We start from the raw sequence: 288,358 nt of genomic DNA, 5'->3' as shown, positions 1-288,358 counted from the left end.
ACCGTGGTAATGAATATAATCTGTCATCAAAGTGAAATCATCAGCCAGCCATCAATTATTGCTCATATGTACGAGTATCACCCATCCACCACCCACTTTTAGCAGCACATCACTGCCAACCACCCTTGTGTTTTATATATTATTTTTTTTTCTAACCTGGAAACAGGTGGGCGTTCTTTTTTGTTTTCTTTTCTAACTAAATCTATGTGAATTTACTTCCTTTTAAGAGGGGAGAGAGTAAATGAAATAATAGTCATATACAAGTCGAGTTAATGAATATGATTATATATCCTGTGACTTTAACTATTAACTCAATATAAATTGTCACTTTGTTTAGCAGGATATACACGTACTTTGACAGAGTCAAAAAAAAATAACATTATGTTCTTTTAGTCAACAAATAAAAAAGGGTTACAAAGGATGTAAGAAAAATCGTCAAGGAAATTTAATTTTATTCCCCGATAAGATTGTTGTTTTTGCTTATTGCTGCGATTGTTCTTAGTTTTATTTGTAATCGTTCTTTTTACGATTTTTTGATAAATGATTTTATTTTAGGTTGATTTATGCATTCATAATACATATTCAACTTTTAGAGTATGTTTGCAATGCGTCCGTGTAGAGTTTAACGACCTGAGAACACATAAGTACAATTCAAAATACTAAGGACCTGGTTCCATAGAGGCTGAGCAACATTTTCAAATGTGGACCGATTTCGCTTAATTTAAATATTCTGCAAAGTAGAGCTTGGGATAGAGAAATTACTTGCTTACACTAATAAGATAAGTGTACATATTTTTTAGATCACGGGTTCCATTAATTTTTTGCTTTACAGACCCATTAAGCTTCCGGACCGCATTATCGGTGATCCAACCTCCGGCTGGTTCCAATGAATTCAAAGGAAGTGTTGAATATTCATTTGCATTTGGCAGATGTTCGAACGAAATCTAATTTATGGCGAGATATAAAAAATAGCATAAAGAAGATTTCCGAAGATTAAGTACACAATTCTTAACACATTTCCTATTAGCGTCCACAAATAAAAATAAATTTAAGGAGACCTTTTTCATCTTCTATCTTCTTCTTCTATGTATATAAATAAAAGTCAAATGTCGCTCGTTGGTAATTGGTAATTGCATCAGTAGAGAACGGCCGGACGGATTTAGACAATTTTTTTTTTAAATGTTGGTCATAGCCAACTTAGTTTTTTACGGAACGAACAATTGACCACGCCCACTTTTTTCGATTTATCTAAAATCGTAAAACGGCTACATCGATTTGGCTAATTTTTTGTTTAAATGTTCGTAGTTATCCAATTTTAGTTTTTACTGAAAGAAAAATTGATTTTTTAATGTTCGCAATACATAGTCCGCAAAATTTTTTACATAAATATAAATTGTCCACTAAAACGCCCACTTATTAAATACATCTGCAAAATACATCGGTCTGTGATCAATCATATTTCAGACCAAAATTCGATTACTTATATAAAAACTCATAAGCGTTTAATCAAGAAAAGGAGCTCGATCTGTGATCACTCATATTTCTGACCAAAAATCGATTTTTTATAAAAAAAACTCAAAATATGTAAATTCGCTAATAACTTGGCCAATAAGCGTTTAATCAAGAAAAAGAGCTCGATCTGTGATCACTCATATTTCTGAAAAAAATACGATTACTATATAAAAACTCAAAATATCTAAAATCGCTAATAACTTGGCCAATAAGCGTATAATCAAGAAAAATAGCTCGATCTGTGATCACTCATATTTTTGACCAAAAATAGATTTTTTATATAAAAACTCAAAATATCTAAATTCGCTAATAACTTGGCCAATAAGCGTTTAATTAAGAAAAAGAGTTCGATTTGTGATCACTCATATTTCTGACCAAAAATCGATTTTTTATATAAAAACTCGAAATATCTAAAATCGCTAATAACTTGGCCAATAAGCGTTTAATCAAGAAAAGGAGTTCGATCTGTGATCACTCATATTTCTGACCAAAATTCGATTTTTTATGTAAAAACTCAAAATATCTAAATTCGCTTATAACTTTGCCAATAAGCGTTTAATCAAGAAAAATAGCTCGATCTGTGATCACTCATATTTCTGACCAAAATTCGATTTTTTATATAAAAACTCAAAATATCTAAAGTCGCTAATAACTTGGCCAATAAGCGCTTAATTAAGAAAAGGAGTTCGATCTGTGATCACTCATATTTCCGACCAAAAATCGATTTTTTTATATAAAAACTCAAAATATCTAAATTTGCTAATAACTTGACCAATATGCATTTAATCAAGAAAAGCAGCTCGATCTGTGATCACTCATATTTCTGACCAAAAATCGATTTTTTATTTAAAAACTCACAATATCTAAAATCGCTAATAACTTGGCCAATAAGCGTTTAATCAAGAAATGGAGCTCGATCTGTGATCACTCATATTTCTGAAAAAAAATCGATTTTTATATATGAAGGAGCTCAATCTGTGATCACTCGAATTTCTGACCAAAAATCGATTTTTTTATATAAAAACTCAAAATATCTAAATTCGCTAATAACTTGGCCAATAAGCGTTTAATCTGTGATCACTCATACTTCTTACCAAAATTCGATTTTTTATGTAAAAACTCAATATATCTAAATTCGCTAATAACTTGGCCAATAAGCGTTTAATCGACAAAAAGAGATCGATCTGTGATCACTTATATTTCTTTCCAAAATTCTATTTTTTTATATAAAAACTCAAAATATCTAAATTCGCTAATAACTTGGCCAATAAGCGTTGAATCAAGAAAAGGAGATCGATCTGTGATCACTCATATTTCTGACCATAAATCGATTTTTTTTATATAAAAACTCAAAATATCTAAATTCGCTAATAACTTGGCCAATAAGCGTTTAATCAAGAAAAGCAGCTCGATCTGTGATCACCCATATTTTTGACCAAAAATCGATTTTTTATATAAAAACTCAAAATATCTAAATTCGCTAATAACTTGGCTAATAAGCGTTTAATTAAGAAAAGCAGCTTGATCTGTGTTCACTCATATTTCTGGAAAAAAATCGATTTTTTATATAAAAACTCAAAATATCTAAATTCGCTAATAACTTGGCCAATAAGCGTTTAATCAAGAAAAGGAGTTCGATCTGTGATCACTCGTATTTCTGGAAAATAATCGATTTTTTTATATAAAAACTCAAAATATCTAAATTCGCTAATAACTTGGCCAATAAGCGTTTAATCAAGAAAAAGAGCTCGATCTGTGATCACTCATATTTCTGACCAAAAATCGATTTTTTTATATAAAAACTCAAAATATCTAAATTCGCTAATAACTTGGCCAATAAGCGTTTAATCAAGAAAAAGAGATCGATCTGTGATCACTCATATTTCTTACCAAAATTCGATTTTTTGTATAAAAACTCAAAATATCTAAATTCGCTAATAACTTGTCCAATAAGGGTTTAATCAAGAAAAGGAGCTCGATCTGTGATCACTCATATTTCTGACCAAAAATCGATTTTTATGTAAAAACTCAAAATATCTAAATTCGCTAATAACTTGGCCAATAAGCGTTGAATCAAGAAAAAGAGATCGATCTGTGCTCTCTCATATTTCTGACCAAAAATCGATTTTTTTATATAAAAACTCAAAATATCTAAATTCGCTAATAACTTGGCCAATAAGCGTTGAATCAAGAAAAAGAGATCGATCTGTGATCACTCATATTTCTGAAAAAAAATCGATTTTTTTATATAAAGACTCAAAATATCTAGCTGACCGGGTTCAGCTAGTAGTAAATAAACAATAAGTGAGAAACACAATTTTTAGTTTAATTTAGGTTTAAACGAAGAATATAAATTACCTTTATCCCAGAAACTAGCTCTAAATGTTGTCAAATAGCACGATCGCTCAAAAATAATGGATCTTAAGAATTATTAGACTCTGAAAGCTATTAAAGAATACATAAATAGACAATTTGGGGAAAAAATTTTGATTATTTGTGCCGCAACTTTAATTATCTAAAAAAAAACACAACTTCTTTATAAAATATTTGCAAAATAATAAAATTGCTTCAATATCAAAACTTTTATCCACCCTGGACTTTATTAGACATCAGAATAATAGCATTCACAAAACGTTGGAATAAGATCTTAAATCTCCCGTTTTTTTGATACAGCCAAACGATAAAAATATCATACAAGGCTTCACTTTCGCTCTATATTACCGATATAACGGCTTGTTCCCATAAGTTATAACGGATTCATAATCTAACTTTACACTCTATGTTTGCCCATCTTCCAATAAAGTTTTATTAATGTTACCAGCTGTAATAGTTTTAATAGCTTCATTTGGTCCAGTGACTTCAGTTTTAGCAGGATAAAGTTTCATGGAATCTTCCGTTTGCCATATGTATTGCTGTCTTTTCAATTCGATTTTTTGTTTTAAATTTCGAGTAGCTTCCAGTTTCACAATGCGATCTAAGCGATATTGTTTGGCGACACTATATAATAGCCATATTACATAGATATTTAAAGCAATAATTGTGGTCCAGAATAAATGCGTTAAATTTTGAAAATTTATACAAATTGTCATTTCTTTATTTTTTTTTTGTGGTTTTTGTTTTGTTCGTTACACAACAATTTTGATTTATTGAATGCCAATACCCTACACTGTAGTTAATAAGCATAGCAGACATGGGATAGCTTATTGATACTGGGGGATTATTGTGTAATTCTGTTCGAAAGAAAACTTGTATAAAGCTTACAAATCTGAACTATATAGTATCACTCGGAAATTATAAAAGTTAAATAGCACACGCAAGCATGTGTTTTCAAGACCTAGCCGAGTGCTTTCCATAAATATAAAAATCTTTGAAATCGAATGGGAAACAGAAAATTGAACGTGTTTAAAAATTTTACATGTTGAAGGTACCCTACTTTGAGACCCCATAGCGCCGCCCTTGAATCATTTGTAGAATCCATTTTAATAACTTAAACTCGAATACTCCTCGGCTACGCTCACGTCAAATTTCATACCGATCGGATCAGCCGTTTAGAAATGCCAGATTTATTTCCAAAAAAAGTTGATTCTGTCCCACTGTGCTCTGGAAAATGAAATCGTGAACGAACCTCCAGAGAACATTTCTCAATCAAGCATTTTAGAACTGAGTGGATCTTCCTGTCCTTCATTATGTTATAGTCAAATATTTTTATTGAAGATTTAGTTGTGAAATTCACTGTTACAAATCAGGCGTTTCTAATTAGAAACCCAGACAAATTCAAAAAAATTTTACAACTTTGTACAAGTTCTTTTAAATCTGAAAAATAAAGTTAAAATTTTACTTAAACGGTTATAATTTTTTACCCATTAAACGATTTACAATACAAAAAATAAAAATTATTATAAAAATTAAAACGCGAAACGAAACAAAATCAATGACGCGGCAAGGTCTCAAACGGCATTATTATGCCGGTGGGTAATATTACGAATATAATTTTAGCAGCTTTACAAGTGTCAAATTTGGTCGGATGCGTTGTAGTGCTGGAATTTTTAAATATTTCATACACCTGACAACCATCAGCATAACTTTCCACTTTAGTCCACAACCATTGTGGTGAAATAATGTGTGATGGCAGTGATGAGGGCACAGCAAGTGATAACTTCTCTTTAAGTTTGCGACAGGCCAAAGAGCACAAGGAAAATGATTTTTTCAAAGCTCGCAAAGGTATGGCAATTTGTCCTCTTTCCTGCCTGCATGAATTTTCTTTAATACTTATTCTGGGTGTTATTGAACGCCGACTAAGTGATGATTCTCGAAAATGTAAAGATTTATTTGAGCTCACATCACATTTGCAATTTTGACATTTTTGTAGCACACTGTATGTTGGTGTATTTCTAACAAAACATTTCTCACTTTCACAATTTTGATGCGGCTTATGTTCTTTACCATATTCCAATTGTTTCACCACCGAGCAACAATCACTGCTGTCACAGGGACATTCTGAATTGAAATATTTCTGTACTTTTCTTGCGCCAAACAAAAATAAAACTCGATCTATACTGGTCATTAAAGGCTCATCGGGAAATGGTCCGAATGCATCGTAAATGGGTATTTGTGTCTTCTTAAAGGTCTTGGCGTACAATGAACATTTCGGAAGAGGCTGTTGTAATTTGCAGTGCATGGTGGTATGTAGGAATATTCTTATAAAATAAAACAGTTTATTTTTTATTACAAAAAAAAAATATAAAGAAACTTGATAGTTATTTTAAAATACACTGAACGAAATATAATTTAAAACATGTGAACAATGTGAAATAATATTGGTTGTGAAATATACAGGGGGTGAATTACCGCATTCGTGATCGATAAAAGTGCTTGTAATTTTTATATTTGATATTATATAATACGTTATCGAGGGGGTTATTGTACCCTTCACCATGAGTGGCAAGTGTATATATAAGTTTGTCATTCCGTTTGTAATTTCTAAATTTTCATTTGGGACCCCACAAAGTATATACATATTCTGGATTGTCATAGACAGTGGAGTCGATATATCCATGTCCGTCTGTCATATGCTGGAAGTTTTGCTTTACTTCTTTAATTTGAAAAAAGAGGCGTTGAAACACCATCGCTTTCAACGTGCGAGAAATGGTTTGTTCGGTTCATAAGTGGTGATTTTGACGCGGAAGACAAGGATCGCCCAGGCTAGCCAACAAAGTTTGAAGACTAAGAATTGGAGGCATTACTCCATGATGATTGTTGTAAAACTCAACAAGAGCTTGCAAAATCATTGGGAGCCATGGGAGGAAATTGGTTACCATTAGGGTTTTTATCTCGAGAATTCCCGGTACAAATTTTTCACTACCTGATTCCCGGGATATTTAATTAAAAATTTACGACAATATATAGAAAACAAGTTAGAATTCTATTTATTTCACCAAAAAACAGTGAAAAGTTTTTTACAGTTTTTTGCTTATATCTCGGCAATAATAAACCGCTTATTATTATTATTTATTTGGGGTTTTTTGTATGAAAATTTAAAAACTGAATTCATTATTTATAGAATTTATTTCTTATTAAATCATTCTAATTTCTTTTTCAAATCCATAACAAAATAGCTTCAACAATTTATTAAATGATTAAAATGTTCTTCAATTCAAATCTAGTACAAAAAGCCTTAAGACGATTTTTTCAATTAATTTTTTAAATGATTTGATTTAACAAAAAAATTTAATCATTCAAAGTTTGAATAAATTCTGTTATTAATTAACTTTAAAATTAATTAAATTAAATATTAGGAATGGATTTATAGAATGAAAGACTGACATTTTTTAATTGCGGATTAAGATTTTAGTGAATTAAGATCAAATTGTAGTAATTAATTCGAAGCTCTGATATTTAATAATTATAACACTAAGTTGTTATATGAAATTTTGCTATAATATTCCTAATTTACAGTATCAATATATATTTCGGGAATAGCCGGGTACCCGGGAATGTAGAAAAAAATTTCCCCATTCCCGGGAATCAAAAAAGGTCGGGAAATTAAAAAACCCCAGTTACCATACTAATTGAAGTCAAAAGACCTTGAACGACGATTTTGCATGTCCGAAATGATGCTTGAACGTTTAAAATAATGTTTGCACCGAATCATTACTTGCGATGGAAAATTTATGAATTACGATAACCCGAAGCGTTCGAGATCGTACGAAAAGCCCGGCCAACCAGACGAATCGACACCAAAGCCAAATTTCCATGGCGCTAATTTAATTCTCTGTAATTGGTGGATCCTATCTATTATGAGCTGCTGAAATCTGACCAGACCATCACAGGGAACCTGTACTGAACCCAACTGATTCGTTTGAAGCGAGCATTGGCCGAAATATACCCAGAATATGCAGCCAGATATGGAACCGTAATATTCCATCTTGACAACGCTCGGCCACATGTGGCAATACCTGTTAAAAAGTGTTTAGAATGAAGTGGTTGGAAAGTTTTGCCTCACCCGCTTTATAGTCCAGACCGTGCCCCGTCCGACTACTATTTGTTTCGATCGATGCAGGACGCTCTCTCTAGGATACGCTTCTCTTTGGAACAGAGTATCCGAATTGGCTTGATTAGTTCTTGGCCTCAAAAGGTGATCAGTTCTTTTGGCTCGGAATCCATATATTGCCAACAAGATGGGAAAAGGTCATAGCTAACAATAGCCAATACATTCAATAAATTTATATTGTACAAATGTACAATATAAATTTGGTCAACTGGGTAATATCTATCAATATTTTCTTCTGAGTGCAGTTTTTTCTATTGATTAATTGTCATACATTTACCACAATCGTACATTTTAAACTGATTTCAAAATCGTAATAAGATCACATTCACTTGGCCCTTTCTTCTCTACATTCAAAAAAAAACTAAATATAACATTAACGGCCATTTACACAATGTACGATTATTTCATTTTAACCGGAAAATTAACTAACTGTCGGTTTGTTTAACGGGGACCATTTAACCAACGGTTACCGATTTACGTTTCACCATCATTTGATTACTTAACCAAAGCATTCAGTAGAAAGTATGGCAATAATGCATACATTTGTTTACGAAAAATAGTGTAATGAAAGATTGAAATATAAAAAATTGTCTAAAAGTCGGCATAAAAAATAATAATTTGTGTTTTCTTAGTGGTATAATAAAAAAACGTATAAAACTCAAAAATATTAAGGTACCTAACTGTAAAATTTACAGAACAAACTGAACAACAATTACTGAAAACCAATAAGGAAAAGTGCACATTTGTTGTTTGGTTTGTAAGTGCAATATCCGGGTGGTATATGGATCACCTCGTGCAAAATTTACTTTTCTTCGCTTTACACTTTTAAAAATTATAAATATTACAAAAATATAAATGTTTTTCCATGTTCTTTTATTATATTTCTTACAATTAAGATGCTAACCGGCGAAATTTATTCGGTTATATTTAACAGCAACTTTGTTGTTAAATAGTGTCAATTAAGAATTAATCGTACATTGTGAAATTCATATTAGCCTAACTTGCGGTTAAAGTTCACGTTAACTTTTAATCGTACATTGTGAAAATGGCCGTAAGAAGATTAATTTCTATGTTGTTATTTTTTTTTACCAATTTCTGTTGTGTTTCTGTAAAAAAAAAACAAATCAAAACCACTCAACCTTTAAAAATAAAAAAAATAAAATATTTTCAAACTACCACTAAAAAATGTATTCCTTTCACATGTCTTTATGGCTCATTGTGTCAATGTATCACCAAATGTATAAATAACATATAACACACATCCTTTAAGGATATTTAGGGAAAGAAAAAAAAAACTTAAATTTAAAAGCAGCAATAAATAAAATCAAACAAATTAAGCTATAAATTACAGCTATATTTATGAACCTGAAATCAAAATATAAAAAACATTTTAAATTCTTTATACATACCAATTTTCTCTAGTCAAATATCCTTATTGAATAAAAGAATTCATAAAATTCTTAAGTTTTTTATTTATATTTCCAGTTTTACTGTAATTACATTTTGTAAACCTTTAGGGAATAATGGCTCTAAAAAAACAAAAGTACATACTTGGTATAATCATTAATCAGTAGTTAATGTTCAACTTTTTATACCATTTTGTCCTTAAACTTCCTCTATTTACTGGTAATTTTTTTATATTTTTTCACACCTTTTTCTAAGTTTACCATTATACCGTATTTCTTTTTCCTTAACGTTTTGTTGTTTGTTAAGTAAATTAAATATCCTCTGTTATTCTCATCCGTTTCCTTTGCTGTTGTCTTTAAACATCTTAGTTCTTAACCTTTAATATCTCTCCCAAGCCGTGAACAATAGACAATAGTAATTTTTGTCATTTCCTTAATAGAAATTTTATCTGTTCTTCAAAATCACTGTAAAGAAAAATCGAGAACAAAAAAATAACACAATATAAAGCAGCTTAATGATAATCCCTTTAACATCTGATAAATACTTAACGTATGCTACATAGTGACCAAATAAGATTTTTTCTTAAAGGGAAAGAAAAAAAGTGAGAAATTTAAGCATTTTAAGGAAGGAATTTTGAGATAGATTTTTGCTGTCAATCGTATGCTTTATTTTTAACAATTACATTTATTAGTTGTTATTACAAAAGTTGTATTAAATCAACTATATTTTTTAATACCCTGAGAAAAGGTAATAGACACAGAATTAAACACCTGATTGGTACTTTGGTGATAGCAACCAGTTCCAGTTCTAAATTTTTATATGAAAATTTTCTGTCACTTTAACATTGCATAGTCCTAAAAAAGTGGAAATGGAAAATAGTATTTTATCTCTCGCCTTGCAAACCACAACCATTGAAAAGTGGTTGTAGAACGTCAAAATAACCATACGCACGATGACGATTAATTGAAATTTAGAAAAAAAGTTTTTATTATAAATGTTGGTAAAGGGTAGATATAAAGTAGATAAAATTCTGCATCACTAGCTGTATAAATCAATCAACTAAGTTGTTTAATTTATTTTCAGTGAGCGGTCAAAGTTAGCAAATTATTGATGTTTTTAAAAAAGTTAAAAAAATGGAAATTTTTACAATTCAAGCGATTATTGGTAATATTAAATCTATTAAAATTAAATCATTAGGTATTAAAGTATATAGTAGGGTGATCGATTCTTCGACATTTTTTAGAAACCGGTTTACGGTTTCTTCGAAAAATTGCAATTTAATATAAACCGGTTTCGGTTTCGGGTTTTTAATAATAATTGGTTAACCGGTTTTTTGGCAAAATATTAAAACGCCTAGAAATAAGAAGAAAATAAGATAATGAATATACATGTATTCCAATTACAAAAAATAAGCATTTTTAAAACGCTTAAATACTTTTTAATTCTAATTTTGATTACTTCTTTTAACGTTCACAAGGTCTTCGGGTAAAATTCGACCCAGTTTTACCCGAACCCATTTGAATATTTTTTAAAGATTTTAATACACTAATGGTGTTTTCTTTTCTGGCATAAATGCTGCATTTATTCTGCCTTTTACCTTTCTTTGTGTTCTTTTCTGAAAAAAATGTAGTTTGGTCGTGTTCTTTTCTAATAATGTTACCCTAAAACCCTGAAGATATGCTACATGTTTCACACTCAATTTTATCAAAGGGTTAGAAATGCACCACTTTTTTTGTAAGCAAAAAGTATAGTTTTTTAATATTTAGAAGCTACATAAAAGAAAATTGCATAAATGGTAATGATTTTGTTCTATTGTGATCGTTAAAAATGCAACACATTATGAGGGTATGGGTAACATTTAATAAATGGTACACAATATATAGGCAACATTTTGTGTCAGAAAAGAAAACACCATAAAACTCATAAAACTCATAAAAACACACTTTTAGAAAAAACCGGTTATTCGAGGAGAAAAACAGGTTTCTTCGATATTCGAAATATGAACTTTTCAAAAAAACCGAAACCGACTTAACCAAAAAAACCGGTTATTAAAAATCGGTCCGATCACCCTAGTAAATAGTAAATTTTTTTTTTTATAAAAATTATGTGTAAATATTTTTAATAATTTTTTTTTTAAAAAAAGTTAAAAAATTAGGATAATTTCCGCATTTAATGGGCCACAAGTATTAAGTTAGTAAAAGTTGGAATTAGGTTTATGGATTTTAGAAAAGTCCAGCCCGGCCCTTTTTATACCCTTCAACTTCGTGAGAAGGGTATATACTCGTATAAGTTTTTCATTCCGTTTGTAATTTCTACATTTTTCATTTCCGATCCTTATAGATCATTCTGGATCCTTATAGATAGCGGAATCGATTAAGCCATGTCCGTCTGTCTGTCTGCTGAAATTAATTTTCTGAAGACCCCAGATATCTTCGGGATCCAAATCTTCAATAATTCTGTCAGACATACTTTCGAGAAGTTTCCAATTTAAAATCAGCAAAATCGCTGGATATGAGGAAAAAACCAGGACAACCTCGATGTTTGACCTATATCTGGATTACTAAGTCATTAATATAGACAATATGGATAACTAATAAGAGATATTTTAAAGACCTTTACTATGACGTATATAATACTATATTGGACCTATAATCGGTCAAAATCGGAAAAAATATTTTTTAAAATTTAAAAAAAAAAGTTTCCAAAAAATTAAAGAAACAACTTTGGAAAAAAATATTGAAAATTTGTATTTTTAAGTATAATTTGGTGAAGAACGAAACCAAAGATTCCCCAAAAAAATTTTAATTTTTTTTATTTTTTCAGATTAATTTTTACATTTACTGAAAGCAAAAACTGGATACAAATTTATACTAATAGGAATACATATTATTTACTTATTCTTTAAATTTATTTTGATTTCAAAGTTACAGCGAAAATTGTGGATCATGTTTTTTCCGAAAAACTAAAAACGCCTAACAGGTTAAAAAATTTTGTTTCTTATATTTTTTTAAAGCTGTTTTTTATGTATTTATGATTATTCTATTTTGTGATTCTTTTGAAAAAAAAAATCACAAAAAATTTATAGAATTTTGTGAAGAACAAAAATTAGATTTTAAATTAAATTTTTACTAATGTCAATACATACAATAAATTTATTATTTGAATTTTTTAATAGCACATTAAGTATACTTTAATTTCCAATTTTATTCATTAATTTAGCGCTTTCCAGTCCAAAGTTACAGCATAAATTGTGAGCTAAGGTCTTTTTTCAAAAAACAATAATTCGCTTAACGGGTTAAAAAAAAATAATATCTTTTTTTCTAAAATGCTGTGTTTTTATGTGCTCATTAATAAAAAATATAATATTTTAAAGCTACGGCTTCCATGAATTAATCGCCACTTTGGGTACCATTGAACCCACTGTGTGTCGGTACAAAAATATAAAAGCAGCTGCATCTCAAAAATGCCATTCTAAATTCGTTAGGAAAGATGTATTGCAGGAGATGATAGTATAGTGTTATCTCATATTTCTATGGTTTCTAAATGTTTGATTTCAATTTCTATTTAATTTTTTTCACATATTATCTATGAATGGCTGCTAAAATGCCTTTGTTGTACTATGACAACACTGTGAAGAGTCAGTCATAGACACAAAAATATGTGTACTACGTACAAACATACAAATATAATAAATATAATCATATCACCTTCCAGTCGATTAAACCGAGGCATCCCTATAATCAGTTTTTCCCTTGTTTTCTTCTTTTTTATAACATTTAAATGGTTTCTTCAGCCAGAATCTCATGCCAATTTAAGTGTTCGGATATGATGAGCATGTAGCTTGATGATGATTATCGAAAAGATGTCTGGAAGCTCTATTAATGTAACCATGACAAAAAATCTGTTTTGTTATAACAATTACACTAAATAAAGGATAATAATTTAATGCTATATTTGTAGGAAAGTTTTTATTTCATTTTATTTCATGTTTTTTTTTTGGGTTTAAAATTTAAGAAAACCTTTAATACTAAGATGTAATAAAATTGTTTAAAATTTGCTTAACAAGTTTGAAACATTAATCGCATCTGATCATCTTAAATTTTATTCAAACTATACTCGTATAAGACCAATTGAAGAAAAATTTGGAAGCCTTATGTTTTCTCCATAAAATTGTGTACCAGCATAATTTAGTTTAACCTATTTTTTAAATTTATCAATAACCAAAACAAAATATTGTACAAACTTGTTATCTACATAAGCATTTTATGTACATATGTAGGTATTCTTGTAATAATAATTATATATAATATATGTGTATTCTATTTTACGTTATCATAGGAAAATCGTAAGACTCAATTTCCCATATGTATCGGGCTGTGCCTAAATTCGAATGGCATTTCGAAAAACATATGTTACTAAAAGCATTTTTTTTTGTTAATATTTGTATAATATTTTTAGTTTGACCATTATCTTATCTCTGAACTATTAAACACTTGAGAAATATAAAATATGAAACTTGTTAACTAACATTTTATAACCATTATGAGCGGTTAAACTCAGTGGGTATTAATGAAATAAATATTATTTGATTTAAAACTATTAAATGTTTAATAGTTTATTTTAGCAATGAGATTAAACATTTTTTTTTGGATTGTATTTCATGTATGTATTTTGTATTTTTTTTAATAAAAAAAACAAAAGGAAAAATTTATTAAACCCTCCCATATAATAAACCTTCCCATTTAAACAGACGCGGATCCTGGTCAAATATTTGGGGGGTGGTGGGGGAAATTAATATTTGTTCTACATTTTTCTTTTTATTCCTTTTTTTATATGAAAACTTTTCGGTTTTGGGGGGGTGGAAATTTCCTATTTCACCCCCTCTGGATCCGCGCCTGCATTTAATAGACCATGACGAAGCAGTACATAGTTCAAGTAGGTGGATCGTTCGTTCACCTGATTATGAAGTTGTTCGATGTAGGTGAGTCATAACATTAGCATGTCATTGGAGATCATGTTTTTAAGCGAGTATATAAATAAATGGCTCATAATTCGAATGAATGATTCGAAGCAATAAATAATGAATAAATTAATAATGTACAGTGGTTTAGAAAGTTTTATTTTGGAAATTTGAGATGTCTTAATGAAATTTTACATAGAGCGATACAAATTTCAAGAGAATGCAAGCTTTGAGAATCTCCTGAAGCATAGATATAAGCACTATATATAAATATTTGGTATTATTGAAAACCTTAGGACTAGAGGATTAACATTTAAAACAAAATTTATCCTATCAATTAAAAAATATAACCCAATAAGCATTTTTACTGAAATTCAAGTTGAAAGCAAGTGTAACTCAAGCCTTAAAACATAATTAAATTTGCATTCAAGTCAAAATTCCATCAAAATGTTCAAGTGCTTGAATTTTTGGGGCTTTGGTGCTTATTGGGGAAATTCGAATAAGTGTAAAATTTGAACGGAGATATCGTAATAGACCGTATATAGATCGAAAGCTCTTTTAATAAATTCGGTGATAGCATTTTCAATTGTATTCACTTAAATATAAAAATTCCTAAAACGGACAAAATTTGTTCCAAAAATTTTGTTGTTTTCATAAAAGAAGCCGCTCTACCGTTATTTGCCATATTTTATTTTATTAACTTTTGGTATACATATTTATACTATACTAGTTGATCGGGGCGGCTTCGCCCGGTAGCATTTACTAATGTTAGTTCTTCAAGTTTCTCCAACCCACCCACACCAGCCTGTTCTTATTTATTTGCAAATAAAATATCTAAATTTGAACTGCATACTTTAGGGAGCTTTTTTATTACAGTCAACTTGACTGGACTCACAAAAAAAAAAGAATTTTCGAGTTTTGCCCGGATTTTTTTTACTTTACAAACCATCTCCTGAAAATTTCGAATCGAATAAAAAAAAATCAGCCAAATTGCTCTCACGTGATGACATTACATACATGGACCATTTAATTTTTATATATGTATGTATGTATATGTAGATATATAGAAGATAGATATAGGGCCTTTCAGAAATAATATTTTTTTTTAAAATCAGTCGTTTGTTATTTATAAAAACAAAGTTGTCCAAGTTTATAGAGGGCTCTCTTCACTTAGAGAAGGCAAGGTCTGGACTACAAAGTGGGTGTGGCTAACTTCCCAACCACTTCTTTGTAAAAAGTTTTAAACAGGTATTGCAACATGTAGCGTTATCATGTTGGAATAGTACGGTTTCATGTCGGGCCGCATATTCAGGAGTTTTTCGGCCAATGCAATATATTTGGTCCGACCAAATTCAGAGTATTACCTTAGCGCCATGGATATTCGGTTCGCCGGTCTTCACATATGATCTCTTACGCTTCGGGTTATCGCAATAGATCCATTTTTCATCGCAAGTTATGATTCGGTGCAAAACTGATCTTTTAAAACTGATATTTCTGACATACAAAATCGCCTCTCAGCTTCAATTCATATGGTACCAAATTTCCCTGCTTTTGGATGAAGCCTGCTGCAAACGTTTTGAAATTGCTGATTGAGTAGCTTCCAATGATTTTGCAAGCTCTTGTTGAGTTTGACAACAATCTTCATGGAGTAGACCTCCAATTCTTTATGTTCAATTTCTTTTGGCTGGCCTGGGCGATCTTTGTCTGCTGTGTCAAAATCACCACTTCTGAACCGCACAAACGATCTCTCGCACGTTGAAACCGATGAGACAAAAGCTAAAAAAGTAAAGCAAAACTTCCCGCATATGACGCTTTGTTGGCACAAAATTTCACTTTTTCAAAGCCAAAACAGTTCGTTTCAGTTTTTTCTGATAGTAGATCCTATAGAATTGTGAACAATCAAATTCTTTATTATAATGCCTGTTCGACTGTTACATTCTTAAAGAATCTCTGTTGGTTACAGTTCAGTACCATCTTCCATGACTTGAAGTAATAAATAAATAGCCAATTTTTACCATTGCTTAATTTTATTCTTGTAAATTTTATAAAAATTATAATAGTATACAAAATAAAACTGTCTTAAATTATAAAAAATAGTTAATACATTAATTTGTTATTTCTCTTCAAAAATAAATAATCTATATTTAATATTATCACAATTACTAAGTGGCTAAAGAAAATACAAAATATAAATTTATTTTTAAGCAATTCTTATTTTAAAACGATACAATATAAAAATAAATGTTGTTGTTATTAGCATATAAATGAATAAAATGAAAACACTTTGTAAATTTGATTTTTCGTCGGTGGCTAAAAACATATTTGTACAACCGGTCAAAATATTGGCCAGCAAAAAGAAGGTTAAACCATTATAATTAACAGCTTCTATGACTAGAGGTATTTTGGAATTTAAACTAACTAATAATGGTTTCTGATTGATGCCCATTTCTGATAAATTCACCTTGTTGTTTTCCGCATCTACCGGTTTAAGTGTATCTAAAACTATATCGAACACAAATAAGTATAATGTACACATGGTTACTGCTATGGCCAAAATCCAAAGTACGTAGCCCAAATTACAGGTAACTCTAGCTATGCCGATTACAAATATTGCTATCGACACCAATAACCATAAACTTAAAGTTGTTAGTGACAGAGCTTTAAATTTGTCTTTAATTTCCTGAAAATTTAATACATCCTTTGCCTGTAGCCATTGTCCCAAGTATTGAGAAAGTAGATAGAGAGCTATAAAGCCTGGCAGCGAACATAGACCCTCACGATTTGAGCTTATGATAGTAGTGCGTTCTAGTTTGGGATTCATTACGTATTTCCAAATGCCACATTGTAAAACAGCTTCGTGAGAAATTAGAATAACTGGAATTAAAGATAGAAAATGCAGTATATGATTATAAATGTTAAAATAGGTACATATTATGTATGTATATAATAAATAAGAATTATATTGGACTTTGCATGATCATCTTCTAAGTTTGTTGAACAAACATTTCCTTTGTATACACAATAGTGTATACTAGGGCGGGCCGATTTGTATTGACAAAAATTTGTCGATATTGATTCATCTTGAATGATTGGTCAATATAGGTCTATTTTACAAAAATATTTAAACTAAATCAATTTATTATACAAATTTATATAAAAAAGCAAAAAATACCGTCATGTACAATTTTTATGTTCACTGGGTTGGGAGGATTTTTAAGGAAAAAAAATTATCGATATTGTGCCATCGATATTTCGATAGCTTTTGGCATACGGAAAAAAGTTCCAATAAAGTCATTTTCTCAACTTTTATTTTTAAGGTTTGTGGAATGTAATAAAAAACATCGAATAATTAAATTTTGTTTAAAATTTCCATTCCAAGGTAAAATTGTATGCTAAAAACGATGGCTATAGCAATTTTTCCAAAAAAAAAATTACGCGTTAGTAGGTTGGTATTTAAAAAAAATTCGACCAAAACTCGTTCAAAAAACTGTTAAGATCAAAATATGGACCACCGTAATGCAAGATGTATGTATATATAAAATTAGGCGTAAAGAAATTATCCGTAAAGTTTGTATAAAGGGAATGATTTTATTTTCAATATTTCATGTTTATTAACAATGATTATATTGTACGTGCTTCTTAAGTTAGCATTTTCAATAATTTTTCATAATTATATGGTCATGAGAATACAAAAAGCAAACAAAATTAACAAAAGCTGAATTAATAGATGAATCCAACTTTGTTAGTAACTACTTACCTATACAATAAAAATTTAATAATATAAGTTACATGCTGGTATTATTATACCCTTCACCATGAGTGGTAAGTTTTTCATTTGCGACCAAATAAGTTATTCTGTATCATTATAGATGGAAGAGTCGATATAGCCATGTCCGTCTGCTCGTCTGTCCTACAGTCCTGGTTCGAATAAAATTTAAAATCGATTTTTTACCTATTTGTCAACACCATTTGTATACCCTTCACCTTCGTGAGAAGGGTATATGTATATAAGTTTATCATTCCGTTTGTAATTTCCACAATATAATTGTCCGACCCTATAAAATATATAACATGGATCCTTATAGATAGCGGAGTCGATTAAGCCATGTTCGTTTGTCTGTCTGTCCGTCTGTATGTTGAAATCAATTTTCTGAAGACCCCAGATATCTTCGGGAGCCAAATCTTCAATAATTCTGTCAGACATGCTTTCCAGAAGCTAAATCGGTCCACAAATGGCTGAGATATCAGGAAAAAACCAGGACAACCTCGATTATATCTGGATTATTAAGTCATTAATATAGACAATATGGATATCTAATGATAGATATTTCAAAGACCTTTGCAACGATATAGTAAATTGGACCTACAATGGGTCAAAATCAAAAAAATATTTTTTAACACGAATTTTTTTTTTCATCAAAAAAAAAATTAAAAAACAAAAAAATTATTTTTTTTAATATTTATCTTAAAATATGACTTTGTGAAAGGTATCCATGATTCGGCACAGACGAATATAGCACTCTTGCTTGTTTTAAAATAAATTAGCTCTTTTTATTATTTTAAATTTTGATAAGGAAATATTTCTTGCAATTATTTGCAATTTGATCAAGCTTGATAAATAGTATGTATTATCATATATCGGTCATTTAACCTAATATTGGAAATTCTCGAAGAAATTGATTTTTAAGTAAAGAATTGAATTATTAAACTAAATTTTGTCCGCAATAGTTAATTTAATATACTGTTTAATCTCATTTAAATTTTACTACTGTTTTTGTTTTACCTATTTTTTACAAAACAATTTTGTTCAAATTTTTTTTTTTGCACTTCATAGTGTAATGTGATTCTTTGGTAAAATACGAACAATTTAAATCTCTTTAAATTTTACAGCTAATATTTTGAATTCTTAACAACTTAACTTACCCAAACCCAATATTAGCAAATGTTTATTGCTTTTAGCCACAAATCCAAAACACGTTGCAAATAATTTCGTAAAACCCAGTGTAAAAAATGCATTTAAATGTGTACCATATTCATGTTCGTCCTGATGATAATCTATGGCGGTTATAACCAAGGTACGCGCTAAACCCAACAACAGCATGCAGCCAACAGTGAACACAAGTTTACGTAAGTCCGAAACTTTACGTGGCCTAGACGTCACCAAACCCATAGAGAGCACAAATAATCCAATGCCAACATCCATTAGACCAACGCCATAACGTCTCGATTTACGAAATGTCTTGGGAAAACTTTTAAAATCTATGGCTAGTATACAGAGAGCCGTTAAGAAATTGATGGTAGAACGCATGAGTGTAAAGAGAATTGGTCTGCGACCAAATTCGTACTCTCTTTTGGCTGCCAATTGCCAACATTTTGTGCGCCACATTATAAAGAGTAACATTAAGAAGGCAAATATCACTATAAATTCGACATAGGAATTGGCCACATTAACACTTACAATAACGGGCAGCGAGATCACTGTAAATTCTAGCGAATAACGTAGCCATATTTTAAGTCTGTCACTTTTACCGTCATTTACGCGACATTGTATCACAGCCCGGGCTAGTGCTATTGCTATTAACGTCACTATAATCGTACATTGTATGTGCCAAACTCGATAGAAGCTTTTAACTGAATGTTTGTCATACGTTTCCATTACGTTGAGCGTTCTCCGTATAGAACACTTTGGCAATTTAACGAATTGCGACCGTTGATCAACCGAAGAACATGCCAATAGTTGTGCGCCCAACGATAGACTTTGATTGTCTAATGGCGCAACATTACAGTAGTAAACATGGTGTGCTCCACTGATATTATTTTTATCGACGTCGTAATTGTCGTCATTGTGACAATGTTCCTTAATACAATTTGATAGAATATTATTAGCATTCATGATTAGATTTTGTTCATATGTGTGCAACAAACAAAACAATTGAATTATTGTATATTTTTCTCGTTTCACTGAAGAGTACTTGAGGTCGTTGCGTGTTTATGAGAAGTTACTTATCTACTTTAGTTAACAGTTTATAGTTCGATATTGGCATTGATTAGTAATTAGAAATTGTTATTGTACATTGGTAAGAAGTGATAAGTATTTATCTATTGATAAAAGTTAATTTAAAAAACTGTATTAAGAATTTCTAATAACAATCCAATGTTGTTGTTTTTTTTTGGAAACCATAAACATCAACAGCTGTTTATCACAAGATGTGTTTAGTAAGTATACTGTTAAAACTTAAGGGTTGCCAAAGTATAAAATTATATGATTTGGTAGTTTTTATTATTTTTAATAACGTTGAAACTAGAAAACCTAGTAAATTTAAATTTAACTTGCAAACAGGCTTTTATATTTGGTAAAACGCCATGTCCTTAAAAACTGAAATACGGAATATAATTTTTAAAATAGTTTCCATCGTTTCATCACTCACAGTATTTTATTTAGAAATTACACATAATAATATGTATTGCATTAGCGTATACCCGAGACATACTAAGTTAGAATCATATTATTATTCCAAAGTATTTTGATTTTAAATTACTATTATGAAACCACATAATTAAATTAAAAAATTGTTAACTTGAACACAATAACGACGTGATTTGTTTCAATATATTTACATCCATATTCTTAATCAATATCTAAATTTATGCAACAAAATTTTCAAATAGAATTTGTTTTAAAGACCTTTGATAAATTTAAAAATTGATTATGAATAATGCTTTAAAATCTAAATTTGTTCACTGTTTTTCAAAAATTACCTTAACTTTTATCTATCAGCAAGATATTAATTAATTTAAAAATTGGTTTTATTTAATAATCACAGATTTAAATGAATATCTTTTGTCTCCACGTGGTAATATTTATTGCCGCCATTGTCAAATTCAATTACGTAAATGTGTAGACAGAAAATTGTCATATGTAGCAATCCTTTGCGCAATGATTGCTTGAGAAATTATTGCTAGGCATTAAGCTGCCAGTTCAGTTGTCATTAATGTCATATTTTTTGTTCTATTTGTCGGTGTATACATATTTAATTTATTTAAGTACCAATAAATAAAAAAAATAAATTAGTGGGAAAAATCATTCAACACAAAATATACTACTGTTTTTCATACAACTTTTGTGACCAAGCAATTTATTTATGTTTTTTAATTAAAAATAGGTATTTATTATCCTTACAGAATATTATTACTGTATAATTGTTTTTGAATATAATTCATACAAGTAGCTAAACATAATTTTGTCATACCATTGAAATAAAACAATAATTTATGTACCAGCCTGTTACAATACAAAGGTGGAAGTTGTTAACGCTGAAACAAATTGGCAACTCTTCAATATGACGCTCATTTGTGCGCTTCATTCATAAAAAAAATTATTTTTCATTTGTAGAAAAAGAGTATAAAATATATTTTCAATAAAATCACATTACAAACAATAATTAAAATCCTAAAAAAGTAAGTACATTAATCTCAAATCTTAAGTAACTACAATTCGTCCTTTAGTGTAGCCTCTTTTTGATAACTTTGAAACTCTTCATGGTTGCTCACATGTTTGGCTGCCTGCTGAACTAAACGTGAAAATTCCTTTACGTCAAATACGTAATTTGTAAATTTAGCATGTGCTCCACCCTCCGGATGATGTCCTTCATCTTCTGGATATACTAAATCACGATGTTCCCAAGTAATATAGTTAACGCCTCGTAGACGGGCCAAATCTTTGTAACAATTGGGGTCTTCGCAGTTGTAAAGCTCAAATATTGTTGCCCAGTTGGGAAGGAATAGAAGGTGCGTTAGTCCGGCACCATGCATGCCTACTAAAATGTCAGTATTTCTTGTAACTTCTAGCTGCTGCATAAATGACAAGTCTCTGAAAGAATTAAGTAATTTTAAGATGTTTTTTTTACAATGTAGGTAATCTGATTTACTATAAAAACGGACATTATTACAATGAACGAAGGCTGAACTGAAAAAAATTATTGTAAAATCGATAGCTTGACTATTTTTTTTTATATTGACAGCCTTAAGACTTCGTTATTTTTAGTAATTGAAGTTAAAAAGAATTGAGTTTATGAATAAGTCCCTAAAATAGCACTATAGTCAAATATCTTTCTAAATAAAAATCAGTTTCTTAAAATGTTGCTTTACATTTATTGTGAAATTTTAAAAATGTTGCTAAGTGAAATTCTAGAAATTTTACTATTTATAAAGAAATTTTTAAAATCTTTGTATTGTAATTTTTTAAAATTCTATTATATAAAATTAAACTTTACTACTTATTTTTTGCAAAAATAAATTTTCAAAATTTTTTTTTTTTATAGTGAAAATTTTAAAATTTGTCTATAAATTTTAAAATTTCCAAAAAAAAAAATAAAAAATTACTAATATAGTGCGAAAAAAAATTGTGAAATTCTAAAAATGTTGCTATTTACATTTATTGTGAAATTTTAAAAATGTTGCTAACTATAGTGAAATTCTGAAAATTTTACTATTTATAGAAATTTTTAAAATCTTTCTATTATAATTTTTGAAAATTCTATTATATAATAAATTTTACTATTTATAGTGAAAATTTTAAAATTTGTCTATAGTGAAGTTTTGAAAATTGTTACTATTTATACTAGGTAGTGAACTTTTTTTCAAAAATAAATTTCCATTTTTTTTTTTATTTATAGTGAAATTTTTGAACATTTTTCTATTTACATAGTGAAATTTTGAAAATATATAAACCAACTAGAATTTTTTTTTTCAAATTTGTAATTTATGATTTTAGTATTTGTTTTTTCTTATTTTGCAGATATTTAATTTGTCAATTTAAGGAATTGTACTCAAACGATAATTTGGAAACACTAGATATTCTAATTGGTCCCTATATATTCGTGCTACCAATTATAAATTTCAAGGGAACAAGTAAGTACAATAATATAAATACATACTTTATTACTTATTTTTTACATAATTATTACTCTATTTATTAACTTGTCTGTGAAAAAATTATTGCACAATTTAAATTTGTTTTTTAAAACTATGTATATCACTCAGATTATCAATGAAATGATATTCAACTTGTCTCAAATTTTTAGGAGAGCGCAAAAACTGTTGAATTCATCGTTCAATATTTTATTATTTGTCCTTGAAGAACTTTATTATTTATCTCACAGAATTATACAAACTATAAATAATAAAATAATTATCGATAAATTCAATAGTTTTTGCGAATTAAGTTGTTTTGTCAAAAACAAATCAACAACAACGCCAAATAAGTTCATTTGCTTTTTTATGATATCTCAGAATCTAATATTCGTAAGAAGAAGCAGATTAGTGTAAACGGAGCGTTTTGAAAACTTAGTTTTATTATAAAAAAACTAAGATATTTTCTTATCTCGACTTAGATGTTTTGTCCAAACTCGACAGATATACATATACATAAATTAATACAAAAGTTTCTAAATAATGTATAATTCTTTTCTGATATGTATTTAGTTAAAATTATTAAACAAAACTGCGAATTGTTTCTCAAGACTGTGAAAATATGAGTTTGTGTTACAAAATTGATTAACTCATGTCGAGATTATTTAAATATGAAAAGGTCTAGAACAAGTTTTTCTTCATAGAAAAAAGTTCAATTCAAATGTAAATTTTTTTACAAAAATGATTTGTAAATTTATTCAGTGAGTATCTAACTTTTTAACTTGAAGCGAATAAGAATATTTTGATGAATTAAATGTTTATACAAACAAATTATACATAAATATTAAACGTTTTAGATTTTAATTATTATTATACAAAAGACAAGCAATATAGAAATCGCCTTATTCAAAATGAAATTTAATATTTATTAAAAGTTTATAAAACTAATTTTCTTTTTTTATAAACCTTTTGTTTTTACATAACTTACCTTTCATACGATATTTTATTTATAATAAAATTGTCATCTTTATTTATTTCTTCCAGCAATTTATCCTCATTTAAAACTCGCCTGTATTTTGTGCGTCGCGAAAGAAAAGTTATTCTGATTTTTTCTTTTTGAGGCGGTTCGAAAGGTACTCGTAAACGATGTAATACAAACTCGGAGAAGGCTCGAAACAAACCACTACTATGGCAGCCTTGTATCTATAAATTTTAAGTAGAAAGATATAAAAAGAAAAAATCTGTTATTAAATTTTTTTTAATGTTAAATAAAATGAATTACTATTATAATTTAAACTTACAATTGGTGTATTGTAGTATAAACCAAAGATCATACGGGGCAACAAAGGCAATACAACATTTCGGAAGCAAATGCGTTTACCTTTGACTTGATCTAGTGTCCAAACTGGATTATGTGAAAAAGCTTTGAACGTCTCGGCAAATGGTGAATCATACGGGTAAGTTTCCCATACAATAATCTGAGTATTTGTATCGAACGATGTGTAGTGAGTTTGATTTACAAACAGTGTAGCATAGAGATTGAAAAAATCACAAAAGTGATGATACATATTATACGTAGCATCGATTTTCATTAAAAATGTGGGCGTATTTATGAACATATCACATTCTTTGTTTTGGTCATCGAAATTATTTGTTGCTTGCTCAAAATTTCTTAATTCGGGTGACCATGACTGTAAGGCACCCAAGTGATCCATTTCATTTTTAAGTCTTGTTTCGTTTAGTTTGCAGTATCCTTTGATTTGTCCAGGACCCAGTACATCCATATGATAACGTATACGTTCATTTCTTTGGGCCAAATCTCGAAAATCTAACATCAGATATCTGCCGCGACAAAATCTTAAATATTTGGTGCATTCCAAGGAAGAATCCGTAATAAGTTTAGGCTCACACATTAGCATTAATTCATTGTTTTGGTGTTGTACATAACCGAAGTCAGCTTGTTGATAGAATGTATCCAATTGAGCCTCTTTATTTCTCACCCAACCTGTATGCGCTCCCGGACAGGAGGGAGTTTGGAAACGATTTTTCTTTACACAATCCCGTTCATAGCCCCAACAAAGTTCACTATCTTGTGCGGATGTGATATTTTTCAACAAGTCTCGATTGCATGTTTCATTTTGTTCACACTGTTGTTTTACTTTGGCGAACGTATTTAAGTAGCGCTTTAAATGTTCTAGAGGTAAATCAGGTAAAATGTTTTGTTTGGTTTCACATCCGCAATAGTGAACACATAACGATGAAAACATAAACCATGTTGGTATGAGTATTAAAAATTTCTCCATTGTTTATGGCGTTGAATTCTTTTTACTTTATTGCTTTTATTATTAAACTAGTTCAAAATTTCTTTCCATTTCCATACAGGGTCAGAAGAACATGTTCGTTCCACTTTGCTTAGAATTTTATAATAAAATTGTATTAACGATTTGAAAAACCTTTTATAATAGTGGCCTTGAAATTCGTGTTGCAAGGTATAACACGTTTTCTGTGCACTATTGCTATACGTGATGACCTCACACTTGAATCCCAAAGATAATCTTCAATATGCTTGTGTCGATGTGAATGTATAAGTTTATCTTATTTTTAAAATGTTTAATGAAATTCATTTGTTTGTTTACTACCTCCACACAATTATGAGTTATTCATATACCGGCTTTTTTTAATTTTACTTCATAATTATGTATTCACTTCTTTTTTTTTCTTTATCATATCAATCAAATCTTCGAGTTGTTCTTTTAACGTTCGCTATGATGCGCTTAACTTCACCAACTGAGCGAGTGACTGATTTGCTGATGTATATACCTTAGAAGGTATAAAATAAATCTGGTTTCGCATTCGCTTTGTATTTTTTTATTTTTCTTCTTTTGTTAAGTAGTACGTACGTACAACGTAGTATGTATGTACATAAGCTTTATCATTTTATTCTGTCTGCTGCTTGCTCACAAGTAACATTTGGCATTTGTTTAGTTTAATGGTTGCTTATGCTACCGATAATTCAATTTATGTAGGTACATAGCTATGTGTGCTTTGTACATATTTTGTATTTATGGGATAAGTGAGTAGTGTGTGCTGTTTATGACCATTCACTTTTTTTTGTTTATTAAAGAGAGTCGGGAGTTTTATTGAGATGTGTTCTCTGCTTGGATTTTTAAGATACATTTTGTGAGAAGAGAGCAATTTATTATGTTTGTTTACCCAAAACAGGTGGTGATGTTTGTATACAAATGCTAAAAACACATGTTAGTTGTGTCAAACAAACTGTTTGTTATTATAGTTTTAGATTTGTAGAATACGTATTATAAGATATAAGGTGAGTCAAATATTAATAAATTTATGTTGGAATAGGTTTCCATGCTCTAAAAATGTTGTACGCGCAAAAAATTCACTCAACAATTTAAAAATATGTTTTAATTTGATTTATAATGCTAACTTTTTTTGAAAACTATACATATTCTGTATTTCATGACCTCTTACAAAATATATATGTATCTACATTTTTATGATAAATTCAAATTTACTAGGTTTTAAAATGTATATTTCAGCGTAAATTATGATTCAGTTAAAAAAATATTGGGTTAAAAATTATCTTAATAAAGTTCGATTTAATTCCTGATAGTCGGTCAGAATTTCTATTGCGTTTTTTTAAATCTATTATTTTATGTAAACTTTTAAGAAAAAACTTTATTTTTTGCAAAATGTATGAATTTTTTTTTTAATATTAAGGCGTTGATTTACATCAAATGAATTTTTGCAAATTATTTTTCAAGTTCGAAAATAAAAAAATTGTATAAATAACTCATCACACAAGTACTCAACTTGTGTTTTTTTCTTTTCTTTTTCTCTCCACCATTAATCTGAACTATTATCTTATAAATCCTCTCTGTTATTTAACACAAAAAAAACGATTTTTAAATGATTTAGCACAAAGTATACAGAGGCGTCAAATTTGACAGTTCGAAAACACTAAAATCTGATTTTTTTGAAATTGTTTCGATAGAAAGAGAAAACAATCTTGCGGTTTAATACAGACAGTGCGTTAAAACAAACAACTATATAAATAAGCACAAAACCAAACCAGTTAAAATTGTTTCGAGCGAAAGAGACAAATATATTTTTTTGCCGTGTCGCCTCTGTATACTTTGTGGATTTAGTCTGTGAATTTATCATTAAAATGAAAGTAGACCAATTTTTATTGGTCTCGGATTTAGACTAAACCCTACTTGAAAAAAATGAAATTATTAATAAATTAAATATATTTTTATTTGAATCAAAACTAAAAAAAAACAAAAGATTTAAATTACATTTGTTGTAAAAAATATTATTAAGTACATAGTTAGGACATTGGAAATAATAAAAAGTAAATAAAACAAAAACTAGTATGTAACATGAAATGTCAAAAATGGGTCTTTGGTTATGTTAATTTTTTCTGTCCGTTGTTCTGACGAATGAATCTTAATTTTTTCAATGTATCGTTCCTACAAAACAGATAAAAATGAAAAGTGAATGGCTATCCAATAGAACCTCTAAGATGCCGTTGTTATATCAATACCACAGTTATAAATACTTTTTAGTTTAGTGTATGTTTTCAGAATTTAAACCACAAATTATTTGATTTTTTTTTAGAAAATTAAATTCCTAAAATCTATCCATCGATTAAAATTTAAAAATTTCGGTTTGTTGGAGATTGTCCTGAATAATAGATTCGGTTCTGAAATGATCATGATCTTATAAAAATCAATTTTGAGGCTGCCATCCATAATTGACCACTAAGTAAATAAATGTAAATACTAAAAGCCTTATTCATAAACATTTTTTAAATTTAAACGTTTTAAAATTAAATTTTGTATGGAAATTTTTTTAAAAAAAATAAATTTTTAATGAATATGGGGGTAAAAAAGTAGAAAATGCTTGTTTTATTGGATTTTTATCTATTATATAAAAATTTGGTAAAGTTTTCATTGTATATCAACCACTATATTTATTCTATTATCAAATAAATTGTATGAAAAGTATCTAATTCACTCAAATTAAAAATTAAGTTTTATCTCTTCTCCGGAAGAATTGAAAATAACATCCATATTTTTTTATAGCAACGAGCATTATATTTTTAAATGAATATAAAATTAAATTAATTTTTTTATTGAATATTTTTTGGTTCTAAACACCCTGTTAACGTAGCGGTTTGCCCACGATATACCGTTAAATTGACACAGTTGCCATCAGCTGTTTGTCAAATAAACGTCAAATTTGACTTTTACAACTACTGTCCAAGGGTATTTATATTACAGGAAAAGTTTTTTTTATACACCAATGCAAGAAAATTTATAATTCTGCAAAAAAATATTTACAATATTATACATTTTATACGATGAGAGATCCACCCAAAAAGTAAGACAACCTTTCAACTATATTTACTTTAAATAGTAATATGGCTTAACATAAATTTATTTAAAAATTGCGCAGTTTGGGCATTACTGTAACTACTCCTGGCAGTACTGTTACCTCGGGAGCACCATCTACCTCAGGAAGACAAAATAGTTTGGAAGATATAAACCTGGATCAATTTTTGAAAACATCGAATTACGAGGACACCGTAAAACAATTGGATATTTATTATGGCATTGGTGAGTAGTGTGTGCATTAATCAATAAATATGCATTTAAAATTTATTAACAATTAATAATGTAAAATACTATTTTATATTTAAATTATATAACCTTGCCACATAAATATTGTGGTTTCTACCCAAGAATGCTGTCTTGTTGTTCGCAAACACATTTAATTGTCATACATTCTTTATTCATTAAAATATCTATTTTTAAAAATGTATCTGTGCTGTATACTTCTCTCAATTTGTTTGTCTCTGCCTCCCCACTTTATCCATATAAAATGGAAAACAATTTGTTGATGTAAACAAAAAATAAATGCCAATATTGTTTTTGTTGGCTTTTTTGTTTATAAACAAAATTAATTATACATTTGGTTTGTTTACATGTTATTGTTGTTTTTACTTATTAAGTATGTGGATCAAGTTGTTTACATATGTATGTATGAATAACATTAATATGAAATTGAAACTTGCAAACTTTGAACAATTAAATATTTTGGGCTTGGCTTGGCAATCAAAAGAATTTTTATTTAATATGTAAATTTTACATTTATTTAATAATTGCAAAAATGGTTTATAATAAGACTAGCATTTGAACAATTATTCATGTAGATAACTTTCAGAATGTGTGAGTATTTTAAACTTAAAAATGTCTTTAATATACCTATGTATATTAAAAATATGAAGGATCTTTTTATACAGTTTAGATTTTTAATTTTACGAACTACCACGACCAAAATTACATGACAAAGAAATAGTTTATGCAGGGTTTCAAGAGATGACGAAGTGGTTCGATTTAAGTGAAACATGCATGATTTTTACATTAGCGTGTCATTGGAGATCATGCGAAATACGTTTATTATATTATAGCATTGCGATAGATATTTTAAAAGATTTTCAAAAAAGTCAAATTCCCAACAAAAGCATATTTAATTTATATTTAGTTCTATATTAAATCAGAAATACTTTAATCTCAAATAATTTTAAATAAATGTGAAATATTTGAATTTTGCAGATCATTTTAAAAACTGTTCTTGGTTGATATTTTTAAGTGATTCATTATTGGCGACTTTATTCGAATTTAGGAAGGCATTTAAAATGAATTGTTATATATTATTAAAGTAACATAAAAAAGTAACGTAAAAATTACATTCACTTAGAACTACTTCCAATTTTTTATAATTATAATAATAATTTTATACAAATTTAATAATAATTTAATTTATTTAAGTAAATAGAATTTTGTGAGTAGATTATATGCTATAAAAAATAACGGCTGCGGAAATAGTTCCCAATTTCGTTGACAAAACAATATTTTGGGGGGTGTCTACGAAAATTAGTTGCTTTTCAGAAGTGAGAATTATATTATTTATCTAAAAATTAAAATGTTCATAAAAACAACAGCAAGTAAAGGGTATTTCTTATATTTAAATTTAAATAAAAAAGTGTGTGAGGTATCATCTTAAGAAAACTACAAAAAAGTCTGACCTGATAAGAGAAAAAAAATTTAATTTGATTTAAGAATACGCCATAAGTGGCGTAGGGTATACAAATTGATAAAATATGTCCAAGCATTTACAAATCGTATATCAAAATAATTTGTGGGTAAATTATTTTTCTACTACTTAAAACAATGTAGTATTCCTTAAATAATGTTTGATATCATGCATTCAAATTTCCAGTTAAACGACAATTGTTACGTTTTCAAAGTCCCATAACTGGATTATTTCCCGTTATGAGTACTGATCATGAAATTGGTTCCGTCCGCGACAGTGTCTATTGTGCTGCTGCCGTATGGAGTTTGTATCAAGCCTATCGGCGTATAGATGATGATCGTGGAAAATCTTATGAACTAGGCCAATCTACTGTTAAATGTATGCGTGGCATATTGGAATGTTGGATTAAACAAGCGCCACGGGTTGAACTATTCAAACAGAGACAGTCCAATCAGCACGCATTACATAGTAAATTTCATCTGCACACGGGAGAAGAAATATATTCGGATGATTTTTATAACCATTTACAAATTGATGTGGTCTCTCTTTATATAATATTTTTGGTGCAAATGATCACATCAGGTTTACAAATTATATATACACAGGTATGGACAACTATTTAATTGTTTTCTTAGAATATCACCTAAATAGTTTCTTAATTTGCTTTCTAGGATGAAGTGGCGTTTGTTCAAAATTTAGTTTATTATGTTGAGCGTGCTTATCGCACACCAGATTTTGGTATGTGGGAACGTGGTTCTAAATATAACAATGGTACTCCCGAAATACATGCTTCCTCAATTGGTAATAATTTGTGCTAGTGTTTTAAGTATTTTAAGATCAACTGAAACGTTGTTTTTATGTTAAGGTATGGCCAAATCGGCTTTGGAAGCTATTAACGGTTGTAATTTGTTTGGTGAGAAGGGTGCTTCCTGGAGTGTTGTCTATGTTGATATCGATGCCCACAATCGTAATCGCAGTATTTTTGAAACTATGCTTCCTAGAGAATCCAGTTCAAAGGTATATTATTAGAAAATTGTAAAATGATGTATGTATGCCGAAAATATAATTATTTTAAATATGTTTTTACAGGGCGTTGATGCTTCTCTATTACTTACCTTATCGTTCCCAGCGTTTGCTTCACATGAAGACAGTTTAGTGGACCAAACCAAACAGAATGTTATAAATCGTTTGCGTGGCAGAAAAGGTTTCAAGCGCTTCAGTCGTGATGGTTTCTTGAGTAAAGTAGAGGATAAAACTAGAAGGTTTGTACTATAAGCATTGCAAGGCTGTTAGTTACAACTTAAAAAATATAGTTTCCAGCAAAATTAATTTCAATAAATTTTTTTAAGCACAGGTACTATCATACAGGTGAATTAAAGGATTTTGAGGGTTTTGAATGTGAATGGCCGCTACTTTTCATCGAAATGATAATTGATGGTGTGTTTAAAAATAACAATGAACAAATTGAGGAATATCAAAATGAGCTCAGAAAATGTATGTACGCTGACTCCTATGGCGATCCAGTGGTAACCATGTATTATGCACCAGACGGTGAGGGTTCCTATTTAAAAGCACCCACTCAAACGCTCTTCCTATGGGGTCAATCTATGTTTATAATAGCCCAGCTTTTAACAGCCGGCCTATTGCATATTAATGAATTAGACCCAATACGTCGTTATTTGCCCAGTTATAATAGACCTCGGCGAGCCGGTCGTTATTCTGCTTTCCAGGTATGTGATTATGAAAACAGTATCCGTATTTACTCGATAATATTTTTGCAGTTGTAGGTCTTTTGTTTGGTATTTATCACATTTTTGATTATTAGTTTTGATTATTTAATTGGCTTAATACTGAATATCTATATAAACATTTAATGAAATAAGTTTTGTCAAATTTTTTCTCTGTATATTTTATTTACCCTGCTACCTACGTATGCTACACTAAATCGTCTACTACTACCTTGTTGTCCTTATCCTCGTAATTATGTTTTTATACAATAACAAATAAAACCAAAAATATATATAATTAAAATTGGTATTACAAAATTAAAAACTAAACACATACAATAAAATTCAAAAATTGTCCAGGGAAAAGCCTTCGATGAAAAACACAACGTAAGTGCTTTAAATGATTTGTAAAAAAATCGAGTTTTATTTACTTTTTTTTTCTTAAGAATTGTACAAAGTATTACACCACTATATACATCATATATTTATCAAAATTTTTTAGATCACACAGTTAAATTACGTTTGGCTTGTAAAGACACACCATCATAATAGCACCAAGTAGTAAAAAATTTAGTAGTAAATAAAATGTATATGTCACCCATTTATATCAAAATTATACCGTATTTTCCAAATTACAAAAATTTTTCTTTACTAACACCCTTTTTCGAAATGTCGTTTAACAAAAACATTTATGTTTCCTTTTGTTAGCAGCCTTTTATGTATTGATTTGAACTTTTTTCTTTAATATTTTATTTTTTATATATTTTTCTATTATTAGGCTAAACCTGGCACTGTAAGTAATAATTACTTTTGGGTTACTAAATTTCCTTCCTTTTTTATTAATTAATTTTTGATTGTTTTATTTTTTTTTTACTAAATATCGTAACATAATTTATAACATTTGGGTTTTATTTGATTATTTTTAGTTAAACTTTTATTTTGTTGTTGCCTACATGTATTTTAAGTTTTGTGTTGTAATTGTGAATTCTTTTAAATGGAAATGTAGTTTGTAGTAGCTGGGAATTACTGAATAGCTTTGTTCCAGTAATAATCAGATTTGTTGGTTTTACTGTACACAAAATTTATATAAATGATTGTAACTAAATCCGGGTAACTTATTAAATTTCAAAAATTAAATTTATTTAATTTGATTGAATAAATATATTTAAACATTGATTAAGCCTTAACTATGTTTAAAATTTTGATAAGTTACCCGGCCTAAATCTGACTAATATGTACTGGAAAACAGCAAATATGAAAAATTAGAGTTGGCACATCTTTTTTACATTCCTTTCTAATTTTTTATGCTAAGTTTAATTTAAATATTTTCTATATGTTAATAGTATTAAACATTATTTTATTATTATTATTCTTTTAAATACATATATTCATTAAGCTATTGGTACATTAACAGTAGTCAAAATTAAAAAAAAAGTGTGCTGACTAACGCGTTGCTTTTATATGTATAAATCTGTTAAGGAAAGTTAGCTATTTCTTAATAGATTTAAAGGGTGTGTACTATAGAAGTACGCTTCAACCCGGATACCCATAGGATCCATTGATGTGAAGAGAAGAAATGAATTTGGAGGGAAAAAAGAAAGAAGTCAGAGTGAAAAACCCAGTCCAAAGAACTAAAATAAAAAGAACTTAATAAAAGTATAGACTGGGATTCAAAGAGTCCCGTTATCTAAAAATAGCCTAATAGATTTCCTAGATCATATCTAGCTATATGCCCCAGTTCATCATGGAATCTTTCCCCTAGCAATATAACTGCTAGTTATATCTTACGATCCGTACTTATTTGAATTCGATATTTATGACCGATTATTGTTTAAAATAAATACAAAAAAAGGTTAAGCCATTCTCACAGCTAGTACAAGTTAATTTTCATATATTTCTTGTACTTCTGTGAAAATAATCTTATTTTAAAGGGATAAACAAGTTGACGTAAATAGTTTTATTAATTCAAATTTCTTTATTCTAAACAATAATGATTTCTGCTCAAAATTTAACGCTAAATAGATTTAAACTTTTTTAAATGCTTATTAGTCAAAACAAAGCACACTGCCATGAATCACAATTGTTTTTTATTGGCACCAGATGGCAAAATCTTTGAATCAAACTCGTTCTATGGTTCGAAAATTTCACTGTAAAAAATATTATTTAATATATTTTATTTTAAGCTAATTATTTACTGTATTTAGATTACAAACTGTATATAAAACTCCTTTGTTATTGTAAATTCACCAAGTTTAAAAAAACTAGAAGCTTTGTTGAGCCACATCACATTGGTCAAATATTTGAAACAAAATGCTTAAATATTCTAATCGCAAATACTGTGTGTTAAATTTTACAAGACTTATGAAAGCAAACAACGTCTAATTATATCATAATGGCAAACTAAAGTAAAAGTAAAGTCTAATTTAAACATCCGTTTAAATTGAAAAATATATATTTTATTAGTTACGCTTAATTTGGCAAATATTTGCTCTATGTAACCGTACCGTTTACCTATGTAGATGTAAATTGATACAGATTTATTAAAACTCTAATTTTGCAGAGATTTTTTAAAAATAATTTTAATAAAATTGTATTTTTAAAGTACGTTTTCCATTTATTTATAAAAAAAACTAAAAAAAACACAAAATGCTAGAATGTACCTTTTATACAGGATAAAGAGAAGGTAATTGTTACAAATACTTTTAAGTTTAATAAAAAATAGTTTTTTAAGAAAATTGGCCCTCTTGTAAATATTTTTATATTTTTCGTTTTTTTTTTTTGTATTAATAGTTAATAATATTGTTTTTTTTTTGAATGCTAATTAATATTTTTATTAAAATCAATAAAATAAATTGCATGATATTTTTATCATTGAATTTTACTCAGACAAATTGTTTATATTTTTTGTGTTCATTACATTTTCCAAAAGCATTTTGTTAAAGTTATGCTTATTTATACAATATTTGTTAATAATAATTGTATTTTTTGTTTTTGCTATTTCAAATTCTTAGGGTACTGCTACGGATTTGGTAGTACAAATTGTTTTAATTGCTGAATCTATGCGTCTACAAGCTATGATGGCTACTTATGGTATACAAACTCAAACACCACATGAAGTAGGTTTAACAATTATGTAGCAATTGTTGTGTTGTTTTTAATTATATTTATATTTTTTGTAGGTTGAACCCGTACAAATTTGGTCTTCAACTGAACTGATTAAAGTGTATCAACATTTGGGAGTGAATAACAAAATTGGTCTCTCCGGTCGTCCTTCAAGACCTGTAGGTTCTTTGGGCACTAGCAAAGTGTATCGTATTTGTGGCATGACCGTACTCTGTTATCCTTTGATTTTCGAAGTATCTGATTTTTATCTGTATCGTGATATGGCTTTATTGATTGATGACATCAAAACGGAATTACAATTTGTGGGTAAATATTGGCGTTTATCTGGTAGACCTACGGTGTGCCTGTTAATACGCGAGGAACATATGCGTGATCCTCAGTTTAAAGAAATGTTGGATTTATTAGCCATGCTTAAGAAGGGCTACTGCGATGGCATGAAAGTACGTATAGGCCGATTGCAAAATTTAATAAGTAGTTCTTGCATGGGTGAGTATTAAAACAAGTAAGAGAGCGATATTCGGCTGTGCCGTATCTTATATACCCTTCACCAAAGTATACTTTAAGATAACAATTTAAAACTATTTTGTTATTTAATTTATTTGCGAAAAAAGAAATGTTTAAAAAAAAAAAAAAATTTCGAGCAAAAAACAATCGAGTTAAAAAATATTTTTCGTGATTTTGACAGATTGTAGGTGCGAATTTCTATGAAAATACCTTTGAAATGTCTATCATTATTTTCTTTTTTTATGACTTAAGGCGTTTTTGACATGAACATTGGAATATTGTTTTTGTGTAATTGCTAGTTTAAACGGCAAATATTGGCAGGATAATCTCTGCAATAAATCTGAAAGTACAAACAACTAATAAACAAATATTTGTGTAGGAAAACATAGAAAATGGAAGATTTAAGAGACATTAAGAAAATAAATTATTTGAACAGATTTTTTGTTTTAAACTGATTTCTTCAAATTATTTTCTCAACACACATCCCAGCTTATTATTCATAAATTACTCACTATTTTTATAACAAAATGTGACATTTTCTGTCTTTGTATATGATGTTTAAACTTCAATCTGAATTTCTCAATTTCATTCGGAATTTTCTCAATTTCATTCGGAATTTCTCAATTTAATTTGTAATTTTTTCAATTTCATATTGAAATTTTTTTTTTCTAAAATTGTGAATTTTGTTAGATGTTTCTCCACATAATTTATGATAACTTAAAAAGGGTTAGACCGATGTTATTGAAGTAAACTTAGAAAAGTTCAAATTTACATAGCCTTTAATCTGTTAATATATTGCATTTTAATCGGCTAAGTAGTTTCGGAGTTATATTTTACGTGAAAATAGCAAATTTTTGTGTTTTAAAAAACTCATGAAAAATCGAAAAGGGCAGAAATTGTTAAATTCCATAGAATTAAAAATTTTACCATTTTTGTACTACTGGAACCACAATACATCAAAATTGTGTGGTGGTTTAAAAAGCCTCCAACATTTTTTCGATTTTGTTGCCCTGTGTAAGTATAATGTTCTCAATTTCAATTAAAAATGCTGTATAACCCAAAAATATTAAAGTGGATTAACATTACAATCTATGTATTTATAAGTTAACTAATCTGATTATTAATTGGCATCAAAAATATGTAAAAAAAAATAGTTTTTTAAATAGTATCTGAACCAAGACTATAGCGGATATATTAATGTATCAATCATGTTTGTAATACATGGCGATATCGACTCCTCTATCTATAACGATCCAGATTAAATATATTTTATGGAATTGGAAATGAAAATATAGAAATTACAATCTTATATATAAATACCCTTACCACTCGTGGTGAAGGGTATACAATTTAGTAGTAGGTATTTTTAATTGGTGCATTTATATTTTGTATTTGCTGATTACAGAACATCTGGATTTTATGAATCAAAATGATTTATCGGATGAAGAAAATGCTTTTGCTCAAATCAATCATGAGTATATTGGCTATCAATCGTTAACAGATGTACCTAAGGCCCAAACATATACAGAAGAAAAAATAACAGTCGAGGTGAGCTCAACTGTTAAAATAATACTTAATCACAGCGTAGACAAAATCTGAATTATCTCTATTATAGCACTATAGTAACAAACCAACACATGAAATTATCGATGCCCTACGCAGTACTGAATCTCTCTTCTGTCTCTGTCAACTTTGGGGCATATTGTTGAATCGTGAGGATTCTAATTTTGAAGTGAACGGGCTGTCAGTTCACCAAGCTTTAACACAGTTGTATCATCGTGCTGGTTCCTTACGTTATTGGCGTGCCGTACGCTATTGTTCTTCTCTACTGCATCACATTGTTGACTCTATTAGCCCTTTTATTACCACTGTTCTGGTTAATGGCAAAGAATTGACTGTTGGCGTTATTGGACAAAAGGAAACAGTATTTGATAAACCTATGACACCGGCTGAAATACGTGATGTTATGTATAATAGCGTCCAACCTTATAATGTTATACAAGCTGTATTACAACAAGAAGTTGTGCTATATTGTGGACGTCTAATCGCCACTAATCCCTCTATGTTTAGAGGTATTTTAAAGGTGAGTTATATTAAACAAACATTTTCCACAAGGCATCTGACCTTACCCGTTCCAAATTTGTTCAAACTTGGTACACAGATTCTTTGCGGTCATACAAAATTTGATTTTGCTCAAAAATTTTACTAAAAAATGCAGGGTTTACAATTGCTACTATATTAGCCGTCAATTGCAGTAAATATACATTTTTATCAATCTGCATACTAAAAATATAGTTACTATTATAATTTTGTATAACTCTGCTAATATAAATTTGCTGTTACTATTCATATATTACTATACAAATTGCAATGTTAGTTTGCAATTTCTAGTAGCAGATACAACCAGTTGTCAACTCGTTATTGTAGCACAACAACCAAAATATATATTCTTGCTATAGCAGCATACACACTTTTTTGCCGAACTAATATTGCGCGTCAGCATTCGTTTTTGTTTTGTTGTGCTAGCAATTTTCTCTGGCAGCAATTTACATTTCTTTGGTTGCTCTGCTATGGTTGCATTGATATTTTTTGTTTTTTGGCTATTTGGATGCTGCTAGTTATTTTATTGTCAAGTATGTAATACGAAATAACGATTATTCATTAGTGTAAATATTTTTGAATCTAACTGAGATATTGACTTGCATTTTTTTTGTAAGACCAAAAATTAAAATATCTAAACAAGAAAAAAAAATGTTCGGAATAAATGTGGATCAAATTGTTCCTAATATGTATTTGCAATCCTATTAAAATTTTGATAAAAATTTTAGTTTTAGAAACTCAATAAATATGTAATATGTAATAAAATCTTTATTTATTAGCAAAACTCAATGAAATTTTTAACGTTTTTTAAATTTGTCATTCCAAATTACAAAGTGTAAAAAAACTTTTCAAAAGGTCAAAAGGAATCCCACAATTCCTAAAAATTTAACCGAAAATCCCGAAAATGGTATTTTTTACAATTTTAACCATAGGGTCTACATTTCCTTCGGGGCTGGAAAAATACTTTGGGGATAAATAGGGAACACATCAAGGTTTCTAAAGCTGCTTTCCGTTTTTTGATCCCAACTTTGGGATTTTAGAACATGTGGCCCAAAGTAGAAATTTTTATCAAAAAATAGGTAAAATTCCGCAGGACGAAAGGGCAACATGTTCAAAAAATATTACATGTTTTTTATACCAAAATGTTCTCTGTAAAGCTACCTTACAGAAAAACATAAAATTGTTATATGTTCTTAAAGAAAGTTTTTTTTTAATAAAAAAGAGTTAAGTCACCTTTTCATCCAAAAAACAGCAAAAATCTACTATTTTTTGAATTCTTAAATTGAAAATCGTTTATTTTTGGATCTATAATCGATATTACTCGGAAATATTTTGTATATTATTGATAATTTAGTTGTCTAACTAACAAAATCGAGCCCGTTCGGTGCAAAAGTACGACCTATATTTTTAAAAAAGCGCACCAAGGTATGGCAAAATTTTAAAATTTCAATTTTGAAATGCCTATAACTCAAAAAGTATAAGAGATAAATAGCATATTTTTTCAACACATAAAAAAAGCATATTTTTTCAACACATAGGCGAGCGCTTTCTAAACATATAAAACTCTTTGAAATCGAATGGGAAACAAAAAAATAGGACGTGTTTAAAAATTTTTCATGTCGGAGGTACCCTATTCTGAGCCCCCATAGCGCCGCCCCTGGGGCATTTGTAGGGCCCATTTCAATAATTTAAACTCGAATACTCCTTGGCTAAGCCCGCGTCAAGTTTTATCCTGATCAGATCAGCCGTTTAGAAATGCCAGATTTATTTCAAAAAAATGTTGATTCTCCCCAACTGTACATTGGGTGTGTTTACTGATATGTTGTTACGCACTTATTAAGAACAGCAACTGATAGCATCAATTGCAGAAATGTCAATTGTGCTATAGCACAACTACATAAGTGTGTATTTTTGCTAGAAAAGTTTCCAGCACAACAAAATAAAACGAATGGAGTGCAATATTAGCACGACAAAAAAACTGTGTGTGCTACTAAAGCACGAACATATATTATGGTGGATATGCAATGGATTGTGTTTGCTACTAAAAATTGCAGACTAGCATTGCAATTTTAATAGTAATACGAACGAACAGTATGAATATTTATATTAGCTGATTGTGATGAAATGAGATAATTTCATATTTATTGCATAGTCAAATGTAAGAAATATGTTGCTAGAGCTGAATATCGAAACCCTGAAAAAATGTATAAAATATTACTAGCATAATTAAATGTAGGAAATTTTCGAAACTCTATTCTATTCTGTTTATTTTATATTTAGATTCGTATTGGTTGGGTTTTGGAAGCCATGCGTATTTATCTGCAAATCTCTGGGCAGGAATCTATAGATGTAGATAATTTGTCACCCTTTCAAGTACGCATCTTATTACAAAAGGTTCTGACTGTCAGTGAGTGGGCCACAGAAGAAAGGTACATACTTATTTATTTTCAACATAAAATATATCAACATTCAATAATTTTTTATTTTGAAATATATAACAGACTTACAACTTTACAAAAACGCCAACTGGAGGGTTGTTTATGCAGAGTACCCAAAAACTTTTATAACAAAATTTGGGAAATTTTACTCAGAACACCTTTGGGCATAACCACACAAGGACATTTATTGCCAGCCTCACCTACCTTGATTAACATGAGCCGAGGTGAATTAAACTTTTCGCTTTTAGTCGAAGAGACATTAATTTGTATAGAGAAACCCGAAAGACGACAAATAACTGTGGAATTATTATGTATTATTGCAACAATCTTAAGCAGGTGAGTCAATATATATTTTATACAAGTTTTATCAAGTGATGGTTTAATAAATCAATTTTAGAAATCCTGAACTACACTTCAAGCATGCTTTAGACTTGGATGAGATATTATTGGAAGCCTTTTTAATGTATTGCAAGGTTAGTATAAGTAATTTTATAGAAATACAAACAATTGGCTTTAACATGAGGTTACATTACATTTAAGGATAATAATATACAAGATCATAACAACGACATGACACCATTTTATGCCTTGGTGTATAATGAAACCACCGGCTATTTAGCTAGAGCTGCAGTGAATAAAGTTTTACAAGGCGGTGCCTTTTCGACACAAGGTGATGAATTTACTGATGAAAATTTACATGATGAAACCTGTAAAGTCTCGTAATTTTCTTTTAATTTCTGTAGTTATTTTATGGTTATTATTTTTTTATAACTCAACTAGAATTTAAATTTATAACCCACCCCTTAACTTATCTTAACCATGACAGCAATGCTCTTCTATAATGACATTGAAATTTATGAATTTATTTTCTTTCTTTTTTCACAATTATTGTTCAACTTTTTTAGTTCCTTTTTGTTTTCCTCGAAAATTTTTCTCATCTATTTCTCGAAACTTCTACTCTCTTAACACTTAAATAAATGTTTATTAGCTAAGTTATATTACAATGGAATAAAATTAAATATATGTATGTACATCTTTATTGTTTATAAATAAAAAAAAAAGAAAAAAACTATATGAAAATCTAAAAAAAGAAATTGAAATTTGAATTTAAAGAATTCTTTGAAATAGTAGTTAGTATTAGTAATTATTAACATTACTAATAAAGGATTCATAAATTAATACTAACCAAATTCGTGATTGCATGTGTTATTGATGCAATCGAAACCTTTGAGGTGTTAAGTAATAACCTTGAACCCTTCATAAAATGTTGAATGTCTTCGAAAACACAATATGAACTTGTCTAATACAATGTTAACAAATATATAGAAAACCACAAACATAAAATTAAATAATATATAATAAAAATCAATAACAGACAAAACCAAAACCCAAAACAAAAAAAAAAGTGTATACACAACACCCTTTCGGACATAGGGATTAAATGTAGGTTTTATGTAAATTTTAAAACAAAACAAAATTGCAAAACTAGCAACAGCAAAACGCAAATTAGAAGACTATAAAACAACCAGGTCACGAATGGAATAAATTTAGTATATTTTAAAGCTTCAGTGCGAGCATATAATGGGTACGTCTGCGGTGCAACAATGGATGACAAATGAAATTGAACGTTTATCCTCGAAATGGCAACGTTATAAACCAACAGGTTCGGGATATAATCGTATACAATCCGTGCGCCTTTCAAAAAGTGTTACGCAAATGCTGAACAATCCTTTGCCTCCGGAAGATCGATTGGGAAAGCCTACACCAAGAAGATCATCGCAAGGTACAAAAGGTGTTTTAGGCTGTTCACAATCCGAATGGGAGGAGGTGTATCCCAATCTAAATGTTAATCGTCCTGGCTTACAAGACGATGTTGATAATCTTCAACCTCAACAATTTGCTTACTATCGAAATTGCTCCACGAGGGTTACATAAAAGAAACCTAATCGAAATTGATTTAAAGTGAAATAGTTTTATTGATTTTGTTTGCTATGAATGCATTTGTGTGGCATTGAAATAAGTATAGCGTTAGTGTAGATGTAATTTTCTAATTAATATAAGATTTTTTTAAGTTGCTATAGTTTTAACAAAGTATTTTTTGTAATGTCTCAAATTATATAAGCTCATATAATACTCAGATTTTAAAAGGCACCAAGAAAGTACCCAACTTACGAATAACCTTAATTAATTTGCAGAATAAACAAAATTTTTGAAAAATATATTTTTTTAATATAAACAAAATGTTCTTAATTCAAGTAAATTATATGTAATAAAAAACATCACAATTCGGCTTTAATAATAAATGAAAAATACTTATTTTATTTGTTTAAAATGTTTACTAAGTAAGTATGTATTTGTTAATTATCTACTAAGAGCATATTATTTTGAACTGCGTACTTAAGAAAAAGTATGGCATGAATACGGCTTCTGGCAATAAAAATAAGCGAAAAATGGAATTATTAAAAATTGTATCTCCCTCTTAAATGGCTCTTTTAACTTTAAATCGTAAATTAAAAGAGTGACAGTGGGCAGTTAAAACTTAATCTATTGTAAAGTTTTTTACGATTTTTACTCTACAAAATGGACAAGGTTTTGTTTAATTTACATAACTACTTGCTGAGTTGTAGCGTTTATAAGAATTATTATAAATGCTTGTTTTGCGGCATTTCAACAGTAAGCTATAACTCGAATATCGCTAATTTGTATTGAACTTTTACTTACTGTAAGATTATGTTCACCTGATACTTTGAAAAATTTCTGTGATTTTGATAAATTGTCCAAAATTACGTTTATTATGATGTAAATTGAAATCGTAATAACTCAAAAACTAAAAGAAATATTTCAACCAAATTTGACACAATGATAGAAAATAAAATAAACTACTAGCCAGAAAGTAAGTTTTTAAGACACGCCCAATAAATTTTTGTAAATAAGCGTTTTTAACATTAAAACTCAAATTATTAACTATGGGCGTGGCAGTGGGCGGTTAAAATTATATCTATTTAAAAGCCCGTTTATTACTCTACAAAGTGGTAAACGTTTTATTTAATTGAAACAACTACTCGCTGACTAGTAGCGTTTAAAAGAAAAATAATAAATGCTTGTTTTGTTGCATTTCAACAGTAAGCTAGTAGGAAGCTATAACTCGAATATCTCTAAAGATTATTGAGCTATTTTAACAAAATTCAGCATAGGGTTAGAGTATAAAATGGACTACAATCTAGTTGTGAAATTTTTTGGCTACGACCACCTGTTTTTCTATTGTAAGCGTTTAGAACATTAAATCATATATTTGCTGATGTAGGCGTGGTAGTGGGCGGGAAAACCCATATTTATTTAATAGCCCAATTTTTCTTTTACCAAATGGTGGAAATTTCTTACAGTTATCTCAACTACTAGCTGTGTTATAGCGTTTAAAAGAAAATTTGTATTGAACTTTTACTTACTACATGATTATGATCACCTGGTATTTTAGGAAATTTAGGTGATTTTGAGAAATTGTCAAAAATTTGCGTTATGATGTGTAAATTCAAACCATAATATCTCAGAAACTAATAGAAGTATTGCAACAAAATTTCACACAGTGATAAAAAATGCATTAAACTATAATCCAGAAAATAAATGTTGAAGCCACGCTCTCTATATTTTTATTTATAAGCGTTTTTAATATTAAATTTGAAATTATTAACTATGGGCGTGGCAGTGGGCGGATAAAATTATATCTATTTAAAAGCCCGTTTATTACTCTACAAACTGGTAAACGTTTTATTTAATTGAAACAACTACTCGCTGACTAGTAGCGTTTAGAAGAAAAATAATAAATGCTTGTTTTGTTGCATTTCAACAGTAAGCTAGTAGGAAGCTATAACTCGAATATCTCTAAAAGATTATTGAGCTATTTTAACAAAATTTAGCATAGGGTTAGAGTATAAAATGGACTACAATCTAGTTGTGAAATTTTTTGGCTACGACCACCTGTTTTTCTATTGTAAGCGTTTAGAACATTAAATCATATATTTGCTGATGTAGGCGTGGTAGTGGGCGGGAAAACCCATATTTATTTAATAGCCCAATTTTTCTTTTACCAAATGGTGGAAATTTCTTACAGTTATCTCAACTACTAGCTGTGTTATAGCGTTTAAAAGAAAATTTGTATTGAACTTTTACTTACTACATGATTATGATCACCTGGTATTTTAGGAAATTTAGGTGATTTTGAGAAATTGTCAAAAATTTCCGTTATGATGTGTAAATTCAAACCATAATATCTCAGAAACTAATAGAAGTATTGCAACAAAATTTCACACAGTGATAAAAAATGCATTAAACTATAATCCAGAAAATAAATGTTGAAGCCACGCTCTCTATATTTTTATTTATAAGCGTTTTTAATATTAAATTTGAAATTATTAACTATGGGCGTGGCAGTGGGCGGATAAAATTATATCTATTTAAAAGCCCGTTTATTACTCTACAAACTGGTAAACGTTTTATTTAATTGAAACAACTACTCGCTGACTAGTAGCGTTTAGAAGAAAAATAATAAATGCTTGTTTTGTTGCATTTCAACAGTAAGCTAGTAGGAAGCTATAACTCGAATATCTCTAAAGATTATTGAGCTATTTTAACAAAATTTAGCATAGGGTTAGAGTATAAAATGGACTACAATCTAGTTGTGAAATTTTTTGGCTACGACCACCTGTTTTTCTATTGTAAGCGTTTAGAACATTAAATCATATATTTGCTGATGTAGGCGTGGTAGTGGGCGGGAAAACCCATATTTATTTAATAGCTCAATTTTTCCTTTACCAAATGGTGGAAATTTCTTACAGTTATCTCAACTACTCGCTGAGTTGTAGCGTTTAAAAGAAAATTTGTATTGAACTTTTACTTACTGTAAGATTATGTTCACCTGATACTTTGGAAAATTTCGGTGATTTTGAGAAAATGTCAAAAATTACGTTTATTATGATGTAAATTAAAATCGCAATAACACAAAAAAATTTGACACAGTGATAGAAAATGCATTAAACTATAATACAGAAAATAAATGTTGAAGTCACGCTCTCTATATTTGTATTTATAAGCATTTTTAATATTAAATTTGAAATTATTAACTATGGGCGTGGCAGTGGGTGGTTAAAATTATATCTATTTAAAAGCCCGTTTATTACTCTACAAACTGGTAAACGTTTTATTTAATTGAAACAACTACTCGCTGACTAGTAGCGTTTAAAAGAAAAATAATAAATGCTTGTTTTGTTGTATTTCAACAGTAAGCTAGTAGGAAGCTATAACTCGAATATCTCTAAAGATTATTGAGCTATTTTAACAAAATTTAGCATAGGGTTAGAGTATAAAATGGACTACAATCTAGTTGTGACATTTTTTGGCTACGACCACCTGTTTTTATATTGTAAGCGGTTAGAACATTAAATCATACATTTGCTGATGTAGGCGTGGTAGTGGGCGGGAAAACCCATATTTATTTAATAGCCCAATTTTTCCTTTGCCAAATGGTGGAAATTTCTTACAGTTATCTCAACTACTCGCTGAGTTGTAGTGTTTAAAAGAAAATTTGTATTGAACTTTTACTTACTGTAAGATTATGTTCACCTGATACTTTGTAAAATTTCGGTGATTTTGAGAAATTGTCAAAAATTACGTTTATTATGATGTAAATTAAAATCGCAATAACTCAAAAACTAAAACAAGTATTGCAAAAAAATTTGACACAGTGATAAAAAATTCATTAAACTATAATCCAGAAAATAAATGTTGAAGCCACGCTCTCTATATTTTTATTTATAAGCATTTTTAATATTAAATTTGAAATTATTAACTATGGGCGTGGCAGTGGGCGGTTAAAATTATATATATTTAAAAGCCCATTTATTACTCTACAAACTGGTAAAAAAAATAATAAATGCTTGTTTTGTTGTATTTCAACAGTAAGCTAGTAGGAAGCTATAACTCGAATATCTCTAAAGATTATTGAGCTATTTTAACAAAATTTAGCATAGGGTTAGAGTATAAAATGGACTACAATCTAGTTGTGAAATTGTTTGGCAACGACCACCTGCTTTTCTATTGTAAGCGTTTAGAACATTAAATCATATATTTGCTGATGTAGGCGTGGTAGTGGGCGGGAAAACCCATATTTATTTAATAGCCCAATTTTTATTTTACCAAATGGTGGACATTTCTTACAGTTATCTCAACTATTCCCTGAGTTGTAGCGTTTAAAAGAAAATTTGTATTGAACTTTTACTTACTGTAAGATTATGTTCACCTGATACTTTCGAAAATTTCGGTGATTTTGAGAAATTGTAAACAAAATTACGTTTATAATGATGTAAATTAAAATCGCAATAACTCAAAAACTAAAGGAAGTATTGCAACCAAATTTGACACAGTGATAGAAAATGCATTAAACTATAATACAGAAAATAAATGTTGAAGACACACTCTCTATATTTTTATTCATAAGCGTTTTTAATACTAAATTTGAAATTATTAACTATGGGCGTGGCAGTGGGCGGATAAAATTATATCTATTTAAAAGCCCGTTTATTACTCTACAAACTGGTAAACGTTTTATTTAATTGAAACAACTACTCGCTGACTAGTAGCGTTTAGAAGAAAAATAATAAATGCTTGTTTTGTTGCATTTCACCAGTAAGCTAGTAGGAAGCTATAATTCGTATATCTCTAAAGATTATTGAACTATTTTAACAAAATTTAGCATAGGGTTAGAGTATAAAATGGACTACAATCTAATTGTGAAATTTTTTGGCTACGACCACCTGTTTTTATATTGTAAGCGTTTAGAACATTAAATCATACATTTGCTGATGTAGGCGTGGTAGTGGGCGGGAAAACCCATATATATTTAATAGCCCAATTTTTCCTTTACCAAATGATGGAAATTTCTTACAGTTATCTCAGCTACTAGCTGTGTTATAGCGATTAAAAGAAAATTTGTATTGAACTTTTACTTACTACATGATTATGATCACCTGGTATTTTAGGAAATTTAGGTGATTTTGAGAAATTGTCAAAAATTGCCGTTATGATATGTAAATTCAAACCATAATATCTCAGAAACTAAGGGAAGTATTGTAACAAAATTTCACACAGTGATAAAAAATGCATTAAACTATAATCCAGAAAATAAATGTTGAAGCCACGCTCTCTATATTTGTATTTATAAGAATTTTTAATATTAAATTTCAAATTATTAACTATGGGCGTGGCAGTGGGTGGTTAAAATTATATCTATTTAAAAGCCCGTTTATTACTCTACAAACTGGTAAACGTTTTATTTAATTGAAACAACTACTCGCTGACTAGTAGCGTTTAAAAGAAAAATAATAAATGCTTGTTTTGTTGTATTTCAACAGTAAGCTAGTAGGAAGCTATAACTCGAATATCTCTAAAGATTATTGCAACCAAATTTGACACAGTGATAGAAAATGCATTAAACTATAATACAGAAAATAAATGTTGAAGACACGCTTTCTATATTTTTATTTATAAGCATTTTTAATATTAAATTTGAAATTATTAACTATGGGCGTGACAGTGGGCGGTTAAAATTATATCTATTTAAAAGCCCGTTTATTACTCTACAAACTGGTAAACGTTTTATTTAATTGAAACAACTACTCGCTGACTAGAAAAATAATAAATGCTTGTTTTGTTGCATTTCACCAGTAAGCTAGTAGGAAGCTATAATTCGTATATCTCTAAAGATTATTGAACTATTTTAACAAAATTTAGCATAGGGTTAGAGTATAAAATGGACTACAATCTAATTGTGAAATTTTTTGGCTACGACCACCTGTTTTTATATTGTAAGCGTTTAGAACATTAAATCATACATTTGCTGATGTAGGCGTGGTAGTGGGCGGGAAAACCCATATATATTTAATAGCCCAATTTTTCCTTTACCAAATGATGGAAATTTCTTACAGTTATCTCAACTACTAGCTGTGTTATAGCGTTTAAAAGAAAATTTGTATTGAACTTTTACTTACTATTAGATTATGTTCACCTGATACTTTGGAAAATTTCTGTGATTTTGAGAAATTGTAAATTACGTTTATAATGATGTAAATTCAAATCATTATAACTCAAAAACTAAAAGAAGTATTGCAACCAAATTTGACACAGTAATAGAAAATGCATTAAACTATAATCCAGAAAATAAATGTTGAAGACACGCTCTCTATATTTTTATTCATAAGCGTTTTTAATATTAAAATTCAAATTATTAACTATGGGCATGTCAGTGGGCGGTTATAATTGTATCTATTGAAAAGCCCGTTTAGTACTCTACAAAATTGTAAAAGTTTTATTTAATTGATACAACAATTAGCTGACTTGTAACGTTTAGATAAAAAAATATAAAAGCTTGTTTTGCAGCATTTGAACAGTAAGCTATTACGAAACTATACATAACTCGAATAACGCTCTGATATTTTAACATTGGGGTTTTAACATGGGGTTAGATAATAAAATGAACTACAACGTAGTGGTGAAAATTTTATCAATATTTTGCAGTGTTAGAGAATAAAATAAACTATAAAGTAATGGTGAAAATTTTAGACTACCAACTACTTACTAACATCTTTTAAATTGTAAGCATTTCAAACATTAAATCACAGATTCCTTAGAGTATGTTATTCATTCCAAAGCCCACTCCATTGTAATAATTACTTACTTTGTTATCCCACTTCTAGCTAATATTGCATATGTTTTTAAAATGCTCGTATGACGTATCTATGGTCGATTTTTGATGGTCAGTTGCCTAAATGGTATTACAGATAGCAACTAGCAGTTATCATTTCTGTTGCTGGCAACACAACTCAAAATTTGGCTGCTATCCAAAATCGACCAACTAATAACATGTATTAACTTTGAAAACATTTTTGTTATGTTGATAGTTTATTGAAAAAATACAAACTTTATTTGTTGTTATTATACTTTACATAATTAAATAAAAATCTAGTTTTTTGATTTTAAATTTGTCTAATATTAAACATTAAAATAGGTACCATTTTTTATTTGTTATTATTAATAAATAGTTAATAAAGGTAAAAAACATTTATTTATATTTAGTTTTTTTTTCTTCAGTTTTTTTTAACATTAATTATTTCAAACAATTATTATTTTATTATATTTGTAATATCAAAAAAATGTTTAGTTATATAAAAAATTCCTAAAGACTAAACGAAAATTATTAATTTTAGGATATACATACATATAATTATTATAGTAATATTATTACATAATTTTGTTTTGTTCGTTTTCGTCGCTTAAATAGGTATGCATTTTGATTTTCGAAAAAATATCAATTCCAATTATAAAAATTATGATGTGGTTGTTGTTTTTAACGATATGAATGTGACTAACTAACTAACTGACTGATTTTATATAAATTTTATATGTAGGTATATTCTTCGTTTTGTTTTTGATTTTTTTTTAAATTGTGAATGATATGATATTTAGTGGTTTTATTTGTTTTATAGTAAAGGTTTAGACATTTATAAATGAATGAATTTTGATTAAATATATGTATATGCAAGCATATTTAGATTATTGTATTTCTGTTTTGTTTTTTGATTTTAATTAAATTATTCTTCATTTTTTAAATTACAACATTTAAGGCATTTTATTAAATATTTTGGCTTTTTTTCAATAAAAAAATAATTATATTTAATTTACGTTTATTTTTTAAGTATATTAAACACTGGATTTAATTAATAGTTAAATTTTTAGAATATTTTTACAATATTTATGAGATTCTTTTTTTTAACTTGAAGTTTTATATAAGAATTTACTAGTTTGTCAATGATTGAATATGGAAATTTGTAACAGTTTGAAAATTTTGAACAATGTTTAGAGTTTTTAAAATTTAAATGTATGTACTTTAAAAACAATTTTATAAGGTAATTTTTGAATTACAGTACATTATACATTATACATTTTCGAACATTTTCAATTTAAAACCGAAGAATATTGTTTACAATTCCAATGTTTGCTTTAGTCTATGAAAATGTTTAAATTTATATGCTAAATTCATTTTCATTTGAAAGTGGTAACTTTCGAATGAATATGAATTCATTGAAAATATAGTACATTTTACTTCGAACAGTTTGCGACAAATTTCCTAACAATTTCCAGTGTTTTATACATATATTTATTGTTATTTTTTGTTTTTCTTCAAAATATATCTAAAATAATTTTATACACAAGCACTTTAATAATATTGCAAATAGTAAAAAAAAAATCAATAAAAAGTAATATAAAAAATACGATTAACTCTTTGTATTATCACTTATTTAGAATTACTAGTTTAATAATATTAAACATATAAATTGTTTATCTAAATTTTTTTGTTGTTTTCAATTACATTATACAATATTATCATTATCATTATTATTTTATTTAATGTTCTGTATCAAAAAAATGCTTAAAATCCCTGAATATGAGTTCACATTTTATTACAATTATAATTATATTACTATACTTTATAGTTTAAATAGCATTTTAATAACAACTTAATTTTAAATAAAGTTATTTTAATAAAAAAAAACTAAATTTTCCTAAAACCATTTCATTTAAAAATGTTATTTATAAGAACAATTTTATATTATAAAAAATTATAACTTTATTCAAAATAAAGAAGCTTAATAAATTTTATATTTATTCTTTGTAAATTTCAAACAAAAAAGAAACATTGATTTTTAATAATTTTACAAGTTTTCTCTTCTTTTTCTACTTTAAATAACCAACATATATTTTTGCTTAAAATTCTACAAAAATAAAAACGGAAAAAATATTAACATTGTTTAGGTATTATAGTAATTACATATGTATGCTATAAATAATAAATTATACATTAATAATATCAACAATAATTAATATTTAGTAGTAATATTTATAATCAAATCATACAATAATAATTCGTAGGCAGTTCTTAAGTTTTGATTGTGTACATGTGAAAAAAATAACAAAACAAATTAATTATGTTTTAAAAATGAAGTGTGTGTGTGAAGTATTTGTTGTACTTCTTGGTTTGTAATTGTTAAAAATATTTTAAGAATTTGTTTGTAAGAAATTTATTTTTAAATATTGAATTTGTTTCTTCCTATTTTAAGACACACTCAGTTAAGGTTATTGAACATTAGCTGGTTGTGGATGATCGTTGCGACGCCCACTCATGCGGCTACGCACCGAATCACTGTCCGTTTCATCATCGGCAATTTCTTCACGTAGCCGTGTCCATTTAATCATGGTCTCCGGTGATCGGTACAAGAAGATTAATTTGGCAAAGAGATCTTCCTCTAGCATAAATTCTAAAGCTTCTCTTACCTGTGGAAAGAAATAATAATAATAATAATAAAAAAATATATTAATATATTAAATGCTTGTCAAAGACTTAAAATACTCCGCAAAACTTACCAAATATATATCAAGGCACAATTGTAAGACTCTATCAACATTTGGCAAATCTTCATGCATAATTCTTCTAGTTTGACCACCCAAGAAGTTCTTCAAAAATCTGGAGGCCAATAACACAAATGTAGTGTACAGACCGATGATGCTAAAATAAACATCAAAAAAGGTTCAAATTAAATTTATGAAGTAACATTTATTTATTATTAAAATGGCTTTGAATAATTAAACAAATTTTATTCTTCATTAACTAACTTTTATAAAAATTGTAAATTATGATTATGTTTTAAACTTACCCTCCTCCTGTTAAGAAAGTCCATGTAGAGGGGAATTTCTTATCGTTAAACGTATAAAACACTATACCCGATGAACAGTCATATAGGGGTAACTTTCTCAGTAATGTGGAAACTGTTTCATCTCCGCCACAGTAATCACTTATTTCCCACCACAGGCTAGTATTACCAGCCGAATTCATGGATATACTCATATTAGTAAAATCTAAAGAAAAAAAATAAAGAATATTATTAAAATATATAAAAATAAATATGTAAAAGTTTTACGAACCTGAATTTTTAGTAACATTTCCTTTAGGTACCAGTGCTGATATATAAGTAGGATCACCGGAATTTAATACTTTAATAAATTTCGGCACTATGTTGGGAATGGTGACATCAGTGTCATTCTCATTGCCAGTTCTTATCATATTTTCTAAATTCTTTCTATCTGCATAGTCAGCAGTCATCTCCCACGTGATCTCAGAGCCAACAGTTCCCACTTGATTTTTAACCGGAGGTGTTCGCGTTAATTCATAGGACAAACGCACCACCAATGTTACATCTAAAAAATATAAATAAAACAAGGTATGTGTATTAGGATCGTTTCAAATGGCGAGATAACTTTTCTAAAAATGGTTTATTTTATGAACTTTTATTTAGATTTTTGTCATATTTTTGTGATAGAACCTAAATGCCAATTCTTGGTGAAAACCTAACAAAATAAATTTCCAACTAAAACTATGTATATTCAAAGAACTTTCATATGACATGAAAATTACAGATTTTCCTGTATATAAAATAAGTTTTAAAAATGGTGAGTTAGAATCAGAGCTTCGAATTAATTAATTAAATTTGAGCTTAATTCATTAAAATCTTGATTCGAAATTAAAAAAGTTTAGCTATTCATTCCATAAATCCATTCCCAAAATCTAATGCTTTACCTTCGATCAAAGGCTTTTTGTTTAAACAGAGATTGATCTTTAATTGAATAATTTTTTGTAAATTCAAATCTAATACAAGTTGAGTTAAAATATTTTTTTCTTCATTCAGTTTTGCTTTTAGTCATTTACAATATGAAACATTTTCTAAAGCCTTTTTGTAACAGATTTGAATTGAAGAAAAATTTGATAGTTCAATATATTTTTAAAGCTATTTTCACAGATTATTACATATATGCAACCAATGATAGTTTGCTGAAAAGTAATATCGAACCGTATGGTTATTTTGATGTTCTACAGCCACTTTTCAATGATTGTGGTTTGCAGAGCGAGAGAAAAAGAATTAAGACAACGAATAATTTGGTGCTGAATGCTTTATTGGCATTCTTAGAGAATTTTTTTAATTTGAATTTGACAATTTAATTATAAAATTAATTCTTTCGGACCTTTGCTTAGAACAAACCACTATTTCCGATGGTATTTTCTATTGTTAATATTCTAAAACAATTTTACTTACTACTTTCCAATTCCGATAACAATCTTGCCTTATCTGGTGGCGCTATATTCCACATTGAAGGTGAATTTCGTTTCAATTTAATAGCCGCAACATCGGTGGCATCGTAATTCAATAAAAATGATAAGGCTTCCTTATCCTTATCCTTAATATAAGCGTCTTTCATAGCAGAGAACATGCTTTCATCAAATCTGAACGAACTCTCGCGTGTGCTAGCCACATAAATGGGATCATATGAGCCAATGCGTATTGAAATTTTAACTTCTGTCGGTACATTTGATTGTCCCACAGCACCGGAAAGAGCGAACAATGTGAGAGGGCCCCATAAAGCGAAAACAATGAGTAGTATAGCCGAACCGCCCATTAATAATTTCATAAATGTTGCCTTCTTTTGGGCTCTAACAGCGGGGAAATCCGTTTCCATTTGTCGCAAACATTTAATGGAATAAATATTGGCGAATATATCCTCCATTTTCAGCCAATCGAATAGGGTCATTGTGGTATCGGTGCACAACCAATCCAAAATAGTACGCAACTCATACAGGAAGGGAATGAGCATGTAGCTGCAAAAACAAAAGCAATGTATAAGTCAAAGATATATTTCTAAATTAGTATAATTGTACTTACATTTTAAACGATATCATATTAATCATGGAGAAGCTCTTGGTTAAGAAATTACCCAATATACGATTTGGATAACCACATTTTATTTGATAACTGGAAAGCAGCAAATAGAAACACTTGATGATGTAGAATATTATAGGAGGGGCGGAAGCGTAGAAACTTCTTTCCGTTACAGCTGGTACTATAAAGAACATCCAGACATGTATGCCCACCACAGAAATAAAGTGGAATATGATTTTATACACCAGAGCCTTGCGCAGGTACAGAGCACGATCTATTACAATTAAAACGAATTGTACCAGCAACATAATCAAGAAGGGAATGGGAACTTTATTTTCCGCCAAATATGTTTTAACACCACCATCTGCTTGTTTCGACTGGTTAAAAGAAAAGAAAAATATAATTATTATTTTAATTTATTATATTTCAACAATTTAAACTTACACTAAAGGCAGTAAAGCCAAACAGTAATACGAAAAAGTTGATAAAATCACACAGGAACATGAGAGCATAAACATCTGTAGGCAAACGGGCTTTATGTACAAGATTGTGGAAAAATTTCGTCAAACCAGACATATATTTGTTGCGCCTATAAAAATGTTAAAAAAAATCATGTTAAGTCTCGGTTACTATAAGCCAATTACAGATATAAACTTACTGTAAATTTCCCACACGTTTAACCAAATCATTGGGAGAAACAGTTAAACGTTGTTCACTATTACGATCTGAACCAGCCGAATTACGACGTTCAGAATCGGCATCTTCGTCCGCATTCATGTCATTCCTATATATATAAAATCAAAATGGGGATTTTTAAATATGTTACTTAAAATAAATAAATAAAAACAAAATAATTATACAAGTTTTATCATTTAATATCTTAACAGAATACCTCTGATTCTTAAATTCATCTTGACTAGAAATTGATTCATAACTTGTATTAACCCATTTATCAACACAAGCTGTACTTAAACTAGTTTGAAATGACTTGCCAATAGAATATTTGTTTTGTTTCGTTTTTTGCAACTTGTTAATTTTTATATAAGAAGTTGTTATATCTTGATTTATAGTTTCTATATCCAAGTCTGTATCCAATGAATCGGAACTTGAGCTTGAAAATGCATCTGTATTTGTAGCTTTATCTTGAGTTAGTAATAACTTTCTTAGGCGAACTTATGGAAATTTATATAGTTCTTAATAAGGTTTTTAAAAGTTCTATAAATTAACTTTACCTGCACTTAAAATAGAATTATTTTATAGATTTAAATTCATTTAATATACATAAGTATGTAGTTTATAATATATTGTACTTACAAAGTAGATTTGGAAGATGACTCTTTTTCACTCGATTTATTATCAATTTTCCATAAGCCATGAGATTTTAATATGAATCTGAAAATGTTATTGATACATGAAATGTATATTTTAGTTGCTAATAATAAAAATAAAGATTCTTACCGATGGAAAAATAATACCAATAGCAATAACAGATCATATGTGGCATAATCAGATGACATTTCAATGCCAAACAATTTCTCAATACCCAATGGATTATTGGGTAAGTTGTAATGATAATTGACCCAGATTAATTTAAATTGGAAGATACATTTTATAAGTACAATTGCCTGGGTGTAAGCAATCAAAGTAACCCAGAATGTTTTTGTAGGACGAGGCAATGACAGTGTACCCCACAGGAAGACCATCAAGGGGAGAGGTAATGAAATTAAACTTGCATTTACCACCTAATGAGAAAATAATAAAAACAAATTCAAATAATTGTATACTATTTAAGTTAATGTTTGATTTAAAACTTACTTGATTTATAAACACCACTATATAACAGATCAAATCCGTATTTGATAATATCGCATACCAGGCGGATATTAAAACCTCTATAATAATATTGTGATCGCGAGCAGTAAAATCTTCATCATCGAAGGCAATTTCCGTGCTGTAAAGTGGACATTTAAATGAAATAGAAAATACAGGTATTATTAAGTGAAAAATATAAAAAGTTCAGGACTGTTCTGTTATTTTATTTAAATAAATTATGAAAATTTAAAAATCTACCTAAAGTTACGAATCTAAGCTAAACAAGTAAGAGAGCAATATTTGGCTGTGCCGAATATATCTCTCTACTTGAAATACAAATTTTAAATATTTTTAGGTAAACAAAATGAATTTTTCCAGTTTTTTTTTTAATTTTTTTGGAAATTTGTTTTTTTCGAATTGTTATTTTTGAATTTAAAAAAAAAAATTTTGTTTTTAAAAACTTGCTAATTGATTATGTCTGCCACGTGATAGTTCCTAATATTCTGTAAATTTTATAATACAAATTTTAAATATTTTTAGGTAAACAAAAAGATTTTTTTTTTAATTTTTTGGAAATTTGTTTTTTTCGAATTGTTATTTTTTTAATTTAAAAAAAAAAATTTGTTTTTAAAAACTTGCTAATTGATTATGTCTGCCACGTGATAGTTCCTAATATTCTGTAAATTTTCCTATTTAATGAAAGCAGAATTTCGAATATAATTTTATAATAATTCTCTAAAATCTTAATTAAGAGTTAAAAAATGTCAGCAATTTATTCTTTTAAACCATTCCCAACAAAACAAATTCTTTAGCATCATTCAAAGGCTTTTATTTGAATAGAATTAATTCAAAGTAAAATACATTCAACCTTTGCATGATTATTTAAATGTTAATTCAAAACTAATCCAAATTGTATGAAAATATTTTTTTTCATTTGATATGTGTTTTGTCTATTTTTAATAGATTTGAATTGAAGAAAATTTTAATAATTCAGATTTCATTAAGCTATTTCGTAAAGCATATTAATTAAAGAAAACTTAAATGATTTAATAAGGAATTCATTCTATAAAGAATGAATTCTCAAAGGAATGAATTCAATACGTTTGAAGTACAAAGAAATTAAGCCTATGAATTTATTCGTAATGAATTCTTTAATGAAATTTAATTAGAATTTGAAAATTTAATTAAGAATTAATTCCTTCGAACCTTTGATTGAAAGTAATTATAATATAAAATAAATTATGCTCACATTTTGATAATTTTGATTTGAAAATATTCTTTATCGAAATGAATTTTTTTCTAATACAGATTTGTCTTTACGGAAAAGTTGTCTTATATGCAATATATACTCTGAAAGACCTTTGACCTTATATCGAACGACAGAGTTAAGGTAACATTTTACTTTGTTAAAAAGGTCTGAGCTGATATCTACAATTTATTTTACAGGAAACTATTAAATGTAAACTATTAATGATTTTATAATTTGTATAGAATTGTAATTTTTTAAAAAAAATTTACTATACGTATGAGATATTATCTACATTTAATTAAATGTTTGAGATCTTTTTAAATATGAAAATATATGTTTCAAAATCCAATGATCAAATAATATACAGAACAGAACTGAATTTAATAGGTTTTAATCTACACTTATAAACTAATATTAATTACATATATCGTATTTACGCATAAAAAATAGTCAGGGTATTAACAGTTTCATTTAACTTATGATATATTCATGGCTATTCCTGTTCTCACTTTCACCATTCATCTATAAAATAAGATTTCGAAAATTATATAATTAAGGTTAAAAAAATCACTTGTAAACATTTATAATTAGAAATGCTGAGAAAATTAGATACTATTGTTGTAATTATGCTTCCAAAAATAAGGTGAATGGTGAAAGGGAGAACAGGAATAACCCTGATTATGTTCCCGCACAAATAAAACCAGTAATACAAAATAGTTAACTTTTGGAAAAATTGTTTGGTCAAAAAAAAATCGTGTTAAAAATACTTTCCCAGAAATTGAATCATTGTTTGAGGAGAAATTTTAAGAAGCTTTCATTTGATATACATACTGTCTATGTGCAGCACTTAGTATCCATTATATATGTATATCAAAGACGTCGATTGTTGCTGGTTTATCAGCATAAACCAGTGACTTGACGTGGCCCCACAGGAAATAATGGAGAAGTGATAAATCGCACGACCTTGGAGACCAATTAGCAGATCCATTTCTCGAAATCAAATGATCGTCAAATTTTAATTTCAATAAATCAATAGTGAGTTGCACGAATCGACGACTGATTTTCAAAGTAAATTTGGATAATTTTTTAGCATTGTTCAAGCGTCAATCTATTCATGATGATTTGCAGAGTAAACTGATCAGAAATGTCAAAAAGTGAGTGCAATATGACAGTTCGTTTGACATTTAAACCCTTCGTAAGTTCTATCAGGCTTAAAAAACATCCTTTAGGCAAAAATTTTACTAATTTTTAATACAAAATACATATTTTAATACCATATGCATTGTGGGATATCTAGGGGATTCGGAAGACGTATTTCAGACAACATACGGATAGATGGACATTGTAAAGTCGACTTCCATACACATGTAGGGTAGAGGGGCGACCACAACCACATTTTTTGATGTGCTCTTTTTTTGATGGGTATTCTAAAATTTGTTCTTGTTTCAAATACTTAGATATGTTGGCTTTATTTTTACCTATTGCAATTTTGCCTATCTCTTCTTATTATATAGTTTTTTTTTTAACATTTATACAGTGACCAAAAACGGTGAACTTCTTTTAAAATTAAGCTATTTTAATGGTAATATTGACTTTAAAACGATTATTTATATTTATTTAAAATTGCAAAAAAAAACCAATACCATACTAAAAATTGTATTCCACTATACATCTAAATTATATGAAACTGTTAAAAACCCTCTTAAAATAGAAAATAATTATTATATACTAAAAATATAAACCACAGAGATATTTCAACATTCAGTAGTAAATTAAAAAAATACCATTATAACTATTATTTGGAAAAATAAATATAATAATAAAAAAATTTATACGAAATATGTAAAATGTGTTACTGTAACTCAAGTTATGTGGACTTTATATTATATATGTTTTTAGTTAGTTAATTGTTAAATATTAGTATGTTGTATTGTAGTTTAATAATAAAATAGTTTTTTTTAGCTTTCAATACAATTCAGTATTCCTATTTTTAAAATCGTATTCAAAGTTACAAATTCTTGAAGAAACGTATGTAACTTTGTAAAGAAAATTGATTTTCGGTGCTTAGACATTCATTATACAATACAAATATTGAAAATACCAAGAAGACATTTTGAAATAATATAAAAAAGATATACTATATACAAATTGAAAAAAAAAAACATGCTAAATTGTTTAAATAAAATTTACAAAAACTCATACATTCATAATTGTGCATTGTATTGAAAATGTAAAGAAAAAATAAAAAAAATATAGATATAAAATATCAAGCATAAAAGCACATGGACAGATATTGTAAGATAAAAATATATAATATATAACGTTTCTTTCATGAATAAATACTCTAAAACGAAAATTTTAGATAGAATTTTAAAATTTATGTGTATATGGATAACAAAGTTTCAAATATCAGTCTTAAAACATTTCCAGAATAGATAAACTTATTACTTGGATAACAAAGTTTCAAATATTAATCTTTAAAAATTGCGAGATATCACTACATATATAATTAGAGAACATTATATTTGAAACATAGGCCGACTTCATAAACGCAGTAATGCAAAGCAATACTTTGTGACATTCATGAACGCATAAGTGCTTTGTAAAGAATCATAAATAAAAACAGTTCACAAATTTGACAGATGCTGCGCATGGACAAGCATTGCCATACAATAATGAACTTGCGACATTGCCAAAACAAAATCTATTGCGTTTATGAACACTATGCATTGCAGTGTAGCTTTGCAAAATGCGTTGAAGTCATCCATACTTTCGAAAATAACATTTGAAATATAAATATTTAATAAATGATCTTTAAAATGGTTTTGAAAACAGAATAAATGCTTTTAATTTTCAGATTTTAAATATTATATCTATAATGGTTCTATTCACAACTGATGTATATTGTTTTAAGTTGGAAAAACCATACAACACTCATTGTGAATTAATTTGGAGTCCATTCATGAAATTAACGCTATATTTTTTTCAAACTGACAAAAGACAATTATTTAATAAATGTATGGGAAAAATGTCTTGAAACTCTAAAAAGAAAAATAAATGTAGCGATTAAACAAATTCAAACCACTTTAATGTGATAAAATGAAAAGACAATCATTAGACAAATGCTACATTAAAATGAAAAAAAGATGTATTTTAATTTGATTTGTAGTTTATTTTAGATTTTAAAAATAAAATGCTAAGCTACCTGGTTACTTTCTCTTGAGACCATTGTTTACTTATAACAGAACCTGAGCCTCGGCGGCCACGATCAAACGAAGGAGCCTTTATACGTATTTCTGGTAGAGGCTCTGATTTGCGTCTATTATTAAACGTAGTATTAGAAACACAAAAGCCAAAAGCGAACACCAATAATTCAGAATTAAATACATAAGTTTAAATTAAACAAATAAAAAAAAAAACACAAATATAAATAATATAATTGTAAATACATAAGGATGAATTTTGTCTTTTTTGCTGTCGTGGTTCTTTTTTTTGTACAAATGATACATGTAAATTAAAGGCGTTTAGGATTATACAAAAATACGAGTATTTATATATATTTATTAATTATTGGAAAAAATGAACACAGATCAAATCGAATCAATAGATAGTTGGAAACTTCACGGCTTTGGATTTTATAGCACCAAAAAGGACCAAGAAAATATAAGAAAAAAGCTTATAACCTATAAACTAATCTCCTTTGAGCTCTATACATTTTGTCCAATGTTTCCCCAATTTTTGTATCCCTTCCAAAAAATAAGATTTGAACAAAATAGGTATTTTTTCTCTTTCCGACGGGCCATTTCTTCAGGTTTGGAAAGAAGAAATAGTCACTCGGGGTTAAATCTGGAGAATAGGACTTAGTTGTGAGCATCTTTCGGAAAGCTTTCTCATACCCAAGTGATCATTCAAAATTGAAACCACTGAGCCATGAGATGACTATGATTTCAACTTCATCCTCCGATCGACCAACACCATATTGTGAATTTGTTCAATTGTTTCGGATGTATAGACCTCGACTGGTCGCCCAGGATGTTCGGCATCACTTGTTTACCATTGAAATTGATGGTGGAGAGTTCACTTAGTATTTATCAAGCTAAGTGATAGTGTTTTTCCGCAAAAAATAATGCTTAATGAGCACACGAAATTTTCCATATTCTCCTCAAGTCTGCTATCAATGGCTGTCAAGCTCAAACTAAATGACGCAGCTTGTTCAAATTTTGATAGAAATCAAATGACAGGAGCTTAATAGGCGGAAAATTGGCGGCTCCAACATTTTTTAATTGTATTTCAGAACTTGAATATTTTCTAATTGTTTTTCAGAATTTTCCAAAAGTATTTTTCTATTTGAATTTTTAGAAATTACCATTACATATTTCGGAAATACAATTAAAAATTCAGAAATATATTTGGAAAATTTTGAAATATAATTAAAAAATTTCTCAAGTACAATTGGAAATAGTGTAAGCACTATTTCAATTACGTTAATTTGAAAACAAAAAGAACACATGTAAAATGTTGGAAATATTTTTGATCTGTGTCATTTTTCCTTTACATTAAAAAAAAGAACAAACAAAAATGTTTTTTAAGCAAAACATAAAAATATTCACAAGTTATGTATGAATATTATACAATTACCAAATAATTGTTAAAATGATGTACAATTTCGTTAAACAAATGAAATTTTTAATTAATAATAATGATTAATATAAATAAAAACATAAACACAATTTTAACTTCGTTTTTTTTCGTTTTAACAAAAAATTAAAAATAATTTGTAAAAATAAACTTACCCACGCATAATTTTACTATTTCGATCCGCAATACTTTCTTTGCTTCTATAATAAAAAGTTGAATATGAAAAAAAATGCATAAAAAAATTTGGGATAATTTAGAGATATTTTTAAGAATCAAATTTTGTTTTGGGAAATTTTGAAAAAGAATTAGAAGGTTAATAAATTTGTTGTTGTATTTGTTGATTTTTTTTGTTAGTTTAGAGTTTAAGGAAATTATAAACATTAAAAGAAATCAGTTTTAGAATTTGAAAAACAATAATTTAAATAAAGAAATTTCAATTATTTTTGTTTACCTAGCATCAACGACATCTAATGGAAATATGGCTTCATCGTTATACTGTTGTATATCAGATGATTGTATGGTGGAGGTGGTGGCTGTGGTAGGTAGTGGAGGTTGTGATGTTGGCAGTGGTGGTGGTAGTTGTGGATTTGGTGATTGCATAGGTTCATAAGTATTGTGATTGTTTTGTGGCGGTTCTTGTATGTTTGTAATATTATTTAGTGCATTATTTGAATTCCGTTTAGATGATGTTGAAGGAGCGGTGGCGGCATCTTCACCTTCATCACTACTCATCGTCACAAAATTTAATCAATCAATCAAAAACAAAATCCATACAAACAATAAAAGGTTTTAAAATATAAATAAAAAGAGAAACGTAATCAATTTTGCGTAACAGAAGATTATTACAAAAAATTTATAAACCAAATTTTACAATTAAAACAAAGAAAATAAAAAAAAGTTATTAAACGAAACGATGATTTTGTTTAAATGTTGATTTTGGTTAATGTGTTGATGATGGTGGTGTTCAGTTCAAAATTTCGGTAATTTATTGGTGGTTGGTGAGGGCGCAGGTAGAGCAAATAATAAATGTAGCAAGGAAATTAAAAAATGCAAGAAAAGAATAAAAAAGAAATAAACAATACATTAATGAAATTATAATAAAATGAAATGCTAATTATAATTCTTCTATGTATATAAATGTTTATGTTGGAGTATATTACGGAATTTAATTAATAGAATCACTAAAATGAATGCAACACAAACGCAATTCAAACTCTTACAAAAAAAAACAATAATACATATTGTACTGTATGAACCCTGCATATAGAAAATATATATATATATGTGTTTATGTACGATTTCTGTCAGGACTTTGGAAACAATGATGACATCTTTACATCACATATACATACATATGTATGACAGTATAATATTTTCATTATACTCATTTTTCCCTACTATTATGTTGCGTTTTCAATGTATTTCGTTTATATGGTGGTACTTAATTACGTAATATGAAACGAATTATTAATTTAAAAAGTTATTTTCATCAAAATTCTATATTGTTGATCGTTATCCCGTGTCTATACTTGACAAATATTTATCATAACAGTTAATGACGTTTGTTGTCAGGACAAAGTTGTCCGATTTTGACGTTTATCATGATAAAATGAGAGAATCTTTTCAATTCCATTTCTAATTTAGCGGATTCTGAAAAAATAATTCGTATAAATAGTTTTATCAAAATACCAAATTTTCCTAATGTATCGTACGGGAATGAAAAAATTTGGTTCCGGGAGCAAATCGAAAATTTTCGATACTAAAAAGATTTTTTGAACCTCTACTCTTCTGAATTCGATAATATTTCATACAAATGTTTTCCATGGCCATACAAAATTTAAAGTTCTTCAGACTTTCGAAATTCGATTTAGTTTGGTTTTTATATAAGTTCAAAGTTCATATTTTTTAATAAAAATGCGATTTATTGCTTCATCATATTCGGAAAGTTTTGCTTTACTTCTTTAATTTAAAAAAAGTGCCGTATGCTCGCCAAAACTTATGGAGAATGTGTTCCATCGGTTTCAACGTGCGAGAGATGGGTTGTGCGGTTCAGAAGTGGTGATTTTGACACGGAAGACAAAAATCACCCAGGCCAGCCAAAAAAGTTTGAATACCAAGAATTGGAGGCATTACACCATAAAGATTGTTGTAAAACTCATCAATAGCTTGTAAAATCATTGGGAGCTACTCAGGCAGCAATTTCAAAACATTTTCGAGCAGCAGGATTCATTCTAAAGCAGGGAAAAACCAAATATCCATGGCGCTTAGGTAATTATCAGTATTTGGAGGGAGCAAAAGACTATTATTTATTATGAGCTACAGGGAACCTGTACCGAACCCAACTGATTCGTTTGAAGTGAGCATTGGCCGAAAAAATTATCAGAATATGCGGCCAGATATGAAAAATGTATTTAGAATGAAGTGATTGGGAAGTTTTGTCTCACCCGCCTTATATTACAGAACTTGCCCCGTTTGAATACTATTTGTTTCGATCGATACATTTTACTTCAGAACAGAGTATCCGAAATTCGTTTTTGGCCTCAAAAGATAAGAAGTTCTTTTGGCTCTGAATCCATATGTGGCCAGAAAGATGGGAAAAAGGTCATAGCTAGCAATGTCCAATACTTTTAATAAATTTATATAGTACAAATGTTTCAAAATAAAGGCTAAATATTTGAAAAAAATCCCACAATTTTGTTTGATTTTTTTCATTCACATTTTTCTCTCCCCAAAAGTTCAAATTTGTTAACACTTGGGATATGTTCTAAAAATTTAACGAAACATTTTGTATTTTTAATGAGTTTTAATAAAATTTGAGAAATAACATTTAGCAAATATTGAAAATTTCTAGTTTTGTAATCGACTATTTAGTTATTTAAATAACAATCCTAGTGTTATTACGTAATTAAGTACAATTGTGTTGCAAAATTTAAATGCTTTGTAATTTTCCCTCTGAAATTTTAAAATAATACTTAAATATTTAATTAGTTGTCCTTTTTTCTAACAAAAGAAAAAAACTTAAAAAGCTTTAATAGTTTTTTCAATAAAATTATTTAAACATTTAGAATTCTTTTGTGAATATTCATAAAAAGAAATAAAAAAACATGATATAAATTAAAATAACTAAAATAAGGTTTTTAAAAATAAAAAAAAAACAAATAAATTAATAACTTACTATGTATATGTATCTAATTTAAAAATAAAAACCAAAAATACTTTTCATAAATATGCAATTGAACTTTAAGATTACTTCAATACATTTGTATATTAATTTCTGTTTGCTTCAAATTATATTAAAATCTAAATGATATTGCAATAAATATAAATACCTGGAAAGATTATGTTTCATTATGCAATATAATGCATTTTTAGTACTAAAACGTCCCATGATTTTGGATTCTTTGAGAGCCTTCTTCTCTTCCGCTAAAATCTTATTGACATAACGATAATTGCGAGAGAAACGATTTAGGCGGATGGTTAACGAAACTAAAAATGCTTCCATTAAACGTATAATTGGATTTGCCTGGAAGTCTATTAATGGAATTTATTTAAATATAATAAAATGAGAAATTCTTGTTGGAGAATATTATAATAAACACATACCTGCATCAGAATCCTCACCAGTATCACCGCTATCAACTTCGGTTTTCTGTTTCATTTCACTGGTATGTGGCCTTGAATGTATTTCACCAACTTTACTAGTTGAGGGACCCATATCGGTTTGACCATCTTTAATATTTTTAGGCTTTTGACTCTCCTTAAAAAATAGAAATTAGATTTATTTAAATTAAAAACTAAATAATGTAAATAAGAGTTAAGGTTAACAATTTGTTCAGTGCCATTTATAATATGTTTCAAAACTAATTTAAATATTTCCAGTTTCTAGATTTAACCCATCTTTTGCTGAAAAACCAAAAACTATGCATTTTTTCTTTATAAAATTTACATTTTTAATTTCAGCTTGAGAATAGGTCTCATTTATGCCTAATAGTACTTTTGAACATTGATTAACTAAACAGTCATGTCAGTCATTATAAGTTTTCTTCTCAAAGTCATAGTAATATTTCTGCACAAATAAACCGATTCGTTGCGATTTGTTTCCCATCGAATGTTTTTATTATATTTTTGTTTGAGAAATATTTGGCAGGTCCTATCATCTATAATCTGCTGAAGTGTGGCCTGACCATCACAGGGAACCTGTACCGAACACAACTGATAGGTTTGAAGTGAGCATTGGCCGAAAAACGCCCAGATCATGACATGTTGCAATTCATGTTAAAACTTATTTAGAAAGTTTTGCCTCAGCCACCTTATAGGCCAGGACTTGCCCCGTCCGACTGCTATTTGTTTTGATCAATGCAGAACTCTTTTTCACTTCAGAACAAAATATCCGAGCCTTGATTCGATTTTGGACTCTAAAATGGCGCGTTCTTATTTAATTTTTACACATAACTTTTTATTTAGTAGTTTCTAAATAATTATTTTTTTATAAATACTTCTAAATGTGTAATTAATTAAAAAATGTGTAAACTATAAGATATAATATCTAGCTATAATACTGTTTTTTTCTAGCTCTCGATTGAGAACAAAATTTACTATCATTTTTAATTTGATTTTATTTATACGAGGACCACTTTTTGAGGCCTTCAGACTACGGCACACCTTGGCGTTTATAGTCCAAATTCAAATCTTAAACTCAAATACATATCTCCTAAAGCCATTTCATTTAAATCGGACTATCAGCTTAGAAGTTACAGATTTATTTCCACTTTTTTAATTCCCCCACTTTGAGGCATTATATTTTTTATTGGGTTGCGTTAAGCCGTTAGTTTATGCCAAAAACCTTATAGTAGCTCTGAAACAATATCGAATGAGAAATAGCCGATGTTCTTACTGATATAGAGTGCAAGAGACGTAATAAAGAAGAATCGAGCATATACGATAGTGGTGCACGAAATCGAAATTTTAATAAAAACGATCATATACAATTCTTCAAAATATCAGTTATTTATAATTTTTCTATTGCCATAAAGTTCAGAATACAACATATACTGCCAGATATTAAACTACAATTAAACAAGTCTTAATTAAGCTGATTCTGTACCACATAAACTCCTAGTTGGATCCAAAATAAGCTCAATCAACAATTTTATATAGTTCTAACTTAATAAAAATATTAGATTTTATCTAAAATGGGTTAAACATTACAGAAAAAAAATATTACCAATAACATTATTATAAATACTTTTTTTGTATATAAATATGTACATATGTAAATAAATATTACAACAATTATTAATAAAAAGAAGGCTTATTATAATCTAGCCGTTTATATATAATATAACTTCAATTCTGTTTGAATTTTGTATTAACTAAAATTATGTAAAAGAAAAAACAAAATCAAATAATTTAGGTGGTATTCAAAAGTGTTTCAAGTATATAAATTGTTATTGAATTGTGTGTGAAAGAAAAAAAATTCATTAAACGTGTTCTTTACATCGATATGTAATGTATTTAAGGAAAAATTCGAATAAATTTCGAAATTAAACAGAAAAACTCACAAAATATTCACTTGTTGAACGATGAGCGTAACATAAAGGTTCGGATAAAGTTGAATTACGATTACCTACACCCGCATCTATATCGACACCGGTTTGATGGTCATCAAACAATAAACCAATATGAGATGGTGGTGCGGAGGCATAAGAACGTTGTCTTAAGTAAACCTGACGACGATATTGAACACTACTTATATCCTTCCAAACCTTTTGTTTTATTCACACATATTTGTATGTATATATATTTTTTTTTGAATGTTAAACATTTAATTTAATTCAAACAATATCCAATGCATGCACAAATTTTTGTAATTATTTGTAGTTTTTTTTCGAAATCAAAAAAATATTGTTTTTTAATTAAATTTTGACAAATCACAATATAAACATTTTAAAACTTATTCTCAGATATGAAATCAAACTTATACTTACATCATATAAAGTTTTACGGCGACTCATTTTAATTTCACTATCGGTTATGTTTTCATTGTCAGTATCGAACAGGCCCTCAGAGTCGGTTATAACTTCCAATTCGAATTTATCATCGACATCTTCAAACATATAGTAATCTCCAGCACGTACAGCTATTTTAAAAAGGAAATATTATATTAATTTAAGTTTATTTCAATATTATTAACATATAAAACATCTATATTTACAAAGTAAGAAAAAAAATTACATTGAAATGAATTAATAATTAAAAAAAAATTAAAGGAAAATAGAAATAAAATATTTATATATACACATCTGCTCAAAATAATAGATACACCAAAATTTATTTTTTAAAAACGAAAAAAAATAATGGTATATTGTAAAATTATAAAAAAAATTCAGTCGATTTTTATTTATAGTTAAAAGGAGAGTAAAAAACAAAAACAAAATATTTCATAATTAATTATAAATATTATAAAGTAAATTAAATTTCTTAAATTTCGAAAAATTTGGTGCTCATAATAATAGATACATTTTTAAAAATTCTTATTAAACAAAAGCTAATAAATTTTATCTTAAAAAAATTAGTTTATTATTAAAGTAAAGCTAGTATCCAGTATATCCACCTTTGTTTTGTAAAACTTTCTCCACTCTTCTGGGCATACTGGATATCAAGTTCTGACACTTCTCCAATGGAATCTCGTACCATATTTTTTGCGTTTTCTCCCATAAATCGTCTTTATTTTTGAAAACTTCCTTCGAAAGCCTTATCTTTAATTCACTCCACAAGTTTTCTATTGGGTTTAAATCAGGGGATTGGCTGGGCCAGCTTAAAACAGGTACGTTATTCTCCAAGAACCAGTTTTTAACTAATCTTGAACTATGTTTTGGGTCGTTGTCCTGCTGGAATGTCCATATTAATGGCATATTTTCCGATGCATATGGAAGCATTACGTTTTCCAATATGTCTCTATACCCACTAGCATTCATGGTATCTTCTATTCGGAATATCGGACCAACACCATTCCATGAAAAGCAACCCCAAACCATTATGTTTCCCCCGCCATGTTTTACCGTCTTTTTTGTAAATTTAACGTGGAATTCTTTTCCTTTTGGTCGGCGTACATTTCTTTGGCAGTCGTTTCCAAACAAATTTATTTTTTTTTCGTCGCTCCATAAAATATTTCTCCATTTTTTTTCGCCTTCACACCCGGACCATTGTAAGTGCTCTTTAGCAAATTCTAATCTTGTCTTGATATTTTTTTGGCGCATTAGTGGCAATTCTTCCCGGCAATTTAGCTTGTAAAAGACGACGACGAACTGTTTGTGGACTGATTTCGTTACATAGCTCCGCAGAAATAGCTTTCGATGATATGAAAGGGTCTTTTTTAACCATAAGGACGATCCGCCTATCTGTTTCTGGACTGGTTTTCTTTGGTCTACCGCGAGTTTCTCTTTTTTGTTTTTTAGATAAAGCATTTTGGACAAAATGTAAAGATCTTCCTATGCTCTTTGCTATTTCCCGTAATGATTTTCCTTGATTTCTCATCGTTTGAACAATTTTTTTCTCATCTTCGGTACAATGATGATTTCGTCCCATTTTCTTCAAAAGAGTCCTATTTTTTATAAAATTGTTGCTAAAATTTAAATTATACTTACTGTTTCACGTAAATAGGAACAAAAAATTGCACAAAAAAAAAATTGTATATAAACAAATTACAAATTACTGATGTGTATCTATTTTTATGAGCAAATAATTTTTTGTAATTCAAATAAATTCGTTTTTAAAAATCAACATGAAAGCAAATAGTTGCCAGATTTTTGACTGACATGACATTGCCAGATAGAAATTTTAATAATATGATGTATTCTTAACGCTTGCGAGGAAATTTTCAATGTTACCGCCATTTAAATTTTTTCCAATTAGGTGTATCTATTATTTTGAGCAGATGTGTACATAGTAAGTATTTCTTTACAACTATATGAGATTTTATATGATCTCAAATGTTTGTTTAATAAAATTATATGTTATTAAGTTGTATTATTAAAATGTTAAAGCCACATTTATATATTTTACTTTTTGTCATATTAAAAACTAAAGTACATACTTGCGTCTTTATACAAGGTAAAAAATAAAAGTTGTAAATAATCATGGCTTAGATCTGTATTGATGATGTAAAAAATAACAATAAAAAATTATAATTTTACCAAATGAAATTAAAATACAACATACAATAAAGAAAATATATTAGAGCCTTTCACAATATCAAGTAAAGATTTAGTTATATTTGCTGTATTCCTGTTTCAGAAATTATGGGATTTTATGAAACTTTTCCAAAATTCTTATTTCTTTTGGATTACTCTGTAATTCGTTTCGGAAGAAACAGGCAGATTTTTTGTGGGCTTAAATGCATAAAATGCATAAAAAATTTAATCAAAAATATTTAAAAATATATTACAAATTCCTCAGATACAGAAATGTATGTTAATATCATATTCTATTAATTTTTCGAATCTAATATTTTTTTCTTCTTGGACTCAGGGGATGACTCCTACTCATGCAAAGCATTGTGTTGGAAATTGGAAAATAGATTATGGGAGGGAGGGAAGAGGGAGTGGTGTTTGTGGACATTCGATTTGAACTTTCCTACATTGAAAGAGAGACTTCAACGGGAAGTTTGTTCCACATACGGACAGTACGGCTAAAGAACGAACACCTGTACGCAGTCGAGAAGTTCCAAAATAGACTTTGAATCACCATCCCATACATGGGAGTTTTATTCCATTTTCAGTCGGATGTAGGTGCTGTAAATACTGAGCAGATCAAGTAACGCTGAGTCTTGCGAGCGCGATCCCCAATAGGGACCGCTTTAAAATAGGGAAATCAATTTAATGATGTCCATTACAGAGCCCACGTTTCTTATATTTCGCTCAAAGTAATAATATACAATATTAGCATTATATAAAAGGTAATGAAAATGAAATGAAAACAAATTCCGAGTAAGTGTAATCATATCAAAATGTCCACAAAACTTTTTTATACGAGCATTTTCATAACATTACAAAAGATAAATAACAGATTTAGAATTCTTTAGTCATGTGCAAGTGAACCAAGGTTATTCCTATTCGATAGAAATTTAGACTAAATTTTTCAACAAGATCGTTCAAGAACTCTCTGAGTTAGAGTTGACACAAGTCTTGAGTTACAAAACATTTATTTTGATAGATATCCAACTCGCATCCCACTGAGCGACCAAAAAGCTCTTCATGGAAAAGACCTAAGCTTTCTTTTGAGAGAAAAAAGGACCAATTTTAAAAAGAAGTCAAAAACAGTTTTTGATTTAGCAAAAAGAAGTCAACATTTTTTTAAAGATAATACATGGATGAGAAAAAACCTGTTTGCGAAATTGTCAAATTTTGAGCACCTCTAACTCAGAGAGTTCTTGACCGATTGATGAAAAATTGTGTCTAAATTACTATCAACCTTGGTGCAAATTGCATTCTGATCGGAAGACATCGGTTTCAAAATTTGGTTCACATGAAATGTAATCCCCATATATAAAAGTGAATGTGTGTGTGTATATTTTAGTGTTTGTATGTTTATTTGTTTGATGGTTATACGACGGCTAAACGTCTGACCCGATTTGTTTGTATGTTCCAATATGTCTGGCTACTTTTTGTTTTGAACAAAGTTAATTTTAGAAATGAAATATCTAGGAAACTATAATAGATAGAGTTCTCAAATATTACATGAGCAATTCCAACGTTTGTATAAATAATAATGAGACAAAAATGGGAGTTGTAGCAACAGTGGACGTTACACCTCCCATATGAAGTAAATTAAAAAAAATTCTACAATCAATATTAATATTTAGGACACAAATGGGAGCACTATCAATAGTGGGGGTGGCACCTCCCATAGATATGGCAAATTGTATATAGGGGAAGCTAGAGCCGCTAACAATATTAAGTAAATGTTAAAATTTGTGGGAAAACCTTTTATCAGTCAATAATATTAAGTAAAAGTGAAACTATAATAGCTGAAGTCCTTAATACAAAGTAAATACTAAAAATCTTATATCTTGGAAATTACATTAGGTGGAATCTTCAAAATTTGTATGAATCTTCTATTGCTAACATCTTTATTTAGTGCACTGATAGTTCATATTTCCTGTACGAAGTATATATTATTTATCGCTTATTTAAGAAAAGAGGCATATTCTTTATTTTATGTGAGCAATTCAATTGATATTCAATTTGGGCCATAAATGGTCGGTTGTGGACATATGGCCTTAGTATGTATTTAGGAAGTTATATTTCTTTGATTTTTCAACTTATTATTTCATTAATAAATTGCAGAATCATAAGCATACTTTGTAGCACTAAAATGGGAATATACAATTTTTAAAAATTCGAACTAGAACGAATTTTGTTGAATAACGAAAAAACGTTTTAGTGGAATGACAATATGATTATTATTGAAGCTAATAAATCCAACAAAATCTGTAATACTTGGACATGGTTGAGATTGGCCAGCTTAATGGAATGACATTGTAAATGATGTAGAAACAAACATATTTATGCCTGCTTCAATAATAAAATACCAAATATTACAGTATACTGAATACAGAATACTCCTGTTTATATAAAAGAGTGGGACGCAGTTTGCGACGCAGTTTAAACTAAAATTGTAAAAAGTATAAAATAAAACTAAAGCATAAAATAAATTTAAATGGTGCTAAATGCAAAAATACATATGTATGTGATACTTAGAAAATGCATAGGACGAAATAAACTATGGAAAGGAAGTAAAAATTCTAATAAATACTTAAATTTAATTTAATAAAAGGGACAGCAACATTATTTTTCTAAATACATGCTTATAAGATCTTAAAATTGTGCTAAAATTATGTAACTACAAAATAAAACATAAACAAATAATAATAGTAATAAATTACCCTGTGGATGCAGTTTAATTTCTTTCCTTTTATGAGGTCTTGAGCCATAAATGGGAGTTCCTTGGTCTATAATAAAATTAAAAAATAAAAGCAAAGAAAATAAAACAAAATTAAAAGAAAATCAAAAAAAGCAAAATAAAAAAGTTATACAAAATTTGTATACAATAAAGCAGAATAAAAAAAATCGAAATCTTGGATTAGTTTTAAGATCCAGTGTTTATTTTTTTTACTTAAATATATTTTTGTTTTATAAATTTAATGTAAAACTAACATTTAGAGGAAAAATTAATTTGAAAAAGAGACTAATTATACGGCATTCATTAAAATTGGATTTATACACAGGTTTTAATAAAACTTAACCATTTTTAATAAATTAATCCATGTTTTTTTTTATTGATTTATTTATTTTTATTTTAAAATTTTATTAGAAATGGTAAAGTGTTTATTGACAAAAGGTTTTTAAAATTGTTTAAAAAATGTATGGGAATAAAAATTGATTAAAGGCCAATTGGTGTTATTTACAATTAAAAAAATGTGATTTCGTTTCTTAGAAAAAAACTATTTTATTTATGTAAATTTATTTTACAAAATTGTTAAAAAAAAAGTATTTGAAAAATAGTAGAAGTAGAAAATAAAAATACATTGTCCATGCAAACGTAGATCACAGCAGGCATTCGCGTATAGCATTGAAGTATCCGTAGCATATAAATCCGTACCAACAGGACCCCAGCTATTAGGCCTTTTCGAGTAACGCATTAAAGCCTCTTCCTGAGCCCACGACAAATTACTTAAACGTCTATTGGAATCTTGATGTTTGTGGCTATTATCCTCAATAGGATATTTGGCATTTCCTACACTTTGATGACGCCGATGCAACAACCTCTTGCGCATGGTAACATGCAATTCTTCCTGTTTCTGCAGAGGTTTACTAGGAGTGGCGCATTTAATGGAAACAGTATCATTCCAAGAAACAGCATTTACCGAGGATTGTCTACGGTGACGGGTGGTAAATGATGATCTACGTTCATTTGTTACATTGGAAGATATAATAGAGCCATTGTTACTCTTCGAAACATCTGCTTGTAGAGTGCGTGCTGACAACAACACAGGCGAGGGTCTGTGTATATTGGTATTCTATAAAAAATTTTATTTTTAATTTAGTTGGCAAGTTCAAAATTTCCAATTTGCTTAAGTTACCGCATAAAATACTTCATTTGATCCTTCTGAAATATCATATTTCGGGTGTGATAAATCAGAGGGCGTGCGATGAGAGTACATGGATAATCTCGGAGCCTCTAAGAATCCCTCTAGGGGTATAGTCAGTACATCCGATGTAGGTGTTAATGGCTTAATTTGTTTGTATAGAAATAATTATTATAATGTTGGTGTACTATATAAATTCATTTAAATACCTGTGTATGTGGCTCGATTTCAATTTCTGGTAAATTTATAAATTGTTTTGTATTCTTATTGAGATTGTCTCCATAATCACTTATTGATTTAATATCTGCATATTCCGTGTTAATATAGATCTTACTTAAATCCTCTTCGGAGCCATTATTGCTACTACAACTCGTTATACTTGCTGTACTGGCCGTGTTCATATGAATATCTTCCTCGTCTGGCGTATGATAGCCAGAACCTTGGCAGGAAAGAAAACTATTGCAGTGGGCCAGTGGGGCTAATTTCAAGGCTGTTTCTTTGTTGACTAATATGTATATATAAATTATTTATTTTTTTTCGAAAATCACTTTTTTTTAGTAAAAATAAAATTTCCACTCAAAAATTATTGGGAAAATGCAACGGAAAAAACGCGAAAAAACAGCATCAAAAGATATAATTATGCAGACAGAAACAGAGATCTAAAAATATATATGTATATATAACTGAAGCATAAAAAACTGGAAAATGGAAACAAGTTGGACTTGAAATTCCAGAATTTCCTAGCATTTTTGTTAGTAATAATAACATAAATAATTCTGTTTCTGTCTGATTACATTTCACTCTTCATTTTTTAAATCATAATGTATAAAGTACTCTTAAACCTTAATTAATCTTCATATTAATGTTAAGAAAAACAAAATAAAAAAACTCTTAAACATACCATCGAAATGAGTAGGTTTTTCTTGAGGCCTTAACATCTTTTGTTGGGTTGCTCTAATCTTTTCCATTTTACGTTTGATTTTATATAAAACTTCTTCTTCATAATCTTGACGTTTTTCAATTTGCTTTTGCCTCAAACGTTCGATAATTTCCGCACCTCTGTAAAACATATACAACAAATAAATATCATATCAACCAAATTTTAAATCAATATTAGTGCAATTTACCTGGAGGCCAATATGTTATTAGCTCTAGTGTCTGATATAATATGACAGAAGTAATGTGACTTAAATATTCTCAATTGGAATATCAAGAATGCAAAACAAATTGCATCCCACAATAACACCGACTGCACTGTAATGGAGGGACACCCATTAGCTGTATCTGAGGTTATTTCCGACATAATATCTTTGCTGCTACAACTAATACCCAATAAATGGACGGCCCAACAACATTTCATTTGTAAAGTGTCCATAAACAAACAACCAACCATTTGTAAACTGGTTTTTATAACAATATTGGTCACATTATAGGCCAACAACCATTTCCAGCGTGTTGTTATGGAACGTATAGGTCGCAGATAGAAATCTGAACCCTCCCATAGGAACATAAATGCGCCAATTAAATAGCCAATGGCCAAAAAGTCGGAAATATTTGTACCGGCCAAAAATACTACAGCCAAAGTGACCCAATAGAAGCCACAGAGCACGGCGTGCTTAAAGATATCCAAATAGTTGCGTATGTGTGAAAGGAAATCATGTGTGGGATTTTCAAAATCAACTTTGTCCAAATTGGCAATATCTTTTATCACAGATTTGTTGCTGCCACCCGGATAATTAGGAACATTTTCCAAGGTAAATACACGTTTCTGGCGATTCACCAACAGTAGGAGTACAAAATCAAATATTAATTTCTTGGTATGATCATAGTGAAGGTCACCGGGTAGCATAGCCCAACGTTGTAGAGCTTCGGAATATTTTGTATTAACCCATACATATTCTGGAATAAAAATGGATTTAAAAATTAAAATTATCATATCAAAATGTGTCTCTCTTAAAATGATATAGTTGGGACGAAACGCTAAAATTTCGATCAAAATCTGTCGATTTCTTTACTTACCTATACACATTGAAGGCGGTAATTCCACCAGCAATACATATTGCACCAAAATTGATGTTAAAATGAACACTTGCAAAACGCCCCATATATGAGCATTCTTTTTCCTCTTAAACAGCAACAACAGAATCAACCACACCGAATAGGCCACCGCAACAATATCCTGTCTGTAGGTTATGGTGGATACCAATGCGACCAAGCAGATTTCATAGCCAAATTTATAAAAGCCAAAATTTAATAGATATTTAATCATTCCCTCCAATTTCTTTTCAGCATCTTCTCTTCCCACACCTGGAAAAGCAACCTTTGGCAGAGGATCATTTTGAATGCCCTTTAAGCGGCGCATTTGATATTGTCTTAGAGCTATAACAGCATGTAAAGTGGCAATGACCATATAAATAATATATCTCTTGAGTAGGCCCATTAGACCGAACTCAGGACTGGCTTTGTAGAGGCCAAACCATTCGGCATTATTGCCTTTGTACTGGCCATTTTCATTGGGACAGTTGTAGTCATATTTGGCATGATTTAAGTAGGCGATTTGATATATCATTTTGGACAAAACAATAATCGTGACAACTAGAGAGATGAGGCGGCTGAAGAAGAAATTCATGCGTACATTTGAAACAACTCCCACCACACACAACGCTACAAAAGGTACATGAAGAAGGGATACCTGGAAAGAATTAGGAGTTTATATAAAAAAATAATGGAAATTTATCATGAAGTCCATAAGAAAACACAAACAAATTGACCTTAAGTCTTCCGATTTTATTAATATTCGATAAAGTCATAGTCTTTAGAGTTTGGACAATTCATATAGCCATGTCAACATGCCAACAAATCACTTTCATACATGATTGAATCGTGAATAAAATCTCGAGTTATATTTAAAGAAATTAAAATGTCCATAGTCAAAATCGGAAGACCCAAGGTCAAATATTTTAGAGTTTTCTGTGCTCTTTGGTGGAATTCAGACCATTCTTTACATACCTCACTAACAGCGCATACAAATGCCGTTATATACACTACTTTGATCCAATGCAATTCTAATAATCTCCAAATCACACCCTTAAAATGTTTGAAGAAAACTTCAGTCTTATGGCGGCAACGATTCAAAAAGAGACGTATCAAATTGCCAGCAGATTCAACGAATTCTAAGCCTTCCGATTCAGCAACACGGGAAGTAGTACGTGATTTATGTCTAACAGGCTCCTCCTCCGAGTCACGTTCAACAGCTTCAGTAGGTTGATTCATGGACGCAATAAAACGTTTATGGAAATAATGAACTTGTATTACGGTTAAGATGACAATGATGGTGGGTGAGACTAAGTGCAAAAATAAATCTTTGGTCTTATAACGTTCCAAACCGATATCGGTTTGCCTTAAAAGAAAGTTAAAATTATTAAAAAAAAAAGTTGAAAAAAAAATATATAAAATACTTACAAAGTGGTGGAGATATTTAGATATTGTTCCCAATACTTATCGAATTTATCAAACTGATAGGTATAAATCAATATCAATATGGACATGGCATAAAAGATTAGGAATAGCCAAAATCCATACATAAGCTTAACCCAGGCTTTCGATGACGACTGAAATACCAGCAGGAAAAATAGGAACAACGCCATATAGCAGATACGAAAACCAGTCATTTTTTCACCAGTCATGGCGCACAAGAATATAACCAAAACCAACAGCCAAATCCATAATCTGACCAGGAGGTTTTTTATAACGATGCCCATCTTTTTCAGGAACTTGGATGTTTTTTTACCACCAACTTGACCCTGATCACCAATAGAGTGACCAACACTCAGTTGTAGTGGTGCAAAGATATCGGCCAGTGTGCTGTCACGTCTCTTGTCAGTTTTTTCTTTGAAAAACTGTCTCAACGTGACCCAAAACATGAGCAGGAATGATGCTTTCACTATCAGCGGTATGCAGGGCTGCATACCATTCTCCTGAGGTCGTTCAAAACCAATTTGTTTCAAATTAATGCCCGAGATCTGTAAGGAAATGAAATAAATTAGTACATACTTTTCGAATTTCCATAAGAAATTTGAGAGTTTTGTGCTAAATAGTGAAAAAGATGTGGTAGTTTGTAGCTACTAGTAAAGTAGAAAACTTAATTCAACTTACATCTACTTTGGAAGGTAATTCATCATTAGTTAGGTCCATGCCATAGATGTATTGAGCTATTAATAGCAATTCAGCATAGATGACTATAAAGGGACTTGAACGCATCATGGCTTTGCGTTGATTCGGTATCATCCATAAAACGTTGGCCCATAACAGTAAAACAAATGTTAGCCAACTGTGATAGACGATGGACCAGGCCTGTAAAAAAAATGATTTGAAATTAAAAAAAAAATTTAAAAATGTTGGACAAGGCATCGGCGCTTAACCGTTCCAAATTTATTAAAACTTGGTACACAGGTTCTTTATGCTCATGGTAAATTGAAAGTGCTCAATCTTTTTAAATTCGCTTTGGCTTGTCTATTATCGAGGTCTAATATTATATAAGAATGGTGTAAAATCGGTAAATTTCAATTGTATACAATATTTTCATAGCAATGCTTTTGTAGTCTATATTTATCATATATTTATCTCAAAAAGATATCTTCCAATTTCTAAAGATTTTGCTCAATTATAAGCCATTGTATGTATGAAGGGACCATAAGGGGAATTCGAGGTAATAAACATTTAGTAAAAATTTCCTCAAATTTCGAAGAATAATCAAAACATTTTAATATATTTTTAGGATTATCTTTGTAAATAGTTGTCTGATTTTTATAAACTTACCCCCATTTTCTCAATCTCTGGTTATTTTTTATCGTGACGATAAACTGACAGTTCTCATACAAAAAAAATGTTAATTGGAGGTTTATCGTTACGAAAAACGATAACCAGATATTGAAAAAATGTGGGTTAGTCTTATATAAATCGCAGGGGCTTCTAAGTATATCACCAAAAATTATTTTCGTACATTATTAAATGGTCTTTCTTTAAGCGATTCCTATTTTCAAATTTAAATATATCAAACTGTGTGAGATATCATCGAAATTTATCATCGCTTAAAAGACCTATCGATTTCATTATGCATGGAATATAACATCGTTCAAATGTCCGCCGCGGCTTCGCTGTGTGACAGGCATCCGAAATGTCGAATTTTCTATGACTCTGGTTGAATTTGACCGATGGCATGAGTTATGTTGGCTTTCAGGGCCGCTGTACTTTGTGGCTTTTTCGCATAGACCTGCGACTTCAGAAAACCCCACAAGGAAAAGTCTAACGGGGTCAAACTGCACAATATCGGTGAAATTGAAATTCAGGCCAGAAGAAATTGGTAATAGAAGAAATTGGTAATAATAATAATGATTTTTGGATGAAAACTTGGATCAGCCAATTCGACAAATGTAGTTTCAACAATATGTCCGCTATCAACTGTCAAAGTTTGGAAGTCCCTATTGAAAGACCCTTTATAAGACTCAGTTTATGAAAATTTAGCAATTAATTATAAAAATATACAAAAAAAAGTAAATAAATTTTTTAAAATATATCCAAAATTACAATTATCTAGCTCGAGAACACCCCTTGGTCGCATTCTGAATTTTATATGTGTTTTTATTCCCTTTACCATCAGTGGCAAGGTGGCAAGTTTGTCATTCTGTTTGTAATTTTCCACAAAGTATATGGGTATATATGAAATTAGCACCAAGGTTAGACCTATTGGATAGTAATTCAGATACAATTTTTCAACAAGATTTTGAGATTTTGGCAAAACATGTGTTTTTTATCATCCATGTAACTTATTACCTATTATTCTTAGCAAAATGAGTCACAAATAGTTTGGATAGCTATTTCTTCAATCTTTCGAAAAAAATATTTAAAATAAAAAATTTTTAATATTTTTGATGATATATGATGAAAACAACTTTCCGTTGCTCCACCAATAACTCACATATACGATTCATATATCAATAAACCCGCTATAGACCCGGTTGGGTTTTTATATGGATTACTAAATCATTAATATACACAATATGGATATCTAATAATATTTCAAAGACCTTTGCAAAGGCGTATATAATGCCTACAATAAGTCAAAAAAAAAATTTTTAAACCGATTTTTTTCACCGAAAAAAATTTGTTCGACTGAAATATTTTTCACTAATAAATTAAAAAAAAATTTGTTAAAAAATTAAAAAAAAATTTGTTTTAAAAAAATATTGAAATGAAATTAAAATTTTTTTTTTGCCATGAAATTTTTTAATACTAAATTAAAAAAAAAATAAAGAACAATTTGGTAAAGGGTATATAAAATTCGGCACAGCCGAATATAGCTCTCTTATTTGTTAAACGTGGAATGGCTCACATTTAAGGAAAATCATATCTTTTTTGAGATATCGGATTTCTAGAAAAAAAAAACTGTAAAATCAACGATTTAAAAAAAAAATCTCATTAAAAGTTTAAAAGTTATTAATAGTTTTACATTTGGTATTTTGCACGTATCTCTTATAAAACACGAAATTTCAACCTATATAAAAACCAAACTGATCCGAATTTCGAAAGTCTAAAGAACTTTTAATTTTGAAGCAAACTTAATTTTTAGATTACTCACCATCATTAAAACATTTGTAAATATATAACTATTTTGATAGATAAATCCTCCAATGCCCGTTATGCCATACCATATTTGATCGCATATCCCGGATTTATATTCAACATCGGCAGATTGATTAGCATCCATGGAACTTAAAGGTATATCATTATTTGGTTGCTGTTGTTGTTGTGGTGTTATACCACTATTATTGTCAGTTGTTGTAGTTGCAGATTTACGTGTAGCTGAACGCATAAGCTATAATTTTAGAAATTTTCCAAATATTAAATGTGTAATATGTACTGAATGTTACAAATGAAATGCAATCGAAAATAAATGGTAGACAAAAACAAATACATAATGTTTGGACTGAATGTTTTTCATTTTTATAAATATTGAGCTTTTACAAAATGAAATTATGATAAAAAAAATGTTAATGTAACACAAACTATATTTGAAATACTATATAATTATTAGTATAGTGAAAATAAGATAAATATAAATTATAAATAAAACAAGTATTACAATTAAAAGTGAACACAAAAGTTAATATTAATAGGTGTTTTAGTTGATTGCTAAATAAATTTAAAGTAACAAACTTAAACAAATAGGAATACATATATTATTTAGTATGAAATAATTAGTTTTAGTATTTTTACTGATAAGATTAAATATTCGGAAATAGTAAAAATTACATATAAACGAACAGAGCTATTAATTGATGTTTAACATATATGTACCTACTATAAAAGCTTTGTCAACGAGTGTGATAATTGTTTAACAGTGAAATGTATAATAAAAATTTCCGAATAAGGACAATACGAGGAGACGCACAACAAAGTTCGTTCAATTTAAAAAATTGTTTTAAAATAAATAATAAATGTAGAGCTTCTGCACTTTTCGTACGATCTGTACTAAGCTTCAGAAATAACAATAGAAATGCAGTTAATCTTCCAAAATTTTAATTGCAGAAATGTCAGACGGCTGCATGTTTGGCGACCCATTTTTCAATTTTGTTAATTTTCCAAATATACAGGTCTGTCACACATTTCGGTCGGAATAGTTTCAAATCCGTAGTTAATATTCCGAGCGATTTTGTTTTAAATTATTCAGATTCCGTTTTATTTTGTTAATTCCCAAAGGATTTTACAGTTTTTAAAACTGTAAAATACCCGAGGTTTCCTACTTAGAGGACCCCTGGCAGCGCCCCTAGTGAGCCCATGAGGTCATCTTTCATCTTTGCGTAAGTCAAATTTCATTCAAATCGGACTAATCGTTTAGAAGTTACAGATTCGTTTTTTGATATATTCAAAAGAAGAAAACCATTTAGATAGGACGAAGGCCTTCTAATTAAAAACATTTTACTGAGCGAGGCTTTAGATAAAATAATTCCCATTTAGATCGGACGAAGGCCTTCTTTTTAGATATATTTAAAAAAAAATTACTGAGCGAGGCTTTAGATGAAATAATTTGCAAAAAAAAATTTTCAAAAAATTATGTAATATGCATGTAATATGCATTGTGAATTATTTCATAATGATTTAAGTCCCAATTTATATGGAAAATTGTATGGGGTTATTTAATTTTTTCCTGGGGAGTTATTTCACGGTACCGTTAAACTTAACATTATTTCAAAAGACTCACAGATAGTTAAATAAGCGATTAACATTGACTCAAAACATCTTTAACGGTATAACGATTTGTTATTCAATTTCGCTTTAGGTTTAAGTTACAGTTTATATCGAAAATATTTGAGATTAAAATGTTAAAGATGGCTTTGCATTAAAAGGCATTAAAAAGCAAATAAATGTTTAAAATTAAAATATTACCATGCTATGCTCATAGTAAGTGGCAATAATCATTTTATAACCATTATTATTTCATATAAAATATTAGTTAAATATTCTATTTAAACCTGAACCTTGAAACTAATGTCAAATTGTTATCTTCATCTATAAATGTCATATTTATCGGGTCATTATTTAATTAATCTTTCTCAAAACTATTTTACGAAATAAACTTGCATTTTACTACAACTGAAAGTGCTTAAGAATGATGACAACAAAACTAATTAAATACCTAAAAAACCGACACCAACTCGTGCAGAATAAAGATTACCCCAGACCTACTGAAACTTATGTACTACTACATATCCTTTTTATAAAAGTTCTCTATTTTTAATTTTTTTTGCTAATGGCAACAAAAAACACACTTAAATACACATATGACACTTTAGCTATGACACACACACACTCCTTCATTCACTCATAAAACATAAAAAGGACTTTGAACGTTAGAAAAAAAAATATATGTAAGGACAAATATGCAACAATAGAATGGTTGGTTAGACAGACAGACATACATAGATAGATACTACAATATATAAAACGAGTACAATGAAATGTTATTAGGAGGTTAATTAGTAACACATTACGAAAGATACGATTAGAGAGAAGATATAAAAAAATAACAGCAAGGATATAAGAATATCAATTTTACACCATTTCCACTTTTCTTCTTTAAAATTACATCACTTAGAGAAAATACATAATTGTGATATGATCATAGACATTTTTAATATGGTTACAAGTTATTTATTAATATATAGCCACTGTAACCATTTATATATTTGCAGAAACCATTTTATGTTACAAATACCATTTACAAGACTGCTGTATTAAAATATATGATATGTCTCTCTTAGTTTATGATAACCATAATTTGAGAGCAACATGTTATGATATAATCCTTCCTTATGGAGTCACAAATATATATTTGATTACTACAAATATGTAAATTATTGCAATATTCAAGAGAATGTTAACTGTAACATAATATCATAACATATTCATATAAACCATATTATGTTACAATTACCATTAACATTACATGGATTTTAGAGCAACATTATATGTTAATATAATCTTTCGTTATGTAAATGATTGTCAGAAACATATACAAGGTGGCGCAAAAGTAATCCCCCTATCAGAAAATGCTATAAATTTTGCGATTGCACCCTAATGTCAGTTCTGTTTTGACATTTGTGTAGTAAACACATGCGAAATACACGTTAATAAACAATGTTACGCTACACTGCTCCAGAACGCGGAATATTGCTGACTATTTATTTGACCAATAATCGGTCGGTGACTTTGGCACAACGTGAATTTCGTCGCAGATGAGTGATGAGGCCATTTCCATCTTAGCGGGTACGTAAATAAGCAAAATTTACGCTTCTGGGGCACTGAAAATCCGCGTGTAACCCACGAAGAGCCATTACACCCGCTCAAAGTCACTGTATGGTGTGCTGTTATCGCTGGAGGAGTCATCAGACCTTTGAATGGTGAGCGCTACAGAGCAATGATCAACGAGTTCTTTTTGCCGCAACTTGATGAATTGGGATTGGAAAACATGTGGTTCCAACAGGACGGTGGAACGGCACACACTGCACGTGCCACAACCGATATGCTAAAGGATGCATTTCCCGAGCGCCTAATCTCGCCTGATTTGACCGGGTTTATGTCAACAAGCCTCAGACTCTTGCAGCTCTTAAAGACAATATCCGTCAAGAATGTGAGGACCTATCGCCGGAAGTTTTGGCCAAAGTGATGGAAAATGCCATAAAAAGAGCTCAAATGACAATCAACTGCGGCGGCGGCCATTTACATGACATCATATTCTCGACTTGATGTAAAACCAAATAAGACCAAATAAAAATAATCCACAAGAAGAATCAAAGTTTTTCATTTTTTTTTTAATTACAGCCAAAAAAACATCGGAGTTTACTTTTGCGCCACGTACCTGATTATTCCAAACATATAAATGAACATTAATATAATATCGTTAGCTTAGTGTAGAAACATGTTAAGTCACTTTTCACAAATTTTATAAGTTATATAAAAATGTAAATCCTAAAATCCTTTGCATTAAATATTTTTGAAATCTGTTAATGCAGTTTTATTACTCATTTGGTTTGATTTATAATGATAAATAATCACAGTATGGAAAAAGTGCACTGACATTTTTAAGTGGACTTAGCACATTTTCTTATAACAATTTGATACAGTATCGAGATGATCGAAATTTAAAATTTTTTTTGGTTGAGATTAAATTATTAAACTATTAACACTGTCCAACAGAATTTTTGGAACAGAATAGCAACCCTATTATTATGAAAGGACATGTAGAATAAACTTATAGTCCAGCTGTTCTGAATTTTTTTACAGTGTGTCAAAGTTTTAATTTTTTGAGCACCATACTAAATGAAAAAAATGTTGAAAGTTAATGTCTGAGAGAATTCTTATTGTCAGAGTTATATTGTGAAATTTTATGGGGATCATTTTTGTGGAAGATCTTAACATTCTAGCTCCTCTCATTAGGGGTAAATTTTACCCTTTTTTGGAGAAAATCAAAAAAGTCATTTCAAAAAGGACATAAGGATTAAAATATTCTACGAAAATTTTTGCCGAAATATTTTGTATTAAAATCTCAATTTTCATAAAAAGTGGACTTAGCTTGTTTGCTCACTAAGCTAACTATATCGTTGCAGCAATCATATGAATGATTACAGTTGTCATAATATTGTAATTGTAAATATTGTAAATCATGTTAAAAAAGAATTGGTTCTATAATTCCTTTATAAAAAAAGAAAGGCAACCAAAATGCTTACATATCTACCCCTAACAGCGAAAATAACTTAACCAACCAGATATACAATTTTCGGCATACGATGAAAATCGATCATTTTGGTTTACTTACATTTTCAGTAAATATTTCATAGGTTTTCTGAGTGCTGTTACGGATATATAGCAAAAGCTAATTTTAGCTTAAGCTAAATTTTAGCTTCTTTTATAAAGATTTGTGTTTTGCATTTATGATTTTTCGCTGATAGAGCCTGATGTAAGGACTCATTGATTGGTTTAAAAATCGGGAGAAATTATTATAGAATTCTGAAAAAAAGTAGCCAACAAAAAGGAAAGCAATCAAAATGACCCTTTCACATTATGCAATTTAGTTGCACAAGTCTCTTACTAAATGTGAAACGGGTCTTACACATCAACTCATAATAGCGAAAACAGCTTAACCATCAATATATACGATTTTTGATATTTGATGAAAATCAATAACTTAGAATCTTTTATATCAACATAAATCTATCAAGAGCCTTTACGATTTTATAGCAAAAGTAAATTTAGCTTAAGTGTATGTACATTTTTCGTTTATCGTCTTCAGTTTTGTGTTTTGCTTTTAAAAACTGTAGCTATAAAATTCTGGATAAAGTAGCCAACAAAAAGAAAGAAATGCTTACATGGACACCAAAATGCGAAAAAGGCTTTTGCATTTAAGATTTTTCGCTGTTAGTGCTCAATATAAAGAGGCAGTTTGGTTTAAGAACTTTTAAGGGCGAGGATTTATCCAAAAGCAAAAAAAAAAATTGAAGCCGTGAGACATTGAACCACGATTTTACATGTCCGAAATGATGTTGAACGCTATAAAAGAAAATAATTTTTGCACCGAAGCGTAAGCGATCGTATGTGAATGCCGGACAACCAGGCCGATTCGATACCAAAACAAATATCCATGGCGCTAAGGTAATTTTCAGTATTTGGTGGTAGCAAGAGGGTTCTGCTGAAATCTGACCTGACCATCACAGGGAACCTGAAGCGTGCATTGGCTGAAAAACGCCCAGAATATGCGGCCTGACATAAAACCGTAATATTCTTTCATGACAACGCTCGGCCACATGTTGCAATAACTGTTAAAAAGTATAATATAATCATATATGTAAATTATAGCTTATATGATTATATTATAGTTGTAGCACAAGCATATTGTGTACCAATCACCTAGACGATTGTATGCTAGACTATCAATCTGTGGGTTGCGGGTTCGATTCCCGATAAAGACTCTGGGAGTATCAAAAAAGGCTTCGTAGTTTGCGTTTGTTTATAAAAATAAAATATTAACCATGTTATGTTTCCAGCTCAAACATAATATGATTATTTTAAAACTTATTATGGTTGTAGCCACATGATCATATTATTGTGATCATGTCATGATTAGAATGTTAACAAACACATGTTAACAAACTGCGAAAATTGAAAAATGCTGTAGAAAATCAGTTATTATTGAAATAAAATATATTTAACCATAAAGTCGTTTGGGACAAACACTTATGACTGCGTAAAACATAGCATAGTTGCCGCAACCATGTATTTTCTCTTTGTGTGTGAAGATTTTTTAGATATTGACATTTGAAATGCTAAAACTTTATTTGGAAATGGTGCAAATTAAAAACTATAAACTTCTAAATTATGGTAGTATTTAGTTATTGTTGTTAGGTTGTTAGGTTGTTGTAACATAGAACACATTATAGAAATGATAAGCTTAAAGTGTTATTATTAGTATACTAAGTATAAAGTAGTTGGAACATTAAATACAAATAAATATAAACGAGGACTAAATATTATTATTATTATCTAATGGGACGAGACACACTATATTATTTCTTTATAATGAAATTTATATAATTTTCTTTTCATTTAAACATCAGCAACTACTACTGCGACTACTTTAAAGAATTTTTTTGGGTGTTTTTTTTTGTATATTAAACATATTTTAGTAGTGATACTAGTATTTAGACATCCCACAACCAATGAAAATGTTAAACAAAATTTTCATTTATACTAAAGTAGTGGGGAGTAGCAGAAGTAGAAGAGTTAGTTTATTACGTACAGGCGTCGTTTCAGTCGGATCAGTTATAATTTGAGGACGTTGTAGATCACGGCGCAATGTTACCTAAAGCGGGAAGTAAAAAAAGAGCAACATACAATTTATAAAAGTTAAAACATAAAAAAAGATAAATAATTGCAAATTAAAAGTTAAACATAACAAATTGGAGTTTTAAATAATAAAAGGGTTAAGAATGTAAGAGGTAATCACAATTGGAGAATTTGGAGTATTTTATAAATTGAGCTTATCATAAGTTATCTAGAGTATTTAATTTTAGAATATACTATTTCCACATGCATCCCAAATAATATATAACAACAGATTTTTGATCTTCGTTGTAAAGTTTCCACAGAGCTTGGAAACGCAACGGATTTTTCAATATGGGCTACCGTTATCCGTCAAATATCTCTTCAGTTCGAGTAGTGTTATCTCTAAAATACCGTTACACTGTTGCTGTTATTCTAGAAATAATTTTCAAACCTTTGTTTTCAATAATTAAGTTTATTGAAATCTACAGCAGTTGAAATATAAAACAATACATGCTTTTTCAACTTAGTTTAGTTCTTTGTAAATTTAATTAATAATTTAATACAGACCGTTACCGAATTAAGCTTAAACACCGTTAGCAAAATAATCTAAATTAACGTTACCATTACCATTACCAAGGAATGGTTAGTCAACCTTGGTTTTGTTTTATTAATTTTAAATCGATCTTATAAACGTGTGAATCCAATCATTAGCGACCAATTTCGATATCAAGTCAAATTGTTCCAAAACTGATATTCTCAATTCCCTTTGATCGCTTGACCATAAACTGGTATCTAATCACTCAGTATATATCGAATAGTATTTAAACCAATTTAATTAACATTAAAATGTGTTGCCATCAACTGTGATTACCCTTAATAATAAAATGTTTGTGGATAAAACGGGGTTTTGTTTTTGTGTTGTAAAAAAAAGAAAAATCAAATTTTTCTTTTCAAGGTTGGATTTGTAAAAAATAAGCATTTAATTTTAGTAAAACATACCATAATACTTAATATTTTATAATAAATTTTCGAGAATAGCACCCTGGTAATGTTAGTTTTTGTGTTTACATATTTTTTGAGGTTAGATTTATGTATATTTGGTATTTAGTTGTTTTGGGGATTAAAAGTTTATTAAATTGTTTTTTATGTCACACACAATATGTATATAAAGATCAATATTTTTTTGTACACATTTATTTGAGATAAAAAGTGCATATTTAATAACCACCATTTAGTTAGTAATCCATCATCTACATATATTAGTAGGGTTTAACAATTTTTAGTTGATTTTGAATAAAATTAAAGACTCATTCAAGTATTTGCATATAATTTTTAGAGTCTTTAAGAGTTTTATGGTAGTTAATTTTGTGTGTATCCCTAATAAAAATAAATACATAGTTCAGAGTTGAAGAACACTGTTCAAATGTTTCAGAAAATAGTTTCTAGCAATTTAATACGAAGAAAATAGTATTCCTTATTTAAAAAACAACCTTAAGCTGCTATCAAAATAAGCTGAAATAGCTTAACTATACATAGAAAACAGTTTCGTTATGACTAGAGATGCCAAACGGGGAATCCCGTTTTTCATAAATAAATACGGGAAATTGTCATTTTTGTGTGCCTTTTTTATGCATTTTGACATTCTACATGCCCGAATATCGCAAAGTGATGTTCAGCAAAGTTGTTAAGCGCAACTCCTGATACAACATAGTTAATAAAGGAAAACGGTATTTTTGGTTTTCCTAGAGTGGGGCTCGGGAAAATCAATTCTTCACATTTTTTTTAAGTTATCTAACAAACCTCAATTTAAACCCTCTTCCAACGAAATTGATTTTATCTCAGATGAGGAGCTCGAACAAAATGAAAATATTTCGATTGCTCAAAGGCTAAAAGATATTATTAATAAATGTAAAAAACCGAAATAACAATATCGATACGAAGTTATAATGTAGATTTGCAACTTACAAAAGAAATAGATCACTTTATTTCAGAAGGAACAAGAGTAAAATACTTGCAGATTTGTTATAAGTATTTGCAAACGGTTTTGCCAATATGAAAGATGTTTTTCGGCAGCAGCATATGTCGGAAACAAAATTCGTTCCAGAATGGCAGACGAAACCATAGATGCAATAGTATGCTTTATAGTGTCTAATAAAAATTAATTGCTAAATAAAAAATTTACTTTCAATTGTAAAGACATAATTATGTACGTTTCTTTCTTATAATTTTCGGGATTTTAGATTTCTCGAAAATCCCGAAATCCCGATCCCCGGGATTTTCAAAAATCAGTCCCGATTAGCATCTCTAATTATGACAAATGAATGATAAAGTTACATGATTTTAAGTAGAAACATATTTTTGGTTACTTTAATCGAATTTAGTACAACCGAAAAAATATTTCGATGTCATGGAATCATAATATTGTTGTTGTAACAGCATTGTTTGCTGAGTTGACTCTATTTGAACTGGGGTCTGAATATTCGGTTGTTGCAACTGAACCCGTTTTCCCTGTGCACTTTTTAGTCTTCTTGTGTAATCCTAGTTCAAACTTTATATAAACCAGATTCTATATACATATTTTTTGTTGATTTAATTTATCCTTTATCTTCCGATTTCCAAAAATCGAATCCAACAAATTTGTAACTTAAAAAGTGTGTGTTCATTAGAGTGGATCAAAGCAATGTATTGACCTAGTATTGCGTATTAGATGATAGGATTATTAATAAAACATTACTTCGGGACCTCGAGGTGCAGCTTCCGGCGATCTATATCTCCCAATATAAATACAATAACCTTACTATAAACTTTCGAGAGAATCGGTTCTTAATTGGTCATAGTTCATAGTTCATAGTCATAGTTTTTTTTCGAAACATTAAGAAGTTGGTATCGAACCAAAATTATCGGAAGATCCAACAGGATAATTTTAAGAGATCTGGTGAGTATAAACTTTCGAGAGGATCAGTCCTTAATTGATCATACTTCCTAATAAGGTTTTCTTTCGAAGATCACTTATGCAGGCATATACTACTAATTCATTAAGAAGTTGATATCGAATCAAAACAATCGGAAGATCCAAAAGGAACATTTTAAGAGATCTGGTGGGTACAAATTTTCGAGAGGATCGGTCGTTAATTGGTCATAGTTAATAATAAGGGTTTCTTCCGAAACTCACTACTGAATCATTAAAAAGTCGATAGCGAGACAAAACAATCGGAAGATCCAAAAGGATAATCTCTATTTTAAGAGATCTGGTGAGTATAAACATTCGAGAGGATCGGTCCATAATTGGACATAGTTCCTCATAAGGTTTTCTTTCGAAACTCACTTATACAGGCTTATACTAGTTCATTAAGAAGTTGGTATCGAAGCAAAACAATCGGAAGATCCAAATGGAACATTTTAAGATATCTGGTGAGTATAAACTTTCGAGAGCTAATTGGTCATAGTTCCTAATAATTAGTTTTTTCCTAGACTCACTTATACAGGCATATACTAGTTCAATATGAAAATGATATAGAGACAAAACAATCGGAAGATCCAAAAGGATAAAATATATTTTAAGAGATCGGGTGAGTACAAACTTTCAAGAGGATCGGTCGTTAATTGTGCATAGCTGATAATAAGGGTTTCTGCCGAAACTCACTAAATCATTAAGAAGTTGGTATCGAAACAAAACAATGGTAATCTCTATTTTAAGAGATCTGGTGAGTATAAAATTTCGAGAGGATCATACTTCCTAATAAGGTTTTCTTTCGAAACTCACTTATACAGGCATATACTAGTTCGTTAAGAAGTTGATGTCGAGACAAAACAATTGGAAGATCCAAAAGGATAATTTTAAGAGATCTGGTGAATTGGATTTTTAACATTGGGTGGTAGCTTTCTGTTTTTAAACAAAATCTGGTGAGTTTAATAATGGATATTTTTATATTTTTTCCAAAGTGCATATAAATATATAGTTTTTAAAGTGGAGGCTTGAAATTAAAATGTTTTAACATGAAACATGCTTAAATTCAAATCTCAAACTCTCAATTATTAACAACTTATTTATATTATGCAAAAATATATTGGTTTTTACCAAAAATAACGAAAAAAAAATAGAAAAACTACAAAGAAATTAAAAAGAAAAAATTGTAATTCACTTAAAGAACCAGAAAATGTTGGTTGCAATAATAAGAGGAGAAAAAAATCAAAAAGCTTAAAACAACTTAAAGAAAATCTTACATTCAAACGTTGGGATTTACTCCTACTACCATCCTTTTTACTACTACGTGATGTTTGTGTGATCAGCGATATTTGACGTTGTATCTTATGGGTACTACTATTATCAACTTCATGACCAAAAGCAGTGGCTGGTTTAGCAATGATCTGTTTGTGATTATTTTTTTTTATATATTTTTCAAGGATATTTCGTTTTAAAAATTTAAATAAAAATATTTGGTTTGTTTTTTTTTTGATATTAATTGAGTCAGTGTTAAAAGAAATTAGGGAAGCCAGCGGTTAAAGCAGCATTAAAAAAGAGGATAAATAAATAAAAAAAAAAATAGAAATGTTTGTTTCAGTGTTAGTTGGGATTGATTGTTTAGTTTTAGTTTTCTATAAAAAAAGGAATATTGTTAAAATATTTGTTCTTTTGGTTAAAAATTGTAGGTAAAAAATTTGTATTTTTAGTCATATAAACCTTTACTATGCACCAATGTTAAAATACTTGTAATGTTTTGTTTAGTTTTTTTGTTTGTTTATAATCGTAAAAAGTATTGGGGTTAATAAGGTAATTGGTAATTTTCCCACTTACCCTAGCCTTGATGAGATTCTTAGTGGTCAATGCTAATGCATAATAGGTAAAGAACAGAACGATTGGATTAAGGAATGAGTCAGCTTTGAATTGTGTATCGTAAACAATAATTCTAATATCGTTGGCACACGTTGATGTTATAAGAGGCTCTAAACCAATTAATCTGGAAAAATATTGAATTAAAGAAATCAATTTAATAATAATCTGGTAAAAAAAAACATAGTAAATTAAAATCCTTATAAACCTTATAAAGATTATTCAAATATTTAAACCCTTTTTATGAAAATTAAAAAAGAAAATGCTTAAAAATGCTATTTACCTGGCGGTTAAACTTGTTTTGTCTAAATGGTCTTGCATCCAAGGAGTTTGATATGCCACTATACAAATGGTATGGGCCACAATCACCACCATCACCAAACGTAACAAAATGGCAAATTTCCTAAAACAGTAATAAAAAAACCAAACCAAAACAGTATTATATTTTATAGTACTTATTGTATAATTTGTGTTTATCTTACCTTTGCAATGTTTGGAAACTTGCCCAATATGATCCTGATAGTAGAAATATTAAAAAATAAAAACCACCTGGTACACTTGGTCTTAAGACAGCCGAAAAGAATAATGTGGCCAAACAAAATAGTGGTGCTGTAAATTTAATCATTGTTAATTTATTTGTTTAAATATTTATTGAGTACCACTTACATATTTTAATTAGGCCATCGAAATTTGGCTTATCACTGTCTTCTAGTTGTTGTTTTCGCCCGACATCATTATTAACCTTAACCGCTGTTAACTCGCCAGTGCCACTAGCTTCCAGCGATTCCTCGATGTCGGCAGCATCAACATTGCCATTCTCGACTAGCTGTTCGACTTTTTGGGTGATTTTTTTCGTCACCAAATAGACAACTAAAGCAGTTATGAAAACAACAACTTCTGGTACTAGCCATTCAATAATGGCAAGAACTCTGGAAATATAAAATATATATAATATAAATCATCTTTTTGTAATATACAAAAAAAAAAAGAAACAAGATATATAAACAAAGTCGGGCTTTCGGTTTTCTGGGACTTCTTGTTCGTTTTTAAACATCGGGCGGACGTTCATTTTGTTCCAAATTTTGTTTAGTTAGACCGATTTTGACGATTTTCAATACCAAACATTTCTGATCCTCTAGGTCCTATCGCGCTTTCAATAGACAGGCGGAATTTCATACTTTTGTGAGTTTCGATGATTTACAAACGGAATGACAAATTCATAGAGTTCGACCGAAACTGTTTTTTTCACACCAAAACTGTTCAAAAGTATTAATAATTTCCGAAAAAAGTAAGCATTTTAATTTTAGAGTTAATTTTAAAATCCATTTGGCCGAAAAAAGTAAGCATTTTAATTTTAGAGCTCATTTTAAAATCCATGAGGCCGATTTTAGACCTCATCCGAAACCGAATATTTGGTCGAATTCTACAAAATCAATTCAAAAAATAGAAACGAAACTTTGAGGAGATAAAAATTATTCCGTAATGTACATCGTATTTCTAAGTCCGACTTAAAAGAAAGACAATCTAGTTGAGGTGAATACATTGAAGGGTAAAACCATTAATAATAAGATAACAGAGACAGTGATCTTCTTTCAAGTCAATCCTCTCTAACAAGTCGAAGTTGTTGGCGTTAACGGGAAAGGAGTTTCTGCTAGTGTCTGCACACTGCTCAGAATTCAAAAAATTCTTCTATACCGGGTCGCTTAATGTAGTTAACAAATCAAAGGTATGGTTCAACAAATCCTGAAGCTAGTCAATCTACTATAATGCAAACAAAACAGAAGGTATTTTCTACACTGATGTTTGACTAATGGGACATTTTATAATTTAATAAATAATATAGATAAATTTCCTATACGATATGAGGTATATTTTTCCGCCCTGATTAGAGAGACGGGATGATCGTACCACCTCTAGTCAGGTAATAAATGATGACAACATTAAGAAACCAATAATTAATCCCATTAGAAATTAGGGAATTTGACTTGTGAAAAAGAAAAGGTAGTATTATATATCAAAGTGATGGAGATTCTGTCATCTTTTCAAAAATGTAATTAAAAAATTTATGGAATACTTTGTGATTTATAGACCTTTGGATATATTTGCAATAAAAAAAGTGGTATGAAAAAATGCTCTTTGCAAAATTCTGAATATATTAGGACATATAAAACAGGATTCAATTATTTCTGATTTCAGCTATGCGATTAGAGAAAATTTGGAGTTAATTTGAAATTTACATAAAAAATAGGTCGAATTTAGAGGACTCTGATCCTGCGCAAAGTGGATATGATTCTGAATCAAGAACCTTGAATCACATCTGGTGGAATAAGTTTTAATAATGGCTTATGGATGAGGTAATATTCAAGAATAATACCGAACAAAAAACAAACAAAATTCCCCAAGAATTTTCTTGTGTGACAAAAGAAGCCAATCATTTGTGACAGCAGGTACGATAAACACAGAAATATATATTACGGAGTTAGTGTTTATAAAAAAACCGACTTCGAAAAAACCGGTTTAACCGGTTAACCGACAGAAAATTTTCCAAAAAAGGATCTATAAGATGCAATCGCACTTCTTCTTAACTGTCATTATTTGAATTTATAAATCATATAATAAAAATAATGCATTAACAGATTTCAAAAATATTTAAAATCAAGGATATTTTTTCTGTAAAATTTCTGAAAAGGAACTTAGCACGTTTGTACACTAAGCTAACGAAATGATTAATAAAATTAAATTTTAAGAACAAAACGCGCACTACTGAAGTCAAATTTATTTGGTAAAATCATAACTAAGTTTTTAATAAATTATTAGTTGGATTTAGTCTAAACTTCTAGAATTATGCGGAATTTAATATTAATTTTTTAATAGTTTCATTATGTGCAATTGATTCTGAAAAAATTTTAAACTAATCGTTTAGAATTATTGTAATTCATAAAAATTTTTATCTAAAGAGGTTTATATTGTATATCAGCAGTTTAGGTTTCAAATCAGACCAAATGTTTGATATAACCGGTTTATAAACACTATACGGAGTGTCTACAAAAACGGCTTTTACCTTTCTTAAAACAGCACAGAGTGCCTTCATATTTCTGGGACGATTTGGTATCATGCCACTATAGAAAAAAGCCCCTGAGCACTGTGGTTCCAAAGGAAAATCTAGGTGGACAAAATTATTTGGCGTTCTTTTTATATAGAATAGGTGTCTCCGATTCCAAAAAAAAAAATTAAAGGATAAATATAAAATTTTTTTCAAGTTACAGTAGGGTCTGGATATATAAAAATCATTAATAAAAAAACTTAAAACAATACGTTTTCATGTGTTTCTGAAACTAAATTTTTAAAAAGATCTGTATTTACTATATTTGAAGTTGCAGTAGGGTTTAGATATATAAAAATCAATAATTTAAAAAAAAAATATTTCTAAAATTTCCATTCCGTAAAAATTAAAAAAAAAGTATTTCGGCGGGTGCTGGCGACTACAATTTTTTTACGACGACATTCCCCAGAAGTTTCTTTAAATCATGTATATAGTCATTGGACGGGCTTCGACGATCTTTTTTTGGCAATCTATATAATATTCTTAGAAAAAAATATCAGTGTATTTGAGACCCAAGTTTAAAGGACTATATCAGAAAAATGGAGAGGCCCATAAATATTAGATATACACTTAATAAAGCCTATATCAATGCTTATCTATGTTTTGAAGTGTGAATTTCTATATGGTAAAACAATTGAGATATATGTAATTTTGTCAAGCAGTAAAATAATAAAAAAATTAACGAAAATATGATTGAAAATTTTTTGAACTTCTGGCGCTTCTCTCGAGAAAACGAAATGTCCAATTGTAAAACCACTTCGTTTTTCCAAATTCTGAAGATACCGATTTTTAAAATGTTGTCCACTTAGATTTTGATTTGGAACCACAGCGCTGAGTGGTATTCAAACAATAATGTAAATTTTGTAATTAGGAAGGCAAATCCAACCAACTGTCCAGAACTTCGGCCTGTGGAAAGGTATTGGGCTCTTGTAAGAAAAGAATTAAAGAACCAGGACATGTCCGATTTTAAGCGTAAGTGGACAACCTCGTCTCGTCTCGTTTCGGTAACGGTATTTTGGCTTATTTTGATAACGGTATTTTAGCGGTAACTGTATTTGTTGTTATTTCGGTAACGATAACGTAACGCTAACGGTAATTTCATCCCGAATTAAATTAAATTACTAATAAAATTTACAAAAATTAAAAATAAATTGACAAAATATTTAAAGAATATCTCTAACGTTATTTAGATGTAACTCTAGTTATGATTATATCATTAAAGATAATTGCAGTTATTTCGGTAACGGCAGCTTAGCGGTAACGATAACCAAACTTGCTTATAATACATAAATTTAAAAAAATCCAAATAATATGAATTATGTATGTATGTACTCACTTTAAGTTTTTGAACCCAATAAAGCCGACATGTCTCAGCAAACGTTCAATCACAGTACATGTGCCAAAACTGTCGCCTATGTCGAGGGCCAATGTAATTAAGAATACGACGACGATGATACCATAAATAAATGTTCCATTAACATGCAAAAGAAAACAATAGAAAATTAAAAAAAAAAAAATACAAAAGTTTCAATTAGAGTAATGGTACCCAAAGGGTCCAGGAGTAAGAGATTTTTGTATACATATTCATGGAAATTTATTCTAGTATCAACGTTGGTATGATTTTTATTTTTAAACATGACAGACCGACTAAGTGACTACTACTTGACTTACCCAATACCAAAATAATTGGTAGTACTACACGTTGTAGTGTAAGGCAGGCGTAACTGAATGCCATTGTGTTGGAGTTATTATAGTTGTGTTTTGTGGGTTTAGATTTGGATTTGGGGGTGTATACAGGAGAAAATGGAAGAGATTACTCGTTGTAATTATTTGACAGGATTTACTGCTGTATTAATTACAAAGTAAGCTGCCTAATGTTTAGCAGTCATTCTAGCAGAGAACAGCAGCAGCAACAGTTTTTTAGCTAAAAATTCAACATAGTTTTGATTTTCGTTGTTGTATATAATTATTATTGCTATAGGACAGGAAACACGATCTGAAAAGATTTATAAAATATAGGAAAAATTAAAATTTTTTGTGTTTTAAAAATTTGATTTAAAGAAAGATATAATAATTTAGTTGAATGAGCAATTCTTATTCTCCAAATGAAAATATGTAGCTGGTTTCAAATGACTTTTCCCTTAGAGTCTTTCAGCTGAATGGACTTAAACAAGGTTGTCAGAAATACAAACTCACATTTGGAAAATTGATTTCCCAAATTTATGAAAATGATAGAACGGTAAAAAATAAATTAAATAATAGAAGAACAAAATAATTTCCAAAGAGTTCTGAACTTCTGGCGCTTCTCTCGAGAAAACGAAATGTCCAATTGTAAAACCACTTCGTTTTTCCAAATTCTGAAGATACCGATTTTTAAAATGTTGTCCACTTAGATTTTGATTTGGAACCACAGCGCTGAGTGGTATTCAAACAATAATGTAAATTTTGTAATTAGGAAGGCAAATCCAACCAACTGTCCAGAACTTCGGCCTGTGGAAAGGTATTGGGCTCTTGTAAGAAAAGAATTAAAGAACCAGGACATGTCCGATTTTAAGCGTAAGTGGACAACCTCGTCTCGTCTCGTTTCGGTAACGGTATTTTGGCTTATTTTGATAACGGTATTTTAGCGGTAACTGTATTTGTTGTTATTTCGGTAACGATAACGTAACGCTAACGGTAATTTCATCCCGAATTAAATTAAATTACTAATAAAATTTACAAAAATTAAAAATAAATTGACAAAATATTTAAAGAATATCTCTAACGTTATTTAGATGTAACTCTAGTTATGATTATATCATTAAAGATAATTGCAGTTATTTCGGTAACGGCAGCTTAGCGGTAACGATAACCAAACTTGCTTATAATACATAAATTTAAAAAAATCCAAATAATATGAATTATGTATGTATGTACTCACTTTAAGTTTTTGAACCCAATAAAGCCGACATGTCTCAGCAAACGTTCAATCACAGTACATGTGCCAAAACTGTCGCCTATGTCGAGGGCCAATGTAATTAAGAATACGACGACGATGATACCATAAATAAATGTTCCATTAACATGCAAAAGAAAACAATAGAAAATTAAAAAAAAAAAAATACAAAAGTTTCAATTAGAGTAATGGTACCCAAAGGGTCCAGGAGTAAGAGATTTTTGTATACATATTCATGGAAATTTATTCTAGTATCAACGTTGGTATGATTTTTATTTTTAAACATGACAGACCGACTAAGTGACTACTACTTGACTTACCCAATACCAAAATAATTGGTAGTACTACACGTTGTAGTGTAAGGCAGGCGTAACTGAATGCCATTGTGTTGGAGTTATTATAGTTGTGTTTTGTGGGTTTAGATTTGGATTTGGGGGTGTATACAGGAGAAAATGGAAGAGATTACTCGTTGTAATTATTTGACAGGATTTACTGCTGTATTAATTACAAAGTAAGCTGCCTAATGTTTAGCAGTCATTCTAGCAGAGAACAGCAGCAGCAACAGTTTTTTAGCTAAAAATTCAACATAGTTTTGATTTTCGTTGTTGTATATAATTATTATTGCTATAGGACAGGAAACACGATCTGAAAAGATTTATAAAATATAGGAAAAATTAAAATTTTTTGTGTTTTAAAAATTTGATTTAAAGAAAGATATAATAATTTAGTTGAATGAGCAATTCTTATTCTCCAAATGAAAATATGTAGCTGGTTTCAAATGACTTTTCCCTTAGAGTCTTTCAGCTGAATGGACTTAAACAAGGTTGTCAGAAATACAAACTCACATTTGGAAAATTGATTTCCCAAATTTATGAAAATGATAGAACGGTAAAAAATAAATTAAATAATAGAAGAACAAAATAATTTCCAAAGAGTTCTGAACTAATTAGATAGTAATACATATGTATAACAAAATTGAGATATTTATGGAGTTAGGCCTTTTAGCTTCTGACACGAAATATTTTATTTAATTAACTACTTGTCTCTTTTTTTCTTTTTTCAGCATTTAATCAAAATTTATTTTATTCTCATTAAAATACATACATCTTCCTCATACTAATTTGCAAATACATATTACCATAGTCCACTGTAACAATTTTTTAAATACTTTCAGTGATTTAAATAGCAAAATAATTGAAAACGAAAAACCAAACACACACTCTCACCAAGAAGTTCAAGGACGACTGTTGCCAAAATCGTTAAAAAAAACTTTTTTTTTCATACCCTTAACCCGTTTAATTTTTCTATTTCAATTTCTTGAAGAAATTCACTTACTAAAAAAAAGAAACAACTACAATTTACAAGTAATATGCACAAGGAAAGTGTTAAGAAATGCAAACAAAATAAAAAAAAACGAAAAAATTAATGTAGAAAATAAACGGTTGAAAAACGAAATGTGTAAAATAGCAAAAAAGCTTTTGTGACTATCCCACTTCTTCAATTTAAACACACGGAAAGTACTTAAACACTTATAAAATGCAGTACTGTGGAAATATTATTTCATAAATGAAAGTTGTAAATTAAAATCACAAACAGCATCATCTGCTAAAGCTGTGTTTAGATTAGAGTTCGGCAGTCATAGGAACCAGGAATAAAACGATCAACTATTCAGATGTACATAACACGAATGAGAGCAAAACTATTTAAAATTATCAAAAGGGAAACAAATCGCAAATTGTATATAAACAAGTATGGGAGCTATATTCGGCTGTGCCGAATCTTATATACCCTTCACTAGTGTTTATAAACCGGTTAACCGGTTTTTCTTCGAAATCTCGGTTTTTTGCGAACCGGTTAATTTAAAATGTTGATTTTCGGTTAACCGGTTTATCCGGTTTTTATCACTCGGTTAACCAGTTTTTAAAATTAAGAAATCTCATGGTTTTGTGTATTTTTTATATTCATTGTACAAACATTATTGGTCTGATTTGAAACCTAAACTGCTGATTTACAATATAAATAAATAGTAGAGGACGATGAGTTTACTTAAAAGCTTGAGTTTACGATGAGTTTACATAATCAAACTATAAAAATTTAATTCCGCAGAATTCTAGAAGTTAAGCAAAATCTTAATAATGATTCATTATAAACTTAGTGATGATTTTACCAAACGTCAAGTTGAATTTGATGTGCATACCTTCTTTCAATCAATTTGACTTCATTAGTGTGTTTTGTTCTTAAAATTTAATTTTATTATTCATTTCGTTAGCTTAGTGTACAAAGTCCTTTTCAGAAATAACAACGTTCCAAAATCCATAATTTGAAATATTTTGAAATCTGATTCCATATCAGAAAAATTTAATGAATAAACCAATAATTAAAACAAGTATATTATATATTTAGTAACATATTTATACTCAATTCCATTTGACTGACATAATAATTTTGAAATTTTTACAAAATAAAATGGACTTAGCACTTTTGTATATTCATAGGTATTTAATATTAACCATTCCTGACTACTAAAAACTACAAATTTTAAAGCTGAATATACTTTATTGGACATTTTATGTTTTCTACATATATATGACGGTTAACCGGTTTAACCGGTTTTTTCGATGTCGTTAACCGAAAAACCGGTTTTCTAAAAAAGGCCAATTTTCGGTTAACCGACAAACCGGTTTTTTAAAAAGTCGGTTTTTTATAAACACTACCCTTCACCAAATTATACATAAAAAAATATATTTTTTTAATATTTTTATTTAAACAAAATTAAAATTATTTTTTTTAAATTTTTTTTTCCAAAAAAAATTTCGAAATTTTTTTTTTAATTTTAAAAAAAAAAATTTTTTGGAAATATAATTTATGACAAAAAAAATTCGGGTTTAAAAATATTTTTCCCGAATTTGACCCATTGTAGGTCCAACTTACTATAGCCTTATATACATCGTTACAATGGACTTTGAAATATCTATCATTAGATATCCATATTGTCTATATTAATGACTTAGTAATCCAGATACAGATCAAAAGTAGGGCAAAAATCGAGGTTGTCCCGGTTTTTTCCTTATATAGCAACCGAGCCGGAAGAATTCCGGACATATTGATGTATAAATCAGGTATTTAAGTTATTTGGGGGCTACGGAAAGTTGATTTGAACATACAGACGGGCAGACGAACATGGATATATCGACTCCGCTATCTATAACGATTCAGAATATATATACTTTGTGGGGGCAAATGAAAAATGTAGAAATTACAAACGGAATAACAAACTAATATATACCCTTGCCAGTCATGTCGAAGGGTATAAAAACGGTCGATGGCGTAAAACGCCTACGCCAACCACGATATTTACTAATGTTCTGTTTGTGCCGACCACTGGTTTAGATCAATGACAATCAAACACAGTCCCAGGGCACGAACATTAATCGGTTTCTCACACAAATACAACACGAACGAAAAAAAAGACGCCAATATATTCTCATTTGATGCGTCTCTATTTAAATGAGAATCGCTAGCAACCGAATTAAATATACGTTGATTTTGATTTCTTGGATGACGTTCGTGTTGTGTTTATGTAAAATGTCGAATAATATTAGTGCCCCGGGGATTAGCCGCTAGATAATTTGGGTGCAAATTCGTCATATCTTGAGAAAAATGTCGTCAAAGTGAATTTTCAAAATCTTCAATAAAACTTAAAAAAATATTCTGTGTGACTTAAAAATACGGGATTTACAAGAGATAATGTGAACTTATATGCCATTTTGAAGGATATATATATTTGTCATTTATTCTCACTTAGTTATTGAATATTATAGTGTAAACAATAACGTTTTTTTGCTTCGAAAATGTCGAATATTGTGCCAACAAAGCGTGATATGCGGGAAGTTTTGCTTTACTTCTTTAATTTGAAAATAAGTGCCGCTGAAGCACACCTATTTCTCACCAAAGCTTATGGTGAAGGTTGTCCACTGGTATCAGCGAGTGAAAAAATGTTTGTGCGTTTCAGAAGTGGTGATTTTTACACGAAAGACAAAGGTCACCCAGACCAGTCAAAAGAGTTTGATGACCAAGAATTGGAGGCATTACTCCATGAAGATTGTTGGAAAACTCAACAAGAACTTGCAAAATCAATGGGAACTACTCAAGCAGCAATTTCAAAACGTTTGCGAAAAGCTGGATTCATTCAAGAGCAAGGAAATTTCGTACCATACGAATTGAAGCATGTCCGAAATGACGCTATAAAAGAAAAATGGATCCATTACGATAACCCGAAGCGTAAAGCTACGTATACACGGTTGTCAGATTGTCAGAAAAAGGCTCAGAAAATGGTTAACACAACCATGAGAAACATATGGTTGTTTATTGAACATTTTCTGACAACTTTGTAAGAATATGACAACCATGTATTAGAGGCCTAAGAGATCGTATGTGCAGCCCGGCCAACCAACCCAATCGACATGCTTTGTATTTGTTGAGACCAAGACGGTCATATCTATTATGAGCTGCTGAAATCTGACCAGACCATCACAAGGAACCAGACCGCGCCCCGTCCGACTACTTTTTGTTTTGATCAATGCAGCACACTCTCTCTGGGATACACTTGGAACACAGTATCCGATATTGGCTAGATTCGTTCTTGACCTCAAAACGAAATCGTAAAGATTTTATACATAATTCGGTTGCTCTATTTTGGACTCTTCAAAATCAATCACTTACTATTTTGTTATCGATAAACGTGAACTCTGGCATAAGAAAGTTTTCGATGTAAATGAATCCAATTCAACTCAACATCAATAAACTTTGCTTTCAAAATTGAGCAACAGGATATAAATTTGAAATCGACATAAATTGCTCGTAAAAAACATAGACTAGGATAGGTTGAGTAGAGTGAGCGTTGTATGACCCATACCCATTTCGGGTATACACATATGCCCATGTGGGCACGTTGCGGGCTCTTGAGGAAATGTTATTCTCCGTTTTTCGGTAGCCTATAAACCGTGGTCAGCTAGTTTAAGAACCTAGTTTCCTCACTGTAATTTCTTAGTTCTTTCCAATCAGAATTCTTAAGATGATGCAGGTTTGGCATAAATTCCCAGCCCAAATGTTCGACTCTACTTCGAATAAAGGCAGGACAGTGGCACAGATAATGTTTCACTGTTTCGTGCACTTTTTCACACGCTCTGCAGATCATGTTTTCAGATAGACCGAAATAGTCATTCCTTGGGGTTTGACTATCCGTAAAAATACGAGTTGGATTATTGTTATCAATCCTGTTCAACCATTTAATACCATCCATAATCGCCATGATCTCGGCATGGAAAACAGTATTATGATCTGGTAAACGAAAGTATTTATCTATATTTCAGCTTATTTCGTAAAAATCCATTCCGGTTTGGTCCCCTATTTTTGAACCATTTGTATATACAGTGAGCGTCAAAAGTGAGTAAACACCAGTGAATTCTTTGATTTTTTTAAGATCATAAAAATCATTATATTCCGACTTAAATCTTCTTTTTTCAGAACCGATTCTATTACTCAACTCAATCTCCATCAAATCGAAACTTTTAAATTTTAATCGATGGATAGATTTTAGGATTTTTATTATCTTAAAAAAAAATCAAATAATTTTTGGTGTTTACTCACTTTTGACGCTCACTGTAGATCGTTTCCTTGGCTATTCCTTACACTCGTTACTTCATCCCATTCTTAAATAGACTTACTTTCAAATATAAGACAACTTAATGAAGAAATAATTGTAAATTTGTACAAAATTTCCTTTGGGGAAAAAATTCAATTTGTACTCAAAATCTCATAATGCCCGATTTATCCCCATTTTCTTAACTTTACGACAGTAAAACAATTTTAAAAATACTTAAAATATTAAAAAATTTATATGGAAATTGTTATGAAAACATTATTGTTAGAATTTTGTCAGTATCATAATGTTCAGAATACAGGTGTTAATCTCATATTTTCCCCATTTCATTTTCTTCCAAATTATTTTGATCATTAAATTCTATAACGCCTCTGCCACAGAGCAAAACAAAAATCAAACATCTCAACTCATGAACGCTCGCACTCGAACATAAAAACCGTAAACGTAGTAAATTAGGTGTGTTGTGTGCATTTCATTGTTGCTTCAAATATTGCACAATTTGTAGCAATGCACAGGGGGGCTGGCTTTCAAATTTTTACACCATTCCATTGTAGAACTAAATATACAAACTATTTCTATACATTGTCAGCAATTGTCGTTAATTCAAAGGCAGATGATGACTGTGATGCCTACGCTTTAACAAAACAGTTCAATTACGATGATACGGGGAGAATAATAAAAGTAAAGTTTAATTTTCAATGTTCCGAAGTGAATCGTATTCCAGAGAGAGCGTTCTGTATCGATCGAAAAAAAAAGTAGTCGGACGGGGCAAGGTCTGGAATATAAGGCGGGTGAGGCAAATGTGGCGCATCTAACGATGTCATGATGTAATATTACGATTTCATGTCTGGCCGCAAATTCTATGCATTCATCGGCCAATACTCGCTTCAAACGAATCATTTGTGTTCGGTACAGGTTCCCTGTGATGGTCTGGCCAGATTGCACCCTTTTGCTCCCACCAAATACAGAGCATTACCTTAGCACCATGGATAATTGGCTTTGGTGTCTATTCGACTGGTTGGCCGGTCATCACATACGATCTCTTAAGCTTCGGGTTATCGCAATGTATCCATTTTTCATCGCAAGTAATGATTCGGTGCAAAAGCGATTTTCTTTTATAGCGTTCATATAATTTTAACGAAATTCGCTCACATTCCTGTTGTTTACATCTGAATAGTAGATCGCGTTCGGCGCCTGGTGTTTATGAGTGCCGACCACTGGTATAAAGCAATACTGTCGAACAATTCAGATTATTTCGGCATTTTATTAAAATCAGCTTAAGCTAATTTATGTTAGTCCCTGCATTCACAGACACTATTTTATGTTTCTATTTCACTTTTTGCTTTTACAATTATTTGTTGCTCTCATAATCAGAAAAATATCTAAAGCGAAAAAAGGCACTTTTCGAATGAATATAAAGGTTAAAACGTTAAATGGAAAATGTTGACAATTTAAATTGTTGCTAACAATTTAGCACACCAGGCTCAAAAGAAAAACTACATAAAATTGCAGTCGGTCGGTCTGTCAGGCACCCAGCCAGTCGCACTCACATACACTCATTCACATGGAAATATATACAAAATTTCAATTCTTTGTAGCTTTTCACTTTTTTTTGTTTGTTTTTAATTCGCTGATTCCAACTAATGGCAACGACGGACGGCAACATTATGTGGCACAATAAAAGAGAAAATAGTGTAATAAAAATATAAAAATGTGAATGAAACACTGTATATATGTATTTGAAATACACATTATTTGATTTGGATTTTCGCATGCACATAAAAACAGAGGAATGTTGAAATAATGTTTAAATGTACTTAGTATATTGCAATAAAACATGACAATTTTGTTAAATTTTATGTCATGACATTGATATTTAACAAATTTATTATGAAAATTAAAAAAATAAACAAAATTGTTAAGCGATTCGAAGATTGAATATTTTAAATTTAAAGAAACTTTTGCCCAATTCACAATCGGTGTGGTAGCGTTGTAGAGTTGAAACAAAATATTTCGAAACAATTGGGCAATTTTATTTTATTAAATTTTTGTTCAATAAACCTTTCATAAATTAATATTGGGTGTATGTCTAAAAAATGCGAGATTTTTTAAAATTTTAAGCTTTGATTTTGAAACATTTCTACAATATAAATTTATTCAATGTATTGACTATTGTTAGCTATGACCTTTTGGAACTTTCTGACAACATATGGATACCGAGCCAAAAGAACTGCTCATCTTTTGGGCGCCCAGAACAATTCAAACCAAAGATAGATTCAGAAACAAATAGTAGTGGGACGGGGCATGGTATGGACTATAAAGCGGGTGAGGCAAAACTTCTAAATAGTTTTCCAAATTATGTAATATTACAGTTTCATGTCTGGTCGCATATTCAGGACGTTTTCGGCCAATGCTCGCATCAAACGAATCAGTTGTGTTCGGTACAGATTTCAGCAGCTCATAATAGATATGACCCCTTTTTCTCATACCAAATATATAGAGAATTACCTTAGCGCCATGGATATTTGGCTTCGGTGTCGATTCGGCTGTTGTTCTTAATACTTGCAGTTATATTAAAATTTTAGTTTTAGAGACTCAATAAATATGTAATATGTAATTAAATCTTTATTTATTAACAAAACTCAATCTCATTTTCAGGGTTTTTTAAATTTGTCATTCTAAATAACAAGGTGTAAAAAAACCAAAGGGTATCCCGCAATTCCTAAAAATTGTAGTGAAAATCTCAAAAATGGTATTTTTTACAATTTTGCTTATAGGGTCCACATTTCCTTAGGGGCTGGGAAAATATTTTGGGGATTAATAGGGAACACATTAAGGTTTCCAAAGCTGCTTTCCGTTTCCTGATCCCAGCTTTGGGATTTTAGAACATGTGGCCCAAAGTTGAAATTTTGATAAAAAAATAGGTCAAATTCCGAAGGGCGTATGGGCGACATATTCGAAAAATTGGACATGTTTTTTATACCAAAATGTTCTCCGTAAAGATACCTCACAGAAAATTATAAAATTGTTATACAGTGGTTGACAAAACAATGGAAACTTTTCCAAATATTTCATTAATGGCCTAAAATCTGAAATACTTTTATACTTTATACTTTTATTAACTTAATTTAACAAAAAACAAAGGACATAATTAATTAAATTCTAAAAATGAGAAAACAAAATTAAAAGATTTCTTTATTACGGCATTGACAAAACAATGGAAACTTAGGTATTATTTTAACAAATATGGTCTAAACTTTGCAATAACTCAATATTTTGTTGGGTATGCCTTATTTTTTATAACTGCTACACATCGACGATGCATTGAACCAATTAAAGAGTCAATGGTCTCCTTTGAAATATTTTACCATTCCCTTATAACCGCCTTCTATAAATCTTCCTTCCTGGTGTAATTTTGGGTCCTTATTTTACGATCTACAATTTCCCATAGATTTTCTATGGGATTGAGATCTGGCGATTGGGCAGGCCACTTCAAAACACGTACCTCGTTGGATTGTAACCACTCGGTTACAACCCTAGAGGTGTGTTTCGTGTCGTTGTCGTGTTGGAATCTCCAAACTAGGGGCATATTTTCTTCAGCGTATGGATATATAACATCGTTTAATATTGTTCTGTATCCTATACCTGTCATGGTATCTTTTATAATACGAATTGGGCCCACACCTTGCCCTGAAAAACATCCCCATACCATAATATTGCCACCGCCAAACTTTACAGTCTTATTTGTGTACTTTGGATCTAATCTTTTTCCCTTTGGTCGTCTTACAAATGTTCTCCCATCACTACCTCTTAAATTGTATTTGGATTCGTCGGAAAAGAGGACAGTATTCCATTTCTGTATCTACCAGTTTAAATGATCCCTGGAAAATTGTAGACGAGCAGAACGGTTCTTTTAAGTAATGAGTGGTTTTTTCACAGGACGATAGCAACCAAGACCAGCCTCATTTGCCCTGCGACTAACTGTTCGGGTACTTATTTCTAATTTTAGGCTATTAACAACCACTCGAGGAGTTATTTAGAAAAATAAATTGTGAAAAATTACCAGAATTTAAAAATAAAATAACTGTAAACAGGATGCTTTTTACAACAAAAATCTACTATTTTTAATTTTTAAATTGAAAATCGTTTATTTTTAAATCCATAATTGATATTGCTCTGAAATCTTTTGTATATTATTGGCAATTTAATTGTCTAATTAACATTCGGTATGAAATTACGCCCTATATTTTCAAAAAAGCGGACCAAGCGGTCATACCGCAGACACTGGAGAATACTCCTTTCCAAAAAAATTTGTTTCTACCCCGCTGTGCGATGGAACACATTTACCATAAGCTTTGGTGAGAAATCGGAAATTGTTTGGTGACAACGGGCCCCAAATTTAAAAAGGTTATTTTAGAAACATGTAATTATCATTTATAAATTAAGACATTAAACTAATTACCTCAAAGAGGTCATGCAAATAATTAATCATATGTGACTGACCATACCTTAATTCAAAACAAAATTAAAATTAAAAAAAAACAGATTTCCATAAAAGTTAAAAAATTTTCCAGATAAATAATGTTTATAATTTTTTGCCACAAACACTCCCTGTTATGTACTCACTCATCTTTAAAATAACTAAAAGAATCAAAAACTCTTACACGAATTGTTAAAATGTTAACTTTGCTTTCAGCAAATAGAAATTACTCTCTGACATGCATTCATCATACGTTCTTTTATTTACTCGTATGCTTATTAAAAATGTAATTGTACATAAAATTAAATTTCGTTTCATTTAAATAATTAAATTTTTGTCAAATATTGCCTGCTTCACAATCTTATCATCTTTAGCATATTCTTTTCTTTTCCACAGTTAAGCAGAGATCCTTTGTTAAAAAAAAATTACAATTTAATAATTATCTTTTAATGTTATTAAGTGGATGGCTGGCTGGCTGTTGTTGTTTTTGTTGTAACTAATTTGTAGGAAACAAAACATTGACACACTTTTAATTATACTTAAGTCAACAATTACCAATGACTACACTGCCTTCTGAGGCTTTTTGGAAACACTGTACATCCTGCATGAGACATAGACATTTATGCCATAATAAAGAACAGGGATAGTTCTTGTCAAATGAAACTTGAATATTAATGGTGCAAAAACATGTCGTAGTGCAGGTATGGATAATTGCTTTTAGTAATTTATATACCCACTAACAAAAAGATGGGGGAAATAAATTATGTTAAATAAAACTTAAAATGTTAAATACAAAAAATCTCAAAAAGAAGGCACTACAATTCGAATATTCTAGTTTGAAGATCATTGTAGACATAGAATAGAGCTTTCTAGATGGTAATGCAGTGTACATAAATTGAAGCATCGCACGATGGGGCCAATGACCAGTTTTTGAGGCAATAAATCACAGGAAACAGCTAGACCTTTCAAATTTCGTAAAGATGATAATAATGAGCTTTTAAGTCTTCAGTAAAAAAATTAAGTCAATCGGGCAGTGCCACGCCCATTTCCAATAGGTGGATTAAAGTACTACTGCGGTTGATGATCACCGGGAAATAATAAGTTTCTGAGTTTCAAATAGGTCACATAAATGGTCACCTAAGAATTTAGTAATCATTTCAAGTCAATCCGCCTACTGCCACAGCCACCTCTAGTGACAGGAAATATATGCATGGCTATAGGCGGATCTTGAAATTAAGCGATAATTGCATCAGTCTGTTTAAGATACATTTATTTAGAAACTTACTTTAAATAAACAAAATAATTCATATTAATACATTTAAGAAAATTACTTATTTTTATTATTTAAATGGGTGACTTTAAAAAAGTACTTTTTGCCTCAAAAACCTGTCATTGGCCCCATCGTGGATCGTTATAAAAGTGATTTTCGGAAGTGGGCCTTATATGGGAGCTATGTCTAATTAAAGACCGATCGACATCGGTCGATGGTGCGATTTCGGCTTATATAAAACTTATTTGGGCTGAATTTGGTTTGGATATCTATATAAATAAGATTTTTATGAGAGCTTAACTATTTTCAGATAGGGCAATCGTATGGGGGCTAGGAGAAATAATGGATCGATTCTAACCAAACTCAACAGGCTTTGTACCTGGGACAAGAGAAAAGCTTGTAGCAAATTTTGTCGAATTTTCTTTAAAATTGGAAACTTTAGTTTGATTAAAAGGTTTACATTGATAGAAGGACAGACGGACGGACGGACGGACATCGCTTAATCGACTCAGAAAGTGATCCTGAGCAGATTGGTACACCATAAGGTGGGTGTTGGAACAACATTTTTGCTCGTTATAAACATCAGCACTAACCCAATATACCCTCCCCACTATGGAGGGTATAAATATCCAAATTTTTAAGTTATACGCTATCTGGAAATAAATTTTTATAAACAGCGGCAAATGGCGGCAGATGGTTTTTCCAAAAAAATATAGTATACATTATTACCTTTCCCCACACATATATTTTTTCACGGATACGCTCGGATAAACAAAGTTCTATTCCAAAGAATATATGGGCGACAGCATAAACTTCACAAAAAAGACAACACAAGTTGACACAAAAAATTATTTACTACATCTAACTTTTTTTTAAAATTTTTAATAACATTTTAATTTACACACCTTTACAAGTGTTTTCCATTTTACAAAATTTTTATAATCTTAAAAGTTTTTGTTTGACGACTAAAATTCCTTTGTTGCTTCATTATGATTGAATGTCGGAAAATGTAGCAAAGCAAAACTTGGCAACTTTGGCAGCTGGGAATGTCGCCATGAATTGCCACCTGACTTTAATTTTTTAATATTTGAGTGTTTCAAAGTGTTAAATATAAAATTCCGTTATTATTTTTTTTAAATGGTTGACTTGAAAAAAATACTTTTTGCCTCAAAACCTGTCATTGGCCCCATCGTGCATCGTTAAGTAAAGACATCAACTGCATTACCAGTATTTATTTGTACATTATAAAGTGTGTGTATTTCTGCGAATTTATAAACGTGTATAAAACAGGGACCGTAAATAACGGTTATCCAGAAAATTTTAAATCAAAAAATCTCTATGTTAGAGTCAACGGAGACATATACTGTTTTATACCAATAGATTCGACGTGCTCTTTCATAATCTATGGAGATATTAAAAAAATGATCTGAACTCCACAGTTAACAGTTATTTTTCAACGTAAAAATAAAAGTTTGCATGAAACCGTTAAAAAATTAGTTTTGTATAGCCGTCATAAAAAAACTCATTTGAGGACTTTTATTTTTTCCGACAGACAGGAGAGTGTCTCCATGACATATATGTATGTGTTTATCGTGTCTGATGTCACAAATGATTGGCTTCTTTTGCCACAACTGCAAATGGCTTGCCATTAGAGATGCTAATCGGGACTGATTTTTGAAAATCCCGGGGATCGGGATTTTGTAAAGAATCCCGAAATCCCGAACCGGGGTTATTTCTTTACAATTGAAAGTAAATTTTTTATTTAGCAATTAATTTTTATTAGACACTAAAAAGCATACTATTGCATCTATGGTTTCGTCTGCCTTTCTGGAACGAATTTTGTTTCCGACATATGCTGCTGCCGAAAATCATCTTTCATATTGGCAAAACCGTTTGCAAATACTTATAACAAATCTGCAAGTAGTTTCCTCTTGTTTCTTCAGAAATAAAGTGATCTATTTCTTTAGCAAGTTGCAAATCTACATTATAACTTGGTTTCGTTATTGTTATTTGGGTTTTTACATTTATTAATAATATCTTTTAGCCTTTGAGCAATCGAAATATTTTCATTTTGTTCGTGCTCCTCATCTGAGATAAAATCAATTTCGTTTGAAGAGGATTTAAATTGAGTTTTGTTAGATAACTTACAAAAAAATGTGAAGAATTGATTTTCCAGAGCCCCACTCTAGGAAAACCAAAAATACCGCTTTCCTTTATTAACAATGTTGTAGCAGGAGTTGAGCTTAACAACTCACTTGAGCTTAACAACTCACTCATCACTTTGCGATATTCGGGCATGTAGAATGTCAAAATGCATAAAAAAGGCACACAAAAATTACAATTTCCCCTATTTATTTATGAAAAACGGGATTTGGAAAATCCCGAAAATCCCGGGATTTAAAATTAAAAAATACCGCGTTTAAAAAATCCCGAAAACCCCGGGATTTTCGGGAACGGGATTCCCCGTTTGGCATCTCTACTTGCCACACAAGAAACTTCTTGGGGAATTTTGTTTGATTTTTTTTTTGTCCGGTATTATTCTTGAACATTACCTCGTCCATCAGCCACATGAAAATCTTGACCCGGAAGTTGTGAAAAGTCTGCCAGTACACAAGTTTCACCATTCATCACACAATAAGTGTATTTTTCTATAAAATTTTCCCTAAATTTTTTCTCTTATTCATTTGCTTCTAAGTTCTTTACCGCATTGCGATCTGGATCACAAAAGATTCAAATGTTCGATGCTCTTTGAAAGATTTGTTCGACTTCTTTTGCTTTACCAATATCTGTTAGACCTTTTTTCTTCCTGATCCAGGTTTTTTTTCAATGTTCAAGCCTTTGAAATAGAGTGACGATAAAACTTCAAATCTTTTGCTATTTTTTATTTTTGAAATGTTTAAAGTTAGATTATCTGGGATCTATAAAGTAATCAATTAAGTTATATTTGCAAACAAAATTTTCATACAAATTTTGATTTTAAAACGTTGTTTAAATCTAAAAATTGTTTATGAATATGGCCTTAAATATTTTTAGGTAAAAAAATATTTTTCCCGATTTTGACTCATTGTAGAACCAACTTACTATATCCGTATTGTCTATATTAATGACTTAGTAATCCAGATATAGTAGATCAAAAATATGCCAAAAATCGAGGTTTTCCTGGTTTTTTCCTTATATCTCAGCCATTTGTGGCATGGTTTTCTCAATTTTTAAATGTTAAAACTCATAGAACTGAATATCAGAAACTTTAAAAACTCTTATAAGAGGTCCCTAACAGGTATTAGTATTATCTTAGTTGTAGAATGTTCCAACTCTGATGTTCACACTCAAACAATTTTCACTAGACTACAACCATAGAGAACAGACATAGAGCGGAAACTATCCTGTCAAAGACCTAACTCGGTTGTCAAAAACCTAAGTGGTGGGAATGTATTAGTAGAAAAAACTATGTGAAAACAAAAACAATACTCGTATGTGTGATTATTTTGTGTAATTTTTTTGTTAGAGTTTTTTTCTAGTTTCCGCTCTATGTTTCTCTATGACTACAACCTTCAACGTAAGAAGGAAGAAATAAAGTTGTCTCTATGCTAAGGCACGCCTGTTGTACTTTGCATTTTGGTGTAAAAATTAAAAACACTCTGAAGTACATAAGTAAGGCAAGAATTCCGTAAACTTAATTGTTTATTAGCCTACTTTAGCTTTAGATAGAGAATGAAGTATGGCTTAATTCTCTGTTGGAAACTGACCTGGCAATTAAATGATTTTGTTAATATTCATGTTGTTTACAGATGTATATAACAGAACATATTCGTCCCCTGATAGCTATGAGTGCCGACCACAACTCTATTTCAAAATTGTTCCAGAACAAAGAGAACTTATTTTTTTTAATTAAAATTCATTATAATAAAAAACAAACTGAATTTTCACAATGTAAAGTAATCATTAGGCTTACTTTACAGTATCTGAGTTCTTATTAGTGAATTGTCATCATTATAAGGCCCGTTTTCTCAATGTATTGACAAACTGCCTGTTACTAAATGTCGACATAAATTTATTAGGCCGATAAACTGTCCGTTAACAATTTTGTTTTTCTCAATATACCGACAAAAAAGATTATTTTCAGTTGGCAATACCTCTCAAAATATATGTGAAAGTTGGGAACCCTGCCTTCAATTGACAACATGTTTACATAAATCAGCTGTTTAACGTGGCCATCGACAGCCGGAATCTTTTGAAATATTCATTATCCTCCATGTCTGCCAGGTAGTTAGGCCTGGCATGATCAAATTTTTCAGCATTCACTTGGAACTCATGTTCTTTGTGTTCATCCTCCATCAAATTAATGTTAATTCCTCTATTAAACTTTTGTTTTTATAAAATCTATTTAATTTCGTTTACAAAAACACAAACACATACAAACTATGAACAGCAGTCAGCTGATTGAATTTATAATTGGCAGATGAGGTCGGGTTAGCTTTGCGACAGAATAGAAGCAAATGAGACATTGAGAAAACCAAATTTCTTTAATCTGCAGTTTTTCGTTGGGAAAAAAGATAATCACCTAATGAGAAAACGGCCCTAAGAGTGTCTAAATTTTTCAAATTAATCATTGTCGTTTATGAACAGAATCCTTCTCAGTTGTACGTCTAAGATGTGATTACTCAGGGAGTTCAGTTTCATTATCCGTACAAACTTGAATATACCTGAGTGTTAGCTTTTTTGTGAAACAAGGAAGACACCAACAAAAGCCCAGAAATAATAGAAATTATGCCACTTTTCATTGTATGCATTTGTTAAACATTAAAGTTGAGAAAATTGAGAACGACAACATAAATATTATAGGGCTTACAGTGGTCCAGAATGCCAAACTAAAGACATATACATATTTATATGAGTATTAATATTTGCATTAGTAGTTGGGATGAGTTTGTTTAAGTTGTCATCCGTTTGTAATTTCTACATTTGGCCTTTGCGACCTCATAAAGAATATAAATTCTGGATTGTTATAGATAGCGGATTCCATATAGCCATGTCCGTCTGTCTTACAAACATAATTAATATAAAAATATATCCGCAATTGCTATTAAGTCGTGAAAATCGGTCTACGAATAGCTGAGATATAAGCAACAAGACTAACTCGAAATTCTACCCACATCAGTATTACTTAGTCATTAACATAGACAATATGGATATCACATGACCAAAGATGTATTATATATCACCATAGAAAATCAGACCGACAATGGTTCAATATCGGGAAAATTAGGTTTTTACCCAAATTTTACAAATATTTTTTTTTTTCTTAAAAAATTTATTTTTATTTCACCAACAAAATTATTTCACCAAAATTTATATTCATTAACAAATTTCTTTTAACCTTTATCTTCAGATACACTTTAGTGAAGAATAAATAATATTCGGCACAGCCGGCACAAAACTATAACTTGATAAGTATAACCATAAGGCGGAATATTTTCCTCCTATGAATTACATTTTTGAAACCTCAAGAAGTTAATAATACAAAATACTTAATAAAAATGCACATATTAATTACTCAATTCTATTACCCCCATTTTCTCAATCTCTGGTTATCGTTTTTCGTAACGATATACTTCCAATTAAGATAATTTTTGTATGAGAACTGTCAGTATATCTTCACGATAAAAAACAACCAGAGATTGAGAAAATGGGGGTTAGAGTTTTAATTAAAGAGTGGTTAGTTTTTACTTTAGCTTTAGTTAAATCTATTTTTTTTTTTAATAAAAATTTAAAAGCTTTTTTTAGTTAGCAAAAATAATAATTTGTAGCACTGTGCGACGGCACATGGTTGTGGTTTTTTTTTAACAATAATGAAAATAAAACCAGCTAGTGGTGTGTCTATGCTGGTTGTTTAAGACAAGCCACAAGTCACTCAAGTCAGTGAACAAACATGGAAGGAACTAAGGAAGGATATCATATTCTACATACAAATAATATATGTATATGCCTCCAACACACATTCAACGCAAATCACATACCGTAGACTGATTATATAAATAACCCAGCAAACATAATTGGACATATTAGATATTTGATGATCTTTATATGAATATTGAGTTCATCATTTCATTAGTAATACAACAAAATATTTGGCTCCTTATAATATTCTAAGACGATTTAGCTATGTCAGTGTGTTTTTCTGTTGCTAAAAGTTACGATAGGCCCTAGCGGGAATGATCTAGCATGATGACATTTGCTCAAATATTACAATATATGTTGATCAGAAATGTTTGGTATTGAAAGTGGCATAGATGGAAGGATCTAGGAAATGAAATTTGACCCAAATATTATCTGTTGATCAGAAATGTTTGACACTTTCAAGGTCAAACTAAAAACAATACAACAAAACTTCGTTCCGACGTTTAAAAGCACAGTTAATGTATTCAAAAACTAACCCAAGTCGTCGGTAAAACGTATTGAATCAAAATATTGGGTGTATGACTTAAAAATGCGGGATTTTTCAAATTTTTAGCTTTTATTTTGAAACGTTTTTAAAATATAAATTTATTTCAAGCCAACTTTAGATACTCTGTTCAGAAGTGTAACGTATCCCAGAGAGAGCGTTTTACATCGATCGAAAGAAATAGTAGTCGGACGAGGCAAGGTCTGGTCTATAAGGCGGGTGAGGCAAAACTTCCCAACTATTTCTTTTTAAATAGTTTTTAACAGGTATTGCCACATGTGGCCTAGCGTTGTCATGATGGAATATTATAGTTACATGTCTGGTCGCATATTCAGGGCCTTTTTCGGCCAATGTTCGCTTCAAACGAATGTGTTGCGGTCGGTACAGGTTCCCAGTGATGGTCTGGTCAGCTTTCAACAGCTCATAATGTCTCATAGATGGGATCCTTTTGATACCACCAAATACGGCCTACGGGTTTTATAATTATGTCATTTGAGACATATTACGGACACAAGTACTACGTTAGCGAAATTAGAAAGATTAAAAAATATTTGAAATCGGTTACAAGGTCGAAAATGTTTCTGAGATTTAAAGTGGCCAACTTTGGACCACTATATGTCCGCCTGTGATTGAATGCTATAGATCTAAAGATAATGTTCTGAAAGTCCAACTTCTTCAGATCTAAATAAAAATTTATATATTACAATAGTTTGTGTTTGCCCTACTGTAAAATGTTGCTTTATTTGTTTTCGGAACCTTCAATACAAAGAACTTTTCAATACACAGAAATAATAACCGTGGGAATAAAACAGATGGTTCAATGTTCTTAGGAGAACTTTAAAAAATTAAAAAAAAAATATTTAACAATTCTTTACCCCCTGTCTACACTTGACAAATATTTATGATAACAATTAATGACGTTTGTTGTCACGACAAAGTTGTCTGACCAAAAGCATTAACAATTTTGTCATAACGAAGTAATAATTCTAATAGATGGAGACTATACCTGATAATTTTTTATCTTAACAACCATTTTGACGTTTATCATGATACAAATTTATCAGCTATAGACAGGGGGTTATCTTTAAAAAATATAATTTTAAATTAAACATGAAATGACTTATTGTTATAAATCTTCTACCAAATCTCAATGTTTATTGGGTTTTTCAAACTTCTCCAAACAACAAAAAATAATCAGACTGTCTGTCTTTTGAAACATTCAAAACACGACCTTACCCTATCAACTACAACTCGTACTATATACATATCTCCACTCCCTTGGCCTAGTCCTTTTTGTAACTGTTATTTTTTTGGAATATAATTTGTGTACATATACACATTTAGCCACACATATTTAGAGGGATAGGTTGTGGTATTGTTTTGCTTTAGTGTGTCCTTTAGAATTTGATTTGTTTATTTTGTAATGGGAATTATTAAAAACTGAAACTCAAGAACACTGAGAAAAATGAATGTGTAATTTAAAATGAAATACATACACCTAAAGGTATTTATAGACGGCAATACTGAGTATTAATATTTATCAAAAACTCAAGTATCATTATACAATTTCATCGTCTAAACAAAATTTGTATTAGATTTTCAAAAAATACAAATGATTTTTTTGATTTACGGTCGGTATTGAAAATTTGTTTAAAACAATTCAAAAACAAATAAGGCAAACAAAAATGTAAAGAAAATATAAAATAAAAATAAAGTTAGCAGAAAAATATCAATGAACAATGAAATAAAAAATAAACGAAACGATTTCTTGACATACCGAAAGATTTCAATAATATTTTAAATTTGAAAAGTGTTAATACTCAGTATTGCCGTCTATAAATACCTTAATAAACTCTGTTGTATATAATTACTTACAAGCATATAAATATTAAAGTATGAAGTAATTTTAATTTTAAATCTGCTTAAATATTTAAAGATTGCTAACTAAGGAGAGCGGAGGAATAAATGTTTAATATTTCTAACATTTATGATTACCAGGGCAAGGATTTCTGTGCAAAGATAAAGGTATTTTATTCAAAACTTATTCATATAACATGTTTACCACATGGTTTACATCGAGTAGCCGAAGAAATTAGATCTCAATTTGAAGATATAGATTTATTAATTTCGAATGGAAAAAAGTGTTTTTAAAGGCACCATCTCGTGTTGCTAAATTTAAACAAAAGTATCCAGTACAATTACGTACACATTTCGATTCTTTTGAATTCAATTGCAAAAGTATTTAGTTAGTAGCAAATATTTTACAATAACTAAACAATTTGCGATAATACAGTTTTTGGGGTCATTTTGACCCAAACGAGATAAAGTGTTAATATCCAAAAAAAAAAATTTTAAATTTAATTTTCATTAATATAAATCTACATATTTCGGGAAAACAACCTATTTATTTCATATAAATAGTAAAATTTTGCATATATGTGAACGTTGACGTCGCACAGTGGTATGAGAATAAAAAAAGAGGGAAATAAATCTGTAACTTCTAAGCCCTTACGCCGATTTGAATGAAATTCCACATGCGCAAAGAGGAAGTGTAGTCGAGTTTAAGTTTTGAATTTGGGTTCCCAAAGTAGGACACCTCGGGTATGTTCAATTTTTAAAATTATCCTATTTCTTCGTTTGTGTTCCGATTTAAAAAAAAATTACACATACAGAATCTCCTCATCGAGCACTAATCGTCGTAGCTATCAATTATCTCTTATAGATTAGGAGATATTCGCATTTGAAAATTTAATTTTCAACATTTTTACCCACCCTACCAGTTTTTTGGTGACCGCGGTTCCAAATATTCTCCGTTTTAACCATTTTTCTTTTATAGGATTAACAATAGATCTATATATCAAATAAAGAAAGAAGTGTTTAAAAATCATGACTGAGTCCAAAGTTACATGCATTTGAATATAAAAAAAATTAAAAAAGGCGATTTTTCGCAATTTTTTTGGGAAAAAAGTACTTTTATTCTTTTTAAACTATCTAAAAAATTTCTAAGAGGATGTATAATGAATTTGTACTTTTTGAAAAGCTAACTTTACGCCAAATATTTTAAATGAAAAAAACATTTATAATTTTTGATACCGACGGGATCAGGTCCATTCAAAAATTGCCTATTTTGTATGTAAAATTCAACTTTAGGGCAAAAATTCTCAAATCGCATACTCGATATCAAAATATAGTAACCTATTTTAGATGGCCCAATAAGTTCTTAATTATCTTGTAAAGCGTTCCGATAACCCCGCCCCTATTATGGATATTATAGCTAAAAAACGAAAAAATCCCATTTTTGGGATTTTTCAAGATTTTTTGGGGAATTGCGGGATACTTGATAACAAATTTCAAAATTTGATTTTATTTTTCCATTTTAAATAGAAAAATCTACATAACTGTGAAATTTCATTAAAAAATATTCATAAATAAAAATTTTATTTCAATTTGAAAAATTTGTATCTAAGCAAAATTCAATAAAAAGCTTTTTTTGTCATATTTTTCAAAAAGTATTCCATGAATTTTTTAATTGTCAAAAGTTATATACATTTTTGAAAAGTAGACAAAATCCTCTATCCATTGATATATAACATGTCTACCTTATGTTTTTTACGTGTCAAAAAAAATAGGAAAACTAAACAAATCGCTGAGAATTTGTCATGCAGACAAGCAAGAAAATTCAGGAATACTGCTTTTTGGGTTCTACAATTCGAAGGAAGTCTATAACAATTTTGGATGCTGTAGAAATAGTATATTTTTATACAAAAAACCATAAAGCTTCCATAAAAAAAATGGTCCTGGTAGCCCAACTTCTGTATAGGTACTTCCCTGAGTACGTTCTCAAGAAGGGAAGACTTTTAAAGTACAAACAAGTAAGCGTACTATATTCGAATGTGTCGATGCGGTAACTTAAATGTCATTTATTCTAACTTAGTTATTGAACATTATAGTGTAAACAACTAAGTTTTTTTTTTAGCTTCGATAGGTTATGGTGAATGTGTTCCATCGGTTTTAATGTGAGAGAGATTGTTTGTTCGGTTCAGAAGTGGTGATATTGTATTGTTTGCATTACTGTAAACAATACATGTTGGTTGTTTAATCAATTTTCTTTTACAACTCCATAAAAACGTTGATAACATTTTAGCTTAATACCTAAAATAGAAATGAGCAATCAATCAATGAGTAATGCTGGAAGTTTACTTTACACGGAAGACAAAGATTGGCCAGACCAGCTAAAAATGTTTAAAGACCAAGAATTAGTGGCATTACTCCATGAAGATTGTTGAAAAACTCAACAAGACCCTGCAAAATCATTGTGAGCTACTCAAGCAACAATTTCAAAACGTTTACGAGCAGCAGGATTCATCCAAAAACTGGGAACTTGGATACCATAAGAATTGAAATCGAGAGTCCTTGAAAAACGATTTTTCATGACCGAAATTATGCTTGAACGCTATAAAAGAAAATAATTTTTGCACCAAATCATTACTTGCGATGAAAAATGGATCCATTACGATAATCCGAAGTGTAAGAGATCGTACGTGAAGTCTGCCAAACCAGCCGAATTGACACCAAAGCCAAATATCCATGCTGCTAAGGTAATTCTCTGTATTTGATGTGAGTAAAAGGGTCCTATCTATTATAAAATGCTGAAATCTGACCAGACCATCACATGAAACCTGTACCGAACGCAACTGATTTCATTGAAGCAAGCATTGGCCGAAAAACGCCCAGACATTATGTAATACCTGTTAAAACTATTTAAAAAGAAGTGGTTGGGAAGTTATAGTCCAGACCTTGCATCGTCCGAATAATGTTTGTTTCGATCGATATATAACGCTCTCTAAGGGATACGCTTCACTTTGGAATAGAGTATCCGATATTGGCTTGATTCGTTCTTGGCCTCAAAAGATGAGCAGTTCTTTTCGCGCGGAATGTATATGTTGCCAGAAAGATGGGAAAAGCTCATAGCTAACAATGACCAGTACTTTCAATACCTCATTTTTAAGTCATACACCCAATAAATTTAAAAAATTCTTTTTGGAGAAAAAAATTTATTTGCATGAAATATTGGTGGGAACAAAAAATTTGGTGAAAAAATCGGGGTAGTCGGGAATTTTTTTCTTAGACATATCACAGCCATTTATTTGCTGATTGGAAATAGCAATCTAAGTTGGAATATTGTGGATATATTGATGTATCAATCATGGGGGCTTCGGAAAGTTAATTTCAACAGACAGACGGAAATGGCTATATCGAAAATGGAACAAAATATCTGTCCTCCCGACGTTTAAAAATAATTAAAACACGATAAGGCCTACAATTTACAGCAAATAGTTTTTTTCAAATTTCTAAGTTTTAAAAATAAATAAAAAGTTCGAATAAAATAGAATTCTGATCATATATATATACTTTTTTCTGGTTACAGTAAAAAAGAAACAGCTCAAAGAAAAAACTTCCTGCATGTAACTGACATTAACAAGTAGTTGGCAATATTGTGTGTGGCTGTGCTTTTTTTTTGGTGTGTGTCAAAATTGTCGCCACATTTGTTTGTTTATATTACAAATATCTGTTGCTAGTTGATGTTTTCCTCTGCGCCTGTTGTGTGGCATTGTACTGGTCGTGAAAATGTTGAAGGCGGGTGTGATGGTGTAATAAATAGTCATCGTTCTTCAATGATAATCATCATATAATTTATGTATGTTACTTTTCACTAGTATTTTCAGTGTTAAAAACACGTACTCGTAGTGTAAAATTTTTATGTACATCTCTTCGTTGATTATTTTCTTTACGCTTGTTAACTTTATGTATTTATGTTAGTTTATGTTCATGTTAATGCTAAATTTCACTTAATATTTTGTTAATACACAATTTTATTACAATATTTCTTTATTCTCAATAAAATAAAATTCTTATTAGACATATTTAATGCTAACAGTTTTACCATTTTGCAATAAGTATAATAAAAAAAAATAAACATCAAAATAATATTTCAACTTTTACTTAATGTATCTATTTTGAGTTACTTAAAAATATCCAAATGATTGCTTAAAATTGTATTGAGCATTTTTATTTATTAAAACCAATTTGAAATAAACATAAATATTTTAGTTATTTTAAGCTACTAAGTAAATCATTAAGAACACTCCGTAAGAAGTGGTCATTACTCTCTGCACTACACAGTGCAACACGAAAAAAAAAATAACCATATACGGACAACACTACGTGATAAAAGACCAAAAGAAAAAGACCCGTGTCTCCCAGTTTTTCCCAAAGTCATGCACTTTTTATATGGGTCCCCAAAGATTTGGGACCTTGGTGTCATTTTTGCAAAAAAGTGATAATTTTCTCAGGCTAATATCTTGCAAACAGTTCGGAATTTTCATTTCTTCTTTATGACAGATCAAAATCGCAGAAAAAAAAATTTAAAAATTCGATTTTTTTTTACCATTTTTCCCCTGTTTAGGTCCATAGGCAGCAAACCAAGGAAACAATTAACTACATAAATGTACCTAAGATATCAATAAGATCTCTAGAACATATGAACTTCCTAGGAATGATTCTTAACACCGTTTAGGTGGGTCAATATAAGTTAGTAAGAAAAAACTAAAGGAATTAAGTATTTTGGGCCATAAACTATTAAATTATTATAAACTAAAGCATACTTTTAGGCAGCTTTAAAAAAAATTGTATATGTTCACAATTTTTGTTCTTTATGACAAAATTCCGAACTGTTTGCAAGATATGAGCCTAAGAAAATTATAATTTTTTTACTAAAATGACACCGAGGCCCCAAATCTTTGGGGGCCTATTAAAAAAATTGCATGACTTTGGGCAAAACTGGGAGACACGGCTCTATTTTTTGGTCTTTTATCAAGTAGTGGTATCCGTATATGGTTATATTTCCATGACTCAAAAAATTACACACAGTGTTACTTTAAACAATACAAGATGGCAGTTTAAACAAATTGTTTTAAAACGTGTCTTACAGCTCACAGTGGGGCAGAATCGAAATTTTTTGGAAATAAATCTGGCATTTCTAAACGGCTGTTCCGATCGGGATAAAATTTGAGTTGGGTGTAGCCAAGGAGTATTCGAGTTTAAGTTATTAAAACGGGCCCTACAAATAATCCAGGGGCGGCGCTATGGGGGCTCAAAGTAGGGTACCTTCGACAAGTAAAATTTTTAAACACGTGCCATTTTTTTGTTTCCCATCCGATTTCAAAGAATTTTATATTTTTGGAAAGCGCTCGGCTAGATCGTGCGCTATTTATCTCTAATAATTTCCAAGTTATAGGCATTTCAAAATTGAAATTTTAAAATTTTGCCTTCCTTCAAAAATATTGCACTTTTTCATACTAAAATTTTTTTATAAATTTTCTTAATGTTTTATTCAACACAAATCATTGGTTCTGACTCAGTCACATTAAGAAATTTAATTCAAATTTTATCCCGATCGGACCAGCCGTTTAGAAATGCCAGATTTATTTCCAAAAAATTTCGATTCTGCCCCACTGTGCAAAACCTTGATAACATTTTGGCTTAATATCTACAACAGAAATGAGCAATCATTACTTTCTGCATTACTTTAAATCCAAAAGTAATTACTTTCTTTGAATTAGTACAGTAATAAAATTTGTATAAGTAGTAAAATTTTACATAATAAAGAGGTGTGTGCCCCAATACATTAGCACTTTACCACAATTTTAGTACTTTTCAATTTCCATTTCAACGCTACTTTTAAATTTATTCTAATGTTATATTATGTGGCTTTTTAACAGCTAAAAAAGTTGTTATAACTTTTATATTTATGCTGGGTTTCTCTTTTAATTTATTACAAGGTTAAACATAAAAAAAATGTTTACACGTTTTAATGTAATTTTGTTTTCTATAGAAATACATACTTTATTATGAGAATTTCGCGTAACGTGATCTAAACTTTAAGCTGTTGCATGTCCATTTGGATGTTAAACCTTTTAAACAAATTAAATTTGGGACGTTTAATATATTTATATGATACTAGTATTTATTAACTAACCAGCTAATCTGCTTTGCTTACAAAAGGCATTATTGTTAGGCCTTGTTTTTGATATGATATGACTATATCTGACATATTGATATCACATGTGGGTCCATAGAGAACAACCCATGGTTACCTTCCAAAATAAACAATCCACCTAACTGTCCAGAATTCTGACCAATAGAAAAATCTTGCTCAATTATACAGTGCACTCGCGATAATATGAACTAATTAAAACCAGGCCAGTTCACTTTTGCAAGATTGTTCATATTTGCGAATGGCATCTAATTCCCATCTACAGCTAGCGAAGTCCAAAAATTATTAAGCATTTGAATTAGAATTTAGTCACTACCCTGTTGATTCAGATTTCAACTCTGTGTAGATACTAGGGTATTTATTCGACTAATGATCGTTCGATTAATCGAACAATTTAAAAATGGCCATTTTCGAATAACGAATAATACGAACAATTTTATTTAGAATAATCGAATAAAACGAATAAATGTTCATATATATTTAAATTTATTAAATTGCTTAATATTTTTCATAATTCCAAATTTATATAAGTAATAATGTCTTGTATTGTTTCTGAAATTCGACAAATAACTAAAGACAAAGGGACTTTCGATCACTGTAGATGAGTGTTCCGATAGCTCCTTCTATAAATATATAAATATTACTGCAAGAAGTTTTTAACTTAGGACTTTAACCAATGAAAATAAAAGGTACGGAATAAAATATTTGTTTTTTAGCTGGCGAAATATTAGAAGAATCGCAATTAATAATCAAAATATTAACTTAGATTAAAGTGGAGTTGAATGTGATTTTGAAACGGTCGTCGAAAGTGATATTGAGGATGACATTTATAATGATTACATTGAAATAGATGAAGGCCATGATCTTAAAATATATGTATAAGTGTATGTAAGTTGCAAAATATTTACTAAATCGAATGATAAACACAAACATTGCAAACTAACGTTTTGTTGCAAGAAAAGCATGGAGTTCGTCTTATACATGATTTTGAACATCGTTGAACATCTTTGTCTAACATGGTAATAAACTTTTTGCGTATTTGTAAATGCGTCAATCATGCATTTGACAATGATATCAAACTTTGGAGAGATTCCCTTTATTGTGTAATTCCCCAAGACCACTTTATTAAGCAAAGATTCGGCAACGTTGATAGAGCTTGATGTATAATACAATTTGTTATAAATAATTTAGAAATAGTGAAAAATTAATTTACTAAAGAATTAGTTATTCAATTTAAAACACAAATTACTGAACGACACAAAAAAGTTCTTAACACGTTTATATTGTATTTGAATTCAGGATCATGTCCAACTAGCTCAAAGTTTTTAAAGCATAGCTTCAAAACAGAAACTAAAGGGTTTGCTAGTCAATTGTTTTTCCTTATATCTCAGCCATTTGTGTGTCAATTTTCTCGAACCGGGTCTATAGCGGATATATTGATGTATAAATCATGTATGTAAGTTATTTGGGGGCTACGGAAAGTCGATTTCAACATACAGACGGACGAATATCTATACCGATCCAGAATATATATACTTTGTGGGGTCGCAAATGAAAAATATAGAAACTACAAACGGAATGACAAACTTATATATAACCTTGTCACTCATGGTGAAGGGTATAAAAATTAAAAATTTAGCGAATTGTATTATATTTTTTCAAAAGCGATTTTCTTTAAACTTAAGTACAATAATGTGATTTTCTGTTGAATGCTAACAAGTTTAAATATTTAGCACGCGACATATTCGACCGTCACGTTTGGATTACGATTAGTTAAAGTAATTTCAACAAACTCTTTGTATTTATTACTTATTTAATGGTTCAATTTACTTTGTATATTGTGCTTCAAGAACTTTATCTATATATATAAAAGAGTAACGTGACTGACTGACTGACTGACTGACTGATTCATTCATCATCGCACAGCCCAAACCGCTAAAGCTAGAAACTTGAAATTCGGGTAATGGGTTCCTTTTACAATATGTAGATCCACTAAGAAGGGATTTTTGGAAATTCGGTCGTTAAGGGGGACAAATGGGGCAAAAACGGGTAAAACCTGTACCTCTATATCTCCAAAACAAATAAACTTAGAAATAATATTTTAAATGCGTCCGCCTGTAATCAAAAAAAGAGCCGACAGGTGTTTGGTACTTTTTTGAAATTCAAAATTCAAGTGGCCATATGGGGTAAAAATAGTCCCCGTAGAACCCTCTGTTAACATGTATATCTCCTACATAAATAAACATAGAAATATTATATTGAATGTATCTGGCTCAGATCAATAAAAACTAGAAATCTTTTTGGTACTTTTTTGAAATTCGAATTCCTAAGGCCTCAAAATTGTTTTCTTTTTTGGTACTTTTTTATCAAAATGTATTTTCTCACTAACAATTCCATGAACTATTATTTTCAAATAGTACGTATTACTAGGTACTTTTTTGAAAATTATTTCTTCACGGGGGACAAAAAGGGGACAAAAAACGGGATAAAAACGGAGATTTGATATTATTTATTCAATTTAAAAATAAAAAAAAGATAAAATATTCTTCCAACCACACAAAAAAGAATCCACAACATGCTATTCGGAAGTCAAATACAAATGGGTAAAAAGGGCCAAATTTCAGTACACTTATATTGGTACTTTTTTGAAATTCATTTCTACTATTCTATTCAAGTAGTTTTATTTTTTTTTTTCAATAAAATTGTTTTGCCTCCACTGAGATTCGAACCGATGTAGTTCGGCTACAGTTCAGTAGTCTAAACCCTTAGCCTACACCAGAATGTTTATTTTCATGTTTAGAATACTAATTTTATTTTAAAATATATAGTTTTTCACCCTATTCACCATTAGTTGAATTCTAATGGTGTTGAAAATTCCAATAGTACAGACACAAACCTTAACCTTTTTTGTAAAAATTATTATTTTCACCTTATTCAATAAATTTAAAATTTATTCAACATACAGTTATATGAAATGTATATGGGAATTTATGAGGGAAAATATTAATAACAGTGTTGTAAATATAGTTGGTTTAATGCTATTTGAAATGTTATAGTTTTATTTGATTAAAAAACTACAAAACAAATTATTTTGTTGAAATGTGAAACAAAACAAAAAATATTCATAAAAATATATTCATTAAAGCATTTCTCAAAAAAAAATAACGTGTTTATTCCTATTCGCTAAAATAAGAATTTTGTTCTCGCAAAATTTAATAACAATTTCAGTAAATTAAGGTCCTCATTTTATAAAACAAAACGTTTGGAAGCGTAAGCAATTTGTATGAAGAATACTGGGAAAAAAGTTTAAAACTTATTTCCATAGAATTTTATTTTAACGTTTGTCATTTCGTTTTATAAAATTAGACCCTAAAAAAATTAAAATGTAAAGCACTATGTGTATCTATGAGTAAATCATTATTTATACTCTATTTATCAAGTTTATAAAATCAACTTATATCTCACTCAAATGTAGTATTAGAAACTTTTTATAAATTTAAAAACAGAATTTACGCAATATGTGTCTCTATGATTAAAACCTTATTCATATTCAATTTATCAAAAGATTATAAAACAAATTTAGGGCCTCATTTTATAAAACGCAACGACAAACGTTAAAATAAAATTCTATGGAAATAAGTTTTAAACTTTTTTCCCAGTATTCTTCATACAAATTGCTTACGCTTCCAAACGTTAAACAAATTGTGTATGAAAAAAATTCAAGTTTAAAACCTTATTACCAGTATTCTTCATACAAATTGCACTCTTTATAAAAAAAAACATTTTTTTAGATAATAACAAATAAATTTTCGCTTAAATAAAATCGTTTACACAAACATTTATTTAAATATTTTTATTTTGATGAATAGACAACACTATTTACATATAACCGTCAACTCATTTGAAAAAAAATAGTTGTGTAATAATAAGTGCTCAAATTTTATAAATTCAATTAAAAGAAAAAATTCTACGTTACTTAGAAATGTAAGTTTTTTAATTTCATATTCCATATATACATATATATTAATCTTCATTAAGTTTTATTACGTTTTTATCGTGTAAATAAAATGTATATTCACACCACAATTTTTAAAATTTTAAAAAATGATATGCTATTAGGTCATATTGTCATAATGTCCTTATTGTCATAATGTCCTAATATATTATGATAGTTTAAACAATTTTTGTTGTGTTTCAAACAATAATGTTCTAAACTAATAAGACTTTTTGAACTATGTTCATTGTTTTGTCATAAAATAACACTTTTTTTGAAGCACAACAACAATTTGTTTAAACTATCATAATATATTAGGACAATCAGACCGTTTGAATACCCCAAATATGTTGAAAGTGTGTTTAAAAAAATATTTTTACTGAAATTTGATTTCAACTATTGGGTATATGACTTAAAAATGTGGGATTTGCTATAGGTGGCGTATCTTTTGAACCCCTTTTTTAATTTTTAATAACTTTTATATCACTCTAAAGGGTATATATCTGTCATTCATCCTCGCTTAGTTATTGAACATTAAGTGTAAACAACAAAGTTTTTTTTGTCGAATTTTGTGCCAACAAAGCGTCATATGTGGAAAATTTTGCTTTACTTCTTTCATTTGAAAAACGTGCCGCAGAAGTACACATAGATCACCAAAGCTTATGGTGAACGTGTTCCATCGGTTTCAACGTGCAAGAGATGGTGCATGTTCAGAAGTGATGATTTTGAAACGGAAGGCCCAGGACAACCAAACAATTTGAAGACCAAGATTTGGAGGCATTAATCCGTGAATGTTGTTGTCAAACTCAACATGAGCTTGCAATATCATAGGGAGATACTCAAGAAGCAAAACGTTTGCAAGCAGCAGGATTTGTCAAAAAAAAAAAACGCAAATGGGTACCATACGAATCGAAGACGAGATACCTTGAAAAGCGATTTAGCATTTCCGAAATGACGTTTGAACTAACAGTTATTTAATAGTATTTTTGATTTTCATAAACATAGAAAATTCTAAAAGTTAGAATGTGAGTTTCTATGAGACTTAAAAACCAATTACTACTACTATTTATTATCTATCTTCTGGCTGTAATTTTTATTTTGGCTTAAACAATGGATGTAAATTGAGACAGTTGTAAATATACATATATGATTAAAGTAAGAATATTTATTGGTAATTGGTGAACACTTATTTGTCCATCTGAGTGTATGTACGACTGTTAGTTGAAATTAATTTTCCTAAGAAGATCAGAAAAATATTTTGTGCTTTTTCAAAAATATTTTTGAATTATAGAATAAATGCAGAATCCCACAAGATTCATCTGCCAATCTTCTCCCATTTCCAAGATATTTAGATTCATTCTCCAAATTAAATTTTCGTAAAAATTTAATTTCTCTGAACTCGCACTGTTAAAGGTTATGACCATGGACGATGATAGACTAACAGCCTATCTATAAATTCCATCATGTTCCATCCGCCCATCTTTTCCCGTTTTCCTAGAATTCGGATTCAGCCTCCCAAGTATATTAAATTTTGATTTTGGTCAAAATTAAAAAATTATTATCAAAACTCGCTCTGTTAAATATTATGACCACAGATTATCATAGTGGGACAGTTTATCTATAAATTCCAGCAAGTTCATTCCACCTATCTTCTCCCATTTCCAAGAAATTTAGATTCATCCTCCAAAAACATTTTAATTTTCGAAAAATTTAATTTTCCCATCTTCTCCCGTTATACAGGATTTTAGATTCATCCTCCAAAAAATTTAAATTTTCGAAACATTTAAATTTCTCTATCAGAACTCGCACTGTTAAAGGTTATGACCACGGAGCATGATAGACCATCTTCTCCCATTTCCAAGAAATTTAGATTCATCCTCAAACAAAATTTAAATTTTCGAAAAATTTAAATTTCTTTATCAGAACTCGCACTGTTAACGGTTATGCCACGGACCATGATAAACCAACACCCTACCTAAATATTCCAGCAAGATTCATCCGCCCATCTTCTACCATTTCCAAAAAATTTAAATTCTTCCTCCCAAAACTTGCACTGTTAATGGTTATGACCATGGGTTATGATAGAAAAACACCTTGGCTATAAATTCAAGCAAGTTCCTTCTGCCCATCTTCTCCCGTTATAAAAGAATTTAGAATCATCCTCAAAAAAATTTAAATTTTCGAAAAATTGAAATTTCTCTAGCAGAACTCGCACTGTTAAAGGTTATGACCACGGACCATGATAGACCAACACCCTACCTAAATATTCCAGCAAGATTCATCCGCCCATCTTCTCCCATTTCCAAGAAATTTAGATCATCCTCCCAAGAAATTTAAATTTCCGAAAAATGTTAATTTCTCTATCAAAACTCGCACTGTTAAGGGTTATGACCATGGGTTATGATAGAAAAACACCTTGGCTATAAATTCCAGCAAGTTCCATCTGCCCATCTTCTCCCGTTTTCCATGAATTTAGATTCGTCCATCCATAATAATTAAATTTTAAAAATTCCGCAAAAGTATAAAACTATGTTTGACATTTATGATTTGACTTAGTTTTTGGAAAAAACGGGAGATTAGTTCCCGTTTCAATCATTAGTGGTACATTAGGTTCAACCGTGTGGTTATTATTCCATTTTGAATACACTTTCCTTGATTTACAATGTTTAACGGTGTCATGTAAACTTTTAAACATAACTCTGTTAACTCAACTGGTTTGTGTCTAGGGTTATAAATTTCGAAATTTAACTTCACACACATTATTAAATTAGTATATCTTTATCTATCTACTATTAATATTTGCAATTATTATTATGAATTTTCAATTACGCAAGCAGTTTTGAGATGCTTTAATACTTCAAAATATCATGGACTACAAACAATTGTAAGGTGTATTTACTTTACGCAATAATTAAAATTTCTATAATAAACATTTTAAAATAATTTACGTAGTTGTTTTGTTATTTCCAAAAATTTGTTATTTCCAATAATTTACGCTAACGAAGTAGCGGGTTGCATGCTAGTATATTTATATAAGCCAACTGTTAATGCATTTTATGCCTTCTTAAGGCTTAAACTACTCGTACGATAGCGAACGCTATATTCTTTGAAAATTCAAATAAAATGTTTATGATTATATTATATGATTATTATTGAAACTTTCTGTTTAGTTAAAGCCTCAAAATTTAGTTTTGAATTAAAATTAGAACGATCGCGGAGTTTTGATAACACACGATAATTAAGGTATAAGAATGCGACATGGAACATGAATTTATCGTTCGGCCTGATCTGTTTTGTTTCTTTTGCCAAATATGTTAAAATGATTTTGCCCAACAAAAATGATAATAAAATCAAAATCTTTTTTAAAAAAAATGCTTTTAAAATTACACCCTTATTAATTGGCCCCTCGTACAAAAGATATGCAAACATTTTTATTATATTGTAATTAAAATTAAGAAGTTCACTGCTTTATTATGTTATTTGCCCGTGATCTTGTCTTTATATATTAGATTAAATTTATATATTTTTTTTGAACTTTAACCCCTTAACAAAACGGAAATCTACAATACTTGCCAACATCTATTTCTGTTACAATTCGGTTTCTTTTTCATTCATGTTGTACTTGTGGTATTTTCTTTTTTTTTAATTTTAAATTTCATTTGTTATCGGTGGCGTTGTATTTAGTTGGATTTTGTATACAAATAATTCGCATAAAAATAGCAACAATGACGTAATTTTTCCCAAACAAAAATAAATAAAAGTTTTTTTTTTTTGTTTTTTCTTTTATAAATTTTTTTTCAAATACAACAATAAATGCGATGTACGACGACACACTATAAACACATTAAAACGATTAACAACAAATAGTACTGGCAAATACTACTTATATTCTTATACATCGTTAGCTTAGTGTGCAAACGTGCTAAGTCCACTTTTTATGAAAATTGAGATTTTAATACAAAACATTAGAATTAGTAAAAATACACTGTTTGCTTAAACAAAAAGCTTAAAATTTAGTTTTATAGAGACTTATAAGTCGATAATACACTTATTCTAAACTATGGTTACACTGTGTGTAATTTTATGAGTCATGGAAATATAACCATATACGGACACCACTACGTAATAAAAGACGAAAAAAAAAGACCAGTTTTGCCCAAAGTCATGCACTTTTTTTGTATGGGTCCCCAAAGATTTGGGGGTCTTTTTTGCAAAAAGGTTATATTCTCAGGCTCATATCTTGCAAACAGTTCGGAATTTTGATTTACTCTCTGAGGCAAAGTTGTAGCAGAAACAGAAATTGTAAACACATACAATTTTTTTTTACCTTTTCTCCCCTGTTCAGATCCATAGGTAGCAAACCATTCAAAATTCAAGGAAACAATCAACTACAAAAATGTACCTAAGATCTCAATAATCTCTAGAACATATGAACTTCCTAGGAATGACTCTTAACACCGTTTAGGTAGGTCAATATAAGTTAGTAAGACAAAACTAAAGGAATTAAGTGTTTTGGGCCATAAACTATTAAATTATTAAGGGTCCTCATGTAAACGCTTAAATGTCTCGCAAACTGTGCAATCTGTGCATTTTTACACTCTCGCAAATGAACTGTCAAAAAATGTATGGAAATTCGTTTGCACAACCCCGATAAGTTTGCGCGACAATTTAGACTCGCAAACTTGAATTTATTGTGCATTTGATGAATCAGCTGCTTTTGTTTACTTTTATTAATAAGAAATAAAAATCAAATAAAATATAAAAATGTTGTGCATGTGAAAATTGTGTAACTTTGGAACAGAATGATTGTATTAAATGGCATTGTGTATGAAAACATTAACCAACAGCTAGAATATAAACAAAATCTTGCAAACTCTGTATATCACCGTTTGTTCCAAAGATTTAACTTTCATTCAACATTTTTAAAATTAAAATTTATACAATTTGAAAAATTTGTTAAGGCTTTTGTTGAATTTATTTTTATTTGACATTTATATCAAATAGAGAGAAATTTAATGTATAAACTTGCACAACATTGATAAGGTGGGTTCATGAAACACGTCGCGCAAATTTGCACAATTGAACAAATGGCAAACATAAGCGTTTAAATGAGTACCCTTATTATAAACTAAAGCATACTTTTAGGCAGCTTTAAACAAATTTATTTCGTATTTTTGCGATTTTGATCTTGAAGATGATTTTTTTTTTATTAGTTTTCAATGTTTTTTGCGTCTCCTATAAAATTTCTGAAAAGGGACTTAGCAGGTTTGCACACTAAGCTAACGATATGAGTATTCATATAATAAGTCTACTCTTAAGAACTCGAGAGAAAAGGTTTAAATGTTTTTGTTTTTAACAATATATTTTAGCAAACAACAAAAATAATAAAGGTAAAACGGCTATAATGTACTTTTAGTATTCTTAAAGCCTTAAATAAGGTGTACATTTGAATGTTAGCTAGGGAAGAACATAGGTCAATTCTCAACATATCTGCTGACTTTATGTATGATCTAGTTCCGTTATAATACACACAAATTTAAGCCAATCACTGACTCAACGTTAGCCAGGTTTATTTCTTATCTAACCCTTCTCCCCTAGTTGCAAAAAGTGACACTGGGCAACCGAGTGACACTGGTTATATTCCCTGTTTATAACTATGATTTACCCACTTCAGAAGAGATGTGTCATCCCAATTGTCATAAAAATATAAAACTCTTACATACATTCATTAACTGTTGCGTGTGCTACTGAATGTTGACGACTCCCAAGAACAATGACAGAAAGAAAAAGTAAAAAAAAGTTTTATATACGCTCATTTTATAATTAAAATAAATATTATTTTAAAAGGGGGACAATGATAAATGTCTATAATGTGTTTCTGTCACATTAAAAAACCATAAAGTTAAAATATGCAATTAAATTGTACTCTTAAATTCGTATATCTGTACATAATTTAAAAAAAAAAAACATAAAAATGAGATTGCGACAAAATAATGCTTTGTTTTGCGACCGATATTTATAAATTTTAAACGATATTTATTTATATGCACTTATGGATGTACTAGGCCAACAATTTTTTTTTTAATTATTGTTTCTTTAAAAATATAACAATCTTGTTGTAACCAGCATAAAAAAACAAGTAAGAGAGCTATATTCGGCTGTGTCGAATCTTATATACCCTTCACCAAATTATGCTTTAAAATAAAATTTTAAATATTTTTAGGTAAACTAAATTTAAATTTTTTTCCAGTTGTTTTTTTCGAAATTGTTTTTTAAATTTTATAATTTTTTTTTTAATTTTAAAAATTTTTTTTTTTTAGTTTTTAATTTTTTTTTTTAATATTTAGTGAAAAAAATTTTGGTGAAAAAAAAATTCGGGTTAAAAAATATTTTTTCCGATTTTAACCCATTGTAGGCCCAACTTACTATGGTCTTATATACGTCGTTGCACAGGTCTTTGAAATATCTATCATTAGATATCCATATTGTCTATATTAATGATTTAGTAATCCAGATATGGGTCAAAAATCGAGGTTGTCCTGGTGGACCGATTTTCTCGATTTTAAATAGCAACCGAGCTGGAAGAATTTCGGAGATATTGATGTATCATTCGTGTATGTAAGTTATTTGGGGGCTTCAGAAAGTTGATTTCAACACACAGACGGACAGACGGACATGGCTATATCGACTCCGCTATCTATAACGATTCTTTGTGGGGTCGTAAATGAAAAATGTAGAAATTACAAACGGAATGACAAACTGCCACTCATGGTGAAGGGTATAAAAAAAATTGGGAAGTATATTCCGTTTGTAACACATCGAAATATTCATCGCAGATTCACAAAACTATGTATACTCTGGGTCCTCATAAGAATCTAAGACGATCTAGCTTTGTCGTCCATCTGCCTGTCTGTTAAAACCACGATAGGACTCAAACCAAACTCTTTGTTGATATTGTTTGTTTGTTAATGAAAATGGGCAATATCAGTCTCCATACAAATGTTCTCCCGGAATACTGTTTGAGCAGTAATAAATATGTTGAGGATTACCGCATGGAAATCCTGATAAAATTTTGCACAAATTAATTCTAAGTACTCCGATATTATACTGTATATGAAGAATATAGTCCGGATTTACTTCAGAAATTAACATAATTATCTTATAATAATTAAAATCGTGATGAAATTGATTATAAACTAGTATTACAAGAAGCTAAATCTTCCATAATAAATCGGTCCTTAATTGACCCTACCCCCTATATAAGAAAAATATTTTATTGTCACATATTGATGGAGGGTATACAAGATTCGATACATCAGAATATAACACTTGTTAAATTTAAAAAAAAATTACGATACCTTAAACTTCTTTTTTTTGCGTAAAAATACATATGGGGTACTATTTGGACATATTGTCAATTTTTTTTTGTGTTTCAAACAACAAAGTTCTAAACTAATAAGACTATTTGAACAATGTTTATTGTTTTGTCATAGAATAATACTTTTTTGTTTAAAACACAACAACTATTATAATATATTAGGACTAGGGTGGCCTTTAATAAACGAAAGTTGGATTTTTTGGTCATTCTCAGCACCCAGTTTGGTGAACATTAGTAAAAAAAATCATCCTGAAAAAATTTTTGGTAAATCGATTGGGGTTAAGACGTGCCCGCAAACCCTCTGAAGATTTGAGATGCATTTACAAGGGAACAAAATTTAATTTTTTCAGTTTTTGTAAAAATTTTGCCATTAAATAAATTAATTGCAATTTAATTTAAAAGAATAGTAATGTGTACGTAATTGTCGTTCTAATGAGACATAAACAACTGAAATTGGTCAAAAATTAAAAATTCGCCAGGCAACTAGAACAAGAAATTAACATATTTTGATATATATTAAAATAAAAAATCATTTTTACTTAAAATATATCCATATTTAGTTGTATATGAGTTTTTGTCTTCGTAGGATACCGTATGACCAATCGTAGGTATGACCAAAAAAATAAAATTTTTTAACGGCATTTTTTAATTTTGAATTTATTGAGAATATAATTGGGAATAAAAATATGAAAAAATTATGACAATACCTCCTATAGTTTTTCCGTACCTGCGATTTAAATTTTGAAATTTTCGAGAAAAACCAATTATATGTCCATTTTTTGGGGAATGAGCTCAATTTCCTTACTGTTATGAATTTTAAGTAAAACCTATTCAAAATATTATAGTCCAAATAATTCTAAATATACTCTGAAAGTTTTATTAAAATTGGAAAACGTTAAACCTTAAATCGTGCAGGTCAAAGGTAAAATTTTTCAATATTTGGTATTACTAATTTAAAGATAACGAAATGTTATATATTTTTGTACCGATTTTGATGAAACTTAAGAGAATTATGACATGAAGTCTAGTATTTATAATAACAGACCAAAAATGGAAATTAACCCTTAATGGCACGTGGGTTTATAATGACGCCACTATTGAAATTGACAAGGTTTTTTATGATTTTAAAAGTTTGGGGTCATTTTAACCCCAAGTGCCATTAAGGGTTAATTTCCATTTTTGGTCTGTTATTATAAATACTAGACTTCATGTTATAATTCTCTTAAGTTTCATCAAAATCGATCCAAAAATAAATAACATTTCGTTATCTTTAAATTAGTAATACCAAATATTGAAAAATTTTACCTTTGAATTTCACGATTTAACTTTTAACGTTTTTCAATTTTAATAAAAACTTTCAGAGTATATTTAGAATTATTTGGACTATAAATATGGATATATTTTAAGTAAAAATGAGTTTTTATTTTAATATTTCTCAAAATATGTTAATTTTGTTCCTACATTTCTTGTTCTATTTGCCTGAGACACATTAATGGCCTGGCGAATTTTTAATAACTTTAACATTTTTTGAACAATTTCGTTTTTTTATATCTCATTAGAACGATTAGAACTTTTAAATTAAATTGCAAAAATAATTTTGTTAACCCTTTAATGCATTTTGTTACCAATTGTCTACATTCCAGTTCCAATTAATTTTAGACGAATACAACCTTGATACTAATTCAGAAAATTCAAATGGAGTACGAAAAGTTTCAGTTAAAGAAATTCTAAATCAAACTAAAGCTAAAATAAATATAATAAATAAAAATCAACTAAATATTTGATAATTTATAGAAAAATAAAAATAAAAATCATGCATTTAAGGGTTAATGGAAACAATTTCACAAAAACTGAAAAAAATGCTGTTTTTCCCCATGTAAATGCATCTCAAAACTTCAGAGAGCTTGCGGCACGTCTTCCCCAACCGATTTTTTTAGTAATGTTCTCCAAACTGGGGGGGTGAGAATGGCCAAAATCCAACATTCGTTTATTAAGGGCCACCCTAATTAGGACATTATGACAATATGAGCAGACCGTGTGAATACCCCAATAATTTATGTTTGTCCTATAGACCTAAAATAAACATCTTTGTGTATGTAATATTTAACGAGGGCTTGTGAGACCATTCGGGGTATCTTTAATTATTCATCTGAGTCTCCATAAAAAGAAAATGTTCTTTGTTATTTTTCATCCGCAAAATTGTTGAATATTTATACAACGCCCATTCTATTGCCATTCACATGTTGCTGTCAAAATGTTTTTAGGCAATAAATACTAAATTTATTGTTAAAATATAAAAACAAATTATATCTACATATACATACGTGTAAAAATGTTTTAAATAAATAATAACAAGTCGTCATCAGGGCTAATACAACAACAACAAAAATAAATAATAATCAAAAACAAAAACAAAAAATCAACAAAACACTTTGATGCGTGAAGGCAAATGGGAAAATTATACACATAACTACATATGTATATTTTTAACTAAAAAATACGCTAAAATAAAGCAAAAATATATTCTAGCATTCGGATTTTTTACTTTAATTTAGTAAATATTAAGTAGACCACAAAGAAAATACAAGTAGAAATCGTATCTGAAATTAAGATGTTCTTTCTGTACAACAAGTTTAAAGATGATTAATAATAAATAATATTCAAGGTGAAATACAGTTAGATCACTAATACAATGTAATCGTTATTATTCAGTGGTCGGCACTCACACGCAGAAAAAAAAATATAGTTGGGCATTAGAGTGTCCCAAAAATTTTTTTTTTTTGGAATTTCGGAACGCATACCCTCTAATTTTGTTTATATATATAAAACTATAGTTAAATATGAAATTTTGTCTTTCTACCATGATTGTAACCCGTGCCGACTTGCGATTTAGTTTTGTGGTGCATTTACAAGGGGAAAAAATGAAATTGTTTGCAGTTTTTGTAAATTTTGCCATTAAATAATTACTTTTGCAATTTAATTTAAAAGAATCGAAATGTGTACGTAATTGTCGTTCTAATAAGATATAAAACACACAAATTGGTTAAAAAGTTTTAAAGTTTAAAGTTATTGAAAAATCGCCAGGCCATTAACGTGTCTCAGGCCACTAGAACAAGAAACGTAGGAACAAAATTAACATATTTTGAGAAATATTAAAATAAGAGCTTATTTTTACTTAAAATATATACATATTTACTTGTATATGAGTTTTTGTCTTCGTAGGATACCGTTAACTTATTCGCATATATTTTTTTAACGGCAGTTTCAAAACTCCAATTTCAAATTTTTAAAAATTTTGTTAAACAAATTACAGAATTTTTTGATCATCACTTGGGGATTTATTGTCAACATAATAGGGAATAAAAATGTGAAAAAATTATGTCAATCCCTCCTATAGTTTTTCCGTACCTTCGATTTAAATTTTGCGATTTTCGAGAAAAAACTAATTTTTTGGCCATATTTTGGGCGAATGAGCCGAATTTCCTTACTGTTATGATTTTTAAGTAAAAGCTATTCAGAACTATAATATTCTGAATAGCTTTTAATATAGTCATTTTAAATATAGTCTGAAAGTTTTACTAAAATCGGAAAACGTCAACCCTTAAATCGAGAAGGTCAAAGGTCAAATTTTTCAATATTTGGAATTTCTCATGGGAAAAATAGCGAAATGTTATATATTTTTGGTCCGATTTTGATGAAACTCAAGAAAAGTATAACATGATGTCTAGTATTTATAATAATAACAGCACAAAAATTAAAATTAACCCTTTTGATATGGTAAGTTTGGTCAAAATTTTACTTTTTGGCCAAACATGGGATTTTTCTCATCCATGTAACTTATTACCTATTGTTTTTAGCAAAATGTGTTCCAAATAGTTTAGATAGCTATTTCTTCAATCTTTCGAAAAAAAAAATAAAAAATTTTGAATATTTTTTTCCGAAATCAAAAACTTTTTTGACTTTTTTTTCAAAATGGGCCCTTTTTTTCTTAAAATAAAGCTTAGATATTTTCCTTGAAGAACTATTTGGTCGTTTAGTGGGATGTGAGTTCGATATCTATCAAAATAAATGTTTTGTAATTCAAAACATGCAACTTTTGAACTTTCAACTTTCACTTGACGTGAAATCCCCCATATACCAATGTGGGTCTACGACAAATATTTTAATGTATTACAAATGAAATGACAAAATCAATGATATGTATATATATTTATATCAAAATATAGTGACTTAAAACGGAATGTTTGTCATTCCGTTTTGAGTCACTAACACATACTTAGTAGCATTAAATGTTTGCCACATTAATTCTCAATTCAATATGGCTTGAAATCATCGAAATTCACACGTTCATTATTTTCGGGATAAATACGTGCTAAACGTAAGTGGAAAAGTGCTAAGCTGACATTACTGCGTGTAATTGTAACTTGAAATTGAAAAAAAATAAAATAATATCTGTAATATTTTACTTGATTTGAACCTTTTATTACACTTTAAAATAATAATAATGTTTATATTTTATTTTCTGGAAAAAATGTATGTTTGAACGCTAAAAAAAGAAAATTATTTTTGCTACCAATCATTACTTGCGTAAGAGATCGTATATCAAACCCTGGCCAGACCATCATAGGGAACCTGTACCGAACGCAACTGATTGGTTTGAAGCGAGCATTGGTCGAAATACGCCCAGAATATGCGGCCAGACATGAAAATGTAATATTCCATCATGACAACGCTCGGCTACATGTTGCTATTCCTGTTAAAAACTATTTAGAAAGAAGTGGTTGGGAAGTGTTGCCTCACCCGCCTTACAGACCTCGCCCCGTCCGATTACTATTTATATTGTACAAATGTTTCAAAATAAAAGTAAAAAATTGAAGAAAAAAAATCGGCATTTTTAAGTCATACACCCAATAATATTAGACCAACAAATGTGCTGTTAATTTGCTAAAAATTAATAGATGCAGCACACTTACATTGTGGATTCTATTAATCTTGAACTGAAAAGTTTTATTCAGGCAATAGTTTTTAGAGAATGCTAAGTGATATTTTACAATAAAATATAAATTACTCTACATATTGTATTAATTAAATTCAAAACTTGTTTCCCCTTAAAAAATCCATAATCCATGTTTTTCTTTCATAAAAGTTTTGATTTCGATATTAGTTAGATAAAGATTTACCCGAATACTGTTATTAGACCAATTTTGAGCCTAATCCGAAACCGAATATACGGTCGGACTGTAGATAGAATAGTATTAAAATCGGACTATCCATTTAGAATTACTTCTAGTTTTTACGAGCGGTAATTTTTAAAATTTTGCTATTTTTCACAACTATGTAAAAATTGCTAGCTTTTTTTACGGTGTGTTATTTTTTTTATAATACACCATTGCTTAGTAATTGAGTGAATCAGATCAAATGAATTTAAATTATAAAATATCAAAGCAGTAATGGAACAGTTGTACGTGATTAGTAGTGTTGCTAATATTTAGGTTTAAATTTGTTAAACCAGTGAAAATTTAATTTTATATCATTATAAAATTGTATGCACTTTCTTTCTCTATTTTAATTGTAATTGTAATTGTGATGTTTGTTTCTTATTTTTTAAATTTTTGTGAACTTCTTTGGCATTTGTGTTGTTTACAGATAAATAACCGACCATGTTTGGTGCCCTGTTGCACAGTGGGGGATCTGAAAAAAAAGTGGAAATAAATCTGCAACTTCTAAACGAATTGCCCGATTTTAATAAAATTTACCGTGGCTATAGAGGAGGTGTTGATAAGTTTAAGTTTAATGCCCCAAAGTGGAGCACCTCGGGTATATCAATAATTAAAAATGATGCCAAGTTTGTGATCCGATTAGAAATATTTTTATATATATGGAATCTACTAGACGAGATCTACAAAAAACATTGCTTTATTTTTTGAAAAGTAAAATTTTATTTTATTTACTTACCTTGGTCTGGTTTTTTGCTAATAACGGATCCAATTCTTTCCCGATTTTCTTGAAATACAATTTTTTGAATTAACAAAACATGTATTAATAATAGTATGAAAGAATTGTTTAAAAACATCTACTGAGTCAAATGTTATGTGCATTCAAACTTAAACAAAAATAAAAAATCGTTTTTTCGACATTTTTTTCGAAAAATGTACTTCCATTAATTAACATATTACACGATTGCCTTCATGAAGAAAAAGACAATTAAATCATTTCTATACCCACCACCAAAAAGATGGGCGGTATGTATATTCGCATTTCATCATTCCGTTTGTAACATATCGAAATATTGGTCATAGAATCAAAATATATATATATTCTGGGTCCTCATATGAATCCAAGACCATCTAGCTATGCCCGTCCATCTGTTGTTGGCACGATAGAGCCAATATTCTTTGTTATTGAAAATGGGCAAAATCGGTCAAGTAGAACCAATATTTTTTTTGGCAATTTTCTTTAAATATATTGCAGTTGATATCATGAAATTGTGCACACAATACAAGCTCTGTTGAAAATAGCAAGAAGCTGTCCATGATTTCTCCAGTCCTCCTAAAAATTTCTTCTCGGAATATGACTCTTTAGAATAGTATCTATACAAAATTCAGCAAACATAAAAATTTTGATTGGATCGGTCCATATTTGACCATAACCGCCATATATAGTCCACTTCCTAAATCATTTAAATACGCATAGATCTCTAACAAGTATCATTATCGACATAAATAATCCTCATACATCAGGCCTGTCACACATTTTGTTCGGAATGGTTTCAATTCCGTACTTTTTAGTCCGATCGATTTCGTTTTAGGTTCTTCAGATTCCGTGTAATTTTATAAATCCAAAAATATTTAATAATTCGGTATTTCTGATTTTAATTTGACAGCGTTTTTGACATTAAAACAAAAGAGAAGTTTTTGTTAAAAAAATTTATTAAATTTTTTAGAAAAACAAATAATTAAAAAGTAATATCAATTCCACTTTGAAAATTGAAAGTGGTTTCATTACGAAAGAAAGTTTCGTTTTACTTTTTCTGAAGAAGCGAAATACGGAATTAATTCCACATACGATCGGAATAGAATTCTGTGACAGGCCTGTACAAACATTTGTGAAAATCTGTCCATAATTGATCATAGGTCTCATATAAGGAATAATTCCGAAAAACACATCAACCTAAATACAAATCTTATACATATTGATATCAAACCAATTTTAGACAGGTCAGTTGTATTAAAAAATCATAATATTGATGTTTGTGACGATCAGTACATAATTTTCCATAGCTCCTATAAGAGATACTTAGATATCAGCGCACACAAATTTGTGTGACAATCACAGCTTAATAGCTCCCATTCGAAAAATATATTTTTTTTAATTTTTTTAATTCACGCCAACGGAAAAAATTTACTCAAATTTCTAAAAAAAAAATTGTTTTTTGGCCATATATCTTACTACCGGGTTTTAGCTCATATATAAGGCCTACATCCGGAAAATACAATATCCTCTAGCAAATGCGAAACTTACCACAGATATTTTCTAGTAGTAGAAACTATAAAACTAAGCAAATCGGGAGAACCAGGCACAACCAAATATAACACTCTTACCTTTTTGGTTGTCTGCTAGTTAAACTCTAACAATATATGACAAAATGAAATAAAAGTGCACTAAATATGTAATTGTTTTTCACCATTGCCGTATCATCAATCCGTTCCCTTTTTTATGCAGCTATAAAAATATAACAATATAACAGACAGGCAAACAAAAATTTGAATATGTTCCATTGTTTATTTAATAAAACAGCACTATTTTTTTTCAATTGCAAAGTGTTGGCATTATTGTTTTTAAGTGGGAGCCGCATTTATATAAATAAGCGTTATCGAATTCAATTTGAAAACAAAAAATAAAATCCATCATAATGAACGAGTCTGAGCTTCGTATAAAAATTCAACCAAAACAAAACTTTCATTTTCGGTATGAGAACGAAATAAACCAACAAGGAAATACACACGGTGTATTGCAGGGCCAACAAAAATACAAATATCCTACAATTGAATTAAGTTTGCCAGCAAATAAAAGAAATAGTGAATTTTTCGTACTTTGTTCTTTGCATCGTTTTACAGACATCGTACCCAAAACTCTTTCGCCACATCTTCTAATGCGAAAAGGAGTAACGGAACTTAACTATGAGTTTATATTTGAAAAAATGAAAACGGTTGAAGACAATCCAATGAAGCGAGTCTGGGAGTTAAGAGACTGTGTTATTGTGCGTTTAACAAAAAAGGAATACAATAATTCCTTTACCAATAAAAGGACCGCATACGAACGTTTACAATTACCTTCGTTAACTTTCGAAGAACTGCTAGGAGAGTTGAATTTAGATGATCCTAGTGATGTAGAAGACAGTGCAAAAGGAAACGTAAGTAGAATGTAACAAGAGCTTTAAAATTAAGTCTTGTTAAATGTTTGTTCATTTCAACAGGTCTGTCTGGGTTTTACGATATTCGAAAAAAAAGCTAAAGCAAAACAATATACTTTGTATAAGAAAACAATTTATTCCTGTAACATCTATAATGCTGATACATTAAAAATCTACAAAATTGATACCCCCAAAGGAAGTGTACTTGGAGGCACCGAAATAAACATCAAATCCAAATTTGAGTCATGTTGGACACTTATTGTTTTAATAAATAAAATCAATGAAAGAACCAACAAAATCGTATGGAACACTACCGTTAAAGATTTAAAAAAAAACAAGAACACGATAACTTTTACACTGCCACCATATGGAGGACCCGAAAGTGAGGATGACGAAATTGAAGTAAATATGTGTGTTAAAGTGGAAAACTCCACTTACATAAGCGATAATGTCAAATTCTTCTATGTCAATGAAAGGCCACGTAAACGTCCAAGAGTAACAGAAAAACAAGATAACCCTCCAGAACAAAGAGCAAATGACATGAGTAATATATCATGTGATTATGAAACTTCGCCGGAGTTCTCAGGTTCGAAGGAATTTGTTTGCACTCAGCATGTCGATATTAAATTTAAAATTGATAAAATTTTCAAAACTCCAAAGGATCCAAATCACATTATGTCATATGAACGTTTGTGTAAGTAATAGTATATGTTACCATTTTCATAGTTCCAAGTTATTGATTTCTTTTGTATTTCAGATTCCATATTTTACGATGCTTTAGAATCGGAGGAAGCATTCAAACATCTTTATAAAATGGCCAAGGATTCAAGTAACAATTATCTGGTTGCAGATTTGCGCAATGAAAATGGTGAAAATCTCTTGCACATGGCGTGTCAAATGAACAAGTTCAAGAGAATACGTCCTTTAATTGGATTGGGATGTCATATCAATGAGCAGGACTACATCGGAAGAACACCGTTGCACGTCGCTCTGGCTAAACAACATATCGATTGTGTTGCGGAAATTCTGTTTATCTTCAACAACATTTCAAAGTACCCCAAAGAAGTTGAAACTGATTTAATGAAAATGATTGGGGCCTACAATCACGATGGCCATACAGTTTTACATGCCGCCATGCTCGGCCAATATAAAGAATTATGCGAAGCTATATTGATGTTCATGCGCAAACACAATATCAATGTTTTGGACTTTGAAGTGTTGGGAAGTGGTGATTCCATTGCACATTTGGCTGTTAAACACAATCTTATGACGATTCGGCCTCTTATAGTAGAATATGTGCCAAATTACGAGATGGTTCAAAATTATGCTGGTATAATGGTGGAGGAGTTGGAAGATGAAATGTTGGAACAATTAAAAAATCTAAATGTATAAAATACCAAACATTTTCTGACAAATTTTATTTACGATTCGAAACTGTTTCAAGGAAATGGTAACGCTAATTTGGTTTATTTCTGTAACGGGATTTTGGGTTAGTTCGTTAAGAATATTTTAAAGCAAATACATATATTTTCTTTATTTTCTGGGATAACAATAGCTTAGGGGCAACGATCCTTCGTATATCCTTTGTGTATATCTATATTTTTATTTTAATAATAACTTCTTTTACAAAAATATTTAACTAACAAAAATGTTACAAAAATAATTTACTAACAAAAATAAATGATATCAATAAAATAAACATTTTTACCAGGGCAAGGATATCTATGCAAATGCATGTTTGTAGTCAGTAACTCAAAATCGCTTTTAACAATTTATCTTTCCGAATCGAAGAATTTGCAACAAAATGACATCGATTTGTTGTTGCATATTTTTGCATATTTTGTTATAAAAGCATATTTTGCATATTTTTCTTTTAAACGCATATATTTAGCATATTTTTCCATTTTATTGCATATTTAATTTTCTTTTGGATAAATGTATTTTTATAGCAGCAAATAGCCTAAAGGTATTTTATTTACAACTTATTCATGTAACATTTTTAGTACATGGTTTATATCGAGTTGCCGAAGAATTTATATCGCAAATTGAAGATATAGATTTATTAATTTCGAATGGAAAAAAGTGTTTTTAATGGCACCATGGTTACTTTAAAGAAAAGTTTCGATTCTTTTGAATTCATTTGCAAAAGTATTTAGTTAGTAGCAAAAATTTTATAAAAACTGAAAAAATTTGCATTTTTTCCGATTTTTAGCGATAATACAGTTTTTTTATATACATATTTCTGGAAAACAATGCAGAGAATTAACGAGTTTCACCTTTTTATTTGATATAAATAGTAAAATTTTGCATATATCGACGCGCGTCCCGAAATCGTTTTCCGATTTGGCTAAAATTTTCAGCACATAACTTTTAGGCCTGGTGTCACAATATTCCACCCGGCACTCTTTGAAATCTGTACATGTACACCCTAATGTACATATATATTGAAACTGTGGCCTGAAATTTATATTTTTCTTGTATTAAGAAATATATTTCAAATAAAAAACTTTTTTTATTGCATATTTTTGTCATTTTAGTGCATATTTTCTCTCTTTATAGTGCATATTTTTAATTTTTTTAGTGCATGAAAATCCTTGCCTTGATTATTACAAAAAGGTATATGAGTCAAATCCAGGTCAATTCATTTGTTTTTCGGGTATCATAATTTTTTTGAAGGTTTTTGCGTGGTGGTTCAACGCACCTAAAGACGCGGATTTTGAGCTCAATTTTCTGTAGAGCAAAATCGGTTGAATATATGTATTGCAATTCTGATTTCACCAGAATTGCAATATATTCAATCGATTTTACAATTAACGGTTTCTGAACCCTTAAAAAAGTTCCAAAAACACACAACAGGGGGCGCAATATCACAATATCATTAAAAAAAGAATTTCAGTTTTTTTTTAAACATGCACAATGAATATAAGTTTAACATTTTAAGTTTAACAAAACTGCAGTAATATTTCCTTTCTAACACTAACCATTAAAATGTTGTAGGTTTTTGGAACTTTTTTTAAGGGTTCAAAAAAGTCAATTGTATTAATTTTTGCTGCTGAATCGACCGCGTCTTTTGGTGCGTTGAACCACCACAAGGAGTGAACATTTTCCAAAAAAAAGGAAGCCATTAACCTTCGAAAACAAGTAAGAGATCTATATTCGGCTGTGCCGAATCTTATATACCCTTCACCAAATTATACTGCAAAATACAAATTTTAAATATTTTTAGGAATTTATTTTTTTTCCAGTTTTTTTTATTTTTTTTGGAAAAAAATAGTTTTTCGAAGTGTTATTTTAATTTTTTTTTTTTTAAATTTTAAAATTTTAAAAAATATTTTTTTTATATATTAAATTTTTTTTATGAAAAAAAATTTCGGGTTAAAAAATATTTTTTCCGATTTTGACGATTTTGTAGGTCCAACTTACTATGGTCTTATATATGTCGTTGCAAAGGTCTTTTGACCCATTGTAGGTCCAACTTACTATGGTCTTATATATGTCGTTGCAAAGGTCTTTGAAATATCTATTATTAGATATCCATATTGTCTATATTAATATCTTAGTAATCCAGATATAGGTCAAAAATCAAGGTTATCCTGGTTTTTTCCTCATATCTCAGCCATTTATGAACCGATTTTGTTGATTTTAAATAGGACATGCTTCTCGAAAGCATGTCTGACAGAATTATTGAAGATTTGGATGCCGAAGATATCTGGGGTCTTCAGAAAATTGATTTCAACAAACAGACGGACAGACAGACAGACAGACGGACATGGCTTAATCGACTCCGTTATCTATAAGGATCCAGAATATATATACTTTATAGGGTCGGCAAATTATATTGTGGAAATTACAAACGGAATGACAAACTTATATATACCCTTTTCACGAAGGTGAAGGGTATAAAAATGATGATACCCGAAAAACAAATGAATTGACCTGGTCTCTAAACGACCTCTAATGTACATATCGCACTGGTTTCTCTAAAGAGTGTCAACTCGAAATTTTTAAATTTTCAATTTTTGTAAGAAATCGATGTGCAGTGATCATATCTACCTACTGTTAAAATCTGCTATCATTTTCTCTACTCTTTCGCCAAATAATACAGTTGTATCCGTACAGTTGTTTCATTGTAATCATAGCTGTAAATTGTGAATATTTTTATTCAAAATATTTCCAAAAACTTAATTATTTTTGAATTTTAGTTATATTTAAAAAAATAAATTTATATTGAAATCATTCTATATTATTGAAAATAGGATACTAATTAATATATATCTATTTAGAATATAATGCATTAAATATTATTTGATTTCAATAGAATACGATATTAAATAAATTATACTTAAAAGTTTTTAATAAACTTTTATAAAATTATACTAATAGTATTTTAGTAACAATAAGTTGTATTTTATTTATTATATAATGAATAGATTTTAAAATATTCTAATCAATATGAAAACATGTAATTATTTTCAAATTATATTTTTATAGTAAAAATTAAATATTAAATTAGTTTATTCAACTAGTTATGAATAAAATATTATTTTACTTATTCCAAAATAATTTTATTTCTCAAAAAAAAAGAAAAATATTTAAATATTCAACTAAAAATTTTAGAATACTCTTTTATTCATAGAAATTTTCTTTGAATAATTTTATTTGTGAAAATAAAGTCAAATATTTTAACAACAAATTTTTCAAAAATTTTATAAAAAAATATTTTTGTTTGTGAAAATGAGCTCGGACGATAAAGATTTTTCTTCCGAGGATTATAAAAAAGATCCTTCGGTCCTTCGAACAAAAACAATGCTCAAAAATAATTCAACGATATTTTGAACGTCTAATTTCACTTAGACCTAGGAGGAATGCCATGTAAGACGATCATTTTGAACAACTAGTTACAGTTAAAAACAGTTTTTAAAAATAATTCATGAATTTTGTTCTTCACAATTTAAATTTTATTATTAAACCTCCAATTGAAACCATTAATCTGTGTCCATATTCTAGTGATAATCAATGATTAAGTAGTAGTTTTTAAAAATAGAATATTAGATATCAGAGAACTAACTTTTTCAACTCAGAATGCAATCAGAAGATATTTTACATCAGTATTATTGTGAAATAAAAATATTCTTTAACATTTATTAGAATTATTTCTATTCAGTAATTTTTGGAAAAATAAATTTATTTGTTTCAAATTTGTGATAAATAAAAATATTTCTAAAGTTTTTTTTAGAATTATTTCTATTCAATAATTTTTTGTTTGAATAATTTTAGTTTTTTGTGTTTTGTTTGAATAAATATTCCAAAGAAATTAGTTGATGTTATTTGTATATAAATGAAATAAATTTAAATTTTATTCAACTTTGTTTTATTTGAATATACAAAATTTTACTATTTTCTAAAAAATATCAATATAATTTAGTTAAACTAATATAAAATGATTTTATTTATAATTTATTTGGTTTTAAAAGATATAAATATGCATAAATTTAACTGTAAATATTATTAATAAATTAGACAAATACTTTATTTAACTAATAAATAATTTGGAAAATAAATATTTATAATTGGAAACAAAAACTATAATAATATAAAAAATATTTATATTTTGTATTTTATTCACAAGTTACAGCTATGATTGTAATGTATTAAAACAAAAATAGTTTTTTGCTTCTACTGAACATTTTTAAATTTTGAAATATATGAAATTTTCAATAATTTCCTAAAATGAGCACGTATTTATATAACAGAAATAATCGCTGAAAAAAATGTAATAGTGAATTTTAAAACCCAACAAAGTAAAAATTTTAACTTTTAGAAGCCATTAAAAGTTGGTGGTACATACATATTTGTACCATCCGTACTGAAAGGGTTAAATGTTACCGACAACAAAATATATTTTCGTATATTTTGATCCAAAACTTTTCACCGGCTCAACATTTTTTGTTTAGAAAGTCAGAATCATTTTCTGAGTCGATAAAGAGAAGTCCTTCTGGCTGGCTGGCTGTCCATGTAAACCTTGTGCGCAAATTACAGGTCGCAATTGTTTCAGCCCAAGGACTGAAACCTATTGAAACTGGCTGAAATCGGTCCAGTATTTCACCTAGCCCCCTTACAAATGTCCAACCGAAATTGGACTTTATCGGTCATAACTGTTTAATTTATATAGGTATCTACACAAATTTCGCTCCAAATATTAGTCCATAATTAGTTATAGTTTCCATATAAGGCCCACTTCCGAAAATCACATTAATAAAATTCAACAAAAATAAGTTTCATATAAACAGAAGTCATGTCACTTAATTTAAAACGATTGCTCCATAATTAGTCATAGTTTCCATATAAGGCCCACTTCCGAAAATCACTCACGAATATTCATTATTGAAATTTTAAAAGAAAAATGTTTTTGCTCATTTACTCAGTGTAGGGTATTATATGGTTGGACTTGATCGAACATACTTTCTTATATGTTTTCAATTGCAGCAATAGTTTAGAAGATTCAGATATATTACCACTTTTTTGCAATTGACCCCACTGAGCGCCGTTACGAAAATTACACAGACTTTGATTGTTATTAAAATGGAAATACCCTTATTATAAATTTGTGTGTTTGAAATTTGTTAATATTCAACAGTAATAAATGAAAAATAAACATGTATAGAATATAAACATATGTATGTGTTGTAGTAGTTGTGAGAACACTGCTCACCAGATAAGAGAATTGAGCAATAAAAATTCGGATATTCTCCGGCAGAGTTGCCATGTACTAGATTTTCATCAAGGCAAATTTAACAAAATGAATTTAGTACCACTTGTAGATATATCAGAGGAAGCCCAGGAATAAAGGAATAAGGATTACAGATTTCATATAGAGCACAATAACAGGAAGTTGTTTTAGAAAAATTTCAACTTTAGACTTAAAGTTCTCAACAACTGCTGAACCGATTTTAATGAAATCATGAAAAAATATATCTCCATAAAAAAAAAACAAATTCTATATTTCCATCGATTCAAAAGTTACAAAGTTTTCGCCGATAAAAAACGATTCTGAGCCACTGTGGATATATTATCATGCAGCTATAAAACTGTAAAATGAGATAAGCAAAATAAAAATTGGAATATTTTGCAATATTTATTTAGCTCATTAACGCCGAATGGGTAGAAAAATACCCAAAAATAGAGCAATTTTTCAAAAATTCTAGGAGAGCGATATCAAAAAACTTTTTTTTGCAATAGATAAAGTAAGAATCGAACTACTTAAAATAATTTTTTCGGTAATTATTCCTTGGTGGGGAACTAGTGGGCCAAAGTTGAGCAATTTTACAAAATCACAAAATTCGAAATTAAACTGTTTTAGAAAACGGGGGATTGGAGGTCCCCCATGCCCTCCTTATGTCTAGTAGTCCTAGATGTCCTCTATCCGTAAAAAAAAATAACAAAGTGATTAGACCCATGAATTTAATTTTTCAAGTAAAAATTTTGTTTTTTTTTCAGAAAATCATAATAAAAACATTTAAAGGTATGAGAATATATGATTATATAAAATATTTAGATGGTGAAAGGTTGACACCATCTAAACACCATTTCCTTTTTTGGCCAGGAAATAATGATGCCAAACCTCTTCTTTGATGAAAAAAATGGTGGTTATGTGTGTGTAGGGGTCATTAGACCCCATAGTTCGTGGTAGCAGTCCGAAACTAGCAACCTAATCTACTTTCAGGCTACCAATAGCCACAGAATTAGTAGGCTTGTCCTAGGAGGAAGTCAACTGACTCTTTGCAGACAGTAACTACATTTTGTCGATAGCAAATGGACAATTTACTCTGCATTCGATTTACTATGACAGGTTAAATAACTGCTTTCTGAAGTACAATACAAAAAAACAAGTGCCAAATGCCAACATCTCTAGATTTCTTAGGACCAGTAAAGTGACGACTGCATCCGCCATGCAATACCTGGGAATGTTTAAGTTACAACTGTCTCCACTTTGCATTACAACAAGTACATTCTTGACGAATGACCCAATACATACAAGTTACAGTCAACAAGGTGTTTAGACAATAGTGAAAATTTGTGTATTTTACGGGTTTATTGAGTCTTTGTCGAACTGCTGGGTAGTGTTAGAGAGTTATTCGTTTGTGAAAACTTTACCAGAACCACTATTGAGTTGCCATGGTTTTAATAATATTCATAGAAAAGCTTAATACGATTATTAGTGATGTAGAAATTCCCAATAACCCCATATATTTTCTATATAATGTTTCCTAGACTTTTTCTTTATTAACAAATATATATAAATATATAATAGAGACCAATATTTACAACTTTAGATCTTATAAATACACTCCAACTCCGACTTACCAGTCTTTTCATTAGTTAGTTGAATTTCATCAGACATTATAAATAATATTTTCTAAAAGTATCAACCTTATCTGATTAGAAATATCTGAGGTTTGCGTCAATATTTTCCTCATCCATTTATAATTGTTAGCCAACAACTGTTAAAACTTTAACACGATTTCGATAAATTTTAGAACTTTGTCAATTTTTACCGACTTATTTATTATTGAATTTATTTTACTCTATCAAAAAATGTAACAATATTTTTTATCAAGCCAGAGTTATGTAGATCTATTGATGGTAAATGGTTAATATAACACAACTAGTTAGATATGTGATTTCAACTTTTTACCATCTATATGAGAGCTAGGCAGGCGCGTATCCAGATCAACCATTTGGTGGTGGGGGTTGGTTTGTTAGTATTGGAATTCAAAATTTGTTACATATTTTTCTTTTTTTTTTCATTGTTTATATGAAAAATTTTCGGTTTTGGGAGGTGGAATTCCTATTACCCCCCTCTGGATCCGCGCCTGTAGCTAGGTATTGATAAATCTACAACGTAATCATCAAAACATCGAAAAAGAATGTGCTAAGGGCTTCCTTTTTCTAAGTATCTAGTTTAAAAAAACATAAATTTTAGAACCCATATATGCCAAAGTGGGTAGAAAAATACCCATACCCTGCAGGCTGTGCCATAAAAAAAATTAAAAATATCCACGGCAATATAAATGCCATAAGTACTGTCTGTATAAAATTTCATCAAAATCGGACAACGGATTCGGGGGTCAGGCAGTAATGGGTTAATACTTGTACAAATATTTGTACAATTGCAAAGTATTGGCAATATTGTTATCAATCAAAGAATAATAACAAGAAGTGAAACGCTGTCAAAAAAAACCTAAGTCGGTTGTCAAAAAAAACCTAACTATATGAATGTATTAGTAATATATTGTTTATATGTATTGGTGAAAAACCCACTTTCACCACACTCCTCAAACACACATAGTTGTAAAAAAGCGACCTTAAAAATTATAACAAAATTTTAATACAATTAAATTTAAAAATTCGAACAATTCTCAAATTATTTATTTTATATTTGATCTGAAAAGGTTTTATAAATAGATTTTTCATCTTTTTATTCAATAATTTCTGAAAAAATTAAACTTATTTGAATTTTGTATTAATTTTCAATACAAAATTTTACAAATGTGTTTTTCTCAGTTTTAATTTCAACACCCAAAAATTGAACTTCAAAAAAAAAATAAAAAAATATATTTTTCGTTTGTGCAAAATATGCATGTTTCGGTTAATTTAATGGTTTAAATGTGTACAAAAAAAATTTAAAAAATGTGTGTGCTTGTGAAAGTGTGTGTTAGAATTGCAATTTTATCGCAATTTTCAATAAAAAGTTTTGAAGATAAATCTCTCTCTCAAGTGTGTTGAATTCACATACTACTTGTATGTGAGAAGAGAGAGAGGTTGTTGTTGTAGAAAAAGAGAGAGCCTTTCCTTCTTGTTATACTTTGTTATCAATTGAGAGCCGCATTTATAAATAAGCTGAAACCATTATATCCAACAGTAAGTAGTCACTCATAGCCTGGCGTTATCGAAGTCAATTTGAAAAAATAAAATAAAAAATAAAATAAAATCCATCATAATGAACGAGTCCGAGCTTTGCATAAAAATTCAACCAAAACAAAACTTTCATTTTCGGTATGAGAGTGACATAAAAAAACAAGGAAATACACACGGTGTATTGCAGGACCAACAAAAAGACAAATATCCTACAATTGAATTAAGTTTGCCAGCAAATAAAAGAAATAGTGAATTTTTCGTACTTTGTTCTTTGCATCGTTTTACAGACACCGTACCCAAAACTCTTTCGCCACATCTTCTAATGCGAAAAGGAGTAACGGAACTTAACTATGAGTTTATATTTGAAAAAATGAAAACGGTTGAAGACAATCAAATGAAGCGAGTCTGGGAGTTAAGAGACTGTGTTATTGTGCGTATAAAAAGCGAGGAAAAAACCAAGGAAACCAAGAAAACCAAGAAAACCAAGGAATACAAGGAATACAATAATTCCTTTACCAATAAAAAGGCCGCATACGAACGTTTACAATTACCTTCGTTAGCTTTCGAAGAACTACTGGGAGAATTGAATTTAAATGATCCTAGTGAAGTAAAAGACAGTGGAATATTAAACGTAAGTTAAAACATGTAACAAGGTTTTTACAACTAAATCTTGTTAAATGTTTGTTCATTTCAACAGGTCTGTCTGGGTTTTACGATATTCGAAAAAAAAGCTAAAGCAAAATACGATTTGTATACGAAAACAATTTATTCCTGTAACATCTATCATGGTGATGATTTAAGCATCCACAAACTTTGTAATACCAGAGGAAGTGTACTTGGAGGCACCGAAATAACCATCTTAATCAGACTTGAGTCAAATTTGCCACTTAATGTTTTCATAAAGAAAATCGATGAAAGAACCAGACAAACCGTATGGTCCACAACCGTAAGAAGTTTACAACTATTTGGTAATGCTGCCGTAACGTTTACAATGCCACCATATCAAGGACCCCCCAGTACGGATGAAGAAATTGAAGTATATATGTGTGTTATGGTGAAAAACACCACATACAAAAGCGATAAAGTCAAATTCATCTATATCAATGAAAGGCCACGTAAACGTTCAAGAGTAACAGAACAACACGATTACACTTCAGAACAAATAGCAAATGTATCAAGGCAATCGAGTGATGTACGTTGTGTATCATATGATCATGCAACTTTGCCGGAGTTCTCCTTCAACGCTGAGAAGAATATCGATATTCAATTTAAAATTGATAAATTTTTTAAAACTGCAAAGAATCCTAATCACATTGTATCATGTGAACATTTGTGTAAGTAATAGTATATGTAAACATTTTAACAGTTCCAAGTTATTGATTTCTTTTGTATTTCAGATTCCATATTTTACGATGCTTTAGAATCGGAGGAAGCATTCAAACATCTTTATAAAATGGCCAAGGATTCAAGTAACAATAAGCTGGTTGCAGATTTTCGCAATGAAAATGGTGAAAATCTCTTGCACATGGCGTGTCAAATGAACAAGTTCAAGAGAATACGTCCTTTAATTGGATTGGGATGTCATATCAATGAGCAGGACTACATCGGAAGAACACCGTTGCACGTCGCTCTGGCTAAACAACATATCGATTGTGTTGCGGAAATTCTGTTTATCTTCAACAACATTTCAAAGTACCCCAAAGAAGTGGAAACTGATTTAATGAAAATGATTAGGGCCTACAATCACGATGGCCATACAGTTTTACATGCCGCCATGCTCGGCCAATATAAAGAATTATGCGAAGCTATATTGATGTTCATGCATAAACACGATATGAATGTTTTGGACGTTGAAGTGTTGGGAAGTGGTGATTCCATTGCACATTTGGCTGTTAAACACAATCTTATGACGATTCGACCTCTTATAGAAAAATATGTGTCAAATTATAAGATGGTTAAAAATTATGCTGGCATAATGGTGCAGGAGTTGGAAGATAAAATGTTGGAAAAATTAAAAATCTAAATGGATAAAATGCCAAACATTTTCTGACAAATTTGACTTACGAATCGAAACTGTAACGGGCTGTTAATTATGGCTGATTAAAATTATTATTAAAATTTATAAACATTTAAAAAAATTACAATGTAGAATTAAATAAAACTTTTTTATTTGATAAACAAAATATATTTTCTTGGATAACGATAGCTTAGCGACTCGATCCTTTGTAAATGTATATTTTTAACTTAACTAAAAAAAATAATTAACTAACAAAAATGTATGGTATCAATAAAATAAACATTATTACAAAAAGGTATATGGTCCTTGGCAGTATATATTTAAAATATCATATATTTTACCACCAATATTACGGTCGCCGATTATTGAACATTTTGTATAAAAACATTTGTCTGGCTTCGCCCGATTTGGTAAATTTTATATTTTCTATTACTAGAAAATATCAGTGGTTAATTTCATCTAGCTAGATTCATGCATTCAAATGATATCGACAACAAAATATACGAAGAAAACTGATTCGTGATAGCAAACGAATTTGTTGCCAATCGAATGATTCTACCTTAGGGCCTGCATTTTACAGTTTTGGCTACAAAATTTTGGAAGGTGTAACAAAAGTTTGGTTGCTTAAACCGAAATTCTTCATTGTCAACTGACTTTATGTTGATAGAACAGAAAAATTCTATGTGTGCAACCGAATCATTTGATTGGCAACAAATTCGGTTGCTATCACGAATCTGTTTTCTCTGTGTACAATATATTTTCATATATTTTTATCCAAAACGGAAGTCATGTCACGTTATTTTATGATGATCGGTTCATAATTAGTTATTGTTTCCATATAAGGCCCACTTCCGAAAATCACATTAATAAAATTCAACAAAAATAAGTTTCATATAAACAGAGGTCATGTCACCTAATTTAACCCTCTAACCGGCCAATTTTATTTCGAGGTAAAATCATATACCTGGTTATTGTTTGAAAAAAAAAGAAATACGTTGGAATAAAAACAGACAAAAGACAAGTGCACGTTCTTGTTTATCACAATAAGAAAAATGTTTGTCTCTTTACTCATATTTACCGTAATAACGGGAAAAATAACCAAATAAAGCAGCATTACATACATTTAACATACCCGCCTAAAGGCAGCCTTGCCTGTTAAAGGGTTAAAATGATCGCTCCATAATTAGACATAGCTTCCTAAATCAATCACGAAAATAAATTATTGAAATTTTAAAAGAAAAATGTTTTTGCTCATTTACTCAATGTAGGGTATTACATGGTCGAGCTTGACCGAACATACCATCTTACTTGTTTTTCAATTGAAGCAGTAGTTTAAAAGATACAGATTTATTATGACTATTTTGCGATTGACCGCACTGAGCGCCGTTACGAAAATTACACTGACTTTGATTGTTATTAAAATGGAAATTCCCTTATTTTTGTGATTGCATTTTGTAGAAATATTTTTTCAATACGATTAATATTCAACAGTAATAAATGGAAAATAAACACGTATAGAGTATAAACATGTGTTCTACACCATTTCTAATTATATTTCAGAAAATTGAATTTCAGAAATTTCCAATTACATTTCACAAGTTTCCATTTATATTTCAGAAGTTTCTAATTGTATTTCAGAAATTTCCAATTGAATTTCAGAAATTTCCAATTGAATTTCAGAAATTTCTAATTACATATATTTGAGAAAATTGAATTTCAGAAATTTCCAATTGAATATTCCAATTATATTTCAGAAGTTTCCATTTATATTTCAGAACTTTCTAATTGTATTTCATAATTTTCCAATTGTTTTTCAGAATTTTCCAATTGTTTTTCAGAAATTCCTATTTGTATTTCAGAAGTTTTAATTTATACTTAAAAAGTTTCTAATTGTATTTCAGAATTTTCCAATTGTATTTCAGAAATTCCTATTTGTATTTCAGAACTATATAATCGGAAATATAATTGGAATATTCTGAAATATAATTGGAAATTTCTGAAATACAATTGGAAATGGTGTAATAGTTGTGAGAACACTGCACACCAGATAACAAAAAATAAACGCATAGAACGGAAGGAGTGAGTAAAATATTACTCTCTTTTCACACATACATTCTCATGAATTAGGTTTCTGACAACCAGTGTTGCCATATATTTTTTGAAGAACACTTTTATTTCTGACACAAAATGTTGCCAACATATTTTGTACCATTTATTAAAGATTACCCATACCCTCATAATGTTTTACATTTTTAACGATCACAATAGAACAAAAACCATTATCATTTATGCAATTTTCTTTTATGTACCTTCTAAATGTTGTAAAACTATACATTTTGCTGTTCTAAAAAGTACTGCATTTCTAACCCTTTGATAAATTTGAGGGTGAAACGTGTAGCATATCTTCGGGGTTTTAGGGCAACATTATTTGAAAAGAACACGTTATACCCTTAAAGGGGGGTCAGACGGCATGTATTGCTTGTGTTTTGTGCCATGTATTGGGACATTTTTCCACATGTAAACATATACATACCGTGTGATCCATATGAAACTTTGTGTATGTAAAATACATGTGTATTACTCGTGACATTTTTGGCAATTAGAGCATGTTCTATTTTCGTGTGTATAACAGTGTTGTATTTTGAAATACAACACTGTGTGAGTGCAAAATAAAAAAAAAACAAAACAAAAAAGAATAAAGAAAAATCATAACAAAATAAGTTTCATTGCATTAAATATATTTATTGTTATTTAAAAATGTTTTAAATAAATATATTGTTAAAAACAACAAACATATAAACTAATAGAGGTTATGTCACATGCAATTACATATGCACGTTTGAACGTGGAAATTATGAATCGTATGTATAACGTGAATTTTGACATACACATGGAATTCCATATGTATCGAATACATGTCCCAATACACATGCAATACATGCCGTCTGACCCCCCTATTACCAAACTACATTTTTTTTTTTAGAAAAGAACACAGAAAAGGGTAAAAGGTAGAATAAAGGCATCATTTATGCCAGAAAAGAAAACGCCATTAGGTTTTTGGCTCTCAGTTATCTATCCTATAGTTGTTGTCTATGCAAGATAAGAGAAATAAGAAATAAAAATTCGGATATTCTCCGGCAGTGTTGCCATGTACTAGATTAATTTTGAATAAAATTCTAATGTATATACTATAAATTAAGTTTTCATCAAGGCAAATTTAACAAGATGAATTCAAAATTAATACCGAATTATTTTTTATGTATTGACTTAAATATTCGCAGGAAGAATTGGCTGTGATTAGCTGTTTAGCCTTGGTTTCCAGCAAATAATTTGTTAATATTTATACTCTTCACCATGAGTGGCATTGGTATATATAAGTTTGTCATTCCGTTTGAAATTTCTACATTTTCATTTGCGACCCCATAAAGTATATACATATATTTTCTGGATATTATAGATAGCGGAGTCGATATAAACATGTCCGTCTGTCTGTCTGTATGTTGAAATCAACTTTCCGTAGCCTCCTTACATACATGATTCATACATGTCCGCTATAGACCCGGTTCGGTTGCTATTTAAAATCGAGAAAATCGGCCCACAAATGGCTGAAATATAACGTATTTTTTAAGTATCTATGTATTACGTTATTAAGTCTTTAGTATAGATAATACACATACATAATGATAGACATTTCAAAGACCTTTCCAACGACATATATAAATAGTAATTCGAACCTACAATGGGTGAAAATCGAGAAAAATATTCTTAACTCGAGTTTTTGTTCACCATTCCGATTTGTGTTGTTTAATTTTTTACAATGCTGGCAATTCATAAGTTTGTTTATTATCAACATTTAATATGTTTGAGTTTTTTTTTTATTTATTAAACACGTATTTCTTTATATTTTGCAAAATACTTGGAAATATTGTTTTTAAAGAGAGCCGGCATATATAAACCAGCTAAAAAAATTGGTTGCAGCATTAGTCAGTATCAAGCGTTATCGGAATCAATTTGAAAAATACAAAATTAATTACAATGAACAACAACGAGTTTTTAAAAAATAATCCAAGTGTTGAAATTGAACCAAAACAAAACTTTCATTTTCGATATGAGAGTGAAATAGAGCAAGGAAATTCGCATGGTGCATTGACTGGCCAAGAAGGAGATCATCCCAAAATAAAATTACGTTTACCTGAAAATGGCCATCTTGATGAGTGTGGAAATAAACGTGATTTTTTTGTACTTTGTTCATTGCATTGTTTTGATAACAATAGAACTCTTTCACCGCATCTTCTATTGCCAAAAGGGGAATCGAAACTTAACTATAACTTTATATTCGAAAAAATGGATGTTTGTGGAGACAATCCAGGACAGCGCGTTTGGGAGTTAAGAGACTATGTTGTTGTGCGTTTAAAAAATTCGGAATACAAGAGATCTCTTACAAACAAAGCAACGGCATATGATAGTTTAAAATTGCCAGTCGATTTTGCAAAACTTATGGGACAATTAGATTTAAATAATGCCCGAGAAGTGAAATTTAGTGGAAAGTTGAACGTAAGTTAAAACCAGTAAAATAAAAAAAAATTAAATTTTTAAACCCAAGGTTAGTAAAAAACAAGTAAGAAAGTATGGTCGGTCAAGCCCGACCATATAATACCCTACACTAAGTAAAAGAGCAAAAAAATTTTTCTTTTAAATTTTCAATAATTTATATTTTTGAGTGATTTTCGGAAGTGGGGTTATATGGGGGCTATGACCAATTATGGACCGATCACCATGAAATTAGGTCATGTGATTTATGTCTATATTAAAGTTAACTATGTTGAATTTTGTGTGTTTACCAACATTTTTAAGCGATTTATGCACGTTAAAGTGATTTTCGGAAGCGGGTCTATATGGGAGCTATGACTAATTATGGACCGATCGTAACAAAATTTGGTGACATGAATTTTGTATATATAAAACTTATTTGGAGCGGAATTTGTGGAGATACATATATAAGTTAAACATTTATGACCGATAAAGTCCAATTTCGGGAGGACATTCGTATGGGGGCTAGGTGAAATAGTGGACCGATTTCAGCCAGTTTCAATAGGCTTGGTCCTTGAGCCGAAAAAATAATGTGTACCAAATTTGATCGAAATATCTTCAAAATTGCGACCTGTACTCTGCGCACAAGGTTTACATGGACAGCCAGCCAGCCAGCCAGCCAACCAGACGGACGGACGGACGGACATCGCTTAATCGACTCAGAAAGTGATTCTAAGTCGATCGGTATACTTTAAGGTGGGTGTTAGACTAATATTTTTGGGCGTTACAAACATCTGCACAAACGCATAATACCCTCCCCACTATGGTGGTGTAGGGTATAAAAATGTCTAAATCAAGACGAATTAAAATATGTTTGACAGAAGACCTACATTAAACCACGGCGAATTAAGAAACAGCTGATTGCGATTTCATTATGTTCAACCCAAGGCGAATTTATATACCAGGTGGTGTTGATAGCACAGCTGATTAATGTTGTTTGGATGTTTGAGCTGTCAATTATCCTGTGTTTGTTGCGGCGAATGCTACAACAAACGTAAAAGTAACAAAAACAACAGGCAAACTTTGACAGCTTAAGCCACATAAACAAAAACAAATTGCAAGTGGTTTTTGTAAATGTTGTACTTGTTGTACATTCGACACCACCTGGTATATAAATTCGCCTTGGTTCAACCATACATTTAATCTTATTTAAGGTATTTATAGACGGCAATACTGAGTATTAATATTTGTAAAAAATTCAAGTATCATAATACAATTTCATCGTCTAAACAAAATTTGTATTAGATTTTCAAAAAATACAAATGATTTTTTTGATTTACGGTCGGTATTCACAATTTGTTTAAAACAATTCAAAAACTTTTTATTTTCATATGTATCGGGTATGTATTTTTAAATACAAATAAGGCAAACAAAATTGTCAAGAAAATATAAAATAAAAATAAAGTTTTCAGAAAAATATCAATCAACAAAGAAATAAAATATTTGCAATATTATCGTGTAAAGAATAAATGTTTCTTTCGAAAAGATTTTTTGAAATACCGAATGATTTCAAAAATATTTTAAATTTGATAAGTGTTAATACTCAGTATTGCCGTCTATAAATACCTTTATTAACAGTTATGAATATGCAAAAAAAGAACTAGTTAAATATCTTTATTTCTAATAAAAATTTTGATTTTTGACTTGATGGTGCCCATTTACTTTTGCACAACTTTTCGGTCCACCTGTGCTGCATATTTATTTCAAGCAGATAACATTTTTTTATTGTCGATAATAGCACTCCCATTTTTCTTTAATTTATCTTTGACAATAGCCCAATATTTTTCAATTGGACGAAGTTGGGGACAATTGGGTGAGTTCATATGTTTTGGTATTACATCGACTTTGTTGCTTCGATACCAATCCATGGCAGATTTGGAATAGTGGCAGGAGGCCAAATCGGGCCAAAACTTCTAATAAAGGGTAGCAAACGTTTTTGAAGACATTCTTTGATGTAAATATCCGAAGTCATAGTTGCAGAGGTTACAAACGGAGCACTCTTAAGACCGCAACTGCAAATAGATTGCCACAACATTACCTTCTTACCAAATTTAACCATTTTTGTATATTTATATTCTTGATTGATATTCCCGCGGCTCTCTGCATCATAAAATTTACGTCCTGGTAGCTGTTGAAGGTCCATTTTCACATATATTTCATCATCCATGATAAGGCAGTTATTAAATTTTGTCAAAACTTGTTCGTAAAGTAAACGAGACCGTTTTATAGCAGTAATATTTTGCTTTTCTGTACGATTTGGATATTTAATGTAAGCCAGCATCCAGGCGTATTCTTCTTGCTGTACTACGACTGGTTTATATTTATTGGCGCGATCATTATCAGATAAACCAGAATTTTGTTTAATATAACGCACTATTTTCGTCTTGGTCTCGTCTGCTAACTTGTTTGTTTTTTCTTTTCTTACGATCCCTGATTAAGGTTCCTCTGTAACGTTTTATAACATCATTCACAGTACTTTTTGGAAGCTTCATTTTTTTTTTGATATCATTGCATCTGACCAAGTTGAATTTTTTAGAAAATTGTGCATAATTTTTTTTCTAGTTTGATTGTCCATTGCTCGCCACGTGTTCAAAAATTTATATACTAATTTGAAATCTTGACAGAATAACAGTTCGTTTGTTTAGAAAGTCATGCCAAAAGAAAACTAAAATGTTGGAGAGCAGATGAAAAACAATTATCTAGACGAAATCTATTAAATTTTATATTTAATGTTCACATTTAGGTACATATTTTAAGGTTGGGAGTAGTTAACACATTGTTACGTTTTTACCTTTTAAAAACGGTGGTTTATTTCCATTAAATAAATCGGATTCCATTTACTTTAAAACTTCAAATATCTCTTTATTTATTAAAATCTACATAACATCATTTTGAATATTCACTCTCTGTTTTTTATAAAATACACTTTAAAAACATACTGATAATACAGTTTAATGTTAACTCAAGCAGTGCAACTGTTACTCTATTTATACGATGATCATCCAGAAAGAAAATTTAGTTTCCAAGAAAACTTAGTTTCCAATTTCAATTTATTTTACAAATATTTGCATCACTATTTCCTCTATTCATTTTAATTAGATACTAAGGAAAATATTACACACATCTAACGCAAACTTTTAAAGAAACTAATCATCTTCTTTAGAACTCTTTTTAATGAAATCTTGTAAAACGTTTGTTTATTTCAATAGGTCTGTCTGGGCTTTACAATATTCGAAAGAGATTTTTACCAAAACACATATTCATTGTATAGGGATACTATATATTCATGCAACATATACCATGGTGATGATTTGAAAATTAAAAGTCTTTGCAATATAAAAGGCAGTATACATGGAGGCACCATAGTTACCATCTTAATCAGACTTGAGTCAAATTTGCCACTTAATATTTTCATAAAGAAAATCGATAAAAAAAAAACCGTATGGTCTACAACGGTAAAAATTTCAAACAAGGATATATTCTTAAATGCTGCCGTAACGTTTACAATGCCACCATATGGAGGACCCAAAAGTGAGGATGACGAAATTGAAGTAAATATGTGTGTTATGGTAGAAAACACCACGTACAAAAGCGATAGTTTCAAATTCTTCTATATCAATGAAAGGGCACGTAAACGTCCAAGAGTAACAGAACAACAAGATAACCCTCCAGAACAAAGAGAAAAAGTATCAAAGCAATCGCGTGATGTATGTTTTGTATCATATGATCATGCAACTTTGCCGGAGTTCTGCTTCAACGCTGAGAATAATGTCGATATTCAATTTAAAATTGATAAAATTTTTAAAACTGTAAAGAATCCTAATCACATTGTATCATGTGAACATTTGTGTAAGTAATAGTATATGTAAACATTTTAACAGTTCCAAGTTATTGATTTCTTTTGTATTTCAGATTCCATATTTTACGATGCTTTAGAATCGGAGGAAGCATTCAAACATCTTTATAAAATGGCCAATGAAGCAAGTAACAATAAGCTGGTAGCAGATTTTCGCAATGAAAATCGTGAAAATCTCTTGCACATGGCGTGTCAAATGAACAAGTTCAAGAGAATACGTCCTTTAATTGGATTGGGATGTCATATCAATGAGCAGGACTACATCGGAAGAACACCGTTGCACGTTGCTCTGGCTAAACAACATATCGATTGTGTTGCGGAAATTCTGTTTATCTTCAACAACATTTCAAAGTACCCCAAAGAAGTTGAAACTGATTTAATGAAAATGATTGGGGCCTACAATCACGATGGCCATACAGTTTTACATGCCGCCATGCTCGGCCAATATAATGAATTATGCGAAGCTATATTGATGTTCATGCATAAACACGATATGAATGTTTTGGACTTTGAAGTGTTGGGAAGTGGTGATTCCATTGCACATTTAGCTGTTAAACACAATCTTATAACGATTCGACCTCTTATAGAAAAATATGTGCCAAATTACAAGATGGTTAACAATTATGCTGGTATAATGGTGTCGCAGTTGGAGTGTGAAATGTTAAAAAATTTAAACATTTAATTTAATAATATAATATTTAATATTTTTCTATTTATCTTATATAAAAAATCGATTTTTGTTTGAAAATATAATCCATTTGGACTAGTATTTACCGACTTATACCCACTTTAATGTTTTACTTGATTTTCATATAAAAAATCGATTTTTGTTTGAAAATATAAGTGATCACAGATGATGGTCCTTGATTTTCATATAATATATCAATTTTTGGTTGGAAATATAAGTGATCACAGATGATGGTTCTTTTTCCATTTCGACCAGTATTTACCGACAGCCACTTTTAGGTTTAACTTAATTTTCATATAAAGAATCGATTTTTGTTTGAAAATATAAGTGATCACAGATGATGGTCCTTGATTTTCATATAATATATCAATTTTTGGTTGGAAATATAAGTGATCACAGATGATGGTCCTTTTTCCATTTCGACCACTATTTACCGACTTATAGCCACTTTTATGTTTTGCTTGATTTTCACATAAAAAATCGATTTTTGATGGTCCTTTTTCCATTTGAACCACTATTTACCGACTTATAGACACTTTTAGGTTTAACTTGATTTTCATATAAAAAATCGATCACAGGTGATGATCCTTTTTCCATTTGGACCACTATTTACCGACTTATATATTTTACTTGATTTTCACATAAAAAATCGATTTTTGGTTGAAAATATAAATGATGACAGATGCTCGTCCTTTTTCCATTTGGACCACCATTTACTGACTTATAGCCACTTTTATGTTTTACTTGATTTTCACATAATAAACGGTTTTTGGTGGAAAATATAAATGATCACAGATGGCCCTTTTTCCATTTGGACCAGTATTTACCGACTTATAGCCACTTTTATGTTTTACTTGATTTTCACATAAAAAATAGATTTTTGGTTGAAAATATAAATGATCACAGATGATCGTCCTTGATTTTCATATAAAATATCGGTTTTTGGTTGAAAATATAAATGATCACAGATGATCGTCCTTTTTCCATTTGGACCACTATTTAACGACTTATAGCCACTTTTATGTTTTACTTGATTTTCATATTAAAAAATCGGGTTTTGATTGAAAATATTTTCTCATAAAAAATCGATTTTTGGTTGAAAATATAAGTGATCACAGATGATCGTCCTTTTTCCATTTGGACCACTATTTACGGACTTATAGCCACTTTTATGTTTTACTTGTTTTTCACATAAAAAACGGTTTTGGTGGAAAATATAAATGATCACAGATGATCGTCCTTTTTCCATTTGGACCACTATTTACCGACTTATAGCCACTTTTAGGTTTAACTTGATTTTCATATAAAAAATCGATCACAGGTGATGATCCTTTTTCCATTTGGACCACTATTTACCGAATTTTACCCACTTTTATATTTTACTTGATTTTCACATAAAAAATCGATTTTTGGTTGAAAATATAAATGATCACAGATGATGGTCCTTTTTCCATTTGGACTACTATTTACCGACTTATAGCCACTTTTATGTTTTACTTGATTTTCATATTAAAAAATCGATTTTTGATTGAAAATATTTTCTCATAAAAAATCGATTTTCTGTTGAAAATATAAGTGATTACAAATAATCGTCCTTTTTCCATTTGGACCACTATTTACCGACTTACAGCGACTTTTATGTTTTACTTGATTTTCCAATAAAAAATCGATTTTTGCTTGACCATATAGGTGATCAAAGATGATCGGCGGTTTTTCCATTTGGATGACTATTTTAAATAGTATAATTGTATGATTCCGTTTGTAATCATTCAACCATGTTCATTTGGGACCTTGTAAAGTATAAATATTATGGATGCTTATAAAGGGCTGAGTCGATTTTGCTGTCTTCATATGTTGGCTGATCAATAAAAATCAAAAATCAGCTAGAATCATAAGAATTTTTCGCCATAAATATATTAAAAAAAAAACCATGACTACTGAACCCACCTACTTTACCTTTTTAACTGTTTTGAATCGGTAGCCAACCTTGACAAATACAAATCGTAACAGTGATCTGCAGCATAAATATTTACTGACATAAGGTGAAGTTTTGAAAATAACTAAGTTTAAAAATCGTACGATTTTGATTATTTACAACTTTTATCATAAAAATATAAGATAGGTTATAAAGGAAATAAAAATGTAACATACTTTTCCAAAAATGCTTAAATTTGTTTATTTTTTTCTTTATTGCATACATTAAGGTGTAACAGACATTCAAAATTAATGTTAACTTCAAACTTGACAATGAATTATTAAGTTATATTTAAAATTGTGTTGCATATACATAGGCAAATAATAGAGAACATATGTATGTATGTATGTATGTAGTAGGTATAACTATATTTTTGAAATAATTTCCCAAATGTCTAATTAGTTAAAGTAATGTTTACATGAGTTTAAACAAATTCCCCAAGTACAACTAACAAACATTTTGTGTTTAGTTATCTTAACAAGTTAATCTTCCATATAAATTTATCATGTATATTAAACAAAAACATTGTAGACCTCTAAGCTCAGCAATTATATATTAAAATTAGATAACAAGAAAAACATTTAAAATAATATTTAAACAAAGAGCTCACTGGAATAAGTCATAACGCAATTTAATAATATTTTTAATATTTAGCACTTTTGAACAAAAACCTTTACTTCACTTTAAATTTTAGAAAATTAGCTAAACTCAGGAAATAAGGAAAAAATAAAACCACTAAATTGAAAACAAACTTACCGGTTTTCCTTTTCGAATTGACAACAACTGTCACAAGCTGCAATGAAAGAGAACAGAAAAACACACACATAAATAAATTAATAGCAAACTTATAGGATTGCATAGATTTTATGATGAATATTTTAAGGTTAACTTAAATAAAAAAACATTGTTGCTCACTTTTAGGAGTTTTTTTTTTGTTTGCTAAGAAAGTTCTTAAATATTAAAATCAAAGTCATAAAATTAACCTAAATAAAGAATAACAACTAAAAGTTCTCAGTATGAAGGCCACAAAAACTTACAACATCATTTTACTTGTTTTAAGCAACAAATTCCTAACAGTTTTTTAAACAGTAAGGAGTGAGATCGAAAAATTCTTAACATACATATATGTTTATAAAAAAGAAACCACTAAACTTACAGCTTTAATTTTTTTTTTATTTGATTGAAATTATTATTACAATTTACAAAAAAAATTATTTTTATAGTTTTAATCACTAGTGATGAAATTTTGAACCTTTTTCGGAAACCCTTCCATTAACGTTTTTATAGTGCTTTCTGTCACTTTGCTCGAACATGTAGTCCATCTCCGTTTAAAATCTACCACACTTTTGGACACCTTTTTTGTACTCTTCAATTCTCTTTTAACAAGAGCCCAATATCTCTCCACTGGCCTTAGCTCCGGGCAGTTTGGAGGATTTGCCTCTCTTGGTACAAATACCACATTATTGTTCTTGTACCACTCAAGGGCTTGTTTGCCATAGTGACAGGATGCCAAGTCAGGCCAAAAATAAGTGGACACATTATGAAGTCTTATGAATGGAAGCAGCCTTTTTTGTAAACATTCCTTGATGTAAATTTCGGTATTTATAGAGCCCGTTGTAACAAATGAGTGGCTTCTTTTGCCGCAACTGCATATTGCTTGCCATACCAAGAACTTTCTGGGAAATTTTGTCTGCTTTTGGGTCCTAAACTTTTCTTCAACATTCCCTCGAGCATCAGCAACATAAAATTTTTGACCTGGAAGTTGCGAAAAATCTGCCAGAACATACGTTTCGTCATCCATTATGCAGCAAGAATATTTTTTTATAAAACTTGACTTCAATTTCCGTGCTCTGTTTTTGGCCTCTAAATTTTTAGTAGCGTTCCTGTCAGGAACTTTTTGAGCCTTGTATGTTTTTAAACCTGCATTAGCTTTAACTTTTCGTACCAAATAGTCCGAGCACTGAGCTAACCGGGCTGCTTTCCTACCGGATGTGTTGGGAGCTCTTTTGAAAATGCGTTCTATTTTTTTGGCTTTAGAAACATCATGTGGACCATTCCTTCTACCTGAACCAGGTTTTCTATCAACTGACAAGTTCTCCCGGTACTGTTTAATAACATTGGAAACAGTTTGACGGCAGACCTTTGTATGCTTGGCCAACCTTTTGTAAGATCAAGTTGGGTTTTGTTGAAAATATTTAATAATTTCAGTACGCACTTTTTTCTGGTCACTCATTTTAATCAGATTAACAAAAAAATTAATATAATTGACATTACACATAATAACTGACATGTTTTTCAAAGGTAACTTGATCAAAAAAAAATTCAAATAATACTTGGGTTAAAAAATGTAATGAAAAACGTGTGTTAAGAATTTTTCGATCTCACTCCTTAATTTTCACACATTTCTAATTTAATATTGTGTGTATGACTTAAAAATGCGGGATTTACAATTGATGGCGTTCTTGTTTTTAATAACTTATATGTCATTTTGAAGGGTACATATCTGTCATTTATTCTCACTTAGTTATTGAACATTATAGTGTAAAAATGAAAGTTTTTTTGGGTCTTTAATTTGAAAAAAAGTGCAGCTGAAGCACACAGACTCCTCACAAAAGGTTATGGTGAATGTGTTTCATCGGTTTCAACGTGCGGGAGATGGTGGATTTTGACACGGCAGACAATGATCGCTCAAGCCAGCCAAAAAAGTTTGAAGATCAAGAATTGGAGGGAGGCATTACTCCATGAAGATTGTTGTCAAACTCAACAAGAATCCTGTAAGCAGCAGGATTCATGTAAAAGCAGGGATTTTGGATACCATACAAATTGAAGCAGAGAAAAAGACGATTTTGCATCTCAGAAATGATGCAGAAAATCATTATTTGCGATGCAAAATGGATTCATTAAGATAACCCGTAGTAGCGCAAAATATTGTATGAGAAGCCCGGCCAACCAGCCGAATCGACATCAAAGCCAAATATCCATGGCGCTAAGGTAATTCTGTGTAGTTGGTGGGTACAAAAGAGTCCTATCTTTTATCACAAGGAACGCCCAGAATATGCGGCCAGACATGAAACCGTTATATTCCATCATAACAACGCTCGGCCACATGTTGCAAAAACTATTTAGAAAGAAGTGGTTTGGAAGTTTAGCCTCACCCGTCTTATAGTCAAGACCTTGCCCTGTCCGACTGCTGGGATACGCTTCACTTCAGAATACAGTATCCGAAACGGATTTCATATTTTTACGAAATTGCATTAGCGATTTGAATCTAACGGTCTGTAACGACTGCTTGCAACATTCATCATGTTTATAAACATGTACATCAGCAGAAGCGTCTACTTATCAATAATGTTGATAGCACGCAGTTATTATAATTGTTAGTAAATATGGCAACATTAAACATTGAAGCTGCTAAAAGCTCTAGAATTCGAAGATTCTAGTTTTATCCGTTAAAATCATGCATGATCCTGCTGGAAGGCGCTGTGTATAAATAGTGGCATCAGTTGCAGTCATTAGTTCAGCTTATCATAGACGCTGTTAGAAGTAACATCAACTAACTGTATTACCCTGGTATACTTCTACATTATAAAGTGTGTAATATAAGTGTATTCATTTAAATTCGTGTGAAAATTTTAATAAATGAAACAACAATTTTTAAACTGCTTTTATTTGCAATCAAAAGTATTCGGTTAATTTAAAGGAAATAAACCACCGTTTTTAAAAGGTTAAAACGTAACAATATGTTGCCAGAAAGATGGAAAAATGTCATAGCTAACAATGGCCAATACTTTTAATAAATATACAAAATACAAATCTCGTATTTTTAAGTCATATAAGTAGAATAAGTTTATCCCCAAAAGAAAATCTTAAATAAAATCACTTGCACAAAACTATCTATATCTATTTAAATTCTAGTGTATGTTTTAGCTTAAATAATCAACATTAATTTGTACATTTATTTACGAGTCTATTTTATTAAATTTTATGGTGTATTTATATTTAGTTCAATGTACTAAACGATGATATCTTTTTTTTTCTAAATTCAAATAGCTACAAGTGGGCGTGTGTGCTATTAAGGCAATTATGTCACAAATTTTGTTAATGAACAAAAATATTTTCTATATATTTAGAAAGTTTTATTAATAACAGAAGGTGCATTTTTGTTACAAATTATTTCATTGTTTGGGACACTACTACTTTATTAAGGGCTCTTAAAGAGAAATTACAAATTTAATAAAAATTTTAAAATTAAAATAATAAAAAAATACTTTCAAACTCTTCTAATTGGCGTTCTGAAATAATAAATCGTTTTATATATATGGTCAATTCCACGAGAATGACTACCACGACCAAAAACCCAAAAACTATTATAAAATTGTTTATTGAAACCGAATATACATTATCTATTAATTTTTGTAAGTTTTTGTACACATATATTTACAGAATATACATTGTTTTATTATAAGAGAAACATCTGTCACGTACGATATTAAATTTTATTTATTATAAAATCATCCAAGAAAGAATATTTCGTTTAGTGTAAGAAATTAAAAGAAAATATAACGCCTCTCACGATTCGAATGACTACCGTTTTATGTCACGTACGATATACACTTATTTCGCTCGATATTTTGGACAACAATGTTTCGAAAGAACTTTTTATTATTTTCAAATATAGTACCCTCTGAATGGAACATAAAGATCAAATTATTTTTCAGATACTCTTATTTTTTCAAAATCTATTCCACTCTATAAGTGTACAAATGTCACGTACGATGACATGGAATTGCCCATATGGGGGATTTCATGTCAAGTGAATCAACTTTTGAAATGGATGTTTTATTGTATAGAAAGTCAGACACAATTTTTCAACAAGATCTCTCTGAGTTTGAGGGGGTTAAATGTGACATTTTGGCCAAATAGGTGTTTTTTCTCATCCATGTAACTTTTTACCTATTGTTCTTAGCAAAATGTATCCCAAATAGTTTTGAAAGCTATTTCTTCAATCTTTCAAAAAAAAAAAAAAATTTTGGACATTTTTTTTCCGCAATCAAACTTCTTTTGACTTTTTTTTTCAAAATGAGCCCTTTTTTCTCTCAAAAGAAAGCTTAGATATTGACCATGAAGACCTATTTGGTAGCTTAGTGAGTTATCTATCAAAATAAAGGTTTTGTAACTCAAATCATAAAATTTTTATAAAATTTTTTCAAAAACATTATTGATTTTTTTTTTCAAAATGGACCCTTTTTTAATTTTTTTGTTTTCTTAAAAGAAAGCTTAGATGTTTTCCTTGAAGACATATTTGGTCGTTTAGTGGTAGACTCGTACCAGGTCTGTTTCCGGACGTGATCAGTGATATTATGTCCACCGCTTTAGGGTCGCTCGACAACTGGGCCACGGTTAGTGGTCTTGGGGTAAACCCTAGCAAAACGAAATTTGTACTTCTCATGACGAAGACTAAGATTCCAAGCTTCAAACTTCCACGGTTGAAAAACTGCGAAATCCCCCTTTCAAATAATGCAAAATATCTAGGTATCATACTGGACTCCAAATTGTCATGGAAGCTAAATACTCAACATAGGGTAAAAAAGGCAACGGTGGCCTACTATACCTTTCGTAAGATGTTTGGTAGAAAATGGGAACTTAGTCCCAGCATGGATGTATACGGCTATAGTACATCCAATTCTTACTTACGGATCTCTTGTATGGTGGACTGCAACTAGAAGGAAGTATGTCGTAGACCAACTATACAAAGTATAGGTATAACCGGCGCACTAAGAACTAGTCCTTCAGAGGCACTGAACACTATACTGCACCTTGTGCCAATAAACCTTCACATTATGGCCACTTCTGCCTACAGCGCAGCGAGGCTTCAAGCGTCTGGTTGTTGGAGATCGAGAACATATGGCCACGCGGGGATTCTGGGCCAGTTGCCTTCGATCGTTTTCCAACCATCTGACTATATTACTCCATACACAGACTTTGATAGGGTATTCAAGGTCTTAATTCCCTCCAGAAGTGAGTGGGGTAATCTCGTGTACAAATATGACACTAGGATATACACACCCGCAGAGAAAAAATATAATTGTTTAATGTTTACTGTAACCATTTCAATATTGTTACAAGTTTTTTAACAATATTATTGTCACAGTAACTATGTACATGATTATGGTAACAATAATATGGTTAATTTATGATTCACATGATTGTATCAACCATATACATATATGGTTACAGTAAACAAGTATATGTTTGTGACAACCATTCATATGATGAAGGACTTATCATATTATGTTGCTCTCGGCTTAAGGCTTATCATAATCTAAGAACAACATATTATGATAAAATTATTCATCATAAATATGGTTGCCACAAACATATATTTGTTTACTGTAACCATATATATGGTTGATACAATCATGTGAATCGTAAATTAACCATATTATTGTTACCATAATCATGTAAATGGTTACTGTGACTATAATATTGTTAAAAATCTTTTAACACTATTTAAATGGTTACAGTAACCATGCCCATGTATATTTTTTCTCTGCGTGCGGACGGTTCTAAGATGAGCTATGCTGTTGGTTCTGGTGTATTCTGTGACGAACCTGAGGTATCGTCTTTCGTCTTTCGAATGAGTGTAGTGTTTTCCAGGCGGAAATTTTTGCAATCATGGCAGCATTTTTGCAACAATACACTACATGATCATAATACCCGCGGCAATATAGGTATTTTTGTCGACAGTCAGGCGGCACTTCTCTCACTGAGTGCCTACACAATTTCATCTTCACTAGTTAAGCAATGTAGGAATTCTCTGTAAAGGCTAGGTCGTCTATCTGACATTACTTTGGTTTGGGTACCTGCGCACAGGGACCACTACGGTAATGAACAGGCAGACGAACTAGCCAGAATGGGATCTGCCTTAGATATCTCCAATGCGGTCTCAGTAGCAATTCCACTGGGGACTATCAAAGGCATCATCTTCAGACATTTTCTTACAAAGGCTGAACGAGAAACGTACTATGCAACTGATAACCCGGAATAGAAAGGATATATCAAGGTTGCTGGCAGTATTAACGGGACACTGGACGTTAAGCAAGCACGCTAATCGCCCGGGACTCCCTTTTAACGACCATTGTCGTAGTTGTAAGGATAGGGAAGAAGAAAAAGCAGCGAATGCCCAGCCCTGAATGTCAAGAGACATAAATTCATGGGCAATTATACATTGAACAACCTTGGTGAGGTAGCCGAGTCAAAACTCAATGACCTACTGAGATATCTCACAGCTACAGGTTGGGTCTAGCAAGCACGACTTTTTGTTTTGTACACATTCTAGTTACATTACGATGTAAACGACATTACATCTGACGAGTGGTGTGGTCTTATCAAAACGCGGTCCCTTCGACTCTACTCGATTGTTCGCACGTAGTGAACTACCACGTAAACCAAACAACCAATGCGAGTGGGATCTAAATATATTAAAACTAAATGTTTTGTAACTCAAGATATAAAATGTTTATTTTTTTTTTTTTGCAAAATCTATTTTTTTTTTTGCTTAAAAGAAAGCTTAGGTCCATTTCTTTAAGATGTTTTTGGTCGCTTAGAGGTATGCGAGTGGTATATATATCAAAATAAATGTTTTGTAACTCAAGAAATACAATTTTTGACTTTTTTTTTGGCAAAATCTATTTTTTTTTCAAGTGGGCCGTTTTTAATAATTTTTTTTTTTCTTAAAAGAAATCTTAGGTCTATTCTTTTAAGAGCTTTTTGGTCTTTTAGTGGGATGCGAGTGGGATATACATATGTATATCAAAATAAATACCTGTTTGGCCAAAAAAGAGGGTTCTCGACCGATCTTGTTGAAAAATTGTGTCTGAATTAGTTGATGATAATTTCATCCCGATCGGAAGTTGGTAGTCGTTCAAATTATAGACCGATCACCGATCACAAATTTATTAGCATGTTTCTGTGTATTTAAGTTCAATTTTATTTTGTATATAAAAAACATATTTTGAGCGAAATTTCTGTAGACATCTATATAAATTAAACATTTATTATCGACTAAGAACAAATTCCGGGAGGACGCATGTAACAAATTTTGTAGAAAGATCTTCAAAATTGCAACCTATACTTTGTCAACTCGATCAGTCAATCGACTCGATCGGTATACTTTAAGTTAGGTTTCGCACTAATATTTTTGGGCAAAAGCATTATAGCCTCCCCACTATGGTGGTGTAGGGTATAAAAATTAATTTTGTATTGTCACGATATACATACTTAGTTTAAGTTAAAAATAATTAACAATATTATTTGAAAAGTTCATTCAACCTTTTTTATAATTGAATTTATTAATCTATAACAGTGAAAGGGCATCATTGTAATTTAATTTATTTTGTCAAACTTAATTCACTAAATGACATATGTGAAATTTAAATGGTTTCCCCTTTGAACTTAGAAATAAATGTTTAATAATGATAGTTTAATAGGCATATAATGTACTTGATATTACTAAAATTAACAGCTGGCAAACAAATATTTATAAGGGTTACTAAAAAATTCGGAAGTAGAATAATAAAATTCCATCTGTATTAACTGATATAGAGCTTGTGAATTATTTAATTACTATTTAGAAGCTTTTTTCAATCCTATAATAAATTACTTTTTATCTCTAATAAATAATTAAAAACTCACAAGTATCCATATCACATTTAAGTGGCTTAAAATCTCTTTTAACTCTTAAAAATAAATTCAATTAAAACTATATCATTTTTGACACTTATGTATTTAAAAAACGATAATTATAATAAACCTGACACAAGTTGTGTATGTGGCCAACAACTTTACACGCTGGGGAAATTTAAAATCCATAATTTGTTCTAAATATATGAAAAACAAAAAAAAAAAAAAACATGTGTAAACAATTGATTGAAATCAAACACCATCGAACTATTGTTTGCCGTGCAAATAGATAATAATACTAATAGTACACAATACATACAGAAGAGAGCTTCTCTGAACGAGAGTAAAAACAAATACAAACAAAGAATTAAAGTATTGAGAACAAACAAAAAAGCATGAGTGATTTCAAGTCAGAGTTGCCAATTGTATGGAAAATTTCGTGCAATATATTGCATTAAGTGTTCCAAAATTTCTAGAAAAAAATGCAAATAAAAAGCATATATTTTTTCAAAAAATTAAAAATGTGATTTTTGAGTTATAGACATTTCAATTTTATAACTCAAGAATTGAACTTTAAACTTTCATAAAATTTTAAAAAACATATCCAGCCCAATTATTATCCATATATTGTTTCAAAATAAAATCTAAATATTAAAAAAATAAATCCCATATTTTTGAGTCAAACACCCAATACAAGTGGGGGGGGGTTAATAAGTCCGTGACTTTTTAAATTTCCCGCCTGTTAACAGCAAGGGCAACTCTGTTCCTGTCAACGGGCATCTGTCAGTTGACTATTGTCAAAATTTGAACAAGGTGCATCATTTAGTTTGTGTTTAACAGCCATTGACAGCAGACTACTCGTGACTTGAGGAGAAATTGGAAAAGAGTGGATTTCGTCTGCTCTTTAAGCATTAATTTTTGCGGAAAAAACCATCAGTCAAATAAAGGCTAAGCTTGATAAATACTCAGCACCATCAATTTCAATGGTAAAAAAGTGTTTTCCGGAATTTCCTTGTAGCCATACAAGCACGGAAGATGACGATCGTTTTGGATGCCCAGTTGAGGTCTATACACCCGAAACAATTGAAAAATTCACTATATAGAGTTAGCCGATCGGAGATTGAAAGTGTGTATCTCACATGACTCAGTGGTTTTAAATTTTGAATGATCACTTGGCTATGAGAAAGTTTTCCGCCAAATGGCGGTCATCTTTGCTCACAATCGTTTCTACAAAAGGGTACACACTGTGCAGTTTCCATGGCAAAAAGCTATTAATTAGGCTGCCTCTTCCGCCATATTCTCAGGATTTTGCCCCGAGTTACTATTTCTTGTTTTCAAACCTGTTGAAATGTCTCGGCGGAAAGAGATTTGACTCAAACGATGAAATCACCTCACAAAAAAAACCTATTTGGTTGACCTAGACAAATAACTTTTTTTGGAGAGATAGAAAAATTTAAGAAACTTTGGACAAAGATCTTAAAGGCTACTATGTTGAAAAATAAAATAATTTTTGTTGCCCAAAAACCTGTGATTCATTCAAAAAGTCCGGACTTTTTGACCGACCGTCTTACGGTATCTCAATGATAACGATTACAAATAAAATTTACAAGAACTTAAATAAATTGACAAAGCTGGTATAGTATTACATTTAACTACTGTAGATTTCAATAAAATCTATTATAGAAAACTAGCTGAACCCGGTCCGCGTTGCTGGCCCTTAGAAAACATCAGTTTGATATTGCAAAGATTTTAATATACAGTGTCGGACAAAGTCGGTGATCCAACCTTCAATGTTAATACGGCTGGTTCCAATGAATTCAAAAATTTAGTATGGAAATTTCTTATTCATGCACCTAATATGCAAGAGTAAACAAAATTGTTTATCACAGACCGAAAATCAAAAATCTGACTTTACACTGTTACCCAAAAGGCTTTTTTTGAAGATTCCGTGAAAATTTCATCAAAATCGGTCCGGCCATTTTTGAGTCCATACGGAAAATTTTTATCCATTTTTATGAAAATTGGATTTTTACATGCCCCTCCGCCCATAGATCGAATATCAAAAATCTTACTATGCACTGTTACCCGCTGGGCTATTCTGAAGATTCCCTGAAAATTTCATCAAAATCGGTCCAGCCGTTTTTTATATATATAGATGGTATTAGCGGTATAATGTAAAAATTTGATAATGCCACACGCCCCTCCGCCCACAGACCGAAAATCAAAAATCTGACTTTACAGTGTTACCCGCCAGGCTATTCTGAAGATTCCCTGAAAATTTCATCAAAATCGGTGGAGCCGTTTTTGAGTTCATTCGGAACATACATACATACCCACATACAAACATCCATTTTTATATATATAGAAGATACAAATTTGTGTTTTCATAATTTCAAATTGTTTCTAGAATAACGGTAACGATATTTTAGCTGTAAAGGTAGTGAAGCTGAAAGGGTATTTTATGGGAAACGGTAGACGATCTTACAATAAAATTTCCTTCAATTAACCCTCTAACCGGCCAATTTTATTTCGAGGTAAAATAATATACCAGTTTATTTTTTGAAAAAAAGAAATACGTTGGAATAAAAACAAACAAAAGACAAGTTCACGTTCTTGTTTATCACAATAAGTAAATTGTTTGTCTCTTTACACATATTTACCGTTATAACGGGAAAAATAACCAAATAAAGCAGCATTACACACATTTAAGATACCCGCCTAAAGGCAGCCTTGCCGGTTAGAGGGTTAATAAATACGGATACTCCCCGGGAAAAATCCTATGTCTAAACCTATTTTAAAACTCTGGCAACATTGGGAGCTTGTAGATATTGATAGCAGCAACAATAAATAACAACGAAAACCTATGAATCATATTTGTTTTGCAACTGTTATTTTAAATGCCGGTCGTTCGAGTTTGTCTGCAAAAAAAAACGAATGAATGCTGATAAGAAATAAATAATAATACGCCTCTAGTACTAGTATGAAATGGATGTTTTAAATAAGTTACACAGTGATATTGATTTATTATACGACTAAGACGACTTATAAATGCGTTAAATATTTATTTTTATTACCTTCATCATGAGTAGTGGACAGAGTATAAAAAAAGTTTGAAATTTCAACAATATCAATTTGCGTTTCTGTCAAGCAGTGAGCGGCATAAAGAGAACATGATTTATAATAACATGTTTCACACTCTGGTGGTTTCACTCTTTGCAAGCTGTAGTCGATGTAACAATAAACCTACGAGACCGCGATCCAGTATCGCGATATTAATTGAACGTCCAAATTGCAGAATAACCTAATTTTGGGAATTCCCGGGATAAAAACCCTAATTCTGTTTTTATCCCGGGAATTCCCGATACAAATTTCCCGGGAATTTTTCCAATTTTTCACTACCCGGTTCCCGGGATTTTTAGTCGGGAATCCCGTGAATTAAAAACTGATGAAAATACAAAGAAAACAAGTTAGAACTCTATTTTTTTCACCAAAAAACGGTGAAAAGTTTTTTGCTTATATCTCGGCAATAATAAATCGCTTATTATTTTCGTATGAAAATTTAAAAAGTGAATTCATTATTTATAGAATTTATTTCTTATTGAATCATTCAAATTTCTTTAAATTTCTTCTTCAAATCCATAACAAAATAGCTTCAAAAATTTATTAATTGATTAAATTTGTCTTCAATTCAAATCTAAGGAGTGAGATCGAAAAATTCTTAACACACGTTTTTCATTACATTTTTTAACCCAAGTATTATTTGAATTTTTTTTTGATCAAGTTACCTTTGAAAAACATGTCAGTTATTATGTGTAATGTCAATTATATTAATTTTTTTGTTAATCTGATTAAAATGAGTGACCAGAAAAAAGTGCGTACTGAAATTATTAAATATTTTCAACAAAACCCAACTTGGTCTTACAAAAAGTTGGCCAAGCATACAAAGGTCTGCCGTCAAACTGTTTCCAATGTTATTAAACAGTACCGGGAGAACTTGTCAGTTGATAGAAAACCTGGTTCAGGTAGAAGGAATGGTCCACATGATGTTTCTAAAGCCAAAAAAATAGAACGCATTTTCAAAAGAGCTCCCAACACATCCGGTAGGAAAGCAGCCCGGTTAGCTCAGTGCTCGGACTATTTGGTACGAAAAGTTAAAGCTAATGCAGGTTTAAAAACATACAAGGCTCAAAAAGTTCCTGACAGGAACGCTACTAAAAATTTAGAGGCCAAAAACAGAGCACGGAAATTGAAGTCAAGTTTTATAAAAAAATATTCTTGCTGCATAATGGATGACGAAACGTATGTTCTGGCAGATTTTTCGCAACTTCCAGGTCAAAAATTTTATGTTGCTGATGCTCGAGGGAATGTTGAAGAAAAGTTTAGGACCCAAAAGCAGACAAAATTTCCCACAAAGTTCTTGGTATGGCAAGCAATATGCAGTTGCGGCAAAAGAAGCCACTCATTTGTTACAACGGGCTCTATAAATACCGAAATTTACATCAAGGAATGTTTACAAAAAAGGCTGCTTCCATTCATAAGACTTCATAATGTGTCCACTTATTTTTGGCCTGACTTGGCATCCTGTCACTATGGCAAACAAGCCCTTGAGTGGTACAAGAACAATAATGTGGTATTTGTACCAAGAGAGGCAAATCCTCCAAACTGCCCGGAGCTAAGGCCAGTGGAGAGATATTGGGCTCTTGTTAAAAGAGAATTGAAGAGTACAAAAAAGGTGTCCAAAAGTGTGGTAGATTTTAAACGGAGATGGACTACATGTTCGAGCAAAGTGACAGAAAGCACTATAAAAACGTTAATGGAAGGGTTTCCGAAAAAGGTTCAAAATTTCATCACTAGTGATTAAAACTATAAAAATAATTTTTTTTGTAAATTGTAATAATAATTTCAATCAAATAAAAAAAAATTAAAGCTGTAAGTTTAGTGGTTTCTTTTTTATAAACATATATGTATGTTAAGAATTTTTCGATCTCACTCCTTACTACAAAAAGGCTTAAGACAATTTTTTCAATTAATTTTGTAAATGATTTGATTTAACAAAAATTTAATCATTCAAAGTTTGAATAAATTCTGTTATTAATTAACTTTAAAATTAATTCAGTTTAAACAAAGGATTTGGAATGAATCTAAAAAAATAAATATTAGGAATGGATTTATGGAATGAATGGCTGACATTCTTTAATTACGGATTAAGATTTTAGTGAATTAGGCTGAAATTTTATTAATTAATTCGAAGCTCTGATATTCAATAATTATAACCATTGGTAGGCAAATAGAGGCATTTAATTTGTGTGCATGTTTGGGTAAAAAATAAAATATTCGCAACAACATCAAGCAAATGAATGAAATGTGTGTATTTTTACGCTCTATTACTCTCTTTTGTTCACATTCGGGTTGTTTGACGAAAATCATCGTAACCTGAACAATATGAACCTACCATGGATTATAACACTAAGTTTTTATATTAAATTTGGCTATAATATCACAAAGTATACAGAGGCGACACGGCAAAAAAAATATATTTGTCTCTTTCGCTCGAAACAATTTCAACTGGTTTGGTTTTGTGCTTATTTATATAGTTGTTTGTTTTAACGCACTATCTGTATTAAACCGCAAATTTGTTTTCTCTTTCTATCGAAACAATTTCAAAAAAAACTGATTTTAGTGTTTTTGAACTGTCAAATTTGACACCTCTGTATACTTTGTGATAATATTCCTAATTTACAGTATCATTGTATATTTCGGGAATAGCCGGGTACCCGGGAATGTAGAAAAAAATTTCCCGATTCCCGGGAATCAAAAAAGGTCGGGATTTTAAAAACCCTTATTACAATGGATCGCGATCCCAATATCACAATATGTATTGAACGTGTAGCAGTGCCCTAAAAAAACTCTTTTCCTTTACAAACAGCTACAAAATTTACGCCAAAGTCTATTTAACAAAAATCAGCTACACTAATATTCAAATTGCGTATAAATGTGTTTATAATCTTAATAATTTTCTTCAAATTACCCACCTTTAATCACAAATTATGATTATGAACAAACAAAATCTTAAACAAATATTAAATTACTGCCAGCTACTTGTGTTTAATTATTTTCACACCTTAATTTATTTTAAATTTCCAAAAAAAAAAATTAAATTTATTTATTTAAAGAGTTCCAGTTATCTGAAGGTTAGATTTATTTACATTTCACAATTATTACACTGCTCTAATAGTACCTTAACTGTGGTTTTTGAACAACTTGGAAATAAGCCAAAATTATAGAAAAGTTTTCGTTAGTCTTCTTATTTGTGACCTAAGAAAATTTTGTAGTCAAATTTGGATTGTGGATTGTATGACTTAAAAATGCGGGATTTTTTTCAAATTTTTTAATTTTTATTTTTAAACATTTGTACAATATAAATTTATTCAAAGTATTGGCTATTGTTTTAGCTAGACCTTTTCACATCTTTGTGGCAACATGTGGATTTCGAGGCGAAGAACGAATCAAGTCAATATCGGATATTATGTTCCAAAGTTAAGCATATCCCAGAGAGAGCGTTCTGAATAGATCGCAACAAATAGTAGTCGGACGGGATATGGTCTGGACTATAAACTGGGTGAGACAAAACTTTCCAACCACTTCATTGTAAATACTTTTTAACAGGTATTGCAACGATTTCATGTCTGGCCTCATATTCTGGTCGTTTTTTGGCCAATGCTCGCTTCAAACGAATCAGTTGCGTTCGGTACAGGTTCCCTGTGATGTTCTGGTCAGATTTCAGCAGCTCATAACAAATAGGACCCTTTTGCTCCCACCAAATATAGAGAATTATTTACCTTAGCGCATATGGAATTTTGGCTTTGGTGTCTTCGGCCGGGCTACATATACGATCTCTTACACTTCGGAGTATTGTAATGGATTCATTTTTCATCGCAAGTAATAATTCGGTGCAAAAATTATTTTCTTTTATAGCGTTCAAGCATTATTTCGGTCATTCACATTTCCCTGCTTTGGGATGGAAAAAAGTTGTTCCCAGTGATTTTGCAAGCTCTCGCATGTTGAATCCGATCACCATTAGCTTCGGTAAGCAATCGGTGTTCTTCAGCGGCTCTTTTTTCAAATTAAAGAAATAAAGTAAAACTTCTCGTATATGACGCTTTGTTGGCACAAAATTCGACATTTTCATCAGCTGCTGCAAAGATCTATAAATGGCAGCGAACAGTAATAATTTTACTTTTAATTCTCACTCAATTCAGCTGCATATTTTTCAACTATTTAAAGATTACCATTTTTAATAACGCACTCCTTAAATAGTTTCAGTAGTGTTCTTAATTATTTATTAATATATTTTTTAATATTTTGATATTCATCAAATGGTGTTTTTTTTTCATTTTCATTATGTGTGTGCCTTATTTAGATTCTATTGTAATTAGAATTTTGATCATGCTTAAAAATTTATAAATTTTTTTCTAGTATTCTGTTCATATGATGATGTTAATTAACCGGAATTTCATTATGTTCAGTTTATTTATTATAATGTTTTCTGTATTTTTTTCTGTATCCGTTCGTATTCGCATTTTTTTTGTACATAAAATTTAACGTTTAGTTTTTGTGGTTTATTTTTTCTATTTCATACAATGTTTATCTAAAAAAATTATGAAATTTAGATTTTCTAAAAAAGCAAACAAAAAAATATAGAAATATTCAAATCCATCTATATAAGTAGATGGGGTGTGGCTGATATAAAACAGATTTTGCAATAGAATTGTGTATAAAAGTTGTTTTCAAGTAATATTTGAAAGAATTTTAAAAATTTATTTGGAAGAACATGTGTAGAAAAGTAACTGACAATTAGTCAATTCAAATTGTTTTCTATATAAGTTCACGAATTTGCCATAAAATTCCATTAATTGCTCCACCAGTTGTTGTCTTCTTCTCTAGATTAAGTGCAGTGATCGTCCAGGGGGCCGAACACGATCGGTTAATTACCTGTAAACAACCATAATTGAGCATTATGCGAGAGAACAAAAGCATTGCGGATCAATATTTCCAAAAAAAATTAAATATTTTTCGAGCAAGGATTTTCATGCACTATAAAGAGAGAAAATATGCACTAAAAATTACAAAAATTTGCAATATAAACAAGTTTTTTATTTGAAATATATATATTAATACAAGAAAAATATGTATAAATTTCTGGTCATAGTTTCAATATACTACATATATGTACATTAGGGGGACATCCGATTTTTTTTTTAGATTTCAAAGAGTGCCGGGTGGAATATTGTGACTCTAGCCCTAAAAGTTAAGTGCTCAAAATTTGAGCCAAATCGGGCAACGATTTCGAGACACGCATCTAGGTTAAAGTTCAATTTTACTATTTATAAGAAATAAATAGGTGAAACTCGTTAATTTTCTGCATTGTTTTCCAGAAATATGTAGATTTATATTAATGAAAATTACATTAAACAAAATTTGTTGGAGATTAACCCTGTATCTCCAAAATGACCCAAAAAACTGTATTATCGCTAAAATTCGGTTTTCAGTTTTTGTAAAATTTTTGCTACTAACTAAATACTTTTGCAATTGAATTCAAAAGAATCGAAATGTGTACGTAATTGTACTGTTTACTTTTCTTTAAATTAAGCAACACGAGATGGTGCCTTTAAAAACACTTTTTTCCATTCGAAATTAATAAATCTATATCTTCAAATTGAGATCTAATTTCTTCGGCTACTCGATGTTAACCACACGCAGAGAAAAAATATAGTTGGGCATGGTTACTGTAACCATTTCAATATTGTTACAAGTTTTTTAACTATATTATATTCACAGTAACCATTTACATGATTGTGGTAACCATAATATGGTTAACTTACGATTCACATGATTGTCTCAACCATATATATGGTTACAGTAAACATATATATGTTTGTGACAACCATTTATATGATGAACGACTTATCATATTATGGTGCTCTCGGCTTAAGGCTTATCATAATCTGAGAACAACATATTATGATAAAATTATTCATCATAAATATGGTTGCCACAAACATATATATGTTTACTGTAACCATATATATGGTTGACACAATCATGTGAATCGTAAGTTAACCATATTATGGTTACCACAATCATGTAAATGGTTACTGTGACTATAATATAGTTAAAAAACTTGTAACACTATATAAATGGTTACAGTAACCATGCCCAATTATATTTTTTCTCTGCGTGCATGTGCTAAACATGTTACATGAATAAGTTTTGAATAAAATACCTTTAGACTATTTGCTGCTACAAAAATATATCAAAAGAAAATTAAATATGCAATAAAATGGAAAAATATGCTAAATATATGCATTTAAAAGAAAAATATGCAAAATATGCATTTATGACAAAATATGAAACAACAAATCGATGCCATTTTGTTGCAAATTCTTCGATTCGGAAAGATAAATTGTCAAAAGTGATTTTGAGTTACTGACTACAAACATGCATTTGTATAGAAATCCTTGCCATGGTAATTAACATAATATTCAAAACCCTTATTAGAGTGTCCAAAAAACCGGTTTCCGGTTTAACCGAAAAATTGTGTTTTTGAAAAAACCGGTTTTGATTATTGTCTTTTAAAAAAACGGTTAAACGGTTTCGGTTTTTGTCTTCCAAAAAAAAACCGATTAAACGGTTTATATTACATTTTTATTTAGCATTTTTGAATTTTTAAAGCTCTATCTTTTTGCTATTATTTTATATATTTTACTAAATATTGTCAAATTCTATAATTTTCTATTAAATAAATCAATATTTTTAAAAATTGTATCAAAGTTTTTCATAAATATGGTTGATTGAGCTTTAGAAAATATATTTCATTAAAACCGCTTAACCGTCTTATAAAAACCGGTTTGCTAAAAAACCGAAACCGGTGGAGTTTACAAAGATGAAAAAACCGGTTGACCGGTTTTCGGTTTTTGGATACTCTAAACCTTATATAAATGTGTATTTCAGTTGAACTTAGAATTCAGTTGCTGCAACATTTTGGTTATACAAATTAAATTTAAAAAACGTCTTAAAATCTTGTAAAATTGTATAAAACTTTTATTTAAAATATTCTGAATTTGATTACAGAAAGTTTTGCTGCATCATTTCAAAATGTTTAGCAACATTTATAGTTTTTCAAAAATTTGTTAATTTTAAGAAAAAGTTTACATTTACAAAAGTTATAAAACATGTTGAGGCAATATTAAAAAAGTTGTTTTTTTTACTTAAACTTTTATAGAAATCTGTATTTTTGTAATACTTAGGGTCAATTATTACAACTTGCCGTTATAGTTAAATGTTACTTTAAGCAATAGAAAAATGTACCCATAATGTTAACTTTAACTACAAAGGCAAGTTGTAATAATGGCCCTTAGAATTCAGCAACATGTTGCTGCAACATTTAGATTATAAAAATTATTTATGTATTAAAAGCTTCAGACATTTTTTAAAATTTTGTGAAACTTTTGTAATTATTTTGAATTTTTTTATTGAAAATATTTCTGGAATATTGTTCAATATTTAGCTGTAATATTTAAAAATATTTAGCAACTTCTTAAAATGTTTAAAACATTTATTTGCATTACAAAAAATAAAAAAAATCATCTCGAAACATGTTGGCAACATATACAAAAGTTTAGCAACATTGGAAAAACATAATTATGGAAATATTTCACAATTGTTATATGAATACACAATTTATTTATACTTAAATGCCAGCAACATGTTGTTGCAACATTGGTGGTACATATTTTTAAAGTTCTAAAATATTTTGAAATTTTCAACAAAAAAAAATCATTTTTTGGAAAATTTTGTATTGAAAATGTTGCTGCAACATTTAAAAACTAATGCATATAAATCGTGTCACTGTTTGATGAAGATTTTGGATTGCAAACATCATGATTCATTCTAATGAAAAACATTTCGGGGATTCAAACGGTCTGCTATTAGTTTAAATAAAATTTTATTGTGTTTCAAACTAAAAAAAAATCGAAACTAATAAGACATTTTGAATTATGTTTATTGTTTCGCCATGAAATAACACTTTATTTGTTTGAAGCACAACAACAATTTGTTTAAACTATCGTAATATATTAGGACATTATAACTTAATAACAGACCGTTTGAGTCCCCCAATTGTATGTTCTATTTAATTAAAATATGGCGTAAATTGTCTGCCAAAAATATGTGATTCACCATGATTTCGTTGCCACTCTTTAGACTACCCTCGTAGTTTTATTTTTAAATCACACACATTTTTAAAAAAAAATAAATATTTAAAAATCTATACCATTTAGCTCATCATACAAATAAATATTTCCCAAATAAAATATATGTATATTTATTTACACACAATTAGGGTAATCGTGAAAAATTTGCCGAGATTTCTCAGGGATGTTGACCAAATAAAATATAGGTCTATTTATTTACACATAATTAGGGTTCCAAATCGGGCCAAATTGCTCCATAATTTTTATAGAGAAATTTCGGAAATTTCTTTATAAGTTTTCTTATTAAAGTTACAGTATTACTTCCTAGATTAATACTAGCAACAGACATTCAGTACACACAGAAAAAGGATTGGTTGGAAAATGGTTGCAACTATGAAAATTTAGTAGAATAAATCAATATTGTGTTGTAGTCATTGAAAATTTATAAATTCAACAGATTATCTTTATTTATAAGTGAAAAATAATATTTATAATAGAATTGAGGTTCCTATAACTGTATTATTAGTTAGCATAATCAATTTGCGTCTGGTAAACATTAAATTAAGGAATTCGGCAGAGACGACTGAAGTTTTCAGTTACAATAACCAATAAATTCGGTCATAAAATCAAAAAACTAATTCGGTGATTACAACCGACAAATGATGATTATAAAAATTATAAAATTTGTTTGACATTTTTATAAAAATAAATAATAAATTAATTAGAAATTAAACAAAAATTGTGTACACACTCTTAAATGAAAAATATTAATTAAAATATATAAAAGTTATCACAAGAGAGCGCTGTAACACTCGGTCTTGAACAGTAAGTAAGCCATTCGTGGGTAATTTATGAAATATGAATTTCACTTTTTTCACTTCATATTTTTACAGAAGATTTTATAGACTAACACAAAATTGGCCAATTTTTGACCTGGGGTAAGGTAGGATTAACCTATTCCTTCTTATAAATAATAAATCATCCAGTTGGAGAATTCTTCATTAAAGCAGGTCGTTATACATACTTTCAAGTGCTTTTCCATGCTTTAATGTCTGGTAGTTATATGTCTGACTGGTTCCCAAGAGATGAAAGGACGAATAACGGTAAGGAAGTTATGAATTTGCTATATTGCAACCGTTTTGGTACAATCATTCACTTATTTAAAGATTTAATTATTTTGTGAATTCTCTTTAGCATTATCATCAAGCATTTCTTTTGTAAATTTCGCCATTTTTCGTCAAGCCTCAATGTTGATATGTGGTATAAACTGAATTATTTGGAAATGTGTGTACCGGTGTCCATGAAGCTTTTGGAAATATACATTTTGTTATCAAAAGCATGTATATATAATGAATGAACTGCAGCATTCAAGTAAATCAAATTTTATCTGAATTATGACATAAAGAAAAATTTGAACGTCTGTTCATCTGTCAGGAATAGTAAATTATTGTATATAATTATTTATATTAATGTATATTACATAAATTGCAATAAATAAATTATAACACATATTTAGTAATAATAAAAAATATTTTGTTTTTCATTGGGCCAGTCTAATGTTAATATATGTATATAAATTGCTGGTTATTCCAACCGAATTATTTTTTAATTAACAGTTGTGAATACCATATAAACAGTAGTCTGAATAGAATTATGTGATAGTACATGCAACCGACAAAATTCGATTGGCGCCAAATTCGGTTGTGAATACGAATCTGTTTTCTCTGTGTAGACATACGATTTATTTAACCAAATAAAATTGGCATTTCTAGTATAAAATGTCAGAACCATTAACTTGTTGTTGAATAAAATACATATTAAGAAAATGTATAAACATTTTTTATTATGAAAAAAGTGCAATATTTTCGAAATTTTAAAGTGGCATATTTTGGAATCTAATTGAGATATTAACTTGAATTTTCTTTTGTAAGACCAAAAATTAACTTATCTAAATAAAAAAAAATACTTCAGAATAAATGTGAATCAAATTGTTCCTAATATTTGCAATCCTATTAAAAATTTTTAAACAAAATTTAGTTTTAGAAAAAATTGGAGCGAAAATTCCAAAAAATTATATTTTTTTTAAATTTTGCCCTAGGGTCCACATTTCCTTCCAGACTAAGAAAATACTTTGGGAATAAATAGGGAACACATCAAGGTTTCCAAAGCTGCTTTCCGTTTTCTAATCCCAGCTTTGGAATTTTACAACATGTGGCCCAAAATTTAAATTTTGATAAAAAAAAATAGGTCAAATTCCGAAGGGCGTGGGGCGACATATTCGAAAAATAGGATATGTTTTTTATAACACAATGTTCTTGGTAAAGATATCTTACAGAAAAACACAAAATTGTTATATGTTCTTAAAGATAGTTTTTTTTTTCAATAAAAAAGAGTTAACAGCAAAAATCTACTATTTTTTGAAATTTTTAAATTGAAAATCTTTTATTTTTGGATCCGTAATTGATATTGCTCTGAAATTTTTTTTGTATTATTTCTAATTTAGTTGGCTAAATAACAAAAGTTTATTCGGCCCAATAGTACGCCCTATATTTTAAAAAAAGTGAAATGCCTATAACTCGGAAATTATAATAGATTAATATCACGCGCAAGCATGTTTTTTCAAGACCTAGCCAAAATCGAATGGGATACAAAAAATGATTCGTGTTTAAATATTTTACATGTCGTAGGTACGCTACTTTGAGTACCCATAGTGCCGCCCCTGGAGCATTTATAGGGCCCATTTAAATAACTTAAACTAGAATACTCCTCGACTACGCCCACGTCAAATTTTTATCTCGATCGGGCCTGCCGTTTAGAAATTCCAGATTTATTAAAACAAAATTTTGATTCTACCCCACTGTGCACTACACATTTATACTGAATCATTGAATTAGCAATAACTTGGGTTATCACAACCAAGACTATTTTGTCTGTGTGACAGAAATAGAAAACATTTTAAACAAGAAAGTTAACATTTCTAGTAGACCGAATTACACAATTTTGTTTAAGATTTAACTTTTAAAAAACCTTATTGAATTTTGATCGATTATTTGAAAAATGTAGCTTTAATTTTTTAATTTAATTTTAATATTTCCCGGGAACGGCAAAAGTCCAGGAAATTATGAACCCTACACACAATTCTAAATGCCTTTCGGATTGACAGGCTGAGATGAGGCCCAAAACATGTGTTTTTTTTTTTTTTTTTTTTTTGCTTTTTTCTATTTGTTTACTTAAAGTTTTTATTGCATTCAGTCACTTGTATTGAAATAAAAATGACATGAGAACAAAAACAAGAAAAAAGCTCACTACTCATTCATTAAAAGAAAAATAAAACAAAAACAAAGACCAATAATTGCAAGGGTGCTGCCAACATCATCATAATGATGATTTTGGTAAGAAAAACCATGAAAAACCAAAAGAGAGAGAGAGAACAAGTGAGGAAAACAACCAACTGAAACAATTTTACTTTGACAATGAGCCACTTTTTTAAAACAACAAGAAAAACAATTCAATGTCTGTCCCACAATTATGAATGTAAGAAAAAATGCTAATGACGTTTAAATGCTTGAATTATAAACCAAAAGTAGTACTTTGTTTAATGATTATTTCTTTTGTCTCTCATATACGTTATATTGTTTGTTATTATTGTTGTTTTATTATTTCTAGACAAGTGTCTGAAAGTCTTTTCTATTCTTTTCTGTTAGGTTTTTAATAAAAGATTAAATTGTGTATTTTTTTTTGTTATTATGCTACAAACAAATCCCACATATTTTTTATTTAAAAAAAAATTATATGTATACTATATCTAAAAACCAAACAAAATCTCGGTCATACTACTTATAAAAGAGAAACAACAAATTTAATAAATTTAAACATCTGTTGTTGTTGTTTACAAATTTAAATTAAAAAAAAGTGTTCGTTTTTTTTTTGTAGGTTATGGAAAAATTTTGTAATATTAACTTGCATACTTTTAGGGCATAAATGTACAGAAAAAACATGACTAGACTGCTGTTGTTTCTTTGCTGCAGAGAAATGCAATCAATATTTACTGCAGGCAGTAATAAAACCTTTAGCTAAATTCTTGCCTGAAGTTTAGTGAATTTTTTTGTTGTTTATCCATTGATGTAAATTTTAATATGTAGTATTTTAAAAATTCTTGAAGTTCAAATTATATTCAGTTGGTTTTTTTCAGTTTCAAGCAAAAAGCTGATGTCACGCCAGGCTTTCGCATATATTTTGGCAGATATAAACATGACGTATATGCCATAGTGCAAAAATATACTATTATTCTTAATCGTTTTTGGGATATTTTGTAAGGTGTGTGATTAGGGTTCCTAATTTCCCGGAAATAATAAAAAAAATCTTTTCATTATCGTTCAATTAGTTTTTAAATTAACGATTTTAACACATAAAGTAATATTTTGCAATGTTGCTAAACTTTAGCAAATGTTTCCCTCAATAGGCTCCAAAAATTTTTGTACAATTTCAGAAGTTTATATTTCATTAATAATTTTTATAATATTTTCAACATTATTAAGATTTAAGTAAAAACAAATCAATTTTTGAATGTTGTCGCAACATGTTTATAAACTTTTAAATGTTGCCAAAAGCACTCTGCAACATTTCTTAATAGAATCATATTAAGAAACATTTTGAAAATGTTGCAGCAATACTTTCAGTAAACATATACGAAATTTTTAAGATTTAAGTAAAAACAAGTAAGAAAGTATGGTCGGTCAAGCCCGACCATATAATACCCTACACTAAGTAAAAGAGCAAAAACATTTTTCTTTTAAAATTTCAATAATTTATATTTTTGAGTGATTTTCGGAAGTGGGCCTTATATGGGGGCTATGACCATTTATGGACCGATCACCATTAAATTAGGTCGTGTGATTTATGTCTATATGAAAGTTTACTATATTGAATTTTGTGAGTATACCAACATTTTTAAGCGATTTATGCACGTTAAAGTGATTTTCGGAAGCGGGTCTATATGGGAGCTATGAGTAATTATGGACCGATCGTAACAAAATTTGGTGACATGAATTTTGTATATATAAAACTTATTTGGAGCGCAATTTGTGGAGATACGTTTATAAATTAAACATTTATGACCGATAAAGTCCAATTTCGGGAGGACATTTGTATGGGGGCTAGGTGAAATAGTGGACCGATTTCAGCCAGTTTCAATAGGCTTGGTCCTTGAGCCGAAAAAATAATATGTACCAAATTTGATCGAAATATCTTCAAAATTGCGACCTGTACTCTGCGCACAAGGTTTACATGGACAGCCAGCCAGCCAGCCGACCAGACGGACGGACGGACATCGCTTAATCGACTCAGAAAGTGATTCTAAGTCGATCGGTATACTTTAAGGTGGGTGTTAGACTAATATTTTTGGGCGTTACAAACATCTGCACAAACGCATAATACCCTCCCCACTATGGTGGTGTAGGGTATAAAAACAATAGCTTCGTTATTTAAATATATGTATGTTCATTTTACACATTTTAATGTAAAATTTTAAATTTTTCTTACCTAAAATAAAAGAACCCGTTTTATTACAAAACTCTAACAAAGATGATGATTTTGTTATACATTTATACAATAATATTGAAATTTAGATTGTTTTTCAACACAACTAACTCACTTTCTAGCTTTGACGAACATTCAAACTATAAAAATTTCTATAAAAGTATTGTACAAAACAAAAATGTTTAGATCATCATCATAAAAATAATATTAAAAACGTTAAACAACGAAAATAAAAAAAATTGACTTTTCAGGGTTTTTTAAAACGAATTTGGTCAATCATACAGGTAGAAAGATTCTAACATGAATTTGAAAACAAAAACTAGTTTTAACAGCTGCTGACTGGTGGTTGGTTTGTTGGTTTGCTGAAAGCCGGTAGTAAGTATCATACAAGTAAATTTTAATTAATAGTTTTGGCCTTTAATTTGTTACCTGGTTTTCATAGTGTTATGGTTTACAATTTGAGTTAAAATTTTCATTTAAAGTTTAAGTTTTTTTATTTTTAATTTGGTTCTTTGTAAAAGTACACTCTAAGAAATGGTTTCCTTTATACTATCAGAGTTTTTAGCTAGTTGAACTGAAACTTGTTTAAGGTGTGTATCTGTTTATCAGCACACAGTGGGGCAGAATCGAAATTTTTTGGAAATAAATCTGGTATTTTTTAACGTGGGCGTAGCCAAGGAGTATTCGAGTTTAAGTTATTAAAATAGGCCCTACAAATGTTCCACGGGCGGTGCTATAGGGGCTAAAAAAGGGTAGCTTCGACATGTAAAATGTTTAAACACCGGCCTTTTTTTATTTCCCTTACGATATCCTAATTTTAATAGGATTGCAAATATTAGGACCAATCCGCACTATTTTTTATGTTTAGATAAGTTAATTTTTGGTCTTACAAAAAAAATTCAACTCAATATCTCAATTAAATTTAAAAATATGCCACTTTTAAAACTCGAATACTCCTTGGCTACGCCCAAATTATTCGATTATGTCCCACTGTGCAGCAGTTCCAGAAAAGCAGTTTAGAGTAGAGTATAAAGTTAAGTCATATTTGATTAAATACCCCAAGTTTTAATAAACATATGAATTTTTGTCGTTTAGATTTTTTTATGGATTTTAGATTTTTTTGTATGAAAAATCGATTTTTGGTCAGGTATATGTGTGATCACAGATCGATCTCCTATTCTCGATTAATCTCTTGTTTACAATGTTATTAAGGCTTTAAAATTTTTGAGTTTTTTCTTATAAAAAAATCGATTTTTTTATCCGAAATATGGGTGATCACAGATCGAGCTTCTTTTCTCAATTAAACACTTATTTACAAAGTTATTAAGGATTTTATATTTTTTGAAATTTTTCATATGAAAAATTGATTTTTTTTTTATCCGAAATATGAGTGATCAAAGATCGCAGTTTTTCATATGAAAAATCGATTTTTGGTACGAAATATGATCGCTATCCATTTCTCCTCGAACAAAGTTATTAAGGATTTTCTTTTTTTTAAGTTTTTCATATGAAAAATCAATTTTTTATCCGAAATATGAGTGATTCTTTCTTCATTATATACAAAGTTAATAAGAATTTTAGATTTTTGAATTTTTTTATGAAAATTCGATTTTTGGTCAGAAATATGAGTGATCACAGATCGAGCTCATATTCTCGATTAAGGATTTTAGATTTTTTGAAATTTTTCATATAAAAAATAGATTTTTTTATCCGAAATATGAGTGATCAAAGATCGCAATCCTTTTTCGATTAAAAACTTATTTTACAATAAGCTTTTTTGATTTTTGATTTTTTTCTATGAAAAATCGATTTTTGGTTAGAAATATAAGTGATCACAAATCGATAACCTTTTCTCGTTTAAACGCTTATTTACAAATTTATTAAGGATTTTAGATTTTAGATCTGCAGACAAGCAAAACGCTTCGCAGTTTGTGTTTGTTTTTTAAATAAATAAAAAATATTCTTTTCATATGAAAAGTCGATTTTTGATACAAAATATGAGTGATCACAGATCGCGATCTTTTTTTCATGGTAAGAAAAGGAAATGGACTGTTAATAAGCGTTGAATCGAGATCTGTGATCACACATATTTCTGACCAAAAATCGATTTTTCATATGAAAAATTTCCAAAAAAATCTAAAATCCTTAGTAATTTTGGTAAGTATACAAACAGATTTGGAAATTTTTTCAACAGTTATTGTCGCGTTTTTATACAATTTTAATACAACTCTCATAATAATGATCGTGCCTTATCTTGTGAGATTCATTCTAGCCATAGAATTTTTTGTTAATATCATTATTCGATTGTATGCATCGATTTTCTGAGTTTAAGCAACAGAACATCAGTTAATAATGAGTAATTACGTTTTAAGTAATTGTTTGTTCCTCCAATTAAAATTTGCCAGTCACAGCTGGAAAATTCGGTCATTAAGAGAGAATCATTCAATTAGCACTGTGTAGCATTTTCAAATACAAACGTATAAAAAACATATTCCAAATACCACTTTTCATAACATTAATGAACTTTTTTGTGCTATTTTATTTCTAAACTGTTCCGCGTAGCACAACAATAATAAGTTAAACCTCTAGAAATGTCTGTAATAATATTATAAACACTATAAAAGCCACAAAATATAAACTGATTGAATCTGTAATAGTGTATTTTTGTCTTCTGTTTTTGGCGCAAAATGGATGAAACACCGCCATATTGTTTATTAACCTAACCTCCCACCCATATAAACAGCTTAGTTTATGGTGAATGAAATACAAACCTTAGCATATTGGGGTTTTAAAGGTTTTTCCAGGCTGGTTAGATACACCAGAATATAAGACCAAAAAAAGTTTATTTATTATTCTATTACAAACTTTAACAACAGCTCATGCTGTTGCCACGCCACAGTCAACATTTCATAACAGGGATGGAAAAGTTGGTAATATTGTATTGGAGATCATGACTTATGGTGTTTTCTTTTCGTAAATAATATCTATATTCTGATTCATACCCTTTTTTGTATTCTTTTCAGTAAAAAATTTAGTTTGGTGAATGTATAACGTGTTCTTTTCAAATAATGCTGCCCTAAAACCCCGAAAATATGCTACATATGTATGTCACCCTCTATTTTATCAAACGGTTAGAGAGGCAGCACTTGTGTGTATGGGAAAACCGCATAGTACGGATGATAATAAAAGTGAGAGTGAAGCGAAACTAATTTCGCTTCACCATATAATACCCTACACCAAGTAAATGAGTAAAAATATTTTTCTTTTAAAATTTCAATAATTTATATTTTTGAGTGATTTTCGGAAGTGGGCCTTATATGGGGGCTATGACCAATTATGGACCGATCACCATAAAATTAGGTCGTGTGATTTATGTCTATATTAAAGTTAACTATGTTGAATTTTGTGTGGATACCAACATTTTTAAGCGATTTATGCACGTTAAAGTGATTTTCGGAAGCGGGTCTATATGGGAGCTATGACTAATTATGGACCGATCGTAACAAAATTTGGTGACATGAATTTTGTATATATAAAACTTATTTGGAGCGAAATTTGTGTAGATACATAGATAAATTAAACATTTATGACCGATAAAGTCCAATTTCGAGGGGACATTTGTATGGGGGCTAGGTGAAATAATGGACCGATTTCAGCCAGTTTCAATAGGCTTGGTCCTGGGGCCGAAAAAGTAATATGTACCAAATTTGATTGAAATATCTTCAAAATTGCGACCTGTACTCTGCGCACAAGGTTTACATGGACAGCCAGCCAACCAGACGGACGGACGGACGGACATCGTTTAATCAACTCAGAAAGTGATTCTAAGTCGATCGGTATACTTTAAGGTGGGTGTTAGACTAATATTTTTGGGCGTTACAAACATCTGCACAAACGCATAATACCCTCCCCACTATGGTGGTGCATTTGGTACATGTTATTTTTTCGGCCCAAGGACCAAGCCTATTGAAACTGGCTGAAATCGGTCCATTATTTCACCTAGCCCCCATACAAATATCCTCTCGAAATTGGACTTTATCGGTCATAAATGTTTAATTTATAAATGTATCTCCACAAACTGCGCTCCAAATAAGTTTTATATATACAAAATTCATGTCACCAAATTACGATCGGTCCATAATTAGTCATAGCTCCCATATAGACCCGCTTCCGAAAATCACTTTAACGTGCATAAATCGCTTAAAAATGTTGGTATACTCACAAAATTGAACATAGTAAACTTTCATATAGACACAAATCACACGACCTAATTTCATGGTGATCGGTCCATAATTGGTCATAGCCCCCATATAAGGCCCACTTCCGAAAATCACTCAAAAATACAAATTATTGAAATTTTAAAAGAAAAATGTTTTTACTATTTTACTTAGTGTAGGGTATTATTTTCTTACTTGTTTTTATATATATAGATAGATTATGATTATAACACATACGACTCGTTTTGTATAGGTTGTGTTAAGCACCAACAAATTAAATTCTCTTATTTCCATCTCTGAAACCATGCTATCGTCACCAGCGTCGTCACCATCATCCTCATAAACCATTAGACCACATTTTCGGGGCAACAACATACACGTAGTGGGTTTTTTTTAAACTTTCTTTCTTTCCAATGTTGCTGTACAGGTTCATACCTTCGTTCATATTTATATGAACGTTTCTATATCGTATGTAAAGTGTGTTCTGGCCATAGTAGTACATCTGTTGCCATTTATTTTTTTTTTTTTGCATAACGAATTTCATTCTGTTTTAAACAATAGTCTTATTTCCTTCGGTGCAGAAGTATGAGTTTATCTGTGTGTGTGTCTTTGCTCCTGTATTAGTGTAAAATTTTATTTATTGTATGACTAAACTGTTGGGTTTTATACGATATGATTTTTTTGGTCATCATTTTTATATACATACATACATATGTATATATTTTTATTCTATTTGTTCCCAGCAGTTCTAGGAGACTTTCCCGAACTAGTAATTTTACCAATCATTTAGAGTGACTACTGGTTACATACATAAGTAGCTACGTGACTAGTTATTTTAACACGTGCATGTCCTGACCCTTTTGAATTACAGCGAGACTGTCTAATAGCTAGTCCAAAGTAGTCAAAGCGGTGGATTCACATTACATAGAGTCAGTTACCTTACTAGCTACCTAACTGGTAACTTGATCAGCAACATAACTAGTTATTTTTACATGTCCGGGTGCTAATTGGCCATCTTCCAAAAACTCCCCAATATATTACTTCTGGTGGGTAAAATAACTACTTTCTAAAGTGAAGTACAAAATAAACTTTTGAAGTGACTACACTTGAGGTAACTTAGAGACACTAAAGAGTCAATTACCTTCACGATAGGTGACATGAAATGACAGTATATTTCAGCAATAAGAAAATATACCAAGCATTTATAGGAGACAGTCGCGCACTAATGATTTTACTCATCATTTAGGGTGGCAACTAGTTATATAACTAGCTTAGTGACTAGTTATTTTAACACGTGCATGTCCTAAGCAGGGAGTCAATTGATACTTTTTAATTACAATGAGACTGTCTAATAGCTAGTCCAAAGTAGTCAACGCATTGGATTCCCACACTGGTTTCATAGCGTCAGTTACATTACTAGCTACCTAACTGGTTACTTGATCAGCTACATAAGTAGTTATTTTAACATGAAAGGGTGCTAAGAGACACTAAATTGACAATTAACTTCATGCTATGTTATATAGAATATCAGTATACTTAAGCAAAAATAAGCTGTATGAGAATTGTATCAATAATTTGTATAAAACTCACAAAACGTTTAAAGTGACTACACTCTAGATTACTGAGAGACATTTAAGTGACAATTGTTTCTACGCCAGATTATCTGGGATGTATAAAGTAACCAATTGTGTTCTAAATGCACTACAAAGAGCACATAAGTGTCAAATGACCCAAAATATATATGTAAATTGGAGTCAGCCAAGTTACAATTACTGTGCAGTACAAAATAAACGTTTAAAGTGACTACACTCTAGATTACATAGAGACACTTATGAGACAATAGTCGTCCGACTAGATTACCGGGGGACCAATTGCACTACAAAAAGCACATACGTATCCAACGACCCAAAATATATAAATTGGAGTCAGCCAAGTAGTCAGATATTAGTTACAATTACTGTCTATAAGGGATACATTCACTACTTGTTTAACTGCAGGGTTCGCTTTTGAGTTGACATATTTTTTGGGCAACATTATGTTGCATGTTCGTTTGAATGTGCTAGTGTGTGTGTGTAAAGATAAAATAACAATGAAATTGATTACAAGGTCGAAAGTGCAGGTATTGGAAATTCTGTATATAAACAAAGAAATGTCCAAATGTTCATTGATAACACAAAAAAAAACACATTTTCACATTTATTTTAAACTAATTTAGGTTTAAATAAATAAACTAAAATAAATTTGTAATAGTTAATACAAGTACAGCAAACTGTTATGGAATTAAGGCTCTCAATAATAGTAGCAATACCAACAGTTTAGCAAGTACCCAGCAATTACGCAAGTAGTCAATGTATCCTTTATGTATCCTCACATGGCATACTCCAATTTATTTATTTTAGGTCATTTGATAATAATCACCCCCTAATTTATAAACCCTTTCAAATGGCCATAAAATGGAATGGAGGAATTGGATCAGGAGAGCAAATCTATCTATATATATAAAAATTAAATGGTCCATATATGTAATAACATCACGTGAGAACGGCTGGAGCGATATGGCTGATTTTTTTTATTCGATTCCAAATATTCAGGAGATGGTTTTTAAAGAAAAAAATTTAAAATTTCTGGATAAAACTCAGAATTTTTTTTTGAGTCCAGTCAACTGTAATAAAAAAGCGCCCTAAAGTATGCAGTACAAATTTAGATATTTTATTTGCAAATAAATAAGAACAGGCAGGTGTATGTGGGTTGGAGATACTTGAAGAACTGATTTTTTTTATTCGATTCCAAATATTCAGGAGATGGTTTTTAAAGAAAAAAATTTTAAATTTCTGGGTAAAACACAGAATTTTTTTTGAGTCCAGTCAACTGTAATAAAAAAGCCCCCTAAAGTATGCAGTACAAATTTAGATATTTTATTTGAAAATAAATAAGAACAGGCAGGTGTATGTGGGTTGGAGATACTTGAAGAACTAACATTAGTTAAAAGCTACCGGGCGAAGCATGGGCGGTCAACTAGTTAAGAATAAAATTTACACAAATTGCCAATTTTTTTCAATAACGCTAATGGGATTTTGAATATGTACTACTTCTATTAAAAAGCTAATTTAAAATTATATTTGTATGTTAGTATAAATAAGTAAAAATAAAAAAAATGCATAGCTTCTCTACGCATTTCATCATGATCGTGTACTTTACTTGATTGGATGATTCATTTTTCCATATAAATAATGACATTCTTCAAAGTTGAGAATTTTATTTTAAACTACAAAAAATATTGTACATATATAATTTAATAATGCTTAAATTAATTCTAAGGTCTTTTATAAAATTAAATTGCCTGTATCGTATTAATAAATGAAACGTTTATTTTTTAGTAAAACTAGTAACAAATGATGCAAAAATTTAATTGAAAATCTTTGGCATGTTCTCAATATTTCATAATTGAATAATTATAACGAAAAATTAGAGATTACGTTATCAAATAAATTTATTTATGAACTTAATAGCTAAATACTTTTAATTTCTACACATAAAACAAGAACTTGATTTGAATTTATTATTAAAATTTTTTAATTGTACGCATTTAAACTCATTAATAATATATTTTTTTTTTAATTATAATCAATCAATTCTATTGGGTAAGGGTAAAAAAATATGAAAAATATTAAAAATCAAAGTTCGACGTTATATGGCTAAATATTGAAAACTCTAACTAGTGATTCTACCTTCTACAATTATTGTGTCATGGTTTTCACCAATATTTGAATAACATTATACACTCCGGACGAAATTAAAATACTGAAATTGTTTAACCCTTTCACGACCGTAACAATTGAACAATTCTTGAATACAGTACCAATAAAACTGTTAATTTTCAAAGACAATAAAAAATAAATGTTGTAACCGAACTTGTTTTAATCTAAATAGATAAATAAGAGACACGTTTTCGAACTAATTAAAATGGAACCCATTCTTTTTTTCGTTATTTAGTTATTCAATATTTTTGTGTTGGGACACCGGTGTCCCCGTGGTCGTCAAAGCGTTAAGTGCACAACAAATTAGGGCTACAGAAAGTTACTCCAAAGCCTTCAAAATAAATTAAATATTTTTTTTAAGTACCTTAAGTTAAATATAAAAAAAATGCGTCATTCGTTTCGAAAGAGTACGTTTTCAACTCATAAATGTTAAGCAGCTAAATAATTCCTTGAAGAACTTAAACATTCAATTTATATTAATCCACTAGAAAATATTTTTTTCAATTTTTTACACACTGAAACAGGTTTTGATAAACCGAATTTTTTGCTTATCGAATGACTCAGTATTAATGACGAAATTTTTTGGTTGTGGCTCAAAAATTTTAATTTGGGGTGACAAAAATTCTATTATTTTAAACGTAATTATTAGGGTTTTGGTTATGTCGTTTTCGGTTTTTTTGAAAAGCTCTCAATTCGAATATCGAAGAAACCGGGTTTTTCCTAAAAGTGTGTTTTTATGAGTTTTACCCCCATTTTCTCAATATCTGGTTATCGTTTTTCGTAACGATAAACCTCCAATTAACATTTTTGTTTGTATGAGAACTGTAAGTTTATCGTCACGATAAAAAGTGTATTAAAATCTTTAAAAATTATTCAAAAATCCAACTCCTACAAATACTCCAACTATTTTAGAAGACTTTTTATATTTACAAAAATGTCACAAGCGATCTATATTATATTCTATATATTTTTTCCATTTTTTTTAAACCTAACGTAGTTGTTAATTTAAATCGTAAAATATCAACCACTCATTTTCGAAAAAAACTCGATTTTAATTTCAAAATGTGTCAATTTTGACCCGAATGACTTAAGAAAACAATAGCTTTGGTATTTACAAGGGGAATCCCAGTTTTCATACAAATATAATTGGGGTATTCACATGGTCTGCTATTTAGTCATATTGTCATAATGTCCTAATATATTATAATAGTTGTTGTTGTGTTTAGATTTTTTTTGTTTGAAACACAACAAAAATTAGTTTTATATATTAGGACATTATGACAATATGACCAAATAGTAGACTGTGTGAATACCCCAAATGTTCAGCAAGTATGATGAAAAGAGACGGATATATATTAGTGCTACCAAAGCTCTGAAAACATTTAACTTAATTTTGCGTAACAAAAATTTAAGATTTTAGATCCAGTTCAAATTTGACCCAATGACCTTAAGTGCAAAAAATTTTATAGATATTTTTTTTTGGCAGATTTGTGTTTCTAAAACGTAGTTGTTGATATTTGAAATTAAATAAAATTCGTAAAATATCAAAAAACCACTCACTTTTAGAAAAAATTAAATTTTAATATCAAAATGGGTCGAATTTTACCCGAAGACCTTGTGAACGTTAAAAGAAGTAATCAAAATTATAATTAAAAAGTATTTAAGCGTTTTAAAAAGCCTTATTTTTTATAATTAGAATATATGTACATATGGGCTAATCCTGCGTGACGAACGTTTCATTCGTACACGTTTTCATATTTAAATATGACAATTTTTTGGTTTTTCAAATAAGATACCTCCAACGTTTCCATTTAATTGCTATTTCTTGCGAAATAATTGATCGCAAAATTTTGTGACGCACGTTACAAAAAGTGGAAGTAACTTTAAAAGTTGAAGTGTTTATTCATAATTTTAGAGAATTTGGCATAAAAGAAAGATAAATGAAAGAGAATTCTAATATAACTTATTTGCATGAACAATCATTTCCGTAAAAAGCCGAGAAGATTTTGTTACGCACGTTACGTGACGCTCGTTACAAATTATCCAGATGCTAGAAAATGATCTCCTTTTCCGTGAGAAGTTGCGAAAAATTCCATTCAAACTGAATTGCTCAAAATTCATTTGTATTTAAATTGAATGGTCAAAAATATAGCTGTCAATCGAACCATCTTGTTAACATTTCAGTAATTATAAAAACACATTAAAAAATTAAATTTTTTTGTATAAAATTAAGATATCTGACCTAGTGTTGGATTTGATAATCATTTTTGTATGAATGACCATCAAAATATATTTTGTTTATATATAAAATATAATATACATATCAAGTCTAATATTACAATTAAAAATTCCAAGTTTGATTCATTTAAAAATTATTTTGTTGGTAGACTGTTTCTGGGACTTGCCCATATATTCTTTATCATAAGTATGAGTGAGATCTTTAATATAAAATAAAACTTATTTTTTTTTCTTATTTCTAGGTTATTATTAAAAAACCGAAACCGGTTTATATTAAATTGCAATTTTTCCAAGAAACCGAAAACCGGTTTCTAAAAAATGTCGAAGAATCGATCACGCTAGTAATAATTATTCTGTATTAACTGACTGTTTATTGCTAGAATAGAAGAATCGATGGCAATAATCGACCATAATAATCATTCGACTGGCAACAAATCATAACGAAACTCTTTTATTAAGAAGTAAATTTTATTATATTTTAATTGAATTGAATTTTAATTTAATAATTAATTGAGTTCTGAAAATAGAAAACAAACTAAAAAACTATTATTATTATTATTATTATTATTAGTATTGACAAAACAATGGAAAGTTAGGTTTCATTTTTACAAAAATTGTCTAACCCTTTAGTAACTTAGTATTTGTTGGATAGCGCTTGTTTTTTTCTCTCTGCAAATTTGATTTCAATGGTAAAATAAATGGTTTACTCCTTTTCTTTGTAACCGGACAAGCACGCCCACTTGAGGTCTCTACACCCGGGTCCCGGGGTTAGCCGACTGGAGATTGAAAGTGCGAGAGATTGTGGAAGCCATTTTGAAAAAGCTTTCCGCAAGATGGCTTACGCGTTTGCTCACAATCGCGTGCACAAAAGTGTACACACATGTGTAGCAAAAATTCATGAATTAGGCTACGAAAAGCTACCTTATCCCACGTTTTCTCCAGATTTAGCCCCGATGTCTCGGCGGAAAGTTATTTGTCTCCAACGATGAAATCATTTCACAAAAAATACCTATTTTGATGACCTCGACAAATCTTATTTTTCGGAAGGGATAAACAAATTGGAGAAACGTTGGACAAAGTGCATATAGGAGAATATGATGAAAGATAACATAATTTTGTATCCAAAAATCTCTGTTTCGGACTTTTTGAACTATGTACCTCCTAGGGTATTCAATTAATCGGGTTTCTGGTTTAATCGGTTAATCGAGCAAATAATTAATCGGGGTTTTAATTTAATCGGTTAATAATCGGTTAATTTTAAATTATTCGATTAACCGAATAATTTCTATTTTAATTTTAAACTGAAAAACAAACAAAACATAACAATTCAACAATCCTTTTTATACAAATGTGAGTTTTTTTTAGGATTTTAGTGAGATCTTCTGAAAAAGTCTTTAAACAAAAGAAATTAATTTAAATGTTTACCTTTTAAATGATTTTTTCTTTGGTTTTAATAAAAGTTGACTTAGAAAAAAAACTCTATCACTGATTGTCGATGTTGGAGAAATCAAAAGTAAGGCATGATAAAGAATATCCAATTTCTCAGTTCTTTTTTTTGGTTTTTTCTAATTTTTTTTTTAGATTTGAATACTCTTAATAATTTTTTTTTAAGTTCTGATAAAAGACTCGTTTCTGTAATGTCCTCCGACTCATTTGGACAAAGTTTATCATAGAACATTGTAGAAAAAATGTCATTTCCAAATTCCTTAGTTTCAGTTTTGGAAAACTATTGTTAAAAGGGAATGTTCATGAGTTAAGACATACAATTTGAGTGTTTAAAACTATATTTCTATATAAAGTGCAAAACAAAAAAAAATTCGGCTAATCGGTTAATCGACACAAAATTAATCGATTTATTTGTCATTTGAAAATCGGCAATTTTAAATTATTCGAACAGTTAACCGACAAAAATTAATCGGTTAACCGATTAACGGTTAATCGATTGAATACCCTAGTACCTCCATTAATTAATTGAATAGGTTTTTGCATCGATTGTATTTTTTTATAAAGTTTGACCTCAATTTTTTCGGTCATTCTTTTGCTTCTTAGTTCTTTAACGCATTGCGATCTAGAACTTTCGTAACTATGTATATACGAATTTAACCCAGCGCTTTAGCTTTGGCTCTGCGCACCAAATAATCAGAGCTGCTTTTCTTTAAGTATAAATTTATACAAAAAACAACAAAAATCAATTTAACAGTTTTTACGTAATATTATTATATAACAATAAAAATGTCGTGGTGCTATTATTTTGAGCGCAGCTGTTTGTACATATTTGATAAAGGGTTATGTTTTTGAAAACAGAAATTACGGAATATAGTTTTCATTGTATGTCACTCACTGTATTTAAAACAAGTAAAATAAAATTCGCTAAGGATATTTTATTTAAAAAAAAAAATTTAAAACGTTTAAATTAATTTCATTTTTCTAAATACATACATAGGTACCTACCTACATAACAAAAGATATTCCATGTTTTCTTCGTTTAACAACTTGTTTAATACCTATCCCATATAATAATTAATAATTGCACTTGAAAAACTTAACATAGTCCTTCATTTTAAAGATAATAAATTGTTCCACTTACCCTAGTTTTTATTTCTATATTATCGAATTCCAATCTACAGCAGAATTATTAATTATGATTTAATTAGTCTTATATATGATGATTTATAGGTATAAATTAGATATCTATTTATTAATTTTTCTATTAATTGCACAATATTAAATTAATTTTGATTTATACACGTATTTTGTATAGATTTGTTTTCTTCTGCAGACAGACGTCCTTTCGCACTAAAAGGCGTCAATGTAACACAACAAAAAAAATGTAAACAATCAAACACACGCACGCACGCAGCAATGGATGAAGAAAATCACACCACACTATTGCTGTTGTTGTTGGTTGTTTAAATTGATTTCGAGTGGGTTGTTGAGGTAAGAGACGACATGTGTAGTAGACTGCTATTGTTGTTGTAGTATTTAGATAAATGATAAGGTTTTATTTAGTGAGATACATATAGCAAAAATTGTTGTAGTTGTTAAGCTTAGCAGAAAAAAAGGAAGAACTAGAAAAATATTGTTACACTTACGCACTTGCACTTGTACTTTTGTTTAAAATTGTTTAATAACAAAAAAAAAAATGGTTTAAAAAGCTAAAGAAAATAGGTATGAAATAAACATAAACAAAAAAATTGTATAATTGAAATAAAAAAAAACACGTCATTAAAGTTAAACTAAACTCAAAAACCAAAAGTACATATCTTTATGTTAAAACATATGGTGCCTTTTGGCTTTTATACATAATCTTAAATTATTTTTTATATAAATTTTCTTTTATATTTGTTGATTCCACCCCTTCATTTAAACAAAAAAATTAAACTTGCACTTGTTTCATTTTATTGTTTGTTATTGCTCTTGTTGTTACATATTTACTATTTGTTATTGTTGCCCGGTTTCGTGTTTTGTTTGTGCTTTTTAATATTATTATGTGGAGGGGTGCTCCCCAAAAAGAAAAATATATATTGCACACTACTTTTTTTATTCGTTTTCTTGATACACTTCTCAACAAATTTATTGAATTTTCCCTTAAAATTTGTCTCATTCTTTCTCAATTAATTTATATAATTTTTTATTTATACTTTTTAACTCACTTTTTTAGGAATTTTCTTTATAATTTATACTTTTTTTTCTTTATTCTGTATCAAAATTTACACTTGTATCTTTTTTTCTATTTAATTAAAATTAATTTTTGTTTTAAAGAACACGCGCGCGAACAACCACCCGCTTTGAAGTTCTTCTCGTTTCTGAAAAAATTATTTTAATTTTGAAGTTTCCACCTAATTTTCTTGTTGCCTTTGTTTTGCTAGTCCATTCGTTAAGAGAAACTATGTACAGGATGTTTCAAATATTTTAATAATTTAGTTTATAATGGATCAGGGCAGTTTGTGTCAATTATTAGTACAGATTTTGACCCGACATTTGATTCCTATTTTGACCCTTTTTATTATTAATTAAATTCTGTAAATAGAAAACTCACTAAAAAGTATTCATTATTATGGTATTGATAAAACAATAGCTGTATTCACAATGTAGAGTACATAGACCCGAATCAGCTGTTTTTAGCAACATGGCGGAGGCAAACAAAAAAAATTTACGAAAAATTAACAAAAGAAAATGTATAATAAACCACGGTAGATTTAAAAGAGGGACAAACATATAAATTTATCTTTCTATATCTCGTCTCACACACTCATCGATTTTTTACTACATTTTATTTTTTCTCTCGCTCTAAGATCTGCCTTAATGGTGGAATTGAAAAAATGGTAAACAAAAAATGTAAACAAAACCATACGGTTCGATATTACTATTTTGACAGCTGTCAATGGTTTCTTATCTGTGGTAGAGTACTTGGCCTGGTAATGCAGTAAAAGAGCACAATATCCAAAAATTAAAAACAAATTACATTAGAAATTTAAATGTTTGTCAATAAATAGCTTTTCTGCTTTTTTACTAGGCCAAGTACTCTACATTGTGAGCGGGAACTTAGGTTTCATTTTCACAAGCATTGTAAGACCCCTTTAATGACTCAGTATTTTGATGCATTGAACCAATTAAAGAATCAGTCGTCCCATTTGAAATGCCTTGTCGTTCCCTTATAACTTCATCTCATAAATCTACCTTCGTGGTATAATTTTGAGTCAGTATTTTGAGATCTAGAATTTCCAATAGCTTTTATGTGGGATTGAGATCTGACGATTGGGCAGGCCAATCCAAAACACATACCTCACTGGATTGTAATCAATCGATTAAATCTTAGAGGTGTGTGTGGGATCATTGTGGTGCTGGAATCTCCAAACTAAGGTTTTTGGAGAGGCGAAAGCAACTCTCTAAATTGGTAGATATTAGATATTTCCAGTTACGTAATTGGTATTGGGGGTCCAAATTGACCCCATTGAAATGAAATATTTACTGTTTTTTGAGTTTAATTTGTAGTATTTTTAATACTTTTGTATAACATTTTTTACATTTATTTTTACATATTATAATTAAGCTCTAATTTATATTAACATTGTCTAAACATAATTTTTAATTTTTTATTTATATAAAAGTTTTATTAATTAATTTTGTATATAACATAACTTTTTTCTTATATAAATAGGGAATCTCATGAACTATTGTAGTTTTTCGTGGTCTTGCTCCCAAATACATATTGAGTTTTTACAGTACCTATCTCTCGATTTTTTTTATAAATTTTGAAACTGCTGATTTGATTCAATCCAGCACTAAAATCGTTTATTATTTTCTTTTTAAGTTTTCGCAAATCTTGACTCTAACTCTTAAAAACACTTTTGTGCAAAAACAAAAAACAGTAAGAAATTATAAATGCTTCTTCTTGGTCTTCTTTCTTGCAGAAATTTAAAAGTTTCCATTGTTTTGCCTATGGTAATTTGGAAAAGTTAATGTTTTGAAAACCGAAATGAAAATTGCACCTTGGCAACACTTATTAAAATAATCTGACAAGACTTGTGTTCCATTCCACATTATTCCCATCAAATTAAAAACAATGATTACTGTTGTTTACTACACATTGACAGTCAGCTGTTCCATTTTTTTTAATTATCTTCAGTGATAAAGAGATTCTCGCGGCTAGTTGCAATTAAAAAAAGTAATTATTGTGAAATTATCTAAGAATATACATCAAGTAGCAAATTCGTTGAAATATATATAATCAAAAAACTGAATTCCTCAGACAGCTTTGGTATAAAATGTTAAGAATTTTTAGCACCTCCGCTAGAACGCTAAATGCGACAAAAACATCTATAAACAGGCAATGGGTGGCGAATATTAGTACAACAGTTGCCACAGGACAACAAGAAAAATTGTCATCATCGCAAGGTATGAATATGAAATAAATATTTTAAAAAATTATAAGATTTAACAATATCCTTTTATAACGAATTGAGGTTATGTAAACATACCATTTTTTTCATAATAGAATTTAGACAGAAGCGCGTCAAATTTAATATTAAGACGGATAATATAGAGGGCAGACCATTATATTTAGATGCTCAAGCCACAACGCCACTGGTACAGTATTAATAAATAATTTAGAGGTGAAGATTTTTAAATCTTAGTTTGTTGTAGGATCCCCGTGTTTTGGATGCCATGATGCCGTATATGACAAATTTATATGGTAATCCCCATTCTCGTACTCATGCCTATGGCTGGGAAACAGAACAAGCTGTAGAAATTGCCCGTGAACAGGTGGCAAATATTATTGGGGCCGAGCCCAAAGAAATTATATTCACTTCAGGTGCTACAGAATCCAATAATGTGGCTGTCAAGGGTGTAGCCAGGTGGGTAAAGGTTATGTGAAGTTGGTGGGCAAATTTTATTTAAAATTATTTTTTTGTCTAGATTTTATGGTTCGAAGAAAAAACATGTTATCACCACACAAACTGAACACAAATGTGTTTTGGATTCATGTCGTGCCTTGGAGAATGAAGGTTTTCGTGTAACTTATTTGCCTGTCAAGGCGAATGGTATAATTGATATGCAGGAATTGGATAAAGCAATGACTCCAGATACCTCGTTGGTTTCCATAATGACAGTTAATAATGAAATTGGTAAGAAATACTAATTTTCATCCAAAATAGCACATAAATCATAACATTTTGTCATGATTTTTTTTCATTTTCACAGGTGTTAAACAACCCATTGCTGACATTGGTGCTCTTTGTCGTTCGAAAAAGGTCTTCTTCCATACTGATGCGGCTCAGGCAGTTGGTAAAATTCCTTTGGACGTTAACACCATGAACATTGATTTAATGTCCATCTCGGGACATAAAATCTATGGCCCCAAAGGTGTTGGTGCTCTTTATGTTCGCAGACGTCCACGTGTACGTCTTGAACCCATTCAAAGTGGTGGTGGACAAGAAAGAGGTCTGCGTAGTGGCACAGTTCCAGCTCCTTTGGCTGTCGGTTTGGGAGCTGCTGCAGAATTGGCACAACGAGAAATGGAATATGATACGAAATGGATTGAATTTTTATCGAAACGTTTGTTGGATCGCCTAACGTCAGAATTGCCTCAGGTAATACGTAATGGTGATGCCGAACAAACATATAGTGGCTGTTTGAATCTTTCATTCGCCTATGTCGAGGGTGAATCCCTATTAATGGCTCTTAAAGATGTAGCCTTATCTTCGGGCTCAGCTTGTACATCCGCATCATTGGAGCCATCTTACGTTTTGAGAGCTATTGGTACCGACGAAGATTTGGCACACAGTTCGATTAGGTAGGTCTACAAAAAAACATGCAGACATTTGATTTCAAACATTATTATTATATGATTTTTACACTTTCAGATTTGGTATTGGTAGATTTACTACTATGGAAGAAGTCGATTATATAGCCGACAAATGCATAAAACATGTGGAACGTCTTCGTGAAATGTCACCTTTATGGGAAATGGTACAAGAAGGCATTGATATAAAGACCATACAATGGTCACAACATTAAATAGTGTAGCTTAAACTTTATAAACATATACTTATAACGACTGCTTGTATAAATCTATACATATATATGAAAAATTATTAATTTCTTTGTTTTTTTTTTAATTCTTTCTTCTTATCCCCATTAACACGAAGTCTGGTTAGGTGCTAACTAATAGTCATTATAACTATTAGCTAACACATAACCAGACTTCGTGTTACTGGGGGTTAGCCTTAGTGATTTTTTTAAGTAAAACCTTGTAGTTGTTTTTTTTATTTTTACCCTGTTATTTGTTCTGATTTTAGTTTATTAAATACTAGCATGCAACCCGCTACTTCGTTAGCGAAAAAATGTGGAAATAACAAAACAACTACGTAAATTATTTTAAAATGTTTATTATAGAAATTTTAATTATTGCGTAAAGTAAATACACCTTACAATTGTTTGTAGTCCATGATATTTTGAAGTATTAAAGCATCTCAAAACTGCTTGCGTAATTGAAAATTCATAATAATAATTGCAAATATTAATAGTAGATAGATAAAGATATACTAATTTAATAATGTGTGTGAAGTTAAATTTCGAAATTTATAACCCTAGACACAAACCAGTTGAGTTAACAGAGTTATGTTTAAAAGTTTACATGACACCGTTAAACATTGTAAATCAAGGAAAGTGTATTCAAAATGGAATAATAACCACACGGTTGAACCTAATGTACCACTAATGATTGAAACGGGAACTAATCTCCCGTTTTTTCCAAAAACTAAGTCAAATCATAAATGTCAAACATAGTTTTATACTTTTGCGGAATTTTTAAAATTTAATTATTATGGATGGACGAATCTAAATTCATGGAAAACGGGAGAAGATGGGCAGATGGAACTTGCTGGAATTTATAGCCAAGGTGTTTTTCTATCATAACCCATGGTCATAACCCTTAACAGTGCGAGTTTTGATAGAGAAATTAAAATTTTTCGGAAATTTAAATTTCTTGGGAGGATGATCTAAATTTCTTGGAAATGGGAGAAGATGGGCGGATGAATCTTGCTGGAATATTTAGGTAGGGTGTTGGTCTATCATGGTCCGTGGTCATAACCTTTAACAGTGCGAGTTCTGCTAGAGAAATTTAAATTTTTCGAAAATTTAAATTTTTTTGAGGATGATTCTAAATTCTTTTATAACGGGAGAAGATGGGCAGAAGGAACTTGCTTGAATTTATAGCCAAGGTGTTTTTCTATCATAACCCATGGTCATAACCCTTAACAGTGCAAGTTTTGGGAGGAAGAATTTAAATTTTTTGGAAATGGTAGAAGATGGGCGGATGAATCTTGCTGGAATATTTAGGTAGGGTGTTGGTTTATCATGGTCCGTGGCATAACCGTTAACAGTGCGAGTTCTGATAAAGAAATTTAAATTTTTCGAAAATTTAAATTTTGTTTGAGGATGAATCTAAATTTCTTGGAAATGGGAGAAGATGGTCTATCATGGTCCGTGGTCATAACCTTTAACAGTGCGAGTTCTGTTAGAGAAATTTAAATGTTTCGAAAATTTAAATTTTTTGGAGGATGAATCTAAAATCCTGTATAACGGGAGAAGATGGGAAAATTAAATTTTTCGAAAATTAAAATGTTTTTGGAGGATGAATCTAAATTTCTTGGAAATGGGAGAAGATAGGTGGAATGAACTTGCTGGAATTTATAGATAAACTGTCCCACTATGATAATCTGTGGTCATAATATTTAACAGAGCGAGTTTTGATAATAATTTTTTAATTTTGACCAAAATCAAAATTTAATATACTTGGGAGGCTGAATCCGAATTCTAGGAAAACGGGAAAAGATGGGCGGATGGAATTTATAGATAGGCTGTTAGTCTATCATCGTCCATGGTCATAACCTTTAACAGTGCGAGTTCAGAGAAATTAAATTTTTACGAAAATTTAATTTGGAGAATGAATCTAAATTTCTTGGAAATGGGAGAAGATTGGCAGATGAATCTTGTGGGATTCTGCATTTATTCTATAATTCAAAAATATATTTGAAAAAGCACAAAATATTTTTCTGATCTTCTTAGGAAAATTAATTTCAACTAACAGTCGTACATACACTCAGATGGACAAATAAGTGTTCACCAATTACCAATAAATATTCTTACTTTAATCATATATGTATATTTACAACTGTCTCAATTTACATCCATTGTTTAAGCCAAAATAAAAATTACAGCCAGAAGATAGATAATAAATAGTAGTAGTAATTGGTTTTTAAGTCTCATAGAAACTCACATTCTAACTTTTAGAATTTTCTATGTTTATGAAAATCAAAAATACTATTAAATAACTGTTAGTTCAAACGTCATTTCGGAAATGCTAAATCGCTTTTCAAGGTATCTCGTCTTCGATTCGTATGGTACCCAATTTGCCTTTTTTTTTGACAAATCCTGCTGCTTGCAAACGTTTTGCTTCTTGAGTATCTCCCTATGATATTGCAAGCTCATGTTGAGTTTGACAACAACATTCACGGATTAATGCCTCCAAATCTTGGTCTTCAAATTGTTTGGTTGTCCAGGGCCTTCCGTTTCAAAATCATCACTTCTGAACATGCACCATCTCTTGCACGTTGAAACCGATGGAACACGTTCACCATAAGCTTTGGTGATCTATGTGTACTTCTGCGGCACGTTTTTCAAATGAAAGAAGTAAAGCAAAACTTTCCACATATGACGCTTTGTTGGCACAAAATTCGACAAAAAAAACTTTGTTGTTTACACTTAATGTTCAATAACTAAGCGAGGATGAATGACAGATATATACCCTTTAGAGTGATATAAAAGTTATTAAAAATTAAAAAAGGGGTTCAAAAGATACGCCACCTATAGCAAATCCCACATTTTTAAGTCATAATTCATAGTTGAAATCAAATTTCAGTAAAAATATTTTTTTAAACACACTTTCAACATATTTGGGGTATTCAAACGGTCTGATTGTCCTAATATATTATGATAGTTTAAACAAATTGTTGTTGTGCTTCAAAAAAAGTATTATTTTATGACAAAACAATGAACATAGTTCAAAAAGTCTTATTAGTTTAGAACATTATTGTTTGAAACACAACAAAAATTGTTTAAACTATCATAATATATTAGGACATTATGACAATAAGGACATTATGGCAATATGACCTAATAGCATATCATTTTTTAAAATTTTAAAAATTGTGGTGTGAATGTATGTACATATACATTTTATTTACACGATAAAAACGTAATAAAACTTAATGAAGATTAATATATATATATGGAATATGAAATTAAAAAACTTACATTTCTAAGTAACGTAGAATTTTTTCTTTTAATTGAATTTATAAAATTTGAGCACTTATTATTACACAACTATTTTTTTTCAAATGAGTTGACGGTTATATGTAAATAGTGTTGTCTATTCATCGAAATAAAAATATTTAAATAAATGTTTGTGTAAACGATTTTATGTTTGTGTAAACGATAATGATTTACTCATAGATACACATAGTGCTTTACATTTTAATTTTTTTAGGGTCTAAATTTATAAAACGAAACGACAAACGTTAAAATAAAATTCTATGGAAATAAGTTTTAAACTTTTTTCCCAGTATTCTTCATACAAATTGCTTACGCTTCCAAACGTTTTGTTTTATAAAATGAGGACCTTAATTTACTGAAATTGTTATTAAATTTTGCGAGAACAAAATTCTTATTTTAGCGAATAGGAATAAACACGTGATTTATTTTTGAGAAATGCTTTAATGAATATATTTTTATGAATATTTTTTGTTTTGTTTCACATTTCAACAAAATAATTTGTTTTGTAGTTTTTTATCAAATAAAACTATAACATTTCAAATAGCATTAAACCAACTATATTTACAACACTGTTATTAATATTTTCCCTCATAAATTCCCATATACATTTCATATAACTGTATGTTGAATAAATTTTAAATTTATTGAATAAGGTGAAAATAATAATTTTTACAAAAAAGGTTAAGGTTTGTGTCTGTACTATTGGAATTTTCAACACCATTAGAATTCAACTAATGGTGAATAGGGTGAAAAACAATATATTTTAAAATAAAATTAGTATTCTAAACATGAAAATAAACATTCTGGTGTAGGCTAAGGGTTTAGACTACTGAACTGTAGCCGAACTACATCGGTTCGAATCTCAGTGGAGGCAAAACAATTTTATTGAAAAAAAAAATAAAACTACTTGAATAGAATAGTAGAAATGAATTTCAAAAAAGTACCAATATAAGTGTACTGAAATTTGGCCCTTTTTACCCATTTGTATTTGACTTCCGAATAGCATGTTGTGGATTCTTTTTTGTGTGGTTGGAAGAATATTTTATCTTTTTTTTATTTTTAAATTGAATAAATAATATCAAATCTCCGTTTTTATCCCGTTTTTTGTCCCCTTTTTGTCCCCCGTGAAGAAATAATTTTCAAAAAAGTACCTAGTAATACGTACTATTTGAAAATAATAGTTCATGGAATTGTTAGTGAGAAAATACATTTTGATAAAAAAGTACCAAAAAAGAAAACAATTTTGAGGCCTTAGGAATTCGAATTTCAAAAAAGTACCAAACAGATTTCTAGTTTTTATTGATCTGAGCCAGATACATTCAATATAATATTTCTATGTTTATTTATGTAGGAGATATACATGTTAACAGAGGGTTCTACGGGGACTATTTTTACCCCATATGGCCACTTGAATTTTGAATTTCAAAAAAGTACCAAACACCTGTCGGCTCTTTTTTTGATTACAGGCGGACGCATTTAAAATATTATTTCTAAGTTTATTTGTTTTGGAGATATAGAGGTACAGGTTTTACCCGTTTTTGCCCCATTTGTCCCCCTTAACGACCGAATTTCCAAAAATCCCTTCTTAGTGGATCTACATATTGTAAAAGGAACCCATTACCCGAATTTCAAGTTTCTAGCTTTAGCGGTTTGGGCTGTGCGATGATGAATGAATCAGTCAGTCAGTCAGTCAGTCACGTTACTCTTTTATATATATAGATTTTGACTATAATTATTGTGTTTTTGACTACCAAATTAAGTTTTCTTGAAAGAATTAAGGATATTTTAATAATTTTCCATATTTTGCAATTATAAAGAAATTATAGAATTTGAATTAATTTTATTTTACTTTTTTTTTTAGAAATAATTGGTATATTCCAATACTTTCTCAGATATACAGATTTTATCAGAAAAAGAAGAGATTATATTAATATTGTAAAGCAAACTTTGAGTGTTACTGAAACAGAACTTATTTGAAATTAGATGGAAATTTTAAAGAAAAACTACAAATATATAAATACCTAAGTAATTCATCAGTCAAAAAAATAGAACCAAGATAAAAATCGAATAAAATAAACAAACATTAACCGGGACAAAATTGAATTTAGTAACAATTATTATGGTTTGTAACGTTCTTAACACGTTATTATTAAAAGTAAAATAGTGCTGTCTTTTGTTTTCTAAAATTTTGCAATTTATGTACCGAACACGTATGCCAAATATATTTTTGTCATTCCCCAAAATACATTCTTAAATGTTTTTGGTTTCCTTTTACCCTCTTTCTAATTCTTGTCCATCTATTTTAACAAAATAATATCTCTTAGCTTGAAACCCAAATTTATATCAATTTATCATTCCTAAGGTTTTGATCATATAAGATTGAGTTATTTATTCCAAATATTCAATATATTCTTCGAATGTTATACATACATAATAGGAAAACACGATCAAACTTTAATTTTAAAATCTGTGTGTTTTATTCATTTTATTTTATATTTTGGTGGAAATTTGATTCAGAGGCCATTCTATAGAATTCTGATATATTGAATAGGAAAAATGAGAAAAGGGAAAAAACTCCCGGGGAATTTTTATTTATAATTGGGCTGAATATAATTTTTTTAATTATTTAACCAAAAAGTTGAAGAATGATAATGCGACTTTGGAAATTTTATTATCGTAATGGTCGGCGACTAACTACAACACTAGTCGTAACTTTTGACCACCATAGAGAACATAAAAACCTGGGGGCGAATATCGTGATCGAAAGAGCTATCGTATCGAAAAATAATTTCAAAAATACCATTATACTTGAAAAGTGAATTTTACTCATACAAGAAATAGAGATTAATTAATGATTTTATATCATATTTAATAGAAATAAAAATATTTCCTATGTTAATTGCTTTAAGCATAGAGAACATAGAGCGGAAACTCGAAAAAAACTCAACCAAAAAAATTACTCAAAAAAGTTACACATACGAGTGTTGTTTTTGTTTTAATATAGTTTTTTTTACTAATACATTCTCACCACTTAGGTTTTTGACAACTTAGTTATGTCTTTGACAGGAGAGTTTCCGCTCTATGTGTTTTCTCTATGGCTTTAAGGTTCTCTGGTGCTATTATGTGTATGACAATTTCTTTAATATTTGAAGTTAAAAAAGGTTTGTATTTCAATATTTTCTTTTTTACAATGTTGCCAGAATACCGTAATTATAAATTTACAACATTTTGTTATTATCATAATTCGAGAATACTGGTATAAAAAATAGGGCCTGATTTATAAACACGATTGGAAAATATAAGAGTAAGACCGAGACCGAACCTAATAATCGGCCTAATCCAAAACAAAGCGAAACTTCAATTGTAGTACATATTTTGCATTGATAGATATGTATTTCAGTCCATTGCATCGATGTATAAGGCTATAGTAATTTGGACCTACATTGGGTCAAAATCGGGAAAAATATTTTTTAACCAGAATTCATAAATTTTTTTTTCATTAATAAATTAATTTTTTTTTTTTTTTAAATTGGGAAAAAATTAAATAAAAAAAACATTTCGAAGAACTATTTTTTTAAATTTTGAAAAACAATTGAATTTTTATTTTTTAATTTTGTTTACCTAAAAATATTTAAAATTTTTATTTGGTGAAGAGTATATATGATTCGACACAGCCGAATATAGCTCTCTTACATGTTTAAACTCATATTGTAAAATTTGATAAGCGGTTAACAGTTAAATACAATTGAAATTGAGCAATTTTACACTATTCTTATATAAAATTCGAAACTGGATAAAAGACAAACAAACCAAAGAGAATTTATGAATTTTTTTTAGCAACTTCAAACTTTGTATGGCCATAAAGAACCGGTGTAACAAGTTTTAACAAATTTGGAACGGGTAAGGTCCGATGCCTTGTCGAATATTGTTGTTTCCTCCCTCTATCCTATAACTTCTAAACTAAGATTTTAATTAAGAAAGCTATCAACACCAAAATTATTCAAATACATGATATGTACATGCAATTGTTTTAAGAAACATACGAAAACTGTCGTAATTAAAAGAAATGAATAAAATACATACGGTTACCTTAATGTAGAAAGGCCCTAACCCGTTTATTTCGATAAATGGTCCGCTCATACATTGTCATATTTAGCCATAAAATCTCGACTTACAAAAAGACGAGTTTTGTATATTAATTTAAAATATTTATACGATTATTTGGGCGATTCATTCGGTCTCCTATTAGGTCGTATTGTCATAAAATATTTTTTTAGTTTAAATAAATTTTCGTTGGGTTTCAAACAAAAAAGTTATAAATAAATAAAAATTTAGTTGGGTTTTAAACTAAAAAGTTATAAACTAATAATACCTACTTTTTGAACTATGTTTATTGGTTTGTCATAAAATAGCACTTTTTTGTTTGTAGCACAACAAGAATTTGTTTAAACTAAAAAAAATATTTTACGACATTATGACAATACGACCTAATAGCAGACCGTTTGAATCCCCCAATTGTATTTACAATTTTCTTGCACACATTTTACAAACTCATCCATCCATCTACAAAATAAAACAGGTTTTTTTTGTCGTTTTTATAAAAAAGTGTTATTTATTTAAAAATTTTATATATTACATCCAGCCACAATTTGTAAACTTACAAACTAATATACATATCTATTACTAACGTCTGTAAACATTTCTTAAACAAACAAAAAATCAAAAAAGTTTCTATGCAAAACTCAAAAATTTTCCAATAAAAAATAATAAAAATCTATAATAATGGAATAGAAAATATTTACCTATAGAAACTAGGTAAACCTTACAATTTATAAAACACATACAAGAAATGCTTTATTTAGGTATACGTAGTAAACCTTTGATTTAACATTTCATCGCGCACAAAAAATGCATTGAATAACATTTAAATTATTAATGAATTTTAAATTTAATTAATGTATCCAAAGGTTGAAACGAAACAGCGAATAAAAAGGTGAAAAAAAAGAAAAAAGATTTGCTAACATTTTTTTTGTTCAAATTATGTATAGATGAATTATAGATTGCGAAATATATTAAAAAAATACATAAATTACAAATGGTTGTTATACAAATTTGGCGGAGAAACTTGACCCCAAAGCGTAGCTACTAGCTACACTTAATTAACTTTTTTTGATGATGGTTTGCTGCTGCTGCTACTGGCACCTCCCAAGATCTTGCGACGTTGAGCAAACATATGTAAATACATCTGGGGGAATAGAGGGATATACAGCAACATTACAATCCATAATAGCACATAATAGGAGAAGGTGGCATTGTAGATATTGGGCATTTCAATTGACCACAGGCTAGGATTGTTTTTGGCATAACTTTGAGCCCACCAGAAACACAACAATTCTCCGGTCACGCCAATGGGATACAAAGCAATGAATGTGGTGTAACGCAAAAATACCAAAAAGTGTGGTACAAATTTAACAATATTGAAGGCATAATAGCCATAGCGTATAATTTCCGTTACAGACCAGGCCAGCAAAGCAATAGGCAAACCAGGCGATACCTTACCCGTAGGAGTTGCCATTACTACACCAACTACCACCATCATGCGACTTAGAACCTGGAAGGTGGTGATCACCGGGTTTGATTTAACAAAACCACAGGCAGCATTAATGATTTCCACAAAGGCTGCATTCTGGAACACGATTACAGCGAAACGAGTATAGTCCCATAATGTTATGCTGGCTCTGAATTCTGGACCTTGTATCAGGTAGTAGTTAGCCAATTGATAGAGAATATAACACCAGCCTACTACTTGTATGGCATTGTACAGAAATAGGTATCCCTTAATGGCAAAACTTTGTTCCTTTGCTGGTGCTTTTGAGGTCTTTGGTGGTGCCATGTTTATTTCGTTAGTTTGCGTTTTTTCGTTCAACTTTCACCCCTCTAACAAACAACTAAGTGCTAGTAAATGGTTTAACAACTCCCGTATCACTGATAATACGAACACTTTCACTCACAAAAAGGTAAATTTACGTTTAGTGTTGGTCAGTGTAGTCAGTATCTTTTCACTGCTCATCCCCAGTTAACGTTTTTGTATACCCAAAATTCCATAACTAACATAAAAAGTTGTAGTGTAATTTTATCATTACAAAACATTTTAAGAGATATTTTCTCTTTAAAGTATTATTTTTTTTGCAGTGGACGTTTTATGGGATGGATTTATAACCAAATACGATTCTCATTGAATTTGGTATTATGATTGAGGTATTTAAAATCCGAAAAAATCCCTTATTTGGGAATAAATTTCTGAAACTGGCAACACTGACTGGGTCTTCAATTAATGCACAGAGTTGTATATTTAGAGTACTGCTTACTAGGGTTCTACTTTTCGACCTTTCGACTTTTTCCGTTTTTTAAAAAGTCGACTTTTCGAACTTTCGACTTTTTTCGTTTTTTAAAAAGTCGACTTTTCGAACTTTCGACTTTTGGTAATTTATAAAAGTCGACTTTTCGAACTTTCGACTCTTTAGTTAAATCGACTTTTTTAGACTATTTTCGACTTTTTAGACTATTATCGACTTTCCGACTATTTTCGACTTTTTTCAACTTTTTACCATTTCTTGTAAAAAATACATAGTTTCTACATTTATTGATGCGCCTTTTGTAATGTTTAGCAATAAAAATGAAATTTATCAAGGCGATAATAGTTAGAAGAATGTTGTGTAGAAAAAAGCTTTAATTTATAAACATTTATTTATTATTTATATTATCATATACTACAAGTGTACCAAATTGCAATAGTTTTAGTATAATGTTGCAATTAAATTTTTTAACAATCTAAAAAGTCGACTTTTATCGACTATTCGACTTTTTTCAACTTTTGATTGTTCGACTTTTTTCCGACCAAAAAGTCGATTTCGACTTTTCGACTTTTTCAGCAAAAAGTCGATTGTTCGAACAATCGACTTATAGAACCCTACTGCTTACTAACTAGCTTACAGTGTTGTCAGATTCGGGGATTTATTCGAAATTGGGAATTCTCGATATAGAAAATAAACATTCGGCTTTTTGGATCTGTTGAGGATGTTTTGGAAAATTTCACCATTTTATATATATATATTTTTCTAATTTAGACTGAAGTATCACGAGACAGATATTTCTCTCTTTCTGTCAGAACTGAGATTTACTTATACACACAATAAATTATGTAACAAAATAATTACATATTTCTCTTTCCATTATTTTGGCTTTTTGAAACGTCAATAATGTCTCCCCTCTAACTTTGTGATTCAGAGAAAGAACTTGTGCTGGGGGAAAAAGAAAATTTATTATTACTTCAATGTGTCGGATATAGTCCTGGACCGGTTGCTATTTGAAATCGGCTCATTAATGACCAATATATATATATATGCAAACTAAACCGATTTTTAGACCTATATTTCTTTGTTTTACAAAAATTTTATTTTCCCAAAAAAAAAAAATTGTACATCGAAACAAATTTTTGATATTTTGTTTTTGCTTTCCATAATGTGCCGGGATTTAGAAAATAAGGCCCTTCATTTTTTTTCTCAAAATAAAATTCTCTACACTTTAAAAAATATATTTGGCAATCTTGATTAAATAGATTTGTGACTTTTTTTCTTGTTTTACATTAGTTTTTAAATTATGCCACATTTTTGAATTCAGCAAAGAATCACTTGTTTCGATATTGGGACAGTGAATCGTTTTATGCGAATTCCGTTCATGAGGTCTAAATTTATCCAAGGTTTTTGAAAAACAAGCATTAAACGCAAACATGGCATTACTATATTTTCCCCAAGTATTTTATTCAAAGATGTGGCAACTTTAATATCTTAATATATTTAGGAAGTGTTTGTAAATTGCATTTTGCTTTATTATTGTTTGTTGTTGAATTTTTATGTTCATCTAAATGGAAAAATTTTTATTTGATTTGTGCAAAAAAATAAAATAATTAAACAATGAATAAAGAAACAGATTTGGAATTTATCAAGCTTGTACAAAGCTATCCTATTCTATATGACAGAGAACAATCACGCGGCCAAAAGAATTCCAATATGAAAAATGAAGCCTGGCAGGAGATAGCACAAATTATAAAGAAATCTGAAATTGCGTGTATAACCCGCTGGAAATCTATAAGAGACAGATTTGGCAAGGAATACCGACGACAACAAGAAAATTCACAAGACACCACAAATTGGGAATTATTTCCGCATTTGCTGTTTCTAAAGGATCACTATAAACAAGGGTGAGTAAAGTCTGATGCTAGTACACTTCAATATAATAAGTTACTTATTTGCATACATTTTAAGATCTGCCCGTAATGATGCTATAGAATCAATTAAGTATGCCCCTCGTGTACGCAAAACGAAACCAAAAAGAGAATATGCTAATAATGATGTGGAAGAGGAAATAAAGCCGGAGGAATTGGCTTTAAATCAAAATATAATTGCCTTGGTTAAACAGCATGATGTGCTGTATGATAGCAAAAGAGTTAGGGATTCAAAGAATTTGGCAGCTAAAAACGAAGCCTGGACGACAATTGCAAACACTTTGGATGTTACAGGTAATTTTATAACATTCAACTCATTACAATAAACAAATTATATGTTTCAAAATGAATTGCAGAGCAAGTTTGTTACACGAAGTGGAAAAAGTTAAGAGATCGCTTTTCAAGAGAATATCGCCAGCTACAACTGCATCCGGAGAGACCAATAACATGGATATATTTTAACGATTTAAAATTTTTACAAAATCACTATAGAAGAGGGTTAGATTATTATAAATTATTTATTGAAATGTTATAAATTCTAAACAAGTATATACTTTTTTACAGAATTCCCCTACCCGTGGACGAAATAAGATCTAAAACGAAATTATCTCCAGTTTATAATGAAAATCCCTGGGGCGATGATTTAAACAAATCATTTGGTTATTCCGACAGTGCTGATCAACAAAATGATGATCAGGATAGCAGTGATCATCTGATTGCAGAGGAGACAACAGTTATGAATGATCTGGACGAACTCCTATATATAGCCCCTAAGAAACAGTGTCTCTCTGACACTCGCAATGATTCCCCAATACAAGTATCGTATCATGTCTCACACGATATGACCACAACTAATCCCGTCACTTCAACATCTTATACCAACACAACAACGAACGCATCTATATATCCCACAAGCTTTAGTGAAACATCAGCCGTGAATTCAAGTCCTTCAGAGGCCGAACAAAAACTACAAAATGTTATATCCAATATGGAGTGTGTTTTGCAACAGTCGCAGGATTGTCTCAAAGCTGTACAGCAGCAAAAAGAAACATTTAAACAGGAAATATTACAAAAAAGTAATAGTATTAATCTGCAGACGGAAATGTTGCAAAAGGTTAATGTTTTATTAGATGGCCTGCAACCAGAGCAACGCAACAAGGCCGAACGTAAAATACTGCAATTTTTATGTGAATGTCAGATTAAAATATTAAATAATGAGGAAATTAATGACGTAAAACCTGTAAATATATATTAGTGTTTAGTGTTTTTTGTTTTATTAAAATTAAACAATAAAGTTATAGATTAATATATGTTTTAATAGCATTATTGAAGACTTTAAAATCCTATAGCTTTTAAACGAAGAGAATGTAGGCAAAAACCTTTTTTATGTTTTTAATAAAGTCATTAAAATTATCAAAATATAAGATGAGCTTAATTTGTAACATTAACATAAAACATATCTATGGTTTTGTCTCGAGAAAGCCAATGTTTTGCTCCAAGGTTAGCAAAAGTGTAATGATTTCTTGCAAGCTTTAATTTTCTGACATTAGGGTGGTAGGAACAGAGATCAATGCCCTTAGAGCATAACATTAGTCTTCTCGAGACAAAAACACTGATATATCATACATTAAGATCCGACTGTAAATGCCAAAGATATAAAAATTTAAAAAGGCGACTTTCAAAAATACTATTATAGTATAATAATATTATAATATATAGTATAATAATATTAATATAATATTATAATAGGTGGCGTATGGCGCAGTTTTTGCTTGTAAGTGGTACGCTCTAATGTACATACTAGGGTATTCATTCGACTAATGATCGTTCGATTAATCGAATAATTTCTTACGAATAATTATTCGAACAATTTAAAAATGGCCTTTTTCGAATAACGAATAATTCGAACAATTTTATGTAGAATAATCGAATAAAACGAATAAATGTTCATATACATATATTTAAATTTATTAAATTTCTTAAAATTTTTATATACTCACAAAAATTTTATTGTTTCTGAAATTCGACAAATAACTAAAGACAAAGGGACTTTCGATCACTGTAGATGAGTGTTCCGATAGCTCCTTTTATAAATATATTAATATTACTGCAAGAAGTTACAATTCTAAAAACAAATATTTAAAAATTTTTAACTTAGGATTACTTAAATTCAGGATCATGTCCAACTAGCACAAAATTTTTAAAGCGTAGCTCCAAAACGAAACTATAGGGTTTGCTTGTCAATTGTTTTGTAGATTGTTCGGGAGTTAATCTGATCAGAATATTATTGATGAACATTTAATGATGGACTTTGTTTTCGAATGTTTTTCAACATTATCAATACTTGAACTTAACGTTATTTTTTGCTTTTCTTTAACAATAAAATATTAAAAAACCGACATCAAAACTTCATTCTTTACTTTTTTAAAAAAAATTTAAATTATTCGAATAAAATAAAGTTTAAATCTCTTATTCGAATTATTCGAACAAGAGAAAAATCGAATAATTCGAATACCCTAGTACATACTTCAAAAAGAAAAACGACCCATCGTCGTCGCATCGTTATCAGAAAATTATAACAAATGTCTTTAAATATTGTAATAAATATTAATAATATAAAGTAGTATTTTTAAAATTTAAACAATTTTTTCTTTGAGAATTTGGAATAAATTGTATCCTAAAACAAACTTTTAAAAACGTTAGATAATTCTACCTCGGCATTACTCAATCAACGTCTCCATGCATTATCTGGCCTCGAGCTCGTTCTGGGTAAAATTAATAGATTAACGTTAAGTTTAAACAGAAATGTCATAAACGTTTATAAATATTGTTCACGCGTTTTTATCTTAGGCGTTTTTTTAAAATAACAAGTAAGAGTACTATATTCGGCCGTGCCGAATCTTAAATACCCTCCACCTAAATATGATGGTATAAAAACTGAAATAATATAACAAACTGAAATAATATAGTAAACTAGTCTTACGCAGAAGATATTTTATTTCAAATGTACAAAAAATAGTATCTAATTCAGCAATTTGTAACTGAAATTCCTATTAGAACGTATGAAATTTGATAATTTATATACTTAATAATCAGTTAATACGTTTGGATCACCATTTTTCCCTTTTAACATCAAGTGAAGAAACAGAGTATAAAAAAGGGTATACAAATATATTTAGACAAATTTCAAAATATTTGGTTGTGGGACTTATATGGGAGCTATGACCTATTATGATTTGATTGTCATAAAATATTTTAACGTGATTTTTATGGACTTATATGGGTGCTGTGGCCAATTATGTACCGATATTCACAAAATTCAGTATTATGATTTTTGAATACAAATTACTGATCTGTGTACTATTTTGGTTCAATATATGAAGCTATGACCTATTATAGTCCTAAGTATTTGAGGGCTATTTTTGTAGAATTTCATATAAACAACGCTATTAACAAAAGTGGACCTTATATGGGAGCTATGCCGAATTATGGACCAATATTTAAAAAATCTTGTAGCTCGATTCTTGGATACAAATTACTGATCGGTGTAAAGTTTTGGTTCAGTACAGATTTTTTTGGATATTTGTTCAGGTTAATGTGTTTTCCTGAAGTAGTTCTTATATGGAGGCTATGACCAATAATGGGCCTACCATAATAAAATTTGGTACATCGATTTTTGTATATATTGAATAAATTTGTTTCGAATTTCAACCTGATAACTATATTTGTAACAAATTTATGAGGATTTTAGTGATTTTCGAGCTATGGCTAAATATGGATCGATATTCAAAAAATTCAGAAGTATGATTACTGGATACAAATTACTGACCTGTGCGTTATTTCATTTTGATATCGATATGTTTTAAATATTTTTTAAGGTTAATATCTTTTTCGGAAATGGGCCTTATAGGGGAGCTATGACCAATAATCGGCCAATCTGAATACAATTTAGTACAGTGATTTCTATGTATATGAGTATTATTTTTGTCGAATTTTAGCATGATAAAGATATTTATAAGAGATTTATGAGTACTTAACTGATTTTCGGAAGTGGACCTTATATGGGAGCTATGGTCAAATATGGACCGATATTCACAAAATCCTGTAGTATGATTTCTAAGTATAAATTATGGATCTATGTAAAATTTTGTTTTGATATTGATATTTTTTAGATATTTATGTAGATTATTGTGTTTTTCGGAAGGTGTCCTGCTATGGGAGCTATAACCAAATATCGGCCGATCTTCATAGAATTAGGTACAGCGATTTTGGTATATATGGGGACTATTTATGACGAATTTCAACATTTATGCTTATTTAAGTGATTTTCGGAAATGAACTTTATATGGGGGCTACGGTCAAATATGGGCCGATCCACAAAAAATTTGGGGTTGTAATTTTTTAAGCACGAAACTTATTTCTCCTGAATTTTGTGTGGATACTGCAATTTTGTAGGCATTTACAGACCTAATAACCATATTTCGGGAAGAAATTTGTATGGGGGCTAGGAGAAATCATGGACCGATTCTTATAATTTTCGCCAGAGTTAGTCCCTTTAACATAAAAGTAACGTGTGTGCAGTTTTATGGTATTATCTGCAATATATTTGCACAAATAAGGAAAACTATGTTAAAATTATCAAGTTTTTTTTTAGGTTGTCTCACATTTTGGTTCATAACTCTGGTTCCACTGAACCGATTTTGCTGATTTTCCATACCAAACTGCTTAGGAGAACAATAAACATTTTTTTTGCAAGTCTACCAATTTTGTTTGCCTATTTTGGACGTGAGCGTGTTTTACACAGACAGACGGACAGACGGACATGGCTCAATCGACTTAGAATTTCATAAGGATCAATAATATATATACTTTGTTGGGTCTCAGATGAATATTTCTCAATGCTACACACGGAATGACAAACTTATATATACCCTCATTCACCACTTATGGTTGTCGAATTGTAGAGATTTTTGCAATGACAATTCAAAACTATATATTTTCCAATTATTGAATTAAAAAATATTATAAAATTTGTTTAACGACTTTAAATGCAGAAACATGACGTTTCCAATAAATTTTGTTGGTTACTATTTTGGCATTTTGGAATTTTATTTTAACAAACTGTTAGAAATATTTTGAGGTTGTGGCAACACTTCCACTTCACTTACACAGAGTTGTATTTTGTATTTGTTTTTGAGAATTTCCACGACTGGAAACGATTGGAACGGCAGCGCTGCAACATCCTGCTTGTCAGTCAGACCTTTCAAACACCCCATCTAATTTACATGGTGTGTTTGTCAATCATGGTGAAGCAGGGAAAAGTCAAACTGTCAGTCAGGTAAGGTTTACGTGTGTTCGTGTGAGGTGACAGTTTGAAGAGGTTTTCTGTCGCAGAATTTGTTTTTTGTGGAAATCAAACACATTATTTTGGAATGTTTCAATGGAATTTCGAATTTCTTCGACACAATTTAGTTGTTACAAGTAAGTCGAAGAGGGAAGATGTTGTTATTGTTGGTGGAAGAAAAGTGGAATTAGAAAAAAACTAAAAATATCAATCTAATAATTTGCGAAGATATAATAAAGAAGAAATCAAGATATTTGTTATATTTTGATATTTTTTCCCTATATGAGGTGGAATAATCATCACAAGACGTCAAGAAATTATTGGAATTATTAAAATAAAAATAACCTCTAAAATAAACTAGAGGTGTTGGTGTGTGCAATTGTAGTGTTGATTCATTAATTGGAAATAATAATTTTGTGACAACAACATCTACCAAGTAAAGAGTGACTAAAAGAGGTCGGTGCTGCTGAAAACTTCAAGGAGGGCCCCATAAAAAGAAGGAGCCACAACCACATGTTTTGTTATAATTTTTAAAAAGAGATTTCTATTTAATTTCTTCTCAAACGCCGGCACTTTCATCATAATTGCCCACAAGTTGCATTCCATAAATAGAACTGGAACATTTTATACGTTTCCAAGACTCAATTTAATTTCATACATTTGAAGAAACATAATTTTTACCTGCTTTGGGGGCTACAAATCAAAATATAAATTACAATGATTTTGTTGGAAATCAATAATCGTATAGTCGAGGAGACTCTACTGGTTAAATTCCGTAATGCTATAGCCGGGTGAGTAATCATTTTGATAACAAAACGCAAGTAAACCCAGTGTTTATCATATTTTTTCATTCTATTATTTTTAATTATTTTATGTTTTTTTAATTCTTTTTTAATATATATTCGGGTGTAGTTGAATTTATTTTTGTTGTACTCAGAGTATGTGTGTGTGTATATAAATGAATATGTTTGTTCTTCCTTTTTTCGCTTATTTTGACATTCGTTATGGATTTGTGGTCATAATTATTTGATGTTTTGTTTTGTACAAATTAACACTTTGTTATAAATAATAACCAGTTTAAATAGACAACAATACAAAATGTTTGTCACAAGTATAAATATGTTAAATTGTAAAAAAAATATTGTATAAACTAGCTGACCCGGTGCGCTTCGCCACCCCAATTAGAAGAGTGAAATAAATAGTACTATTAAGTCTCCCTTTGTGAATCTGATTGTAAATGTCTAATTTCATATTTCTGGGTCCATTATTCACCTTTGTGAATTCAAATTCATTCAGAATCATGTGTGCCTAATTTTAAATTTGTAGGTTTATTATTATAAAATAGTACCAATGCAAAAAGTACCAATGCAAAAAGTACCATTGCAAAAAACAAATAGTACCATTGATTATCACTTTTGAATTCGCACTCACTAAACCATAACCCGTCAAGTTTGAATTTTAAATTTGTATAGCCTTTCTTATATTATCAACTAATTTTGTTTCTATAACAATTAATATTTAAAAATTATCACAAAACCGAAAAAAAACGAAACAGCGGTTTTGAAATTCTTCGGTTTTTTGGAAACTCTAGGTCCGTTATTATAGTAAATTAAAAAAGGTACCTATGAGAACAAAGAAAAAGTACCAAGAAGTATGGCCTTGAATTTTCACTCACTTGTAGTGTTTATAAAAAACCGACTTTTTCAAAAACCGGTTTGTCGGTTAACCGAAAATTGGCCTTTTTTAGAAAACCGGGTTTTCGGTTAACCGACATCGAAAAAACCGGTTAACCGACATATATGTGTAAAAAACATAAAATGTCCAATAAAGTACAGCTGTGTTCAAAATAATAGGAGCAATAGTTGCCCATAACTTAATAAGGTTATTTTGTTAGTCTGTCAACATTGAAACCATGTAAAAAAGCTAGCGGTTGTTACAATGGAATGTAAAAAACCAAAATGAAAATAAATTATTGTGATAACTTCTATTCCTGTGATTTTTTATAGTGATTTCATTATTTATCCATGAAGTGCATGAATCAAAAAAATAGGAGCAATTGTGATTTACAATAAATTAAAATGATTAAGTGAATATATCGTGTGTGAAATAATAAGTAAATATGAAAATCATATGCGAAAATATTGTAACATTATGTTTTTATATAAAATATTGTTATATTTTAAAACACTGGGACGTGGAAAGTACAGAAGCGAAGAAAAGCGTGAAATTATTAGAATTCTTCGAAATCAAGGGAAAAAATACATTAAAATTAAAGAAATACTATCGTGCTCTGATCAGAAGATTGCAATTGCCTTGTCATACGAAAAAAAGCCGAGACTCACGTTCGGAAGCTGAAAACATCGAGTCAAGGTGATCGCCGTATAGTACGCTTTAGTAAAGGCGACCCTTCCGCGTCAGCAAATAAAATTCAAAATTAACTTAAACTTCCTTTAAGTGTTGTTACTATTCGTAGGCGATTGCTGGAGAACAAACTATTCGATAGAAGTCCGCGAAAAGTGCCCTTACTAACTAAGAAAAAAATCAGCGGCAAGATTTAAAAATCCCCACGAACACATCAATTGGCCTAAGGAAAAATGAAGAAATATTTTGTGGACTGACGAAAGCAAAATTGTATTATTTGGTGGAACTGGATCTAGGCAGTACGTTCGACGTCCCCCGAACACAGAAAATGAAGTCCAGTACACAAGAAAGGCAGTAAAACACGGTGGCGCGAAAGCATAGATATGGGGATGCTTTTCATGCAACGGTGTTGGTACAATACACGAAATAAAAGGCACAATGGACCCAAAGATGTACGTGGAAATATTATGCTGCCATATGCAGTGTGGAATATGCCACTAAAATGTGTCTTCCAACAAGACAACGACCAGAAACACACGAGCAAATTGGTAAAGGAAGGTTTTGGGTCAACATCGTCTAGGTTATCTCATGTCCTGTTCAGTCCCCAGACTTGAATCCCATAGAACATCTATGGAGGGATGTTAAGAAATATGTTGCGGAACAAAAACCGTCAAATGCAGCTGAATTGTGGTCTGTAGTGAAAGATGGGTGGAATCAAATTCCCCTAAAGCGATGTCAGGATTTAATTGACTCTATGCCTCGCAGATGTGCTGCAGTAATAAAAAATAAAGGATATTCTACCAAATACTGATTGCTTTTAAAGTATCTGATAATATTCATAAGCTTTTTTAACTTTTTTAATAGTAAATATTAATCAATACTGAAATGCTCCTATTATTTTGAACATCAATTTTTAAGATATTGTTTTTTAACTTCCCGTTACTTTCTTCTCAAAAGCTTTATTTAATTAATGAATTATTTAAATAATTTAGGATTAAATCGACATTACATTACACAAAAACAAATGGAATAAATCTTGTTGTTTTTAGTTAAAAATTAATCTCTTGTTTTTTAATAGGTTCACTCCTATTTTTATGAACACAACTGTATATACAGCTTTAAAAGTTGTAGTTTTTAGTAGTCAGGAATGGTTAATATTAAATAACTATAAATATACAAAAGAGCTAAGTCCATTTTATTTAGTAAAAATGTCAAAATTATTATCTCAGTCAAATGGAATTGAGTATAAATATGTTACTAAATATATAATACTTGTTTTAATTATTGGTTTATTCATCAAATTTCAACCAAAAAATGTAAATTAATTTTTTATTTAAATATTTGATAATTCTAAAATTTATTATCACCTCGACTTTCTGATATGAAACAGAAAATGTTACAAGTCCCAAAAAGGATCTATAAGATGCAAACGCACTTCTTCTTAGCTGTGATTATTTATGATTATAAATCATACCAAATATTTATTAAACTCCATTATCAGATTTCAAAAATATTTCAAATCATGGATTTTAGAACGTTTTTTGTCTCTCCTGAAATATTTCTGAAAAGGACTTTGTACATTAATCTAACGAAATGAAAAATAAAATATAATTTTAAGAACAAAACACTCTAATGAAGTCAAATTTATTGAAAGAATGTATGTGTTAATGTACAATTAATAACAAAATATTGTACTTTAATTGAAAACAACTTTGTATTATAAAATCATAGAAACATTATTGTAAACTGTTTGTTGAATGAAAAAATATTGAAATATAATTTTTCATTACCTCAAATAAATTGAATACAATTAAACGATTTTTATAAAACCACTGCGTGTTTTATTTAATAACTTACATTTACAATAGGTTATGGGCCTGCGTTTACGTGGTTATTATTTTTATCGTGGTAATTAATTCGTATTGTTTTTTTAAAAAAAAAAAATAAATAAAAATAAAAAATCGGTCGTAAAATGAGTGGTCAGAATATGCAATTTCCTAAACTTTCAAACTCGAACTACCATATTTGGAAATTTAATATGGAATTGTTATTGTTGGAAAGGGAACTATGGGACATCATCAGTGCAGCCACTCCGGATTCTCCAGATGAAAAATGGTTTTTACGTGATGGGAAGGCAAGAGCTACAATTGGTTTGGCAATTGAAGAATCTCAAAAGGTTCATATCAAGAAATTGAAAACTGCCAAAGATTATTGGAATGCCTTAAAACAACATCATGAAAAATCAAATCTTACCAATAAAGTAAGTCTTCTTCGTCAACTATCTATGAAGAAAATGAACGGTGGTCAATCAATGGAAGAACACATCACTGAATTTTTAAATATAGTGGATCGATTAAATGATTTGGGTGAGGTAATGGAAGAACATAAAATTGTTGCCTTTTTACTTGGAAGTTTACCAGAAGAATATAATACTTTGATTTCATCGCTGGAAATGCGTCCTGAAGAAGATTTAACGATTGATCTTGTAAAAGAAAAATTACTTCAAGAATTTAAACGTAAAAATGGTAATGAACAACAAGTTGAAGTCGCTTTTAAAACTCAGAAGAAGTTTATTCCCAAATGTTATTCTTGTGGTAAGCCTGGCCATATTAAAAAGAATTGTCCTAAAAAGAAATCAAGTGATAATCGTGCAAAAATTGCAACCAAGAATGAAAATCGAAAAGTTTGTTTTGGTGTTACATCAACAAAAATCAATGAAGATTGGTATATTGATTCTGCAGCAACATGCCATATGTGTTCTGATGAAAAGTTTTTCATAAAATTGGATAAGCAACAAACCGATATTATTTATTTGGCTGATGGTACAGAATTGAAAGCAAGTGGAACTGGAGAATGTCAATTTATCTGTAAAAATAAGAACTTTATTATACGAGATGTTTTATATGTTCCTAAATTGGATGGAAGCTTGTTATCCGTAAGAAAATTGGCAATGGAAGGTTTCCGGGTGTCTTTTGATGTAAATTATTGTACCATTTCTATGAAAGGGCAAGTACATGCAACGGCAGCTATGAAGAACAATTTATATGTGCTTAATCAAAATCATAATGCAAATAAAGTGTCTGTAAGCAAAGCAGAATGTGTTCATGTCTGGCATCGTCGCTTGGGTCATAGAAATATTCAAGCAATCCAGTCAAGCGTTGATAAGGGAATTCTACTTGGGGTAAATATTGGAAAATGTAATTGTGATTTCAAATGTGACATATGTTTAAAATCCAAGTTAACAAGAAAACCATTTCCAAAAGTTTCAACGTCAAGAGCAGATAGTATTTTAGAATTGGTGCATGCAGACTTATGTGGACCAATACAAAATGCAACTCCTAGTGGTAATCTATATTTCCTAACAATTATCGACGATTTTAGCAGGTATTGTTACGTCTTCTTTTTAAAAACAAAAGATATGGCTTTTGATAAAATAAAAGAGTTTATTGAATTAACTGAAAATCAATTCGAAAAGCGATTGAAAGTTATTAGAACTGACCGTGGTGGTGAATTTTGTAATAAGAAGATGAATACGTACTTAAAAAGCAAAGGAATTACTCGCCAACTTACTGCTCCTTATACGCCTGAACAGAATGGGGTCGCAGAAAGGAAAAACCGAAGTTTAATGGAAATGGCAAGGTGCATGTTAAGTGATGCTAAAATTGATAAAAAGTACTGGGCAGAAGCCGTAAATACTTCTAATTATATACAAAATCGTATGTTGTCATCAGCTACTAATGTTACTCCGTATGAATTGTGGTTTAATAAAACTCCAAATTTGAAACATGTTCGTGTTTTTGGATCGATAGCATATGCTCACATCAATAAACAAAAACGAAGAAAGTTGGATGATGTTGCGGTCAAATGCAGTTTGGTTGGCTACTGTGATGAGTCAAAAGCTTTTCGTTTAATAAACTTAAAAACTAATAATATTATTATTAGTAGAGATGTCGAATTTATTGAATCCAGTGATGACATAAATATTATTGAAAATAATGGCGATTCTGATAACATGGTAAATTTTTTTATGCAAAATGAAAGTATTGAAGATGAAGCAGAACAAATACCACAGTATGCTGAATCCTTAATATCTGAAGACTGTTGTGGATTTGAATCGGCAGAAGAATTTAATTCATCTATATCATCCGAAAATGAAATTACATCATCAGTTATGGAAATACGTAGTGATCAAGATGAACAACCCCTTGAACGTAGAATTTCATCAAGAACTAATAAGGGTATTCCACCTAAAAAGTATGGGTTTAAAATAGTTTTAAATCATGATCCTATAACATATAAGGAAGCTATATCAAGACCAGATAGTAGCAATTGGTTTAAAGCTATGGAAGATGAAATAAAATCAATGCATGATAATCAAACATGGGAACTCGTTGAAATGCCTGAAGATCGAAAATTAGTTGGTTGTAAGTGGGTTTTCAAAATTAAGAAAACTGTTGATGGTAATCAGAAATATAAAGCAAGGTTGGTTGCTAAAGGATTTTCGCAGAAGTATGGAGAAGATTATGATCAAGTCTTTGCCCCGGTAGTCAAGCAGACAACTTTAAGAAGCTTATTAGCAATAGCAAGTTTTAATGATATGAAAGTTCAGCATATAGATGTCAAAACGGCTTTTCTTAATGGTGAGTTGGATACTGAAATTTACATACGTCAACCAGAAGGTTTCATAGAACCAGGTAAAGAAAATTTAGTATGCAAATTAAAACGTAGCATTTATGGTTTGAAGCAGTCTGCTCGCTGTTGGAATCTACGAATCAATGAAGTTTTAATCAATTCTGGATTCAGAAGGGGAAAGGCCGACCCATGTCTTTACGTCAAAACCATAAATAAATTAAAAGTGTACGTATTAATTTATGTAGATGACATCATAATTGCATGTAAAGATGACACTATAATAAAGACCGTTATAAATACGTTAAAAAGCAATTTTGAAATAACCGAACTAGGAAATTTAAAATTATACTTGGGACTGGAGATACATCGTAATGAAGAAGGAATTTTTTATATGTCTCAAGAAGATTATATCAACAAAATTATAAATGAATTTAGTCTTTCTGACGCTAAAAATTCATCAATTCCTATGGATCCTGGATACTTAAAGGAATATAATGATAATTGTGTATTAGAAGACAACAATTTATACAGAAAGGCGATTGGATCTTTATTATACCTTTCAAACAACACACGTCCAGATATTTCAGTTGCTGTATCTATATTATCTAGAAAAGTGAGCAACCCAAGTCAACGTGATTGGATAGAAATAAAAAGAATTATAAAATATCTCAAAGGTACTAAACATTTAAAACTTTGTGTTGGAAGTAAAACATCTTTGGATCTCAAGGGATATGCTGATGCCGACTGGGCTGGCGAAATAAATAGTCGAAAATCTACAAGTGGTTTTATATTTAAACTTGGAGATGCAACAATTTGTTATGCAAGTCGAAAACAAACAAACGTTACATTGTCATCTACTGAAGCTGAATTAGTCGCTTTAGCGGAAGCTTCTCAAGAAATATTATGGATTATACAACTTTTAGATGAATTTGAAATTAAAATATCAAAACCTATTATTTTTGAAGATAACCAAAGCTGTCTCAAGATCATAGAAGAAGAAAAGATAAATCCAAGAAGTAAACATATAGATGTAAAATATTATTTTGTTCGAGATCTTTTAAAAGAAAATAGAATTAGTTATAAATATTGCCCAACTGATGAGATGTTAGCAGATTTATTTACTAAACCATTACAAAAAATTAAAATTTGTAAATTTAGAGAATTAGTTGGATTATCTTGTTAATTTGTATTATTGTTACTGTTTACTTTGTTTACAATATTTGTTAGATTGAGAAGGGGTGTTAATGTACAATTAATAACAAAATATTGTACTTTAATTGAAAACAACTTTGTATTATAAAATCATAGAAACATTATTGTAAACTGTTTGTTGAATGAAAAAATATTGAAATATAATTTTTCATTACCTCAAATAAATTGAATACAATTAAACGATTTTTATAAAACCACTGCGTGTTTTATTTAATAACTTACATTTACAATAGTATGTACATCAAATTCAATTTAATGATTGGTAAAATCATCACTAAATTTATAATGAATCGTTATTATGATTTAGTTTAACTTCTAGAATTATGCGGAATTTAATTTTTAATAGTTTCATTATGTGAAATTTATTCTGAAAAAGTTTTTAAGTAAACTCATCGTCCTCTACTATTTAGAATCAATGTAATTCTTAAAAATATTAATCTAAAGAGGTCTGTATTGTAAATCAGCAGTTTAGGTTTCAAATCAGACCAATAATGTGTATACAATGAATATAAAAAATGCAAAAAAAACATGAGATTTATTAATTTTAGTCCCAAATTTTAAAAACCGGTTAACCGAGTGATAAAAACCGGATAAACCGGTTAACCGAAAATCAACATTTCAAATTAACCGGTTTATAAACACTACTCACTTGGGACCATAGATTTCACATTTCTATGTCCATTATTGCAGAAAATTCAAAAAGTACCATTAGAATATATAAAAAGTACCAAAAAGCCACCACTTGTGGTTTCCCACTCACTCCCATATAAGCTTAATTTCATGGTTTTATGTTAATTGGTGAAGAAATTACAAAAAGTCGAATAAAGAAAAAGTACCAAAAAGTCTATCTCTAGAATTCTCACTTACTTAGGACCATATATGCTAAATATCATGTTTCTAAGTTCATTGTTATAGAAAATACAAAAAAGTACCATTAGAATAAAGAAAAGGTACCAAAAAGTCTCCCCCTAGAATTCTCACTCACTTTTACGCTTAATTACATATTTCTAGGTCCATTTTTATAGAAAATTCAAAAAGTACCATTATAATATAGAAAAATACCAAAAATAAGGCACTTGTGGATTCCCACTCACTCCGGTCCATATAAGCTTTATTTCATGTTTCTAGGTTCATTGGTGAAGAAATTACAAAAGGTACCATTCGATTAAAGAAAAAGTACCAAAAAGTCTACCCCTAAAATTCACACTCACTTAGCACCATATACAGTATTGGCCATAACTAAAGCACCCCCTGAATGGATTTTTTGAAATCATAATTTTTTTGATAAAAACGGCTTTTTTGGGATGCATTTTGTATATATTTTATTAACTAATATTGTTAATGTTCATTTAATATTCATTTAGTAAAAGATAATTTTATTAAAAATTAATTTAAAATGATAAATCATATAAAAACTCAAAACTCAACGGACAAAACAAAAGCACCCTCTTATAAGATGTTTAAAAATTTTACTCGGTACTGCATATTTGCAATGTGAGTTATCGGGAATCACAATGAATGGACTTAAAAATTCCAAAAGATAAAAATATAGGAAGACGTAGTGTGTAAAATTTAAGTTTTATAGAGTTTATTGCGAAAAAAACAACGACAAGGAACAAGTACTCCAGTAAATTTAAAATTAAAGTTATTGAAGACTGGAAGACGGGCTTATCACTACATGAATTTAGTAAAAAATAATCCATTAAAAGATCAGTTATTTCCAGGCTCGTTTCAAAATTTTTTAAGACTGGTCGATAATCTCCGGTGCATTCTGCAAGTCGTCCGCGAAAAAAACACGATATTATGATTTATTGATCAAAAGAGCAATACATAAAGATCCTACAGCATCAGCTATTCAAGTACGAACAAGTTTAAGATTATGCGTTAGCGGAAGAACAATCCGTAGAAGAGTAGTAGAAGCATGATTATTCAGCTGACGACCAGCAAAAAAAACATTTCTATCAGCTAAGAACAAGAAAGCTAGACTGAAATTTGCCAAAGCCCACATCGACTGGAGTGTCCAAAAATTAAAGACAGTACTGTTCCCTGCCGAATCCTAAGTATTGCAAAGGAACAATTAAACATGGAGGAGGCAATGTAATGGTCTGGGGTTGCTTTTCTGGTCAAGAATTTGGGCCAAATCATAAAATTTATGGGATTATGGATCGGTTCATGTACCGTGATGTATTGAAAGCTGTAATGTTGCCTTATGCCAGTGAAGAGATGCCATTATAGGGAGCTTCCAACAGGATAACGATCCTAAGCACCCCTCCAAAGTTTGTAAGACTTGGCTACACAGCAATAAGATTCTAGTTCTTCATTGGCCTGGTCAATCTCCCGATCTCAATCCTATTGAGAACTTGTGGCACATTGTTAATATGAAAATAAATCGTGAAAATTGTTGAAATAAGGATCGGAAATTTTCACGATTTATTTCATGTCGTTAAAATAGCCTGGGAAGGAATATCGAAAAACGCCATAAAAACATATTATCTTCTATGCCAAGAGATGTTCTTGTACCATCCAAAACAAAGTATTTGCAACAAAAAATTAACTAAATTTTTTTTTATAGTATATCCTTGAAAGGGTGCTTTAGTTTTGTCTGTTTCATTTTCCACCTTAAAATATTTTTTGATTTTAAGTTACCTCTTATAGAAAGGTTAACTTTGAAAGTATTTGTTTATCAATACTAAACATATTAACAAATGAAAATAATACATAATAGATATTTAAAACTATGATTTTATACAAAAAAATACCATATGAAAAAAATTCATTTATGGGGTGCTTTAGTTATGGCCAATACTGTATGCTTAATTTCATGTTTTTAAGTCCATTGTCATATAAAATTCAAAAAGTACCATTAGATGAATAAAAAAGTACCTATAGTTCAGTTCTCACATTTTGGTACCTAAATGTTGTACCCTATTCCTAACACAAACTCAGATACATATCAGCTAACTTTAATGTCGATAAGTGAAATAATTTAAAATATTAAAAAAAGTACCATTAGAAGAAAAGTACCAATTTCCCTTTTCTTCCTTGAAACAATCAAGTTCGAACTTTAAAAATATTCCATTTTGGCAAAATTGTTTATGCTACAGACATGTCTCAAAATATTAAAATCTGTGTTAATGTGCCCAAGAAAAAATATGTTTTAAAAAAAAGTACCAAACTGTTTACCCGGATTTGGCCCAATATACACCTTGGCACTCGAGTTCCAAATAATACCCTGTTTGTTAATTTTTGTACGAATCCAGGAACCAATGTTAAAAAATTATCAAAATTGGCTTAATAATTTCAAATAAAATGTATTTTCCCGATTTTATCCCCTTTTTGGTACCTTTTTTATCCCCATTGCTTTGGTAAAATTTTATTCAAATAAATTTCTGTATCGTGGTGGGAGCTCATAATAAAATATTCGTATGTCTATGTCAAATTATAGAAAAACATATTTTATGAAAAAGTACCAAAAATAAACACAATTTTTATCCCTTAAGGGTTCGAATTTCCAAAAAGTACCAAACTTATATTTTTTATTTTCTGTTAATTAAAGAATACGATTTAAAATTTGTTTCTATGTTTATTGGTTTAAAAGATACATAGGGTGCAAAAAAGTACTAAAATACAGTTTTTACCCGTTTTCTCCCCTAAAAGTTTCGAATTTCCAAAGTTTTTTTGTATCTTTATTAGTTTTGAAGATATAAGGTTACCTAAACGTTCGAATTTCCAAAAATCCCTTCTTATCGGATCGTTTTGGGGAGGGAGGAACCCACAGTTAAAATTTCGTGATTCTAGCTTCAGCCGTTTGGGCTGTGCGATGATTAATCAGTCAGTCAGTAACGTTACTCTTTTATATATATAGATAGATGAAATGAGTTTGGTTGGTAAATAAGTTTTATTTATAAGTGAGATAAAATAAATAACGGTAAACATTTATTGAGGGATTTTGTGATTTTTGGAATGTTAGGTCCTAGGACAGATCTTATGCGAACGATTTAAAATCTAATACAAATTATCGACAAAAGATAAAGTTCATGTGGATACTTAAATTTTTTTTGGAATTTATCTTAAATTCTAAAATGTACATAGAATAATGTTTCAAATTTGAAACCTAGTTTGGCTACCGTTACTCGAACGATCCCGCTACATTTGCATCTACGCTTCGAAACGTCTCCACTTGGCCAAAGATTGTTAATCCAGCGACAGCTGTATTAACCGAATGGTTTTGTTCTCAGGAAAGTAGTCTCGACAGCAGTAAAACTGTTACAACAACAAAAACCGTAAACGCTAAGCTGCCCTTACACCTAACATACTCTTTCAGCTCCACTACCATTACCGCTAAGCTACGAATACCAAAATAACTGCAATTACCTTTACCACTAAAATACCGTTACCGATATGATCGTAAATATCGTTGCAGCTATTCTAATATCGTTACCACTAAACAATGTTTTAACAAATTCCAATAGAGTTTTAAAAATCCTAAGGTGTTTTTTCAACATTTTTTGATAATAAATAAAAAAAAAACATTCTAAAACTGTTTTCGGTCGAAAATCTTATTTTAACTTAAATACCTATTAATAAATCTCACAAAATATATCTCACAAATATTTAGGAACTATTGGTAGTTCGTGTAAATATCATTACTTTGGTAGCATATTTATCTGCAATAGATAATAGATAGTCATGGTCAGGTTTGGTTACACTGGATGTCCTATCTGGGGTCCATTTAAATCGGTCCCACTTGAAAGGAGTACAAAATCAGTTTTTAGTACTAAAGACAAGTAAGATAGCCATATTCGGCTGTGCCAAATCTTATATACACAGCTTCATAAGTGAGTAAACACCAGCGAATTTTTTGATTTTTTTAAGATCACAAAAATCAATATAGTCCGACTTAAATCTTTTTTTTTTTCACAACGGAATCTATTATTCAACCCAGTCTCCAAAAAACCGAAACTATTAAATTTTAATCGATAGATAAATTTTAGGACTTAAATCTTTTTTTTCACAACGGAATCTATTATTCAACCCAGTCTCCAAAAAACCGAAACTATTAAATTTGAATCGATAGATAAATTTTAGGATTTTCATTATCTTAAAAAAAATCAAATAATTTTTGGTGTATACTTACTTTTGAGGCTCACTGTATAACTCCTTAACGGCTGTGTCGATTTCTAAGAAATTTTTTGTGTGTGTTTGGATGGGTCCCTGGATGGGTTATATTCACAATTGGCCTATAAAGGTATAATGGGCGTGGCACCTACCATACGAAGTAAATATTTATTAATAGCTACCGAGCGTAGCCGGGGCGGTCAGCTAGTATATGTATGTATTATAACATATTTCGCATACAAAACATTATTGTCATATTGTACAATACTAACCGATGAATGAATGACTCAAACTAAATATGTACGCTTGAAAAGAAGAAAAAATATTAATTGAGTTTATGGAAATAAAAGTGAATAATCATAATGTAACGAATATGCACTTGTGTATAGAAACATACGAAAAGGGGAGCGTACATAATACGTAAAAAAACCTTATTTTATCATTATTTTCTACTTGTAAAACGCTATACAAATTATTTTCTTTAAGGAGTGGGTATGGTGGAAAACTGTATGGTTTTTATGTTATTTAGTTTCTTTTTTTTTTTAAAAAAAAAACTATTTATATGTCGTATGTTATCATCACACTTGCATACGATGACGATTTATTTACAACGACAATGAGATTTGAATGAAAACGTGAAGGCATGTGTTAGTTTTTTTTTTCATACATAGTACATAGACGTGTGCATGACTGTATTACAACAGTGTCATTAAGTAGGATACGAGAATAGTGGTATCGTAATAAAATAGCTGTTAATGTTTTATCTAAATGCTCTAGTTTTGCTTTTTCATACTTATGGAAACTTAAAAATAAATGTCGTTTAAAATGTTATTACTATTTTAGATCATGTAGATCGTTTATATAAATTAAAGTATTTTCTAAAATTATAACACAATAATAGTTAATAAACAGTGTTTAATATATATATTTGCTGAAAATTTTGAAATTTTGTACAGAACGGATCCATAGATTAGAAGTTTTATGCATTTCTCTGGAGTCTTTATTCAAATCTTATCTTTTTTAAGCATAAATATTTGTAGACAACCCGCATATGCATAAACAGTTTATAAATTTATCAAAGGTTTATAAAACAAATTTTGTATGGAAATTTTGTTTGATAAACTTTTGATAAATTTATAAACTGTTTGTGCATATGGTGGATAGGAGTTAAAACTGGGATATTCTGGCTTTCAAAAGTATCTCTCTCAAATACTCCAATAAAAAATTTTACGAGTTAATATAAACTGAAAAATCAATTTTTTTTTTTTTTTTTAGAAATCATTAACTTGAACAAGAATAAAATAAGTTTAGCATAATACATTAAGTTAGTTAAACATTTTTAGCTGAGAGCTAGATTAGCTTCCGTGGTCATAAAACTAAGCCGAATGTGATGGGAGTTAAAAGTGGGATATTCTTGACTCAAAAGGTTTTTCTCTCAAACACTCCAAAATAAAGTATTTAAGATATTACAAAAACATGTATGAACAATTATTCTAACATGTAGACATGATCTTAAACAAATTACATACATATTAGAAAAAAAAAACAATTAAGAGAGCTAAAAAATTTGGGTGAATTTTTTTTTTGGTGAACATTTGAAATTTCTCGATTTTGACATATTGTCGTTTCAAATTTCGAACGAGTTATAAAAGGTCTTTGAAATGTCTATAATACGGGCTAGAAATTTATTCTGTTTTTAATACATTAATAAAATCTTACAAGAGTTATTGAAAAATTTAGTATTTAATAGAAATTAAATTGCTTTATAAGTGGTCTGGTCTTAAAATGTTTTTCTCTCACATTCTCCAATAGAAATTAGTTTGAGATTGAAAATAAAACGTGTATGAAAATAAAAAAAATAAACATTTGTTCGTGAAATTGACTTTGAGCTAATTGTAATTTTTTGAATTTAATAGCTATAAAACTGTGTTATTTGATGCACTGCTATTAATGCATTTCTTCTGTTTAATAATATTTATTTGTATGTATGTATTTTTTTATTAATTTAAAAGGTGACATTATTTTTCTTATCAATATTTGTTTTCTTTTAATGATTTATTTGTAGCTTCAATATGTTTACGTTTACTTTGTATTAATAACGTAGATTAGAAATATTTATTTTAAAGTTATAACAGTTATTTGAAAGTTGTTTTAAAATATGGAATAAGTTTAAAATAAATGTAACCAAAATAAGTCTAGTATTTGGTGTACGACTTAAAAATGCGGGGTTTTTTTCCAATTTGTAGCTTTTATTTTGAAACATTTGTACAATATAAATTTATTCAAGGTATTCTGCCAACATATGGATTCCGCGCCAAAAGAACTGCTCATCTTTTGAGGCCATGAATGAATCAATTCAATTTCGGATACTCTGTTTCGAAGTGAAGCGTATCTCAGAGAGAGCGTTATGCATCGATCAAAACAAATAGAAGTCATACAAAGCAAGGACTGTACTCTAAAGCTGGTGAGACAAAACGTCACCACCACTTCTTTCCAAATAGTTCTTAACAGGTATTGAAACATGCGGCCAAGCGTTGTTTTAATTTGTATTGAAACATGCGGCCAAGCGTTGTCATGGTGGAATATTATGGTTTAATGTCTGGCCGCATAATCTGGGTGTTTTTCGGTCGAATGCTCCATTCAAACGAATCAGTTGCGTTCAGTACAGGTTCCCCGTGATGGTTAGTAGCTCATATAAGATAGAACCCTTTTGCTGCCACCAAATACAGAACATTACCTTAGCGCCATGGATAATTGGCTTTGGTGTCGATTCGGCTCATTGGTCGGTCTTCTCATGCGATATATTATGCTTCGGATTATCGTAATGGATCCATTTTTCATCGCAAGCAATGATTCGGTGCATTTCAGATATACAAAATCGTCTTTCAAAATCTCTCAGATTCAATTCGTATGGTTTTGGATTGCAATGATTTCGGATAAATCCAGCTGCTTGCAAATGTTGAGTTTGACAACAATCTTCATGGGATAATGCATCCAATACTTGGTCTTCAAACTTTTGTGGCGGCCTGGGAGATCTTTGTCTTACGTGTCAAAATCACCACTTCTGAACCGCATAAACCATCTCTGGTACGTTGAAACTGATGAAACACATTCACCATAAGCTTCGGTGAGCAATCGGTGTGCTTCAGCGGCACTTCCCGCATATGTCGACATTTTCGAAGCAATAAAATAATGTCAATAACTAAGTGAGAATAAATGACAGATAGGTACCCTTCAAAATGACATATAAGTTATTAAAAATGAAAACCGCTTTCAAAAGATACGCCATCTATTGTAAATCCCGCATTTTTAATTCATACATCCAATATATTTCTGTTGTTGTATATTATTTATTTATATTTAACCTTAACCGCTAAAATAAAAAATAAAACATACATTAAATTACTCATTTCTAATGTGTGTTTGTAATTTATTTCCATTTCAGATTAAAACCAGAATCAATAGATGTTAAAGTAGCTGATTTTGATGGAGTTTTATTTCACATTTCCAACATAAATGGAGATAAAACTAAAGTTAGGGTAAGTTTTTTTTAATACCATAAATTACACATTAAATTTTTTGTAAAAAATTCAACTTTTAAATGTAATATGTCACGCTTCTTAAACAATTATAAAGATGCTAACATTTTATTACTATAATTAAATATTTTTCTTATAAACTACTAAAAGATAAGCTTCAAAATCAGATTAAAAATGTAGTAAATCTTTTTTTTTTGTGCTATTTTACCCCATTTAATGATTTTTAATAGAATTTATTATACGTTTTATTTTAGACCAGCATTTCTTTAAAATTTTATCAACAATTACAAGAACATGGTGCCGATGAATTGCTCAAGCGTGAATATGGTAGTCTCATGACTGACACGGAAGATGGTTAGTTGGAAAATTAAATACATATTTTGTTTGTATTTTTGTATGCTTTTTTATTGTTATTTACATTTAATTGTTTAATATTTATTTTGTTTACATTTCCTTTTCGCAACAGGTTACAATGTATCCGTACTTATTAATTTAGAAGATATACCCACAGATTGGGAACAAGTGGCCAAAAAAATTGGTTTATTAAAGCGTAACTGTTTCGCATCAGTTTTTGAAAAATATTTCGATTTCCAAGAACAAGGTGAAGAGGGACAAAAACGTGCTGTTATCAATTATAGAAATGATGAGACTTTGTAAGTTTTTATATTAACAATAAACACATATGTTTTTGGTGGATTATTTGAAATTCAATTTTTTTTAGATATGTTGAAGCCAAACCGGATCGTGTTACTGTTGTTTTTAGTACCATATTCCGCGATGAAGATGATGTTGTTATAGGTAAAGTTTTTATGCAAGAATTACGAGAAGGTCGGCGTGCATCGCATACTGCACCACAAGTGCTCTTTTCCCATCGTGAACCACCATTGGAATTGGCTAATACGGATGCTAAAGTTGGCGATAACATTGGTTATGTTACATTTGGTAAGTGGTATTTCAATTCAATTCAATTTATTGATAATCTGTAAGCCAAAAAATTGCCATTTAATATAATGTAGTATGCACAGATAGTAGTATGTATAATATTTATTATTATTAAAGTGGGAAATTCTGGTGTAAAACAGTTTTGCTCTAAAAATACAAATAACCAACAAAATGTGTTTATTTTTATACATTTTTCAATTCGGGATCGTTGTAAATATCGTAGTCGATATAGCCATTTTCAGATGTCTTTTGAAATAAACATTCCGAAGCTCACAAATAACTTACATATATAATTGATACATCAATATATCCATTATAGTCCTGGTTCGATTGCTATTTTAATTCGGTAAAATCGGCCCACAAATGGCTAAGATATCAGCAAAAAACTACACTACTACCTCCTTTTTTAAATATTTTAGATTACTATGTCATTAACATGACAATATGGTTATCAAAGAAATTTAGTCAAGCTAAAACATTAAAATCCAAAGAAATCTTTATACTTTCGAATAATCATGAACTTGAACAAATTTGTACATAATTCATTGAAATGGAAATTAATAGACTTCACAAATTATTAGGAGCTAAAAGTGGGATATTCTTGTCTTAAAATGTTTATCTCTCAAATACTCCAATAGAAATGTAATTGAGCTAAATGATAAATTGAAAAAGAAATCTATATTCTTTCGAATAATCATGAACTCGAACAATTTTTATACTAACTTTATAGAGAAGAAAACTAATCTAAGTCATAGTAACTAAACGATAAAAAGCGAAGGAAATTTTAGTATTTTCGAATAAACATGAACTTGAACAAATTTTGTATCCATTTTTTTGACAAGGTAACTGTTTTCATAAATTAGTAGGAGTTAAAAGTGGGATATTCTGGTATTAAAAAGTTTTTCTCTCAAACACTCCAATAGAAACATAATCAAGCTAAATGAAAAATGGAAATGGAAATCTTATTCTTTCCAAAAGTCATGGAACTTGAACAAGTTATTAAATTTATATAGTTTTCTTTGAGAATTTGATCAATAACTTACATTAGGATTTAAAAGTGGGATATTCTGGTTTTAAAAAGTTTTTCTCTCAAATACTCCAATAGTAATATATTCAAGCTAAATGATAATTAGAAAACCAAACCTTATTCTTTTCAAAAGTCATGGAACTAGAACAAGTTATTAAATTTATATATTTCTATTTGAGAATTTGATCAATAACTTACATTAGGAGTTAAAAGTGGGATATTCTGGTTTTAAAAAGTTTTTCTCTCAAACACTCCAATAGAAACATAATCAAGCTAAATGAAAAATGGAAAAGGAAATCTTATTATTTTCCAAAGTCATGGAACTTGAACAAATTATTAAATATATATAGTTTACTTTGAGAATTTGTGTAATAATTTACATTAGGAGTTAAAAGTGGGATATTCTGGTTTTAAAAAGTTTTTCTCTCAAACACTCCAATAAAAACATAACCAAGCTAAATGAAAAATGGAAAAGGAAATCTTATTCTTTCCAAATGTCATGGAACTTGAACAAGTTATTAAATTTATATAGTTTTCTTTGAGAATTTGATAAATAACTTAAATTAGGAGTTAAAAGTGGGATATTCTGGTTTTAAAAAGTTTTTCTCTCAAACACTCCAATAGAAACATAATCAAGCTATGAGATACATAGAAAAATAAAACTTATTCTTTTCAAAAGTCATGGAACTTGAACAAATTACTAAATATATATAGTTTACTTTGAGAATTTGTGTAATAATTTACATTAGGAGTTAACGTGATAGTGGCAACACTATGACAGAATAGAAGTGTAATTTTTGGCTAAGCAAAAATAAATTTTTAAATATTTTTATTTAATTGTCTAAAGTGCCTAATTAGTTTTATTAAATCTGATAATATAGTCGGATGTTTTTTATTTGATTATTCTTTGCAATTTTCTAATAAAATCCGCATAAAAGGAAGGCTGAGATAGTATTATTGCAATATCTGAAGCTGCTGTTTTTTTCAACGTGTTTATATCAGCTGTTATATTTTATTGTTGATGTCCTATATTAAATGGCTCCACAAAAGGAAATATACAAATGTTCGTGTGGGAAAAATGTAACTAAAACCCAAAAAAGTGTGGGTTGCTCCTTATGTGGATTATTTTTCCACATTAAATGCGTTCGTATGACCGAAGATCAATTTCTTGTTTTTGCACAAAACAAACATGTGTTTTCCTTTATATGTAATGGGTGCCGTGCAACGCCAAAGAACAATACGACAGTGTCTTCGGAGACGGGAGATAATATTCAACAAAGTTTACATAATCTTACAATGGAATTGGGTCAGCAGTTTGAGGACCATAGTCGAGTTTTTGAGAGACAGGTGTATGCCAGTATAGCTGCACTAGAAACGAAGATGCTTGAATTATTTGACCAATTTCGTGTTGAGCAGAGAGACTATATTAATACCTTAAAGTTGGATATTCTTCATAATGCTGAAATGATTAAAAAAGTTGAATCTGCTGCTAATAGCCGCATTTGTAGTTTGGAAACCCGTAACAATGTCTTGCAAAGAAGGCTTAATAGGGCAGACATAACAATTAAGGGGTTACCAAAAAAGATCAAGGACCTAAGTGCCTCATTTATTAAGATTGCATCGCTTTGTGGATTAGCTATTACACAATCTGATATACAGCACTGCACATACATTAACAATGGGAAAACTGTTTTAGTAAAACTTAATTCCGTGCAGTACCGGGATAAAATTATGTTGAATTTCTCAAAGAAAAAGTTTGTTGTGCTTAAAGATGTCATTGGTGGTGATGTTGCTTCAAAAGTTTTACTAAGGGATCATTTAACACCAGCGGCAGCAGAGCTCATTTCTATCTGTGGAAAATTGCGTGATTATAAGAAGATAGTCAAATACAGGTTTATCAACACATATATCCCTAAAGTTAACGTCATTTTGCCGAATAATTTAGAGTGTGTCTGGGACACAAAGCAATGCGCAGCGTTACTGGATGAGGTTTTGCTAGTAAATGATGTGTGGAGCGTTGTAAATAATACTTGTAGTCCGGTGGGTTCTTGTGAACAAAGTAACTCTGGTCGACTTGATGAAAGTCTCGTATTTGAATAGTGGATAAATATCTAACTCCTGCGTCATTATTTCATCAATGATCTCAATTTTTTATTTTTTAGATATATATCATTAAAGTAGAGTAGCGCACTTAAAGTGTTATATAACTTATAAAGATGTATATGCACATACGTATATGTTAACGTGTTATATATCTTATAAAGATATATATGTATATACACATACGTATATGTTTATATTATTCTTTTTGTTTTGTTGAAAATGTTTATTTTTATCTTTTGCTTAGCTCATTCCTTTTTTTCATATATCTCTTATTATTTTCCTATATTTATATTTTTTTTTAATTAATTGTTATTTTTTTAATGGACCTAAGGATTAATCTTGGCCCTATTTGCAGTGATAATAGTCACCTGGTAACATGCATTGGGGATAGAAATGGCCTGAGTATTGGACATTTCAATTGTCAGAGCTTTAACGTAAATTATTCTTCAATTAAATTGAATGAAATAAGAAACATTTTATGTGAAGGGTTTTTAAGCATTGTAGGGATTAGTGAGACTTGGCTGAAACCTGACATTCTATCTGATGTGATTAATATACCAGGTTATGTGCTGTTGAGGAACGATAGGATTGGAAGGCGTGGTGGTGGTGTTGGGATCTTGGTAGCTAAGGGAATTAAACATAGAGTAGTTATGAAATCTTCTGATTCTTCTGTATGTGAGTTTATATTTATTGATATCAAATTGGGTAATTCTAGAATCCTTTTTGGTGAAGTTTACCTGCCTTGTGGCAATATTTCTGCATTTGAGGAGTTGATTGGTGATTTAGTTGTCAAATATGATAATGTAATTATATCAGGTGATTTCAATAACAATCTATTCTGCACATCAAAGTCTTACTTGATGTTAAGTATGTGTAATAGATTACATCTCACTTATGCTCATAACAGCTTACCAACACACTTTGATACGAGGACGAGTAGCACATCGTTACTTGATTTCTTTCTCTTAAGTCCCAGTTTGGATGTTCGGACTTCTAATCAGATGTTGTGTCCGGGTATTTCAAATCATGCGTTCATATTTGCAACTTTCAACTTGCCTAACTTGGTGTGTGATGATATGGTTGAATATAGAAATTATAGTGCTATTGATATGATGAGAATGGATGAGGAGGCTAGTTTATCAGATTATAATCAGGTTTTTGGTAGTAATGATGTTGATGTGCAGCTTTCTGGTTTTATGTCTAATGTATTTGCTTTACATGACTTGGTACCAGTTACGAGACGTAAGAGTAGGGGGTTTAATGATAATGAGTGGTTTTATGCATCGGAAATTACTTATAATATTTCTCTTCGAGATCTTGCTTATGGAGCTTTCTTGGAAGATCGTACTGAAGTGAACTGGGGTATTTTTTGTCGAGTGAGGAATAGGACTAAGACTATTATTCGCAATGCTAAGAGAAGCGCACATAAGCAACGTTTTGAGGGGTTGAATAATAGACAGATGTGGAATTTATTAAGGGAAAATGGATGTATTAAATGTAAGGATGAAGTAGATAACGTGGATCCATGCGATATCAATCGGTTTTTTATTTCGAACCAGTCTTATGAATGGCCGGTAGTTTCGTTAACTGATCTAAACTTTCTTAATGAGAATTCTTTCTCTTTTCGTGGAGTTGATGAATACGAAGTTTACTCGGCGCTATGTAAGATCCGTTCAAATGCTTCGGGACACGATGGTTTACCTCTGAAATTTATCAAGATTATTTTCCCTTACATAAGTCCTTCTCTTACGCATATTGTTAACACAATATTTACTACCTCTAAATATCCTTCGATCTGGAAAATTGCACGAGTGGCACCGATTAGGAAGGAGGCAAATTCTAATTCGATTGAAAACCTACGTCCAATTTCTATGGTTCCAATTCTTTCTAAAATTGTTGAACATATTATGAAGGACCAAATTATGCTTTATATAGATCAGAACGAGTTATTACATGTCAATCAGTCTGGGTTTAGACGAAAGTATAGTACTACTGCTCTACTTGGTGGACTTACAGATTCAATACGACGGAAAATTAATGAGAGGAAAATGAGTGTATTGGTTTCGCTGGATTTGTCGAAGGCATTTGACAGGGTACTACATTCAAGGTTAATTTTAAAGTTGTGTGACATGTTCAAATTTTCCAGATGTTCATGTAAGTTGATGCAATCATATCTGTCTGGGAGGAAGCAGTACGTTGAAGTGTGTGGTACGAAGTCATATGCTTTAGAGGTTTCGAGTGGAGTACCCCAGGGTTCGGTAATTGGTCCATTGTTGTTCATGATTTATATCAATGACTTTGTTAATATTTTTGATGTTACTTCTTTTGAATCTTTTATATATGCTGATGATATTCAGATTTTGTTTGCATCGAATAACCGTGATGTTTTGGAGAATAATGTTAATTTTTACTTAGGGTTAATTTCTCGGTGGATGGAGGATAATGGTTTTAATATTAATACTGATAAGTCTAAAGCTATGTGTTTTGGATGTGATGCTGAAGATTTCCATATATCTATGAATGGAGTTGGTTTACAATTTGTGGATGAAATGAAGTGCTTGGGGGTTTATTTAGACCGAGGACTGAATTTTTCGAAACATATTGATTATGTTTGCGCACGTGTGAATGGTACCATCAGAAGATTATATTCACTTGATCTGTACCTTCCATTTCGTATTAGGAGGAATGTTGCAAATGCTCTCCTAATGTCACAATTGATGTATGCCTTGGAGATATATTCAGGCACCAACAGTACATTCTTGAGGAGAATCCAACTTACATTTAATCGTATTATCAGATTTATTTACCGATTGAGAATTAGAACTCATGTCTCTCCCTATGTTATGGATTTTATTGGGTTTACATTTGAAGATTTCATTAAATTAAGAATACTGTTACTATTCCGTAAAACTATTATGATGAATTGTCCGAGGTATATTGTAGATAGTTTCCAATTTTCGCGATCTAGTAGAAACCCACAGATAGTGTGTCACCGTATAGCCTCTTCCATTTATGAAAGATCACTTCACGTGAGAGTCTTACGGGTGTGGAATCCTCTTCCCATAAAATTAAAATTTTTTTCTTTTTCGAATCAAACATTTAAGCGTAGACTGAAACAATATTTTGAACAAAGTTTGTAAATTTGCTTCTTTGCTTCTATTTTTTTTTATTTTTCTCCCCTTTGCATATTACCTAATACTGTTATCGTATAATGTATATAATTATTATACTTTATATTACAATTTTTTTTTTTTTATTGATTATTATATTTTTTTTAAAAAAATTTTAGTATTTAATTTCTATTCTTACTATGTATAAATTTTTTAATTTTATGTAATTAATTTTTTCTGAGTGGAATATGAATCATATTTGGCCCTAAGGGCTTGATTCTAAATAAATGAAAATAAATAAATAAATAAATAAAAGTGGGATATTCTGGTTTTAAAAAGTTTTTCTCTCAAACACTCCAATAGAAACATAATCAAGCTAAATGATAAATCGAAAAAGAAACATTATTCTTTCTAAAAGTCATGGAACTTGAACAAATTATTAAATATATATAGTTTTCTTTGAGAATTTGATCAATAACTTAAATTAGGAGTTAAAAGTGGGATATTCTGGTTTTAAAAAGTTTTTCTCTCAAATACTCCAATAGAAACATAACCAAGCTAAATGAAAAATGGAAAAGGAAATCTTATTCTTTCCAAAAGTCATGGAACTTGAACAAGGTATTAAATTTATATAGTTTTCTTTGAGAATTTGATCAATAACTTACATTAGGAGTTAAAAGTGGGATATTCTGGTTTTAAAAAGTTTTTCTCTCAAACACTCCAATAGAAACATAATCAAGCTAAATGATACATAGAAAAATAAAATTTATTATTTTCAAAAGTCATGGAACTTAACAAATTATTAAATATATATAGTTTACTTTGAGAATTTGTGTAATAATTTACATTAGGAGTTAAAAGTGGGATATTCTGGTTTTAAAAAGTTTTTCTCTCAAACACTCCAATAGAAACATAATCAAGCTAAATGAAAAATGGAAAAGGAAATCTTATTCTTTCCAAAAGTCATGGAACTTGAACAAGTTATTAAATTTATATAGTTTTCTTTGAGAATTTGATCAATAACTTACATTAGTAGTTAAAAGTGGGATATTCTGGTTTTAAAAAGTTTTTCTCTCAAACACTCCAATAGAAACATAATCAAGCTAAATGATACATAGAAAAATAAAATTTATTATTTTCAAAAGTCATGGAACTTAACAAATTATTAAATATATATAGTTTACTTTGAGAATTTGTGTAATAATTTACATTAGGAGTTAAAAGTGGGATATTCTGGTTTTAAAAAGTTTTTCTCTCAAACACTCCAATAAAAACATAACCAAGCTAAATGAAAAATGGAAAAGGAAATCTTATTCTTTCCAAATGTCATGGAACTTGAACAAGTTATTAAATTTATATAGTTTTCTTTGAGAATTTGATCAATAACTTAAATTAGGAGTTAAAAGTGGGATATTCTGGTTTTAAAAAGTTTTTCTCTCAAACACTCCAATAGAAACATAATCAAGCTAAATGATACAAAGAAAAATAAAACTTATTATTTTCAGAAATCATGGAACTTGAACAAATTACTAAATATATATAGTTTACTTTGAGAATTTGTGTAATAATTTACATTGGGAGTTAAAAGTGGGATATTCTGGTTTTAAAAAGTTTTTCTCTCAAACACTCCAATAGAAACATAATCAAGCTAAATGAAAAATGGAAAAGGAAATCTTATTCTTTCCAAAAGTCATGGAACTTGAACAAGTTATTAAATTTATATAGTTTTCTTTGAGAATTTGATCAATAACTTACATTAGGAGTTAAAAGTGGGATATTCTGGTTTTAAAAAGTTTTTCTCTCAAACACTCCAATAAAAACATAACCAAGCTAAATGAAAAATGGAAAAGGAAATCTTATTCTTTCCAAATGTCATGGAACTTGAACAAATTATTAAATATATAGTATATATAGTATACTTTGAGAATTTGAGTAATAATTTACATTAGGAGTTAAAAGTGGGATATTCTGGTATTAAAAAGTTTTTCTCTCAAACACTCCAATAGAAACATAACCAAGCTAAATGAAACATGGAAAAGGAAATCTTATTCTTTCCAAAAGTCATGGAACTTGAACAAGTTATTAAATTTATATAGTTTTCTTTGAGAATTTGACCAATAACTTACATTAGGAGTTAAAAGTGGGATATTCTGGTATTAAAAAGTTTTTCTCTCAAACACTTCAATAGAAACATAATCAAGCTAAATGATAAATAGAAAAAAAAGAAACCTTATTCTTTTCAAAAGTCATGGAACTTGAACAAATTATTAATTGCATATATATAGTTTACTTTGAGAATTTCTGTAATAATTTACATTAGGAGTTAAAAGTGGGATATTCTGGTATTAAAAAGTTTTTCTCTCAAACACTCCAATAGAAACATAACCAAGCTAAATGAAAAATGGAAAAGGAAATCTTGTTATTTTCAAAAGTCATGGAACTTTAACAAGTTATTAAATTTATATAGTTTTCTTTGAGAATTTGATCAATAACTTACATTAGGAGTTAAAAGTGGGATATTCTGGTTTTAAAAAGTTTTTCTCTCAAACACTCCAATAGAAACATAATCAAGTTAAATGAAAAATGGAAAAGGAAATCTTATTCTTTCGAAAAGTCATGGAACTTGAACAAGTTATTAAATTTATATAGTTTTCTTTGAGAATTTGATCAATAACTTACATTAGTAGTTAAAAGTGGGATATTCTGGTTTTAAAAAGTTTTTCTCTCAAACACTCCAATAGAAACATAATCAAGCTAAATGATACATAGAAAAATAAAATTTATTATTTTCAAAAGTCATGGAACTTAACAAATTATTAAATATATATAGTTTACTTTGAGAATTTGTGTAATAATTTACATTAGGAGTTAAAAGTGGGATATTCTGGTTTTAAAAAGTTTTTCTCTCAAACACTCCAATAAAAACATAACCAAGCTAAATGAAAAATGGAAAAGGAAATCTTATTCTTTCCAAATGTCATGGAACTTGAACAAGTTATTAAATTTATATAGTTTTCTTTGAGAATTTGATCAATAACTTAAATTAGGAGTTAAAAGTGGGATATTCTGGTTTTAAAAAGTTTTTCTCTCAAACACTCCAATAGAAACATAATCAAGCTAAATGATACAAAGAAAAATAAAACTTATTATTTTCAGAAATCATGGAACTTGAACAAATTACTAAATATATATAGTTTACTTTGAGAATTTGTGTAATAATTTACATTAGGAGTTAAAAGTGGGATATTCTGGTTTTAAAAAGTTTTTCTCTCAAACACTCCAATAGAAACATAATCAAGCTAAATGAAAAATGGAAAAGGAAATCTTATTCTTTCCAAAAGTCATGGAACTTGAACAAGTTATTAAATTTATATAGTTTTCTTTGAGAATTTGATCAATAACTTACATTAGGAGTTAAAAGTGGGATATTCTGGTATTAAAAAGTTTTTCTCTCAAATACTCCAATAGAAACATAACCAAGCTAAATGAAAAATGGAAAAGGAAATCTTATTCTTTCCAAAAGTCATGGAACTTGAACAAGGTATTAAATTTATATAGTTTTCTTTGAGAATTTGATCAATAACTTACATTAGGAGTTAAAAGTGGGATATTCTGGTTTTAAAAAGTTTTTCTCTCAAACACTCCAATAGAAACATAATCAAGCTAAATGATACATAGAAAAATAAAATTTATTATTTTCAAAAGTCATGGAACTTAACAAATTATTAAATATATATAGTTTACTTTGAGAATTTGTGTAATAATTTACATTAGGAGTTAAAAGTGGGATATTCTGGTTTTAAAAAGTTTTTCTCTCAAACACTCCAATAGAAACATAATCAAGCTAAATGAAAAATGGAAAAGGAAATCTTATTCTTTCCAAAAGTCATGGAACTTGAACAAGTTATTAAATTTATATAGTTTTCTTTGAGAATTTGATCAATAACTTACATTAGTAGTTAAAAGTGGGATATTCTGGTTTTAAAAAGTTTTTCTCTCAAACACTCCAATAGAAACATAATCAAGCTAAATGATACATAGAAAAATAAAATTTATTATTTTCAAAAGTCATGGAACTTAACAAATTATTAAATATATATAGTTTACTTTGAGAATTTGTGTAATAATTTACATTAGGAGTTAAAAGTGGGATATTCTGGTTTTAAAAAGTTTTTCTCTCAAACACTCCAATAAAAACATAACCAAGCTAAATGAAAAATGGAAAAGGAAATCTTATTCTTTCCAAATGTCATGGAACTTGAACAAGTTATTAAATTTATATAGTTTTCTTTGAGAATTTGATCAATAACTTAAATTAGGAGTTAAAAGTGGGATATTCTGGTTTTAAAAAGTTTTTCTCTCAAACACTCCAATAGAAACATAATCAAGCTAAATGATACAAAGAAAAATAAAACTTATTATTTTCAGAAATCATGGAACTTGAACAAATTACTAAATATATATAGTTTACTTTGAGAATTTGTGTAATAATTTACATTGGGAGTTAAAAGTGGGATATTCTGGTTTTAAAAAGTTTTTCTCTCAAACACTCCAATAGAAACATAATCAAGCTAAATGAAAAATGGAAAAGGAAATCTTATTCTTTCCAAAAGTCATGGAACTTGAACAAGTTATTAAATTTATATAGTTTTCTTTGAGAATTTGATCAATAACTTACATTAGGAGTTAAAAGTGGGATATTCTGGTTTTAAAAAGTTTTTCTCTCAAACACTCCAATAAAAACATAACCAAGCTAAATGAAAAATGGAAAAGGAAATCTTATTCTTTCCAAATGTCATGGAACTTGAACAAATTATTAAATATATAGTATATATAGTATACTTTGAGAATTTGAGTAATAATTTACATTAGGAGTTAAAAGTGGGATATTCTGGTATTAAAAAGTTTTTCTCTCAAACACTCCAATAGAAACATAACCAAGCTAAATGAAACATGGAAAAGGAAATCTTATTCTTTCCAAAAGTCATGGAACTTGAACAAGTTATTAAATTTATATAGTTTTCTTTGAGAATTTGACCAATAACTTACATTAGGAGTTAAAAGTGGGATATTCTGGTATTAAAAAGTTTTTCTCTCAAACACTTCAATAGAAACATAATCAAGCTAAATGATAAATAGAAAAAAAAGAAACCTTATTCTTTTCAAAAGTCATGGAACTTGAACAAATTATTAATTGCATATATATAGTTTACTTTGAGAATTTCTGTAATAATTTACATTAGGAGTTAAAAGTGGGATATTCTGGTATTAAAAAGTTTTTCTCTCAAACACTCCAATAGAAACATAACCAAGCTAAATGAAAAATGGAAAAGGAAATCTTGTTATTTTCAAAAGTCATGGAACTTTAACAAGTTATTAAATTTATATAGTTTTCTTTGAGAATTTGATCAATAACTTACATTAGGAGTTAAAAGTGGGATATTCTGGTTTTAAAAAGTTTTTCTCTCAAACACTCCAATAGAAACATAATCAAGTTAAATGAAAAATGGAAAAGGAAATCTTATTCTTTCGAAAAGTCATGGAACTTGAACAAGTTATTAAATTTATATAGTTTTCTTTGAGAATTTGATCAATAACTTACATTAGTAGTTAAAAGTGGGATATTCTGGTTTTAAAAAGTTTTTCTCTCAAACACTCCAATAGAAACATAATCAAGCTAAATGATACATAGAAAAATAAAATTTATTATTTTCAAAAGTCATGGAACTTAACAAATTATTAAATATATATAGTTTACTTTGAGAATTTGTGTAATAATTTACATTAGGAGTTAAAAGTGGGATATTCTGGTTTTAAAAAGTTTTTCTCTCAAACACTCCAATAAAAACATAACCAAGCTAAATGAAAAATGGAAAAGGAAATCTTATTCTTTCCAAATGTCATGGAACTTGAACAAGTTATTAAATTTATATAGTTTTCTTTGAGAATTTGATCAATAACTTAAATTAGGAGTTAAAAGTGGGATATTCTGGTTTTAAAAAGTTTTTCTCTCAAACACTCCAATAGAAACATAATCAAGCTAAATGATACAAAGAAAAATAAAACTTATTATTTTCAGAAATCATGGAACTTGAACAAATTACTAAATATATATAGTTTACTTTGAGAATTTGTGTAATAATTTACATTAGGAGTTAAAAGTGGGATATTCTGGTTTTAAAAAGTTTTTCTCTCAAACACTCCAATAGAAACATAATCAAGCTAAATGAAAAATGGAAAAGGAAATCTTATTCTTTCCAAAAGTCATGGAACTTGAACAAGTTATTAAATTTATATAGTTTTCTTTGAGAATTTGATCAATAACTTACATTAGGAGTTAAAAGTGGGATATTCTGGTATTAAAAAGTTTTTCTCTCAAATACTCCAATAGAAACATAACCAAGCTAAATGAAAAATGGAAAAGGAAATCTTATTCTTTCCAAAAGTCATGGTACTTGAACAAGTTATTAAATTTATATAGTTTTCTTTGAGAATTTGATCAATAACTTACATTAGGAGTTAAAAGTGGGATATTCTGGTATTAAAAAGTTTTTCTCTCAAACACTTCAATAGAAACATAATCAAGCTAAATGATAAATAGAAAAAAAAGAAACCTTATTCTTTTCAAAAGTCATGGAACTTGAACAAGTTATTAAATACATATATATAGTTTGAGAATTTCTGTAATAATTTACATTAGGAGTTAAAAGTGGGATATTCTGGTATTAAAAAGTTTTTCTCTCAAACACTCCAATGAAAAATCAATCAAGCTAAATGAAAAATGGAAAATTCCAAAATTCATGGAATTTGAACAAATTATTTAAAATATATAGTTTACTTTAAAGTGAAGTATTCTGGTATTAAAAAGTTTTTCTCTCAAACACTTAATCGAATTTAATGATCAAAAGAGAAAGAAGTTTTGATTCATTCGACAAATCATGAACTTGATGCAATTTATTTTAAATTATTTGAAAATAACTTAAATTAAGTCATTAATTAGCAGTTGTTTTAAGTGCGATGATCTGGTTGTCTCCCAAAAACTCCAGTAGAATCTTAATCGAGTTAAATGATAATTAGGGTGGGTTTTTGACTTCAATATTGGAGATTCAATCTACACATGTTGTTTTTGGATTTTCGATTATTTAGTTTCATTTGCTAGTCTAAGCGGCCACTATTGGCGGGTTGATCTTCGAAAAAAAATCCAAAAGTACAAACAGCTGATGAAAAAATATTTTTGTAGGAAAACATTAAAAATGGTTTATACAGTGCTAAGGAAGATTTAAAAACCTTGAGTAATTTTTTGGTTTTAATTTGATTTTTCGGATTTTTTACAATTTATTTTATCAACACACACATCCAGCTCTCCCTTTTTCTTATTCATAAATGTTTTGATAACAAAATGTGAAATTTTTCTCAAAAAAAAAAAAGATTTTCGAATTTTCACTAGATAAACCGAAAAGATTTGTTTTTACGCTCTTAGCCATGAGTTTTGTTCATATTTGAGTTGTGCTATGGACGCGTGCCAATGGTTTATAATTAGATGAAGGGTAGAATATCTAGCAAAGCACCCTAGTTTTATATCAATTCTATTTTAATAAATGTATTAAGAATATAAAATCCTTAAATAAGAATTAAATAAAGAAATTTCACACTAAAATATAAAATTTATCTTAAAAATTTTAATAATAATAATTTCTTTTTTCAATTGCAGTGCTCTTTCCACGTCATACTAATAAAGAAACTAGAGATAATACCATTAATTTAATACATATGTTCCGAGATTATTTACATTACCACATTAAGGTTTGTTTATGACATAATATTTGTTGTTGAACTTTTTTTGTTAAAACTATGTATAATTTTTAAAATTACAGTGTTCAAAGGCTTATATACACTCTAGAATGCGTGCAAAAACATCAGACTTCTTAAAAGTTCTTAATCGTGCAAGACCAGAAGCTAAAAACATGGAAAAGAAGACTATAACGTAATTATCCAAAATATACCATATATTTTAAAACATAAAACCATTTCTAATTTAAATCCTTTAATTTTTCTTGCAGGGGGAGAACATTTATACGCAAAGAATGATTTATGGACCATGTCTAGTTGTTTTTTTTTTATTAAATGTATTAATTTTGTATTATTAAAAAAATAATAAAGTAAAACATACGAAGAAAACACATACATTTTCCATACAAAAAAACAAAATACTAACTTTCAAAAATAAAAACAAAAATTCATCTTATCTGGAAACAAAAGCAAACAAACGCCAATTTAATCTTAAACAACAACAACAAAAACTCTCTCTTTAAAAAAAGGTATTCCAAAAGTTATAACTTGTCTTACAAATTAAAAAGAAAAGAAAAAACAAAACAAACATACGAAACTAAATATTTAAGTTAAAACAAAAACAAAAATACTAAATAATGTGGTTTAACCCTTAAGTAAAAAAATTATTGTAATAAAATAAAATAATTATTAATTTTTAATTCTTTTTTTTGTATTATTTTTTTATTTGTGAAAAATCAAACAAAACCTAAAAAACGAAAAATCAATAATAATAATAAAAAAATAAAAATGAAAAATTTGTTAAAAAAATTAAAGAAAAATCAATAAAAATACAATCCAAAACTTTCCTAACGAAAAAAAAAATAAGTAACAAAACAAAAACTGTCCCATTTTAATTGAAACTGAAAAAAACGATTTTTTTTTATTTTGAAAAATAAGAAATTTTTCAAGAAAAATTTAGACAGTGATTGCAATTCCATTTAAATGTGAGTATGATAACAAATCAAACATTAAAATAATATAAAGTGTAAACAAATCATTTTAATGTTTCCACTTCAATTCCGATGATAATTAAGATAGTGTAAAGGTACCTTTGGAAATACTAGCTCTCTTACTTGTTTTTAAACAACTTACCAAAAATAAGGTTAAAATAATATTTAAGGAGCTACAAATTTATTCATTAAATTTTTTTTGAATTCACTTAAAACTTTATTTAGTAAGCAAAACTTCAGTTGTACATTTATTGTTTTACTTAAGTTTAGTAGCTTAACCTCAAATTATAGGAGCCTTTTCCTATAAAAGCACTTTAAATTATTGGGCAGTTTGGCATTATTATTATTAACTAGGATCGCCTGGTGGTCAAAATTCGACCACTTTTTAACTCTTTTTAGCACTTTTATGGAAAGAATGTTGAAAAAAATATACATTGTGCACATCTAGAGAAAATAACCTTTAAAACTATATTGTTTCATCAATAATGGTGGACAATAACATACTTAAAAATGTACCACAAAAAAACGTGTGGCCTATTTATATATAAGATAATGAGTTAGTTGATGATCCTATATTTTGAATTATTAAAAATACACGGTCTGGATGTGATTTCACAATTTTTTTAAGAAAATTGATATCAGTGGGCTAATTAACACAGTCGAATACTTATTCGAACGTGCGAGTTTTTTTTTTTGGGATTCTCTTATTCGATATCGAATAAAATGTTTAGGAAATTATTGACCACAAGATAACGAACGAGTTTTTACTTGAATGTAATAAGCGTTCGAAATTTATTTCGATTACGAGTGCGAGAATTTGCTCGCAATTTTCTTCCACTTTAGTTTAATTTTTTGTTTGAATCTTGTTACTGTCTTTATGCTTTGATTCTGAACATCATTTGCGAAAAATTTATGGACCATGCAGTCTCACAAGTTGCCAATTGCGTTTAAATCTGGTCATGGAATGGAAACTTTTAAACTGCCACAATAACAATAATATGTAGAAAAATTTCAAATTTTTTTTATTTTCATAATTTCATTTTGTAATTGGCTAGAGTCAAGATTTAAGAAAATTTATATAAGCAATTTTAATGCTGGCTTGTAACAAAAACTATCTGTGATCAAAATTCAATTAATAAATCAGCTGTTTCAAAAATTATACAAAATTTGGTGAAACATGTACTGTAAAACCTCAACATTTGGAAAGAAGACTTGTAAAACTACTCCAAAACATGATCATATAAGAGCTTAGTCAAGAGAGTATAATAAATTAACAAAAATTATTCCCCGGAAGGTTATTAATAATCTAAAATTGGAAATTAGTTATCAAACTGTAGGTGCAGGGCAAATGAGACTGTTTTTGGTAGCTATCATCCGACGAACATTTAAACTTGTTGAGATAGAAATTTAATCCAAATATAATTTAAGGGCCAGTGATGGGAGAACATTGTAAGATGGAAAAGAGAATGGACCACAAGTACACAATACGTTTATTTTTTGTAGATCTTCTCAAGGACTATTTATATTTAAAATGTCAGCTCTTTCGGATTATAAATGGATTTTATTAAAAATATGAGATCCGAGATGACAAAATTTGAGGGCCCCATTTCACCTACGAAGCTGTACAATTGTAAATCAAATCGAAAACACCTCAGCTCCAATTTTGTGAAATTCTAATATCTCTAATAGTTCCCGTGATATCAAATTTATCTAAAATAAAGTTTCTAAACCACAGGTTGTAAAAGAAACGATCAAACAACATTAATTTTTAGTAAAATTTATTGAATTTTTTAATACATTTTTATTAATACTTAATTACTTTTCTATTCTATTTATTTAGGTTGCTTATAAAATTTAAAAAATATTTTTTTTAGTTGCGTTTTCTTTTTCCAAAGAAATAACTATAGTTATTTAAACTTTAATATTATCAATTGTGGCAATTTGATTTTTAAGTTTATTTAAATCCTTATCTAAACTCTCCACACTGTTGCATTGTTTCGTCAGATAGTGAGTTTGTATGTATTCAATGGCTGCAATATATGAAATCAAAATATGTATTAAAAATTAATATTCATAAAATTCAATATGTTTTTAGAAGATAACTTTTATATCGGATATATGTATTTAAACTTAAATTTAAATGGTGCTTATTCATAAATATTATTGCATTTTTTTTATTTATATTTAAAATATAATTTACCTTTTCATTTGTATTTAATAAAGTCCTTTTAATTTAAAAGTATTTTTATGGTTCATCATATTCATCCAATTTAATGTAAGCAAGTGCTGTGAGCAGTAGTTTATATATTTTTTTTATTTGTTTGATATTTTTAGTAGCAGTTTTTAATAGTGTTTTTGGTTTATATAAAGAAGGAGGAATGAGGAAGTTTGATTATAGTTTATTGTTTTAATAGAAGTAGTTTTATTGTTAATGATAAATATTATGAAAAGAAAAACAAAGAAAGAATTGTGCAAAATGCTTAGCAAATTTTAAAGAGTTTTAAATATATTAAAATGTACATACATACATAGGTAAATATTTACAGGTTTTGACAATAATAAAGTTATGTTTATGACAGCTTGTAATAATTTTCAAAAAAATAAAATGCTAAATTCTTAAATTTTAAAGGAGTTTTATATATTTTCCCAACTCCCATTAGAAATGCTGCAATATTTTGTTAAAGTCTAATCTTAATTAAATTATGCCAAGAAATATTTTCAATTAATCGATCAAATCTAACACGTTTCTTGCTACTTTTTTCATGTTTTGAAACATTAAATGGAGGTAGTGACCCCAAATACGAATGTATTAGAAATAATTTATGACATTTTTAAAAAAGTCAACAGGGGCTTGGTCATTGAACAAATCCTTACATACATAAACACACGCTAACATTGTTATATTGTACAATGAAAAGATAATGAAATTTATACATATGTACAGTGCAGTACAAAAATCATCATACAACCCTGGATATCGTTTACGCATTCCCTTATTCATACATTTCACCTTTGACCCCTTACAACATGTTGGTTAAATTGTTAACGTTTCCTTATTTCATTATAAATATTCTTAAAATTGATTAATAAATAATATTTTTATTAAAACCGAGCAACATGTTGCAATAGTGTAAAACAACTGTACGTATTTGGAAAAAATTACTACCAACAATTCTTTTTTCCTCAAATTCTTAAAGTTATAACCTCATATACAGCAAAATTATGAGATGTCTTGAACTAATTACACTGTCCAACAGCATTTTTGGAACAGAAAAGCGACCCTATAATCCTGAAAGGGCATATTGAGTAGATAATTTTTGTAGAATAAACTTATAATCCAGCTGGTCTGAATTTTTTTTAACAGGAGCATTATAATAGTTGAAAAAAATTTAAGTTTATGTCTGAGAGAATTCTTATTGTGGAATTTATATTTGAATCATTTTTGTGGAAGGTCTTAACCCTCTATTTAGGGGTCAATTTGACCCTTTTTTGTGGGATGCGAGTGGGATATCTATCAAAATAAATATTTTTTAACTCAAGACTTTGACGAATTTTTTTTCAAAACGGGCCCTTTTTTTAAAAATTTTTTTTAGTCAAAAGAAAGCTTAGGTCCATTCCTTTAAGATATTTTTAGTCCCTTAGTGTACTGCGAGTGGGATATATATCAAAATAAATATTTTGTAACGCAAGACATACAATTTTTTAATTTTTTTTTGCAAAATCCAAATTTTTTTCATCCCGATCGGAAGACATCGATTTTAAAGTTGGTTCACTTGACATGAAATGCCCCATATGTATATATTAGGGAGAATTAATTAGGGAAAACTAAACTATCTCGCAGAGAATTTACGTTTCATGACCGATAAAGTCCTATTTCGGGATGACATTTGTATAAAGGCTAGGAGAAATAATAGACCGATTCTTTCCTTAGATCAATAAAGAGATATGTGCCAAATTTTATCGTATAATATTCAAAATTATGACCTGCAGTTTGATTACAAGGTTTACATGGACCGACGGACGGTTAGATCATGGACATCGCTCAAATGATCCTGAGCACATTGGAACCCAATATATTTTGTAGGGTATAATTATGTTAATAAGTATTAAAATCTTATTAATTTATAAAATGAATTTATTTATATTTTCTAATTAAGGTCTTATGTAGTAAGGCAATATATAAAACCTTTGCCCTACAAACCTATATCATTTCAAAAATTTCTAAATTAAAGTACAGTGAGGCCTCGATTATCCGTGAAAAAAAAAATATTGGATCGATTTCAACTTTTTTGCATCGATTAACAGTAATTACCTCAATTATCCGGGATTATAAGCAACATTTTTTTCGATTATTTTTGAACAACAAACACAATGTGAATAGGAATTCCTCATTCGAAACTGAAGTTCTGGATTAATAGTGAATGAAAAGGCTAAAATATTCCACTCAAAATTAAACAAAAAAGCGACATGCAATTCACAAACTTAGTACAAAAATCTTCAGCTGATTATATAACTGCCACAATTCATATCAATAGAATAGAAAAACTCAGCAATGAACGATTTATACAATTTTCCAAACAAAATGTGACGTATTTGATCCAACCGATGGATCAGGGTGCAATATGGAGCTTTAAATGTCATTATCGAAAAACTATAGTGCAAAAACAACTATTCACGTCAATCAATAGATAAGAATTTAAGAAAGCGTTTAACATCAAGAAAGCACTGTTGTCAATTAATAATGCTTGGAACGCTGTTATAACAGAAGTATACTTCTGCAGTTTTGAAAAATGCGTAGAATAACTTACTCTGCCCAGAAAATGAAATGCAGTGGGCATATGTCCGAAATTTAATAAAATCCTTATATTATTTAAACATGTACATAAAATCCTTTAAAAAACTACTCAAAATTTCTACTCAATTAACCGGGAAAATTGATTATCCAGAATGCTTCCGGTCCCGACCAATACGGATAATCGAGGTCCTACTGTAGTACGAACACTTTTGTCACGTATTATAAATGTTTAAACTAAAACTACTATGTAAAAGTATGTAAGTTTAAAGAAGAAAATACAAAAGAATGTACATATTTACATACACGAATATTTATTAACATAAAAAATTTCGTAAAAAAGTACATAATTTAAATTGAACTTATTTACAGTGATTAAAATAAAAATTAAATGAAATTAAAAAAAATTAGAATAAAAAATAATTTGTACCTTTTTGTAAATCCATATCATCCATTTCGGAATTTTTAATTTGTTGTAATTTTTCTCGAAATTTCTTGGTAATCTGTTTCCGCTGATAATCAGCTTCGATTTCCTGTTTGGTGCGTGGTATTCGAAATCGCATACAGCAGCAGACCATTATAACTTGGAAATATTTACATTTAAATTATAATTTTTATTAATTATTATTTTTTTTTGGGGGGGAGGGGGTGGTTTATTTGCTAGAATAAATTTACCTATACTTAACAATATGCCAACACAAAATGCTATAATATGCCAAACTCTAAATTCACCAATTGTTGTTCTTTGTTCCAGCCAGGCAGTTTCAGGATTTGGTTCCATAAATTCTTTATCCTCATCGACACTCATTTTATTTATTTAGTATTTTTGTATAAATTATTTATATTTTTAATTTAAAATCAACAAGTTTTTATTTATTTATTTTTATTTGTTTAACCGTTATTTTTGTAACGTTTTATTTCGAAAGTTTGTTGCAGACTAAAATTTGAATATTCCGTTTTCTACAAAAAGACCTATCCTTTTTTAGTTGCCTTTTTATTTTTTTTTTGTTTGTTTAGCTCTTGCTAGCCATTAATTTCTAACGATTTTACTTAAGATTTATTTAAATATACAGGGTGTGAACAGTGAAATGTATTTGAAAGTAAACAAATATTGCGTGAGTATAGATAACAAACAAATGCAAAATATTTTATACAAAGAAAAAATCTAAAGTATTTTGAGAATTTCATTATAATAACCCTGTATCTTCTTTATGCAAAAGTAGCCATAGTTTATTTTTGTATTCATATTAGAACTACTTAAAGGCAAAAAATAGCATTAGAAAATATGTGATGTTTAAATATGCCACTAACACTCTATATCATTGGAAGGTTTTTGTATTAAGACTAAAATGTCACCACGCAAAAATAATCTAAACAATACGAAAGCAATCTAAAAAGATTTTTTTAAAGGACTCTATATTTTAAAAAAAATCGTCTAGAAATATACAATTAGTCTGATATACATCAAGGAAACATATCAAAATTATGAAAGCAGATGATTTTGTAATTTTTTTTCCCTAGAAACTTTAATATTTGCTTCGATTTTAAAAGATGTTGCAATCGTTATTAAAGAAGATTTCTGAAATACGAATTCGAGTTAGTTACTATGCAATACATCTCAAAAGAACAGGAGTTGATCCAGAACATGAATTGGGAAGTAGAAAATAACATGGTTTCGTAAAATATCTGAATTTTTTTTAGGAATTTTAAAACTTTGCTGTATTTACTTCCCGTCAAATCAGGATCTCGAAGGAACTTCGTGTGTCCCTAAAAAATTTCAAATATGCCCTTGAAACTGATTTTCAGTGTTCAAAATAAACAGACCATTTTTAGATAATTTGGTCCGCTTTCAGATACAGTATCTCGGAAACTAGGTAACGGATCGTCGTATATTTATTTGTCCAGTTAAATCGATATTTACCAACTATCCATTTTTTCAATATTTTTCAACTTTGATGGAAAATAAAAAAACTATAAATTTCTATAGTTGCCATATTTTTCAAATAAGTTCATTCCTGCCCGTCCTTGCCCCAATTTAGAGGTAAAACTTTGAAAAATGAAGAATGTGCATTCAACACATTTTTGGGAAATTTTTGGGCAATTAACGGATTATGAACAAAATATTGTTCAAAAAATTTAAAAAAAATAAAAAAAAATTTGACAAAAAATTTAAACATTTTTTTTTTAATTTTTTCTGGAATAATTTTAAATTATAAAAGCCTTTAAAAAGAAATATAAAAAATTAAAAATTTTAAAAAATATTTTATTTTACTTCCCATAAAATTGATTTTTCCACAAATTTCAACTTTGCTAACCCATAAGTAGGCACCTACCTAAAAGCAGTAGAATCCTTTCCAAATACTCATTTCATAGGTTGATCAATTATCTATCATATGCTTTTTACACTTTTTGATTAACTCATTTGCTTCAAAAGTTATGATTTTTGCAACGAACAAAACTCAAATGGAGCCACTGTGAGTTGTGTTAATACTAGGGTATTCAAATAGTCGGTCAAGCCCGACCATATAATACCCTACACTAAGTAAAAGAGCAAAAACATTTTTCTTTTAAAATTTCAATAATTTATATTTTTGAGTGATTTTCGGAAGTGTATATACCAACATTTTTAAGTGATTTAAGCACGTTAAAATGATTTTCGGAAGCGGGTCTATATGGGAGCTATGACTAATTATGGACCGATCGTAACAAAATTTGGTGACATGAATTTTGTATATATAAAACTTATTTGGAGCGCAATTTTGGAAGGACATTTGTATGGGGGCTAGGTGAAATAATGGACCGATTTCAGACAGTTTCAATAGGCTTGGTCCTTGGGCCGGAAAAATAATATGTACCAAATTCGATCGAAATATCTTCAAAATTGCGACCTGTACTCTGAGCACAAGGTTTACATGGACAGCCAGCCAACCAGACGGACGGACGGACGGACATCGTTTAATCGACTCAGAAAGTGTTGATCGGTATACTTTAAGGTGGGTTTTAGACTAATATTTTTGGGCGTTTCAAACATCTGCACAAACGCATAATACCCTCCACACTATGGTGGCGTAGAGTATAATGAACAAAACATAACAATTCTACCAAAAAACAAGTAAGAGATCTATATTCGGCTGTGCCGAATCTTATATACCCTTCACCAAATTATACTTTAAAATAAATTTTTTTAAATATTTTTAGGTAAACAAAATTTAATTTTTTAATTGTTTTTGAAATTTTTTTTTCGAAATTGTTTTTTAATTTTTTTTTTTAAAAAAGGTTTTTCCAAATTTTTTTAAAAAAAAATTATAAAATTTTTTTTTAAATGTATGACAAAAATATTTTTGACGAAAAAAAATTCGGGTTAAAAAATATTTTTCCCGATTTTGACCCATTGTAGGTCCAACTTATTATAGCCTTATCTACATCGTTGCAATGGACTTTGAAATATCTATCATTAGATATCCATATTGTCTATATTAATGACTTAGTAATCCATATATAGATCAAAAATAGGTCAAAAATCGAGGTTGTCCCGGTTTTTTGCTCATATCTCCGTTATTTATGGACCGATTTGCTGATTTTAAATATCGATTGCCATAATCTCAAATAAGAAAATTACGATAAATTTTACTCGATATCGAATGCGGTAATTCGGCCGACAAATATATGTAAATTAAATATGTCAGTAGTCAGAGTATAACAACCATAGAGAATAGACATAGAGCGGAAACTCTCCTGTCAAAGACCTAACTCAGTTGTCAGAAACCTATGTGGTGAGAATGTATTAGTAGAAAAAACTATATGGAAACAAAAACAACACTTGTATGTGTGATTATTTTGAGTAATTTTTTTGTTTGAGTTTCTCGGATGTTCAAAAAAATATATAATTTTACTTTGACGTTTGTATTTGAATTAAAGCGGAAAATTAAAAATGAAAATTCTAAATTATTCGAACAGTTAACCGACCAAAATTAATAGGTTAACCGATTAACGGTTAATCAATTGAATATCCTAGTTAATACCATATTAAGAACTGCAAAAAGAAACTTATACTTTTTATTGCTTTAAAAGGACTTTTCATCCTGTCCTTGCAGTAAAACACATTCATATAAATATAAATACATACCCAGAATACTGTAGGAATCAAACAAAAAGAGATACATAAACTGAAATACTCACATATTACATCAAGGAGTGCCACAGCACGACAATATATATTTTGTTTAATATTAAAAAAATGTATATACATACAGTACCTTTAGTAAATTTATTTTACCCTACAGGACATCAACTTTAGGAATTTTTTAAGGGTTTAATTCAGAATTACGAAATTACTGTTAGCGTACGCGAACGAAATAGTGAATTTAAGTTGAAAATCTCTTATTTCTTTAATACTTTAGGCCCTAAATTCGTTAATAGGCCCTAAAGTTTAGGGAATATTAACGAATATCAAACGATAGAATCATCAAAGAAATTTGTATGAAAAACAATCGAGTTTTAATATATTTCAGTGTAATTTTTGTTAAAATTTTTTAAATGATATTTTCGTTTGAAATCCATAAACTGGGGGACTGATCATCGATCTGAATCACATTTTGATTTTAAAACAAAACTAGAGCAGGCAAGCTAATGCGTATTTGCGAGTTTCCAAAACTTGGGAATAACGAGGATACTACTACCCGAATTATGCCGTAGCACAACATTCACAGTAGCGATACAAGGATTATTCAGTTGAACCAGGACATTAGCTGGTTGGTCAGATCATTTAAAGAACCACAACCTAAGTTCATAAACTTATTCAATTTATTACAGTTTTCTAGAGAAAACTATAGCGAATGCAGGTCTGATTAGCTGTACATTTCATTTGTATGGATCCCAGTGATATAAGCATCATTTAATTAAACCAGAAAATTATCAGGATGGTCTGATCAGTTCTTTAACTTATCTTAAGCTTAGGACTCGATAAGTTATGTTCAGGTATATTTCGAATCCAAATAAGATAGGATCGTTGTTTTTCTAACAGTTTCACTGTTGACGAGATTCTATCATGGTAAAAAGGTTTAGGGTTGATACTGATGTTGCTAGATTGACAGAGTGATACTCGGGGCATTGACAGGATCGTGATTAAATTTTCCCACATCTCCATTTTCACCCCTAAGCTAAGTTAGCGATTCTATCTTTATTGATTAGAAAAGGTATTGTTTCTAACCCTCATTTTCCCAATCTCTTGTTATTTTTTATCGTGAGGATAAACTGACAGTTCTCAAAAAAAAATGTTAATTGGAAGTATATCGTTACGAAAAACTATAACCAGATATTGAGAAAATGGGGGCAAATCTAATAACCTGCCAGTCTCTGACAAACCACAGCTGTCAAGGCTGAATCAGTAGGCCTTACTGAATGTGATATTAAAAACCAACATAACTTCTTGAACCATGATGAATTAAATGAATTAAAATTGATCTTGAGGAAAACAAATGTTTTGCTCAAACAGTATTCCGGGGGGACATTTGTATGGGGCTAGGTGATATCATGTACCGGTATTGCCCATTTTCAATACCAAAGAAAACTTATCAACATATGGTATTTGTGGAAAATTTCAGACAGCTGCTTTCGTTTGGGCCATATGGTGTTTTCAACAGACAGACAGAAGGACGGACATACCTAGATTGTCTTATAACCTTATGAGGATCCAGAATAAATGTAATGAGGGTCTGCGATACATATTTTAAAACGGAATGACAAAATCAATATATATCCATCAAGGGTATGAAATAAGAAAGTTATATTCGGCTATTTTTTTCCCGATTTTGACCAATTGTCCGAATTAATCTGTTGCTATATAAGTCTTTGGAAAGGTCTTTGCAATATCTACCATTAGATATCCATATTGTCATGTTAATGACTTAGTAGTCCAGATATACAGACATGTCACAGAATTCCATTCCGATCGAAAGTGGAATTAATTCCGTATGTTGCTTCTTCAGAAAAAATAAAATGAAAATATCTTTCGGAATGAAACCACTTTCAGTTTTTAAAGTGAAATTCATATTTCTTTGTAATTATTTGTTTTTCTCAAAATTTTAATAAGTTTCTGTACCAAAAATTTCACTATAAAAACATTGTCAAGTTAAAATCAGAAATATAGAATTATTAAATACTAGTTGATCGCCCCGGCTTCGCCCGGTAGCATTTACTAATGTTAGTTCTTCAAGTTTCTCCAACCTGTTCTTATTTATTTGCAAATAAAATATCTAAATTTGTGCTGCATACTTTAGGGAGCTTTATTATTACAGTTGACTGGACTCACAAAAAAAAGAATTTCCGAGTTTTAGCCGAAATTTTTGAATTTTTTTTCTTTACAAACCATCTCCTGAAAATTTCGAATTGAATAAAAAAAAATCAGCCAAATCGCTCCAGTCGTGCTCACGTGATGACATGACATATATGGACCATTTCATTTTTATATATATAGATTATTGGAATTAAAAAATTACACGTAATCTGAAGAACCTAAAACGAAATCGATCGGAATTGAAACCATTCTGAACAAAATGTGTGACAGGCCTGATAGATCAACTGATTAACAACTGAACCGGTGTACTACAGAAGATATATTGTTGAATGAATCATGCATGTACGTTATTTAGGGGTTTCGGAAAGTTGATTTCAACATACAGACGTAAATGGGAAATGCAGAAATTACAAACGAAATGACAAAATTATAGATTTGAATTGAAGAATAATATATTTTCTAAAGCCAAATTATAATGGATATGAATTAAAGAAAAAGTGAATGATCCCATATGGAATTTATTTTAAAAGGAATGAATTCATTATATTATCTTTGTTAAAATATAAAATTTTTCATTCCATATTTTTTTTTTTTTTATTTACACAAATTTACTTTGGCAGTACTAACTAGGGTTTAACTGGCCAGTTTAAGCTGAAGAATATAATTGATCTACATCCTAAAAACTAGCTCTTAATATTTAAGTTAAATTTTTGGCTAAAACCAATTCTTATTTTTTTTAGAGACCACTCGAAATTGAAGTAAACTTATTGTAGGGTAAACTTTTATGCCAGTTTATCGCCTAAAAAATTAAATTTATGTTGTTTGCTTACTGTGGCTTTAAGCTCAAGACAAGAAACAGACCATCCATCTAACCAACAAACAAAAAACTATTCAAAACAAGAGTCCTTTTTTGCATTTAGTTGTTGATATCCTTATGGTAAGTAAACTCCTATATTACTCTACTTGCTTGTACGAGTATGTAAGTAATAATTGTAAAAATAATAAAAAAAACAACTAACAGGAGTTCAAAAAAGGCACTCCCTGCTATGAATGAATTTAATTTAAGTTGTTTTTGAAATTAAAAAAAATATAAAAAAGTTTATATTAAAATACTAGTAGCACTACTTATTTATCTTGCAAAATACTATACTATAGCCATAGAAAGAGCGCATTTACTAAACATACTACATATGTATGTATGTATGTATGTATATTCAAAATGGTTTTTTAGAATTTACATGTGACCGAAAATTTAAGGTGTGAGTTCCTAGAATTTTTCTACATTCATTTTCTATTTCGAAATCCAAAAACAAGGATTTCATTCCATATTTTTTTTTTTTTTAATTGCAATTACTCAATTGTATGTGCTGTTGGTTGGTTGCATGTTGTAGATGGTTTTTTTTTTGTTTTTTCAAATGTTGAGTTGTCATTTTTATGATTTTAATGGTGAATTACATCAGAACAATTTGTTTTAGCAAAAATAAAATAACGTATGTATCAACATTTGTACCCTCAGTGGTCATTTGGAAGATTTTATTTGTTTTAAAGTTAAGAGATTATCATAAATGGTCTAAAGGGATTTAAGGTTAAGAATTGCTTAAATGAATTTTGAATTTTATTTTATATACATATTTGTTTATATGTTGTATATAAATTAATGTAGTTTAAATTTTAAACATAGCTATGACTTAAGTACAAATAAAATTTACAATAGATTTGGTATAAAATTAAAGTTTGCAATACATACATATTTGAATTGCTTTTTGTATTAATAAGTTTTTGGAAAAACATTGGAAACTTTTAAACTTCTACAAGAAAGAAGACTAAAACAAAAATATTACACCGTACGACACTCAATATTAGACATGAACCGGATGATATACGTCTGAAACAATAAATTAAATGGAGAAAAACTGCGTTTTCAGTTTTTCATTTCGTAATCCTGTTTCCTTTTAAAAGGACTTCAAATTTTCAGAGGAGTATATTTTTAAAAAAATGTTTTAAAATACTTCTGATCATCATACTATGTCAAATTTGGTGTCAAATGATCAAGAAGAGTTGTAAAATATTTCGTATTATTTTTACTAGCATAACCTGGTGCACTTCGCTACCCCTACCCTAGTAAAATTAATAAAATATGAATGGAAATACTAAAATAACACTTCACTTGATATTCGAAAATAACTAAGTAATTTTGTATGGGAGAAATCACTCCACTGCTCTGATCCCACCCATTTTTAACCTTTTATGTAAATATCAAGCTTTACTTTAACTTTCCTTTATAAGGGAGGGGTCATTCCTACTAAGCCGATCATGCTTAACTAAACTTCGAACAGGGAACAGGAATAAATTCGTTTTTAGCTAACCTTTGTAGTATGATAATAAATTGATTGATACAAATTTTTAAATTCTTTTAGAAATAGTTCTCCAGATATTCAAAATTAATTATTTACTTTGTGCCACAACCACTAATGCAATTCCGACCATTTTCAGCCAATTTGTGTAAAATTTAAAGAGAGCTATGCGGACAGAGTGTGAAGAACCTTGCAATTATTACTTTGTATGGGAGGTGACTCACCTTCTTTTCCGACCCCTCCCATTATGGTTGCCCAGATATTCGGAATAAGTATTTACTGTGTATGGGAGGTGTTATGCCCTCTAATCTAATTCCGTCCATATTCAGCTAAACTTCGCACACTAATAAGAAATTAATTCGCTAAAAGTTTAAACACTTTTGCAATTATAGTTCTACATATATTCGAAAATAATTATATACTTTTATAGGGTGTACCACGCCCACTCTTCCAATCCCGAACAATTTCAGCGAAACTATGCAAAATTATAAAAGAGCCATTTAGACTAAGTTTGAAGAATCTTGCAATTATAGTTCACAAAATATTTAGAAATAACTATTTACTTTGTATGGAGGCAACTCAACATTTTTTCTGACCCGTCCCATTTTTGATTAAACTTGATGCATTGATTCGTATGAAGTTTGAAAACAGTCACAATTATAGTTCTGTACATATTATAAAATTACTATTTACTTATGTACAATTACATATTTACACCCATAAGCATAAACAGTTTTTAAATTTGTCAAAGGTTTATGAACAAATTTTGAATGGAAATTTTGTTTTATAAACCTTTGATAAATTTAAAAATTGTTTATGCATATGGGAGTTAGAAAATAAAAAAAATACCTTCAAAATATATTTTTTTAAGTGACTTTAATTACTAAAGTCTTCTTCTTTGTTTTCTATAACAACTCTCACTTAGAACAGAGCGAAATCAATACTGTTTAATTGTTTCTCTTATTTATTTACAACAACAAATTGGACAAACACGCATTGCTTTGTTTACATTTTAGCTTAAGGTTCACATGTACACGTTTTTGCATATGTGTTAGTAACATCTTTAAACGCTTATAACTCCTAAAAAACTGAACTGAATGTATAATGTGAGTGTAAAAGGGGTCTAAAGAAATCGACTTGCCTATTAAAAAATGTCAAAAATGTCCTTTCAAATTTTTATCCTTGAATATCCTTTTAGATTTCCAAATTTTTTTTTTTTTGAAATAGTGAGTTCAAGATCCAAATATTGAATACCACATGCCAAATTTCATCCTTCTATTACTAAGTTTATACGTAGCCTATTCGCAAATGAAAATAATTTGCAAACTCTCTGTTTATATGTCACTTTGGTTACGGAAAATTCTTATTTTTTTAAATGCAAAAATGAAAGAATTAAAAATTCTTGTTTGTCTTACAATCCTAATTAATGCAAAAACGCAATGAAATATTTAAAAAATGATAGAAAAAGTAAAAACATTAAAAAATATGGCAATTTAAAATCTTATTTGCAAATAGTGTCGTTAATCAGGAATTATTTTCGTGAGTTAGCTATTCGCAAATAAAAAAATAATTCACTGTTTATACGGCACATTTTTCTACTTTCAATATATTTATTTGCGAATAAGTCGTGGGTATAAACGTAGTATATCTTAACTATTTAAGTGTTAAAAAATCTTTTAAATTTGAATTATTTTATTTAAATATTTCATTCGAAAAAAATATAACAAAATCCGTTGTGAAAAGCAACGAACAAGACTTTTTAATAAACAAGTAAAATGGTATAGCCGGGCAAGCCCAACCTTATGATACCCTACACCGGGTATATGATTATAAAGATTTTTTTGATATGAAACTTATTTCTGTTGAATCTTATTTGAATAACACATTTTCGGTAGTGGGCCTTATACGTGAGCTATGACTAATTATGGATCAATCGTCAGAAAATTTGGTGGGATGAATTTCGAATATATGAAACATATTTGTGTTAATGTCATTTTCGAGAACTTTGCTTATATGGGAGCTATGGAATATCGTTGACCGATCGTCACGAAATTTGGTCGTGAGAGTTCGGCTTACAACATATGTTTATAATTAAGATATTTATGAGAGCTTAACTATTTTCAAATAGGCCAATTGTATGGGGGAAAGGATAAATAATGGGCTGATTCTAACCAAATTCAATAGCCTTTGTCCTTGGGGCAATATAAAGGTTTATGCCAAATTTTGTCGAATTATCTTTAAACCTGCGACCTTTAGTTTGATTACAAGGTTTACATGGATGGACGGAAAGTGATCCTTAGCAGATTGGTATACTCTAAGCTGGGTGTTGGCACAATATTTTTCTATATTGCAAACAACAGCCCTAACCCATTATACCTCCCCCACTATGGTGGTGTAGTTTATAAACATGCACTTTTCTTAATAAAACTTTTTTGTATACTAATCATTTTTTTTTTATATTTTAATTTGACCTTTATATATATAAAGGATGAAATTTTGACATTTAGTATAGAATATTTGGGTCTTTAACGCACTATTTTTTTAAAAGGAATTTATTGGCAATCTTAAAGGATATTAAAGGATAAACATTTTAAAAGACATTTTTGACATCTTTTGATCCTTACAGGATAAAATAAAGATAATACAAACTATTTTACAACTCTTCTTGTTCTTTTGACATACAATTTGTCATTGTTGGAATAGCAGGAGTATTTTTAAATATTTTTTGAAAAATGTACTTCTTTGAAACTTTGAAGTCCTTAAAAAAGGACACAGGATCACGAAATGAATAACTGAAAACACAGTTTTTCTCCATTAAATTTATAGTTTCAGACGTATATCATCCGGTTCGTGTCTAACGAATTTTCGGTGCATCTAGAGAGTACATGAGACTGTAGCTTACCTGAAATGCTGGTTATATTTACTATAAATTTACCGACATAATCGTCAACTAATCAAGTTAAACTTAAGATTTCACATTATGAAGTAAATGAAAAAAGTCACTGATCTTCATTTTTAGAATATGCTATATTTAATGTTTCTAGGAACGCTTTTATAAAAAGTTCAAAGCATTTTACCAGAAAACCTAGCCAGAATTACTAGAAATGTTTTTTGTGTTGAAGGCTGGAGGCCCAAGGACGATCCCAACTTATTCTGTGTTAAAATCGGTCCTTGATTTCGCCTAGCAACCACAATAAAATTTAGCAAGGATCAGTTTTGTGTACTCAGAAATCATGCTGTAAAGTTTGGTGAAAATCGGACCACATTTTACCCCAGCCCCCATATAAAGTCCTTTTCAGAAATTGACTTTAACGTTCACAACTAACTTAAAAACATTAGTATCGTAATGAAATTCGACATGAACGTGTTTTATATAAATCTTAATAATTTTACAAAATTTTATTATGATCGGCACATAATTGAACATCTTGTGAGGAACCAGAATATATGGTGTGAAATCGAAAAAACCTTAACACACGTTTTTCCTTAAAACTTTTAACCCAGGTATTATTTGATTTTTTTTTATCAAGTTACCTTAGAAAAATATATCATAATTTTTTTAAAAAAACGAAAAATTTAGAAAAAATCACAAATTTTACAAAAAAATTAACAATTGCCAATTTACAAAAAAATAAAGTAAAATTTTTTAAAAAATCAAAATTTGTTTAACAAATTAAAAACTGTTCAAAAAAACACCCATTTTTAAAAATTTGCCAATTTTATTTAAAAAAATTTCGCAATTACCTTCGCTGTTACTGTTATTTTTTTACACATTTCAGCACTGCATTCATACTCAATTTATAATTCCTTAAAAATTAATAAAAATATGCGGTTAAAGTTGGCGGCTGTCCAAGCTTACCAGAAGCTCCTCAATACATTCTTCGCTTCGTAGGAGACATTGAATGACTGATGCGAAAATAATGTCGTTGTTTCTAAAAGCCCAGATAGTTTTCTTCAAATCTTCCGCTGCCCATTTATTTACTTTACCTTTCTTTGGCATATTATTTATTTGAAAGGCTTTAGCTATACCACCTTAGCCGACCATGTGGTTTATTGAAATTATTATAAAATTAAACATATTGTTACGTTTTAACCTTTTCAAAACGTTGGTTTATTTCCTTTAAATAAACCGGATACTTTTGATTGCAAATAAAAGCCGTTTTTGTAGTTTGAAAATTGTAACAACTCTTTATTTATTTAAAATGTACAGCAACAGAATTAAATAGTCACTCAATGTTTTTTATACACGTTTATAAATTCGCAGCAATACAGACACACTTTATAATGTACACGAATTCACTTGAAAAATACAGCACACTTTAAGGCACTCAGTTGATGTTTATTCGAAAAGCGTCTCTGATAAATTAACTAACGTCTGCAACCTCTGCCACTATTTATAACACTGCCATCTGCACTCTAGATTGCTTTTTAACTGTCAAAGCTCGTATATTCTAGAGCTATCTAATACAGTTTGAGAGGCATTGCTGTTTGAAAGCATTATGCAACTTTAAATCAGCCGTTAAAATCGTTATATTTGAATTCAAGTACAATTTCGTAACAATATACACTAAATATGCTATATTGTTGCATGTGTTCTTCAATAGCAAAATATTCCCATTTGACTTTAGAAAAAAATTAATTTTTAACAGATCACAAAAAAATCGACCACAAGATCACTCTGATTTTTTACAACTGAATATTTCCATGACCTGCAAAAATAAAGTACACTAACGCAATGTTAATTTTCTGAGATGATAAAACTCGTAAGCTTGATACCGTTACTCCTATGCTCTTAGTTTTAGAGAAAAGTAGCTATAACACATTACGCGTCTATACCATATTACCCGAAATTACTCTATGTTATTGTATAATTAAAATAGAAAGAATTGTAAAATTTTTAAGATTAACCACAGTTGGAATTGTTCTTCATACCAAAGCAAATAAACAAAAAACCTTTTATAAGTGTTATTTTGATAAATTTTTACCACCAAACATAAACCACAATTTGGGTATTGTATTCCCTTTCATATAAAGTGTTAGCAATAAAACCGGTCCCTATCAATTTGGACCTAGTCACGTGACAAGTTTTGTGTTAGTTAAAATCCACAAATATATTCCTTATTGTGATTTATTTACAACTAAAACCACTTATCAAAGACAAAAACCTCTTCACACGGAAATTAAACTGTTGACACTTTGATTCCGTTTGGATATGGAAAATGATTCACAATAACAATTCGTTGCATGGACAATTTGAAGTTTATGCAAACTATTACCACATGTTATCCTTCAAAATATTGTGTGTGTGTTCTCTACTCTGCTCTCTGTGTGTTGGTATTATATCCTTCAACGAGTAGCACATATCAATTCTACTACTGCACTCGTTACATTTTAGCTCAAGTTACACTCCACCACAGAACGAAGAGGTGGAAACACGTCTAAAAAGTTTGCGTTTTTTTGTAATCGTAGAGTGAACGCTAGTTGAAAATTATTATAATAAAAAAAAAATAATGGAAAAAACACTTCCTAAGAACTAAAATTTATATATGTATATATATATAAATGTATAGATAATATTATAACTTTAGGAAATGCATAAACCAATAAAACTAGAATAATTAATTTGTTGATATGAAAAAATATGGAAATTTATAAATGAAAAGTCAAAAAAAAAGAAAAGAATTTTATAATGAAAGCACGATATTGTATGTTTTTATTGTTGGCATAAAAAAAGTGGTGATGAAATTTTCATGGCAATGTATCATATTCAATGATTCCATACCGAAACCAATTTTTCCTTAGTTCTTTTTTTAAAGTACGTGAGTGTGTGTTGAAGCTTTTTTTTGTTTTTGGTAATTTGAGGAAAGTGTAACTTTGAGAGTGTTTCAGATAGAGAGAAAGACAGCAGTGGGAAGGAGAGTATAAGAAAAAAATATAAAAAATTACAAAACCAATGAATAACGGTGAGCTGAAGTTAAAAGAGGTGCAGGTAATGCTGGTACAAATACTACTTACTATTCTTTAGCCAACAAACTAAACAGTCAGTTAGTTAGTCAGTCAGTGAGACAACAAGTCAGTCAGTCAGTCAACCAGCAAACATTGTAATTATTTTTATCATCATCAACATCATTACACAAATAATATTATACTCGGCCCATATTTATAAAAAAAAACCAATGGTTTTTGCCTTTTCGAGTTTGTGTTGGTGTTGATTGGAGAGTGCCCGTGTGTTTGTGAAACAGTTACGTGTAAACACACCAACATTTTATGAATAGAAAAGAAGAAAAATACAACAAAAAGAAAGAAAAAACAAGTGCAAAATATAAAACAACAAGCAGAACAAGTTATTTAAATCAACGAGTTACTGTGTGTGAACATATAACGATTTACCGTTATAAAAAGGGAATTCAAACAAGAGAGTAACAGGACATTCGAAAGAGCTGAGAATCGAGAGCAACCAATAACATGTTTGAGTATGTGTAAAAGAGAATTTGTGTGTGTGTGTTTTTTTTTGTGAAAAACCAAGAAATTTGTGAATGAGTGTGTCACACAGTCACAATTCTATATAGTGTGTAGCATACTTTTAGGCATGGTATCATCGAGTTAAATACGACGACCACACAATTACATACCAAACATACATACATACACTCACAATCTAAATAAAATTGAATTGAATTGAAAAAAAAAACAACAAATAAAGAAAGGATAACAAAGGCAAGAAAACAAAAATAGAAAAATTAAAAAGCAGCAAGCAGTCTAACTAAAGTGTAAAAAAGTGAGTTTTTTTTTGGTACAAGTGGTGTAAAACAGTCAGTGAAAAGAAGGAAGTAGGAAGTATTCATATAAATGGAAGAAAATATCTAAAGGAAAAAAAAAAGAAAATTTTATACAAAATAATTTCGAAAATATTAAAATAAAAATATATAACAAAATCAATCCTAAACTACCCAATAATAAATAAAAATAAATACCTAAATAAAATCCTTCCTGTTAAATATAACAAACCAATTTTAAAAATCACTACTTCATCAAAGAAAAAAAAAGTAGTCATTATCCTTAAAAAAAGTGAAAAAAAAAATTAAATGTGAAAGCAAGAAAAAAATAAACTCGGCGACCTACTACCATACATCTATATCATACATATACATCTACAATATAACGAGAGTCGTGAGTGTAAGTTTCGTATAATAATTCGATTTATTCTGCTTCGGCACGTTTCCGCCTTTCGTTTAAATCGCACGCTCGCCACAATTGCTCTATTTTTCCTTACAACTCGTTAGCTTTTCTTTAGTTCCTTTTTTGCTTCTTATATCCCACTAAACATTTTTTTTTGACGAATTTGTTTAACATTCGTATCGAGAAATTGGTAAATTTTTTTTAGACTTGTCGGTCAGAAATCTATACGATTTCTTAGGTAAATTCTAAAGGAATTTTAAGACAAGTCTAATAAAACTTCCAATATTTTTACGACATTTTTAATAGAAGTCTGAACAAAGATCATAACAAAATGGTCAGTATATTCTGATTTTTGTAAAAATTAACTTCGTATTATAATTTTTATTCAATTTTTCTTTAGTTAAGGTATTTACAGATGGCTATACTGTATATTAATACATTTCTAATTTTAAGTTTTAAGAAATCATTTTGAAAAATGCATTTCTTTCACGTTAGTATTCAAAATATTTTTTTGCTGATTATGGAGGTTTTTTCCGCAAATTTCATTTATTTTTAAAAGTTTTTATTTATCTTGATAACTGAATTTCTCATAATTTTTAACTGAATTTCGATCATATTCGAAAATTCGGATTTATTTTCGAAAAATGTTTAAAACTGTTAAATAATATCTATATCATAAGGATTCATATAAAATTAATTTAGTTTTATTTGTCGACAGTTTCTTAAATCTCCAAATTAAAAATTTTTTTAAAAAAAAAAAAATTAAAAATGTCATGAATTTTTAGATATTTTCAATATAATATCAGCTTTTTAAGATATGTTTGGATATGTTTTCAAAAAAGCACTTAATTGCTCTAAAAAGAAGGAAATAATATGATATAAAAGATTGTTCCGATATTTTCCTGTTGTATATAAATTGTTTATTGTAATAAATAGTAGTAATAAAATATGAATTTAGTTTACTTGTATTTGGAGAGCAATATTTTATAACACATTTTCGCAAAAGTCTAACTGGGAATATGGATACATAGTTTTGATCAAAACGCGCTAAAAAGTGCATAAATATAAATTTTAATATAAAATCTCTAAAAATAATATTAAATTCAACTATTTGGTGTTTTAATTCTGGAACAATAGTATATTTTACATTAAAATACTATTTTTAAGTTAAACATAAGTTTAGTGTTGCTAGAAGAAATTTTTAAAATTCCCTATACCGATTGAATAAAATACTTGCTAAGATTTTTTGGATGTAGGGAAACATTTATTTAATGTAATTTTATACAGAGTTCTTCTATCCAAAATGATTCCGTCTTATCTTAATTGTTTCACTGGCATAATTTGAAATTTTTAAGATGATTTTCCATTTTTTTTTTAATAATTTTTTCAAATCAAAAACAAAATAAGGAAAACTAACTAAAAGTCGAGCTAAGAAGAAAAAATGCGACTTTTGGGTGGTTAAAAAGCGCTAAATTGAAATATAGTCCTTTATTGACTTAATGCGAAGAGAAGAAATTAAATTGGAGAGAAAGAAGTCAGGAGCCATAAAGATAATTAAAGTGAAAAACCTAGTCCAAAGAAATGTAAGAAAAAAATATGAAGGACAGGATATAAGTATACAATGGGATTCACATAGCCTCGTTACCTAAAAAATAGCCAGCCTATTCCCCTGATAAAGCCTATTAGAATTCGTAGATCATATCTAGCTTTATCCCCCAATTCATTATGGAATCTTTCCCCTAGCCATTTTTCCTGAGCACAATGAAGACTTTTCCTATCCAACCCAATTAGTATTCTGGTTGACCTTCAGCCCTGGGAACCCTGCAATCCATCCTACTACATAAGGATTGGTTCGTAGAGTCCCGGAATCTTTCGAAAATAAACATATGAGGTTTAACCTCCCAGTCCATATTAATATATTCCAGATTCTAACCCTGTCTGGCCTGTTCATCTGCTATCTCATTTTCCTGTATGCTACAGTGCTTACAGTTCAGCATTATGCCCGTGCGTACCATAGGCATTTGAAATCCCTGCTTGGATATCTACATAAATTGTCACTACAGACCCCTCTGTGACGCATGCCCTTATCAAGTCCGTGGTTTTCCAGATCGCTAGGATCTCTTCCTGGAAGTCATTGATGTCCTCATCTACTACATAAACTCCGGCTCCGTGCCAGATTTAATTTTGGATCCATCAGTGAAAACTGCACCCCCATCGAACAGCTCTGCAGATCATACCCACTGTCCCTACTTGGAAACACAATTGGAGGTTAAAAACCTAAATCTAAAGTTGTTACCCTATGGTCCGAAATCCCAGTAGAGAAGCTAGTCTGACCAATTATACCTACCTAGTACAAAATTTTCCTGTGGTCTTACTAAAGAAAATTCAAAAAGTCTAAGCAAGTTCGTAGCCGCCACACTTGCTACATAGTCCTCAATTGGTAGTAAGTTAAGGATTATATCCAATGCTGCCTGAGGTGTGCTACCGATGGCACCAGTTATGCCAATGGAAGCACATCTCTGAACTTAACTGAGAAAATAAAGCAAAAAACGTATGAATATTTTTAGTATTTGTTTCAAAATCATTAGTTCTAGAACGACTTAACCAGAACCACTTCAGGTGCTTTGAAAACAACAATGGAACTAGTGATATAGCAACTACTTCTAGAACCAGATCTGAAGAACATGTGATGTGATTCCTAGAGTTTAGTAGGAACTAGTTACTCATTGGTTCTTGGCTAGTTCTATAGAACACAAACTAGTTCAGACAAAATTTCATGGAACCATTAAAAAAACATTGAATTTGGTTTTGGAAAAAAATAAATTTTATTTTTCAAAAAATAATAAATAATTGAAGAAAATGCAATACAAAATGTTGTTCATTAAAAACGATGAACAAAAAAGGAACATATGACGGATTTGGACGGATCTATTTATTTGAAATATTGTATTCATTGAAAAAAAATATTTTTCAAGAGGATTCATCGTGGGTATTTATAAAAACAAAAGCAAGAAACGTTAAACAGATCCAAAAATCGATAAGCTAGCATTTTAAAATATTTTTCTTTTTGTAATATAATGAAAGGAACAAACACTTTCTTAACATGATTTAAGCAGTTCTAAGTATGACAATTTCGGATAAAAAATAATGATGGAAAAACTAAAACTAGTCCCGAGGGTGACAATTTCAAACAAAAATCATTGACCGTTCAAGGAACGGGTACTAGCTTCGTAACGATTCCATAGAACTCGTTCCGAAGGTGATAATTTCATACAAAAATCATTAGTCGCAATTTTAAACTACTAGCTATATGCATGCTATATGCATGTGTTCTAGAACTAGTTGTGGAACTAATAAAACTTTTCCTGGGAGGAAATAAAAGAAAAATGTGTCTTTGCATGGTTGCTGATTAAAAGTCGGAGAGAATGCATATTGAAAGGCAGACATATTTCTCATTACATATATTTTGAACTAACCGAAGGCTGTGTACTACACACTCTACCTATTCAACCCCTCGCCAACGAACTTCGTCTGACTGCCTTTCAATTTCTGCGTTCCACAAAATGTGCAGAGAAGTCTGAAACAAAAATTGCAAAATATTCTGTCAAGTGTCAAAAGGAAATTTACAGAATTCTGTTAATTTTCTGATAAATTCTGACATCAGATACGTCTGCAAATAATGTTTACTGGGATTTTACAAAATTTTCAACAAAAAGGAAAAAAAGAACACACGAAACTCTCTTCCTTAACCAAAGAGTACCATCTGTATTACAAAAAAAGAAAGAACAAATTAAATTTTTGTTGACTTTTTAATTCTATATTGTGTGTGTTCTTTTTTTTCGCATTAAGCCCATGCATTCATTATTCCCTTTTGCCATATTAAATAAAATTTTCTAATCGTAATATTGTTAAATAATTACATTGTACTACATACAAGTAAAGTATTAATTTAATATGTATGATATTAGAAACAATTGTATATCAATTTTAATTCCATTAAACATGGCTCTATTATTACATATACAAATATTAATTACATGACATTTTATTATTATTATTACTTTTCTAGTATTTTTTTTTTCAATTCTTCAAATATCATCGTTGGTATTTAAGTTTAGTGTCATGTCAACATAGCAGTTTCTTGTTGTTGTTGTTTTAGTTCTTTAACAGATGACAGTAATCGTCATGGTAGTCATTTCCGCAAAAAAAAAACTCTAAACACTAATAAAAGTGTTGTACAATTGTGAAAAGGAGTTGTCTTTAAGGAATTTTTCTTTAGTTGAACTTTGATAATAAAAACACAGAAAATTGTAAAAGTGTTTGTTTGTTATACACCGCTGTCTTTCTCTTACACAAGTGTTTTACAAGTTTATTTTTTTTATTCCTTTGTTTATTTATAATCTAAATATTTAAAAGTTACTCGGAGACTAATGCTTTTTCAAGCACGATTTTTTCTTTGTCAATATTGATTATGGGCCAGATCTAAAAATAGCTGGTTTTTAATTTAATTTAGTACTTATTATTGAATATATAGTGTGGAGCAGAACAAGTGTAATAATTGTAAATAATTACAAAAAATTTTTTGCTTCGAATATGTCGAATTTTTTACCAACAAAGCGTCATATGCGGGAAGTTTTGCTTTACTTCCTGTTCACCAAAGCTTATGGTCAATGTGTTCTATCGGTTTCAACGTGAGAGTTATTTTTTCGGTTCAGCAGTGGTGATTTTGACACGGAAGACAAAGATTGCCTAGACCAGCCAAAAAAGTTTGAAGAACAGGAATTGAAGGCATTACTCCATGAAGATTGTTGTAAAATGCAACAAGAGCTTTCTAAATCATTGGGAGCTACTTAAGCAGCAACTTCAAAACGTTTTCGAGCAGTAGAATTCATCCAAAAGCAGAGAAAATGGGTACAATTTTGCATGTCCAAAATGATGCTTAAAGGCTATAAAAGAAAATAATTTTTGAACCGAATCATTACTTCCGATGAAAAATGGATCCATTACGATAACCCGAATCGTAAGAGATCGTATGTGAAGCCCGGCTAACCAGCCGAATGGCCACCAAAGCCAAATATCCATGGCGCAAGGTAATGCTCTGTATTTGGTGGTCACAAAGGATCCTATCTATTATAAGCTGCTGAAATCTGAGCAGACCATTACATGAAATCTATACCGAACGTAACTGATACGTTTGAACAGTGTAGCCAGATGTGGGGATTTGTCCCCAATTTGGGGATTTCAAGATTTTTTTGGGGACATAATTTCGTGGGGAGGGATTTGGGGATTTTAACAAAATTTGGGGATTTACATCCATTTTTGGGGATTTTACATTTTTAGACATTAGCGGTATTCACTTGGCCCAGTAATAAAACAGAAGAGCTATTTATTGACAATTTCTAATCTATTTGGTTTTATATTTTGTTTAAATAATCATATTGATACGAAATTGTACTTGAATTCAAATATAACGATTTTAAGGGCTGATTTAAAAGTAGCATAATGCTTTCAAACAACAGTGCTGTAATGGCAAACTGTAACATATCTGTGGGCATTATTAAATAAAAGCTTTCAGTTGACCATTGATCGTAAGTTGGCTACGCTGTTTGAATTCGAATATTCAGTTAAAGAACATTGTAGTAAGTACACCACAGATGGCGTATGATCTAGAATATTCGAACTTTGACAGTTAAAGAGTAATCTAGAGTGCAGATGGCAGTGTTATAAATAGTGGCAGAGGTTGCAGTAGTTAGTGAGTTTATCAGAGACGCTATTTGAATAAACATCAACTGAGTGCCTTAAAGTGTGCTGTATTTTTCAAGTGAATTCGTATACATTATAAAGTGTCTGTATTTCTGAGAATTTATAAACGTGTATAAAAAAACATTGGGTGACTATTTAATTCTGTTGTTGTACATTTTAAATAAATAAAGAGTTGTTACAATTTTCAAACTACTAAACGGCTTTTATTTGCAATCACAAGTATCCGGTTTATTTAAAGGAAATAAAGTAGCGTTTTGGAAAGGTTAAAACGTAACAATATTTTATTTCTTTCATTTCTTCAGAATTTGATGAAAAACACAAAAATTTTAGATTTTTCGTTTCCAGGACACTACTTTGATAATAAAAAAATTAAAAAAGGATTTCATCAAAAGTTCACAGATATTAAATTGTTTTAAATTTTTACTAAACACAGAAAGCTGAATCATTCTCTAGGAGCCAATTTTTGACTTCGTATTTAAAAAAATGTCAAAAAATTTCAGAAACATCCTCAAATTCAGAATTTATTCTAAAAAAAAGTTTTCAATGATGTTCGTCAACTTATCGTCGACCTGTAACTTAAGCTGGCCACACACGGTTGATTTGTGAATATGATTTGTTCGTGTTCGACATCTTGTTACTTGTTAATGGGGATGTGCGCGATAAAAATACAAGTAATTGAAAATTTTCAATCACAAATCAGGCGAACAAATCATTCCGTGTGGGCCAGCTTTAGTCAGTTTTTGTCCGACTTTATATTTTTCAACGGGTTTGGAAAGAAAACTGATTACGTTTTAAAATACGGTGTATCTTTTGATACATTTGTAAGTTATAAGTATTGTTTTTGTTAAGAATATCTAAAAAAATAAACAAAATTTGATTTTGATAGCATTTCAATACTTATTTTGATATGAAAGCTTATACCAATGCATTGATATACATTTTTATTGCAATGTATAAAGAAAAGATAGTTCTTAACATGTCTTCTGTATATGTATATGAAAACTATTTGTGTTGAATTTTATTTGAGTTTGAAATATTTTTAAGAAATCTAAAAAAGTTTAATAACTTTTGCAAATATAAACCGATTTCGACAAGTAATGTTTATTTCTATATATTCTATTGTCTTTAAAACACTGTGTAAAAAAATAGGTTTTCATGGAAAAAAATTAAAATAACTTTGTTGAATATGAAAAACGACGAAAAAAATATGCAAAATGTATGAGTTAGAGGTACTAAAGTACTACTTAAAGCAGTTTTTTCAAAATAACTCAAAATTTTGAGGAAGTTTCAAAATCTTTGAAAACGGTTTTAGTATTCCCTCACCTAGGCCTACAACCACCATTGGGTCGCTTTTCAAGTTCTGACAAAAAGTTTTATTTTGTAGCAGAGTGTTATCTTTAAGTTCTATTTTAATACGACAATGAGTTTTTCAGTGCTTTTTTTAAATTATACTTAAATGGATTCCACTTCCGATGCGGTGAAATTATGGCTTATTTTGTCCATTTTTTACAAAATATACTTTCTTTTTCTGGAATAAAAAATCGAATATTATAAAGCTCTTGATTTCTCAAGGAGTTATAAAAACTAATTCATACAAAAATCGGATAAACATCAAGAATTCTTTGGCAGGTTTCAAAGTAAAATGACATCTTCCAAACAACTTGTTCCAAAATCGATTTATTATGCCAGATTGCAACTTTAGTTTGTTAAACTCAACATAGTAAAATTTAGTATTAACAATATAATTTAATTTTTTTTATTGTGACAAAATTGGGGATTTCAATTTTGAAATGGGGATTTTTTGGGGACATCGACTTTCAGATTGGGGACATAAGGTAAACTTAGCCTGGCAACACTGCGTTTGAAGCAAGCATTTGCCGAAAAATACCCAGAATATACGGACAGACACGATCTCTATGGGATACGCTTCACTTTGAAATAGAGTATCCGAAATTGGCTTGATTCGTTCGTGGTCTCAAAAGATGAGCAGTTCTTTTGGC

The 288,358-nt window shown here is 29.6% G+C and overlaps 14 protein-coding genes across 18 annotated transcripts; 8 read left to right on the top strand and 6 right to left on the bottom strand.

Moving 5' to 3' along the window:
* Positions 1-5,440: 5,440 nt before the first annotated feature.
* Positions 5,441-6,203, bottom strand: LOC135952508 (uncharacterized). Its single transcript, XM_065502499.1, has one exon. It carries the CDS (start codon positions 6,188-6,190, stop codon positions 5,441-5,443), a length of 750 nt encoding a protein of 249 aa, XP_065358571.1. The 5' UTR covers positions 6,191-6,203.
* A 10,270-nt stretch (positions 6,204-16,473) lies between these two features.
* PIG-Wa (Phosphatidylinositol glycan anchor biosynthesis class W a) lies at positions 16,474-20,548 on the bottom strand. The gene is made up of 2 exons (XM_065501763.1): positions 19,353-20,548; positions 16,474-17,303 (listed from the first exon to the last, which is right to left on the bottom strand). The coding sequence occupies exons 1-2, from the start codon at positions 20,320-20,322 to the stop codon at positions 16,630-16,632; spliced, it is 1,644 nt and encodes a 547-aa protein (XP_065357835.1). The 5' UTR covers positions 20,323-20,548; the 3' UTR covers positions 16,474-16,629.
* Positions 20,549-21,805: 1,257 nt separating this feature from the next.
* Positions 21,806-26,222, bottom strand: Eogt (EGF-domain O-GlcNAc transferase). Its single transcript, XM_065501201.1, has 3 exons — positions 24,641-26,222; positions 24,328-24,542; positions 21,806-22,299 (listed from the first exon to the last, which is right to left on the bottom strand). Exons 1-3 carry the CDS (start codon positions 25,640-25,642, stop codon positions 21,918-21,920), a joined length of 1,599 nt encoding a protein of 532 aa, XP_065357273.1. The 5' UTR covers positions 25,643-26,222; the 3' UTR covers positions 21,806-21,917.
* A 2,363-nt stretch (positions 26,223-28,585) lies between these two features.
* On the top strand, positions 28,586-41,447 carry LOC135952647 (probable phosphorylase b kinase regulatory subunit beta). Of its 4 annotated transcripts, XM_065502660.1 has the most exons (17): positions 28,586-28,745; positions 28,821-28,981; positions 30,648-31,066; positions 31,133-31,262; positions 31,327-31,478; positions 31,551-31,723; positions 31,816-32,191; positions 32,549-32,575; positions 32,967-32,981; positions 35,200-35,304; positions 35,368-35,797; positions 37,221-37,363; positions 37,431-37,898; positions 40,196-40,344; positions 40,417-40,689; positions 40,751-40,826; positions 40,894-41,447. In XM_065502660.1, the coding sequence occupies exons 1-17, from the start codon at positions 28,726-28,728 to the stop codon at positions 41,074-41,076; spliced, it is 3,300 nt and encodes a 1,099-aa protein (XP_065358732.1). In that variant the 5' UTR covers positions 28,586-28,725; the 3' UTR covers positions 41,077-41,447. The 4 variants fall into 4 exon arrangements, with proteins under 4 accessions (XP_065358732.1, XP_065358734.1, XP_065358733.1 ...); XM_065502662.1 differs by lacking the exon at positions 32,549-32,575; XM_065502661.1 differs by lacking the exon at positions 32,967-32,981.
* A 487-nt stretch (positions 41,448-41,934) lies between these two features.
* On the top strand, positions 41,935-42,288 carry LOC135949930 (uncharacterized). The gene has a single exon (XM_065499392.1). The coding sequence runs from the start codon at positions 41,935-41,937 to the stop codon at positions 42,286-42,288; it is 354 nt and encodes a 117-aa protein (XP_065355464.1).
* An 8,930-nt stretch (positions 42,289-51,218) lies between these two features.
* On the bottom strand, positions 51,219-205,395 carry Piezo (piezo). The gene is made up of 39 exons (XM_065499391.1): positions 205,272-205,395; positions 167,756-167,792; positions 98,581-98,905; positions 97,209-97,321; positions 96,997-97,049; positions 96,662-96,766; positions 92,889-93,151; positions 92,705-92,831; positions 92,506-92,625; positions 92,187-92,349; positions 80,652-80,888; positions 78,170-78,367; positions 77,477-78,036; positions 77,024-77,414; positions 76,034-76,706; positions 75,142-75,913; positions 74,916-75,073; positions 74,224-74,519; positions 74,009-74,158; positions 73,414-73,945; positions 72,812-72,877; positions 67,854-68,005; positions 67,416-67,631; positions 65,470-65,623; positions 65,196-65,397; positions 62,318-62,590; positions 62,022-62,066; positions 60,434-60,547; positions 55,983-56,118; positions 55,626-55,909; positions 55,482-55,559; positions 54,826-54,951; positions 54,612-54,756; positions 54,171-54,544; positions 53,547-54,106; positions 52,381-52,653; positions 52,113-52,314; positions 51,823-51,964; positions 51,219-51,732 (listed from the first exon to the last, which is right to left on the bottom strand). Exons 3-39 carry the CDS (start codon positions 98,642-98,644, stop codon positions 51,535-51,537), a joined length of 8,715 nt encoding a protein of 2,904 aa, XP_065355463.1. The 5' UTR covers positions 98,645-98,905; positions 167,756-167,792; positions 205,272-205,395; the 3' UTR covers positions 51,219-51,534.
* LOC135949928 (uncharacterized) lies at positions 143,455-145,347 on the top strand. The gene is made up of 3 exons (XM_065499390.1): positions 143,455-143,955; positions 144,019-144,649; positions 144,713-145,347. Exons 1-3 carry the CDS (start codon positions 143,455-143,457, stop codon positions 145,345-145,347), a joined length of 1,767 nt encoding a protein of 588 aa, XP_065355462.1.
* On the top strand, positions 153,890-156,188 carry LOC135952310 (uncharacterized). The gene is made up of 3 exons (XM_065502186.1): positions 153,890-154,504; positions 154,571-155,207; positions 155,271-156,188. The coding sequence occupies exons 1-3, from the start codon at positions 153,956-153,958 to the stop codon at positions 155,894-155,896; spliced, it is 1,812 nt and encodes a 603-aa protein (XP_065358258.1). The 5' UTR covers positions 153,890-153,955; the 3' UTR covers positions 155,897-156,188.
* LOC135951670 (uncharacterized) lies at positions 159,871-167,186 on the top strand. Its single transcript, XM_065501354.1, has 3 exons — positions 159,871-160,444; positions 163,690-164,329; positions 164,393-167,186. Exons 1-3 carry the CDS (start codon positions 159,926-159,928, stop codon positions 165,016-165,018), a joined length of 1,785 nt encoding a protein of 594 aa, XP_065357426.1. The 5' UTR covers positions 159,871-159,925; the 3' UTR covers positions 165,019-167,186.
* Positions 205,396-208,336: 2,941 nt separating the features above from the next.
* On the top strand, positions 208,337-210,282 carry Nfs1 (Nfs1 cysteine desulfurase). The gene is made up of 6 exons (XM_065501105.1): positions 208,337-208,582; positions 208,683-208,774; positions 208,832-209,043; positions 209,105-209,313; positions 209,390-209,981; positions 210,052-210,282. Exons 1-6 carry the CDS (start codon positions 208,453-208,455, stop codon positions 210,203-210,205), a joined length of 1,389 nt encoding a protein of 462 aa, XP_065357177.1. The 5' UTR covers positions 208,337-208,452; the 3' UTR covers positions 210,206-210,282.
* An 8,069-nt stretch (positions 210,283-218,351) lies between these two features.
* On the bottom strand, positions 218,352-219,525 carry Hacd1 (3-hydroxyacyl-CoA dehydratase 1). Its single transcript, XM_065501221.1, has one exon. It carries the CDS (start codon positions 219,414-219,416, stop codon positions 218,679-218,681), a length of 738 nt encoding a protein of 245 aa, XP_065357293.1. The 5' UTR covers positions 219,417-219,525; the 3' UTR covers positions 218,352-218,678.
* A 1,898-nt stretch (positions 219,526-221,423) lies between these two features.
* Positions 221,424-223,231, top strand: LOC135952010 (transcription factor Adf-1). The gene is made up of 4 exons (XM_065501783.1): positions 221,424-221,783; positions 221,848-222,101; positions 222,164-222,305; positions 222,372-223,231. Exons 1-4 carry the CDS (start codon positions 221,497-221,499, stop codon positions 223,060-223,062), a joined length of 1,374 nt encoding a protein of 457 aa, XP_065357855.1. The 5' UTR covers positions 221,424-221,496; the 3' UTR covers positions 223,063-223,231.
* A 4,077-nt stretch (positions 223,232-227,308) lies between these two features.
* On the top strand, positions 227,309-259,373 carry Arpc2 (Actin-related protein 2/3 complex, subunit 2). Its single transcript, XM_065501340.1, has 8 exons — positions 227,309-227,942; positions 243,920-244,013; positions 244,268-244,367; positions 244,480-244,666; positions 244,735-244,955; positions 258,907-258,998; positions 259,070-259,179; positions 259,256-259,373. The coding sequence occupies exons 1-8, from the start codon at positions 227,869-227,871 to the stop codon at positions 259,281-259,283; spliced, it is 906 nt and encodes a 301-aa protein (XP_065357412.1). The 5' UTR covers positions 227,309-227,868; the 3' UTR covers positions 259,284-259,373.
* Positions 259,374-261,877: 2,504 nt separating this feature from the next.
* On the bottom strand, positions 261,878-265,575 carry LOC135952452 (transmembrane inner ear expressed protein). 2 transcript variants are annotated; one of them, XM_065502397.1, is made up of 3 exons: positions 265,443-265,575; positions 265,198-265,350; positions 261,878-262,005 (listed from the first exon to the last, which is right to left on the bottom strand). In XM_065502397.1, exons 1-3 carry the CDS (start codon positions 265,573-265,575, stop codon positions 261,887-261,889), a joined length of 405 nt encoding a protein of 134 aa, XP_065358469.1. In that variant the 3' UTR covers positions 261,878-261,886. The 2 variants fall into 2 exon arrangements, 1 of the variants encoding a protein (XP_065358469.1); XR_010576033.1 differs by lacking the exons at positions 265,198-265,350; positions 265,443-265,575 and adding an exon at positions 262,176-262,297 and having other exon boundaries at positions 261,946-262,005.
* Between the last annotated feature and the right edge of the window lie 22,783 nt (positions 265,576-288,358).

Source organism: Calliphora vicina, chromosome 2 (assembly GCF_958450345.1).
Source record: "Calliphora vicina chromosome 2, idCalVici1.1, whole genome shotgun sequence".
Lineage (NCBI taxonomy): Eukaryota > Metazoa > Arthropoda > Insecta > Diptera > Calliphoridae > Calliphora > Calliphora vicina.
This window is presented reverse-complemented; position numbering and strand designations above follow the sequence as displayed.

What these genes read in the sequence shown, in the direction of transcription:
- LOC135952508 (XM_065502499.1), bottom strand. Translation starts at nt 6,190, where the DNA reads ATGCACTGCAAATTACAACAGCCTCTTCCGAAATGTTCATTGTACGCC.
- PIG-Wa (XM_065501763.1), bottom strand. Translation starts at nt 20,322, where the DNA reads ATGAATGCTAATAATATTCTATCAAATTGTATTAAGGAACATTGTCAC. An exon ending in TTTGCTAATATTGGGTTTGG is followed by an intron (nt 17,304 to 19,352) that starts GTAAGTTAAGTT and finishes CTTTAATTCCAG; the next exon opens with TTATTCTAATTTCTCACGAA.
- Eogt (XM_065501201.1), bottom strand. Translation starts at nt 25,642, where the DNA reads ATGGAGAAATTTTTAATACTCATACCAACATGGTTTATGTTTTCATCG. An exon ending in TATACTACAATACACCAATT is followed by an intron (nt 24,543 to 24,640) that starts GTAAGTTTAAAT and finishes TAAAATTTATAG; the next exon opens with ATACAAGGCTGCCATAGTAG. An exon ending in AATAAAATATCGTATGAAAG is followed by an intron (nt 22,300 to 24,327) that starts GTAAGTTATGTA and finishes TAATTCTTTCAG; the next exon opens with AGACTTGTCATTTATGCAGC.
- LOC135952647 (XM_065502660.1), top strand. Translation starts at nt 28,726, where the DNA reads ATGAGAGATCCACCCAAAAA. An exon ending in AAACTCAAACACCACATGAA is followed by an intron (nt 35,305 to 35,367) that starts GTAGGTTTAACA and finishes TATTTTTTGTAG; the next exon opens with GTTGAACCCGTACAAATTTG. An exon ending in AAGAAAAAATAACAGTCGAG is followed by an intron (nt 37,364 to 37,430) that starts GTGAGCTCAACT and finishes TCTCTATTATAG; the next exon opens with CACTATAGTAACAAACCAAC.
- LOC135949930 (XM_065499392.1), top strand. Translation starts at nt 41,935, where the DNA reads ATGGGTACGTCTGCGGTGCAACAATGGATGACAAATGAAATTGAACGT.
- Piezo (XM_065499391.1), bottom strand. Translation starts at nt 98,644, where the DNA reads ATGGCATTCAGTTACGCCTGCCTTACACTACAACGTGTAGTACTACCA. An exon ending in AATTACCTTCCAAAGTAGAT is followed by an intron (nt 78,037 to 78,169) that starts GTAAGTTGAATT and finishes ATTTCCTTACAG; the next exon opens with ATCTCGGGCATTAATTTGAA. An exon ending in TTGTATGCGCTGTTAGTGAG is followed by an intron (nt 76,707 to 77,023) that starts GTATGTAAAGAA and finishes AATTCTTTCCAG; the next exon opens with GTATCCCTTCTTCATGTACC.
- LOC135949928 (XM_065499390.1), top strand. Translation starts at nt 143,455, where the DNA reads ATGAACGAGTCTGAGCTTCGTATAAAAATTCAACCAAAACAAAACTTT. An exon ending in AAGACAGTGCAAAAGGAAAC is followed by an intron (nt 143,956 to 144,018) that starts GTAAGTAGAATG and finishes TCATTTCAACAG; the next exon opens with GTCTGTCTGGGTTTTACGAT. An exon ending in TATGTCATATGAACGTTTGT is followed by an intron (nt 144,650 to 144,712) that starts GTAAGTAATAGT and finishes TTTGTATTTCAG; the next exon opens with ATTCCATATTTTACGATGCT.
- LOC135952310 (XM_065502186.1), top strand. Translation starts at nt 153,956, where the DNA reads ATGAACGAGTCCGAGCTTTGCATAAAAATTCAACCAAAACAAAACTTT. An exon ending in AAGACAGTGGAATATTAAAC is followed by an intron (nt 154,505 to 154,570) that starts GTAAGTTAAAAC and finishes TCATTTCAACAG; the next exon opens with GTCTGTCTGGGTTTTACGAT. An exon ending in TGTATCATGTGAACATTTGT is followed by an intron (nt 155,208 to 155,270) that starts GTAAGTAATAGT and finishes TTTGTATTTCAG; the next exon opens with ATTCCATATTTTACGATGCT.
- LOC135951670 (XM_065501354.1), top strand. Translation starts at nt 159,926, where the DNA reads ATGAACAACAACGAGTTTTTAAAAAATAATCCAAGTGTTGAAATTGAA. An exon ending in AATTTAGTGGAAAGTTGAAC is followed by an intron (nt 160,445 to 163,689) that starts GTAAGTTAAAAC and finishes TTATTTCAATAG; the next exon opens with GTCTGTCTGGGCTTTACAAT. An exon ending in TGTATCATGTGAACATTTGT is followed by an intron (nt 164,330 to 164,392) that starts GTAAGTAATAGT and finishes TTTGTATTTCAG; the next exon opens with ATTCCATATTTTACGATGCT.
- Nfs1 (XM_065501105.1), top strand. Translation starts at nt 208,453, where the DNA reads ATGTTAAGAATTTTTAGCACCTCCGCTAGAACGCTAAATGCGACAAAA. An exon ending in AAAATTGTCATCATCGCAAG is followed by an intron (nt 208,583 to 208,682) that starts GTATGAATATGA and finishes TTTTCATAATAG; the next exon opens with AATTTAGACAGAAGCGCGTC. An exon ending in GACAGTTAATAATGAAATTG is followed by an intron (nt 209,314 to 209,389) that starts GTAAGAAATACT and finishes TCATTTTCACAG; the next exon opens with GTGTTAAACAACCCATTGCT.
- Hacd1 (XM_065501221.1), bottom strand. Translation starts at nt 219,416, where the DNA reads ATGGCACCACCAAAGACCTCAAAAGCACCAGCAAAGGAACAAAGTTTT.
- LOC135952010 (XM_065501783.1), top strand. Translation starts at nt 221,497, where the DNA reads ATGAATAAAGAAACAGATTTGGAATTTATCAAGCTTGTACAAAGCTAT. An exon ending in AAGGATCACTATAAACAAGG is followed by an intron (nt 221,784 to 221,847) that starts GTGAGTAAAGTC and finishes ATACATTTTAAG; the next exon opens with ATCTGCCCGTAATGATGCTA. An exon ending in CAAAATCACTATAGAAGAGG is followed by an intron (nt 222,306 to 222,371) that starts GTTAGATTATTA and finishes ACTTTTTTACAG; the next exon opens with AATTCCCCTACCCGTGGACG.
- Arpc2 (XM_065501340.1), top strand. Translation starts at nt 227,869, where the DNA reads ATGATTTTGTTGGAAATCAATAATCGTATAGTCGAGGAGACTCTACTG. An exon ending in GAGATAAAACTAAAGTTAGG is followed by an intron (nt 244,014 to 244,267) that starts GTAAGTTTTTTT and finishes GTTTTATTTTAG; the next exon opens with ACCAGCATTTCTTTAAAATT. An exon ending in ATTTACATTACCACATTAAG is followed by an intron (nt 258,999 to 259,069) that starts GTTTGTTTATGA and finishes TTAAAATTACAG; the next exon opens with TGTTCAAAGGCTTATATACA.
- LOC135952452 (XM_065502397.1), bottom strand. Translation starts at nt 265,575, where the DNA reads ATGAGTGTCGATGAGGATAAAGAATTTATGGAACCAAATCCTGAAACT. An exon ending in TGGCATATTGTTAAGTATAG is followed by an intron (nt 265,351 to 265,442) that starts GTAAATTTATTC and finishes AATATTTCCAAG; the next exon opens with TTATAATGGTCTGCTGCTGT. An exon ending in TGATATGGATTTACAAAAAG is followed by an intron (nt 262,006 to 265,197) that starts GTACAAATTATT and finishes CATATATTGCAG; the next exon opens with CCATTGAATACATACAAACT.